The 288,358-nt window shown below is 45.7% G+C and overlaps 3 protein-coding genes and 1 long non-coding RNA gene across 5 annotated transcripts; 2 read left to right on the forward strand and 2 right to left on the reverse strand.

Annotated features, from left to right (window-relative positions):
* Positions 1–55,642: 55,642 nt before the first annotated feature.
* On the reverse strand, positions 55,643–56,830 carry LOC135376168 (uncharacterized). The gene has a single exon (XM_064608763.1). It carries the CDS (start codon positions 56,828–56,830, stop codon positions 55,643–55,645), a length of 1,188 nt encoding a protein of 395 aa, XP_064464833.1.
* Positions 56,831–59,320: 2,490 nt separating this feature from the next.
* LOC135376172 (uncharacterized) lies at positions 59,321–63,647 on the reverse strand. The gene is made up of 3 exons (XR_010417564.1): positions 63,462–63,647; positions 59,429–59,505; positions 59,321–59,360 (listed from the first exon to the last, which is right to left on the reverse strand). It is a non-coding gene; the product is annotated as an uncharacterized LOC135376172 (long non-coding RNA).
* Positions 63,648–73,660: 10,013 nt separating this feature from the next.
* LOC135376171 (neprilysin-1-like) lies at positions 73,661–222,598 on the forward strand. 2 transcript variants are annotated; one of them, XM_064608766.1, is made up of 23 exons: positions 73,661–73,849; positions 90,374–90,507; positions 90,929–90,958; positions 91,035–91,085; positions 92,576–92,737; positions 124,896–124,991; positions 125,099–125,304; positions 144,622–144,819; positions 148,075–148,161; positions 151,907–152,037; positions 167,322–167,547; positions 170,314–170,412; positions 170,469–170,546; positions 181,676–181,788; positions 197,550–197,608; positions 199,238–199,289; positions 200,207–200,274; positions 201,097–201,227; positions 205,086–205,151; positions 205,237–205,341; positions 219,229–219,311; positions 222,290–222,366; positions 222,474–222,598. In XM_064608766.1, the coding sequence occupies exons 2-22, from the start codon at positions 90,417–90,419 to the stop codon at positions 222,321–222,323; spliced, it is 2,166 nt and encodes a 721-aa protein (XP_064464836.1). In that variant the 5' UTR covers positions 73,661–73,849; positions 90,374–90,416; the 3' UTR covers positions 222,324–222,366; positions 222,474–222,598. The 2 variants fall into 2 exon arrangements, with proteins under 2 accessions (XP_064464836.1, XP_064464835.1); XM_064608765.1 differs by lacking the exon at positions 219,229–219,311.
* A 33,300-nt stretch (positions 222,599–255,898) lies between these two features.
* LOC135376169 (uncharacterized) lies at positions 255,899–256,816 on the forward strand. The gene has a single exon (XM_064608764.1). It carries the CDS (start codon positions 255,899–255,901, stop codon positions 256,814–256,816), a length of 918 nt encoding a protein of 305 aa, XP_064464834.1.
* The last annotated feature ends 31,542 nt before the right edge of the window (positions 256,817–288,358 follow it).

Genomic DNA, 288,358 nt, shown 5'->3' on the forward strand with positions numbered 1-288,358 from the left:
TAGCTAGTTAACCTTACCAGCAACTTGTTTCATTCTCGTGTTTTTGTCTTTGTATTTTTTCGTTCATTCTCGTGTTTTAGATCCTTCACACCACGGGTGTTCTCTAACTAGCGTAGTTCGAACTAGCGTAGAACTAAGAGATTCGCCGGCTTTCGGGAGCAATGAGTATGAGTACTCATTGCCCCCGAAAGCCGGCGAATCTCTTAGTTGAAATGTCGAACAGAACTACTACTCCAGAACAGAAATGTTGAGAGATTTGCGTGCTTTCTGGGGCCACGACTGCTCAAATTGAGTGACTGTCCAGGCACACTCTAATTACATGTTGCAATTGAATGCATATTTACTTGTGCTGCTTGGACCTAACCTTAAGCTGCTTGGGCTCAAAGGAAAATGTCGATCCATCGTGTGCTATTAAGAACATCTCACATACTTTGTTGAATGATTCAAGATGACCACAAGGTAGTCAAGCAAGGGACCCATCAGCCATGAAATATGATCTATTCCATGTAACTCTGTAGTTCCTCTACTGCTATAGTTTAATTACATTATAGTTACGCTACATGTACATTACAATATGTGCAATGTTTGATTACAAATAAAATGTAATTTTGCATTGCAGTTCTTTGGATCTGTCGTTGCTGGGAACAGCGATCCTGCAAAGTGGCATGGTTGCCTACCAGCTAGCCTCTGTCTGAGCAGGCCACTGTAAGTCAAGCCACTTCAACTGGTCCCAGTTCAACAATTAGGTTTGCAACCAGTTCCAGTTGAGACTGCGACTGGCCAGAAACCAGTTGGGCCAACTGGTTTCTGGCTGGTCCTAGTCACAAGTGGTACCAGTTGGCCCAACTGATTTCTGGTCCCAGTCTCAACTGGGACTAGGTGAACTGTGTTATCGAACAGAGACCAGTTGTCCCAACTGGTACCAGTTGAGCTGGAACTGGTTGCACTGGTCCCTGTTCGATAACACAATTCAACTGGTACCAGTTCAAAAAATTTTAACCTGGGGTACTCCCAGAAGACACGTACTTTCTCCTTATTGCACGCAAAAAGGGAAATGATCATGGTGTACTACTTCCAGTCACCGTTACTTGAAGCTGCTGGCGGCTAAAAGAAACTGAGCAATCTCCGTGCGCATATGCCCACTGATGTAGCCTGGAGGTAAATTATCTTGCTGATGTGTTAGATTTACTTCTTTGCATACTTCAGTGCTCCAAAATACTGAATGCTAAACTGCTCTGCTGTAAATTTTGTATTCTAGGTGAAAAGATCTAAGAGCATGCGTATATGGCATATCATGTGCTTCATATGCATATGACTTGTCAATGCATACTTTGGGGTTACTTGAATGATGTCGTGATTGTTGAACATGTTTAACATGTTCTTGACCCTGCATAATTTGTTTGGTTCCAATATGTTCCAGCAGAGATGGTCACTTCTGGGCACACCATCCTTCCTGGCCAAGTCGTGTAGAAAGGCATCCAAGACACGCTTGGCCTTGGATCACTTTCTGCAAGAAGACCCAGAAGGGGGCATCTCTTTTGCATGGTTTCTCGTGACACACTGAGTGATTATTTCAGTTTTTATCATCAATCAGTCTTGCATCACTTTATCGTTTCAATTCTTCACTCTGCAGCAGCATATTTCAACTAGAAACTGATATTATTCCGGCTTATTTCATTTAGCCGTTTGTACTAGTGTTCTTTACTGACTGTAACACATGCTTGTTGTGTTCATAACTTAAATGTCACACCAATGTCTCGAAAGGTAGAACATAATGAGCTGGTGTCCCTTATAACTTCATATGGAATTAGGGTATTTTGTTGGGTTGGCATGCTACTTGTCCACCCTTGAACATTAGCATTCCTTTGCGATTGAAATTGCGCCTTCTTACCCACTTATAATTGCGGCAATAAGTGCATAGCATGGCGGATGATGTTCGGTGTCCCTCTCTTTATTTTTTGTCAGAAACAAAGTCGTTGAGTAAAGCTACTGGTGCCTGGCTAGTACGTGTAGCTCCCTATCTTAAATATATTGAAAGCTGGGTGACTCAGACAAGGTGGTCCGGTCGACCTCTTCATTTTTTTCTTTCAAATATATTTAAAAGCCTTGTCCCTAGGAGGCACATTGGTGCTGAAAGAAGTTGAAAATAATTAGTGGTTATTTTTTAATGCATTATCATTCAGATGTGGGACATTTCGACCATTGCGCTTTCTATGCAGGTTTGACGCCACGTATCTCATAACTATTTGACATATTTAGCTGAATTTGTTATCCGTGTATTGTCTGGGATGGGTAGCACTGCATACAAAGTTCTGCAGATTCTAAGAAGGTGTATCTTTGAGGAGTAAAAAATTGGAAAGCTGCCTTATTTGTCAAATATGGTACTTTTGGGGAACCTCACAACTCGTCCCCATTTGTGATACCGGAAAATAATCTGCACCATTGGGTTCGTCCCGAAATGCCCTTTCTTCACATAACGAGTACATCGTATTGTGAATTACAGCAACAGCCCCAACAGTCTTTTTATGAGGGGTATCTACGAAAAATGCGTAAAATCGACAGCGCGTATCTCATATATTGCCACTCGTGACATTTTTCATTTTACTCAAACTTTCTTCGAGAAAACTCAAAAGAGCACATAAAAAAAGAAAAATTGCTTCAGGGATGGTCGAAGTTACATTCGTAACTCAATGTCGTTCGCAACGTAATTTCGACCATCTCTGAAGCAATTTTTTTATGTGCTGCTTTGAGTCGTCACGAAGAATGTTTGTGAGTGTGAGTGAGTTTTATGAGTGGGAATACCTGCGATGTCGAATTTACATATATTTCCGTACATACCATTCACAAAAAGAGTGTTGGGGGTGAAATTCACAATACGATGTACTCGCTATGCGGAGAAACGGGCATTTGGAAACGTACAAAATGATGTAGATTATTTTCGAGCATCACAGTGGGGGCCGAGTTGTGAGGTTCTCAAAACATATCACATTTTAACAAATGAGGCAACTTTGCGATTTTTTATCTCCTCTGCGCCAAACCTTAAGATTCTCAGAGCATAGAACGCAGTGCTACCCACCTGACACAACACTTGAAAACAAATTCAGCTGAATATGTCAAATATGATATGCAGATACGTGGCGTTGCCTACGAAGTGCAATGGTCGAAATGCCCACATCTGAATGATAATTCATTAAAAAATAACCACCAATTATTTTCAACTACTTTCAGCGCCAGTTTGCCTCCTAGGGACGAGGCTTTAATATATGTTTGAAATAAAGAAATTTGAGAGGCTGACCAGACCACCCTGCCTGATCCTGCGTAAAATCACCCAGCTTCTGTTTCTTCCTAGCAGTAAGAAAGTGTGGTACCCTCTGTACGCTGGTGCGCCGCGATGCCATGCTCTGCTACCAGCTCCGGTGGCGCAGCGGTAACGCGTGCGCTTGGAGACTGGGAGGTCCGCGGTTCGAATCCGCGGGCCGGCTGTGCCGTCTGGGGTTTTTCCTGGGTTTCCCTCAGATGTGTAATAGGCACAGTTCCCCTGAAGTCGGCCCATGGACGCAGCTATCCTCCCCCCGAGCGGATTCCGCTCGGTCTTCCACTTCACCCTTTCCTCTCCTCCTCTCCACCACCTTTCCCTTCCCGAGAAACATGCCGCCTAATCAGGCAGGCAGACCTCTCGGATTCCTCCCAACGACACTCCTCCTCCTCCTCCTCTATGCTCTGCTCTGCATAGTATTTATTCATCCAGAATGAGTAGTACAGAAAGTCCACTTTGATCACAAAATGTTATACTGGTGGGACGTAATTGCAGTATGCCGTTTTAAAATGATTAGTGGGTAAAGTGGATGCGAGGCAAACGGGGAGGTAGCTCCAATCATGATTTCTGCGCGAAACAAAGAAATCAGTGTTAGCTTCAACATGGAAATTGTGTGCTTTCTCACCCTTTTTTTTTCGGTGATGAGTAGTACAGGTGTGGGACACGCATGTGTCAGTATGAAGGACATTAGGGTGCAGCGAATTTATGTGGTACATATTTTATAAAAAAACACAAGCGCACAATTCTCTGGTGCATGGTGAGATTAGTTCAGTCATTTGCTATAAACTAATCATCTCATTCCTGCATACATCACCTGTGTCACTAGTCATCAAATGTAAAAATTTGTACTTGCTTCGCTGATGGCATTGCTGATTCTTTCATTTAACATGTATCTTGTGATTGGAACTACCTGTTGAATTGCTTGGCATGTATTTCCTGAAATAACCTCAGTGACATTTGTGATTATATCAGTGAAGCGTGGTTATTTCGTAGCCAAACATATTCTTCGTTTCAACAATTTTTGGGACAGATCTATAACGACAAACACTAACATTATTGCGTCTTCACACAGTCACTCCACATAAAATCATCAATATCTAACAATATTTAAATCGATATATGTACTATCCCAATATGAGTGACTTAAGGTCTTTATGACCAGTATAAGACCTTAAGATATTTATTCGCTTGTATTGGAAAGTACTCAGCCAGCATCATAAAAGTATCTGTGCTAGTGCCACAATACCGAATGTGTAATGTGCAAAGGTGTTTGCATGTGGACCTGCATTCGAATGGTAACAACTGTCGTACTGCATATCCTGCATTTTCTTTCTTACAGGAGTATACTGTGCATCAGCCCTGCAGGGGCAGCAAGCTCAAGAACAGAGCCAGAACCTACGAAGAAGTTCTGGGAATTGTTTCGAAAACAGCACAAGTGTAAGGGAACGTTTTGCTTGGTAACCAGATACACTTAATACTAAGATGTTTTTTATCGCTGCAGATTTAACAGATGTCAGATTTTTCACCACTTCTCTGTATGTACAATAAATGCTCGGTCCTGTACTCTATGACTTGTGTCACACATTACTGCGCGACTTGCAATTCCATTAAAGCAAGACAAACACGCACAAGCATCCTTCGGTGCTGTTCCCAAATTTGTGGGAATTAATGCATTCTACACTTCAACCAAAAGCCGACTCTCTAAGGTGCCCGTGAAAATTACGGGAAAGAGCCGGCAACATAGCTGCCATTAAAATCCCTGTAAATTTTACGGCTGCATTTTTTGTAAGACACGGTAATTTTCACGGGAAAAAAACAGCATTCTGGTTACATCAAAATTATTGTAAATTTAACGGCAGTACTTCTTCCGAAATGGCCGTAATTTTAACGGGAAATGTCCGGCAACATAGCTGCCATTAAAATATACGTAAATTTTACGGTTGTTTTTTTACAGTGTGCCAACTGTAGAATGGGACAAGTGAAAGCTAGCCCATGTCACATTATTATCGTCTTATCCTCTCCTGTTCAGAAAATTTATTCTACAGGTATTTAACAGGTATTTATTTGTATTTCCAACTGTAGGATGGGACAAGCCTAAGCTTGCGCAGGTATTTATTTGTATTGCCAACTGTAGGATGGGATAAAGCGTATTTATTTAACAGATCTCCTCGTATCGCCAACTGTAGGATGGGACAAGCGTTAGCTTGCCCACATCACGCTTCACAAATGGACCTCTCTAGCATTGTTATAGTGCGACGACTGCCGCAAAAGCTGGGTTGCAGTCTGCCCACTGCTACATATTATCAGTGCTAGGTATCCAACTTTGCCGGTGTGGTTCAAGCTTAACAATAAAAGTGTTCGCCTCTCACGCCACTTAGCGGTACGCAATGAAGGCACCGTTCCACTTTTGAGAACTGAAATTAATGTTGATCGTGGTGCACCCTGAAAAAAAAAAAAAGAACTTCACCATATAGCATGCATGTAGTCAACCATCATCCCTGGTGACATCGTTCTTTCCCTGATTTGGTGGAAACGGGGGCGTACGCTTTTTTTCTTACTTGATGACAATAAGCCATTTTTTGCGAAAAAAATGGCGTACGCCGTTCGTTTTTCATCAAATCAACGGAGAGAACGTTGCCATACGGGATGGTCGTGGTGGTGGTGGTGACGTTTATTAGTAAAAGAAGTCTGCAGCAGTCTGCCTGCTCAGAATAGTGGCAGCAGTTACATTTCGAAGGGAGGGGGTAAGGGACGAAGAGATTAAGCTAACAGTTAAGAAAAAGGAAAGAGGAAGGAGAGGGGATAGAAGGAAGGTGGGGTTGTCGAAATAGATGCGGGGATCTGCTTTGGATCTCGTTACGCCCACGCTCTTCAGAAACCCCCAAGCCTCACATTCCACTGCCTGCCTGCCTGCCGTAACCCGTACAAACTCCTCTTCAAAGGGCAGACGTCATCTCTGTTTCCTTCATGAAACATGTCTGGTAAAAGCTCTGGAAACAGAGGCTGGTATTCTCAAAACACTCTTCGCGGACGCCCTTGTAACTTCGGGTTATGTACGAAATACGTGTTCCTCCAGCTCGGTGGGCGGCCAGGTGCCAGACCAGCCGTGGTTTGGCAAAGAATCCCGTAGCGGCCAGATAAGGGCATCTCGATGCAGATATCTGGGCCGTAAAGAAGCAGCGTCCATCGTCCAAACTGGACCCAAAGATAGTAGAATGTATGTTCGCCGGGTACCCCGAGCGCGTAAAAGGGTACGACTTGTGGGACAGGGAAACCGACTGTTTCTTCGTCAGCCGTGACGTTTTCTTTGACGAAGACTGCTTTCCGTGCAAGGGCATAAACGACACGCTGGCCCCACCTTGTAACCCTGGACGCAGCGATGGTGTCGCGTGTTTACACTTGGATTGTGATAGCATTGACGGCAAAATCCCAACGAAAGCTCTAGCGGAACCGCCGGAGGTTGCGCCAGCGACTGCTGACATGTTCCCCCCAAATGTTGACGTCGTCACTGGCTCATGCTCTCTGCGTGGTCCGCAATCAGCGATTCCCAGGCGTTCCGAGCAGCTAGCCACCAAGCCCAAGCAAAGTTATTCGAGCTTTGCAGTAAAAACAAGCGATTTCGTGCTAGACCCAAGAATAGTGGAAGAAGCACTGTCAGCGCCTGACGGAACAGAGTGGAGAAAGACCATAGAAGAGGAGATAACAAATTTGATGTTTAAAAAACATTCCCGCGACAGCACCGCAAGCGGTACTGCCCCGACTACCTTTTCTCACCCGCGCATTCAAGACAGGGCCCACCCAGGGGCGGGCGGCGTTATCCACGGGGCCCTTCTCCAAAATCTGAAGGACCAGCTCATTTTCGCCTCCCTCAACCGCGAAGGGAGACCTGAAAATAAGGTTACTATAAAGTGTATGCTAGGAATAGCAGAGAGTTGCCCACAAAATCATTATCGGTAACGCGGCTGTGTAGACTTATAAAATGAAGCACAAAAAGAGAACAAAGAAAACAATATGAATAGTGTTGTGCTCGTCGTTATATGCAACTACTGAAGATGTCCAATACAACGGCGAACGAATGACTTCTCGATGGAGGGTAGTTCATTTTACATATTTATTTTTCATTGTCGTACACAACACGCTCGACGTGCTTGTGGCGTACGCGAGAGTTGAACAGCTTGGTGAGTTAGTAATTTTTTGCCCTATTAAATTTTGAAGTTTCTTCCTCAACTGTTGCTGCGAATACCGCCAGCTTTTATCCTTTAAGCACACATTTAAAAAATTGAGTCCAGCGGGTGCACTGTAAGCCGCAGCAAATAGTCGCCAACTTGTGAAACTTCGGCAAATTGCACGTTTTTGATCAGACAACTCGGTGTGAGTAGGTCCTTGGTTAGAAGCGTGATCAATACGTCATTCGATTCTTGTTCCTTTTGACAGTTGTAATGGTAACGGAAAGAGAAACGGCACATTACTGAAATTGAAGACAGCAACAATAGTGGATAATACGAAGGGAACCCAGAGACAGGGGAAAGAAAACACGAAACACACGTGTGTGTTTCGTGTCTTCTTTCCCCTGTCTCTGGGTTCCCTTCATATTATCATGTACCAGCTCGCCTGCGCCCTTGCACTTCCTCCGTAACAATAGTGGAAACAGAAACGCATATACCACGGTCCCCCATTACCAGAAACAGAAACGAAACCCATCGTCCAGTATTGAATTCGGCTAATGGCTATTCTTGTTGTGCGATCACATTTCAGATACTTTTCATTTCATTTTTGTATTTTGATGACTCTATTCCCTGTAATGCTCTAAATAAGCACGAGACCATGAAAAAAAAGGCGCAATATTGGATCTCGAGGATGCATCCCTCGCTTGCCTACTCGTCCCAGTACTGATAACTCCATAACATCAGACATGTTCCTACATTTCTTCAAAAAATCTTACAAGGTGTGCGCATTTCAACGACGCAATATTACTTGTGTAGTGTGTACACGTGGGACCGAAGCGGCACTTCTGCAAAACAGCGTGCTGAGGGCCGGACAGGCTGTCCTCCCGCAGCTCTGTAACTGCCGTTCCATTACCGGAAACAGTAGCTGAAACGTAATGGAAACGATATTGAAAAGCTGGTATCAAAAACGTGTAGCGGAAACGAAAACGAAAATACTTCCGTTACCCTTCTCTGGTTGTAGGCTTCGTTGTACGATATTTTTGTCGCCTAGCAAGCCCAAGATTTCATTTCGGGCTGTGAAAATAAGATACAGGCTTGTAGAGCGAGAAATGAGGCGACCAGGCTCTACTGAGGTTGATGGGTTTAATGACGGTTAATGGCGATGAACCGAAAACGAAAGCTCGGGTCACGCGCAGTGCTGCGCGTAACCGATGGCGGTGCTGGTGATGATTATGACGCTGCTGCTACAGGGCTCCCCCCCGTGGCGGATGACAAGGCTGGCGAGGAGGGCCGAGGTTGGCGGAAAGGTCGGGCGCCGAGGCCAAGGAGCGCAGGAGCCGGACCCGAGGCGGCGGGCGGCTCGTAGTGTGCGAGCTGCGGCGCCCAATGCACTCGACGTGGAGGGGGAGGAATGCTGGAGACAGGAGCTGAGCACGGACGTAGGGAGGGCGGGTCGGGCGATACCAGAGGTGCAGACTCCAGGAATGCGGGCTTAAGCCTGTCGATGGCCACAGTGTCAGGTCCCCGTGGAAGATCGAGGCGGAAAAACTTCGCGGCTCGCGAGATGACCCTGTAGGGGCCGTCATAGGGAGGCTGCAAGCTGGAGCGCACAGAGTCCCGGCGGACGAAGACGTGGGTGGCTTGATTAAGGTCGGGGCTCACGAACACGCGTGTTGCGGGAGCGGAGCGGGTAGGCGTGGGCTTGAGGTCCCGGAAGAGCTGGCGGAGACGGTCGATGTAGGAGGAAGGGTCGTGCACGAGCGGGGCCGATGGGGTGAAGAATGCTCCGGGAAGGCGGAGCGGGCAGCCGTAGACCATGTGGGCCGCGCTGCAGTCATCCTGGCGGATCGCGGCGCGAAGGCCAAGCAGGACGAAGGGTAGACGCTCGGGCCAGGTTGTGTCGCCGTGGTCAGTGGCGCGGAGGGACGCCTTGAGCTGCCGATGAAGGCGCTCGACCAGGCCGTTGGCAGCCGGATGGTAGGCCGTGGTTCGGATGTGATGGGTTCCGAGGGCGCTGCACAGGTGACCGAAGAGGGCCGATTCAAACTGGCGTCCTCTGTCCGTGGTTACAGTGGACGGGACGCCGAATCGGGAAACCCAGGAGAAGAGGAATGCGTGGGCCACCGTCTCTGCCGTGATGTCAGGGATCGGCGTGACCTCCGGCCAGCGGGTAAAGCGGTCGATGCACGAGAGCAGGTAGCGGTAGCCTTTGGCCGGAGGAAGCGGGCCGACCAAGTCGATGTGGACCTGGTCGAAACGTGCATCTGGCGGAAGGAACCGCGATGGAGGCGAGATGGTGTGGCGGTAGATTTTGGACCGCTGGCAGGCCAGGCAGGCCCGCGCCCAGTCACGGACATCGGCATTCATGCGAGGCCATATGTAGCGCTCTGCGACGATCTTTTGCGTGCCGCGCACGCCAGGGTGGGACAGCGAGTGGAGGGCGTTGAAAACATGCCGGCGGAAGGCCAGGGGAACGAAAGGGCGCGGGGTACCAGTAGAGGTGTCGCACCATAGACTTGCCGTCGAACCGGGGAGCGAGATCTCCCGAAAAGTGGTGGATGAGGCGGGGGATGAACGAAGGGCGGCGAGCTCTTCATCTGCCTGTTGCGCCTGGGCGATGCCGTCCAAATCGACCGCGGGGGGGCGGATGGAGAGCATTGACGTCCGGCCGCGAGAGTGCGTCGGCAGCGGCATTGTCTTCGCCTGCGACGTGTCGCACATCGGTAGCAAGAGGTAGCACATGTGGCGGGTTTCACGAGGCGAGTGGTTGAGGGAGGCCGATCGCAGGGCGAACATGAGAGGCTTGTGGTCGGTGTACAGCACAAACGGGCGGCCCTCGAGAAAATGGCGGTAGTGTCTGCATGCCAGGTAGGCGGCGAGGAGCTCACGCCCGAAGGTGCTGTAGCGTGTTTCGGCTGGCGAGAGACGTTGGGAAAAGAAACCGAGAGGTTTCCAGTGGCCATCCTGACGCTGCTGCAAGACTGCGCCGACAGCAGCAGTGGAGGCGTCGACGAACAAAGCTGTCTCGGCGTCAGGACGAGGATGGTGGAGCAGCACAGCATCTGCCAGGGCCTGCTTGACCTCTTCGAACGCGCGTTCTGTTGCCGGTGTCCACTCCAGAGGGGCGGCACGGGCCCCTTTCGGAGGGTCAGCGCCGAGAGCTGCGTAGAGAGGCTGGAGCAAGGCAGCACAGCGAGGCACAAAACGTCGGTAGAAAGTCACGAGGCCGAGGAATGAACGAAGTCCTTTGCGAGAAGTGGGGGCAGGAAAGTCTCGGATGGCCTGGACCTTGGATGCGAGTGGCCGGATGCCTTGCGGGGTGATGGTGTGTTCCAGGAAGGTAAGGGTGGTAACGCCAAACTCGCACTTCGCGGCATTGATGGAGACTCCGTAGTCCTCCAGGCGCGAGAACAGGGCGCGCAGATGGGCGCGATGAGCCTCCGGAGATGGACTTGCGACGAGGATGTCATCCATGTATGCGAATGCGAAGTCCAGGCCGCGGAGCACTTCGTTGATGAATCGTTGGAATGTCTGCGCAGCATTACGCAGGCCAAAGGGCATCCGCACGTATTCAAAGAGGCCAAAAGGGGTGGTTATAGCAGTCTTCGGGATGTCAGGGGGATGGACGGGAATTTGGTGATAGGCTTTGATGAGGTCTATCTTGGAGAAGATGGTCGCTCCGTCAAGATTCGCGGTGAAGTCCTGAATATGGGGAAGCGGGTATCTGTCCGGTACCGTGACGATGTTGAGTGCACGGTAGTCCCCACATGGGCGCCAGTCACCAGGTGTTGCTTTGGGCACCATGTGGAGAGCGGAAGACCACGGGCTGGAGGAAGGCCGAATGATCCCCAGTTCGAGCATGTGCTCAAATTCCCTCTTGGCAATGACGAGGCGCTCTGGAGCCAGCCGTCTGGGGCGAGCGAAGACAGGGGGGCCCCGTGTCACGATGTGGTGAGTGACGCTGTGGCGAGGTGGGCAAGAGGCGTGCGATTGGCGCAGGACAGCGGGGAACTCCGTGACAATGTCGGCGAAAGCAGTGGGCAACGGTAGCCGTATGGTGGGACTAATGGCGGCTATATGCGCTGGGGCTCCATAAACGTGCAAAGAAGTAGTGTTGTCGACGAGGCGCTGGCGTCTAATATCCACAAGAAGGTCGAAATGGTGGAGGAAGTCGGCGCCAAGGATTGCGAAGGGGAGGTCGGCGATGGTAAAAACCCAACGAAATACTCTGCGCAGGCCGAGGTCAAGGGTGACGGAGCGTTGACCGTAAGTTGAGATGGTGGACTTGTTGACGGCCTGCAAAGCCAAGTCTGGTTGTCGGTGTCGTTTTTCTGCGGGGGTTGGTGGAACGACGCTCACGTCAGCCCCGGTGTCCACCAGGAAGCGACAGCCGGACACGCGGTCCGTGATCCGGAAGAGCCGGCTGTTGTTGCCCCCAGCCATGCCAGCCGTTAATGGTTGGGGGGAGCGTTTCCCGGCCACGAGCAAGGGGCCTGGCAGTTCCTTGCGGCATCGCCGAATTTTCGATGATACCAGCAGAAGTGGTGCTGAGAGGGCGAAGGAGACCGTTGACGGGATGGCGAGCAGCGACGGCAAAACGGGCGCCGAGGGGAACGTGGTCGCTGCGGGGGAATGGCGTCCACCCGGTTCACCAGGGCCGCCACCGTAGTCTGGAGTTGCTGGAGCGACGTGCTGATGGCATTGATTGCAACGTCCACCGGTGGAGGGGAGGTGCGGGGGGCCAGGGCGGCAACTGCTCCTGGAGATGGAAGGCCAGCAAAATCCAAAATACGGTCCGCCATCTTCGCCAAGTCATCCAGGCGGGAATTTTCGCCGGCGGCCAGGATCATGCGTACGTTGTGGGGCAAACGTTGTAGGAAGAGCTCGCGTAGTAGCGAGTCGTCCGTGGTAGGGTTGCCGGCGAGGTCGCGCATGCGGCGTAGGAGCTGGGTGGGCCGTCGATCGCCGAGCTCTTCCCTGTTCAGAAGCTGCTGCAATCGCCGCTCCTCCGAAGCAGATGTACGGCGAATTAACTCGTCCCGTAAGGTGTCGTAGGGCAACTCGGGGTGAGGGTGGATTATTAGGTCACGGACTTCCGCCGCAGCTTCGGGAGGAAGGTTTGCGATGGCGTGGCCAAACCTTGAGGCTTGAGAAGTGACGCGGCGTCCGTGGAAGAGAACCTCCGCCTGCGCGAACCACAGCTGAGGATCGGAGATGGAGAAAGGCGGCAGGCGGAGCGGTGCCACAGAAGCCTCGAGCGGTGGAAGTGGCGGTGGCCGGCTGGGAGGCGAAGAGCTGGTGGAGTGCTGGTCACCGTTCATGATGGTGGAACGCTAAGACATCACGTCCGGGTCACCAGTTGTAGAGCGAGAAATGAGGCGACCAGGCTCTACTGAGGTTGATGGGTTTAATGACGGTTAATGGCGATGAACCGAAAACGAAAGCTCGGGTCACGCGCAGTGCTGCGCGTAACCGATGGCGGTGCTGGTGATGATTATGACGCTGCTGCTACAGGCTCAAGATTCCAGGCCCATGGGCCAGGATGTAACAAGGTGCACGCGATTTGTGAACTAGAGAGTACAGTATGCTACCTTAAGGTTGCACCTCAAATGCACATCTGTAGCACGCAGTGCTGCTGAAAAACAATGCTGTGTCGGTAACAACAACTACAAAAGTGCAGTTGTGCCATTTGAAAATCGTGAGGATCAAACCGAAAAAAAAGAGAAAAAAGCGGTTCCGATCCCTCGTCATAATGAGCCACCTAAAAATCCACATAAAATTCTAGCGGAGGAGTGTGGCAGCTCTGGATCATTTGCCTGGAAGGGCCCTCCTACGGATGAAGAGGAAACATCAATATTGGAGAGACTTCTGCAATGAGATGCCTACCTCGGCATACTATTTACGTTACTTTTATTTGAGAGTGGTAGGTAGCGGTATTGCGTTAGTTTTTCAAATATGTAGTGACGCTTGTATTGTATTGCGCTGTCTGCTTTTCTTCTTCATTTCTTCTTTCTTTCTTTTTTTTTTTTTTTTTTTTTTGTGGGGTAGCGGGTCCTTGTACCCCGTTACTTCGTTTCGGTTGCTGGTACTACACTGCCTCATTGCACGAGTTCTTCCCCAATACTGTCCAGCATCACTGCAACTTTCTCACGGCACGGAAATAGCATGTGAAGAAGACGAAGGAACACAATTTCGATACCTGCCTTTCAGCTTGCGCATTTTCCAAGGTCAAAAATAAATAAATAAATAAATAAAAATAATGTTGTAGTTGCGCATTTTCTCCAGTTGTATCAGCCATGTACGGTTTAAATAAATAATAAGAAGGTCAACTCAACAAAATTAAATAACGTTTCTTGTTATTTCATCGTTGTCTCTATTAAAGGACTGTCCTTGATGACGGGTCCGTCGCTTTTGATCTTTGTAGTACAGTGTGCAACTTAAAACCACACGAAGAAAACAAACTCAGACGGTAAACGAAAAAGTGAAGAAGAGAGAGAGACGGGACGGGCACGGAGCGTGCAGACAGCGAAAATATCAAACCGTGTGTCACTGCCAACGGCCACAGCTACTGCAAATGTCACAGCTCGAGTGTCACACGTCCTCCAGGCTTGACTAATCAGCTATGGCACCTCATCCACCTCGCTGACACGCGATAACACGTTCCCTGTTGCTGGATAGGGAGCAAGTTCGCTGTGTCACTCTTTCAGTGGCGTACCCAGACCTCCAAGGTAGAGGGGCTCGATACGAAAACTCCCCCCCCCCCCCCGCTGATCCTGGGTGACATACTTGTGCACACTGCAAAATGCGGATGCAACAACAACAACAACAAAAATGGAACGAAAGTAATTGATTTGGACGTTCACAATACGATTATATGTATAGGCTGTCATGACCAGGGTTGGCTACCGGAAACGGAAACGAGAAACGGTAATTACCGAAATTCAACAGGAAACGAAAATCGAAACGGAAACAAAATTGTTTTAGTTTCCACTACCAGAAACCGAAACGGAAACGAAATTCAAAAGTGCTAACGTTAACGGAAACCAAATTCGCAGGACGTTTCCCTCAGTGTTTTCGTGTTAATATGAAAATTATATATATCCGCACTATTCTTCCAGTCATCATTCATTCATTGATTCATTCATTCATTCGTTTATTTTCGGGACTTTCTTTCGTGTTGAGCCCACTGCGCAGCAAGGTGGACGCGAAAGTTTTGGATGACGTGTTACTTTTGCGCACGAGCAGATACTTTTGAAACTTAAAGGCATGTATTTCCGCAACCTAGAGAGGCATCTACTTGCGGTGTATGAGAATCGTGACGAACTTTGCATTAAAGTCTTTAGTGTTTGTGTTTGGTGTGGCTGTCCTTTTGCATCCATTATGTAACTAGAATATCTGACATGAAAAAGCCAAAACCAGACAGTACGAGTTCGGGATGAGAAACAGAAACCAGTACCGAAATTACCTCGGAAACGGAAACGAAATTCTTAAAAGGAAATGGAAAGAGAAACCGGTACCGAAAACCGTCCAGAAACGGAAACAGCAACGGGAACGAAAAGCCGAGTTTTTCAGTTACCGGAACCGGAAACAATAGTATTTTCGGTAACCAACCCTGGTCATGACCAATGAGGTGGTGTCACGAGATTGGAAGTATTTTGAAAAGCTAATAGTTTGCAAACTATTCAAGCGTGCTGCTTAGATAGACGCCATGAACTGCAAGAACTTTCGCGATCGTCACACTGCCTCCCCCCTCCCGCCCCTATATTATGTTCTCCTCGGATTTGCACGATTTGCGTGGGTCGGTCCGTGGCATGGAGGGGGGGCTCGAGCCCCCCTAGCCCCCCCCCCTCCCCCCCCCCCCCCCGTGGCTACGCCACTGGACTCTTTTCAAATCCAGGTGTGGGCTCGCCCAAAACTGACACAGCCGTTTCATGTGTCGCTTAAGTGCCACTGTTTTTGGTGTGTATACCTTTGGCTTTAGCAGTCGAAATAGGGTGGCCCGCGCACCAAATTACGGCCGTCTACTTGAACGGGTTATTGGGAGAACGCGACCAGATGGAGCAACCAGCGCTGTTTCATGAAGGAAATAGAGATGACGTCTGCCTTCTGAAGAGGAGTACGTGTTTCGTCACGCTCTGAAAAAAAGGGTAGCGTCACGACTCCCTTAAGGGAGTAAATGGCTTGTCCCAAGGAGCGCTCATTTTGGAGTATAAGTTACACCCCTAAGGGGAGTAACGTGCTACTCCATTTGTGGGGCATAACCGTGCCACCCATTGCAGTAGCTGTATCAACACCACTAAGGGGAGTCAGGGCAGCACCTGCAAATGTTGTGCTGACGACTTCCTTCGGTATGGTCCAAAGGGAGTTCCCATAATACCGAGTAAGGTATGAACACTGCTTGCGCTCTGGGAGCACAAAAACGCTGTCCTCACAACTCTTTTGGAGGAGTAAATGGCTTGTCCCGTAGAACACTCCCTTTTGGAGTAAAACTTACACCTATCCAGAAGGGAGTTCCACTTCAATACATTTCCCAGGAGAAACCATGACACCAGTTACAGGCATCATGCTGGCGCCATGTAACAGTTTTATGCCAGTGCCTCTGCAGCTGATTCGGAATCATCTGTGAAATTTCTGATTTTGGAGCATCTGTGCATCCGCTTATAAGCAACTCGCTTAGTACACCTACGTACGGAACGGGAATGGGAAAAGTTGTGTGTAAAGAGGAAGGGAAGTGTTATGACATTCTACAAAAGGTCGGGGAGGGCGGGTGATACCTAAGCCAACCTAAGTCAATTCAAATGCAAATCCCACAATAGAGCCTTGGAATGGAGTGAAGCACGTTTTACGATACGTGCAACAGAGCCAAAGTTACGCACTAACATTTACAAGGATCGGGAAAGCCGTGGAGGAATATTGGATTGGGTTGGATCGGATTGGGCGAACGACAAGCAGGATAGGCACTCCTCTAGCGGTTATATTTTTGTGTTAGCCGGAGCAGCACTCTCCGGGAGCAGTAGAAAGCAACGGTCAACAGCTCTGTCAACAGTAGAGGCCGAGTACCAAGCGACGTCCGATGCAACCAAGAAGGTCCTGTGGCTGCAACATTTAGCGCAGGAACTCTGCGCAGAGAACCTCGTACTGGAGCCCCAAACATTGTTCATCGACAACCAAGGTGCTACGGCAGTAGCGGTGAACCAAGTAACGACGGAGCGGAATAATCACATCGAGCTGCGGCATTTTTTTTTCTTCAGGATCACATAAAAGGAAAAACTACGACTGCAGCACGTAAACACGTCGGCGAACCAAGCGGATATCATAACTAGCGTCTCAAATGGGCTGGAAACCGGCAAGTATGCGACGCCATGGGACACCGAAATGGCGTGCTGACGACACATTGAGCGAGGACGTTAGAGACGTGCAATATGCCGTTAGCTGTATGAGGCGTTAGGTTTCGTCTTTTGCGTCTGTTAAGCACTTCCTCTGTGTGCCATCGCGTCTCACATGGCGTCCTTTGTTGTGCCTTCTTATCTCTACACCAGTAAAGGCTTCTGCGGCCAGATTGACACAGGTTGACTGCTTGTCCTCTCGTACTGCTATACCTGCGGTTACTGCTTAACGTCATCCCCAGTGACATCGTTCTTTCCCCTGATTCGCTGAAAACGGTGGTGTCTAATGTGATCATGTGGGCGACTACCTGACTGGGTGTTTTCTAATCAAGCAGGAGAGCTACATATGAGGGTATGGAGCAAGAGAACTAGATAACAGTACTTTTTTCTGACTTCATGACTATCTTGTTAGACATGTGCAATATGCGGGAAGTGGTAGTTATCCAACATTGCCGGTGTGGTGGAAGATTATCATTAAAAGTATTCGCCCTCTCACGCAACTTAGCGGTACGCAAATAAGACGTCGTTCTACTTCTGAGAACTGAAATAAGTGTTGATCATGGTGGATCTGTTAAAAATGAACTTCACCACATTGCACGAACATAGCCAACCATCATCCCCAGTGACGTCATTATTTCCTCTGATTTGCTGAAAACGGGGGTCGTACGCTTTTTTTCTTACTTCAGGACAGTATTCTTCGAAAACAAAGCAAAGCGAAACCAAACAAAACGCTCAACAAACGAAAGAAGAGCCTCTACCACCACCGCCAATGTCTGAAAACTACCCTCAGCTGCCACAAAGGCCAGATAAAAGACGGCAAGCACGACAGACCACAGGCCCACCGCCAGCAGAAATGCCTCCACCGCCTTCAAGTGTGTCCTCAGCGTCCTCAGACGCTTTCAGATGTATGTCAGCACAGTTCCCTTAGAAGTCGGCCCAGGACGCACATTCCCTTAGGAAGAGGACGGCGAGCCCTTTCACCATCACCATCACCACAACCGTTCCTTGCTTCGTGGCAATACTGTTACAAAACAAAACAAAATAAAGCGAAAGGCTCAACAAAACAGACTAGCCCCTGCGAGCACTGCCAATGTATGAAAACTTCCCTCAGCTGCCACAAATGCCAGCTAAATGAGGCAAGCACGACAGACCACAGGCCCACCGGCAGCAGAAATGCGTCACCGCCTCCAAGTGTGCCGTCTACTAAAAGGGTCTGTCGAAGCTTTCAATCCTACCCCGCCACCAGTGCCACCGAGGAAACTCATCCATCGGGCAGACACAAGGATTCCACCCAGAACAGATCTCCTTGGTCCTCCAGACCCTGTCAGCATTTAAGGCTATTGTTGTGTCTCTCACAAGCCCAACAACTTCCCGAGGTAAAGCAGGCTCTAGCCTTCGAACCTGAGCTGCTGAGGATCATCACGCAAGGCAATCATGGATAGAACCTACGGCAGTGCAGCGATAATGCAGTGGAACTGCAATGGACAGATACGAATGAAACAGATCAACGAATGAAATGAATGAAACAGATAGCAATGACGCACTCTGCCGAAAGTGTTCGCCTGGTCGAAGGAGGCTAACACCGTTGTTAGCTGTCTCAGGTTTAACCTCTGGATGGGGTCAAGAACATGGAGGAGTACATGGGGTCATCCTATGGAGGACCGATGACCTGCAGAGAACTGAATAGGCTTGACGTCGGTGTCCTGGCTAGAATTCTAGTCAAATTTGTTGTATTGTTGCCTCTAGGAGATGAGCAGCAATAGGAGCATCGGGCTCTAGCGTTGGAAATCCGCGACAAGCAGGGCTTTGGCCTACAACCTACGCCGTGGCGGCCGTGGCATCGTAAACGTGTCCTTGTTGGAGGAAGAACGTGTGGTGACCGAAGTTGCGACATACCTCCGTGGTCGCATGCAGGAACCCCGTAGTCTCGACTGGTGGGATAGCGTTAAAGCCGGCGCGCGATACATCTTGCGGACATGGGGTAGAAGACTGGCGGCTGAGTCGCGCCAGGAGATCGCGATGATACAGGTTGGACTCCGAGGTCTCCTGGATGCTGGCTTGATGACACAGGAAGAGCGCACTGCGTACAAGGAACTTCAAGCTGACCTCTCTGCTCTCCTGTATCGGAGGTCACAAGGGTGGTCAACACAGACAGTAGGGATTTTCAGCCCTCGGCACACTTCAGGAACCGCTCCACGAATTCGGTCCGTCCTCGCCGACACAGTTCGATCGCCCGCCCGAACGTCTTACAAGACTTGTACGGGAAGACGGTCCCGTCGCCACCAGCATGGACGAGCTGATGAGCCCCTGCCACTCGTTTTACGCAAGCCTGTTCGACCGAAAGGCGGTGGACACCTCTTTGTGGGAGGACGTTTGCCAAGACTACCCGAGTCTCATCCGATGACCAGTCGTGTGACCTTGATTTCGAAGTGACGCCGTTGGAGCTCTTCAGGGCTGCCAGAACAATGCGGAAAGGCAAGTGTCCAGGGCCCGAGGGTCTCCCGGTGGAGATTTATTTACGATCCTGGGACATCATCGGCGCTCCTCTGTGTGAACGTCTTCGCGGAGGCCATCGAACAACGCTGCTTGCCAGCATGATCGCGCTGTTGCCTTATCAAGTTAACTTGTAAAGATCGAAGTCGATCGGAAGACCTCGCGGCCTGGAGACCGATAGTCTACTAAACGTGGACTATAAATTGTTCGCTAAAGTGATTCAACTGCGCCTTGCCACGTGCATCGATCGGCTCGTCTCCCCTGTCCAGGCATGCTCGGCTCCTGGAAGAAGCATTCAGCAGCATTTGTTCGCTCTGCGGTATATTTACTACTGGGTGACACGCACGGGTTCTCCTGCGTTCATCGTCTCGTTTGACCAGAAGAAAGCGTTTGACTTGGTGAGCCACGATTTCCTGCATTTCGTCGTGAGACGTGGGGGATTTGGTGAGCCCTTTCGGTGCTTTTGTTCGAGTGCTCTACGCTGACGCTCAGAGTAAAGTTGAAGAGCTACTGCGCCATTCACGTGCGATCAGGAGTGCGGCAGGGGTGTCCGTAATCACCTCTGCTTTACGTCCTTATCTTCGAGGTGGCCATCCGAAAGCTCTCCGACGAACGTCAGGTCCCGCGACTTCCCGTCCCAGGCAGCAGCCGGTTTCCTACCATCTTCGCCTACGCGGGTGATCTGACTGTATGCTTGCCGGAGCCAAGGGCAATCCAACAGGTGCTGGCCTGTCTGGCCACATACAATGCAGCGTCTGGCGCAAGACTGAACGAACGGAAGTCAAGCGGTGCTTGCTCTCGGGGAAGACTTCCCCCTACGTCTCAGCGTACGGCATACCGGTGCAGGAGTCTTGCGGATCTTGGGCGTGCATTTCAATCGAAGAGGTCCACTTACAACAATTGGGCCCTCGCCCTGCAAGACATGGAGGCCCGTCTGAAAGCGCTGTCTTCAGTGGATTTGGATTTTAGGCATCGCGTCGAGGTTGTCCCACGAAATGTTTGTTATCCGTTTGTGGTTCTTTGGGACGCCCTTCCAGCCCGCCACTGCAACGGCTCGAAGGGTGAACCGCAATGACATTTTCCTACTTTTGGAATGATCGTCCTGAACGCGGCCAGCGATCAGTGATGGTTAAACCACCACAAGAAGGGGGCTGGAACTGACCCGACGTTCGCCCCTCCTGCGTCGCCTTGGGCCTTGCGTCGCTGTTCAGCATTCTGTACATAGCAACAAGGACCACATCAGTCACGACCTTGCCATCTACTTCTCCGGCAGCTCGATACGGGACTTCGGAGGCTCTTACGACAATGGACGGCCCGCACGCCGAACGTCTAATGACGTTCTAGCGTCCGATGAAAATGCATGCCTTTAGGCTTCGTCAGTTCCTGCCAGAAGCACACTTCCCGATGTGGTCTGTCCGTCAGATCTACCGAGCACTCTGCGGCATAAGCTTTCCAATTAGGGAGCAGCAACAACACGACCGAAGTCGCATCATCCACGGAACAAGGGTCGACATCCGCCATATCTTCTACGATTGTATCAATACGGTGGCTTTGTGGCGTCGAGTGGCTTCTGTCTAACGGATTCCCCGAGTGTACTATGACACGGTGCACTACCTGGACAGCCTCCCAGTACCATCGAGCAAGGAACCAGCCTTTCTGTTGCTGGCAGCGGAGATATGTTTTCAGTTGTGGTGTGGGACGAACGCGTTCCGTCTACGGAGCGGCACCGGCTACACTCCTGAACCTGACACTTGCGACACGCGTGGCACTCAAGACCCGCCTACAGGCACAACTTCGTAAGGCAGGGACGGTTTCCGACGCCGATGGCGAAGTCATCATGACGTCTTTGTGCTCTCCCAGGGAAACAACTTGGTCACTTTTTAGACAATCTTGTGATGTTTTGTCTGTCTTTTCCCCTTCTTTGTTTAGGTCCGGTTAGGTCCGGGTTAGGTCCGGCGGGTCTGGGTTAGGTTTGTTAGGTTGTTTTAGGACACTCTGAGTTTTTGTGGCTCTAAGCAAATGCACTAGAGCTTTTCGTAGTATATTCTGTATCTCAAAAGTATATCGTATTGCCATGACTGTGCTCAAAGTACTATAGCGCTCGGTAAACAATTGTTGTAGTGACGAAGACTGCCTGCCAAACGCTCTGTGCCATGCGCACTGCTACATATCAGTCAGTGCTAGAGTTATCCAACTTTTGACCGGTATGAAGAGATGCTTAGCAATAAAGAAGTGCTCGTCCTCTCGCGCCACATAGCGGGTACGACTCAATTAAGGAACGCGTTTCACTTCGAAAAAACTGAAATAAAATATTGATCGTGGTTCCACCCTCAGAAAATGTAACTTCACCACATAGCACGCACCTAGCCCAACCATCTTCCCAAGTGGCTTCGTTCTTTCCCCGGATTTGCTGAAAACGGGAGCGTACCTAAACGGAAAAAAGCTGTTGTGAGAGTGTGTTATAATGGCAGCTCAAGCTAGTGTGTGCAGACTACTGCTCATTTTGATGAAAACTCTATTTCAGAACAAACATTTTTTTCCCGAATTTTACGAATTTTTTGAATAATGTTTACGAAAAAACAAAAAAAGAACGACCATTTTTGACACAGCTAATCAATAACGCGACATAAAAGTCAACATAACCTATGGATAAAAAACATGGTGGTGGATAGTAGGATAGCGGCCGTCTTAAATATTGATACACCACACGGAAAACAAAGCTTCACCGCATAGCACGGTTCTAGCCAACCATCCATTTCGAATGACAACGTTCCCCATTGATTTTATGAAAGCGGGGGGCGTACGCCATATGTGGGTCAATTAATCCATAAGGCCACTGGTGTTGGTGCTGACGGTGAAAGACTCGACGTTGTCGGCCTCAAAAATGGCGTACGCCCTCGGTTTCTAGCAAGTCAGGGGAAAGGATGATATCTGTGGGGATGATGATTGGCTAGGAACGTGTTATGCGATGAAGCTCTGTTTCAGAGTGCATTGATCAAACGCTCAAACACTCATGCGTTCTCGAGTAAACGTACACAGCCACCGCACGACTTCCGGTGCCACGAAGACTTCCGGTCCTTCCGCGAGTAAAGACGTTCGGAACCAGCCCGCCATGCAGGATATCGTTCACTTTCCTTATTTGCTGAAAATAGGAGGCGTACGCTTCTTTGTGGCAATTTCAACTGCGATAAAAAGGGGTTATACAACCCTTTCTCATCCTCAAATCAGCACGATAACTGTATCAGTCGCCATAGTGGCTTGGCGCAGAGCGCGTGCACTGCAAAACCAGATGTCATTTCGGCAACAATACCGGAAGCGTTGCATAAAGGCATGCATAGGCATATTAAGGAAGCATGGTTTGTCAGACGTAAGTACCACACGAATAGATTGTATACAACGTTTCAAACAGTATGTTATTGTTTCTTTTTTTTTTTTCTTGTTGTCGATATAGGCACGAAAAGAGGCGATGCCGTGCTTGGTTTGAACGTCACCATAGATTAGAATGCCTTCTTAATTATTCATTATAAAAATGTGTCTAAATTCTACAGGAATTGCATGCAAAAGTCACAGGGTTAGTACAAAAGCAAGCTTTTATCTAATCCTAACCAATTTGCAATGAATATATTGGAGACCAATTTTTAATAAAAAACTGTACACAGGAAAATATATACAGGTCGTAAACAGAACGAATAGAATCCACTTTCATTTTTCGATTCAGCTTACAGCTTCGATAACTCGTAGGCTACGCAGGGTTTGCGCCTAACCGATACAGGAGTTCGATAAAACTTTTTTCTGTTTTTTTTTCTTTTTGTGGCTTCAGAAACCAGAAATATTGCATTATTTACAGTGCGACGTCGGAGAGCTGCTTTTCGTCGAATCACAACAACGAAGGCAAAACAAAAAAAACAAAAAAGGGGGAAATACTTGCGCACGCATAAACCTGTGACTTGTATTGTCATGAAGAGGAAAGCTACCTATGGAGGTAAGCTCCGCTTTGCACAAACGAGGACAATAAAAGCGAACAATTCGACGCACTTGCGATGTGTTTTGCAGATGAACATATTACTGGTAGAGCGCACAAAGGGACGGCATGGCAATATGCGGAACCGTCTTCACTTGAGAAGTTCGCTTCACTGCAGTAAAGGTTGGAACAAAACATGGAGCAAGCGGCTCTTCGCGACAGGCTAGCTGTAGCCACCCTCTAGCGGTCGCTCGAGTCAAATCGCACTTTGCTTCCTGGTCCACCACGTGATCCCCTCAGGTTTCGGTTTTGCAAGCCTATCTTACTCTGCTGCTCTCCGTACTATTTTACTTTTTGAAAGTGGTTTATTATGAAAATGTGAGCACCATCGTAAAGCGACGTATGGTAATGTGTTCCTGATTCCTGCTACGGCTCTCGTTCAAATTAAATCAGGTCGCTGTTACGGGAGACGCGTTGTTCGTAAGTACACGATCAGTTGTTTTATGGTCGCCCGTGTGTGCTCGAGTCATCTTGAATTGTTCATTTGGGATCTCAAACTGTGCCGCGGCTTCATTTCATATCTTCTGTTGTTGTACAAATCTGATTAATGGTATTTTGAGCAAGGCATTCTTTACCACTTAATCAAGGAACGAATGTACCTTGGAAGTAACCGTTACCACACGTGATGTTTCCGGTCCCGCCTACTCCTTCTGCGTTCTGCACACTGTGACTGGTCTTCTAATACAACAGCAAACATTCGAATACACAGAAATAACGCGCAGGCACGCGTTCAACGTAATACTGTCATATAAACTGTGACACAGCTCGCGTCGTCTGCTCCGTTGGCGCCATGCTGTCTGGAGGGTCACGTGAGCGGTTACGTGGTAGAACAGGGTATCCCAGAATGCAATGCGAAAACTGTCGCTGAAAACGATGAAAAACTGTCGGAGGGCGGCTCCTTGTGCTTGCTTCCTCCATAGTACAAAAGCTTACGGAACACGCGAGTGGTGTGCTTTTTCCTCGGTTCGACACAGCAGCGCTGGTCGGAAGCGGGTGAGGTAACTGAACGGAGGTGTGGAAGCGTGCGCTGTTAGCGACACACAGTAGTAGTTCCGGCTCCTCTTTGGGCGTCTGGAAAGTGGAAGTACCACTGTGTGTCGCTAACAGGGCACCCCTACGCAGTGCCGAGTATGCCAAGGGAGTCTGGCCATTAATGGGACCTGCCTATACCTGATGCTCCACTCCACTTTTTGAAGTATCTAGCCAATCACAGGTCGAAATACAGTTGTCTATTGTTACATCCATCCAGTACTTATACCTCACCCTTATTTACTGGGGGGCGCTACCGCATTTTGGAGAAAATTGATGGATTTGGATTGAAACGGATATCACTGGGTGACAGACGCAAAACGACGGATTTTGCGCCCACTTTTATCAACGCCATCTGCACGAAGAGAGGCATGTTGGGAAGGGCTCTAAAAAGGCAGAAATGGGTTGCTGGCAGAAGTGATTGGCCAGGATGGCGGTACAACCGCTTCTTCGTAGCAGAGGACTACAGCCGGTATGAAGTTTTAATATCTCGTAATTTGAATCAATCAATCAGTATGAATCAAAAAGGAGCAAAGATCTATGTATCAATGAAAAGTGCAATTATATAATGCATAAATCCTACGTAACAAAGTACGTCCTTCTTGCTATTTTCCTGGGTAACACGATCTTAACTAGGGCCTAACGTTATAGCGACGAAACATCCCAGCTTCACGTAAATAATGATGGCGGAGCGAAAGTTGAAGCTGATTTTGCAGATGCGTACATGAGGATATATACTCACAGTATGAAATTAAAGTAGTCCGTGAAAATTTTTTGTCACGAAATCTCCGTTTCGCCGTTCCAAGCACCATCCTCTATCTTGGAGAAAATTTGGTGTCAAGGGCAGCTCCCATGGAAAACGGTAACCAATGAAATGCGCCTAAGTTTGATTGACAGGTCGAGCCTCTTTTTTAGGCTCCTCTAATGGCCAGAACTCCCTTTGGCATACACGGCACTGACCCCTACCACCCCTCCGAAACAGTGAACTCACTCGCTTCCGTCCGCCGCTAGGGTGTGGTGCACGGAAGAAAAAGTACGTCTCTCGCGTGTTCCGTAGGCCTTTGTCCCAACCTGTATTTCAGCCCTGGATTACACCTTTTTATGCCTATTGCATATGTTTCCCTCTGACAGCGTAGAAAACAGTTGTGGCAACATTAAAATATAAGTGATAAGTTAAATGTTTAAGTGATAAGTCACAATAATGCGATAACATTTATACCTATGTTCATTCATGCGCACATGAAATGTATTAGTTGTTGCTCAAGTTACAGCGAAGAAAAAGTAACCACGTGTCTATATATAGGAACTCCTGTGCTTACTATATGCTCGACACGGATTCTATCTGTCCCAAAATTCGCGTCACCGTCGGCGCTCTCCGCCACTTTGCTGAGCTGCTACGCGAGAACCTGCCTTACAGGATGTGATACAATGGGAGACAGCGTTTATGCCATTAAGAACAAAACACATAAAAATTTGTAAGATGTCGTCCTCTAATACAGCACAATATATATCTAGCGCCCCCTGGCCAAATGATTTTAATGCATTGCGCGTATGGCGATGTCGTCGATTTTTTGAATGGGGGGCCCTATGTTTAGGCTACGATTTTTCGACATCGAAAGTCACGGTACGATGTGTGAAGGTTAACTATGACGCACACAGGGCCTTGAAAGTTGCCACTCAAAGAGGGATCCCTTCCTATAGGCACTCGACGGACTAGGTCCCGATATTATCGTAATACGCATGCGCTGACACAGTACGGCTGGTCTGAAGAACGACAGCATTTCTTTCCGACTCGCAATGCCCAACATCCGGCACTGCCCAGCCTCTTCTCTAGGTACGTTCGATTAGGGCCTGCACTGCCTGAACCAGTTCCGGTGGTGCTGCACTCGCCCGTTCGTTTCAAACCAGTGTACACCAAGTGTTAGCCCTAGTGTAAGGAAACTCTGCACTCCCACAGGGTCAGTTCAACGGTAGTACAGAGTAATGGCGGCAATGGCAGCTGACGACACAAGGCAAATAATAGTTAATGTAAATTCTCGAACGTATCCAGAGAGAGCCAGAAGAGACCGTTCTAATTTGAAGTCGAAATTACGATTCACTACAGTTTTCGGTGTACATTGGTACTCCGTTCCTGTCAGTTCGCATGAAGATTCAACGCTATCACGGTTACCAGGTCGTCGAATACTTCGTTCTCGCGGTCAGAATCCACAATTTCCGTGGCTGATGCACAAGTGTTGAACAGTTCATTGTGTTCGAAATAAAAAGCAGCAATGCACATGTGATTGAAATGTCACAAGCGTCCTTACAATCCGTAGCGGTGTAAAGACTCGCGGAGAGCAGAAGACCTGCACTAGCGCTGGACTTCGATATTCGCGGAGGCACCAGTGTTGCACGGTTGAACTGGAGCTGGCCTAGTGCAGCGCTTGTTCAGAACTCGCCCTGCACCTCCCGGAACTGGTTCAAGGAGCGCAGGCCTTATCGAACGTACCTTCTGTGGAGGCCTTCAAAGCATCTGTTGATCGAGAACTGCTTTTTCGGACTCCAGAAGAACGAGAGGATCGTTGTGTTTATACGCGATGTTCCAGTAGCAGGCGGCAGAAGAACGTGGGGCCGGAATCCAAAGGTGGCCTAGAAAGACGAACCGGAGGAGAAGCTCGCTCTCCTGCTCGCTCTCTGTACAAGAAGTCGTACTCCCTGCGCTGCGTGACACGAGTCCTGGATCTGACGAGTGGCTAGAGTCCACTGAGAGGAGTGGACCCATCTAGATCAAAAACACGCCAAGGATGCGCATGCTCGCGCAATGCTGCTTCGGGAAGTCGGAGTCGACATAAAACGATCCGTGAGGGAGAGTGTTGGACATTTGGGTGTTAAGTTGATTGCTTTATAGTATAGTATTGCTTGTATAGCTGCAGGACTGGCATTAGCGAGCAAGGGTCGTTGTAATGATCTTCAGCATCGGTCACGAAGGGTATGTCGTCATCAGCATACGCAGAGACCTTCCAACTCCAGGATGGGGGGACTTCATTGACTGCACGGGACGCTTTTACGCATTGTAAAAAAGAAAGGTCCAATACAAGGACGTAGAGGGCAGGAGACAATGGGCAGCCTTAGCGGACGCCTTGCTCGATGGGGAAGCAAGAGGACTGCAGTCCTGCTACACACATCTGGCTGCGGCGGTTCGCATACAGAAAACGTATGCGGGACACTAAAATCTCTGGGAAGCCATGAGCGCTCATCAGCGAAAAGAGGCATGCGTATAACACTCTGTCAAATGTTTTGGCCTCATCCAAGGACAGGAGACCGCCGGAAGCTGCCAGTCGGCGTGTAGTGCAAGAGATCGCGGGTCCCACTCATGTTGTCACACAGGCTACGGGCCTGCGCACCACAATTGGACAGCGCGAAGGAGCAGCGGGAGCATTTGAATGACTTGAAAGGTAATTGCTACTGTGACGAGCTTGTAGTCGTTGTTGAGGAGCGTGATCGGCCTCCACGATTCGGGATCTGCAGGACTGCAAACATTCTTTGACACAAGTATGATGCTTCCTAGTCCAAAAGACGATTGGAGGGCGCTAGCCGCGAAACCACGCCCAACAACCCGTACGAAGAAGGTACGCAGCACCTTCACCGTCGTATTACCAACTGTAGGATGGGACAAGCGTAAGCTCGCCCACATCACGCTTTAAAAAGAAATGTTTATTGAGAGAGTGAACAATGGCCAGAAAGCCAGACAACAATACACTCAACAAATACCAAACACTCAGCTTACAAGTGTGTTGTCATCAAGCAGGATAAATATATATGTAGGCTAACCTGATCATAGCGGAAAATGCGAGTGGAGCAAAGCCAGCGACGGGAGGACTCGGCTTTGCGGAGCAGTGCTAGCTCGGCGCACGTATAGTGGCAACTAACTGTGTAGTACCACGCGTACATCGCCGAATTTCCTTAGTCGGAGAGTGCTAAGTGATCAGAGAGTCTGTGGTGAAGGCGCGGGCAAATCGCGGACCTCTTAAATCCACCCAGAGCCTCACCCACCACAGGTTTGGAGGCTTACCGACCCAAGTAGCCTCCAGCATGTGCATGCCTTAAACCACTAGGCTACCCAAGAACGATCAAAGACGAACAAATTGGGAATTTTCTGAGAGAAATGACGACGGTGTTTCGAGTTTCAAAACGGATCTGCAAGGAAAGGATTTGGTGCCACATTGTAATAGACACAAGGAGAACCGCACTTCATACAACATACATGTCTTTAAGCTGCGAATTTTTACGCGACCTTTCACAAAATAGGTTGGCTATCGGAGCCCTGGAATCAACGCGAAGTAGTAGCTCGCTTCGACGACACACGCGAAATTGCTCCGCTAGGGCAGATGTAGGATTCTTCCAGGTGGTCTAGTATTGTAAAATAATGGACGCTAATCACTAAAGAAGAGTACGAGTGAAGTGGGCGGGACAAAATGGTCTAGTATAGACGTTACCGTGCAAGTGATCCGCGCTTTGCATCCGAGACGCGAACATAATACATTATATGGAAGTGTTCAAGTTACTTCTGAGATATATCTCACTGATATCGAAACAGGCAATTCCAAATACCCCATGCTTCTGTGAATCTCATAGTCTACAGCTTGAGGATTGGGATTTCCTGGTTAGCAATGCAATTTCAGTTCCTCTGAGCTAATACGTCGAGAGATTTCGAAACCAACGCAAGCAATGTTCGTATAGAATCGGTTCTGCGGAATAATTATTCGCTAGGGCTTATCAGATGCGCACTTTATAATATGAGAAAGAACGCCTTTCTTTCTACGCTAGTTCTGTGTCAACCAAACACTCCCATTTGCCCGAATGCTCTTTGTCATAGTCAAATACTTGTTCTATATTGCGCTGACTGTCGCGTTTGTAAGTTTTGGCTAGGTCTGGAGCCTGCAGTCCCCTGAAGACGACTGCCGTCACCTGAAGACACCCGAACGCATCAGGAGTCAGTTGAAGACGTCGGGTGTCATGTGAAGTTAAGTAAAAACACCTGAGGATGGCAGGAGTCACCAAAATTTACTGGGAGTCACTTGGAGTGAGCTCGAGTCACCCTCACCTTGGGCTCACGCACGTCTGGAGTCACCTGAAGTCACTCGAAGTGACCTGAGGACGTCTAAAGTCAATTGAGGTCGCATGAAGATGTCTGATCTCACCTGCAGTCGTATGACGTCACGTCAAGTCACCTGAAGGCATCTTGTCTCATATGATGGTGTCGGCAAAACTTCAACTTACCTGAAGACGTCATTAGTAACCTAAAGTCAATAAAAGCCGCCCGAAGACGCCAGGAGTCACCTGACGTCATGTGTAGACGTCTGAAGTCTTTTGAAGTCACCTGAAGGTGTCTGAGGGCACCTGAAGGCATCTGTTGTCACCTAAAGTCTCCTTAAGGCAGCTGTAGATGCCAGGAGTGAGCCAAAGGGACTCAAAGTAATGTACTTCAAGTCAGCTGGAGTCACTTGACGTTGGCTGTACTCACCGCAACACGTCAGGGGTCAGCTCAAAGACCTTCCGAGCGAGCTAAGGTCACTTGAAGTCACCTGAAGACGTCTGGCGTCATCGGAAGTCACCTGAGGTTGTCAGGACTCACCTAAAGTTGCTCGAAGTCACTTGATGAAGCTTCTCTGAATCCTGGAGAGGTGATCCAAAAATTACCTCGCCCTCAGGCACATTCCTCCTGTATTCTCCCAATTGCCCCGACGCTCATTGCCATAGCCTAATATTTTTCTCTATTGTACTGGCTGTCGCGTTTGTAATTTTTCACTTATGATGTTCTACTTTAAATCTCTTGTAGTCAAAGTGTATCAGGATGCTCTGGTGTACATGCCTATTGAACTGCTGGTATGATAATCGAAAAATGTAAAATTGACCTTCTTTGGAGATCGAGAGTTCAAATCCTGCAGCAGACGAAATTTTTTTAACAAAAATTAATGTAAATTTTCTTATTCTGCCCTAATTATTTTGTTCTTAGAAGGACCTCGTTTGACCGAAATCTCAATATAGCCTCCTGAACGGTCGTTTCGTACTTGTTCAGATGCAAAACTACTGGTATCACTTACAAACAGAGTTCAAAACATCGCTTGAGAGTGGCAACTAACTGTGTAGTACCACGCGCGCATCGGCGAATTTCCTTAGTCGGAGAGTGGTAAGCGGTCAGAGAGTAAAGGGTCGGGCAAATCCCGAACCTCTTAAATCCATCCAGAGCCTCAACCGCCACAGGGTTTGGAGGCTTAGCCACCCAAGTAGTCTCCAGCAGGTGCGTGCTTTAAGCCAGTAGGCTACCCAAGCACCGGTCAAAGTGAAACAAATTGGAAATTTCCTGAGAAAAACGACGATGGTGTTTTGAGTTTCAAAACGGATATGCCAGGAAAGGATTTGGTGACACATTGTAAAAAATACAGACAGAAGGAAAACCGCACTTCATACAACCTACATGTCTTTAAGCTGCGAATTTTTACGCGACCTTTCACAAAATGCGTTGGCTATCGGAGCCCTGGAATCTACTGCCAAGTAGTAGCTCCCTTCGAAAACACACGCAAAATTGCTCATGCAGGGCAGATGTATGATTCTTCGAAGTGGTCTAGTATCCCAGACGCGAAAATAATATATTATGTGGAAGTGTTGAAGTTATTTCTGAGATATATCTCACTGATGTCGAAACATGCAGTTGCAAATACCCGTGCTTGTTCACGAGATGTCGCCTCTCCATTTTATCTAAATTGGGCAATGCATAAACATATCAATGCAGCATGACATATCAATTTACACATATTTCGTGGAATACTCATCTTTTGGATCGAGATTCATGTCCTGTAATCGCCTGTGTGGCTCATGTCATACATGTAGCCATCTGTAACCGAGGCACTACCACTGTCATGATCACTCTGAAACTCCCCATTCACAGTCATTTAAAATAGGGGTACTGCTATCCCTGTCACTATTGAGAAGGTGCCATCTCTTGTCACTCTTTCTGTACTGGACAATGCGTAATACCAGTGGCATATCATATTTCCATTTACAATGTATCTTGCCGTTGCGTTTAATGCTGAATTTTCGATTTGCCATGCACCATGCAGCCCGATCGCTATCGGCATTACCGTGTGAACATGGCGGAATAAAACGTGCAAAACACACTGATCTCTATAGTAATAGGCTGGATAGCGGATTGAGGGGGTGCAACTGTACGGTCACCGGCCGCCATCTTGCGAAGCTCAAAACATTGCCGTCCGCGACTCAGCTGCATATTCTACATGCGCCTTTGCGTATCATTTTTGCGATGTCATGCCCGCCTGCTGTGGTTATGGGTGTACTGCCCGTACTGGCAAGGCACCGGGGACGACATTTCACAAGTAAGTGACTTAGTTTTACAAATAAATGTGATTTATTAGTCCACGAGCGGGGCGACAAAACGTTGCTGTTGAAGCATCTGCGCGGCACTTTGTGAGTCGTATCTCAAGATCTAAACGTTAAACTTTAAGCAGTACGTTATCTGGATAGAGTCATTCTGATAGTCCAGACTTGCTGCTGTTCACGGGTATGATTTCGGCACGCAGCAGGCGTTGAAGCGCGCTTGTCAGGTGTGGGATCTACGGCTCAGTTTGTTGCTCACGGTATCGACGATTGCTTGCTTGGATCAGCCTTGTCATCCCTGCAGTAACTGATGGCATAAATTGTTCAATGCAGGTTCCCTCACAGCCGCCCACAACATTTAAAAAAGTGTGTGGTGAATGTCAGCGAAAGGACTGGACGCCGTCGAGGACATTGCTGGTCTGCAACAAACATTTTAAAGACAGGTGCTTCGACAGAACGGGGCAAACCGTTCGACTGAGGCCTGACGCTGTGCATAACAAGTTCAACTTCCCAGAACACCTCCAGAAAGTAATAATGCATGCGTCATATGTTGAGGCCGGATTTATATGCACTAAAAGCTGGTTGAACACACATGCATGAAAAATTCATTAATCTTGCTCAAAATATGCACCTCTAGAAATTCACTTGCATGCAATTAAAACATGAACAAATTCACTGGGGCAAAATTATCTTACTTTATGCAGTGTACAAAAAGCATGCAAAGTTGAAAGCATAGATCGAGAAGTTACCCATCGAACGGAACTCCTTAGGAAGTTACCATGTGAAAAATGTAACTAAGTTAATAACGAAGTTATTCAGCCCGAGATGTAACTCGCAGTTACGAAGTTACTTAAAAGAACAAGTTACTCTCAAGTTACTTCGGACACAAAATAGCACTACACAGGTACAGCGCGTGTGAGCACTTGAGTTTGACCCCGAGTTGCCTGCGTTGAGTTTTCGTTTATGTCCAACAATGCGAACGCTGTGCATCTTACTCCCTGTGGGCACACAATGGTTCAGCTTCATTTCAATAGCAGCGGTTCTTACTTCCTGAACAGAATACTGTCATTGACTGAACATCACGTTTTATTACATAAAATGCCATGGAAGAACCGGAGAGAAAGCAAGAAAACAAGTGGACGTGAGTGAAAAGCGAATTAAAAGTAACTTGGAACTTAGTTTAAGTTACTTTGGCAAAGTTACCTGAAAAAGAAAAGAGTTCCTCTGAAAGTTACCACGGCGCAAAAGTAGCGAGTTAAGTTATAAGATACCAAAAAAAGGAACTTAGTTATAGTAATGAGTTGCCTCGAACTCTGGTTGAAAGTGTGTATTTGCATGGAAATCTAGCCTCTATGAATCAAGTTCCCTAGCTAAGAGTTTCAAGCGATGGTTGATGATTGGAACCAGTACTGCATGAAGGGCATCTTAAAGCTGCAGCTAGTCCTATATATGAAAACATTCCTGAATAATGCATTCATGAGAGAACTGATGTTCTGAGGCTGGAACATTCATATGCAGTTAAAAGCCACTCCATATTGGATAGGACAGTACTAAGATGGGCAAAAGTATATAAAGAAAAGGGTATTGCATGAAAATTTTGCCTAACATGCCAACTCGTATTAGTGGGACATACAAACACACCAGCCACATGTCTCTTTGGTGCGTTCCAGCATGTTTACTTTACTTAGAGACAATAAATAATATTTCAACCTCCGAATGTCTACTCTTTATTCTCCCTGCTTAAGTTTGCGACAACATATGTTTGAATGCAGCCCAAATGAAAACAATGTCATCCGTCTGATGAAAGAAGTTTCCCAGTGCTACAGCAGTATCGGACTGTACCACCTTGCCAAGGAATATACAGAGAAGGTGACACCCAGGCCTCATCTGCGAAAGAAATTGTCAAGGTTGATAATATTCAACAACCGCTCATGCACTCTGCCCACTTACCTGGTTGACTGCTTCAAACTTGCTGTTGCAACTGGTCTTGTGATACTTTGATGTTGGAGCTTTCACCACAAGACCGTGCTACTTAGCCTTTTTATAACTTATTCACTCTACCTCTAGTCATTTTGAACTGTCTTTATCGCCATTTACCTCCCCAGTGCACATATTTCTAGTCGATATGTTTTTAGCGTCATATAGCCTTTATATCACATACTTAATATCATTCTAGTCATTTGGAAGTGCTGTAGTGCCATTGAGCATTTCGTTTCATAACTAGTCATATCTAAACTTCCTGTGCAAAGCATAATGTTTATACCCAAGCATACTAAGGTGGTTACATAAACAAACGTGCCAAACATTGCTGAGTGCCGATAGTCAATTCTGAGAATACTGCTCCCTGGCATACCACACCCCCGAGCAGAAAGAAAATGGGAGAAACACGAGAAGCAACACGGCTGCACACGCTGACAGACGACAAAGGAAACGTAACACAACAAATACAACACCACACAAAACCAGAAATCACATAATCGAAGTTCAAAGTACAAAATTGGAACGACACCACCTCACACGAGTACAAAATAGACAGGAAATAACATGTATGTGACGGGATTTCACACAAAAAACGTAAGGAACCCAATCAGGAAGGATTTCTGCAGCGATCCGTGGCAAAATTTTAGCGAAGCAGCAAGGGAAGCGCTCACAAACAGCAAAACTTGTCCCAGCTTACATGCATTCCAATGGGCTGCAATGGCTCTTTTGAGCACCGCAATATGGCGGCCGGTTGGCGTACCCTTTCCCGCGATACCCTCACCCATCCGCTATCCAGCCTTTATACATAGAGATCAGTTGCAAAACACTATATAAATTTCGGCGACGAGGTTCTCACGAATCCGCGGCCATCCGCCTTGCGGTGAGACATTTCATAGACCCTACTTTTTCCTGCATTACTACATTTCGTTACTGAGCGCATCGGTCCATCATGTCTGCATATTCAATTTTTTTCAATTCTAATCTGTACCCGAAATGGTTGGCCAGTGGAACTATGCGGTATTGGTGAAATACATTTTGAGTTGCTTGGCGTCCATCAGTGTTCCCAATAATGCGTATACATCGTTTTTGTATAGTCTGTATCATGTAAATGTTAGACAAGGTAGTGCTTCCCCAAACTAGATGGCAGTAGTTAAGCAACGGTAGAAAAAGTGCATTAAAAAAAGTGATTTTTACTTTGCATGGAAGAATGTCTTTCATTCTATGCATTTTTCCTGTGACATTCGCGAGTTTGGAACAAAGGTGGTTTACATGGTTGTCTCAGGACAATGTTTCTTCAAAGTGTACCCCTAGAAACTTTATTTAGTCAACAATTTCGATCTGGCAATTGCCCAAATATAAGCTGAGAACAGCGGCTAGGGTTTATTCTTTGCCCTGAAGATAACTGCCTTGGTTTTCGTCGGGCTTATTCGAAGTGAATTGCTTTCGGCCCATTAATTTATTTTAGCTAAGATATCATTTCCCTCTTTTATTACTTCCTGAGGGGTCCGTCTTGCGATAAGTATAGTCGTGTCACCGGCGTACAGAATGAATTTTGCCGTGTTTGATATCTTAGCTATGTCATTAACATATAAACTGAAGAAATATGGTCCGAGATGCTACCTTGTGGCACGCCTGTGTATATGGTAAGCGCATCAGACACGGTTCCCCCCAGTACTACTTGCTGCCTTCTATTTTGTAAGTGTGACGCGATAACACTTAATGGTAGGCCCCGTACTCAGTAGTGCAGCCAACGTCAAAGGCCTTGGAATAGTCTAGAAAAATAGCTAGTGTTATTTGTTTGTTTTCTATGTTAGTTATAATTTCATCCTTTGCATGTATGAGTGCGAGCTTTGTCGAACGCCCTGGTCTAAAGCAGAATTGATGCTCCTTGATGATAGCATATTTATCTAGAAATAAAACCAGACGTGCGTGGATTAGGTTTTCTGGAGCCTTCGAAAAAACAGGCAAGATGGAGATAGGCCTGTAGTTTGTAAGCATGTTTTTATCACCCGATTTGAAAAGAAGGGTTCAGATTTTATATCTACCGCCCCTACCATTTTTCCTGGACAAGCCGGGGAAGCCTCCTGTTCCATGGCGGGAATGGCGTCGGATGTTTGACAACTACTTGCAACGTGTTGAAGATAGAAGATTTAGGCCTGAAAAGAAGAGAGCGATGCTTGTGGACGCAGTCGGGACTGAATTACAACGCATATTACATGCACTCCCAGCACTATGCATCGAAGATTTTGTCTCCGCGTTACGATGCCTCTCTACGACATGCGATTTTGGAGTCGATTTCGACGAAGCCCTTCGTGATAAACTCGTTGATGAGGCACGACACACCAAAGTACGAGAACAACTACAGTTGGAATGATCCACGTTATCACTTGACAAGGCTGTCACCCTTGCTACTCAAGTCAAGCAGGCACTAAACGAGGCCAACAAGATCCAAGATGACGCCCACGAAGTAAACAATCTGCAAAAAGGGGGACACTTTGGGCGAAAGAAGAAACTGGCTTCGGCGAAGAAGAAATCCAGCGGTTCATCTACTTCGAAGCGATTGTGTTGCCGATGTGGCAAAAATGACCACAATGCAAATTCCTCACACTGCAAAGCAAGAAACCGTGAGAGCACGAAATGCCACAAAGTGGACACTATGCAGCAGTGTGACGAGATGAAAAAGATAAAGCGGACACTCGTGAAGTAGTCGAATCAGAGGAAACTGAAGAAGAGAATTTGTGTTTGTTAAAAGTAGACGGCCCACGGAAGAATACGATTACGGTGAATGTGGGCATCAGTTGAAACCGCAAAAATTTCTTGGTAGATACTGGACCATCCGTTTCCATTTTGCGACACGATGACCTTTTACTGCTACTGACCCTTTACTTCTTGGGGAGAGCACGTCCTTGAGACCGGCATGCATCAAACTGCTTGACTACTTACGCAAGCGAATAGATGTACTGGGATGCACATTCCAGGATGTCAGGGACAAAGGGAAAGAGGCTTCGATTCTGTTCTACGTTGTGCCCAAGGAAACGTCACTTTTGGGACGGACGCTTTAATAGGGACAGTCGCATCGACCACAGATCGATTCCGAAACCACAGTGAAATGAGATTCCCCGTTCTTCACTGATCATGACTCCGAAAGTCCCATTCCGATCGACGGAATACTTTTTGCATAATTCGTGTGTAAGCGGCGCTACAGCAGACGACGGATGCGGTCGTCAAGCGGAACTCCCTGCTGAGAATCTTTAGCAACGTCACAAGGAATCTGACCAATAAGAACGCGGCGAGCCAGAGGAGTCCCCGCGACTTGCAGCTTGCATGAGCAAGGTCAGGGAGACGAAGGCGAAGGCACATACGGAGATGGCGGAGACGGAACGCGGAAGTGGCGAATCGTGCTGTTCAAATGCCTTTAGTAATAACTCTCGTGACGAATATACATGTTTGATGGCGGCCCATATTCGGCGGATCCGCTTCTTCTGCTGGTCGCTGGTGATGTACGTGTCGCAGCTGCGTTAGCGCAACAGAACGAGCCTCAGGACCACTGCTTTAGGTACGTTCATGATCGGAGTGCTCAATACTTAATCCCGTGACATTCACACTACGACGCAGGAAACAATCCAAGTGTTTGTGCGGCGTCTGTGGTCCCCAGGAACCGATATGAGTACATATTTGCTGCAGTGCTGGTGAAGTGGCAGAGTTGTGCAATGACGGGTAAGTACACTGTGAGGACGCATTACGCTTTGTTCCCAGCTCTCTGTCTTCGGCCAGAACTTCTGGTGGTGTATCCACCGCAGTATTGCAGCGACGACCACAGTCTTCGCCTACTGTGCCCACGATAGATAGGCACGTTGAGCAATCCTTATTTTCGTTGTTGTCGTTGTTGTTTGCACACACGACGAATGCCCCATGAAAGTTACAAAGGCTCTAACGAACTGTGCAACTCAAGGGCCGGGTTAGAATTAGAATGATTGTCAGGAAATTACTGTGCTACGTGTTCAGGAAAGTGTCCTTTCTTTTTATAGCTACGTCAGGTTCACTGCTTATTGTGTTTTTACAAGCTGAGTTTGGAGATACCTTGGACCGAGAAACAGACGACAGATACCTGGGTGTGTCGTCCGCATGATTCGCCAACGTTTTTCCATCCCGGTCCTATCAGGACTATCACCTTTAGTGCGCCTCATTTCCTACTCACACCTACACCATAATAGACTTGCGCAGTTTCCAATTGAGAAGTGTGAAACAGAATCTGTGTTACCACAGTAATCCCGACAAGTGCAAAGGAATAGGCAGGAGCAATAAAGTACCTGGCCATAAGTGACAGTTATACTTTTAATGGTAGTGTAATGTTTCTTATCGTTGGCAGTATTATAGCATGTCAGGGATATAACACGTCATATAATTTCAGGTAACGTTTCATAACTCAGTATATATAAGTTTCATTTCAGTTTCATTTTTCATTTTCATTTTCAGTTTCATTTCAGTTTCATTATAACAGTGGTACACAGGACAAAAAAAATCGGGGTGTTGTGGTGGATCTGGATCGATCTCTGGGCACAACCAGGTGTAAAATGTTGGAAGGGTTAGTCAGACTTGTACAAAATACCGCGCAAAAGTATTTAAATTAAGATACCAAATACTCTACGTAAAATACACAAAACTGAAAGTAATTTGAGTAGAGTACTAAATACTCTAAGAAGTACTTAAGATACTCTTTAAAGCACTTTAGTATTAGTTGTAAGTGAAACGCGTATTCTGAACGTGGACAAATGAAAGGAATAAATTTCATCAGCCATGCTGAAGCATATCTTTCATTTTCATCATGTTTGGTGAACTTTGATGAACCCAAGTAAACTTTGTTGATATGTTCCGAACCAATTCGTAATTCGTCCTGTATGTCCGTTCGGGTCTTTCAACCTTTGGCACGTGTTTATTGGTTTGGTGACCAAGGAAATAAATGCTGAGATTCTCTTGTACCTAATCCCCTGGTGATTCACCTGGCAATATGAATAGGAACGGCTTTCTGACGAAGTTGGCTATTGACAAGCAAGGTGGGACCAGCCTATTGTACAAGAGGATATGACAGATTCGCGAATTCCCGAAAAAAGAAAGAAGAAAAGGGGGTTAAATTCCAGTGAGCTGAAAATCTCGGCACGGCGGGAAGTGTGCTAGATATGGCTTGACCAGGAAGGAAAGTATTTTGAGTACTGGGTAGCAAATACCGAAAAAAGTATTGTAAATACATTAAAAATACTTGTCACAAAAAGTATTGAGTAGAGTACCAAAATACCGGAAAAAGTATTTAAAATACTGTATTTTGAGTACGTACTCAAGATACGTACAAGTCTGGGGTTAGTACATCCTGAAATAACCCTCATGCCTCAAACCCCACTACTCGAATAATGCACCTCCCTTTTACAGTAAGAGGCCTCTTACTATCTACGGCATTTCCTATCAAAGCTCACAGGACAGCAAATTTGGCCAATGCTTATGTGACAGTGCCTCGTAGAACATGCAGCTTTTCTGTTGAATTGACACTACATCTCTGGTAGACCCTTTAATGTCTGGAGGTAGGTGCATCATTTTACATTTAACCAGCAGTAATGTATAGCATTGCAAAAAAGGAAACAAGGGCTTAATCTCAACGCTGCATCAGCATCATCTCACAATAACGTTGTTGTTGTCAGCCTCTGCACAAAGATTTGTGTGGACCTGAAATGGACCTTTTTTTTCTTTTTCTTTTCATTCTTTTAAGTTATTTTGTCTTGGCATGTAGCTGTGAGATGTCAGTAGAAGCCATGAAGTCATTCTCTTTACTTCTTGAACTTGGGTGAAGAAAGCACTGTTCTGGAAGATCCTAATTTGTCAGAGGCGTCGTAAAGGCATTAGTGCAAAAACCAGGTCTCTCAGCAAAATTGCCGTGCACACACGTACATTTTTTGATGCCATTTCATGGATGGATGGGACTTGGATCAGCAGCACCTGGTCCTTCTATAACACAGAACGTCAAAAGTGCACCTCAAGTTGGCTACGACAACCGCAAAAACCGCCGCCCTACAGCGCACAAACAGTTCACAAACAGCGAAGGAAACTGGGAAGTGGTTTATGGCGCTTATGTTACAGACAGAGGTACTGCTTGTATATAGTGCCTGTTTCTAACACCAGCACACAAACAGCGTCAGTTCTTCCTTTTAGTGATCGGGGTTCATAGTTTGCGAATTGTTCTGTGTCCAAAAATTGTAAACACATATGTATTTAAGTACTATACGTACCACTTGCGCTTGACCCTGTCGAGCTGCCTGCAGCTGTAATACACATGAAAACCAATCATGTCTACCACATTCCACAAAAGTCACAGGTTCAGTAACAGGGAAAGTTTCATGATAACGCGTCCGACAATGAGAAAAGCCAATCACGTTCATATGAGTGACATCATGTTCTTTTACTCGTTTATTGTAGTTTATTTATCTAGTTATTAATCATAGGCTAGGGGGGATATGTTTATTAGACGAAAAGGAAAAAAAAAAACGGGGAAAGGTCAGCCAAATGGGACGTCGGCTTGCTATTCCAGAAATAAGAAATAATAATAAATAAATAAAAAGAAAAGATAAGAATTAAAGAAAGAAAGAAATAGGAAGGAATAAGAAATAACTAAAGAAAGAAAGAAAATTAAGAAATAAGAAATAAAGAAAAAGAAAAGGAAGTAGGAGAAAACGAAAAACTACCAGATGATGAAAGAAGGATGAGGTAGATTAAAGACAAAGATGACAAAAAAAAGATGACTAACAAACCGTGAAAGAATGATGAGATGAATCACAGAAGATGACTTTAAAAAGAAAGCATGAGGTTAATGCGTTGAAGGTGAGAGTGGGGCACAGAAGAAGAATGAGATTTCACGACTGAGTTCACAGGCTGTCCATCAGACCTGAGTCTCTCAAGAAAGTCAGAACTGCTTTGGTCACAGACTGCTGTGTGTGATCTCGTACTGGGCCGAGCAGAGTGGCCAGAGAGAAGTCCGTGCACCGCAGCTCGAGTAGGCGTCGTCTCAGCGTCGCTCGAGGGGTGTCGAATCTGTGACAGTCGAGGAGAAGGTGTGGCACATCAGCTTCAACAGCGCAAGTGGGGCATTTGGGCGACTGGAGAGGACCCATTTTACAGAGAAGTAGAGGTGTCCTGGCGACATTAAGGCGTAGTCGGTGTAGAACGGACGCTTCTTGACGCGAGCAGTGGTGTGTGGCAACGAAATACATCGACGGGTCGATAGACCGGAGATGGTTGTTCAGTCGGACAGCGTCCTCTTGAAACTGCCGAGTGCCGTTATAACGGAGTCGCTGTGTCTGTAACCGACACGATGAGGCTGAAAGTGGTAGGAGACAGTTATTGGAGGTGCCGTCCCCATGTGCCCGACGTGCTAAGGCGTCTGCGCGGGTGTTTCCGTGCAGGCCGGTGTGACTGGGTACCCATTGGAAACACAGGCTATGACCAAAGGATAGAAGTCAGTTGTATATTGCGACTATCATGGTGTCTAGGCCGCCGATTGTTCTGGAACAATAATTTGCTAGAACTTCTAGCGCCACCTTACTGTCCGTGAACACAACCCAAGCGCCAGGCGGTGATACCGCTATGTGGTTCAACGCTGTCAGTATGGCGAAGAGCTCGGATTCTGTAGATGACGTTTCGTAGGGTAGCTTGTGCGCCACTTCAAGGTTTTCATTTGGCATATAAAAGGCTGTAGTAGATCCGCCTTGAGACACTGATCCGTATGTGTACACAGGGAGTCGTTGAGAGTACGCTAAGTTAAGGTGCTCCAGTGTAAGTTGGTGAGCAACAACGGGAGGTACAGAGTTTTTCTTCAGAAGACCAGGAATGTGATCACATACAGGAGGCCTGCGAAGAGTCCACATCGGCGGGGCATAGGAAAGCACTGATGGCGTGGTGGGGAGGTGCACTTTCAGAAGGTCAACAGCAATACCAATGCTGGAGTCCGGACAGTCAATATCAATGAGCCGAAGATGTTGGTAAGGATGCTGTGTGAGGTACCGCGCATATATCCGGAGAGTTTCCACGTCTCGTAGGACGCCTGCTGGAGTTTCGCGTGCGTCTGCTAGGACAGAAGAGGTCTCTGTCGTTCTAGGAACTCCCAAACAGACACGGAGGCTTCGGGCCTGAATATTGAGAAGCTCACGCTCTCCGGATATGCTGAGGCCGTGTAGAACAGGCAGGCTGTACCGCAATGTGCCCAGAATCAACGCTGTGTGCACGTGACGGAGGTCAGCGCATGAAGGGCCCCACGACGATCCAGTAATGCAACGTAAAGCATTTACAAAACCGCTGGTCTTGGTGGCTATTGTTTTCACGCGCCGGGACCACGTCATGCCCCTGTCTAATGTCACGCCAAGGTACTTGCAATGAGGCACAAAGTCCAGCGGTGTCCCACTGACGAACAATGGATACCTTTGGAATGAGCGTCGGGTGAAAGCCATGGCAACGGTCTTAGCAGGAGAGACCGATAAGCCTCGGTCGGCAAGGTATTCTACAATAGAATCCAAGGCGCATTGTAACCGGCGTTGGACGGTGTCTCGACGGGTTTTCAGAGGTCCATATGCAGATGTCGTCTGCGTACAAAGTGATGCGGGTATGATCACGAAGCTGGGCGGGAAGCGAAGCCATTATAACATTAAAGAGGAGAGGGCTCAATACACTTCCCTGTGGGACACCACGACGGACTGGATGGAAAGCGGTGTCACCTTCCATTGTGCGCCCGAAGATGCGTCGGTCAGCTAGAAAGTCCTGGATCCATGAGGCGGCGCAACCTCCTATTTCCGCCTCTTGTAGCGTCGCGACGATGGTGCTGTGCAACACGTTGTCATAAGCTTTCTCTACGTCGAGAAAAACTGCACCGGTGAGGTTGCCTTCAGCCTTTGCTTGTTGGACTTCAGCGACGAGATCGAGTACGTTGTCAATTGCTGAACGTCCCTGACGAAATCCTGCCATCACTTCAGGAAAAATCCGCGTGCTCTCCAGGTACCAGTTCAAGCGGCGGAAAACCATGCGCTCTATTGTCTTCGCAACGCAGCTTGTGAGGGCAATCGGGCGAAATGAATCAATATTATGCGCTGACCTGCCTGGTTTCAGAAGAGGAACAACCATTGCAGTTTTCCATCCGCGTGGAACTTCACCTGTCCGCCAGGTTCTGTTAAAGAGCCTCAAGACGAGCTGACGCCCACATAAGGGGAGATTCCGGAGGGCTTTGTACGTCACCTGGTCAGCTCCAGGCGAGGTGACCAGGCGAGGGGATAGGTTAGGGGATACCTTACGTTGTACCGATTTCGTCTTTTGCTGCTAAGTTACTCACGCGCAGTGACAGATCCGATTGGGAAACTACATAGATATTGTGACTTACTGTCGAAGTTGCTGGCTTGCTTTGTTCGTGGAACACTGTCGGAACGGCGTCAAGTTTCAATTCGTTCGTTTTTTGTGTCAATCCAAGTTGCACTTGCATGATGTTCTCATCCTGGTACACATTATCGGTGAAATGCGAGGAGCGTACACGGACAGCATGAACACTCCTTGCTTCATCGGGATACCCGCTAGTGATGTAGCTGCTTCCAACTTTCGCTTCGTCTGGGGTCTGGCTGTAGCCAGTGGCGTCGGAACTATTTTTCCAGTGGGGGAGCGAAAAAAAGTGCTACCATAAACATCATCATCATAATCATAATCATAATCGTCACTTATTTTCCTTGAGGGCTCATGCAGGCGTTATACAGGGTTGCTACACAAACTGTAAACGTGCTCCAGGCAAACGACATCTGCATATTTGTACAGTAGATCTAAAATAGCATTGCAGAAGTATTTTAATGAAATAGCGCTTGGTGGTGGGCTAATTGGTATGAGTTCAGTGCGTCCAGGCTTTTTTTTTACTTCTGCGCAGTGCCTAGATCTCTATGACAAGTAATGTGTAAGGAACTTCGGGGACTTGTCCCCGGGAACCGTCGTCGCGGCATGTACGCGTGCCGCGACTGGAAGCGAATATCGTCCGATCTGCAAGCCTTCTGCGGAGAAACCACAATTTCCTGGGGCGGTCTGGAGCTCAGCAAGAATGTGTCCCTTTGACACCCAGCTCTTTGACAGGGTGCACGCTGTCGTTATCAGTCCAGGGCGACTCAATAGGAAAAGCCGGGTAAATGACAACAGCGGGTAGTTTTGGACATCAGTACGGTGGAAAGTGAGGAGCCAGCAATCCGGTTAACAGCTAGAATATTTTACCATGACAAGTGAACATATACATAATATGAAGACAACAAACAAGCTGCGATACATATCTCTTACCGGAGGTGTGGGCTTCTTCGATGTCTATTGGCATTTGATAATCATGTAACGCTGCTGCAGGCGACAACTTGATGGCGCTCCCTCGACGTTGCCGTTGGAATCCGACACGTGAACACAACACCGGTGCGACGTTTCGTCTCAGTCAATCGCACTTATTGACGTACTACAGGTCCCACACGCCAGCCCGAAGTGGGCACCCTGGCCACAACCGACTGAAATCTGTGGCTGCACCTGGCAAACCGCCCCTATAACAACCTTCAACCGGGCGGTATCTTTGTATCCTTATTTCCCCCAGATGTCTTGTGTCTTGCGTGCCTTTCGCGATTCCCGTTTGCGCCTCTACCCCCCCCCCCCCCAACCCCCTCACCCCGTGGATGAGTCTGGTAATGCTCGCGCCTACCGGTACACACTTTCGGACTGATTTATTGCACTTCGAAACCTCGACAGTGCACTTCGTACCACAAACCTTGCCATGGTCAACTCCAGAACCCTGTGAACCTGACACCTTTGGTATGTAGCTCTTCTCAAACGGTCTCCGCACAGTGACAGTGGTAGGCTCTCTGTTTGTTGCTCTCTAAATTTATGGCTGCCGAAAGAACACATGCACGGTCCTTTCCGTTACACCGTAGAAGAATACGACGCTGGGCTGACACTGGGGGAGCCGTGCTCCCCCATTCGTAAATGTGGGGGAGCCGTCGCTCCCCCTGTTCCGGCGCCCCTGGCTGTAGCTGTATCCTAGGCGTGCGAAATCAAACATCGAGGTTTTCGAAGGAAGTTTTCCTGGAGTCAGGAACGCTGCGTCGGTTTCCAAACGACATCTCACGCGAAGGATGCAAGCGTAGAGATAGTATCCGCGTCACTAGAAAGTGTCACATGTCAATACTGGCGACGTGCGGGAAACAACAAAGCAGCCCCAGACTTGGCGGCAGGCGACAGCGTCCTTCACAGCGGATTAGCCAGATTCCACCTTGCGTCACGCGATGTTGTTGGCGCTGGCGCTTTCGAGGATCAAAACGAAACCGGATCTTTTAAATTCGATTCCTCGTCTACTCGGTCAGTTTTGGAATGAGAAAATTTGGCAAATAGCTCGGTGGTAGTGTACCGAACACATTGGTATTGGATTCGTAACCACGGTTCCGGATGCGACAGTCCCTTTAATGGCCCTAGAGATTACCATTGAGGGTACAACACTGAGTTGCCTACAGACCCAGCTTCAGGAAGATGACTCTAGTCACGAAGAGATCAGGCGAGAATTTTTCAGTTCTGCTTCCCAGAACTAGGACTGGCTAAAGGGTTCACGCACTACATTAAAGTACGAGAGGATGTAATCCCCACCCGAGCAATGTATCGACCACTACCACAGGTTATCGAGGATAAAATAGACTTGGAAGTCCAACGGCTGCTTGAACTTGACGTGATCGAACCGGTAGATGTACCACAGTGGGTATCACCTGTAGTCGCTGCAAAGAGGAAAAGAGCTGCAGCAAGACTATGTAAGACTGTGTGTCTAGCTGGCTGAAACTAAACGAAAAATGTACATTTCGCTCTCCAGAAGTGTATTTTAATGGATACCAGATCTCAGCACATGGATTGTGCCCATTTCAGTCAAACGTGTCCGCATTACTGGACCCTCCTGCTCCAACATACCGCCGTACGCTACGCTCTTTACTTGGATTGATAGGACTTTACTCCAAGTTTATTGCGAACTTTGCAACTGAGGTGGACCCTGTGAGAAACCTGCTACGAGGAGAAAAGACGTTTGAATGGATGCACAACGGTGCTTTGAAAGCATCTAACGTCAACTAAGTGAGTGCCCTGCATTAGCGATGTTCGACGGCAGTTTCCCCACTATTGTGACCACAGGGGGATCAGGGTATGGCTTGGGTGCTGCCCTACAACAGCTGCACGGAGATTACATTCGCACGGTCGCATTTGCTTCTAGAACACTCTCCGCTCAAGAGCGTAAGTATTCTGCCCCTGAACGGAAAGCCCTTGCATGCGCATTTGCAATGGAACCCTGGCATACATAGTTGTGGGGCCGCGATTTTGTTCTGCAGACGGATCATGAGGCTTTAGTGACTTTGTTGACATCAAAAGGATCAGGACACCGTCCTGTTCGCATTTCAAGATGGTATGACCGTCTAATGAACTATAGCTTTACTGTCATATACAAGCGCGGGGAAGACAACGTAATCGCAGAAGCATTGTCTCGACCTCCAGTGTCTGGACCAGAAATGACTGAATCGAAGGAAGAAGTGATCACTTTGTTGACCGACTGCGTCACGGAAACTGAACTTCAAGAGGCAACAAGCACCGGTGAAACACTGCTGAAGATTTTGTAGTACGTAAGCAAGAGTTGGCCTGCAAAGAAGGATCTGCCATTGATGTTGTGCTCTTTTCTCAAATACGTGACGAATTGTCAGAAGTGGAGGGACCTTTGTTGAGAGGATCACGAATTGTGGTTTCTTCTGCGTTGACAGATCGGATAATCAGCATTGCACGTGAGAGCCACTTGGGAGGCACTTGGGAATCGTTAAAACGAAGCAGAGGATCAGACTGCACTACTGGTGTCCAAACATGGACAAACAGGTACAAAACGTGGTGTACCAATGTACTACATGCCAAGCAGCTGATAAGTCGGCAAAAACTTTTGCAACACCGCTGAACCCAGTGCCCTTACGTTCACGCCCATGGGTAAAACTAGGCATTGACGTGGCCGGACCGTTTCAAAATGGACCAGCTTCTTGCGGCTTTGTGGCAACACTCATTGACTACTACGGCAGCTGGCAGAAGTAGCATTCAGGAGGACTACCACCACGACATCTGTTGTGAATTTCCATCAAAATGTTTTCAGGCGGGAAGGTTACCCCATGGAGTTAGTCACGGACCATGGACCACAATTTATATCTCACGAGTTTAAAGACTTCCTACGGGAACGCGGGATATGTCGCGTCATGTCCTCCATTTACCATTCCCAGTGAAATGGAATGATTGAAACGTTCAGTCGTGTCCTGAAGGATATTGCGCAAGCCAAGGAAGGGTAATGGTAACAGAAACAGAAACGGTACATTACCAAAATTGGAGATGGTAACGATAACAGAAACGTAAACACATATCACGGTCCTCCATTACCGAAAACAGAAACGGAAACGAATTTATCATCCGGTATTGAATTCGGGTAATGGCTGTTCCTGTTGTACGATGACATTTGAGTGACTTTTCATATTTTGTTTTTGTATTCTGATGCCTCCATTCCCTGTAATGCCCTAAATACTACACACAACGCGCAATATTGGATCTCGAGGGTGCATACGTCACTTACCGGGTCCCAAATCTCATAGCTCCGCCATGACATCAACACATATGACTATACTCCACCATAGCACGAGGGTGACAGCCCACGCTACAGGTTTTCAATCCATTTTAGTCCAAGCGTCATCTCAATTAGTCCAGGTGCCATCTGAAATAATCCGAGCGCCATTCAATTTAATCCGGGCGTCATCTGAAAAAATCCATATGCTATTCAATTCAATCCGGATGCTATCTGAATTAATCCATGGTGTTTTTGAGCACTATAACCGCGTGTTCACACGAGGGGCATCTTTGTAGAGTATTCTAGTGGAAGAAAAAGTAAAAAAAAAAACTGCTGATGGAACTGAAGCAGTTTGCTGCTGCATGATGCTGAGGTATTGGGAGTTGGAGCGGAAGTGTAGCAAACGACGGCACCGGTGCTGTCGTCTGCTACCGAATATCTTCTGACTGAACTGTTAGATATTCCGCGCAGTTAGAAGAGCGCGAAAAGGCATGATTCACATAGTAGACGACACAACTGGTGCTGTCGTCTGCTACAGAATATCTTCTGACTGAACTGCAGAATATTCCGCATGGTTAGAAGAACACGAGAAGCCACCACTCACATAGCAGACGACACCATTGGTGCTGTCGTCTGCTACAGAATGGGTGCGTCCGAATAGTGATGCGTCGCACATGCCGTCATTGTATCAGGATGAGCGAGGCTTACAAGTGCCAGACAGCAACAACCTGTTGCTCCTTTATTACCAGGTTTTATACCACCATATCATATACTTGAGAAAATGCTGGCAAGGGTGTTAATAACACTGCGTGCACTAGTGTACTAGTTGGAGGTCGCATGAAGACAACCAAGTAATTCTTGGATGCATACTGAAACAAATCAACTCCGACACGATGCCATAGCTGCTTTGGAGTAGGTCGCATCATTAGAGGTTCCTGTGTTGGCGGTAGGCGTACCTTCTACCAGCACTCCATTTTGCGACCATATTTTTTATGTCTGCGTTCATTCCTGGCCAGAACATGTGCGAGCTCTTGCCATGCATTTTGTAGTTCCGAGGTGCCCTTCGTAAACACGACTTAAAGCTCAGCTACGCCGATTTTCGAGTGTTACAGAATGGAATGGTACTCACACGATGTGTTCATAAGGGAACACTGATTATGTATGCAAAATAGTTATCCCAAACTCCTCGCGGTTTTCCGAAAAAGTGAATTTTTAGTTTCACTGACATCCCGTCTTGTGGCCCGCAAACCCTGTGTCGACGACACATTCGTGGTCTGCCCGCGCTCCGGCTTGGCATGACTTTTGGCTTGGTTTCTTCCGCCAAGCCGGCCAGTTTCTTCTGCCGAGCCGTCTGCTGCGCAGATTCACATTGGGGAAGTGATAAACAGTTCGCTATTAGGGAGCCAGTATATTTCTGGACTTCACTAAACCCACGAGGAACGTGAGTTTTTCTTCCTTCGACTGCAAAGCATTTTCTAGGCCAGTACAGTCTTCCTGGTGTGATTCGTGTTCTGTGGTGCGTGCCGAGAATGCGTGAGCGTTTTGCTCCCGTCTGCAAGAACACTTCAGCATGCAGTTCCAATGTTTCAAACCACAATTTTCCGAAAGGCGAAAGAGAAATCTATTGACTGCAACAATCGGTTACAACTCCGACTGGGTGCCACCTTCGAAAGCAGCGATTTGATCTGTTCATCTGGCTCATACGAATGTTACGGAAGCAATGCGCAACTTGTTTCACAAGAAGCCGAAGATGTCTCGTCCGGGATGCTGTGCCAACCTTATCTGCAGCAGGAGATTGCAGGGGCAGGACTAGGCAGCAGATGAAGGTAAGACGCGTAATGTTAGACAAGTCAGTCATGCGGTGCAAATTGCATCACGTAGAAGAGAAAAATACGCTATCTGTCAGTTACTGCTTCATCCTTTAGAGATTACGCCCCAGCGGGTGTATTCTTAGTACAGATTTGGAATTGCCTTATTTGTTAAATGATTTCCCAGGCATTGTGGCACCACCGAAAAGCTTGCACTCCACGTCTCAACTATCACCGTCTGGGTTTCAAGCTGAAGGCTGTCACCAGTGCCAACCAGACGCCCCTTCAAAGTTCATCTGTTTTTGTTGACGGAACAGTGACACCTACTACTGAGACATTTCATTTTCTGATTAATCAAGTGCATTCCATCACTTGTGCTCGACTTCTTGTGTTCGTATACCATTGCTGTTGCTCGCTAGCTTAGAGCAACCATGCCTGAGGTGCCAGCGCTTTCAGAGTACATTTAAGCAGTATCATCGTATCATATGCACGGCAGCACATCTTGTGTAGTTTGAGTAAGGTATGAATACAATGTTGGCTCAGCTGTTGTATTTTGGTCACAAATAAGGTGTTCTTCCAGAGCGCTCAAGGGCAGTCCAAGCAGTTTCATGTGTGCAACAGCACATACTTTTTCTCAGTTTTGAGTAAGGTAAATCGAAATCTCCCAGTTGATGTCTTTCGGTCATAAATTATATTTTCAAGACATTCAAACAGCATCAGGTGTGCAACAGTACATACTTTTTCTCAAGTGAAGTAAGGTAAATCTGTCCGCCGTGGCGTTCTGGCAGTGCAGCAGAAGCTTTTGTTCCATTCAAGTGGTCTCATGTATACAAAAACTTGTTTTATGCCTTTCTGTAGCTGCTGTACTAATATTGTGAGTACAGAGACATTCCTGCAGAACATATTGGAGCATCTTGTGTGCTATTGTTTGTATATCTGCAGCAGTATATTGATAATGTTAATTATTCAGTGACTTCAGCTAACATTTACATTCTTACTTCCAGGTAAACCTGTCACGCAGATGCCCTACCCCTTGGTATGCATAGTTCAAGATTGTACTGAAACAATCCACCTGGAGCATTATTCTTCAATTGGCAGTGGCATTACTATCACAACACACCACCTACTGCATGTCTATGGTGCGTGTACAATGCATCAAACCTATTCTCAGGTACAGGCCAGGTGGTACGCAATTACAACATGAAACAACTGACACAGAGACCGTAAAGTCATGCCTTTTCCTCCGCGCCTCGGGTTTCATGTTATTATCCTCACATGCAGCTCAATTCGCCTGTGCTGTGCAGCATGAGCAAAAGCATATATTGTTTGTGGTCACATGACACGGAACATAAATACAGTGAAACCTTCCTATGTTGGACACCCGCGGAGCAGCCGAAGCGTCTCCTACTTATAGAGGTGTCCGAGTTACAGAATATGACGGCAACAAAAAATGGAAGAGATCACAGCTGTGAGAAATGCCTCCCTTCTTCAATTTAAGGTCCTTAGTGGTGCCTGGTAGTGGTGCCTGGTAGTGGTGCCTGGTAGTGGTGCCTGGTAGTGGTGCCTGGTAGTGGTGCCTGGTAGTGGTGCCTGGTAGTGGTGCCTGGTAGTGGTGCCTCTACCCACTCTTCACTGATAATTATTACTGATTTTAGTATATTCAATTCTGTTCAGATTCTACTCAATGGCATTACCTCTGGAGCTTTTCGAGCAGCAAGGACTTGTCTCTGAAGCGTCAGCCCACTTCTCATAGCTTTGGTGCAGTGCTCGTTCAAAGGCTCTAGACAAACTGAAGACAAGTGCTCACACAAAGAATTACAATGTAGACTGACAGCACTTGTTTTTGGGCTCTAAAAACTAAAGCAACAAAATGCTGAGACCAGTATAGGGGAAAAAAGGGGCAAAAGTCAAGGCCACTGGCTCATTTTGGGTCTTTTTGGTGCAAAGATGGGCCGATATTGAGGTGATTTGGCCAGGGTTTTGTCCGACTTTGCAGGGAAAACCCTATCCTACTTCCAAGATAGGGAGGTGTCCGACAGAGAATTTCGTCCCCATGTAGTTTCAATGGGAGCCTGCCCGTGCAATGAAATCATGGGGAGTTGTCCGAGGTAGGGAGGTGTCCGACTTTGGAGGTTTTACTGTACTGTACAGCATTGTACATATATGTGTGGATATGTTCTACGGTGAAATTTTTTACAGTGTGTGCTGTACCACGTAATGCACTGCAGGCCTACCACAGTATGGTAACACTCTGAATACTGATTTGCTCAAAAAAGGAATGTGTGTGTTTCTTGTACTAACTTCCCCTTATGCAAGGTTTTAGAAAAATGTTTTCAGCTAATGGGGAGGGAGAGGACATCATTCTGGAGTCTCGTTGACCTACAATGTGTCGTGTGTGAAGGTCATTTTGAAGAGTGTAGGTGGTACAAGACTGTGTTCCCACATTCTTGGCAGTGTTGACTAATAACCATAATAAAGTAAGGGTACATTTGTTGCTTCATATATTTGTGTCATGGCAAAGTATGTAGAGATACATCTGTCTCAACATGCAGGTGACAAAAATGCTTTTTATGCCTAAACTATGACAAATAGTTGTCTGTTCAGTACCACTAATCATGTGCCGGCCTCCATGACATGTCTGTGACATTCCAAAGTGATTAACATGTCCCATATATGTGTGCAATGCTGAAGATGACTGTGTACCTTCTATGGATTCTTGACTCAAGAAAAGTACTGTGTGATTTGCTAACAGCGCCTGGCTGTACCTTCACAATTTTACATAAAAATATGTAAAGCTTGCCGAAGGAAACATCATGAAGGTCCAAGGTGAAAAACCCTGAGACGAGGGATAAGAAGGGACATACACAATGTCTCAACATAGCGTGTTTATGTCCCTTCGTGTATCTCCTCTTCAGGTCTCGCCATCATGGACGCTATCACCAGCTCGCTTGCTGTTGAACCGTTCTTTCAACGATAAGGGTCACTTTTCATGGACTGGATGGCAGCCAACATGCTGTCAATAAAAAGAATAATGGAAGGAGCTCAATATGATCCTTAGGCTGTGCGTGGTCATTGCTTTCTGACAAATGGTGACTTAGAATTTCAGGACAATGCCTGCAGTGGTAGTATTCTTGTGTTCTCACCCTTGACGACCATTGTGTGTCATCGGTCACCTGTAATCTGCTAATATGCACATAGCTAAAACAAAGTATATTTGTATTTCTTTGAATACAGTTGGTACAGCACATTGTTTTTTACATGTTCTTTGGAAAATATAAATAAAAAATTATCTACTCTGCAAGTCTCCTGTCAGTTCTACAGAGCAGCTTCGAATTTTACTAGAAGCCACGTGTGAAACCTAGACAAAACTAGTGTTGAAGGTCCATATAGGTCATAGATAGATATTATTATTATTATTAGATCATAGGTCAGGCTTAGGTCCTGGTTGGTAGCAACGCATTTGAATCTTATTAAAAATTGGTGCAGGAGGTGACCAACATAACTAAATACACCAACTGACTCTCACAAATTTTGTGGTGTTATACTTTTGAAACAACATTAATACGCTGCAGTGGTCTTTTCTCCTTTGTTCCTTTTAACCTAGAAATATTAGGTCTTCGGCATCACCAGCCTTAGTTGCTGAGCATGCAGTTATTTATGTTGAGCACTGCAGTTTCAAATTTGTTTCTCTGGACAAGCAAGCCCGCTTCCCCATTTTGATAAGAGTATTTCAGCTTTGACAGGGCATTTGTGGACAAGGAAAACATTTGGACTATTGTGTATTTTGCTATGAAGTGCACCGTACAAGGCAGAGGACACCATCAACCATTTCCACCAAGGTTATTAAATTTGTGATAAAGTACACATACCTTTTGTCACTGACTAATTTGGTGGCAAAGTTACTTGAGTGGCAGTTGTGCAATTTTAAGCACATGTTTAAAAAAATAGGAAAATAATGAAAATAGGAAAAATGAAATATGGCCTGTGTGGTATAGAACAATGCGCACACTCAAGTAAACATGCAAAAAATGCGTATAAGGGCTCTCGATCTACATGCCGCGATGCGCTCTACGAGATAAACAACACACTACAAAACTACATCCAACACTTTTTGTGCGGGGCAACTCTAATGAGCACTTTCATATAATCGAGGAATGGTTCAACGAATGCAGTTCGAGTTGTCACGATACATTCCTACGTCGTTCATTGCAGTCGCGCTATGATGTTGCATAATATATGCATCTCGTGTAACAAGCCTGGCAATCGCACGATGTGCATGGGCAGAAATACGGCCTTCTTTCTTTGAAGACCAGTCCCCTGCAGGTATATGCTCAAACGATCACCAATTCTCACGTTGTTGCTCAATCGCTCCCATTCCTGCACTTGTAGTAAAAACAGCAAACTGGTTGACGTGAATGGCAGCTGAACGGTTGAACTGCGAAGTTCTCGAGCACATAATCACAATTTCACGCCGAAAACGATGTTGAGGTGAGTTCGCGGTTGTTGTTTCCATCGTTCAATAGTTCTCGGGATTACCTCGGACGAAACGATCATCGTAGCCGGCGGCCATAACGATTTCCTCGCAAACGGGAGAAGACGCCAGGGAAGTCAGAGAAAGCCTCAGCTTTCATCCAATCAGACGCACGATTCTCTATCTACGTAGATGGAGCAGGTTTATCCCATCTACGTCACAAAAATGGCTGCGCCCATGGCTTGTTTTGGTTTCTTTGATGAATTAATTTTCGTAATAGGAAGACAAAATTGAGAAACGAAGGTGCGTTTCAGGGGCAGTTGGATGTGCTCGTTCTGAATATCACAACGTTTCAACACATCGGGAAATCGGCGTAGCTGACCTTTGACATCTCCTTGTGAAGTCCGTTTGGTATTATCACTTTGGTTCCCTTCAGTACAACACCACCGACAACAGATAGTTCGTGTTGAAATGGCTTGAACAAGCCTTGCACTTCTTCGTTGTTCTCTAGAGCGACTTCCACATCACGTAGACACAAGTATTTTTCAGTCTCGGCCCTAAGAAGTTTCATTGTGTTTTCACTCACCATTGCAGAAAGCGTCCACACCGCATGCACTTCTACATCGGAATCTGCGCACTCCGCTTTTTGCACCCGAAGCGGCGCTCTCGATAGTGTGTCCGCCAATTGCAGGTGTTTGCCTGGAATGTACCGGAGCTGATAATCATACTTCATCATGTGAAGAAAAAAACGTAGCAAGCGTGGCGCCACGTCCCCGAGATTTTTTTTCGAGATTGCGATTAGGGGCTTATGGTCTGTCTCCACAAGAACGTATCTACCATAAATGAAGGCATGGAATCGCTCACAACCGAAAACATTGCCTAGAGCCTCCTTTTCTATTTGCAAGTACCTGGTCCCCGCGTCTGTAAGCACCCTCGAAGCGTATGCCACTGGTCGCCAGTCTTTTCCATGCAGTTGCAACAAAGCTGCACCAAGTCCGCACTGCGATGCGTCCGGTGACACTTTAGTTTCCAAGGCCGGGTCGTAGAAGGCCAAGACCAGCGACGACGCTAAGGCGTCCCTGAGGATTTGCCACTCCTCGTCATGCGCCTTGGTCCACTCGAAGTAGCACTCTTTTTTAAGAAGCCCTCGTAAAGCTGCGGTTCTCTGGGAAAGATGTGGCACGAATTTACCAAAGTACGTGGCGAGTCCAAGCATCCGCTGCACCGCTTCTTTGCTCGATGGTGTAGGCATCTGTAAAACTCCTTTTGTAAGTTCAGGATCTGGTTGTATTCCATCCTTTTTTATCTTGTCACCCAAGAACGCAATCTCTTGCACAGAAAACACACATTTGTCGGGGTTAAGTGTTATTCCTTCCTGCTGACACACCTCGAGCGCGTTACGTAAGCGCTCATAATATTCTGTACGAGTTTTGCCCCACACTAGCACATCATCTATGTACACTTTGACACCTTCCAGGCCATCAAAATTTGAGTCATTGTCCTTTGAAACACTTCAGGAGCAGAAGCAATGCTGAAGGGTAATCTTTTGTAGCGGTAACGCCCAAACGGAGTTGCAAACGTACACACACGTGATATTTCCTCATCTAGTGGAATTTGGTGGAACCCTGCATTTGCATCTAGCTTCGAGAAAAATGTGGCGCCTGCCAGTTCTGCTTCAAGGTCTTCTCTTTTAGGCAAAACGAAATGTTCGCGTTTCAAACACTGATTTATGTGGCTCGGATCCATGCATAACCTGAGCTTGCCATTCTTTTTTCTCACTAAAACGAGAGGGCTTACCCAGTCAGATGGTTCCTCCATTCTGGTCACAAAACCTGCCGCTTCCATTCCATCCAACTCCTCTTTTAGTTGCTTCCTTAGCATGAGAGGTACGCGTCGTGCTGACTGGATAACATGCGTTGTCCCTTCTTTCAGGACCATCTTGTACTGTCTTCTCTAGCATCCAACGCCTTGGAAAAGGTTGGAGTACAGAGACGCTACCGGATCCTTGAGCTGTAATGCACTTGCCACGGCATTCACGGACTTCACCAAACCAAATAGTCTGCAGGCCTTCAGGCCTAGAATCGCTCGGCGAGGACTCTTTGTCACAAATAATTCCACAGTGCTTTCAATTCCGTTGACCTTGGTGAGCAGCTGCGCTGTTCCGACGTGGCTGATAATGCCGTCGCTGTAGTTGCACGGCACCGCTGCCGCAGGCTTCGTGGGCACACCCGCGCTTATCTTCCTATACACCGAGTGCGGTATCAAGTTGGCCTGTGACCCTGTGTCGACCTTCAGCTGCAAATCTCTTCCCGAAACAGATGCTGTCACGAGCCAGTCATCGCCATTATCTTTGCTGTTTCCAACCTCCAGGACGTCGAAATCATCGCCGCTATCTGCGCGTTCTTCAAAATACACCCCATCTGTTACCTTCCGGATTGCTCTACAGCATGCTGCAAAATGGTTCTTCCTCTTGCATTGGCGACACACCTTTCCATACGCTAGGCATTTCTTTATCTCATGCTTCCTGCCACATTTCCCACATTTTCTGTTAATCTTCGGCTGCTCCCTCTTCATCACCGGCTCGACTACTTTCTCAGACCTGTTCCACGCCCTGTTGTGCTTTTCCGTCAATTCCGCGGCTTTACAAAGTTGGACCGCACTGCTGAAAGTGAGATTATATTCTCGGAGGAGCCTTTCTCGCAAATTTCCGTCCCATACACCGTATACTATTTGGTCCCTGATGAATGAATCAGTCAGCGTGGAAAAATTACAGGACTGTGCTCTTAACTGGACGTCCCGATAAAATGCTTCAAACGGCTCGCCTTCGTTCTGCATTCGACACCTGAAGACATACCTCTCATAGGTCTCGTTGCATTTCGGAGTACAGTAGGCCTCAAACTTTTGCAGCAACGTCGTGTAGCTAGCTCTTTCTTCCGCTGTGAGCGAAAACGTGTTGAAAACCTCCACTGCATCGGGTCCTGCTACGTGCAGCAAGGTTGCTATCTTTCTCTTTCCGGTCCTCGGTTTTTCTTCGACCTCCGTTGCCTCCAGGTAAAGTTCCAGCCTCTGCTTAAACTTGCGCCAATTGTCGGCTACATTTCCGGAAAGTAGTAAGGGGTCCGGCGGTCGGAGCCCTTCCATTCTGGCCGCACTAGGGAGGGCACTACCACTTCTGACACCATGTATCAGGATGAGCCAGGCTTACAAGTGCCAGTTCAGACAGCAACAACCTGTTGCTCCTTTATTACCTGGTTTTATACAGAACGGTAGGGGGAGAACGTGTCGACACAAAGGCATGGCGAAGGCATGCCAACAGATAAGATTACTATCGGCTTCATTCCGATACAGTCATAGAGTGCGTCACATGTGCGCCTTCCAGCCAAAGTATTCGGACGAGCACACCTGAGCACAGCTACACGCGCCATCTGGTGCTGATCGTCTGCAACGTATATGTAATAAAAACGACTCCAGACGGCGCATTGCATGAGGTGCTGCAAAATCGGCCGTAGTAGCAGACGACAATAATTTCTCGGAATTCAGCGTGGACATCGAGGCAGTTATGGCGTTTTCATCTGTCTTGCAGTTTACCTACATGCGCAGAGAGAGTGAGGTAGACATTCCAGACAATGTGTGTAGAAGTCGTGCACGACAACTGACGGAAGGACGAAAAGTAAGCAGAGCGTAGTAACGTTCCCAAAAGGAGCAATCCGGAAGAGAAGAGACGACGAGAACTCTAATTCTGACAACAGTACCGTGATGTAGTACTGGGATCGGCTCGCTGCACATTTATCCTGCCCAAGGCACCCTGCAATCGTGCATGGCATCCATCATGAACCTCGTGAGCAACGGTTGTGTTCTGACAACTTATCCAAGGCTGAAAGCGACAATCCCGCACGGGGAGCATTTGTGTGTAGTTTTATTAATCTATTCGCAACTAAATCATAAAACCGTTAAACAAGTTCCGTCTGCTCCGTAAAACGTCGTGTTTCGTTTAACATCCCTACTTCAATACTTGTTGGGACTGACAGCGACGCTGTCTCCCGGGTTGCTTATCACTGATCACCTCATCTTATGGGTCTTCCTCCCGATTTTCCAGACCTTCCAGCCTATCTTCCTGCGTTTCTCATTCCTGTAGAGAGGTGCGAAAACTCGTGTCGCTTTAGAATTAACTAAAGAGCGAAGGATCAAATGTTTAGTGCAAACACGTATATCATATGAGAGACTAAGCCCACAAGCGTAATTGTTCCGCTCTGTTTCGCCTTCGAGGTATGCCCATTTATCGTGGTATGCCGCCATTTTTGCAAACGAAGGAGCCGCCAGCCGCCGAAAACTGTCGTCTGCTAAGGCGTTCGACGAACGCGCCCTCCCCCCAAACACGGCACAAGCAGGAAACGCGAAACGCACTCCGCGAAGTCTGCAGGAGGAGACTGCGGAGGAGTCTGCGGAGGTGACTACCCAAAGTGCGCCTTCTTTGACGCACATGTGCGCCTGTGGAGAATTCGGATGGCGCACCATTATGGCGGCACTTCCAGTGTGCGGTATGCGGTGACGCATCTCAGACTATTCGAACGCACCCCATGGCTTCTGACTGAACTGCAGGATATTTCGCGCGGTTAGCAGAACACGAAAAGGCATGATGCTCATAGCAGACGACACCAGTGTTCTTGTCGTCTGCGAAGGAATATCTTGTGACTCTGTCGCAGGATATTCCCTGCCGTCTTAGGAGCACGGAAAGACATCCCGCAGCTTAGTCACAAGATATTCCGTAGCAGACGACAGGGCCAATGGGTTCGTCCGCTATGTGAGTCATGCATTTCGTACTCTTCTACCCACATGGAATCTCCTGCAGCTGAGTGGGAATACCGTCTGTAGCAGACGACAGCACCAGTGGTGTCGTCTGCTATGGGAGTCATGCCTTCTCGTGTTCTTCTAACCCTGTGGAATATCCTGCAGCTCAGTCAGAAGATACTCTGTAGCAGACGACATGACCAATGGTGTCGTCTGCTATGCTTCCGCTTTAACTCTCGATATCTCGGCGCCGTGCGAATGCTCAACATAAGACCCAGCAGAATTTAAGTCCCATCCTTCCACTACATGTCTGTAGAATATTCTGCGGGGATGTCCCTCGTGTGAACACACGGTTATAGTGCTTAAAAACACCACGGATTAATTCAGTGGCACCCGATTAAATTGAATAGCATCTGGAATTTTTCAGATGGCGCCCGGATTAAATTGAATGGCGCTCGGGTTATTTCAGGTGGCACCTGGACTAATTCAGATGGCACTTTGACTAAAATAGACGGGAAAACCTGCAGTTATTTATTTTGTACTTCTTGTTTTTCCTCCTCTCACTCGTACGAATATGTGTATGAGTGAGCAAAAATGTAAGAGTGAACGGAGGATGAGTGAGACAGAATGACTGATTTGTCCCTTCAGATGACGCACCCTGGAAGTCGCTGGGAAGGCATGTTAGCTTAGCTCAATTCGTAACGCCCAACGATTTCAGTGACTTCCATTTTTCATCTGTTTCAACCTTTCCACTACCGGAAACAGTAACGGAAACGAACTTAAAAGGTCGGTATCAGAAACGGATACCGGAAACGGAAACGAAAATATAGCAGCAACGAAAATGGAAACGGTAACCAAAATACGTCCGTGGCAATGACGACCCCTAAAGGAAGAAACAACAGAGTATCTCAGAATCTATCGTGCCAATCCACATTGTTCAACGGGACTTACCCCTGCTTTTGTGTTTGCACGGGAGGAACCTTCGCACCTGACTTGATGTGGTTGGCTTCCCAACAGCAGCCAAACGCCTGCGAGAGAGAGAGAGAGTGAAGAGGAACCAAGAGCAAACCGTGCGCTATACACATGTCAAAAGGGAGCAAAAGATAGAGGATTCAAGGCTGGAGACCGCCTGGAAAACAGAAGAAAGGATAGAAAAGTTTCAGTAAACCACTCAAGATTTTGTGTAGCCAAGGGCCAAGCAGTTTCGTGTTGACAGCCACAAAGGTGTGGAACGCCTTTCTCGTTTTCTCGTGTTCCAGCGCATGCAGCTTCAAACCCGCCATATCCTCCACAGCATGAGGAACGTTTGCCACCAACGGAGAGCCTACAGACTGGATCACCATCGGATGGACAGCGGGCCAGTACCGGTCAAAACCGCAATGACCAATCCCTGCCCGAGACACCACGGAAAGGAGAAACAAGTTCCAAAGAGAATACTGGATTACAATCTGGACAGTCGCTAAAAACTTTTGTTTTGCTGTCGCTTTTTGTTTGTGTGACCCATTATTCTACCGCGAACAGGCAAACATACCTTAATCTTTGCTTAATTTAGCGCATACCAGGGATCGGTACGAGTATTTTTTTTTTCGGTATGGTTCGGGCTCGGGTTCAGGCATGTTGTATCGGTTCCAGTTTTGCTCCGCTGACCGGAAATTATACGCTTGAACCGGTTCAGGTATGTCGGTTCGGTTCGAGTTCGGCTCAGGGAGAACCCCCCCCCCCCCCCCACAGACACACACACAAAAAAAAAAAGTGGTCAGCGGGCGGGACGTCTGCAGGGGTTGGAACCGTTACTTTTTTCGGTCCTGGTTTAACCCATTCTTCTGCAGTAATTTTGCTCCATGAACGCGAGCTTACCCTCACCATACACAGTTGTAAGAGTGTGAGATAACAGTTTGAGGTGAAAAATACAAGAAAAGTATTAAACACATTTATTATTTACTTGATATTTTACTGTATTGTACTCTCGTAGTTGTTTGCTGAAAATGAACAGCGAAGTGCCTTTTGGCAAAACCCAGTCAGGGCCATCTTTTGCTCCGACAAAAAAACTGGCGTCACAAAAGTCAAACTTGTACTCGCATCTGGCGTCGTACAAAAAATAAACAAAAAAAAAAGGGTCGGACGGTGGTACAATTATTTCACCTCTGAACCGATTCCCGAACCGGTAACCGTATCAATTTTTCTCGGTTCACTTCCGCTTCGGTTCAGGACAAGTAAAACAATTCTTGGGGTTCGATTCAGTTCGTGTTGGACAGAAAATAACGTTTTGTTTTTCGTTTTTCGGTTCGGGTTCAGTTCCGGTTCCAATCCCTGGTGCATACATGCGGAGCCACTTTATCTGCACCCACCCTGTACTTGTCACGCACGTTGTGCAGCCGCGCGGGTGTTATTGTCTGCATGGCAACAATTTCACATGGATAAAGTTATGTCTTTTCCAATACTTTACAGCAGGCAAAGCGGTTTTCGAAAGTGTGCTCGCGTACGTCAGCGGGGCTCTCCAGCTTTCCTGTGTTTACGCGATTTGATTACGTTCGTCGTTCTGAATAGAAAACAAACCCTAAAGAACTCACCGATATTGCCAGAAAGGAACTTCCGGAATACTCTCAACATCCGGCGTCTGCTCTTGTCATGTATTCCATCGAATAACAGCTGATCTACGCCACAATTTCGCGTGGGGTTTTCGATGGCGTGCTCAGCAGTCCACAAGGAATAAAATAGCACTATAGTTTCCGAATCGCCAGAATCAGATGCGACTATCACTTTAAACGGCCGTAGAAATCACAGTATTTTTTTACAGTGAGTCTCCTAGTGACTTGAAGACACATGAGGCCATGTGGGTCCTTATGAGGTGAAGGTACGTGAGGCCATGATGGCCCTCATGATGTGAGGACAAGTGAGGATGAGGACCCTCATGAGGTGAAGATACGTGAGGCCATGAGGGTCGTGAATAGCCTCATGAGGTGAAGACATGTGAGGATGGTGAGGCCTTTCGGGATCCCGATGCCCTGAAGTGAGGCTCGTGAGGGAAAAATTTGAAATGGAATGTGAGGGTGAGGCAGGGATTTCCCTACACCCCCCTGCATTTTTGCAACACCCCCCCCCCCTTGAAATTTCTCAGGTGACCCCACCCAACTCGACCACCAACACGTTCTGGTAGAGAGTCCGGCGCAGCGAATTACATCCTGTACTGTCAAACTTGGGCTGTAGGACCACAGTCATGCAGATGATCGTACCAAGCATTTGTCCAATCTGTGTGCTAGGTATTCATTGAGCTTCGTGAGACAAGGTGCTAGTCTTTTTTCTTTGTCGGTCGTGTGATTATGCATCTTAATGTAGAAATGCCGTTCATAATGAATCTGTATTCTAATGTACTGTGTTCTAACGTAATGACATGTACAAATAAAACTGCAAAGCTGTGCAGGGGTGTCACCATTGTGCCACGATCCTTTCCGTGTCTAAGAAAAATTCCTTAAGTGGAACCTTCACCAAGCCTACCCCCCCCCCCTTGAAAGCTCGGCACCCCCCTCCAGCAGTGAATTTCTGTGGAAATCACTGGGGTGAGGGCGACTGAGATTAAGTTACTGGTGAGGAAAATTTGGTGAGGGTGAGTGAGGCTGATAAAGTCCGTGCTCCGTGAGGCGAGGATGAGTGAGGCCGCAGGAAAATACCCACCTATGATCATGTGATCCCAGGTCCAATGAAGAGCGTCCATACCACTCACGTCACATAGTGACGCGCGTTGCGGCGCTCATCACGGGTCTATCGTGAAGGCGAAGGAGGCTGTTTCGCGCACGGGAGATTCGTGGGGCTATTGCAGGCGTCCCAATTTCGCTACGGTTGCTCTAGTTGTGGGAAAACTGTTTTCGGGCGCCTAGCATTCCATAACGACCAAAAACAGAAAAAAAAGTTGTGTGCCTCTAGACTGCTCCTTTAAAGATCTGAAAAATTGAACACCGAGCTTTAAGCCATTCGTTGAAATGATTTGTTTCAGTTTGTTGTTATTTGCGAATAGAAATTCAGTGTAGCAGCAGGTTGCGTGTAATTGCGTGTGTGCCCGCAATGCGTTCGTGGGTGGTTAGGGTACGTATACCGGCATCTACGCAGCGGCTCCCCGGTGCGGATGTGAATTTACTTACCCCCGCACGCCTCAAGATATAGGCAGCCCCGAAGCCCCCGATTCCTGTCTTCTTTGAAACATAATAATCTCTTGCTCATAAAATTTCATATATACTGTCAGGTAGTCTATCGCTCTGAAGAAACTGGTCTACCGATAAGTGGGGCGATATCTCCACATTTGCCTCATTAAAAATGGGAATGCGGTCATACTGCGATTATCGTTGCATTACGGAGTTGCACGCCATATTCGATATGTCACTAGCTAGCATTTTGCAACGTTTAACCATTGCACCGGTTGGATGACGGGATTACTTCCCAATGTTGACGTGTGCGTCAAACAGGAAAGTTCGGGAAATACTGCGGGTCTTCCATGTAACCATGTTCCTCTATAATTTCATTCTGCCCTGTTTTTCTATTGGTAATAGAGTGCGTGGCCTTAGCACAGCTGATTCTCTCTATGAAGTTCACGTGTATGATAAACTCGCCTATAGGTATGATTCACAGAAAAGGGAGCAACCTTAGGTGCTAGACTTTTTTTTCAAGCAGGTCGTGCAAATGTTCGAGGTGTCCTTAAAATGTCTTCATGTCGGGTACACTTCATAAATAAGGCACTCTGTTAACTGAGCAGAACGGAGCTCACCCGTATTACACTGGTGCTTCGCGCATTTTAAAGGGAAAAACTGTTGCTTTGTGTCAAGAAGCTCAGTATTCCTTGTTGCGGGTGCTGGTAACCCGCGATGCGATGCGAGCTCAACACAAGATGAAGTGAACCCCGCCAGTCACGCAACAGGGAATGACTTTTCTTGCTGAGCTGGCGGTTGCTGGCATCCCAAACAGCGGAATTCTTCAGACAAATCAGAATTCTTACCAGAAATTTTACCAGCGTATGTCTTTCGGATCAATCTGGGAAGCGGAAACCGTATAGGTATAACTTTCCTGCTTCATTGTGAAATCCTTAACAAGCCATATAGAAACGTCTAATCTGGTGTTCGATGAACGGTCTTGTAGAACACAGCAGCTTTACACAGTCCGCGTATAGCTTAGGGCTCTGCCGTACGCGACACGTGCCTTCGTGAAATATTTCCTTGAGATGAGCGGATATCATTAGTGCTAAACAAGAAAAAGTAATTTCCGAAACGTACTGAAGGGGTTTTGCAAGCATAGCGTTGTTAACTTTGCTCGTTCGACCTTCTTTTCGTGGAACAAGAATGATGTTCTAGTATTGTTCGCCCTAGACGTGCATGCACGCTACTTCGTGCCCTGTGACGGCCTGGTATTCGGCCACCACGTAGAAACAGCTGGAGGACGAAATACAATGGGATGAGACGCCGGACGTTTTGAAGCAAACTTTGATTGATAGTGTTTTAAAACACCGTTATGCGCGTTAGTTACGAAACCTTTGTTAGGCGTGGGGATGCCACCTGGCCTGTATTTCATCGGCCATGCCCGTTATTTGCTCCTGTTGCCAGTTACCGGTTGAATGCCAATACCGGCAGTGTTTTGCTGGTATTTTGCAGCACACGGGATTTTATGCGGAATTACTTTAAAAGTCCCGTGTTTCGGGTCGTCATTTTTGACGTTTTCCAGTTTCCGCAACCTCTGTTCTGTACACATTCAACCACGCACAGTCATAACGGGAGAGCGGACACTGTATCCTTACATGCACACTGCTATATATGCTATTTATGTTAATATTGCCTTGAGTTTGAGGGGAAAAGATCTGCTATGTTCATCTATATGCTATCTCGCTCTTGAAGAGTTTACCTACTTCTCTCTTACCTATTTCTCTCGCTCAATCTCTAAGTTCCTCCTCTCTTGTTCTACCTCACACACTCAACAGGTATATTGGACGGCCAGAAATGGCAACCCTAGTTGGGAGATGCAGGGTCCGCGGTAAATTCATGAAAAGAAGGAATCGTGTAGCAATAATCAGTGGTTACGATTAGATAGGTGGCATCCCGAAACGTACGGGCCGCGTCGGAGTGTGCGTTGTATGTGTAATGTGTTGTACATTGTTGTCGGGAATATGCACCACACCCATATGCGAACAGGGGGATACACTGTATCTAAACAGCTTGCGCATGTAATGATGTAATTTGTCATGTGAAAGTTACCAGGGGAGCCGGTATTTTATCGTATACGGAGTATGCATTTTCCTAAAGAAACTATCACGTGTCAAAAAACAGTGCTGCACTGGATAGCTCAGTCCGTATATAACGTGTTGGCTTGCTGAACGGAAGATTGCTGGCAGATCCCGGTCGAGCAAGGTAGCAACATGGGAGAGGTAAATACTGTTTCCAGCACCGTGTGTCGGAGACTTCCAGCGCACGTCAAAAGAACCCCAGGCGATCCAAGTGTCCCCAGCGCGACCCTGGGGCACGTGCAACATGTAGCCACACAATTAGGCTGACCCACCAAACGTGTTAATCTACGCCTAATTATTATGAAGTGAAAATAGCTGTACTATACCAATGCGACTGTTCCAAGAGGCCCTAAGTTCGCGGCAATTGCGATCAGGTTAAGTTATGTGGAGCTATGTTTCTCTATCCTGGAGCGGTCTGGAGGGTCGACACCGCTCCCTGGAGCTCGTTTTCAGCTCTCGTATTAGGTTATATGTTTGTGCTTCGGATGCATACTAACTCAGACCATGATCACTTCATCATTCTCGCTACTTAGTAATTCGGGATTTCAGGACATGGCTGCATGAAAAATCTTACACGGAGTGCTCATTGTGTGTGCGAGGAGCAACTTAGGTTTTCACTAAAAGGCACGGGTGAAAGCTTGCCAAAGTCATGCTGAAGGTCTGTATAGGGCGTTGAGGTCTATTACATTAGATCTGTATATGATAGTGCTTTCATTGTAATTGTGCCGTCAGAATCAACAGTGTTAGTTGCTTAGCATGACGTTATTTGCGTACAGTGCTGCCATTTTATATTGATCTCTCTGGAGAAATCGACTTCCCCATTTTGTTAAGGTTATTTCAGCTTTCGCAGCGCATTTGTGGCACCAGAAGGACATTTGTGCTATACGTATTCTGCTACAACGTGCACTCTAAAAGGCAGAAGAGAGCTGAAAACATTTCCAATGGGTTCACTGTGTTTGTGAAAAAAATTATATACTTTCGCCGCTGACCAATTCGGTGGCAAGGTTGCCTGGACGCCAGTTGTGAAGCAATTTCTAATGACATACCCTAAAGAAAAAACGTTAAAGTGGTATCTAACATGGCCAAAAACTGATGTCATCTTGTAAAGCAGTATGTGAAAAGCATTCCTACAAAATATTTTTGTCCAAAGTTGTTTCACCGCAGCGCAATTAATTCGGAAAATCGCTGCCGCGGCGACGGGTCGGAGCGCTCCAACTGCAGACCACACCCACTCTAGTGGGACGTTTGTGGTAGAGAGCCGCCTCATTCGTTGGTAGAAAAAACGGTCTGCTACGAACACTGCGAGCTGTTTCTTGTTGACTGCTATTCATTACATGATTTATATCACGTTTTCTGAAAAACAAAGCATATATATGCAGCGCGAAAAAATAAGATTGCAATCACAAGAGTAGTATCCGATTATCAACCACCGCCGAGCGTTTTTGTCTTACGTCAACGATGGAACAGCAGCAAATATTCCCCCCTCAGTCGGCATGGCGGTGCAACTACCGCATGTACACACACGTCCATGCACTTCCCCACCAATTGCCACATCCGGATGGCGTCGCTGAAGACCTTCCTGTTGCGATAGCACAGTACCAGTACCACACGAGGAAAAAGCACAGGACGCACCCGCTGCTCATAAAGGTCACAGTAGCTGAAAGCAAGCAATAACGGCGTTATTGTGGCGCCACCTGTTAGCCATTGAACCAACCAGTAAACAACAAGTTCATTGTGTAATGTGCACATGATTTGATTTGCTTTTGAGCTAAAATAAAATGGAGATTTTAGCTTAATTAGTCCGCAACTCCACATCACTTGACCACAAACACATGTATTAAACTACACTAGAAAGGAATAATGAAATAATGTGTCCAATACAAGGTGAAAACTGTAAACTTCGTAAATAGTACTCTCATCTCACGTCTATTCCACCAGCAATACCTTCCAGAATAGGTGAATTCTCACCAGGTACGTCCAGCGTTGCTTGTGTAAGTACCGGAAGGGCTGGCATGCTACCACCTAAAAGGATAATGTATAATAACTGTAAGACAGAGAATCAACAACACTCCACACTATGCAACCCTGCACACAATGCTTGCATGTGGTGTTCTCTAGCTTTTTCATTTTTGCTAGTTGTTATTTGCTTCGTTGAAGCAGATTTGCCCTCTGCTTTTTAGCTTCTTCGGGCGTCCTCTTTGATGTTGGATGCCTACAGTTCAGTACAGCGACAATCTCTTCCCATGCTTTGCGTTTAGCTGCTTTAGTTGTCGAATTTGAAAATTTAGATCTAATAACGTTCTTCCGTTTTTCCACTTCGCGTACCAACTGTAACTTTGCTCCACTGTCCAATTTTGACTACGCTTTGCCATAGTGCAATCGTTCAAAAACCGATCGACCAAATGCAGACGACATGTAGCCGTTTGCAAGGACAACAACACAGCGCACGAAGTTTGGTATTCGTTTTATTGAAAAGAATGGCTTTACATTGCTGTTAATACAAGCTCAATTTATCAGTCCCACAACGCAAATAATTACTTCCAACCTTCGCCAATCCACCTCTATTCACCAAGTATGCGAAGCAGACGATGACAGCCACCGTCCTCGTGAGGGAATCTGCGCATGCAAGAGGCCTACAGATGAGGCACAAGGCGGTGTAAAGTACAAAAGAATTCGAATGTACACATTGGCAGCACTAACGTATCGTATTTTGCGTTACCTTTGCTGTACTCAGCGCTGCTTCCACGGCGAGCACAAGCGTAAACTATGCTAGCCCGCACTACGTAAACAAGACACGGAATTTGCCTAAGAAGCCGTAGGAGGAGCCCGTTCCAAGCGTCGGCCACTAGGGATACGTCCATCCTCCGTTACATTGGACGATCCCAGCTATGACGTCACTTCCGCCAGCTAGATGATGCACCGTCGATCTCAAGTTCGAACTCAAGTCAGATCGCTGTGAGAACGTTCTCAAAATGGCCATCCTTTCTGTCTCAAATCTGAGATGTTACTCATCTGAGAACGAACTCAGCGTGAGATCGCACTCATCTTCGTTTTGTTTTATGCAAACGGCCCCTGGACATAGTTGCGTAAGGTGTCGTCTGTTACACTGTTCACAACGAAGCCTCCACAAGACCCGGCAATCTTTGGACAGGTGAGACTTCTGTCCACAAAGAAAACATCTACCTTCTCGACAAAGAATGTTTCTTTTTTCCTCAGGAGTCAGTACAGCGGTACAAGTTTCGAGCGCATGATCTCTTGACTTACACAGGACACAGCTCTGCTATATAATAGTTGCCGCTAAAGGCGACGCTGAGAACGAGAGCGATGATTTATGTTTGAGACCACTTCCTCCTTCGTTCTTCGGTCGCATTCCAACGTTGGCTAATGCTGCGTATCTGCGAAGGCGTTCACGGCATTCGATTTCTTTGTAAAAAAAAAAAAAAAATATCTGACAAGCTTTCACGGGCGGGGGTCGCATCTCTTCTGTGCTTACGATAGTATTCGATCTCAAGCTCATGAGGGATCTTGCGCACAATCGCTCGACGAACAGCGACGTCATAATGGCTCGTTGGAATTCCTAAAGCTCGCAGATTTCGAACCCGAGCGGTAACAGTCCCATGGAAGTCTCGTAACCCTCGGGCATCCTGAAAGTCCGTAACGGGCTTGAGATCGAATAAGAAGTCCTCTGATCATTGATTAGAAGCTCGTTGTTACCAAAGCGTACCTTTGGGATGTCAACAGCTGTCGCATAATTCTGATCAGTGATGGTCAAACCTTCTATGGCCGTAGCAGAAGATCCAGACACAAGCGACACGAGATATTTAAGCTTGTTCACTTGCGAAAACCGTGAGTTGTCGTGTATGCTTGCTCTGAACTGGTCCCAAAGAGTCATTTTGAAAGCTCACCATTGAAAGTGTCTATACGGAGTTTGGGGAAAATGACTGCATCACTCGAACCGCATGCTGCGGTGAAGCCTGAGGACCGTCACGGTGGTTGATTGAAACTGGACCTGCAGATGTTGACAACGCCCTGCGGGCTTGTACCCTGATCGTCGTGATGGATTCAAGATATCGATCGCAGGCGGTGCATTCGTCTTCTAGAAGGGTTTCGTCGATGATACACTGTATCCGGCCATCCAGCTGTGGCCAAGTCGCAGCTTTAGATTCTAGGAAAGTCAGCTTTGATGTGAGCTGGTCGTGCGGCGAAAGAGTCGTAGCCAAAAGAGCTGTAAGGCACGATGTAGTGCGTGTCACAGTATCTCGGCATGCAGTGTGTAGCTTCTTCAACCTCTCCAAGTCGATGCACGCGGAACGCTATTGTATAGCATTTGCACAGCGGCAGTCTTTTGGCCCGCATCCGACAGCTCACAAATCTATTCAGAACACCTCCCTGTTTCACGATGATGGAGGAATTATTCGCATGCAGCCTCGGTTACAGTATGGCACTTTTCGGGACTCGTTAAAACACCCTGTTGTTATGCCACCAGACCATCCAGTTACGACTCTACTTGTTATACATGCGCATGTACGGTTGCTACGCGCCGAGGTTCAGGATACCTCGAGCAGACGTCCTCTCTTCTTGCTACAATTTGGTGCCGAAACCCGGGAACAGGTCTTGCCTTACCCACTGCTACTGCAATTCCTGATCGGAATTGCAGCAAACTGAACGCCCCCTGGAACATTGCTATAGTACAGCTCTTTTCACTTCATAATAATTAGGAGTAGATTAACACGTTTCGTGAGTCAGCCTGTTTCTGTGGCTACATGCTGCACGTGCCGCAGGGTCGCACTGGGAGGTTCGATGACCGGGGCTCTTTTGACGTGCGATGGAAGTCTCCGACACACGGTGCTGGAAACAGTATTCGCCTCTTCAATGTTACTACCGTGCTCCACCGGGATCGGACCAGCAATCTTGAGTTCAGAAAGCCGAAAATGGTTATAAATCGGGCTGTTCGGTGCAGCATACTTTAAAAGCGATAAAACCTCCGTGCCGGGAAACAAGTCAAAGGACGCCAAGCCAACACGTTATATACGGACTGAACTATGCAGGGCAGCGCTTTGTTTTCTTGACACGTAACAGTTTCTTTAAAAAATGCATACTCCGTATACAATAAAACACCGGCTGCCCTAGTAACTTCCAGATGACAAATTACATCATGACATGCACAAGCTGTTTAGATACAGTGTATGCCCCTATTGTTCACATATGGGTGTGATGCATATTCCCGACAACAATGTACAACACACTACACATACAGCGCACACTCCGACGCGACCTGTACGTTTCGGAATTCCTTTCATGAAATTACGGCGGGCCCTGCATCTCCCAACTAGGGTTGCCGTTTTTGGCCGTCAAATATACCTGTTCAGTGGGTGAGGTACAACGAGAGAGAAGGAAATTAGAGATTTGGCGAGGGAAATAGGTAAGAAAGGATGAGGCAAACTCTTCAAGAGCGACATCCCACATATCCCAGGTAAAAATCTAGACTGGCCCCAGAATGGCTCCAGTTGAACCTGGACTGGCTCTAGTTGAATCTGGATGGTCCCGGAATGGTTCCAGTTGGATGTGGATGGTCCCAGCTGAATCCCCAAGTGGGATGGATGGCCCAACTGGATCCCCAAGTGGGATGGCTGGTTCCACTTTGATGAAATCAGTGGTACCACTCTGGCCTCGGATGGTTCCAGCAGTTCCAACTGCAGCCTCACGGTAGTACTTTGCTCCCAGAATGGTCAATTAACCCACTTGAGATCTGAAGCTTCCCCTTTGTGATCTCATAGGGGAAGAGTCCACTCTTGCCATATACCCTTCTGGTTTTGATTGATCTATTACTTAGATCTATATTAACATACATATGATCTCTCTTTGTTGCTTTTATCCAGCTGCATCTGCGATAAAATATGTGAAGTAACTTCAATCAGTTGGTCTTGTATCCCAGGCGAATATCACAAGTGCCAGCAAAATGTCAAAAGACAGATATTCCAAAAATGCAGAAACTAAGCTAAATAATTCGAAAAAGGAAAAGGAAAACGAAGAAAAGGTAATGGCAAAGTGCGATGGCCGACGGCTATGAGGGCGCCACGGCACGGCGGGCGGCTTTGAATTCGAATTCAAACGGCCAGAGGGCGACAGTGGCAGTTTTAAAGTTGAACTCGGACACAGGGAATCAGTGTTGCAGCGGGTTGGGGAAAGTTGGTTTTGTCTTCGTTTGCCGTGGTAGTGATCGTACATCTCTTGTACAGTATTCGCGTGTGTTGCGATGACAATGATTCCTGGAAATGCATCGTCAATATCCCACAAGAGTTTTGACACTACTGGTACCCGCACGTGCGACCTTTTCGGGCGAGATCTCGGCGGAGGCGCGAGGGCGACAGGAGCGGCGTCATAGTTTCTTGGGGGCACGTGAGCAACGTCAGGTCTTCTCGTGCACTTGTCTGCCGTCGAGAGATTCTGTGCGCGCTCCACAGAATTTCTCCGACGAGAAACTGCGTCTGCTAGCTGCGCTGCGTTCAGCGTCGCCATCCGTCGCATTTTTGAGTAACTTCTCCACCGTCACTTCAGACGTCGTTCGGATGCGCTTGGCATTTCTTCCGCGATACCTCGGTTTGCGCGTGCTTCCGTCCTCGCTCGCCTTTGCCGACATCTCGCCAGATAAAGTCGCTCGTGCGGATACCCGTAAAGAAGACGTAGACGGCGTACGTGGAAGAAACGAACGGTAAAACGCAAGCGGAATGCACATAGTGCTTGTTCTGATGTTAGCAGGTATGAGGGCTGACCGCGCTGCTTTGATTACTATTAATTAGATGTTTCGTTTTTTGAAACTTAGGAGGAACTTGAAGAGAAGCAGGATAAGAGTCTAAGGATCCAGAACGCATAGTGAAGAGGAAGGGGGTACATGCCGCAACCAGCATAGAGGAGGGTGAAGGAGCAGAGTGCCGCCTCATGCGTAGAAGACGAGCTTTAACTTGCCGAAACATAACAAAAACAAATGTATCCGGTGACTCTATCGGAACTGCCCTTATCTTGGGTTGCATTTTCTGTTTTCTTTTCATCTTTTCCCAGCACGGAAGAGGCGATAGTGTGCTCTTTTGCCCTCTCACATTGGGGGTGGAGGAAAGACGCGTCTCCGAGGATGCGCAATGAACAAAATAAAGAAAAAATGGTGTTCCTTCACGAATTTTTGCGGACGATCTATCGAACGAATTTTTGTTCTGAAAACAACTCCTGTATCGGGAGGCCGAAGGGAGCAGATGTTCTCATTGGGACAACTTCGTAGCTTTCATAATTAAAAAGTTAATTATTGAAAGTTAATTAAGGCATTGCCTTAGGAGTTTGCTAGTGCCCTCCTAAGGAGTGCCCTTCAGCATATGCTATATTGCAATTCATTTCATCTCGGAAAAAGTGATATATATATATATTTTTCGTTACAAGTAAGTTACTGTGCAAGAAATGTAAGTACGTTACTAACGAAGATACACATAATGAAAATGAACTTTATGAAATAGTAAACTTAATAACAAACTTTAAGTTCCTAAACTACTTCAGAAAAGTAATGAGTTACATTGAAGTTACTTTCTACCCAATATATACTTTTAGTTGTGACCTTTCTCCAGTTAATTCAAATCATAATGAATGGGAGATGCAAGACGTTTCAAAATTGTTTTGATATACAAAGACTATATGAATATCTGATAAGGCGAAAAAAGCTTACATTTATGTGCTTCTTTATGGAGGGATTTTATGATTTTGACCTCGTAATATGTTCTTGAACCGAGCACAAAGCAAGTTTATGTTCTATGAGTTGTCCTCTACGCACATATGGCAGAACCGTGCCAAGTTATGACACCACTACACAATGCCCTCTGTCATTATAAGTACACTGCTGGTTGCTAGGATGAGCGGCCCCTGCGCCTCGAATGTATGACCAGAACATAATTTTGTAACGTTCACCGTGTAACAACAAGAATGTCAGACGCGCCGTGCACGTACCGAAAAAATGAACGAGTTCCTCAAGAAGCTACTCGAGCTCAAAAGCATCGAGTTGAGTAAAAAGTTATTGAAAAAAGTATAGCGTGGTTACACTAACGAGTTACCCGTAACACTACTACGTAGTACATACATAGAGATGTATTGATTATTTCTTACTGCGCAGTGTATGCTTTTTGTAGAATAAACAACATTTACTTGAACAATATGTGCATTTCTACGTGTTATTTTCGGTCCTGCATTTAGTGGTCCCAGCTGCTAAGTTGCCAGATCCGGGCCACTTAGCAGAGAGACCACTGAATCAATTCCACTGGTTCGGCTTCACGTGGAACCATCATGCAGCTGGTTCCATTTCCAGCTGGTCCCAGTCACTAAATGGTCCCCCCATTCAAACCGGTTCCCTCCGATGATCCACTTTGATGTGGTCCCACTCCAGATTTCTGCTTGGGTAGAGCAGTGTGTCTATAAACATACAGTGTTGGCTCTCCCGTTGTGACACTGCGCGGTTGAATGTGCACAGAACAGAGGTTGCTGAAACTAGAAAACGTCAAAAATTATGCCACGGAACCCTGGAATTTTAAAGGAGTTCCCCTAAAATTCCTTCTGCTGCAAAATACCGACAAAACGCTGCCGGTATTGGCACTCAATCGGTAACTGACAAGAGGAGCAAATAACGGGCACGGCCGATGAAATACAGGCCACGTGGCGTCCCCACTCCTAAGAAAGGTTTCGTAAGTAACGCGTATAACGGTGTCTTACACTATCAATCTAAGTTTGCTTCAAAACGTGCGGCCTCTCATCCCATTGTATTTTGTCCTCCAGCTGTTTCTCCGTGGTGGCCAAACACCAGGTGGTCACAGGGCTGGAAGTAGCGTGCACGCGTGTCTAGGGCGAACAATACAAAAAGGTTATTTCTCTTCCACGAAAAGAAGGTTTAATGAGCAAAGCTAACAACGCAATGCTTGCAAAATCTCTGCAGTAGGTTTCGGAAATCATTTTTTTCTTTTTTAACCCTAATAATATGCGCTCATCTCAAGGAAATATTTTACAAGGGCACGTCTCGCGTACGGCAGAGCGCTAAGCAATCCGTAAAGCTGCTGTGATCTGCAAGACCGTTCATCGAACATCAGGTTAGACGTTTCTATATGGCTTGTTAAGGATTTCCACAACGGAGCAATACCTATAGGGTTTCCGGTTCCCAGATAGACCCGAAAAACATACGCTGGTAAAATTTCTAGGAATTCAGATGTATCTGAAGAATTTCGCTCTTTGGGATTCTAGCAACGTTAGCTCAGCAACAAAAGTCATTTCCTGTTGCGTGACTTGCGGGTATTCACAAGACGCGTCGAGCTCGCATCGCATCGCGGGTTACCAGCACCCGCGACGAAGAAGTGTGACCCTCTTGACACAAAGCAACAGTTCTTCACTTTAAAATGCGCTAAGCATCAGTGTAATATGGGTGAGCCCGATCTTTCCCACTTACCAGAGTGCCGTATTTATTGACCGTACTCGGCATGAAGACATCTTAAGGCACTTCGAACATTTTCCCGGTCTGCTTGAAAGACGTCTAGCACCTAAGGTTGCACCTTTTTCTGTGAATCATATCTATAGGCGAGTTTATCATACACGTGAACTTCAGAGAGAGAATCAGCCGTGCCAAGGCTACGCACTGTATTACTAATAGCAAAACAGGGCAGAATGAAATTATAGAGAAAGATAGCTACATGGAAGACCCGCAGCATTTCCCGAACTTTCCTGTGGGACGCCCACGTCAACATTGGGAAGTAATCCCGTCGTCAAACGGGTGCAATGATTAAACGCTGCAAAATGCTAACTGGGGACATGTCGAATATGGCGGGCAACTCCGTAATGCAACAATAATCGCAGTATGACCGCATTCCCATTTTTAATGAGGCAAATGTGGAGATATCGCCTCACTTCACACACTTCAGAGAGAATCAGCCGTGTTAAGCCCACGCACTGTATTACGAATAGCAAAACAGGGCAGAATGAAATTATAGAGAACCATGGCTACATGGAAGACCCGCAGTATTTCTTGGAACTTCCTGTGTGACGCACACGTCAACATTGGGACGTAATCGGGAACCGGCAACCCACGGCGTCTGATGTCGGTATACGTACCCTTACCACCCGCAAACGCAGTGCACACACACCCGCAATTACATGCAACCAGCTGCTACACTGTATTTCTACTAGCAAATAACAACACACCGAAACAAATCAGAAAAGAGAAGCATTTCAACGAACCGCTTAGTGTTCGGTGTTGAATTTCTCAGATATTTAAGCGGAAGTCCCAGATGCGCCCGTAAAACTTCAAATCACTACGGCATATGCGAAAAGATTTACTTTTTACTATTTTTCTCGATGAAACCTGGTGAAAATGCCAAACCTAATCAGTAAGTTACGGTCGCAAAAGTTTAGTTTAGGGGCTGCGGGTAATGCGGGCTTGCCCGCACTAACCGCGGACGCCACTGCGGATACACCCGCATTTTTGCCGCAACCCGCACCGACATTGCATTCCTACTAGCAAATTGTCAAAGTGCGCGGGTGTCTCCTGGTCTACCCCCACCTGCGCATACCTCTCCCTATATCCAGGACATTTTTGGTGCTACGTAACGTTTCTAATTTTCGACAGTTGGTTTTACGGAAATCCATCTGCTGTTTATCGGCATCTACTTGGTATAGCAAAGAAATCGCCTCTTTTCGCGAGCTTTATTAAAGGGTCTCTGACCAGAAGCTGGAGAGACTTTTCCGCAGTGGCTACCGATAGAGTACACAAAAGCAACTTCACATACGAAAATGCATGCCTCAACACCTCGTAGTTTTCGTAAACTCGAATTTTGAACATCGCGGTTCACGCCGGCGCTGGCACACCTAGCGTCAAACCAAGAAAACGTACGCATATATAGAGAACTCATCTGGTCATTCCACTGGGATGACGTCATCGCCCATGCAATCAGCGCGCAGAATGCCGTCACGTGATCGAGCACTACAACAACAACAACTTTCAGCAAGAACCAACATTTTTACGCCGATATACTGTTGGGTCATTCCAGGCCAAATCACACAAAGGTCGTGCTCGACCCCCCTCAGTTTTGCTTCCAAAAATTATCATGGACTCCTTATTGCACATAAAAACATTTTCCCGAGTTTTACTGGACAATGTTGAACTGTTGTCGATTTAGGCGGGGTCAAAGTCCTCAGAATCGCGAAAAACATGCTACGAAAAATGTTCCCTACTGAGCAGGGTTTTGAGTCTAGGTGGACTTTAGTGACATAGAATGAAAGAGCATGGCCCTAACATTCTGCCAATATCAAGTTCTTCCCTCGTGTTTCATTTTCGGCCAGCAAAACAGGGCTGCTTTTTGGCGCTATTTCTTACAACTTTGCGCCTTGTAAAGGGCACTTTTCGCACAACAATCAGATCAATATCTCTACTAAATCATATAAACAAATTGAGAAGGTACTTTTTGATTAGGGCGCGAAAATAATTTTTATATCCCATCCACTCTACACATAGTTACGCTGAACGGCGCACGGGTGGGTCGCGAGGCTTGGTTCGGATAAGGAGTCCATGATAATTTTGGATGGAGTCCATGACGACTTTCGGGATCCAGCGCGCTGTTTCACAGCGTTAGTGTAGTGTCTGTATTTCCAAGTTTTCTTTATTTATATCTTTTGGAACAACGACCAACTTATGAACGTACACAGACTTCATTTGACATGCCTCGGTTGTGTCGTCAAAGCGAGATTTCTAGGCGGGCATTCAGTTCCATACGATACTGCGCGTTCAACCGCAGCGGCAGGTATGGTTGGCAGCGGATTTTGCCAATCGTATTTGAAGAATGCAGACTATGAGACGGACCCCTCAGTTTGAGTACAAAGAACCTCCGCCTACAGCAGTCTGCAGTGCTGTCCTTGAATCTATCTTCCAAGACTGTTGCATCTGGAAGTGAAAAGGTTAGTGTCTTCTGTATATTTTATACAGTGATTACTCTCCTTCTGAGAATTACGTTGGGGCATGCAGATGTTAGGAGACCATTTACGCAACAAAGAAAAATACGGATTACAGAAAACTGAAGTTTACGCATAAATCAAAAGATATACTGTACAATTCCGGGTGGTGTTCAGAATGCAGCCATGCCAATGCAGTAAGCAACATCCACAGTACGTAAAATGAAGCCGTGTATTCCGCATCTAGGTGTAACATTTTAATTGTCACAGCAGTGTGCACCAATGTAGTTCATGACTGCCTTGGGCAAGATGTGGAACCAAATGTTGGAAATACAAGGCAGGGATCAGATACAAGTTTTCTTCTATTTGTTTTCCTTGCAGCATACTGCACATAGTAAAGAAGGGCTCTGGATTCTAAACCAACGCAGTTGAAGTCCTTAGTTTACCCCAAGCTGTACTATTGTTGTCTAATCAGGGGAAACACCACAGAGGGCAACTACGATAAAATTGCAGTGCAGAAAAAAAAAAGAAAGCCTGGTGTACGACAGCCATGTCTACAGGTGCAATGTGCTGGACCCTCGTTGCTAAGAGGCCCACCACGGGTGCCCCTACAATCCATCCATCTATCCAGCCCCTCAGCTCCTTCAAGACATGCAAAATACAGTAGATAAAGTGTTCACTTGGAAATCAGACATTTACACAAAATTGCCTAGCAAATTCAGGATATTTTAGCGCCATCCCAAACACTTGCCATTACGTACGGTATGAAATCCTTCACTGTACCACCTTACAAGGTTCCACTGCTACGGACCAACTACGGAAATCAGCAGAAACCCTTCCTTTTCCGAACAAATTTTTTCAGCTGAGTGGAAATGGCCTTCCTGTGTCCAGTTTCAAAACAGAGTTACACAAACTTGAAGTCTTATTAGAGACAGGCCACTGTGTTATGAATTTTGTGTGTGTGTGTGTGTGAAAATGTGCACAGCTCGGTGCAATTGTGTATTTTACTTATGTGGTTGTGATTTGCTGTATGCTCGTAGTGGTAATATCTCAGTTATCGCACACTGTATTGGTGCTAGGCACCTCATCATGCTGATGCCTTTCGTGCCTGGTAGCCTCATTTAATTTTCTATGAAATGAGATCCTTATAAATTTATATGGCTTTTTTTAACAATGTTAGGGTGATGACTTCATGGAAGTGGAAGGAACAGGAGAGGAAGACATCTGCAATGGTCATGACAGTTGTCCGTCAGGTACGGCACCAATTTCTTTTATAAATGTGGTATATAGCGTGAAGTTGTTACTAACAAAAAGTTTTTGTTCCCTTTAAAGGAATCTACAGGTGGTGAGCACGCGTAAGGACTTGACATATCTCAATACAAATTAGACCTGAATGTTGCACATGAGATGTGTGGCTCTACTTACACACACAAGCTTCTGCAGGTTCGATGCATGTATATTTTGAAATACGAAAGGCAGAGTGCTAAAAATATATCTGATGGTGAAAAATTGAGCAGCTCATTGCAGTAATTCTATCGATTTATTTTCAGCATTTTGGGAAATACATAGTGATGGCAAGATTACCTGTGTTGTACTGCCAGATCATCTGCTATTGGAGTTCCATGTCCTAGTTATTATATATAATAGCTGTTTGAGGCTATTGCATATTTATTATGCAAGTTTTGTGCATGTGAGTTCCTGCAAATGTGCTCTGCGGTGATCATACTGGACAGAGAGCTATGCCTGTATAATAACAGTGACTAATGTTCTCCTGCCCATAAACCTGTTCCTAGGGTACATCCGCACCCTTGGAAGTCACTGGAGAGGCGTGTTAGCTTAGCTGAATTGCTAAGAGCCCTGGATCGGTAATACAGAAGATGTGGGTTCAAGTCCTGCTACTGGCTAACCTTTCCAGTGACTGCCTTCTTTCATCATTCATTTCTTAGGCACCTGATGCTTTGTATGTATTTGTCCTTTCTATTTGTTCCTGTCTCAGAACATCAACTGCCATGTTCAAAAGAACTGTAATAGGCCTCTGCAATGTGGAACCCATCCCAACATCTCTTAATCGACAAAGTAGAATTGGTACAGAACCGCACGGTTTGTTGCTCGTGATTATCATCCTTTTTCCAGCGTCTCAGCCATTAAAGCCCAACTCTTTCTTACTCCTTTGATTACCAGATGAAAGGTATCAGGCCTGACATTTTTTCATAAGTTATATTACGGTCACCCTCCTCTCCCCACCCCACTTACTCTCAATCTCCTCACAAGTTACTTCCAAGACTTGATGACCCGTACAAAGTACTTGCACCACCTACACAAACAAAAAATTCCTCTACTCCCCGCACCAGCAGATGGTGTCAAACTGGAATGACCTTCCTGCCCACATAGCATCAGAACAAAATACATCGTCATTTATTTTCAAGTGCTATGATCATTTTCAGATCGCATGAATTTCTTTGTGGTGAGTGAACGAATTTTGTGTATTTTTGAGTACATCATTTTGGTATTTGTCTTTTTTGGATACAACCTCCCCCCTTTATGTAAATCCCTTCACAAGGGTCTTTAAAGTAAACAAATGAAATGAAGAACTTCGTGATACTTTCATAGTTGGATCATTTTTAATGCACATTTTAAAACAGTGGCTGCTAAAAATGTGTCAGGCACAGTTACAAAGGCTGCCGTCTGTATCAGGTGAATCATGATTTTTCCCAGAAGCCCATTAATATATATATGCTGTTTTGGAACAATCTCTGAAGACATATTATGAAGATATTATCTGAGTGCCACAATGAACTGTATGAACCACATTTCATGTTACATCATCTTTGACTACAACATGCCTATTTGTGTATATTTGGGCAGCCCAAGATACAAAGCTTGATTCCTCAAGGTCTACATCCTACTCGAACTGGGTGCGCACTTTGCACACAAAAGGAAGATTGAGAATGAAAAAAATGGCTAGGAAGCAAGCGAGCTGGGGTTTTACATCATGCATGGAAGATTGAGGTTTTCGATAGTCAACTTGTGTAGTGAGCACTACTGGAGGACTGAGAGCAGGAACCGGAGGTCACACACAGGGTAACCTACATAACAGTCTGATTTACTTCCACATAACGATCATTAAAATACTTGAGGTTATTAAACAATAATATTTGGGTGCTATCAGACAGTAAGAGTTCGAACAACACTTACGACATATTGACAGAATGGGTGGACAAAAGGATGCGTCAGAACAGGATTGGATTTGTGTCTGTGGTGGAATTGAGAGGTGTGGAAACCTAACTTCCCACAACCTCGGGGCGTCAGCCCGTCCGTTCCGTGCGCGAAGCAACCAGCAGCACAATCAGAAATTCAATGCAACATACCAGGTTTATTGACCTTCAGAACAAAGCATCCCGGCAGCAGGCAATCCCAAACCAAAAAAAAGTCTCTCCGTGATAACGAGCCCCCCGCTTTTATCTATTCGGTCACGCCCCCCTTCGTCGGATGCCCAGCGCGCCCTCTGTCGGAGGGTATCCGGACGCTGGATCCGATACTTCCCCTCCCCTTAGAGGGTCATCAGGTCGTCCGTCAGTTCCAGGACTGCCTCGTCGAATGGTGACTGCGGGGCTGCTGTCTGGGGTGGAGGAGGCCTTGCTTCTGCCAGTAGTTCTGGCTTGAGTCGTCTTAGGGTTGATAGGGCCGCGCTGGCATCGCTGTCCTTGCGGGCGGCTTCGACCCGGGCGAGGTGGAGGGGACCTCTGCGATGGGTGGCACGGTGCAACTCGAGAACGTGGCAGGTTGGGCAGAGCAGTCGTTTCTCATCTGCCGTGAGTGGCTGGAGTGGGTCGGCGGGGTGCCGCTCTGTCAGGGTGTGGCCCCGAAAGGGAGCTAGTGTGAGGGCCAAGTCATCACCTCGGAGGGGCCGCGGCTGCCTGGTCCAACGCGATCGGGATGCCCACGACACTGGCTGCCCGTCTGCAACGATGGTCCACGTTGCCACGGAGTGGCACTGGGGGGAGGCAGGACCAGGTGCGCGTGCGGAACTTCCCTGTGAACGGGAGCGAGAGTCCGGCCGGGGGGACTGCGCGCAGAACCCCGGGGTCTTCCAGGGCTGGCGGGGCCGGGAACGTCGACGCATCTGTATGCGAGGAGAGAAAAGGGGAACACGGTAAGAGGTAATCCCCAAGCCGCAAGCGCCGGAAGGGCACTCCCTAAGACAAACAGCGGAAAACTGTGCAACAGAAATCACACTAATAAAACACTATATCACAAGCACTATGCTTAGCGATGGAGATAGTGGCAGCTACATGCGCCGCCTGCGGGGACGCAAGTTGTAGCTGGACGCTGGTCCGGGAACGGGATCCGGGTCCAGGTCCTGGAGGGAGGCAGGTTCCAAATCGGGCTCCTCTCCGTCCGGGTCTCGCAGGTGGTAAGACTTCAAGTCCGAGATGTGAACTGGCCCAGTCTCTTCGCCGGTGTTGCAGCGACGAAGCCTGTAAGTGAGGCCGGAGGAGCACGCACTTACCTCGAAGGGGCCATCCCACCTATCTGCAAGTGAAGCTGCAAAGCCTCGAGACGCATCACTTAGCGGGTGAGTCCGTCGAAGGACGAGGTCACTGACGCTGTAGGTGAGGTTCCGACGTCAGCGGTTGTACTGGCGAGCCTGGTCCAACCTTGCGACGTCCAGATTCTCCCGAGCCGTCCGGGCTGCATCGTCCAGTCGACTCCGGAGGTCCTCAGCAAACCTTGAACAAGGAGGCCGGGTAGCACCATCCCGGAGGCCTAGAGCATTCTCCACTGGAAAAGGGGCCTCTCGTCCCAATTTCAGGAACGCCGGGCTGAAGCCTGTAGGTCTGTTGACCGTCGTCCGTGTAGCGAACGCCAGTTCAGCCAGGCGAGCATTTTCAGGTTCCGATTGACACGTTCGGTAATGTTAGCCTGAGGGTGATACGGGGAAGTCTTCTTACGTTGAATCCCTAAGATAGCGCAAGAATCTGAGAACACCTTACTTGTAAAGTAGGTTGCGTTGTCGGTGATCAGCTGTGCGGGAAACCCGAACCGGCAAAAGGTGTCAAGTAGTTTTTCCCACACTCTCTGGGAAGTCAGCGTCCTGAGAGGAAACAGCTCAACCCATTTCGTGAAATGATCAGTAACCACGAACAAATACTGGTTACCTCTAGGACTACGGGGAAATGGTCCCATCACATCACAAGCAACTATCTGCCAGGGTCTATTGCTCTGAACAGGCTGTAAGCGCCCAGGAGGTAAACCACCACGAGGTTCGCTCTCTGGCATACGGGACAAGTACGAACATACTTTGTTACATCCTGCCTCATTCCTGGCCATGTCGCAACACGACACAACTTTTCATCAGTTTTCCTGCCGCTGCTGTGACATGGCAAGGCCGAGTCATGAAAGTAACGTATGAAAGACACGCAACTTCCGTGGCACCACGACTCTGAACGGGGATGAGCCGTCGTCCTCATCCGCCTGGGGTATGTATCTGAACAGGATGCCATCCTCGACCAGCAGATAGGAGTCGTGCCGTCCGTCAGTCGTTCCGGTGTCCGCCGAGTCTTGCTCAGCTATCCACTGCGACACCCGCTGACAAAGGCCTTCCGCTATCTGAGCGTCTAGAAGCTGCTCTCTGCTCACGACCGTGCCCCAAGACGAAGATACGTCTCGTGCCAGCTGTGCTGCTGCCAGAAGTTGAGAAGGCGCCTCGGTGCCTTCCTCTTCCCCCTCCGGTAGAGGCGCGCGGGACAGTGCGTCTGCTACCACGTTCGTTGAGCCCCGCCTGTACTCCACGTTGAAGGAGTAGCCTTGTAGGATCAGGGCCCACCTGGCAAGTCTCTGCTACTTTAAGAGCAGCTCCTTGCGCTCCACTTACTTCTTTCAGCATTATTATGCATGAACCACTCCGGCCCCCTTTCGCGGCGCCGTTAAACACGAAATTTACACAAACTGTTCATGTGCTTCATCGTGATGGATGCTGAAAGCTCATCTAACAGTCTGTCGTTGGAACTCCCTCTTCATGCTGAGGTCGATTCGCGGCTCAACATTTCAAAAGCAAGGCCTCCAAACGCTGCTGCACGTAGCAGGTGCCTCTCAGCTGCTGAAAGATAGCTGAAAAGCTGACTTGTTGACTCCACTGTGCTTCCACGTCCATATTGAAAAAGCACCCAGCAATACAGAAGTTGCGGAAACCACCCGAACTTCCGGTGTGAACTTTCAACCAATAAACGTCGCGGGCGTTTTACGTCATACACATGGGAAAACCACTGCATAATAGCTAGAGTTTTGCGCTGATCGCACGAGTTGAGGGCAGAAATCGAAACCGCTTTTCGGCTCCTTGTTTGGAATAGTTGGCGGCTCCGCAGAGACGAAACGTTTCAGTTGTAACTTGGAGGCACCATGTAGGTTCGTTATCCATACAAACAAAGACATTGACCAGGTTCTGGTCACAGACCCTTTAAGGTCCATAGTTTTGGATGCGACTTTCTTTCGACCGCTCTGGTTCCCGGACAGGAACTCACAAAGTTGCTGTCGTCAGAATGTTACCCTCTCCAGCTAGTGACATATTTTGGTCGCATCTCGTACCCCAAACGCACTGTTGCACACAACCTGCATCGGCGCGAAATCCTTGTCGCCACAATCCTGCTGGTCTCCGCCGCACGTCACATTCAGGATACAGCTTTTTATTTGACGCCATCCGGCGAGAGCTTAGCACAATGCCTACTGAAGTTTCAAACTAAAAGGAAGATGAAGCTTGATCAGAAGATGTCTGCTTGAATTAAATTTACATTAAACGAGATGCGATTTCGGCGTTTGTTCATGTAGTTTTCATCGTGCGGGGCGCCGCCGTCTTGCCTCATAGGGACCGGCAGGGCGACTAGCGAGTAGGCGAGGAAAAAAAGGGAGCCACAGCGCCTGCGCAAATCCTCCGTTCAATTAATTATCCCATTCGCCAACGGGGGACAAGTGTCCCCATTGTTCATTTCTGTCGGCGAAACTCGCTTTCTGCTAAGGGCGATCACGATCGCTGCCTAATCACGATTACGCGCGATCTGGATCCTGCATGGGTGCGTTTGGTGTACTACATGCTTTCCTAAAGCGTGGTATACGCTAATGCGTTGCATTGCGTGCATACGCGTATATGTGCGACATAAGCAATCCGCTGGGCTGTTCATATGCATGCGAACTCAGCAAGCATCAGCCAATGGACGCGCCTTTCATGAAGCGGTGCAATGGAAAGTTTGAAGTCAACGTCTCACTCCGGCATGACAAAAACTGCAGATAGTTTGAGTGTAATTAAACTGGTAAAGTGTAGTTAATCCCTGCATCTTTCTTCCTTGCAACCTCCATGCGCCCCATGCTAGCCGCGGCCACGTTCAAATTCATATCACACAGGCATGCAGGAAGGAATCCTAAGGAGACCGCGCGCCGCATTCCCCTACCGCAGACACAACCATCGCAGAGAAATGTGGGAGAAGTGACGTGACACGTCATTCTGGGCGCTAAACCAATGTAAACTCACCACGAAGAAAAGAAAATAAGGGGAGAATGTCACGTCTTTCCACGCGAATCCAGGAGTTTGTGTGAGGAGAATTGGTTTGGACAAACAATTATCCTCTCTCAGCTCGCTGCAGCACGGTTGTTACCCTAACGCTCGAATCGAGATCAAGTTCACACTCAATTCTTTTTCACAAAGGTGAGTTGGTGACATAATGAATGTTTCAGTGACAATAACTCCCTTTAGTGAAGCAGAGTTAAGCGCTAAATTTAAGTTAAAGGACCGTCGATCTCGATTCAAATGTTAAACCGGGACCATCATGTAGCTTAATCATAGCGAAATTGAAACGTAAACATAATTGTTTATCCTTTAAGTTCACAGCGTGCCGCGACACTGCTACGAAATTCTCGCATCACTTGTCTGTCGCTTGCATTTATTACATATGCCGATCTACCAACACGGTCTACGCTGGCAGCTGAACCGCTGCATTGCTTGTCGCAGTTGCGGCGACGTCTCACCGCAGATTGATCGGCTCCGGTCACCTGATCTATATGACGTGCGCTATATGTCGTCACTTCCACTATACCTTCGTGATTCGGAAACAAACGACTGTGCTCCCTCCTTAGTTTTCCTTCCTCCTTAAACTCAAAGACGCTGGACATCGCCATTCGTTACGGGCAAACGAGGGGTCGAGGAGCCATCATTGCGCAACACGGCGCAAGTACTTGTAACAGAAATGTTCTGCGTAAGACGGTTCGTGCGAGGAGGTTTGCCGCTCATGACAAATGGCGACTAGAACATTTCCGAGTTCTCTCCGCATTACCTCACCCTGTCTCCTTAGCATTCTTTCCTCCATGCATATAGAGGAACGCTTCAACGCGCATGCGTAGACTGCTCGGTGCGTTCGTCGGAAAAAAATTCAGGTGGGGCGAACTCCTTCCCTTCAGTTGCGGAACGTCTCGCACGTGCCTATTGAGACGATTACCAATGTCCCCCCGCGTCCACACGAAATGGAACGCAATAGTGCGAATAGTGGGAAATAGTGCGAACCATGCTTTACGAGGCCAAATCATAGTACTTCCAGCAGCCTGTCTGATGGGGATAGTACAAAGTCTACAGCAACCATAGTACACAGTCAACAACGAAACCATGTTCTAAAAGATAAGATGCTGTCTTTAATATTGAACTCAACAATGTTTCACAGTTATACTACGTGTGCCCCAAAACACACGACTGAATAGAAAGAATATTTCTAGCCTGGGCATGGCCTGCGCTTGGCCTGAGCGCTTAATACATGAGCATGGAAAGGGTATTCAATCTGTATAAAAACCGCTGGTATTTCGTGAAATAGGCCTGAAAAGCATACACTGAAAATATTTCAGCTAAAAAGGTCCCACTACAACGCAATTTAAATGTAAAAAACGCTGCCGTGGCGGGAGGTTTCCAGACTCCATCTACGGACCACTCCTCCAGTCCTGTGACGTCACACCGGAGATGCGCCTCATTCGCTGCGAAAAATTCGTCTGCTCTCGACAGAGCGACGTGCTATACTTGTTCGCTGCTATTCATTCTAGGATATCAAACAGGAAAATTAACGTTTTGAAAATTGGATCTGTTTACCGATAGCTTGTTGCGGATGTTCTTTTATGATCATTGCGTGCGTCTACGACTGGAGAGTACGTACCGTATAAACATCGACATCGGCTTCTTATATGTGGCAATGTTCAATGTGGCTCTACGGTTTGATGCGCCTCTCGTTTCCTTTCCATTTAATCGAGGTAGAGCAAAGAGCCTGTATAATTGCCCGTGTGCTTCATTGAGGAGCTGCTTCAGTGATGCGGTGTGGAGGTATGGCGCCGACATCTGAATCTATCTGAAGCGATGTGTTAATCCGAACTGAATATGTGTGCTGCAGTTTGAACTATTTTACTCTTGTATAAGTTAGTTCGTGCGAGCATCCCGCAAACATTGTTCCCGTTGTGTGCAAATTACGTTCTCACGGAGTGGAAGAAATATCCAGCGGGAACAGCGGTTGTCCTCATAGAAGCGGCAAATGTAATCACATGACACGTGCGACTGTGAACGAGGTGGCGAAAACAACTCTGCCTGAGCCTTTGGGCACGTCGAAAACCACAACATCACAGACAAAACAGCACATTAAACTCTTATCTTCTGGGTTGCTCTTGTTTGTTTCCTTCACGAAGGCAGAGCCTTGGGAGTACACCATGTTTGAACTGTTTCTGTTTCCACTAGCCCACACACAGCACAACACACTATCACACAACGACTTCCCTAGCCCTCTCATAGAATGCCGTTAGAATAGATTTCGCGGCCTCACACAGCTTGGGTGTAATCGAGTTCTCCCACCGTCAACTTATCCGTGTGTGTTTCAGAAATTGAAAAGTTACACTCCAAACAAGTCTCATGAAGTACAGTAAAACATACAGCAGGTATGAAACACTCTCGCCCTCGTCTGCCGCGCAGGAACCTGTTTGCGGAGCGTTTCATCTCGTGATCCACGTTGTAATCTTAAAAGCCACCTGCCTGTGCTTCTCCTGGCACACATTCTCATCTGGGTGTTGTGCGTTGCTTAACGCTATACTATCGCATCTGGGAACATGGGCATGAACCGTTAGCATGATGTTTAACATCCTCCGACAACTTATTTGGCCAATTTTCTCTCCTGGTAACTGCTTACTTATTTCTTAAATAGATTTTAACGTTAGCGCAGCCTCGACGGTCGCGAGAGCCCCAACAACAGCGACATTATTGTGACATGGTTCGGACCATGACGCGATGGACGAATCAGAGAGTAGTACGTCCTCGAGTTGCTCCGCCGACGATAGTCTTCGAGACAGTCTGCTCCAACTTCGTGACATCCGTCCATATTTCAATTCTTTTCAATATGGGCAATTGCATATTTCATCTACAAAAAAAGAAAAGACACTGGTGGCAGATATCCTTCGAAAAGACTCAACATTACGTACTGAGGAACACATACTGCAACTTTACAAGCATGCTGGTGCCTACATCGTGTTTTCTTGTGCTTATAAAGATACCGCCTCTACAATGCAGTCATTCCTGTTATGATTGTAATTGTCACTCGGATCGGATCGGTTGTTTCATTGGAGGGAAAATGTCCGTGCAAATACTCTCCAATGACAAGGGCACAGCACGTCAAGTATGAAACGTGATGTCCGATAGAAAGGGATATCAGTTATATAACGCTAAGTGCCCTGAAGTTACTGCAGGTGCACTAAGAGTTCAAGAGGCGTATATCCGTCACCGTCACCAAAGGGGTTCTCTCCTTTGTAGTCTTGGAGTGGGTTGTAAAATTTTGGGTACTATAGTGTTACAGTCCCAATGACGGCTTCTGAGGGATGTTGTGGGACTTCCTAGATTCTTGAGCAATGCAAAGACGGAGAGGCACTGCACCTGTTCATGTTTTGGGGCGTAACGAGACTTAATGCAAGCTTATGCTTGTCCCATCCTACAGTTGGCAGTACCGCATAATGACAGAGCGGAAAGCAGAGTGCTTAGTGTTCTCTGCAATGCGCTTCGGCAGACCAGTCAAGGAAACATCTGCAGGAGGGGTGTGAGGGGAACACCCTCAGGGAGGGAGTCAAGGGAGCACCCTTAGTAAGGGAGCCAAGAGAACACCCTTACAAGGGGAGTAGCCCAATCACACAAACGGGAGTCATATGTGTGACGAGCGTGAACACCCCAAGGGAGTTTCCCATACTCCCCTTTTTTCTGAGACTGAAGGACGTCGCTCCGGCTAAGGAATATGCCAACCCCGTGTTTTGTAACCTTTTGTCGAAATCTGTACATATATATGAGGTTGCATTAGATGGCAACTGTTTTGTCTTCCGAGTGTGCGCATTAGCACAGTGGAGCATCACAGCGGTCTTGCAAGGAGTTCTGCTGCCGAAGATTTTTTTGCGTGAAATAATAAACAATGAGAGGAGTAAGACCTACTGCGATCATGTAATCACGTTCTGCCTAACTTGTTTAACTTTTGTTTAACTTATATGCAGTGCACGTTTGCATAATATTATGTCACGAAACCCACTGTGTCATAGGAAGCTTTCAGGTACACAGTCATTGTTACTTTTCATTCCAGCACCGTTAATTCGTGTAAATTATTTGTCTCTAATAAATGAAATCCCATGAACCAGTTCATTATTGAGTGCAATCAAATAATAATTTCAGGAAATACACTATTAAAAGTTAAAAGCAATGGGAATTGCACCAAAAACTCCACTTGTGGCCGTTCTATACCCACGCTTTCAAACAACAGAGAAGCGGTCAACTGATATTGACAGCCGCGAACCCGCGAAAGATTTGTTTGTTGAAGTCTGTCTGCTTTTTGGTTCTGCACTGTGAGGGTTTTTCAGAAGCATTACTCCTTATTCCCTCATCCTGGACCTTCATAGCCATTGAGTTTACTCCAAAGCTAGCACCGTTACTATGTGCAGAACATGACAAATGCTGAAATCTAAAGTTCTTTTGAACGGAGTTTAAAAAATTACATGCAGCTTCACGAACAAAAAAAAATCATATCAATCACACTTGACATTGCAGACATGACAGAAGCCCACCTGAAAAGTACAAGTGTTAATCGTATCCTCTATATGACCTTGCCGGGTAATGTTCTTTGGTTGGGTGTACAGCACACCCTGGAATTGGGCGACGGTTCTGGGGCCCAGCTTGCAAATGACGAATGTGCTATAAATTGCAGCAACTATTTGGAACAGAAAAAAGAAAAGAAAATACTGCAGGCACACATACTATATGTGCTCCCTCCTGGCTGTTAAATTATCCGACTATTAACATAAAATATCTACCATAAAGATTGCACAGCTTATAGGGTGTACAAATTGTAGCTATGATCCCGAGGAACTATAAGTCCGTTGTTTGAAGACGAAAGCTCCTCAGAACTAGACCGCTGCACACCGAAATTATTGCATGCATATAACTGCTAGTCCATCACCAGGCGCGCCCTCATTTACGCAGTCCGGTCATGTGTCTCCTTTGGTCCGTATGACGTTTTCGTGATACGGACCACTTTCGTTCCGGTATACTTCCAATATGCGTCGTCTGCTCTTGTCCTGTGTTATCTCAAAGTGCACAGGAACAACGTCACCAATTGGCGTCGGATTTTCGGCATTATTATCAGTGATGAACGCGGAGTATAACGGCGCTATAGCTTCGGTATCGACCGGGACGGATGCCACTGTCCCTTTAATGTGCGGCACACTGACCCATACGAGATAATGGGGCTAGTCACACGTCATTTTTCAGTTTTTAAGGAGTCCGTGTGTCTGTTACGTGAATGTCAGCGCGTGTCATATCCTCCTCGTTTTTCTTTTTTTTTTCTCAGATGTGACTTCCGCATTCAGGTCTATGAGTCCGCGAAAAATGGATACACGGACTGAAAATGGGTCCAATAAGCGGATGGGAAACACAATCCATTGCATCCTTCTTTTTTTCTCATAGAAAAATCGAAAGCGGTATTTCGAATAATAATAACAGCGGGTGTGGGGGCGCCCTTAAAGGGACAATGAAGTAACATTTAGCATGGCTCGAAACCCTGCCTGATCTGTGAAGCTGTCCATGAGGAGTCACCATGCAAAATATTTTCGCTCTGCGGTGTACTGTCACTGCGCTATCGAATTTCCAATACCAGTCGGAGAAAGTAGCCGTGGACGACAGACACGATTCTCGCGTGATGTACGCTCATGCTCCGCTTACACTTGCTTGAGCTGTGCCGCTGTACGTCACTGGTCACGTGCCGGAGCCCATGGTTCGTCACGGCGTCCTCTCTTTCGGCGATGCGCTTTTTGTACGAGGAGAGGTGTGCGGAACATTGCCTTGCGCGTGTTCTGTAGGTCACCTACGCTCATCGTTCTTTCGCAGGAGCTCATTTTATTCGTTGCAGAGGACGCAGCAGTGGAAAAAAAAGAAATATTTTTTAGTCATTTCAGTGCTCTTTTAAGTTGACGGCACATTCGTAAGGGTACTAGCGCACAATGAGCAATGGGCAAACGACATCAGGCTTAGAATGTGGAGCCCTTAGTTATTGCTAAGCTTTTTTTTCTATTTACCCATTATTGTGCAAAATATTGCAATGATTCGTTCGATTGTGCTGCACTTGACGCTGGTGAATCTCACATTTCAGGTTTCTCATAACGATAGTGAGCTGACTGACAAGGACCGCAAGGATGGGACCGTTGGGCCTTCGAAATACTGCATTGTTCACGGCAGTTTATATTTGCATATTCTTGTTGGGGACGCTAAAAGGATTGCCCGCAGGTGAATTTTAGTGGTTTTAACAATATAAAGCATTGTGTTCGAGAAGGCTCCAATCGGCGTCACAAAATGTCGACTTGTTTTTTCTGTCATTTTGCAATAAAATTCCTACGTTGCGGATTCAAAGGTGCCCGGCAATAATAAGAATTGCATTAAATGGTAACAGCCTGCCTCCCCGCGAGGGATATTGAGTAGCTTGTGTGACATTCTGAAGGGGCTGCTGAAAATAACTGTTGGCCGGAGAACAAAGTCAATCTGCTAACTTTAACGCACCTTGCGCAAGAAGCCAATGGACTGACCTATAAGCTACATCTCATATACAACGTTAAGGATGACTATAGTCTAGTTGCTCGTTTATACTATCTTGCATGGGTTACCTTCACGTATAAGATGAAAACCGTTTTTCCCTCCCGTTGACTTCTAGGAGAACAAGGAGACAACGCTGACAAACCTGGTACGACGGAGCACATATTAACGCTCTGGTTGACGAATCTAATCTTTGAAATACGGCTGTTTCATTACTTTTGTAGAAAGACAGCCACAGCGTCCGGTGTGCAACACTACTCAATGCAAGAAAACAGGTGGGTATGAAGAATATTACTTGCTACTGCCACTGTGCCAAGCAGTGCGGGTCGATCTGACTGTAATGGCCGTATTTATTCCACAATATGTGCGTTTACTGATACGCACACCGAGTGAAAGCTCGGAGACCTTAAAGAGCCCACGTTACCCGAACTAACGATAACTTTACGTCGCTGATGGGAAGGCCAGGCAGATTTGTATTTCTCGACGGAAAAAACGGCCAACTTTCCCACCGGCACGACAACTCGATTGAAAAACGGCGGCACGAACCGCATGCACAGATTTCCACTGCGGCGGACGGTGGCGCCCTAGCGGGCGTTTCGTTAGTCTGTGTTAAATTTTGACTTAAAATTAACTGATAAATATTTTGCTACACAAAGAAAACTTATGGTGGCACACAAAAGAAGGTATTGCGGTCAAAGCATATTCGCGAAGCAAGCGCTACAAAAGCGCCCATAGACAGCAGCGGGCGGGCGGCAGCATGCTTCTCAGTTCCCAGGTTGGTCATACGGGCATCCGAAATGTCCGCCACGTCCGCTCGTGGAACGATAGCTCGTGGAGCGGTTCTATTGGCTGCCATCAATGGTACCGTGATGTTACACGTACGGTTTGTCTGCGCAGTGTGGCGACATGTTGCACGTGCCGCAGGGTAGGACTGCGGATAATTTGGACCACCTGAGATTCTTTTGACGTGCGCCGGAAATCTCCAACACACGGTGCTGGAAGCAATGTTTGCCTACCCTTCCGCTCTTCGCCGGATTTTTCTGTTCACCGCTGTCGTCGCGAAATCGGTGAAGTTCCCATTGCTCGCGTCGGCTCACCGGAAAAACGGTGACGGTGGCCGGTTTTCTGTCGAGAATTCGTCGTATGCGGTTGCCGCTTTATGGTCTAGCAGGTATACTGACAACGTGATTATACCCAGTCTTGTTTATTTTCCACTGAGGTCGCTATGAGTGAGCTGCCTGAGCTACGGTTTGGATTTGTATTTCTGATTCGTCTCTTAGTATAGGTGTGCGCCGTTTACCCGTGACACCACCTTATTGAAAGCGCAGTGCCATTTAGCAGAGGGAGCACGTTGAAAACTGTTTACCGCCCAAGCCAGATTGAAGGGAAGCACATGTGTCATGTGTTTCCTCACTTTGTATCACTTGTCTCCTTTCTGACTAGGGCGGTAAACAGTAGGTGCAAAAGCGCGTGTGAGGCTGGCTGGAAATGGTTACATGCAGGGTGTTTCACGAAGGCCCCCTACTGAATGATTCGTGAACAAGTGGCGCTATAGAAAAGCGTTGTTCAGTGAGCATCCCTGAGAGAACGTCCAAGAACTGAGCAGTGAGCGGCTCATTTGCATACGCTCATTAAATGAATAAACTCCTAACTTTTAAATTTTACGTAGGACACTTTCAGAACATTTGTTTTACAGATGGTAAACTTCATGTTGTGCCCGTGTGCTTCTGCCGACATAATAACTAGCTTTCACTTTCATTTTCAGCAAACTTCATCCAGGAAATGTTAAATGACACTATTGATCCGTGCAATAACTTTTACGACTACGTTTGCCAGAAATGGATCAACGCTAATCCCATACCCGAAGATAAAAGTATGTACGGAATTACGACGGAGGTGCAAACAAATCTCGAAAAGGAATTGAAATGTGAGTCTTTAAACTAGTTATGCATATCTGTCTTGCTGCATGCATGTCATATTTGTATCCACTCAGTCATTCTCCTTCCGTTTACAACCCTATTCTCAGCAGCCAGTTCAGAGCATCTCGTTCCTTAGTATGCTGGTTCAGCCGTTGATTTCAGTCGGCATCTCTACCTCGATGGCTCTAAATACCATATTACCATTCAGTACTTCATTAGCGCCAAAAACAGCTTCACCGCACAACACCGTTAAAGCCACCCGGCATTCAGAATGATGCTCATGTGTCCTTGAGCGTACACCATTAAACGTAGACAAAGTCTTTACGATTGGTTTGGCTGAACCAGCGAGACCAGAGGGGTGAGTGTTAACCTTAAACCCTGGCTAGAGCTTGCTTCCTGTATCTGAAATATAAAAATCGCTGTGCAGATTTTCACTGAAAGCATTCTCCGCCAGTGGATAGTAAGGCATGTGGAGACTGACATACTAGCTTGTCTATGTCCCTGACAAAGACACAATCAGTAACACTTGTGTACGGGCTGTGAATAATTTTATCGTCACTGACTAGATGGAATTAGTTCGTAGACTTCCCTCGTCACGTCCTCGAATCACTTGTTCCGGGGCTTCTTTATGCCCTCTGAGGAGTGTCACCATGACAATCATAGGCATGTTGTAGGCATCTTGTGTTCTTTCAGTACGTTTTTTTTTTGAATGGGAAAAGCATCACATGCAGGGGCGGTTCGAGACCCTCACTTTGGGGGGTTTCTTCGTCGACGCGCACAACTGGGGTCGGGAGGAGGGAAAAACTAATTGTCAATCTAATGTTTTGCGGGGGACGATCTCCCAACCGCAGAAGGGGATCGTACGTCCTGGGCCGACTTCACAGTGAACTCTGCCGACGTTTGTCTTCAAGCTTCTCAGGAGAACACAGCGAAAATACGCAGACAGTACAGCCGGCACTTGGAGTCGGACCCTGGTCACCTTCCAGTCATGGCGTGAAATGCTATCATCTTAGCCACTATAGGCCACGGGAGCTAACCATGGGAGCTCTCACGGCGGTTTTGTAGCCGTCCTTGAACACGTGATCTCCAAGCAGCAGCGAATGAGTGCAGGGCTTGCTGTATCTCAAGAAAACTCAGGGGGTCTGCTCATAAATGATATCGCATATAATTTTTTTTAAGGGGCGGGGCATGAACGAAAAACCCTCAGTTTTGAAATAATATTTCTTGATGAAATAATATTTCTATGAAAGTGTCGTGGGCGCATGCTCACAGCGCCAGTCAGGCGCGAGTCATGCACTGAGGTGTAGTGATGCGTGCATACAACTCGCAAGCGTACCGCGCGCGAGCGCACGTCGTCATGTTGCTCGCAGACCATGTGTCGTTCGTGATTTGGCATGGTTTTCGTCGAAGGTTTTATTTTTTTGAGGTTTAAGCTCCAGGCATGCATCCAGCGAAACACTCGCTGGATGCATGCCTGGAGCTCAAGCACTACTGGATCTGCAACCAAGCACAGGTGATGTGTGTTCACGGAACAAATTTCGTGTCCAGTTAATCGAGGGGCGACAGTGAAACAGAGTGGAAGCGATTCTGTACCCGCAACCCACGTCAAGTGCTGTACTGGCCTCAAAGAAGAATCATGCCCATGCTGAACCTACGTTGCTAAATCCCATTTTCAAATTCACATAAGCATGCTTTCTATTTGCAAAGATTTTGTCAGTGATGCCAGAAATGAAATTCAGCTGCCCAGCAGGAACGTTTTGTTTTCCTTATTTCCTTTTTTTTTTACTCTTTTCGATTCATACGATACAAGTTTTGCTGCAGCCTCTTTTCCATTACCAGAATTCAGGGACACCTCCTCTGATGCAGGTTCTGCCTGATAGCAGAAGAACGTGTAAGAAAGCCAACTTGAAAGAAAAGTATGCGGCGAGGAGGAAGGAAGATGGAATGAGACGTGGGCAGACGAGAAAGGGAATTTGTACATCAGATATCGCGCGCGGAGCCCGGCTATCAGAAGCAATTGCCCAGCGCAGAATGAAAACGTGATGAATCAGCTTTGATAAGCTTTGCCAAACTTTTTTTCGCTGTGGTGCTGCTCAGAGTGCTGGGGTGCTGCTCGTAGCGTGTGGAACGGGGTGATTGCCACTTGTAAGGCTAGCCCTGGTCCATTTTTTGTTCTCTCTGTGGGGAATGGGGATGCCGTCGACGATGACCAATGTGTGTCCTGCGGCGACTTCTGAGGGAAATGTGCCGACGTATCTGTGACAGCGTCTGAGGAAAAGCCAATAAATTATCTTACATTATGCTGAGAAGAAATTATGCTCTATAAGCTAAGGAAGCGAATTCAGTAACCGCACCTCACTTTGTTACTTGCGCCTTGTTACTCAGTGATCACTGTATCGTACGCTTCGGTTTGTTATTGACCTTATCATGAGGACACTTCAATGCTTAATTCCAAATTTTGCGTCTTAGTCTCTTCCCGGCACCATCAAGAATGCTTGTCGGTTATCAACTCCCTCCCTTAGAGAACTAAAAATAAGAAAATAAACAAGCGGAAGACTGCTTATTTTCAGAACATCTAGAGGTGAAAGCAGAGTCACGTTCGGCACAAGAAAGTGCCGAAACCAACACTTCCTAAATAATGTCGGGCATGCACGCTTACGTCACCTATATGGAGGCCTGCGACCTGCTTCGAGCTTTCTTCTCGTTCCTTCTTTCATTTACTTCATGGCAGCATCCACAATAGTAACAGCAGGCCTTCCAATGCGACGCAAGGCACAGGTCTTCTCCATATCCTGTAGGTGTTGCTCAAATAGGCGCTCGAATCAGAGACAAGGAAGAGAGATGCCCAAGCAGCACAATGTCTCGAGCGCAATAGTTGTGGACGGTATGTGTATTATCAATGTAATTAGTGCGGCCGTTAATTATTTTTGTAATGAATCTTCATAATTCCTGAAAACAAGCTGAGCGCGCAATTCTAAATTGGGAGAACACAACCCTGAGAAGTCTAGTCAGCAGGAATCGAAACAGTAACACTTTTCTGTGCCCTTAAAAAATGAGCGAAAATGCAGTATCGTCGAGAGTTGCCGCGAGTTCGGCAGCCGCTCTTTCCTATCACCTTCACTGTCACCGTTTGACGATACTGACATCACGCTGTTCCTCAAAACATGGGGCCCCCCGCTTCCTAGCGTCCTCGTTGTTTTTCTCTCGTTAAAATTTGATACAACGCAGACATTTATTAAGCAGCGGAATCGGTGATTGCCTTTTTGTTATCTGCCAGGTTTTTATAGTTATGCATTTGTAGTTTTATTGCGTGACGTTTATCACGTCACATCGCGAACTGTGTTGTGCAGATCAAACGAGATAACGCGGAAAGAAAGTCAAGTACGGCACGTTTTATGATAATGTAGACTGAGAAACAACATCGCTATTTCCCTCGCTCCAGGGACAAAGCGGGCTGTTCCATGATTTCAGGAACAACCTGTTGTCAGTTGAGAAGTGGTGACACCGAGTCAGGGAGAGGAGAAATTGCCGCAAAACCCGAACAGTGTTCAATTATTTTGTATGTTCGCGCATTTTTGTACTAAAGCGCAAAAAGGTTCTGTGATTTCGGTTCTTGCGGTTAGTTAACGGCTGCGCTATTTGTGTATACGTCACCACCTTTGAATTGGTTGCGTACAACGACTTTTGCGAGAAAGTCATTTTGAAAGTCATTCGCGGATTTCATCAAATTCATTCAGTCTTACTTCACTTACCCTGTATGCAGGGTATCCCAGCTAAATGTGACCATATTAAAAAAAAATATATCTATCACTTCTTCCGAGATGAAATCAATTTGAGATATAGCGTATGCTGAAGGGCATTCCCTAGGAGGGCATTAGCAGACTCCTAAGGCAATGTCTTAATTCTTTCAATAATTAACTTTTAATTAGAAAAGCTTCGAAATTGTTCCAAAATCTTAACTCTTCGGTCACCAGATACCAAAGCCGTTTTCAGAACAGAAGTCTGTTCGATATATCGCATGAAAAAAATTGTGTGAAGAAACACCGTTTTTTTTTCTCTTTATTTTGTTCATTGTGCGTCTTCGAAAAAGCGTCTTTCGTTGACCCCCGATGCGAGAGAGTGAAAGAGCACAGTGCCGACTCATGCGTGGAAGATTGGTTAACTTGCGGAAAGAAAAAAAAAATATCTGGGTGACTCATCGGTGCGGCGCTTATCTTGAGCTGCATTTTCCGTCTTTTTTTAAATCTTTTTCACGGACGCAAGAGGCGACAGTGTGCTCTTCCATTCTCTCGTGTTGGGGGCGAAGGAAAGACGCCACTCTAGAGATGCGTAATAAATAAAATAAAGAGGTCAGATGTTCTCATTGGAACAACTTCGTAGCATTCATAATTAAACAGTTCATTATTGAAACTTAGTTAAGACATTGCCTTAGAAGTCTCCTAATGCCTTCCTAGAGAGCGCCCTTCAGCATATGATATATTGCAATTGATTTCATCTCGGAAAAAGTTATACATATACTTTTAAAAAATATGGTAACATTTAGCTGGGACACCATGTATATGACAATAAACACGCATGGTATTTTTAAGATATTCATTATTTTGCTATAAGAACGAGTTAACCCGTAAGGAGGTTACGGCCTTGCACAATGCTGCATGAGAACGAAAAATTTGGCGAGGTAGCGAATAAAGGAAGTTTAAGCCACATGTCCGGAATTTATGTTAAATCATTGAAATACATCTACACTGCGAAAAGCATGCATAGGAATTTCTTCACTTTAATTCAAATTACCATTAGAGCGAGTCAAAGCTGACCCGCATAATTGGTTCCGTCGTCATATTGACCTCGAATGAAAATTTGGTGAGTTGTGTCCTTACAGGGAACAACGGACGTTTAAGCCACAAGTTCGATCTACATTACATAAAAAATCTACATTACAAAAAACATGCTTGTAACTTTGTGCATCCTATTTAGTTTCACCATTACAGAGCGCGTCCAAGTTGGCTTTCACCAGGACTCCGTCGTCATATCGATCTCGATGAATGAAAATTTGATGAGTTCCGCCTTGACAGTGAACAAAGGACGTTTAAGCCACTTGTTTGGAATTTATGGTAAATGATTGACAGGCATCTACACAACAACAAACACGCGTGGCACTTTGTGCATTTGAATTAGTTTCGCCATTATGGCGCGTTAAAGTGTATACCGGCGTGACGATTCCGTGTCAAGTCGACCTCTATCCATGAAAATTTGATGAGTTCCGCGTTGACAGGGCACAAAGGACGTTTAAGCCACATGTTTGGAATTTATGGTAAATGATGGACAAGCGTCTACACTACAACAAGCACGCGTGGCACTTTGTGCATTTCAATTAGTTTCGCCATTATAACGCGCTAAAGCGTACGTGCTTGACGATACCGTGTCAGGTAGACCTCTATCAATGAAAATTTGATGAGTTCCGCCTTGACACGGAACAAAGGACGTTTAAGCCACATGTTTGAAATTGATGGTAAATGGTTGACATCTACACTACAACAAACACGCGTGGCACTTTGTTCATTTCAACTAGTTTCATCATTATAGCGCGTTAAAGTGTACCCGCGTGACGATTCCGTGTGAGGTCGACCACTATCAATGAAAATTTGATGAGTTCCGCCTTGACACGGAACAAAGGACGTTTAAGCCACATGTTTGAAATTGATGGTAAATGGTTGACATCTACACTACAACAAACACGCGTGGCACTTTGTTCATTTCAACTAGTTTCATCATTATAGCGCGTTAAAGTGTACCCGCGTGACGATTCCGTGTGAGGTCGACCTCTATCAATGAAAATTTGATGAGTTCCGCCTTGACAGGAAACAAAGGACGTTTAAGCCACATGTTTCAAATTGATGGTAAATGATAGACAAGCATCTACACTACAACAAACACGCGTGGCACGTTGTGCATTTCAATTAGTTTCCCCATTATTGCACGTTAAAGTGTACCCGCGTCACGATTCCGTGTGACGTCGACCTCTGTCAATGAAAATTTGATGAGTTCCGCCTTGACAGGAAACAAAGGACGTTTAAGCCACATGTTTGGAATTTATGGTAAATGATTGACAGGCATCTACACAACAACAAACACGCGTGGCACTTTGTGCATTTGAATTAGTTTCCCCATTATTGCACGTTAAAGTGTACCCGCGTGACGATTCCGTGTGACGTCGACCTCTATCAATGAAAATTTGATGAGTTCCGCCTTGACAGTGAACAAAGGACGTTTATGCCACTTGTTTGAAATTGATGGTAAATGGTTGACATCTACACTACAACAAACACGCGTGGCACTTTGTTCATTTCAACTAGTTTCATCATTATAGCGCGTTAAAGTGTACCCGCGTGACGATTCCGTGTGAGGTCGACCTCTATCAATGAAAATTTGATGAGTTCCGCCTTGACAGGAAACAAAGGACGTTTAAGCCACATGTTTCAAATTGATGGTAAATGATAGACAAGCATCTACACTACAACAAACACGCGTGGCACGTTGTGCATTTCAATTAGTTTCCCCATTATTGCACGTTAAAGTGTACCCGCGTCACGATTCCGTGTGACGTCGACCTCTGTCAATGAAAATTTGATGAGTTCCGCCTTGACAGGAAACAAAGGACGTTTAAGCCACATGTTTGGAATTTATGGTAAATGATTGACAGGCATCTACACAACAACAAACACGCGTGGCACTTTGTGCATTTGAATTAGTTTCCCCATTATTGCACGTTAAAGTGTACCCGCGTGACGATTCCGTGTGACGTCGACCTCTATCAATGAAAATTTGATGAGTTCCACCTTGACAGTGAACAAAGGACGTTTAAGCCACTTGTTTGGAATTTATGGTAAATGATTGACAGGCATCTAGACAACAACAAACACGCGTGGCACTTTGTGCATTTGAATTAGTTTCGCCATTATGGCGCGTTAAAGTGTACCGGCGTGACGATTCCGTGTCAAGTCGACCTCTATCCATGAAAATTTGATGAGATCCGCGTTCACAGGGCACAAAGGACGTTTAAGCCACATGTTTGGAATTTATGGTAAATGATGGACAAGCGTCTACACTACAACAAGCACGCGTGGCACTTTGTGCATTTCAATTAGTTTCGCCATTATAACGCGCTAAAGCGTACGTGCTTGACGATTCCGCGTCAGGCCGACCTCTATCAATGAAAATTTGATGAGTTCCGCCTTGACACGGAACAAAGGACGTTTAAGCCACATGTTTGAAATTGATGTTAAATGGTTGACATCTACACTACAACAAACACGCGTGGCACTTTGTGCATTTCAACTAGTTTCATCATTATAGCGCGTTAAAGTGTACCCGCGTGACGATTCCATGTGAGGTCGACCTCTATCAATGAAAATTTGATGAGTTCCGCCTTGACAGGAAACAAAGGACGTTTAAGCCACATGTTTCAAATTGATGGTAAATGATGGACAAGCATCTACACTACAACAAACACGCGTGGCACGTTGTGCATTTCAATTAGTTTCCCCATTATTGCACGTTAAAGTGTACCCGCGTGACGATTCCGTGTGACGTCGACCTCTGTCAATGAAAACTTGATGAGTTCCGCCTTGACAGGAAACAAAGGACGTTTAAGCCACATGTTTGGAATTTATGGTAAATGATTGACAGGCATCTACACAACAACAAACACGCGTGGCACTTTGTGCATTTGAATTAGTTTCCCCATTATTGCACGTTAAAGTGTACCCGCGTGACGATTCCGTGTGACGTCGACCTCTATCAATGAAAATTTGATGAGTTCCGCCTTGACAGTGAACAAAGGACGTTTAAGCCACTTGTTTGGAATTTATGGTAAATGATTGACAGGCATCTACACAACAACAAACACGCGTGGCACTTTGTGCATTTCAACTAGTTTCATCATTATAGCGCGTTAAAGCGTACCCGCGTGACGATTCCGTGTGACGTCGACCTCTATCAATGAAAATTTGATGAGTTCCGCCTTGACAGGAAACAAAGGACGTTTAAGCCACATGTTTGAAATTGATGGTAAATGATGGACAAGCATCTACACAACAACAAACACGCGTGGCACTTTGTGCATTTGAATTAGTTTCGCCATTATGGCGCGTTAAAGTGTACCGGCGTGACGATTCCGTGTCAAGTCGACCTCTATCCATTAAAATTTGATGAGTTCCGCGTTGACAGGGCACAAAGGACGTTTAAGCCACATGTTTGGAGTTTATGGTAAATGATGGACAAGCGTCTACACTACAACAAGCACGCGTGGCACTTTGTGCATTTCAATTAGTTTCGCCATTATAACGCGCTAAAGCGTACGTGCTTGACGATTCCGTGTCAGGTCGACCTCTATCAATGAAAATTTGATGACTTCCGCAATGACAGTGAACAAAGGACGTTGAAGCCACTTGTTTGGAATTGATGGTAAATGATTGACAGGCATCTACACAACAACAAACACGCGTGGCACTTTGTGCATTTCAACTAGTTTCATCATTATAGCGCGTTAAAGCGTACCCGCGTGACGATTCCGTGTGACGTCGACCTCTATCAATGAAAATTTGATGAGTTCCGCCTTGACAGGAAACAAAGGACGTTTAAGCCACATGTTTGAAATTGATGGTAAATGGTTGACATCTACACTACAACAAGCACGCGTGGCACTTTGTGCATTTCAACTAGTTTCATCATTATAGCGCGTTAAAGTTTACCCAAGTGACGATTCCGTGTGAGGTCGACCTCTATCAATGAAAATTTGATGAGTTCCGCCTTGACAGGAAACAAAGGACGTTTAAGCCACATGTTTCAAATTGATGGTAAATGATGGACAAGCATCTACACTACAACAAACACGCGTGGCACGTTGTGCATTTCAATTAGTTTCCCCATTATTGTACGTTAAAGTGTACCCGCGTGACGATTCCGTGTGACGTCGACCTCTGTCAATGAAAACTTGATGAGTTCCGCCTTGACAGGAAACAAAGGACGTTTAAGCCACATGTTTGGAATTTATGGTAAATGATTGACAGGCATCTACACAACAACAAACACGCGTGGCACTTTGTGCATTTGAATTAGTTTCCCCATTATTGCACGTTAAAGTGTACCCGCGTGACGATTCCGTGTGACGTCGACCTCTATCAATGAAAATTTGATGACTTCCGCAATGACAGTGAACAAAGGACGTTGAAGCCACTTGTTTGGAATTGATGGTAAATGATTGACAGGCATCTACACAACAACAAACACGCGTGGCACTTTGTGCATTTCAACTAGTTTCATCATTATAGCGCGTTAAAGCGTACCCGCGTGACGATTCCGTGTGACGTCGACCTCTATCAATGAAAATTTGATGAGTTCCGCCTTGACAGGAAACAAAGGACGTTTAAGCCACATGTTTGAAATTGATGGTAAATGATGGACAAGCATCTACACAACAACAAACACGCGTGGCACTTTGTGCATTTGAATTAGTTTCGCCATTATGGCGCGTTAAAGTGTACCGGCGTGACGATTCCGTGTCAAGTCGACCTCTATCCATTAAAATTTGATGAGTTCCGCGTTGACAGGGCACAAAGGACGTTTAAGCCACATGTTTGGAATTTATGGTAAATGATGGACAAGCGTCTACACTACAACAAGCACGCGTGGCACTTTGTGCATTTCAATTAGTTTCGCCATTATAACGCGCTAAAGCGTACGTGCTTGACGATTCCGTGTCAGGTCGACCTCTATCAATGAAAATTTGATGAGTTCCGCCTTGACACGGAACAAAGGACGTTTAAGCCACATGTTTGAAATTGATGGTAAATGATGGACAAGCATCTACACTACAACAAACACGCGTGGCACGTTGTGCATTTCAATTAGTTTCCCCATTATTGCACGTTAAAGTGTACCCGCGTGACGATTCCGTGTGACGTCGACCTCTATGAATGAAAATTTGATGAGTTCCGCCTTGACAGGAAACAAAGGACGTTTAAGCCACATGTTTGAAATTGATGGTAAATGATTGACAGGCATCTACACAACAACAAACACGCGTGGCACTTTGTGAATTTCAATTAGTTTCGCCATTATAACGCGCTAAAGCGTACGTGCTTGACGATTCCGTGTCAGGTCGACCTCTATCAATGAAAATTTGATGAGTTCCGCCTTGACACGGAACAAAGGACGTTTAAGCCACATGTTTGAAATTGATGGTAAATGGTTGACATCTACACTACAACAAACACGCGTGGCACTTTGTGCATTTCAACTAGTTTCATCATTATAGCGCGTTAAAGTGTACCCGCGTGACGATTCCGAGTGAGGTCGACCTCTATCAATGAAAATTTGATGAGTTCCGCCTTGACAGGAAACAAAGGACGTTTAAGCCACATGTTTGAAATTGATGGTAAATGATTGACAGGCATCTACACAACAACAAACACGCGTGGCACTTTGTGCATTTCAATTAGTTTTGCCATTATAACGCGCTAAAGCGTACGTGCTTGACGATTCCGTGTCAGGTCGACCTCTATCAATGAAAATTTGATGAGTTCCGCCTTGACACGGAACAAAGGACGTTTAAGCCACATGTTTGAAATTGATGGTAAATGGTTGACATCTACACTACAACAAACACGCGTGGCACTTTGTGCATTTCAACTAGTTTCCCCATTATTGCACGTTAAAGTGTACCCGCGTGACGATTCCGTGTGACGTCGACCTCTATCAATGAAAATTTGATGAGTTCCGCCTTGACAGTGAACAAAGGACGTTTAAGCCACTTGTTTGGAATTTATGGTAAATGATTGACAGGCATCTACACAACAACAAACACGCGTGGCACTTTGTGCATTTCAACTAGTTTCATCATTATAGCGCGTTAAAGCGTACCCGCGTGACGATTCCGTGTGACGTCGACCTCTATCAATGAAAATTTGATGAGTTCCGCCTTGACAGGAAACAAAGGACGTTTAAGCCACATGTTTGAAATTGATGGTAAATGATGGACAAGCATCTACACAACAACAAACACGCGTGGCACTTTGTGCATTTGAATTAGTTTTGCCATTATGGCGCGTTAAAGTGTACCGGCGTGACGATTCCGTGTCAAGTCGACCTCTATCCATTAAAATTTGATGAGTTCCGCGTTGACAGGGCACAAAGGACGTTTAAGCCACATGTTTGGAATTTATGGTAAATGATGGACAAGCGTCTACACTACAACAAGCACGCGTGGCACTTTATGCATTTCAATTAGTTTCGCCATTATAACGCGCTAAAGCGTACGTGCTTGACGATTCCGTGTCAGGTCGACCTCTATCAATGAAAATTTGATGAGTTCCGCCTTGACACGGAACAAAGGACGTTTAAGCCACATGTTTGAAATTGATGGTAAATGGTTGACATCTACACTACAACAAACACGCGTGGCACTTTGTGCATTTCAACTAGTTTCATCATTATAGCGCGTTAAAGTTTACCCGCGTGACGATTCCGTGTGAGGTCGACCTCTATCAATGAAAATTTGATGAGTTCCGCCTTTACAGGAAACAAAGGACGTTTAAGCCACATGTTTGGAATTTATGGTAAATGATTGACAGGCTTCTACACTACAACAAACACGCGTGGCACTTTGTGCATTTCAATTAGTTTCCCCATTATTGCACGGTAAAGTGTACCCGCGTGACGATTCCGTGTGACGTCGACCTCTGTCAATGAAAACTTGATGAGTTCCGCCTTGACAGGAAACAAAGGCCGTTTAAGCCACATGTTTGGAATTTATGGTAAATGATTGACAGGCTTCTACACAAAACAAACACGCGTGGCACTTTGTGCATTTGAATTAGTTTCCCCATTATTGCACGTTAAAGTGTACCCGCGTGACGATTCCGTGTGACGTCGACCTCTATCAATAAAAATTTGATGAGTTCCGCCTTGAAAGTGAACAAAGGATGTTTAAGCCACTTGTTTGGAATTTATGGTAAATGATTGACAGGCATCTACACAACAACAAACACGCGTGGCACTTTGTGCATTTCAACTAGTTTCATCATTATAGCGCGTTAAAGCGTACCCGCGTGACGATTCCGTGTGACGTCGACCTCTATCAATGAAACAAAGGACGTTTAAGCCACATGTTTGAAATTGATGGTAAATGATGGACAAGCATCTACACAACAACAAACACGCGTGGCACTTTGTGCATTTGAATTAGTTTCGCCATTATGGCGCGTTAAAGTGTACCGGCGTGACGATTCCGTGTCAAGTCGACCTCTATCCATTAAAATTTGATGAGTTCCGCGTTGACAGGGCACAAAGGACGTTTAAGCCACATGTTTGGAATTTATGGTAAATGATGGACAAGCGTCTACACTACAACAAGCACGCGTGGCACTTTGTGCATTTCAATTAGTTTCGCCATTATAACGCGCTAAAGCGTACGTGCTTGACGATTCCGTGTCAGGTCGACCTCTATCAATGAAAATTTGATGAGTTCCGCCTTGACACGGAACAAAGGACGTTTAAGCCACATGTTTGAAACATGGTAAATGATGGACAAGCATCTACACTACAACAAACACGCGTGGCACGTTGTGCATTTCAATTAGTTTCCCCATTCTTGCACGTTAAAGTGTACCCGCGTGACGATTCCGTGTGACGTCGACCTCTATGAATGAAAATTTGATGAGTTCCGCCTTGACAGGAAACAAAGGACGTTTAAGCCACATGTTTGAAATTGATGGGAAGTGATTGACAGGCATCTACACAACAACAAACACGCGTGGCACTTTGTGAATTTCAATTAGTTTCGCCATTATAACGCGCTAAAGCGTACGTGCTTGACGATTCCGTGTCAGGTCGACCTCTATCAATGAAAATTTGATGAGTTCCGCCTTGACACGGAACAAAGGACGTTTAAGCCACATGTTTGAAATTCATGGTAAATGGTTGACATCTACACTACAACAAACACGCGTGGCACTTTGTGCATTTCAACTAGTTTCATCATTACAGCGCGTTAAAGTGTACCCGCGTGACGATTCCGTGTGAGGTCGACCTCTATCAATGAAAATTTGATGAGTTCCGCCTTGACAGGAAACAAAGGACGTTTAAGCCACATGTTTCAAATTGATGGTAAATGATGGACAAGCATCTACACTACAACAAACACGCGTGGCACGTTGTGCATCTCAATTAGTTTCCCCATTATTGTACGTTAAAGTGTACCCGCGTGACGATTCCGTGTGACGTCGACCTCTGTCAATGAAAACTTGATGAGTTCCGCCTTGACAGGAAACAAAGGACGTTTAAGCCACATGTTTGGAATTTATGGTAAATGATTGACAGGCATCTACACAACAACAAACACGCGTGGCACTTTGTGCATTTGAATTAGTTTCCCCATTATTGCACGTTAAAGTGTACCCGTGTGACGATTCCGTGTGACGTCGACCTCTATCAATGAAAATTTGATGAGTTCCGCAATGACAGTGAACAAAGGACGTTTAAGCCACTTGTTTGGAATTTATGGTAAATGATTGACAGGCATCTACACAACAACAAACACGCGTGGCACTTTGTGCATTTCAACTAGTTTCATCATTATAGCGCGTTAAAGCGTACCCGCGTGACGATTCCGTGTGACGTCGACCTCTATCAATGAAAATTTGATGAGTTCCGCCTTGACAGGAAACAAAGGACGTTTAAGCCACATGTTTGAAATTGATGGTAAATGATGGACAAGCATCTACACAACAACAAACACGCGTGGCACTTTGTGCATTTGAATTAGTTTCGCCATTATGGCGCGTTAAAGTGTACCGGCGTGACGATTCCGTGTCAAGTCGACCTCTATCCATTAAAATTTGATGAGTTCCGCGTTGACAGGGCACAAAGGACGTTTAAGCCACATGTTTGGAATTTATGGTAAATGATGGACAAGCGTCTACACTACAACAAGCACGCGTGGCACTTTGTGCATTTCAATTAGTTTCGCCATTATAACGCGCTAAAGCGTACGTGCTTGACGATTCCGTGTCAGGTCGACCTCTATCAATGAAAATTTGATGAGTTCCGCCTTGACACGGAACAAAGGACGTTTAAGCCACATGTTTGAAATTGATGGTAAATGGTTGACATCTACACTACAACAAACACGCGTGGCACTTTGTGCATTTCAACTAGTTTCATCATTATAGCGTGTTAAAGTGTACCCGCGTGACGATTCCGTGTGAGGTCGACCTCTATCAATGAAAATTTGATGAGTTCCGCCTTGAGAGGAAACAAAGGACGTTTAAGCCACATGTTTCAAATTGATGGTAAATGATGGACAAGCATCTACACTACAACAAACACGCGTGGCACGTTGTGCATTTCAATTAGTTTCCCCATTATTGCACGTTAAAGTGTACCCGCGTGACGATTCCGTGTGACGTCGACCTCTATCAATGAAAATTTGATGAGTTCCGCCTTGACAGGAAACAAAGGACGTTTAAGCCACATGTTTGAAATTGATGGTAAATGATTGACAGGCATCTACACAACAACAAACACGCGTGGCACTTTGTGCATTTCAATTAGTTTCGCCATTATAACGCGCTAAAGCGTACGTGCTTGACGATTCCCTGTCAGGTCGACCTCTATCAATGAAAATTTGATGAGTTCCGCCTTGACACGGAACAAAGGACGTTTAAGCCACATGTTTGAAATTGATGGTAAATGGTTGACATCTACACTACAACAAACACGCTTGGCACTTTGTGCATTTCAACTAGTTTCATCATTATAGCGCGTTAAAGTGTACCGGCGTGACGATTCCGTGTCAAGTCGACCTCTATCCATGAAAATTTGATGAGTTCCGCGTTGACAGGGCACAAAGGACGTTTAAGCCACATGTTTGGAATTTATGGTAAATGATGGACAAGCGTCTACACTACAACAAGCACGCGTGGCACTTTGTGCATTTCAATTAGTTTCGTCATTATAACGCGCTAAAGCGTACGTGCTTGACGATTCCGCGTCAGGTCGACCTCTATCAATGAAAATTTGATGAGTTCCGCCTTGACACGGAACAAAGGACGTTTAAGCCACATGTTTGAAATTGATGTTAAATGGTTGACATCTACACTACAACAAACACGCGTGGCACTTTGTTCATTTCAACTAGTTTCATCATTATAGCGCGTTAAAGTGTACCCGCGTGACGATTCCATGTGAGGTCGACCTCTATCAATGAAAATTTGATGAGTTCCGCCTTGACAGGAAACAAAGGACGTTTAAGCCACATGTTTCAAATTGATGGTAAATGATGGACAAGCATCTACACTACAACAAACACGCGTGGCACGTTGTGCATTTCAATTAGTTTCCCCATTATTGCACGTTAAAGTGTACCCGCGTGACGATTCCGTGTGACGTCGACCTCTGTCAATGAAAACTTGATGAGTTCCGCCTTGACAGGAAACAAAGGACGTTTAAGCCACATGTTTGGAATTTATGGTAAATGATTGACAGGCATCTACACAACAACAAACACGCGTGGCACTTTGTGCATTTGAATTAGTTTCCCCATTATTGCACGTTAAAGTGTACCCGCGTGACGATTCCGTGTGACGTCGACCTCTATCAATGAAAATTTGATGAGTTCCGCCTTGACAGTGAACAAAGGACGTTTAAGCCACTTGTTTGGAATTTATGGTAAATGATTGACAGGCATCTACACAACAACAAACACGCGTGGCACTTTGTGCATTTCAACTAGTTTCATCATTATAGCGCGTTAAAGTGTACCCGCGTGACGCTTCCGTGTGAGGTCGACCTCTATCAATGAAAATTTGATGAGTTCCGCCTTGACAGGAAACAAAGGACGTTTAAGTCACATGTTTCAAATTGATGGTAAATGATGGACAAGCATCTACACTACAACAAACACGCGTGGCACGTTGTGCATTTCAATTAGTTTCCCCATTATTGCACGTTAAAGTGTACCCGCGTGACGATTCCGTGTGACGTCGACCTCTATCAATGAAAATTTGATGAGTTTTTCATTTTTCATTTTCATTTCTATTTATTTCATTTCCAAAAATACAGAAATGAGGTCCAGGTACAAAAGGCGGAGCCTGACGAGGTACCTGGACCGACAAACAGGAATGCATACAGACAAACATAAACAGTCGGCGGATATCTGTGCGCCATTACAGTGTCTATTGCAACGTGATTATGCAGTAGTAACATCGATAACATTTTTTACATGTACAGTACAAGTACTCCACTGTTCGTGGATGTTCATCTCTCACCTAGATGGTACACACAAAAGAGAAAAAAAGAAATACAGCGCTGTGCAAAGTGTCCTTTAGCCAAAGGCACACGCAACCATACTAAGGTTTACCATTTTAAAATAGCTTAATGTTATAATTGACATCTAAATATGAGCGGAAGAGTCCTCTGAACTGTGCCTGTGTGTACTCAGGCTTTACAAAATTTGCAAATTTGTTTAAAAATTGAGGCACTAGATAGGCCATGGATTGATACCCGTAGTTGGTTCGCACACATGGCGTTGTGTAATTCCTGAAGTGCCTTAGCCCATACGTCGTGGTTTAGTTGTAAGGTTTATGCGATTTTCCTTAACTTCTTTATGAATATGAATTCCGAGTTTTAAAATGAACATTTGTTTAACAGTAAGAATGTGAGCGTCGGAAAAAAGGTCTGGAGAAGGAGTAAAGAAGTCGGCATTTGTTAGAAAACGTATTGCTCTTCTCTGGAGAATGTGTACTTTGCCTAGGTTATTTGCTGATGTGTTGCCCCATACTAACAGGCAGTAGGAGAGTTTGGAATGGACAAGTGCGTAATAAATATTGCTCATGAGCCACCTTGGCAGTGCTCTTCTAATGCGACTGATAGCACCGATTACCTTGGATAGTTGTTTTGTAAGGTGATCAACATGCGTATTCCATAATAAATTCTCGTGAAACCATACGCCGAGGAATTTTATCTCAGAAACCTGTTCTAAGGGAATCGCATTAATGCTTAGCGAGAACGTCGGGTCGGAGACCTTGTTGATAGATCGAAATATTATGAATTTCGTCTTCCTCACATTTACCCTTAATCGATTTGCTGCTAGCCATCTGGAAAGGTGTTCTAGATAGCTGTTTATCAACGTGGCAAGGTGTGACAGGCTATGGTGGGAAAAAAAGATGTTAGTATCGTCGGCATACAAAATTATATCTGGTGTGTTAGGAATGGAGACGATGTCATTGATGTAAAGAAGGAATAAGAGTGGCCCCAGAATGGATCCCTGGGGTACCCCGTACTTTATTAAAAGCTTATTAGATTCATAACCATGAAGCTTGACGTATTGGAAGCGCTCATACAGATAGCTTTTTATTAATTCGTGTATCTTCCCGCGTAAACCATAGGAATAACATTTTCGCAGTAAAATATCATGCTGTATCGAGTCAAACGCCTTTCTTAGGTCGAGGAATATGCCTACAGTATACCGCTTATCTTCTATATTTTCCACAATCTGGTCTCTGATTCTCATTAATGCGGTTTCAGTGGATTTCCCTTTCTGAAATCCATATTGTGCGTTTGTTATTATGTTATGTTTCAAAACGAATCTGGTGAGTCTGTCATTTATTATTCTCTCCACCACTTTTGAAAAGAGTGGCAAAACGGATATTGGGCGGTAGTTATTGAGGTCATTTCCATCTCCTCCTTTGCAAATTAGTGTAACTTTGGCTATTTTTAATGCGTCAGGGAAGGTACCCGTTTCTAAAATATTATTACACAAGTAGCAAAGCTTGTCACTAATAAGTGGCAATATGTGCTTTATTGGCTTTACTTTAAGGTCGTCGACGCCAGCAGCCAGCGAATTATCTAATCCGCACAATATCCCCTCAATCTCGGCAACTGTAGCCGGATAAAGATAGACAGAACTCACAGGGAACGAGCCAACGAAGGTTGTAGAACTGGGATCTGCGCTATCTGTTGCCCCAACATTGACAAAATGGTTATTAACCATGTTAGCTAGTTCTGAGCCCTGATACGATATAGAGTCAATGGTTAGTTCTGTAGGGAGCGGTGGTGGGGTGTTACCAAATGCTAAGTTCTTCACAGTTCTCCAGACTTTCTGTGGGTTGTTCCGCTCATTTGTAAAATACCGCGCGTAGTATTCTTCCTTCGCTCTCTTTGTATCCGTGGCTAACTGGTTACGAATATGTTTGAATTCCTGCCATATCATGCCATCACGCGTTTTTAGGAACCGTTGAAAGAGCTTGTTCTTTGCGGTGATGCGTGAGTAAAGTTCTCTAGTTATCCAAGGCTTCCTTATTTTTTTGGATCGGTGTCTACGCGTTAGTAACGGAAAGGATTCATTATAGCAGCTCGTAATATTTTGAAGGAATATGGAGTATAATGTGTTACTGTCACTTTCCGCATAAAAGCTGTCCCAGTTGATATTCGAGATGCGCATATGGAAATCTTCTAGCGAGTTGTCATTAATGACGCGTGTATGGTCACTATATCGCAGAATGTGGTGCCTAATAGGGTTGAGTGTATTCAAAAGGCAGAATATGGGTAAGTGATCACTTATTGGGACATTCATTACCCCTGATGTCACAAGCATGCCATTTGTAATACAAGGATCAAGTAAGGTGCCTGACAGTGGGCGAGTGGGTAAAGAGATTGTGTTGTGGCAACCATATTATTCAATAAGCTCTAGGAAGTCATGTCTCAATGTACAACAGCCTAACAAATTTATATTTATGTCTCCGACAAGCAGTACTGGAAGGTTTACGGAATCAGCGTACGATAATATCGTCTCTACATGGTTCAGGAAGGAAATTTTATTCCCGGACGGCGGGCGATAAACAGTACCGAATACCATGCCGCACGTTTCAATCACCAGGGCTTCGACATTGCTATTCACAACGCTACATTTGTCACAAAGAACGAAGGGCTGTTCTGTGTATGTGGCAATACCGCCGCCCTGCCTATCTGTTCTGCCATTCGATACACAGCGGTAGCCAGGGAAATTTACCTGTACTTGGTTCCCTCTGAACCATGTTTCGGTGAAAGTAAGAATGGTAAATCTATGGCCTAAGGATTCCAGGAATTGCTCTACATCATCGTGTTTTGCTAATAAGCTTTGTGCATTTAAATGCAAGACAGACACGCAAGAGTGTGATATGGAACTATACTTTTCTCTAAAGACAGCTGGGTCTATGTACAATTTATTAACGTCGCTTGTCATAGTCATTGCGAAGAAAGAACATGTGCACAATCTGATTACACCGTATCAAGGTCACTTTCCTTTTGTATCCTAATCGCGGGGGACCCTTCCGATTTCCGCACAAAGGTCAGACCGTCCTTGTGCCAGGCAAACCTAGCCTTGCCTTCCTTCACTTTCTTGCGGGCAAGAAAAAATAGCCTCTTGTTTTGACTGGTCATATTCTCGTCTATGTAAATTTCCTCCACATCTAACCGGTTTTCCCCTCCAGTTCTTAATCTGTGCTTGTTTTTCAGCCACTCATTTCGGTGTCTTCTATTTGCAAATCTCACAATGATGGGTGGAATCTTTCCGGGCTTCGACGGTAACCTATGAAGAGCTTCTATTTGGTCAATTTCAGGCTTAGCGAGACCGAGCCGGTCTGCAATCTCACACAATTTTCCGTGAAGATCCTCATGCTGAGTCATTTTGACACCATGTATTTCTAGGTTATTCAGTCTTGTGTACTGCTCAAGTCGATTCACCTCTTGTCGCAATTGTTCGCAGTCATCGGTTTTACTCTCCTCTAGGCGCCTAACCTTAGCACCTATCTCTTTCAGGGCTTTCTCCTGCTCCATTTGTCTCTTCATAATTTCATCATATTTTTCAGACATCACCTCGACAGAAAGCTTGATTTCCTCTGTTGTTCTAGACAGCTCATCTACTTTTCCCCTGACAGGTATTAATGTCAACAGCATCTGCTTAATCTCGCTCAGCTCCTGAGCCAGGTTTGGTGAATTAGCTGTTTCAGATGGTTTCAGTTTCCCTCTGCCCGCGCGACAGGTTTGACATTTCCAGGCATCGTAAAATGCATTATGCTTACTGCGGTACGTGCTCTCTGATACGCCTGAGCAGATACCAAGGTGATAGGAAAATCCACATTCACAACAAGTAAGACAAGCACTCTCTGGATCCAAAATTTCCTGACAGGAAAGACATATGTCACGATCATTTTGGGCCATTGTACCCAGTTGCAGTCGGTGGCGATGTGTGATCTATACAGTGGAAGTTCCGCCTTGACAGGAAACAAAGGACGTTTAAGCCACATGTTTGAAATTGATGGTAAATGATTGACAGGCATCTACACAACAACAAACACGCGTGGCACTTTGTGCATTTAAATTAGTTTCGCCATTATGGCGCGTTAAAGTGTACCGGCGTGACGATTCCGTGTCAGGTCGACCTCTATCCATGAAAATTTGATGAGTTCCGCCTTGACAGGAAACAAAGGACGTTTCAGCCACATGTTTGAAATTGATGGTAAATGATGGACAAGCATCTACACAACAACAAACACGCGTGGCACTTTGTGCATTTGAATTAGTTTCGCCATTATGGCGCGTTAAAGTGTACCGGCGTGACGATTCCGTGTCAAGTCGACCTCTATCCATGAAAATTTGATGAGTTCCGCGTTGACAGGGCACAAAGGACGTTTAAGCCACATGTTTGGAATTCATGGTAAATGATGGACAAGCGTCTACACTACAACAAGCACGCGTGGCACTTTGTGCATTTCAATTAGTTTCGCCATTATAGCGCGTTAAAGTGTACCGAGCGTGACGATTCCGTGTCAAGTCGACCTCTATCCATGAAAATTTGATGAGCTCCGCCTTGACAGTGAACAAAGGACGTTTAAGCCACTTGTTTGGAATTTATGGTAAATGATTGACAGGCATCTACACAACAACAACCACGCGTGGCACTTTGTGCATTTGAATTAGTTTCGCCATTATGGCGCGTTAAAGTGTACCGGCGTGACGATTCCGTGTCATGTCGACCTCTATCCATGAAAATTTGATGAGCTCCGCCTTGACAGTGAACAAAGGACGTTTAAGCCACTTGTTTGGAATTTATGGTAAATGATTGACAGGCATCTACACAACAACAACCACGCGTGGCACTTTGTGCATTTGAATTAGTTTCGCCATTATGGCGCGTTAAAGTGTACCGCGTGACGATTCCGTGTCAAGTCGACCTCTATCCATGAAAATTTGATGAGCTCCGCCTTGACAGTGAACAAAGGACGTTTAAGCCACATGTTTGAATTGATGGTAAATGATCGACAGGCATCTACACAACAACTAACACCCGTGGCACGTTGTGCATTTCAATTAGTTTCGCCATTATGGCACGTTAAAGTGTACCCGCGTGACGATTCCGTGTGACGTCGACCTCTGTCAATGAAAATTTGATGAGATCCACCTTGACAGGGAACAAAGGAGGTTTAAACCACATGTTTGAAATTGATGGTAAATGATTGACAGGCATCTACACTACAACAACTACGCGTGGCACTTCTGTGCATTTCAATTAGTTTCGCCATTACAGAGCGTTACAGAGCGTTAAAGTGTACCCGCGTGACGATTCCGTGTCAGGTCGTCCTCTATCCATAAAAAATTGATGAGTTCCGCCTTGACTGGGAACAAAGGACGTTTAAGCCACATGTTTGGAATTTATGGTAAATGATGGACAAGCGTCTACACTACAACAAGCACGTGTGGCACTTTGTGCATTTCAATTAGTTTCGCCATTATAACGCGCTAAAGTGTACGTGCTTGACGATTCCGCGTCAGGGCGACCTCTATCAATGAAAATTTGATGAGTTCCGCCTTGGCACGGAACAAAGGACGTTTAAGCCACATGTTTGAAATTGATGGTAAATGGTTGACATCTACACTACAACAAACACGCGTGGCACTTTGTGCATTTCAACTAGTTTCATCATTATAGCGCGTTAAAGTGTACCCGCGTGACGATTCCGTGTGACGTCGACCTCTATCAATGAAAATTTGATGAGTTCCACCTTGACAGGGAACAAAGGAGGTTTAAACCACATGTTTGAAATTGATGGTAAATGATTGACAGGCATCTACACTACAACAAATACGCGTGGCACTCTGTGCATTTCAATTAGTTTCGCCATTACAGAGCGTTACAGAGCGTTAAAGTGTACCCGCACGACGATTCCGTGTCAGGTCGTCCTCTATCCATAAAAAAATTGATGAGTTCCGCCTTGACTGGGAACAAAGGACGTTTAAGCCACATGTTTGGAATTTATGGTAAATGATGGACAAGCGTCTACACTACAACAAGCACGTGTGGCACTTTGTGCATTTCAATTAGTTTCGCCATTATAACGCGCTAAAGTGTACGTGCTTGACGATTCCGCGTCAGGGCGACCTCTATCAATGAAAATTTGATGAGTTCCGCCTTGGCACGGAACAAAGGACGTTTAAGCCACATGTTTGAAATTGATGGTAAATGGTTGACATCTACACTACAACAAACACGGGTGGCACTTTGTGCATTTCAACTAGTTTCATCATTATAGCGCGTTAAAGTGTACCCGCGTGACGATTCCGTGTGACGTCGACCTCTATCAATGAAAATTTGATGAGTTCCACCTTGACAGGGAACAAAGGAGGTTTAAACCACATGTTTGAAATTGATGGTAAATGATTGACAGGCATCTACACTACAACAAATACGCGTGGCACTCTGTGCATTTCAATTAGTTTCGCCATTACAGAGCGTTACAGAGCGTTAAAGTGTACCCGCACGACGATTCCGTGTCAGGTCGTCCTCTATCCATAAAAAAATTGATGAGTTCCGCCTTGACTGGGAACAAAGGACGTTTAAGCCACATGTTTGGAATTTATGGTAAATGATGGACAAGCGTCTACACTACAACAAGCACGTCTGGCACTTTGTGCATTTCAATTAGTTTCGCCATTATAACGCGCTAAAGTGTACGTGCTTGACGATTCCGCGTCAGGGCGACCTCTATCAATGAAAATTTGATGAGTTCCGCCTTGGCACGGAACAAAGGACGTTTAAGCCACATGTTTGAAATTGATGGTAAATGGTTGACATCTACACTACAACAAACACGGGTGGCACTTTGTGCATTTCAACTAGTTTCATCATTATAGCGCGTTAAAGTGTACCCGCGTGACGATTCCCTGTGACGTCGACCTCTATCAATGAAAATTGACGTTTAAGCCACATGTTTCAAATTGATGGTAAATGATGGACAAGCATATACACAACAACAAACACGCGTGGCATTTTGTGCATTTCAATCAGTTTCCCCATTATTGCACGTTAAAGTGTACCCGCGTGTCGATTCCGTGTCATGTCGACCTCTATCAATGGAAATTTGATGAGTTCCACCTTGACAGGGACAAGGGCGTTTAAGCTACAGCTCTTTTCCCTGAGATGTTTGCATTCGTTACAGGTCCGAAATTTATGGTAAATGTATCATGTATCAACTCTACAACAAACACGCGTGGTAATTCGTTCATCTTAAATACCTTTACCATAAGAGCGCGTCAAAGTTGACCCACATAATTGATTCCGTTGTCACATCGACCTGGAGTTCACAGTCAAGAAAGGGTGTTTATGCCACAAGTCCTAAATTTATTTTAAATGGTTGACAATAATCTACATTACAACAAACGCGGGTGGTATTGTGCAAAACGGGGATTCCTGTAGCGGTGAAGTAAGTGGCAGTGCAAGGAGAAGTCATCTGCTATTCACATATTAACTGCACAGGCTGTCGCACAGCATTTGGGCAACTAAGTCAAACTGAACGCCATGCAGTGTGATATACAGGGTTCGCCAAGATAAACTTCGGGGTTTGTAACGAAGATAAAACAAATTAGAACAGTGTCGGAAAGCCAAAGTAATGTTAGAAGACGTATTATGCCCCAAAATTTTATGTCGACAATGCCGCTTGGTCCATTTCTCTGTGGATAAATCGTGAAAATTAAAAAATCGCCGCTGCTTAAACGGCTATACCTGTGTTTCAGCTTCTTTCCGTCAGATGGCGAAACGGTCGAACGCGGCGTTGCAGACTACGATTCTGCATTCAGTTCCACTTGTTCAGATTTCGATGTCGCCTGCTACGCCGCGTTCGACCGTTTCGCCATCTGACGGAAAGGAGCTGAAACACAAGTATAGCCGACTAGGCAGCGGCGGTTTTCTAATTTTTACGATTTATCCGCAGAGGAATGGACCAAATGGCAGTATCGACATAAAATTTTGGGGCATAATACATCCTCTGACACCTACTTTAGCTTTCCGACACGGTTCCTATTTGTTTTACCTCCGTTAGAAACCCCGAAGTTTATCTTGGCGAACCCTGTAGATCCAGAACAGCATTATTAAGCCAAAACTCTGACGCTCTCGCCCTGCTGTTACTCTCATACCTACCTCAGTTAAACTACCTCAACAAAAAAAAAGACAATGAAGAAGAAAAGGAAAAAAAAAAGAAAAAAAAAAGAAGCCGAGCAGTCCGCGGATCGAGCCACGGACCCCGAATGCAAAGACCGGCATCTTTACCACTGAGCCAACGATGTCATGCGTGCTTCATCGAGGAATGAAGGTACAGACGCTTCGCAAGCCACACCGAGCTTGCCAATACTTCTATTGTCGTGGGAACAAAATAGGAGCGTCCCACAACAGCGCACAAAGTTGCAAAGCGTACGAGACAAATTCAACTTTCCTGTCCTACATGCGCATTTTCCGGAGAACCCATTGTTTTAGCCAAATACAACAAAAATAGCACACCAGTGCATTCTGCCATGAAGCCAACACGGCGAAAATAAGTCCTCCAGGAACAAAACTGTGACGCTCTTGCGCTTCCATTCCACTAGTACACCATCGATGGGCCTCTCACAGCAACACCCATGTGTGGGCTTTTCTTTCTAAAGCTCAGCGTCAACAGATATTCTAACAAAACCAGGTGGAATGCATTGCTTCAATGGAGGGCAGCGAGTACGCCTGTCAAGCCAACTTGAAGAAACCGTGTCCCGGATTTCTGGGAATGAGCAACGATTTCGCGCTATTCAAGTTCCAGATAGCAGGCTCTTTTCACATAGGTGAGCAACTCGCGGCATGGTAGTGTCGAACAAACTCGGGAGATGGCACGAAAAAATGTAATCGCCACCGTCATGTTAATGTAATTGGACACTAACGAGAACTGCAGAAGAAAAAATAAATGAGTAAATAAACGAATGACAGTTTGCAATGACATATTGAAGAACATGTTCTCGTGAAATGTTTTACGTGAAGCGCTGGGACAGCTTTCATGCTGCGAGCATGCTCTTGTGTGGGCTGCGGAATATACGTCTCGGGAGTGATGTCCCCATAGCCAGCTATTGCAATTGGATGAATTGAAAGGAGGAGTCAAGTGATTGACAGGTTACGTCTCAAGATTGCCAGAAATATCGCTTATGGGGCCATTCGTCGTGCTGCTCGCGCTTGCATCCTGGTTGCGCAAGCCCTTCACATAGCGCCACATAATTGAGCAACACAGTTGCGCGAGAGTAAAGCTGCATCGTGTGCATCTACCCTAGCTCCTCTCGCTTACGATAATCGGAAGACCCCCTCACAGCGATATCATACTGAATGCTGGTTGTCCGTGAACATGTTATCCGTGAATCCTTATTCTTACAGTGGAGCCAAAGCCGTAGAAGGGGCTGTAATCCCGACAGCCGTTGCATTAAAAGAAAAGTGTGCTGCTCTGTGTGTTGAACACCGCAGACTTCGCAAGTAGGAGTTAAAGACACAATGCGTCAAGGCAGACCATCGAAAGCCGACCGCACTTCTATAGCACATCCCTGCAGGCATGAACAATTGCAACAACGGCGCATTGTGGTAGGCAGGAATGGACCAATGAGAATGCTTTTGACTTGTCGTGACTGAACAATTGCTGAACATGCGACTTTCGTTGAGGTTTTCGTTAATAACTTTTGAGAATACGTTGGGCATTCCCAGAAATGCGGGACACAGTTTCTAAAAGTTGGCTTGACCGGCGTACTCGCTGCCCTCCATAGAAGCAATGCATTCCATCTGGTTTTGTTAGAATATCTGTTGACCCTGAGCTTTAGAAAGAAATCTCCACACATGGGTGTTGCTGTGAGAGACCCCTCGATGGCGTACTAGTGGAATGGAAGCGCAAGAGCGTCACAGTTTTGTTGCTGGAGGACTTATTTTCGCAGTGTTGGCTTCATGGCAGAATGCATCGTGTGCTATTTTTGTTGTACTTGGCCAAAACAATGAGTTCTCCAGAAAATGTGCATGTAAGACATGAAAGTTGAATTTGTCTTGTAGGCTTTGCAACTTTGTGCGCAACTGTAGGACGCTCCAATTTTGTTCCCACGACGAAAGAAGTGTTGAGAGGCTCAGTGTGGCTTGCGTAGCGTATGTCTCTTACTTCCTGAAGGCGATAGCAACGGGCGGTGTTAGCTTAGTGGTAAAGATGTGGGACAGAACTTTCGAAGGCTTGAGTTTGATCTGCGGTCTGCGTAGTTTCCTTTCTCCTTTTTATTATTTTTTTCTTTTTCTCTTTTCTCTTTTTTGTGTGTCGAGGGAGTTATGAGAGTAACGACAGGGCGACGTCAGAGTTCTGGCTTAATAATGCCGTACTAGATCTATACTGCATGGCGTTCGGTTTGATTTAGTTGCGGTAATGCTGTGCGATCGCCTGTGCACTTAATATGTGAATAGCAGATGACTCTCCCTTGCACTCCGACTTACTTCACCGTTACAGGAATCCCCGTTTTGCACAGTGCCACGAGTGTTTGTTGTAGTGTAGATTATTCTCCATCATTTAACATAAATTTCGAACTTGTGGCTTAAACGTCCTTTCTTGCCTATGAAGTCGAGGTTGATGTGACGACGTAACCAATTATGCGGGCCAACTTTGACTCGGTCTAGTGGTAAGGGTATTTAAGATGAACGCATTACCACGACTTAATCCCCATTTTTTTCTTTTTCTATCACATCACATCACAATTACCACGCGTGTTTGTTGTAGTGTTGATACATGTCAATCGTTTACCGTAAATTACGGACCTGTGGCTTAAACGTCCTTTGTTCCCTGTCAAGGCCAAGCTTATCAAATTTTCATTGATCGAGATCGACCTGACACGGAATCGTCGTTCGGGCCCACTTTAACGCGCTCTAATAGAAAAACTAATTAAGATGCACTAAGTGCCACGGGTGTTTGTTGTAGTGTAGATGTTTGTCAATAATTTACCATAGATTTCAAACCTGTGACTTAAACGTCCTTTGTTCTTTGTCAAGGCGAAACTCATCAAATTTTCATTCATCGAGATGGATGTGGCGACTGAGTCCTCGTGAAAGCCAACTTTGACGCGCTCTAATGGTGAAACTAAATAAGATGCATAAAGTGCCACGCATGTTTTTTGTAAAGTAGATGATCGTCAATCCTTTATAATGAATTTCGAACTTGTGGCGTAAACGTCCTTTGTTCCCTGTAAAGACACAACCCATCAACTTTTCCTTCGAGGTCGATGTCACGCCAGTACCAATGATGCGGGCCAGCTTTGACGCGCTCTAATGGTAAAGGGAATTAAGATGAATAAATTCCCACGCGTATTTGTTGTAGATACATGTCAATCATTTAACATAAATTCCGGACATCCCCGGCTTAAACTTCCTTTATTCCCTAACTCGCAAAATTGTTCGTTCTCATGCAGCATTGCGCAAGGCCCTAATATCCTTACAGGTTAACTCGTTCTAGATAACAGAATATGTTAACAATACCATGCGTGCTTATTGTCATATATACAGGGTACGTGACGTAAGTCTGACTAAATTTTGTGAAATCCGCAATGAACATTTTTTTTCTCAAAAGTCGTTGAATATATCTATTCCGGACGGGACCTACTCAAAGGTGGTGGTGTGTCAGATAGCGCAGCCGTAAATTAACTTTCGTGATTAATCTTTATAATTAGTGAAAATACGTCGACTATGTAATTGCAAAGATGTAGAGCAGAACCTTGAGGTGCCCTCAAGAACCGCAACCACAGCGCCTTTTTTGCGCTCTAGTAAAAAAATGTGCGAAAATACAAAATAATTGAGCACTGTGCGGGTTTTGCGACCAATTTCTCCTCTGCCTGTTTCGGTGTCACCCCTTCTCAACTGACATCAGGTTGTTCCTGAAATCACGCAACAGCCCGCTTTGTCCCTGGAAGTGAGGGAAATAGCGATGCCGTTTCTCAGTCTACATTGTCATAAAACATGCCGTATTTGATTTTTCTTTCCGTCGTTATGTTGCTTGATCTGCTAACACCTTACAACACAGTTCGCGATTTGATAAAACTACGCGACACACTATATACGCGATAAAACTACGCGATAAAACTACCAATGCATTGCTGTAAAAACGTGGCAGATAACACAAATGAAATCACCGATTCCGCTGCTCAATAAGTGTCTACGTTGTATCAGATTTTAAGAAAAGATAAACAACGAGGAGGCTAGGAAGCGGGGGAGGCCCATGTTTTAAGGAACAGCGTGATGTCAGTGTTGTCAAACGGTGACAGTGAGAGTTATAGGAAAAAGGGGACGCAGAACTCGCGCAACGCTCGAAGATAGTGCATTTTGCTAATTTTGTAAGGGCACAGAAAAGTGCTACTGTTTCGATTCTTGCTGACTAGACTTCTTAGTATAGTTCTCTACAAATTTGGAATTGCGCGCTCAACTTGTTTTCAGGAATTCTGAAGATTCATTATAAAAGTAATCAACGGCTGCACTAATTAGTGATACATCACCACCATCGAGTTGGTCCCGTCAGGAATAGATATATTCAACGACTTTCGGAAAGAAAAACAAACCGCGAATTTAATAAAATTCTGGTCAGTCTCAAGTAACGCACCCAGTATATATATACTAGTATATCACTCATTCTAGTTTGAGGCCTGTGGCTTGAACAGCCTTTGTTCCCTACTGATGCGGAACTCATAGTCCGTTTTGAGGCTTCGCGCAAGTGCATGCTCGCAATACAGGACGTCATTTTCAATTGTAAGCGGTGCGAATTACATCCGCCATATGAACAGGCTTTTAGCTACTGTGATTTTAATAGTGATTCCGATATTTCAGTCATTCCCAAAATTGCCCCTCCTCAAGTTGACTTGACCGGCGTACACCCTGCCCTTTATTGAAGCTAAGCATTTCACCTGGGATAATCTTTGTTCCTCAGCTTTAGAAAGACGTGTAAACATTTAGGTATTCTATGAGAGGTCCCACAGTGGTGAACAACTGGAATGGAAACCCAAGTGCGTCTGTTTCTTTTGTTGTTGTTGTTGTTCCGGTGGTACTTGTATGTATGTAGTTGAAAGTTTAGTGGCGCGAGGGCAACTAAAGCCAAAAAGCCGTTGGTACTTATTTTCGCTGTTTCAATTGCATTGGCGTGACTTTGTGCTTGCATTTCGAGAAAGCAATGTGTTCCTCACAAAGTGTCGTCCTCTTCGAAAGCGTTCATGTCATGCACGAAAGGCGAACCTGTCTTCTCCGGTTCTTTTAGTGCAACTGCAGTGTGCCCCAGTTTTTGGGTTTTTTTTCTTTTCTTTTCTACGACAAAAATAAGGACTGCTCAGTGTGCCTTCCGAAGCGGTTGCGTCGTGGTCCCTCACGATGACAAAATTCTGGGCTGTTGGTTCAGTGGTGCAGATGTCGATTCTAGCTTTCATGTTCCCTAGTTCGATTTGAGGGTAATGTCTTTCTTCTTTTTTATGAAGAGTGTTTTGAGATAACGGCACGGCTTTCCAAGCATTCTAATCAAACATATCATATCAAGTAATGCACGTCCCACGGAGACTGCGTATTAAGCATTACAGTGCTTCCGACGAGTGAGAAAACTTGTACTTGCATCAGAGTTTTTCTTTACCGCTTCTCGCATATTACAAAGTGCCTTCATATGGGACTGCGAGGAGTGTCGTTAGTGGCTAGTTGAAGTCTCTTATTTCACGTTATCAATGGCAGCGCATAAGGTTCTAGCAGACGGTTTGTAAGGTTATCATGCTTGTTGGCGCCAATTTGCAGTTATATAAAACAGAGAATCTTATCCACTGATTGGTTCAGACAAGCGATGTTACCTGAACGGTTCTCTAAAATTGTCTATCGTGTCCCCCCCATTTTAAAATAAAGCGAACCAGACGCCCGTAAAGGCTGGTTGAGAGTCCGACGGAGCGGGGCGTAACTACGCGCGGCGCACCGCCGAGCATCGCGAGCCGTCGCTCGTGAGTTCATAGTTCGACGACACTCGGCGAAGCGAGGCGCGGCGGCAATGCGCGACTACGTAAGCCGCCGTCGGGGGAGTAGAACAATGCTCTACATCTGGCGGTGGCCAGCGAGCTGTGCACGGCGTGGGCTGCGGTAGACTCGCATTTCCTAACATGGCGTCGCCCATTGAGCTTCGATCGAAACTCGAAAGGAACATCCGTGCCTACATAATAAACGACGTATGGACTAGAGAGACAAGCGAAAGAACGAGAACAGCTGGGAAGACGTGCGACTTTCTTATTTAATTCGGTGTTCATGTTTGGGGGTACCAAACGTACTACAGTAATACACACTTAACTGTGCAAACGATGGGAACACGGATTGTCTTTAATCGGATTCCAGCACGCGGGTACAGATATGACTGCATTCCCACTACGAAACGTGTAAATCTCTGCTGCTGTTTTCGTTGCGCTGCGCCGAATCGCGTCGGACTATGATCCCTGCACGATGAGGAAGCGTGGCGTAGCGAACGCAGGCTGTCGGCGCGCAGCGCAGGCGGCGATGGGCGAAGACTACGTCGGACTCTAAACCAGCCTTAAGAATTCCGGAAGAATGGCGATTATCTGCGAGAAACATTACGGCCGTTTCGCCGACTCTACTCTTGGCGCGATGAAAGGAAACTTTGATATGACGTCCGTCGGTCCCTACGATCTTATTACCATAGTTTGCGATTACATCTCTCTTCCTTTTGTCTTTGATTCTGGCGCTTATTTGAGCAACACCTCCAAGAGGCTTCTGCCCTGCGTGCGTCACACTGGAAGGCCTGCTGTTATTAGTGTGGTTGTTTCTATGAGGTAATTGAAAGAACGAACGAGAAGAAAGCTGGAAGCAGATCGCAAAGCAGACAGGCCTCCATAGGTGACGTAAGCGTGAATGCCCGATGTTATCTAGGAGGTGTTTGTTTACCAATCACTTTTTGTGTAGAACGTGACTCTGCTGCCACCTCAAGATGTTCTGAAATTAAGCACTCTTCCGCTTGTTTGTTTATTTTTATTTTTCTAGGGGAGGGTGTTGGTAACCGACAAACCTTCTTGATGGTGCCGGGAAGAGACTGTAACACGCAAAATTTTGAATTATGATAAGGGCAAGAACAAACTGAAGCGTACGATACAGTGATCATGGAGTAACAAGGTACAAGTAACAAAGTGAAGTGCAGTTACTGAATTCGTTTTCGTAGCTTATAGTAGAGTATAATTTCTTTTCATCATAATGTAGGATAATTTCTGGGGTTTTCCTCAGACGCTGCCACACATACGCCGGCGCATTTCCCTCAGAAGTCGCCCCAGGACACACATTTCTCATCGTCGACGGCATCCCTATTGCACACAGAGAGAACAAAAAAAATGGATCAGAACCAGCCTTACGAGTGGCAATCACACCGTTCCACACGCTACGAGCACAGCCCAGAATTCTGAGCAGCAGTACAGCAAAGAAAAGCTTGGCAAAAGTTATCAGAGCTGATTCATCACGTTTGCATTCCGCGCTGGGCAATTGCTGCATATAGCCGAGCTCTGATAGCCCGATATCCGATGTACAAACTCCCTTTCTCGTCTGCCCACGCCTCTGTCTGTCTTCCTTCCTCCTCGCCTTATACGTTTCTTTCAAGTTGGGTTTCTTACACGTTCTTCTGCTATCAAGCAGAACATGCATCAGAGGAGGTGTCCTGAATTCTGGTCATGTATAGTTAACCGAGCTCTAAAAAGCTCAAAATTCTCATGTGAACGCCCTGCCTTGAGGACACAGCTTTGACGTACATATTCATTGTTGTTCCGTTTCAGACATACTTGGAAACGAAACAGTGTGTTTGAAAATGCCGATTACTGCGAACATAACACACAAAATATTGAACGCTTATCAGTCCTGCATGAAGGAAGGTATGTATGGGACAGAAATAGGACAAATAGGACGACTGCAAGTGATATAGTCTGGGACAAGTCTCGAAACGTCGAAACATCGTGGAATTCCGTATAATTTCTTGCAGATAGATGTGACGAAGACGATTTGGAGGCGCTACGACAGGTAATGAGGGACTTGGGTGTCGGATCGTGGCCCGTGTTATCCACATATGATGAAGTTCCTGACTGGAAAGACACGTTCACCTTGCTTATGGTGAAACTCAAGTTAACCCCAATATTTACAATTGGTGTCTACCAGGATGTCAAAAATGTCACGGAGTATCTCATACAGGTAAGTCAATGCCAGTGTTGTACCCGCTGTCAGAAGTAACTTACGAATAGTGTCTCTCACTACTTCACTCAAAGGTAACGCAAAAATTGTTGCCGTCGCTACAAATTTGAACAAGCGTATTTACCGTTGCGAAGACTGTCGCCACTAACAATTAAAATTCTTGCAAATACTCTTCCACAAATTTTCCACTATACTGTATCGTTGCTCTCCGGGCATCTCGTTTCCCAGTGTACCTAAAACGTTGTTATATGTATTTACGTTCCCTGAAATGGCCAACAAGCAGTGTAAAATACACCCATTCGCATACAGCTTGCGTGCGAATAGGATAGGATAGGAATGTGTAGTAGAGCATAGCAACGGGCACGTTTGACACGTGAGGTTATCACGAGACAGCTGCGGTTATTGGAACGCAAATATATTATATCTTGCAAGCGAGAATCCCAAGGCGGCAGAGTGACGTCATGCTTCGTCGTGACGTGGCCCTGCGACATCAACAGTTGGTGGCCGTTGCCTACGCGTTGCAGGAAATACATTTAGGCCTGTCGTCATCTCCACAGCCCCCTTTCTTTTTTTTTAAATAAACATATCCCACACAACGCAGAGATATCGCAGCTTTCACGTGAATGCTTCTGATCATCAAAATCAATGGTTCTCGAAATACACGAAAAAAAAAAAGTGTGCATCATTCACTCGAGGTTCTTGTCACCAGTAACAGCAAGACAGTCGACTTTGGGGTTGATGGTGAACTTGACTCGGTGAAACGTACAAATTCGGTTCTCAACTTATGTTATTCGAGGGAACCCATAATCTTGCGAGCACGACCTAAGAACCTACTAAACCGGAGCAAATATGTAGAAGTGGGTGAGGCGAAGTAGCAAATTTTTATTCTGTATAAGAGATTATTTAATCGTTTATTGATAACGTATTGAATTGTTTATTGTTTCGTCGCTTTAGGTTTACCGGACACTGCTTCAACTGTTTCACAATGTTTCCCCGTAGAACACGCATTGTGAATTGCCAATGTTGCTTGTAAATCCCAAGTCCGTGTCGGCAGGAGAGTAGCTCCGAAATTTCTCTCAAGTAGCTCCAACGTTCCAGTTGCTTGTAACGCTTTCGAAGCACAAGAGAAAAGAAAAAGCGTGGTGTGGCGAAATTGTAGGGTTCAGTTCCGGGTGGAGCCCAGGGTGTCAAATCGAAAAAAATACGGATCCGGTTCGGGTTCAGAAGTTTCGGTTTGGTTCCGGTTCAGCTCCGGAGCGCAAAGAATAACGGTTCGAACCCGTTCCATACTGGTTCATAACGGTTCAGCTAGTGTATAGTGAGGGAAGCATCTGCACTCTCCGAAACTAAGCTAAAGTGTAGGGAACATGACGGCGAGATCTACAAAAACACCAGTATATCGTGTGTATCGAACGGTGGACCTGCGAAGGACATGAAAACGAAAGAAGAAGAAATGGAAAAACATTAGTCACTGCCATCACGCGGTATATAAACGGCGGTACTGTCGCCGGTGACAGCGTCTGCTTCGCAATTTTATACGTCATTCTGGTCTTGCAGAACAAACTAGTACACTAGATGGGTAGAAATCCAGCGAACCGGTAGAGATGTAGGAAGGGAGTTGCATCAGGACAGAAGCCGCCGATATTTCGAACAGAGACTGTTCTTTTTCTGGGCACCGTCCTCATCATTGGCATTGGCATTGGAAGACGTGGACGAAACGGGTGTGTCCCGTTTCGTCCACATGTTCTTGAACCCTCCATTATTCTGTAACGGGTCTGTAGCCTAGATCACTACGTTCACATAATCCCCTCCACACTCTAACAAAGCAGCCATTCACTCCGGCCGTAGAAGCCCGTACGGAACCTTTCTTCCCTCCGGGCTGTAGACCCACAATTCGCATGAGCCTTTAAACACGTCACACCTAACTCTTTAAATACCATGCCAATGATGAGGACGGTGCCCAGAAGAAGAACAGTCTCTGTTCGAAATATCGGCGGCTTCTGTTGTGAGGCAACTCCCTTCCCACAAAATAGTACACTGTTGTATAAACAGAGGCACAAGTAAGGTTATCTTGATTTTGTGGTATTCGTGAAGCCTTCCTTCAACGCCCGAACGAACAGAACACAAATTGTTCTTAAATGAAATCGCAACATATTTCTGACGAGCTGTAACCGATAATCAAAGAATGACCGCAGCAGCGATGACTGCTTTGCACGGCCTTTACAGGGGCGTATTTTAATAACTGAGGAACCCACATAATGCCTTCCGTGTTTGTTCCGCCAACGCGCTTCTTTCCGCGATACCCACCCCCGCGTTTTTTCGTTGCCCCGGCTTCTATCCTAAACGATATGTCCCACATGAATGCTCATCGGTAGTGCCTCTAGTGGTACCCGCACAAAACTCACATAAGACCACTATATTGCCCTATTATAATGCATGGATGCCGACGTTTTCGCGCGCTGTTATTTTTTTTACGCTGAGTATGGCTTTCAGGATTGTTTTTAGCTTTCGCACGCATAAATACGCCATTGTGCGCCACCGGAAGGTTCCCCGGATAAGTAGACATTGAGTTACGTGTGCAAATGCCGGTTAGGTTTATCTGCGCGCAGCCTGTATGTTGCTGTCCGTGACATTGTAAACGTAATATGCTAGTCAGCTAAATAAGTGAACCATGGTGTTTATGGTCAATATTTAGCGATTCGCTTAATTCCTGCTTCATATCACACTCCGGCACCCCGCTTTAGAGAACAATGAAAGAAGACGACGAGTAACAGCGTTTAGTACTTCGTGCACGTCCCTAACCATACAGTTAATATAGGAAGACTCTAGAGAACGTACTTGGCGCGCCGTCCATGGGATTCTCCTATCCCCTAGCCTGACCGCCCAGGCGCAGCCATCTGTTGGTCATGGACAGTGTTAGTGGACGAATTTCAGCCCCCTAAGTACAGCGGAGCTGCTCCGTTTGTTGCCAACCCTGTGCAGTCACGTGGGATGACAAACAGGGGAACGACCTGATGGAGGCAACGGTGTCCACCGTATGAAGCGAGTTCAGCCGTGTAATTGCGTTGAGTACGCACGAATCTTCGGGATACGTGCAGAATGGAGTAGTGCTAGCGGAATCACAAGGTAAACGTTGCCATATGAAACGTGAATCATATCTTATGTATGAGATTACCTGCGACACCGCTAACCCTTTGGTTTCCACCGACACGGATGAAGATGTTTACCGCCTGTGACGTGACGTTGAAGTGGCCTTTGTATGCTTTGCGAGTGAAATCAATAAGTCGTTACCCATCGTAACAAATGTAGGCATGTATTTCGGAAGGCAACAAAATTCCAAAGATGAATACACGCACTAAAATGCCTTTTTGATGCTGCTCTGCGAACCAACTGGAACCCGAAATGGCAAAAACGAAACCACCCAACTACCCGCCATTCCATGTTCTGGTCTGTCGAGTTTCGTGATAATAAAGTGACGAACGAACGGCAGCACACAAGCAAGTGGTGTAGTGGGAAAATATTCACTGCTTATTTGTTTAACGAATACATATGAGATACGCATATAGTACGCCGAATTTAGATAGCAAGTGATGGATTTAGGAAAACGAGCACGTCAAGTTTAGCGGAATGAAGCATCCAACGGAAGGCAACACCTTCCATGACCAACGGATGGCAGCTCCCGCGTTGTCGCGCTTTTTTGAGCGAGTCCGACCCGCTTGTCCCAAACAGTGTGATTTGCTACATCATTGTTGTTGTTATTGCTAAACATCACGGTACCATTACCATTGGTATTGCTAAATTGTGTACGTGAGGAAACCATTAAAGAGGAAGCGCAAGTAAACCATCGCGAAGAAGGAGAACACTTGAGGGATACTAAGCTTCGGATGTTTAGCAGAATTTCAAGAAAGTGTGAATTCGCACTGGCGACATCCTTGGCTAAGTGGAGCTGTGCAATATGAAATCTGCAAAGCAGTGCCGACTCATCGTGTTGTTGTCATGAGCGCGATGCGTGCGTGCTGAGGTAGAGCAGAGGGCATTTGCGTCGAAAGGTGAAACAGAAGAGCCCTGAATCGTTTCTGGAACCGGTCCGGAACACTATTTCGTTCTTTAGTTCAGGTTCAGGTTCAGTTCCAGGCCGGTGAAAATATAGCGGTTCAGTTCCGGTTCGCGTTCGTGAAATAATTCCGGTTCAGCTCCGGTTTTCGGTTCGGTTCGGTTCCAGTTCGACACCCTGGTGGAGCCAACCGATGAAGAAGATAGCTGCTAGATCTACAGGGTCTTACCCTATAAAAGTCTACCCGCCGGCATGCCGTGCTCGGTAATTACTCAGTGCAGGGGCACATTGTGTGGTCTTCATATAAAGCTGATAAGGACATTCAATCATGGTACATTTCGAAGTGGTTAAGCAACGCAGCGCGAAGTTATAACGCAAAATGTGCAATTCCCTAGTCAAAACAATCAAGATGGCGATGTTGCGAAGAGGAGCTGACATGCTGCTCCCCAGATGGAGACGGGTCGCATATCCTGCAAGCCGGATGGAACTGCGGTTTTCATTTCGCTTTCGTGTTACTGCCGTATGCATTCTGCTTCTGAAGTGAGCAACGTGAGGAACGAAATTGCCAACGTAATTAGGAGACGACAACCAAAAAGGGATGTCGTCTGCTTATACTGAAAGGCAGTGAAATAACGTTACGCCGCAACGCCTCTGCATGCCAAAGCGACACGTCGCCGTCTGGGGAGCTGCGTCACAACTGCGCTTCCCAACGTGGCAGTCTTTGCTCTTTTGACTATGGGAGTCGCACATTTTGCGCTATAACTTTGTGTTGCGGTGTTCAATCACTGTGATATTTACCGTGATTGAATGTCCTTATGAGTTTTATACGTAGGCAACACAATGTGCCACCTGCATTGAGTAATTGGCGAGCACGGCATGCCAGCGCGGGCAGACTTTTATATGGTAAGACCCTGCACTCTCCGTGGCAACCTGGTCTTGCGGTCTCGATGTGAATCCCAATGCTAACGATCTGTAGCGTCCCGTGGACGACGATGAAGACTTGCCACTGCGCCTGCCAGCCAGTTCTGCGGGCACCGTCCTAGCGTAAGGCCACGAACATCCCCAAGCACCACACAATATTGGGCACATATTGGCTGGTCATTGGCGATAGGGCCCAGTATATGGGACCAGTTTCGCCAAGATTTCCCCGATATTGGCTCAAACTGGGCAGTTTGAGCCAACCTGGGAAAAATCCTGGCAATATAGACCCCATATTACCCGTGTACACGCCATATTGACTGATAATGCAGAAAATGTTACGTACCCGTGTTGCTCAAATGACCAAGCAGCACGGCAAGATGGGACGTTGAAACGCGTGAAATGTCCAATTCAATACGTCGTTACATCCAACAACTTCCCGCAGATGATACACATTGTTCGAAACAGACAACGTACGTGGCAATCCCATCATCACAGTCACAAGAACTCAACAACTCAACTTTCCACTTCCTGGAAGCACCCGCAATCTTGCTTCGCGACGCCAATGCGAATCGCTCGAAACGACTGAGAATGTGGTCGTTTGAGCGAAATCACTATACTACAACTAATGGGCATGCGCGACAGTCAGATCGGACGTTTCATACGGGCTCAAATGTCGCTGGTTCCTCTAATGATAACAGAATTGCGGCAGGTCAAGTAAAAAACAATGTTTGATAGGAAGGGATGGGTCTTCTGTAAAACTAGGTGCTTTCAAGTTACCGCACGCAGTGTGAGTTGCTGAGGCGTATGTCCGTCACCGTCACGAAAGTGTTTCGCTCCTTTGTATTTTTGGGAGCGCGTTTAAATTTTTGGTGCATACACTATTGTGATCCCAATTAAGGCGCCTGAGGGATGTTTGGCATTGGTAGTTCCGTGGGACTGCCTGCCTAGCACTAGTTGATTCTGCTCTTAGTTTTTAGGGCGAAGGCAGTACTATTTTTGAAATGTGATATGGGCAAGCTTTCGCTTGTCCCATCCTACAGTTGGCAATATGACTGCCTGGGTCCTTCAGCAAGACGGGCATAGTACCTGTTCTTCGTTTTTTCAGCAATGCGGTGTTGTTCTTGTAATGCTGTGCAACGTGGACCAATAGGATCTGCAGAAATGAAAAATCAAAAAGAGAGAAGTAATATCAGTGCTGGATATTAAACCGGATAATGATTTTTTATTACACGGACTCCCTGTTGGCGTTACCACGAAAATATTGGCGCAATATGGGCAAAATGGGCTCGCCAATATGGGCAGCCCATATAGGTCCAATATGGAGGCTGGTTGCACTCCCCATATTGGCAGCCCATACGGGTCAAGTATTGAAAAAAAAATATTTGCGTGCTGCTTGCGTCTGCCTGCTGGGACATTCCATCATCGCCGGTTAGGACTCGCGTGGAGGAAGACTATCATCGTTTACATTTGGTGACCCGAACAAAGAACACCATGTTCGGCGTAATTCGGCCCTTCATCATCCCAAATTTTCCATCCACCAGCAAGTCACTCTTGATCTGTTGGAACGATTGCTCGTGCTGTGGACCCCAGTACCAGGCCGCATCCGAAGAAAGGAGCTCACGAAGTATTTTCGTCTTTTCGGCCAACCCCGGAAGGAACTTCATCAAGTGTGTAAGCATCCCGAAGAGCGACCGTAGCTCACTGGCAGACTCAGGTGCCCGCATCTTGCGTATGACTTCGGTCTTTTCAGGGTCCACATAGATCGTACGTACGTCCGGAATGTGACCCAGACAGCGGATCCTGGTCCTACTGAACTAGCATTTCTCCTCGTTGAGGGCGATGCCCGCGTCTGAGAGTCTACGCAATGCTGCGTGGAGACGCTTGTCATGTTGTTCTTGACTTTTCCTGTAGATCAAGACATCATCCATATGACACACAGTGCCGTCGAGGTCTTGAAGGATCCGAGACATCTCTCGTTGGAAAAATTCCGGGGCAGTAGCGATACCAAAGGGCAGATGAAGAAATTGGTATCTTCCCAACGGGGTGATGAAGGTGGTCAGTTCCTGACTTTCTCGTGATATGTGGGCTTGCCAATACCCAGCATTGGCGTCGAGCTTACTGAACACCTTAGCTTCAGTGATTTTGCTGAGGTTCTCTTCTACCGTCGGCATGATCACGCGCTCACGAACGACTTGCTTGTTGAGCTCGCCGAAATCAACACAGACGCGTAGCTTGCCGTTCTTTTCCCTTAAATGGTGTCATCAACGGCTTTGTTTGTATGGATAACGAACCTACATGGTGACTCCAAGTTACAACTGAAACGTTTCGTCTCTGCGGAGCCGCGAACTATTCCAAACAAGGAGCCGAAAAGCGGTTTCGATTTCTGCCCTCAACTCGTGCGATCAGCGCAAAACTCTAGCTATTACGCAGTGGTTTTCCCATGTGTATGACGTAAAACGTCCGCGACGTTTATTGGTGGAAAGTCCACACCGGAAGTTCAGGTGGTTTCCGCAACTTCCGTATTGCTGGGTGCTTTTTCAATATGGACGTGGAGGTACAGCCAGCACAGCAGAGTCAACAAGTCAGCTTTTCAGCTACCTTTCAGCAGCTGAGAGGGACCTGCTACGTGCAGCAGAGTTTGGAAGCCTTGCTTTTCAAATGTTGAGCCGCTAATCGACTTCAGCATGAAGAGGAAGTTCCAATGACAGACTGTTAGATCAGCATCCATCATGATGGAGCACATGGACAGTTTGTGTAATTATCGTGTTTGACGGCGCCGTGTAAAGGGGCCGGAGTGGTACATGCATAATAATGCCGAAAGAAGTCGACTGCTTATGTTGCAAGGAGCTGCACTTAAAATAGCATATTTGGAACTTCGAGGGCAGCACGAACCTAGCGCTCATATTCACAAGTAAGAAGCGTGTCTCATGCACAATCATGCTGGTTAGTTTCAATACAAAATAATTATTCTGAACTTTTCGTTATTGTTCGTCACTTATTCAGAAAGAGTGCTGCTGAATTAATACTCGGCGTCCTACTAGCTTTAGCTTTGTTCAAAGCTTGCGTGTCTCATACAGGAAATAGATACACTACATCCCAACAGTTCGTGAGGTGGGCGTTGTACAAACTTGGAAAAAAACAAGAGAATCGTTATACCGGTCTGCGCGGTGAACAGGATACGCAAAGCCTTTCCCATAGTAACTACTACATGCTTTAAATACCCAGGATACTAGGTGGAAGTACCCCCTACAGAGGGTGCTCTTGCAATTTCAGCTGTAGACACATGTCGGTAATGATTATGATAATGACCCCCCTCCCCCCAACTTTTTTTAACACCCCTCCATGCTTGGTATTCTGGATAAACCACTGTGCTCATCCCTGGTACAAAGCACCATCACATCAGCCTGCTCCACCTGGTAAGAACTACATTGGGCTCTCAATTCCACCACATACACAAATCCAATCCTGTTCTGACGCATCCTTTTGTCCACCCATTCAGTCAGTATGTCGTAAGTGTTGTTCGAATTCTTACTGTCTGATAGCACCCAAATAGTATTGTTTAAGCACCTCAAGTATTTTACTGCAGCCGGGTAGAAATACCACAAGACACACCACACCTCCTCAGAACAATCAGATATAAACAACACGCGTACGTTTGGTAGGGACACAATACTCTCCACGCTAGATATGACATCACTGTATGCTAATATCCTACAGAACGACGGAATCACAGCGCTCTGCCAATACCCTTTCTACAACAAACACCAGAAAAGATACGGAAACCATCCTCGCTCTAATGAACTTGGTCCTTAAACTAAACTACTTCGAGTTCAATGGGGTAATACTACCTGGGTAGTTTCATTTATAATCGAATGATGCCCGCCGGTCACATTTTTTATTTCTCTCGAAAAAAATATATGTTATCCCACCCACAAAGAGATGCAAATGCAAAAGGTGCCTGACCGCAGTTCTCTGCGATATTTTCTTCTCCGCCCACGGCGCTTCGAAGCAACCGGCGCGATTTCGCGGCTTAAATTTTTTCCAACTTTGTGACCTTGTATCTCTTGAACGAGATGTCCCATTTGAACGATTTTTTTTTGCTGAGAGAGTGGATGGTGCACGTTCCACCGTGGGCTGTTAAATTTCTATGGTGAAGAGAAAAGTGTACGAAAAAAAAATCCCGAAAACGCAACAGAGAACCGTTTTACCGCACGTTTGGAAGGTCATGGCCGCGGCCCTGGATCTCCGACTGTGACGTTCTTCCCATGAGCAGAAAGATCATTTGCTCTTTCGTTTGACGTCAAACACACTGCTTTATCTTCAGCCATTATCCCGTAACAATGCCGTGAACACGGTAGGGTAGGGGAAAATTCTCATTTTCGCGGCAGTTTTTACCCAAAAAGGACATCTTGAAATTTTCCAATATTTCGTACTAACATAGCTGAAGCATAGCTTTTTTACGATATGCAATAAAATGTTTGCTTATTTTGGTCCCAGAGGGCGCGCAATTTTTTTTTTCGCACCCGTATTGGGCAGCGCTCGCAGGGGTCAGACAGATGTACAAAGAATGGACTTCTACCCCGTCCCCTGACTTTTTTCTTTTTTTGCTTTCGGTGAGGGTGCCGTCATGCCGAAGGCCGACTATAGTAATATGCACAGGTCACTGTGATGTCCTCAGACAAGCAAAAGTTCGTTGCTTAGGCTTTCCCACCCGGTTAACCCCTTCAAGGTTACGTGCTTGAAGGAAATCGGACATGGGAACATGACATTTGTAAATACCTTGGCTTTGCCGAACCGAAGCGCGAGACGTCTATTCTTGTAATTTTGTTTTGTTATTTGCTGGTTATAAAACGGTTCTCTGTTGAGTTTTCGGGATTTTTTTTCGTATACTTCTCTCTTGATTATATAAATTTGATAGCCCACAGTGGAACTCGCACCATCCACTCTCTCAGCAGAAAAAAATTCGTTCAAATGGGACATCTCGTTCAAGAGATACAAGGTCACAAAGTTGGAAAAAATGTAAGCCGCGAAATCGCGCCGGTTGCTTCGAAGCGCCGTGGACGGAGAAGAAAATATCGCAGAGACCTGCGGTCAGGCACCTTTTGCATCTCTTTGTGGGTGGGAAAACATTTATTTTTTTCGAGAGAAATAAAAAATGTGACCGGCGGGCATCATTCGATTATAAATGAAACTACACACCTACAAGTACACGTTACACGTATGGGCACACCAGTTGCACCCACGTACGCAAATATCTTCATGGGGTTCCTAGAGAACAAACTTCTTAGCGCCCTCGCATTAAAACCCACTATGTACCTTCGATACATCGATGATATATTTATATTATGGGAACACGGGGAACATGAATTTGAAAAATTTGTAGATCTATTGAACACCGCGCATAGCACTATATCACAACACTCAACTCACTCAATCAACTTTCTCGACAGCACAATATCACTAGACAACGGCAACCTCATCACAACCCTGTACAAAAAGCCAACTGACAAACAACAATACCTTCACTTCAAGAGTCACCACCCGCGTCACTGTAAGGTTGGAAATCCTAATGGGCAGAGTGTAAGACTACGCAGAATTTGTTCAAACGACACAGATTACGCTGAGAAGCTTGACGAACTCTGCAGTACACTTGCCCAAAGGGACTATCCAGGCTCCCTCCTAACCGAATTTCGTCGCAAGGCACTCACACTTGATCGAAAGGGGGCTCTGGAGCACCGAAAAGACCTTCACGCGTGCCAAATAAGCTTCATCACAAGGTATTCCAACGCACTTCTAAACATCAAAGCCATTCTACGGAAGCACGAGTCCCTCCTCCATAGCTGTGACCGACTTAGCAATATATTCACTCATCCAATACAGGTGACCATACTGACGCGCAAAAAACCTAGCAGACTCGTTGGTCAATGCCAAAATCAGCAAAACGAACACTCAGTACACTGGAACACGCCCCTGCTACCTCCCGCGCTCCAAAGCATGCAAGCACATTCAACACGCTAACTCCATCAAAAGCACTGCGAGCAATTACACCCTACCCGTTAACCACGCATTCCCATGCACAAGCTCCAATGTCATATACAGCATTGAATGCGGCAATTGCTCTATGCAATACATTGGTGAAACCAGCCAACAAAGGAACAACCGCCTTACCGGACACAGAACCGACATATCCAACGAAATCCCCAAAGCAGTTGCCGAACACTTTAACGTTCCTGGTCACAACTTTGACAACATTAAACTGTATATCCTAGAAACCGGGTTCAGATCCACACGTGACAGACGTGATAGGGAGTCTTTAACGCTCTTCACCCGTTCGGTATCAACAAATCACAAGGCACCCTTGAGAAACACTTCACAAATAAAATATTCGCAGACCTTTCCCTTCTGTCCCCTTTATCATCTGTTATGTTCTGCATGCCCACTGCTTTTTTGCTTCCTTTACTGCATGCCACAACTTTGTATTACGAATATATACCTTTAAAAAAACTGCTTTGCTCGCTCTGGAATTTTCCCCCACGTAACCACTAACCTCCTTACCTTTCGGAATGCTTGCCAATTCCTGCCTGTTGTCCCTTTTTGTCCCCGTGTAGTGTACGTGAACCTCCCATTTCTGTAACCGGTCTGCAGCCTAGATCACTTCGCTCACATAATCCCCTCCACACTCTAACAAAGCGGCCATTCACTCCGGCTGTAGAAGCCCGTACGGACCCGGGCTGTTGACCCACAATTCGCATGAACCTTTAACACGTCACATCTAACCCTTTAAATACCACGCCAATGATGAGGACGGTGCCCAGAAGAAGAGCAGTCTCTGTTCGAAATATCGGCGGCTGCTGTCCTGAGGCTACTCCCTTCAAGTATTTTAATTATCGTTATGTGTAAGTAAATCAGACTGTTATGTAGGTTACCCTGTGTGTGACCTCTGGTTCCTGCTCTTAGTCCTGCAGAAGTGCTCACTACACAAGTGGACTATTGAAAACCTCAATCTTCCTTTTCTGTGCAAAGTGCGCACCCAGTTCGAGTAGGATGTAGACCTTGAGGAACCAAGCTTTGTATCTTGGGCTGCTCAAATAATCAAATAGGCATGTTGTAGTCAAAGATGATGTAACATGAAATGTGGTTCATACAGTTTATTGTGGCACTCAGATAATATCGTCATAATATGTCTGCAGAGATTGTTCCAAAACAGCATATGTGATGCAGCGTCATACATTATTGGGCTTCTGGGGAAAATCGGATCCACCTGATACAGACGGCAGCCTTTGTAATGGTGTCTGACACATTTTTTTGCAGCTACTGTTTTGTAATATACATTAAAAATGCTCCTATGCAAGTATCACAAAGTTCTTAATTTCATTTGTTTACTTTAACAACCCTTGTGAAGGGAGTTATATAAAGGGGGGAGGATTCTATCCAAAAAAGACGTTCCAAAATGATGTACACAAAAATACACAAAATTCGTTCACTCACCACAAAGAAATGTATTCGATCTTAATATGATCATAGCACTTGGAAATAAATGACGATATATTTTGTTCTGATCCTATGTGGGCAGGAAGGTCATTCCAGTTTGACACCATCAGCTGGTGCGGAGAGTAGAGGAATTTTTTCGTTTGTGTAGGTAGAGTAAGTACTTTGTGCGGGTCATCAAGTCTTGGAAGTAACTTGTGAGGGGATTGACAGTAAGTGTGGTGGGGAGGAGAGTGACCGTAATATAACTTATGAAAGAATGCCGGGCTTGATACCTTTCATTTGGCAATCAAAGTTGGGCTTTAATGGCTGAGACGCTGGAAAAAGGATGATAATCACGAGCAACAAACCGTGCGGTTCTGTACAAATTTTACCTTGTCAATAAGATATGTTGGGATGTGTTCCAGATTGCAGAGGCATATTCCAGTTCTTTTGAACATGCCAGTAGATGTTCTGAGACTGGAACACATAGAAAGGACAAATAAATACAAAGCATCAAGTTCCTAAGAAATGAATGATAAAAGAAGGCAGTCACTGGAAAGGTTAGCCAGTAGCAGGACTTGAACCCACATCTTCTGTATTACCGATCCAGGGCTCTTAGCAATTCAGGTAAGCTAACACGCCTCTCCAGTGACTTCCAAGGGTGCGGATGTACCCTAGGAATAGGTTTATGGGCAGGAGAATATTAGTCACTGTTATTATACAGGCATAGCTCTCTGTCCAGTATGATCACCGCAGAGCACATTTGCAGGAACTCACAGGCACAAAACTTGCATAATAAATATGTAATAGCCTCAAACAGCTAGTATATATAATAACTAGGACATGGAACTCCAATAGCAGATGACCTGGCAGTAGAACACAGGTAATCTTGCCATCACTATACAGGGTGTTTCAAAAAACGGGTCATTCGGACTTTATAACACACGCGTAAACGGCACTTGTGTGGCAACTTAATTTGCCATCTTGCCAAAATATTTTCATTTGATTTTAATTAAAATAAATTCAATTTCTTTAATTAAACTCCAAAATTTCCCAAGTCAACGTTGTGGAAGGCACTGACGCTCAGGCGAGCAGAACAAGACTGATCCGATTTATTCGGCCATAGCCGTTTAAGTACAACACCGCCGGGGGGCGTGAGCACGACAGGCGATAGCTTATGGCCAAACTGACATCCGTTACATCTCCCTTTTCGTATTTTTTTTTCAGAGGAAAATCTAAATACACTTTTTAATGAATACAGTTTTGAACACTCAAGGAGTCCATTAACGTAAGTCAACGCGGAATCAGTTCATGTCTCCGGTGCCGGGTAGCGCACAGGCTTGCGTCGAAGTCGCTGACTTCTTCGGGGCGCCGGTGATGGCCCTAGGTCATCAGGTGGGTCCGCTTCTTGTTCTTCGGGCGTTGGCCGGAGCGCTTCACGGTTGCGTAGGAGCAGCTAGCGATCATGGGCTTGAACGTGGTGCGACTGCTTTGCCGACCACGACTGCTGGGCTCCAGCTTTTTTTACGGCTGCTATAGAGTCGAACTGACTCACCGGGTTGAAGTTCACGGTGCTGACGGGCTGTCCTGTTGTAGTAGACGGACTGGCGGCGATGAAGCACACGAAGCCTTTCTGCCACTGCCTTCGGGGAAATCGTTTTGGGACGTAATGTAGACCTGGTAGCCGGCACCAGAGTGCGCGTCTGTCTCCCCATTAATCTCTCCGTTGGGGACCTCAATATGAGATCCCGAGGCTGATTTCTCCATTCCAGCAAGGCTACGAAGTACTGTACTGTTCCGTACATATTTCTTCAGCAGGTTATTGGCTTCTCGTACTGCCCGTTCAGCGAGACCGTACCCTAGGGGGTACATGGGGCTCGATGTAACGTGTTTGACTTGAACACTGCGAAGAAAAGTTTTGAACTCAGCACTGGAAAAAGGAGGACCATTGTCGCTTTTAAGAATCATCGGCAGTCCATGAGTAGAGAACACTTCACTGCACACACGAACTCCGCTGCACACACGAACGGACTAAGTCCTTTGCAGTCGTACGGTGCAGGGAGCGAAGTTCATAAAAAAACAAGTAAGAATCCCCCATAACGACGTATTGAGTCACGTTGTGATGGCAAAGGTCAATGCTTACAAGTTGCCAAGGGTAATCAGGAATGTCGTGGCTAAGCATTGGTTCTCTAGGGTTCCGTGGCATGTCACGTTGGCATTCAGCACAGGCTTTAACATAGCCAATAACATCGGAATGCATATAGGGCCAACAGAATACCTCCCTCGCCCTATACAACATTTTCTCGGTACCAGTGTGCGGCTCGTGCACAGAACGAAGTACCACTTTTCGCATGGAGGGTGGAACGATGATTCGATTGCTGCGTAGGACGATGCCACCTTCGGTGTGTATGTCTTCCCGGAAGGGCCAGAAATGCCTGAGTGCTTCGGGGACCTGTAGCTTATCTTCCGGCCAGTCCGCAGCTGCAAATGCACGAAGAGTAACAAAAGTTTCATCACTCTCTGTTGCAACCTTGATCTGTTGCAGGCGTTCATCACTTGCCGAGACATATATTTGAGCGCGCTGATAGCGCATGTCTCCTCTTCGACCTTATCGTTACTTGGAAACCGTGACGGAGCGTCGGCGATAGGAATGTCTTTTTCCTGATCGATAGCTAACGACGATGTCGCATTTTTGAAGAAACAGACGCATGCTCTGCAGTCTTAGGGGGCACTGTAGCAAGGGCTTCTTAAACATGGTTTCCAGAGGCTTGTGGTCCATTAATACCTTGACCCTCGGCTTCCCTAGGATGAAATCATGAAACTTGTTGCAGCCAAAGAGTATAGCCAGCATTTCTTTCTCGATTTGAGAGTAATTAAATTGCGACTGCATGATTTGGACGCGTAGGCTACAGGATGAAAGATGAAAGTCACTGAAAAGGTTAGCCAGCTGTAGGGATCGAACCCACATCTTCTGGATTACCGTATATCTGTCCCTTCTATGTTGTTCCAGCCTCAGAACATCAGTTTATCTCATGGCTACAGGATGGTCTTCTTGGGTCAAAACCGGTCCTACGCCTTCACTGCTAGCGTCGACATACAGAACTACGGGCTTCGTTTCATCATAAAATGTCAGTACTGGTGCTTTTGTCAAGCAGGCCCTAAGCTGTTCGAAACTCTGTTGTTGCTCGTCTGGCCACTCCAAGACCATATCCTTTTTAAGTAATTTTCGCAGGGGCGCGCTGATGGTTAACATATTCGGAATGAACTTTGAGACGAATGTCACCATACCGAGGAAAGTCTGTAATTGCTTCTTGCTGGTGGGCACGGGGAAATTAACGACGTCACTGACTCTCGAAGGATCCAGCTTGGCCCATCATGGAGGAGCCCATCAAAGACACAGCCGCTGCATTTCATTGCCTGGGACAAGGAAGTTTCACGACTTCGAACCAATTTCTGAGGGCAGAATCGCATTTTCTTCTGAGGGGAAAGCTTTCCCGGTATGCAAGGGGCCTAAGAACAACAATAGCTGTGCTGAGCGTTAATTTTCAACAGGGCGTGTTTTGGGCACGACACCTTGTGGTTTTACTCTTTTAGTGTGACGCGGAAGTATACACGTCACAAGTCTAAGCAATAGACAAACCGCCGAAAAACCCAGGAAGACAGTAGTACCAAGCATATAAAACGAACCTGTTAAAGGGTCTCTGCTTAACGACGCGTGAGACCAGAATGTTCCTGGAAGGGTGCTTCTCCGCGCCCAATTTCAGGCCAATCACGGCCGAGAAAAAAATTCATTTCTTGCGTTTGTCAAAAAGTAATTCTCCAGATTTTTGATATGTTGTAGCTGAAGCATTGTGCTATCGAATGACGTAGGTCGGCGATTTTTAAGTGGTCTGCCACATTTCGAAATCTTCTTCTGTAAAATGCAAAGTTTTGATGAGTGTCACTTCTCCAACGGTTCTCACAGAACAAGTGTATATCCCAGACATGCGAAAATTTTTGTTAGCGTTCCCCATGTGCCAGTAAACAGGGGGCCTACCTACTTTTCCAACAAGGTAAGCAGGGAACACGGAAAAAAATCGCAAAAGTTGCACAAACGGCGACATTTGGGCCCGACTTTAGAGGGTGAGGGAGAGAGTTATTTCGCATGCCCTGCTTAACTTATGCTGCATAATCCTCGGATGACATACAAACCACATTGGTTCGTATATAGAAGCAAGCACGCGCGAAAAGAGGACGAAAACCTGTGGTATGGTTTTCTCGCCTGGCGCAAACACTGAGGTGCTCTAAAAACACATGGAATCAATATTTCGAGTTGGGAGATTCGGTACGATTAACCTGACAGTGTACCTCACGCACCCTATTTTTTAAAAACATGTTGGTGATGGTCGATTGACAACCTTGGACCATTCCCTGTGGAATGACCCAGAAGTCACCAGAAATGTTCTTCAGCCTCTTTGGCCATGAAAGCGCACCTTTATTTTGTAGATTTTTTGTCAAACCCGTCTTGCAGTGCTGGTTATCAGAGGAGAATGCGCGCTGAACTCTGATAATTCTCCTCCCTTTCGAGTTTCATTCCTCCTCCCATTTACACGTGCTGAAATGTACGGTCTGCTTTCCTACATGCGGAAGTGTCGATAGGCTAAGCCCTCTTTAAGTATGATATCTCACATTTTAGTCACACTTTGATGGCCTCTGGAACAAAATCGGCTCGCTACAAAACCAAGACATTCACTTTAGGTTTCAAACACGGTCCCCCTAATTGTGAAACTGCAGTGGAAAATTACCCAAAGCGAATATATTTTGATGTATAAGACTGTGAAATCACGATGGAGCGCGAATTCTACTTCTGTCCCATTGTGTACAATGCGTAAGATTTCAAATGCCGTGGCAACAAAAGCCTTTATAGATATGCGGATAATTCCTTTTCGGCATAATTCCTTGTATATAGATCTCACAGGATCCAGTGGCGAACCAGTGAAAAGTTCTCCGTCAAAATGAAATTATACGTTTCTTATATACATTGCGTCTATGGCTGTAATGCAGGCGAAGCACGCCTTAAGTTTTTTCCCTCATGACCTCATGACCTCAACCAATCAGTACATGATTAATTAGAAATGAACTCCTTTTTCCAAAAGACGTTTCATAATCATACCATTAGAAACTAACGTCTGGCGTGTCCACCAATGGTGTGTCTCAATCTTTCCCAAATTCACGTGAAGTGACGTAGTTCTGAGATTTCAAGTCGAAAGCAACACGGTTCAGAGAAACGTATTAGCAATATAAGTACATACAAGGTGATCAGGCATTTTTGTGGTGCTGGGAACTGGGGCACTTGCCTCCTGTCCAAAAACGTGACATTTGCTAAAAGCACCCCCCCCCCCCCCCTCCGGATGTTGTTTTTGCTCTGTCCTGTTAGCGGTCCTTTTGTCGGTACGATCCTGAGAAGAGATGTGCAGATTTCCGTGTCTACATCTAACTGATGAAATTAACCGGCTTCTTCACATTGATCAGCTGGTGCTAGGCCAATGAGTCAAAACCGTTAGCATGGTCTGTTATAAGCCCCTCTGGCAGGAGACGATATTCCGAGATGTTGAGGGCGTTTTTACAGCGGCAGTTGTAAGGTTATAGGGGATCGCCGTGTCTGTGTGGCAAAATCCTCCACGTCTCTCCGCTCTAGAGAGGAGGAGAGCAGAGTGACTGGTGCGCGCTTGCCAGGCAGGGGAATCACAAGGAAGGAAGCACAAATTATGTAGTTTTAACGCTTCGGAACCGTCCCTTGGAAACAAAAGAAAAAGCTTTCAAATCCAAGACAGCAAGACCAGCAATGTATATCAACCACTGCAAATGGATCAGGTGCTGGGCGTACCCTATTTACGGAACTGCTATCGTAAAGACGTTCCCCAATCTGTTAAATCTCTTGTAATCCTTCTAAACCTCCCTACTGAACCCGTGTCGCGATAATTAAACGAAGAAGAGTGTGCAGTGTCAGGCCACGTCAGGTGTGGATTCTGCTCCTCGATTATGCCCATCATGTCTGTAATAACCTTGAAGGATAAATGAGAAGGGAGGCCAGCTGGTAATATCTGGTGGAAGGCAATCCCGAGACAAGGAAAATACATACAAATATACGTTGTCTTTCTAACTATGTATTTCGGAGTTTCCTTGCAGTAATTATTAACAAGAAAAATATAAAGAAACACTGTACTCTTTGGTGCGCTCTAAAAGGCGTACTAAATGCGACAGCTTTGCAACAGCGGAGGGCGGTTCATGTGACGTAACCGTACATGATTTGCATGCGGCGGAATCGCGAACCAGACCAAGGTCGGCATGGGCCTCGTCCAGACGACGTGAGCGACATTATGTGAGACGCGCTGTGCAGCCACACTGAGCGATCAGTGGCATGGCCGAATGGGTAAAAGCGTCCGCTCGTCGGAACTGTCTAAGATTTTTTCCTGGTTTTTGTGGCAGACTTCCTAGACTAATGATGGCAATGTACCCCCTGAAGTCAGCCCAGGACGCACACCAAACCCCCTGTCCCCCACTCCTTCCTGCTGTCCGCTCTCCATCTGCCCACGTTTGTACGGTTGCTTCGAGGCGCCAACAGGGAATTCAAAGAAATCAGAGATTAGGGAGTTGTAGCATATCGAGTGCGTTCCACAGAGACAAAACAAATAGACACGTACAGTAACGAAGAAGGGAGTTTGAAACATGTCGAAAGCTCTGTTCAGTGTTAGTCACCCTTCTACAAACATATCACAAACATTTTACAAAGAAATTTGCAGACCCTCATGGCAAATGTTGCGACATTTAGCGCCAGTGTAATTTTTACCAGTGCTACGGCTTTCAACGACACACAGCTATAACTGTTCCAGATGGATCAGGTCGACTTCGACATGCCAGGTCGCAATCAGTTCCTGAACCAGACTGACGAGCACAACTCCAAGATAATTGACGCATATAAGAAATACATTAAGGGAATTGCCAAGCTTATGACAGGAGGTAACATGACAGAAGCGAATCTTCAAGCCTTTGCCGATGAAGTAGTAAACCTCGAGACTGATCTTGCAAAGGTGAGACCCATATTCCACGATATTAACTGCCAGCAGCAATTTTTTGTCGTTTGTTCATTATTTCGTAAAATGCATCGTCGCCACTTGAACAAGTAGAGGTCTTGCACTTGTGCGTGGTTGTTCACAAAATGTAATTAGAACAATGGTAGTGTGAAAATGTACGCATTGTGTACATATTTAAGGTTCTTGCTACTGGAGACAGTGCGTTGAGGTCCTTGCGCAACGTCTGATAAGGAACACGAATGGAAAAGTAGGACGTGTACACAGAAATCGCTATTTCCAGATTACAGTTCGAGGCACCATCCCAAGCAGCACAATGTACTGAAAGTCGAGTGCACTAGGGGTGGACGGGTGGGTGCAAGGCCTTGAACAGAGTCTTGAAACTAAAGAACATTGATTAGACTAGAGCTCCATGTTAAACGTTTTCTTAAGAAACGCGTTTCGTAACACGTTTCACAGATTAAGCGTTTTCTTAAAACACGTTTAAACGTGTTCTGTTTTTTTTTTCGTATTTCAACGTTTTCGCAGGATACGTTTAAACGTTTTCGTTTGCATAAACGTTCAGCGGCACTTATACGTATATAAACGTTTTCCTAGGAGAGGTTTAATCGTTTTCTTTTACATAATCGTTTTTAATCGTTTTCTTTCCTCCTCAAAACACTACAGCTTACTTTCCTTGAAAGACACTGCAGGGTATCGTTAAACTGGCATGTTACTTTGTCCCGCTCATTTGTGACCGTCTTATGTTTAAAGTAAAGAACAGTCAGAGCGCAGGGCGCATTTTATTCCGTTTCTTGGTGGTTAATAGAGCGTTGCCACGACCCCGTTCGCGGCCTACACCTAACTTCAAAAACGGAGCTTTATTTCATCGATATCGCCCGGCAGAAGTACAATTCTGAGTGTTATTCTTTTCTCCATCCCAATTTGTTCATGACGGGAGGTGTACGGCTCTTTGTGGGAATTCGAGTCAGCGCATCATGCCACAAAAGTCGTGCTCATCCCTTTTTTCCCACTCTGGCGCAAGAATGATATCATTCGGGACAGTGATTGGTTCTTAATTGGTTCATAATTGGCAAATGTTCTGGTTTTAGAGCGCAATAATGGGAACCAGTAGGAAAGAGTAGGTTACATGCTTCAGGCTAAAGTAGTCGCTCAAGGTGACAATCGTCCGCGTTGGTCTTTTCACCAAAATACTACTCGCGTAAAGAAGATAAATACGGAATTTTTAGTATAAACTACCCAAAAGATTCAAACGTTCCATTGCGAGCTCGACATGTTTAAACCGATAGTGAAACACGTCGGTTCATAATGAAATGTACGACGAAGATGAACATAAATAGGGTTCCTTAAAAGCCAAATATGAACTGAAGTAATAAGCTACTTATAAGACAGTGGACCAGCTCCCGTGGCATAGTGGTTAGGGTGATCGTTTTTCACGCCGAGACTGGGAGGTGACACGGGTTCGAATCCTGTCACCGGCTGTGCTGTCTGAGGTTTTCCCTGGGTTTTCCGAAGCCTTTCCAGACAAATGTCGGCACAGTTCCCCCTGAAGTCGGCCCAGGACGCATACTAGCCCCCTGTCCCCCACTTCTTCCTGATGTCCTCTCTCCGTCTGTCCACATCTGTACGCCGCTCATAGCCACATTTGCTTCGCGGCGCTAACACGGAATAAAAAAAATAAGACAGTGAGAAACTGCGTAGTTGGTAATTATTGATGGGAACCATGGACGCGCCAGGCATAACGGGGACAACTTCTGTCTTTGTCCCCGTAATGCCTGGCGCGTCCATGTTTCCCATTAATAAAGAGAAGAAGTTGCTTAAATAGCTATCCGTTTCGAAAGGCGTTGTGTTTCGTATTAACAAGGCCGTTTAAACGACCTTGACATAACGTTCAACCGCTTCATTGTACCAAAACGCTTAAACGTTCCACATTAACGACACCTATAAACGTTTCATAAGGAAACGTTTTCCAGACTATACGTTAATCTAAACGGCGTATAACACGTTTAAACGGAAACGTTTTAAACGAAAATCGGAAAAACGTGTTAGATCCCGAGCCCTAGATAAGACACATACCGTCCACCCCTATTGCACTCGAATTTCCCCAAGCAGCACAATGTACCGAAAGTCGAGTGCAATAGGGGTGGACGGTATGCGCCTTATCAATGTTCTTTAGTTTCACTAGTCTGTTCAAGGCCTTCCACCTACCCGTCCACCCCTATTGCACTCGACTTTCAGTACATTGTGCTGCTTGGGTCAGTACATTGTACGGCTTGGGATATTACATTTCCCACGTTCTTATAGAAAGACACGTGTACTGTGTTCTTACTGTTCTGCGTCATGGTAGTTGTCTTATACCCCTGTCACACGGGTACCTTCGAGCTGCATTGAGCCAATGCGCATCAAACTCAATGCAGATCAGGCGTAGACAAACCGGCACCGTTGAGCAAGATCGAGCTTCAATGCAGCTCGACTCAATGCAGGCCCCGAAACGGGATCGGGCATCTCAAGCTGCATTCAAAGCACTCTCGATCACAGCGAGCGATATCCGACCGCGCAGCGTGTAATCTCGAACCGCGCGGCCTTTGCGGCTATTGCGCTGCAATCCAACCCGTCAATGCGCATTCAGGTTGGCCCGTGTAGCTGCGGAAATGTCGAGCACTCTTGAGGAAGTCAATGCGGATCTGCCTCAAGCAGCATAGAAAGTGCCCATGTGACAGGGGTATTACACTACAACGTGACTCAGTAGTCAAACACATAACTTCGTGAGACTGTATTTCGCAGGCGGCTCAAAATAATCAGTACGTTTGATGCATATCTGGGCGTTACATGCACGCCGGGGAGTTCAGACAGATACCGTATCATTGCTTCTCATCCCAAATATTATGCGTGCGCCATTCCTGGTATAGCTTCTGTCTACCTGACTGTCGCAGTTTGTTTGTTTTGATTTTTTTTTCAAAGGCGCTCCAAGCGTTCCCTAGTGGATGAGTCGGATCCGGAAAAACGAAACAGAAAAGGGCATGTGGCAAATCGCGATAGGGACACACAGTCCGTAAAGAAAAATGGTTACGTGAAGGGCGCCAGAGCATTTAATGTGTTAGTGTTCTATCACTTAAACGGATGTACGACACGGGTGACGAAACATTTCCAGTAAAATAGCAAGCAAACACGCTCGCTCGTTCCTATGCATAATAAGCAATCGATAAGTGTTACACCATCGAGCGTTTGTAAGCCTAATCGGATGCTTGTTTGCAGAGGTCTAGACCTGAGGAAGAGAGGCGTGACTATGATGCTATGTACACGAGGAAAACTGTGAGTGAGCTACAGAAGGAGTTACCTCAGGTAAGTAATACGAAGTCTTGTGCTGCTAGCTACACTCCGTACTGCGGTGCGGACTGACTGTAAATAACAAACTACTTCACAAGCGAAACAGATATACAAAATCCGTTCAGTACAGGGCACGTGCCTGAGGGGCACTTTGCCAATAATTTTACATTAGCCACGGCATTAGCTACGTCGGACATGATTTGGCTTGTTTGAAGGGCCTTCCATTGCGACTGACGCATACTGGCTATTTTAATCGTTTCGATATTATGCAATCGCCATGAAGTTTCCTACGTTTGTTTTAAACTTCTCTTCGCTCCTTCATCTACCACAAAAATATGGCATTCCATTGATCGTTTTCTCTATCACGCTCATGACAGTCGACGGAAGTCAATATAATTAACTAATCGTTGAAGCTAGCGGTTAGAACTAATTAGCGATCAGTTAACTCTATATTATATATGGGTTATAGAATATATGCGTTACTTTTTACATCTCCCGATCTCTACATCAAATTCCTATTTAATACATTCATTCTACATAGTATTCGGTAATGATTTTCCTGATCTACCCAGCGTTTCGATTCCCTGAGAAGATGATGATGTGTGTGGGAAGTCCGGACAAGGATGAGTTAAATCCGAATTTACTTGATATACAGAAGAATCGGGAGCGGTTGGTGCGCTTTGATGGTGTTCTCTAAAAGCATTAACGATATTTAGTAGATCGGAAGGTGAAAGGCCTTGAACATATCCATGAAACTATAGAACATTGATAAGACACATAATGTCCACCCCTATTGCACTCGCCTTTCAGTACATTGTGCTGCTTGGGACGGTTCCGAAAACATGATAAGTCAATCGCTATGTTTCTTTGAAGCGGGTGACATCACATTGCTAAGCTTGGATATGATAACTTGCGTTATCGTATCGCTTTCGTATACTTTTTCACTGTACTAAAAGCCGCTATTAGCTAGGCATTGTAGTGTATGTGAAAATACTATAGAAAATACTCTTCTTCTAAGCCGCGTATTTAGCGAGGGTTTGGCGATGATTTGCCATCTGTGCAACCCTACCATGAAAGGCAGCGTGGTTGCGCGTGCTGAGGGGTAGCACATCGGTTCGTGCGCGGTCCGATATGACCGATTCAATGCATATTTCCCCTTTTGATGTATGCATTAGAGAGTGGTCCCATTTTCCTGAGTCCGAAGAACCGACACGAACAGGACACACACAACTGGACGACACGACACGCCTCAGTGAACATCGTAATAACGCCAGTGATGACTCACCCTCGTCTGAACTCGCAAAGCCTATAAGAACGAGCCCAGTTTGTGTTCCGTGTTTTGAGAACTCCACCATTATAGCTCAATACACATGTGAGTATACACGCATACTCCTAGAAAGCGCCGCCATTTTGTCAAATCCTTACGCCGTCAGCCAACCGTCCATGGCTATCGCATCTTCACTCTCATACCTTCCCAGCGCTGCTTAGCCTTGTCCTAGTTTTCAATGCCCTCATCCCGTGACCTTTTTACTTTGTTTCTATGAATATATCCCCCTGATCCCCCTTGTTCTTCCCTTTGCCCTGTTTCCACATGTCACTTGGTTCAGACAATGAAGTTATTGCTGGTTGAGTCTGGTGTCGTTCAGTTATGTGTTTCGCATCCGTGTCAGTTCCTGAGACGCAAGGAAATGATACCACTCTCGTATGTACACCAGCTCACTTGCGCCATTTTGTTTTGCTCAGATTCATGGGAGATACGTTGCCTGTCTATAGAACCACAGCTGTTTTGGTGAATAAACTGTTGACAGTAGCGGTCTGTGTGTGTCGTCCATATTTCGTCCTTGTCGTGATTTAGCGCTTTTAATCATGACTTCATCGCTATAGTCGTGTTCAACTAAGAAGAAAAAGAAACCTAGTCCGTCAGCTCTCAAAATATTACTGCGCAGCAGATGGGATGGCTGGGCACAGAGACGTCACTCTCCTTCCTCCGCCAGATAATGTAATCCATCACATTCGCTCTGCTTCCGTATTGGCTGTTAAGACTGGTCGCGTGACAGTACGCGAGCCCTCCCCATGGTGCAGCAGCGATAGTTCTCCTGCCGCGCTATTGTGTCTTCTTATGTCCAACGGCTTATGTAGATGATGGTCTTGATTTATTTTCCTGCTTAGGTTGAACACGACTATAATTCGTCGCCAACGTAAATTGTGCTTGCAATTAGACTGGGATATGTGTGTCGCCAGAGTCTCAAAATGTAGGCTACAACGCATTCACTGTGCTCAAAGTTCCCTAGCGTGCTTCCTGACTGAGTTGCACATCCATAGTAGGAGTCATACGATGTCTTCCTTTCAAATGTACGTCTGTTCGTCGGCTATGCTACCTGAGATTCATGTCGCTCTGAGGTCGTATAATGAATCTCAGTCAGTAAGACATACATCGGGACAGAATCAAACATAATAGCTTTAAAGTGTGCCATATTTGGCCCAAATTCGTAAAACTGGTTTCACATCTTTCACCGTTCACCTTGTGCCTTTTGTCACCTTTGTCACCTTGTGTCAACTAGGGGAAGTTGTGTACTAGCATTTGAGATAAAAAAAACGTGTGGGAATAGACCTCCTCTTGTTATGCGAGCATTGCAGCGACTGAAGCGTCACAGTGGTGGGCGTCGGCCACCCTTGTAACTATCCGCGTGTTCTGGTGTGTGTGTTTCCATGTGTGTTTCCTTTGCCCACCAGTGGGCTGATCACGTGGCAATGACGTAAAACACAGGGAGATCTATTATTGAGTCCACACACTGTCACGAACAATGAGTTATTTGCCAAAACACTTCTTCCTGGCTTAGTACAGCTTGGGACAAAAGTTTACGGAACACCGGGGTGTCGCATTTCTCCAATGGAGCGACAACCTAGCAGCAAAAAGGAGTGGACATGCATACTGAGAGGTGGATAGAATAGCCCGCCAGCCGTTTCCTATTCGATAGCTTCGTGATACCTAGCAGGGAAGCGCTCCGATGAAGAAATACGCAGGTGCAGTGTTCCGTAAACTTTTGTCCCAAGCTGTACCGTTCCGATGCAGTCATAAAGTGTTGTGCGCCTTCTCTACCCTTTGGTCACCCTAGACAGAAAGCCTCCCTACTGAATGAGCTGCGTGTGTCCTCAATGAAAATAATTGTATCCACTAAACCTCTACCCAAGAAACGTCATCATGACGTTGGTAGACACACCGAAACCAAAACAGATAGGAAGGGGAGAGCTGGGTTCCACGAATGGGCAATTGTTCGCTGCCTCCTATTGAAAGAAAAGTAGTACCGAAGGTCGCGTCCTTTTCAGAGATCATCGTAATCCCCTCAAGAACGTGGCTTTCGAGCGCGACCTTGTTCGCCAGTAGCTTTCAACGTAGTTCAACTCTACCAAACTCGTGGCGCTGTCGAACATTATGACGTCATTTATTTACAAACAGGTAGAGGTCTATTCCCAATGCAGTAAATATACGCTATATATAAATATACGCATACTCATCCCTCTGTCCCCCACTCCTTCCTGCTGTCCTTTCTCCGTCTGTCCACATCTGTACGCCGCTCATAGCCACAGTTGCTTTGCGACGCTAACACGCAATAAAAAACAAACAAACTTGATTACTGAAATATATGATTCAATATGGTCATTGTTATTTTACCAACCAACAGTTTTGTCCCTCTGCTATACGTTTATCTTTCGCTACATTATGCAGGATCACCATGATAAAATTATTATTATGTTCCAGGGCAACTGGTTAAATTTCTTCAATGGTATCCTGACGCATGTGAATATAACAATAGACGATCAAGAAAGTGTAGTAATATGGGAAAGCGAGTACTACAATTCGACATTACGCTTCCTCGATACAGTGAACAGGTACGATACTTCCAATTTCCTTACTTTCTTCACTTGAAAATCACAAAACAAACAACTTTATTGTGAGATGATGAATGAGGAGTTTCATCGCCGGGAGCGATACACTGCTCCGTTGCTGGTGGTGATGCGGGGGATCAAATAATGAGTCCCTTCACAATAAGGATCCAAGTCCTGTGGTGTCCAAAAAGGCCAAGAGAGCTTTGAGGGCAGAGCGTTGGTGGGCTCGATGTGGCCAGGGACCAAGCAATTTCGTGATTCAAAATCACGAAATCACTTTGTGCTTTGTAGAAGCAATGGGTCAGCGTGCACAAGTTTTTTTAAAGACTTGAATTAACGTATTTTTCGGGACGAAACCCGTTGTACAGGATAAAAAAACCAGCGGTCTCCTGCTGACGCACCGAGAAGTACAAGACACAAGAAAATGCGATAATAATTTCAAATTGCGCCTAGTGGTTTGTAGATATGGTCAACTGTAGGAGCTTAACTGCAATGAGTTATGATGTAATACTAAAGGGATAACGCGCAAAGAGGCTTGGCGTGAAGATTCGAGCGTAGTAGGGGATAACTTGTTTTGGTTGTTTGTTTATTCTATGGAAATGGCGACAGGCCTAACTGAACTTAACTGCAACGCGTAGACAACGGCCACCAACATGGAGAATCGGAGAACGAGAGCTTGTTCATGTCGGCATTCCCACTCCACGACGAAGCAAGACGGCACTCTCTCGCCTTGGCAGTCACGCTTGCAATGTTTAATATAATGTAGCATTCCAATGCCCGCAACTGCCCCGTGATATCCTCACTTAGCAAACAGGGCCGGTGCTTTACCAGGCACTCGAAACCGCCAGCAGGTATTCAAGGGAACCTCCGCACCGAGCTGTATACCGCAGAAGGGGATTAGTCACGTTGAATAACCCTGTCATAAACTTTTCTGCGCCCACGGTTTGCGTAGTGGGTTTTCGGTGCAGACGGCTGGAATTTCTGAGGAGCTAGGCCAATAATGCTTCCCGCTAGGAAAGGAGCCTGGGTGGTTGCCTTGCACCACAACCTGCGCGCTTCCACAAACGTTGAGGAGATTACTTAGTGGTGTCCTTTGAGTCTCTCTGTGTTCTCAGTGTCTGAAGAGACACGATTAAGGGGAAGCCGTCTAGGATGACAGATGAAAACTTTGGACTCCAGGTATTGCTGGACCAAACCAAAGTCAGCAAAAGTGACTAGACTGTACAATAAATGTACTGCCTTTTGTGGCAATACTGTCTTATCCCAATTCCCTAATAACCAAATGCAATGTTCACGAAAGCGAGATTTTGATGTCACAGATTTTATGCACCTTCTTCGTATTTTCACCAAATGTGTCGGGTAAAGTATCGCATTATTTTTTATTAGTAACGGTAGCGGCACTTAGAAAGAAAGTATCGACATTGGTGTTTCACTAAGGTGCTACGCAGACGTCCTGATTTCGCATACTAAGGTAGTCCTTTGTCCACATTAGCACTTTGTCATCTTATAATACAGCTTTCAACTTGCACAACAATTTAGCGTGAGAGAACCGATCAAACGTTTTGTGAACATCCAAGAACATAACATTCATCTGCCCTTTCTTGATTTATAATGGAAGCCAGGTTATGTACTGTATCCAGATGATAGGTAATTGTTGACCCCTTGAACCCCTTGTTGTTGAACCCCTTTCGGAAGCCGTCCTGATTCGGATAGAAAAAAATAATGAGATCGAGGTGCGAAGTTCAGTACTTGAATATTATGTGCTCGAGAATTTTACTACAGGAAGGTTCACAGTCAGGATACTGGTCGATAGTTTCACGGGTCAGATCTAACCCCTGACCTGTAAACTGGGACAACGTTTGCAGTTTTCCATTGTTGTGCAACAATACCACCAGGTAGAGACCTATTAAAAATCACGACTAGAAATCGGGGAGGGGGATATATTTATTAGGAGAAAGAATAGAAAAGAGAAAACGTGAGTCAGTCTCATACCGGCTTGTTTTGTTTCTTTTTTGTTTTTTTTTTGTATTCAAAAAGAAAACGCAAAAACGCAAAGCAGACAATCAGAGGAACGACAAACTTCGTATGATTAGAGCAGTCACAGTCACAGCAGCACAGGCACAGCGTAGCACGAGAAAGCCCGATCAGAGGGTGGGCGCAAGGCCAGAATCTTCCAGGAAGCGGAGCAGGGCTGTGGTGACCGCGCACCGGGTAGGCCGAGGGACGGGACCAGGGAGGATGGCCATAGACATTGCGCTGCACCCAAGCTGCATTGGAGGGCGACGAAGGGCTTGCCGTTGGGGAAGGAGCTGCTGGCATCGATTCCGTTAAAAGATAGGCGCAATGGTATAACGATACGATAACGAGAAGAACGATAAGTCACTGACGTTGTTTTCGTGTTCTTCCACAATGCATATCCCTAACAAATATGCTCTCACCGCTTGTCGTTAATTACCTTAAAAGGCATGGAACTCGAAACAAAAATACTTCCGGATGTGTGGAAATTAGGAAGGACACGTATCCGCATAAAAAGTACGACTGCAGTGCTCAATCCCGGTGCGATAGTTTGTAATCTGTCCCTCGTATCAAAAAAGTTGTTTCTTTCAGCTGCCAGCCAGCGACGTCACGTGCCCCATGTTGAAGACGTGCGTCTTCTCTTTTCCTTCCTTCCTTTTGCGGGCGTGTCTGACACTGAGCAATTCACCGATCACCTTACTCCCACGATGTTAGCAGAGGATTGTTGGCGGCCAATAAATGTGTTCACACGATTATGACGTCAAAACACGCCAGAAGGAGTAGGGAGAAACCGCTGCCATTGCGCGCGCTCGTTTTCTAGATGTCCTCTATGCTCCTCTAAGAAAGCAGGGACCATCAGCGGGAACTACTACTACGCAAGCATGGTTGCTTGAGGGATATCAAAGAGAAACTATGCGATATCTTCAAGAGATAGAGTGGACTAGCAAGTGTACAACCGGTCTGATTCCGGTTTGACTTATCAGTTTTCTATCGACCCAGTTGTTCCGACTGTTCTCTAGAGAGCTGGCCTCAGATTTTCCCTCTCCCTCGCGCGCCCCGCCCACCCGGAGCGGGCCAATGGGAGGACGCGTGGGCGGTGGCGGCTGAGTGCCATCTGGGGGCAGAGGTTCGAACGTAGACGGGGACGTGCTTTTGGCGATGCTACACCCACTGGGTCGTTCCATCCACCACGGCCCTGAGTTGGCCCGTGAGATGGCGATGCTCGATCTGTGAACCTAGGGACGCGCGTTCCTTGGGACCGCAAAAATGGTCGGCGATAAGTACTGAGTCATGATCCCATTTCCGTCTGACTTTTTTTTTTCTTTTTTGGTGGAATGAATTGACGGATTTTGACGGCTCCTGTGTTCGCTTGTTTTTGCTTTTAATAAACGTTTCATGATCGGCGTCCTTGAGCGATGCCCGCGTTTGTTTGTTTTTGCTTTTAGTGAACGTTTTATGATGGCTTGATTCATTACCTGTTGTTGTGCGCGGACTATGAACATATCCGTGGTAAGTTTTCGGCGTCCTTGAGCGATGATCCCGATTGTTTGTTTGTTTGTTTTTGCTTTTAATGAACGTTTTATGATGGCTTGATTCATTGCCTGTTAGGCGCGGACTTCGAATGACGCGTTTGCGACGTCCTTGGGCGATGCCCGCGTTTGTTTGTTTTATTAAATATATGGAACACGCGTTGTTAGAGTGATCTTGATAAGACGTCCGCGGAATCGTTGGGCCCGTGTTTGGTTGATAGTGGGGCGTTCTTTGGCGTGTGTGTGTGTGTGTGCCTTCCCTTTTATTGAGCATGTCATGCGATTCGTGTGCGATGCGCTGTGGACCGGGACACGGGCGGTGAGAGGTATACCCCGTTTTTGTTTCTTTGTCGTTTCGCGGGACAATGCGTCATTATGGACTGTTTCCCTCTGCGTTTTTTTTTCTCTGGTTCGTACCCCCTTTTTGTCTTCACTGCGTCATGCGACACGTGTTGTTCGAAAGGAATTTGATGAGATGCCATGCTCCTGCCGTTTTTGGGCGTATGTTTAGATAATGCCGACAGAAGACTCCTTTTACTGAACATGAGGCCACACATGTTGTTACAGAAGGACTTTGACGAGACTCCCAGGCCGTTTTTGTGTGTGTATGTTTGGTAATACTGGCTAATCGCGAAAGAAGACTACTTTTTTGGTGGTTTCTTTCACTAAACTTTTGGTGGCACCGTACCGCTGTCAATCGACTGGGTGTGCATCATCTTTCTATGTGAAACCAGGAGACGCATGCAACTGACCACAGCAGGCTGCGAAATTAATGCAGATGACATTTATTGCAAGGAACTGCATGGACAGGCTTTTGATGGCGATGGGTTCCGGGACATTTCATCGAACGTTGTTTGGTCGAAAGCCGTTTGATCGAACGCGGGACATTTGGTCGAAAGCCATTTGATCGAACGCCGTTTGATCGAAACGGCAGCGGTCGTTTGATCGATTTTTTTCATTGGTTCGCTTGTAGCGTTGATGTAACAAAAGAAGAAAAGCAAAAGAAAGCGTCAGTCCTAGATGCTGTTATCCTAAGGAATATTTAACGCTGTGTTATACGCTTGCCCATAAACACATTCCTCATCCTAACCCACTTCTTCGCATCCAGAAAGCGGTCCTAGGGCCTGGGTTGTTCACCCTCTCCCGTTCGACAACTTGATAGATTTTTCCTCTCTGACAGATAGTGACTAAACATGGCATACATGCCTTTCACCTCTAGTCCCCCAAAACTTTGTCAAATAATAATTGACGTCAACTGTCAAATAATAAACAACTTTGACAAATAAATAAATAAATGACATTCTTGAATGGTTTATTCGCGTCGAACGTGGACTGGAATGGCCCGATATGGATCACGCGTCGCATGCCGATATCCCGTAAGCCGAACCCCCCAACCGTTTTATAACCACCGGCTTAGCGCCGATATCACCATATTGGAAATCAGTGCTTTGTCGGCGGATAAGTGAGTGACAGTGGACTAAGCATCAGAGATAAAACGTGAAATTTAATCCAGTTAACTCCCCCGCGCGCAAACAGCTTTGGGATCATGTATCAGCGTAGCCACAGCTATATATAGGTTGGCACACTGCTAACGCAGGTGCTTTGGTACATTCAGGATATGATTGCGCGATTGTTGCGAATATTTGCATTGTTGCGATTGCGAAGAACTGCAAAACACGCCTTCGCCAAGAACCTAAAGTGTCGATAAACTGATTGTAACATAACAACAACAATAATGTATAAAATGCTAATACGCCAATTCTAACGTCTATAATACCCACACAATAATTCTAATCTGACCTAACATCTAAAATTGTGGCAAATTCATTCTGACGGTGAGCAGTTGTCCGACGGGCAATTGTCTGGTGAGCAACTGACCGGTGGCGTTCCAGGAAACGGCATTCGATAAAATGGCGTCGATGAAACGTCGTTCGACGAACCGGCGTTCGATGAAATGGGCGGGCACCCGATATGCTTGCATTGCTTTTCTCAGTGCGCCGTGGTACGCACGCAAGAGTACTTAAGCAAATAGGCGCATCCCAAAGTAACGAAATCATAACAGACATCAGTCCAGCGTCCTTACGGTCCAGCACGTACATCAAGTGTACTACAGGAACTCACGGCAACAGATATAAAGACAAACACTTAGTATACCTTATAACTTCGATTTTTTTGGAGAAAACATCGGAGGGAGTTATAAAGTTTGAGATAGGACGAGTTTAGAAAGATCACAACTAGGCACGTGCTATACTTCAGGATACAACGGAACCAAGAATTCGTTCTCCTCTTTCCTGTTAAGCCGATCTGACCTCTTATCTTTGCACAACGAACTTTTTGCCACTGAACTTTGTGTTGTGAAGTCCGTCTTTGGGTCGCTCAGTGAATGCGGATTATTCTCCTACAAGGAGAAAAAGAGGGGTCAAAACGCCGAAAATGGTAGGTGGTTTACGCGGAACCGGCGCTTTCTTTGTTTCAGTATCTCTTCAGCTTCTAGACCTTGGCAGCGTAGCGAATTTTAGTCCATCGTTTCCGGTCTGAACTGGCCACTTGCAATGGCGTATATGCCCGCAATGTTGTTGAACATTCCGTCCCACACAGTCGAAAGAAAGAAATGTGAGGCCATTGCCCTGGCCCTGCAGTGGAAGGGTGCCTGTACCTAAAACAACCAAACCAACCAACCAAACCAACCAAAACAAGTGGACTCGTCTCGAGAGGTCGACGACCCTTGGGTTAGACTGTCAAACCGCTGCTGAACTTGTACGCAGCACTCTTGGAAGACTTCTCGTCCAGCAAAGAGTATCGTTGTTGTCCGATTTCAGTGCCCACTCGATGGACAGCGGTATGGTGCCACCAAAAGTTTAATGAAAGAAACCACCAAAAAAGTAGTCTTCTTGCGTCATTAGCCAGCATTACCAAACATACGCACAAAACCGGCCTGGGCGTCTCGTCAAAGTCCTTCTGTAACAACATGTGTGGCATCATGTTCAGTAAAAGGGGGAACAGAACCAGAGTCTTCTGTCGGCATTATCTAAACATACGCCCAAAAACGGCACGGGCATGGCATCTCATCCCAAGCAGCACAATGTACTGAAAGTCGAGTGCAATAGGGGTGGACGGGTAGGTGGAAGGCCTTGAACAGACTCGTGAAACGAAAGAACATTGATAAGACACATACCGTCCACCCCTATTGCACTCGACTTTCAGTACATTGTGCCGCTTGGGATCAAATTCCTTTCGTAACAACACGTGTCGCATGACGCAGTGAAGACAAGAACCAAGAAGGGGGTATGAAACAGAGAAAAAAAAAGAAAAAAACGCAGAGGGAAACAGTCCATAATGACGCATTGTCCAGCGAAACGACAAAGAAACAAAAACGGGGTATACCTCTCACCGCACGTGTCCCGGACCAGGTCCACAGCGCATCGCACACGAATCGCATGACATGCTCAATAAAAGGGAAGGCACACACACACACACACGCCAAAGAGCGCCCTACAATCACCCAAACACGGGCGGAACGATTCGACGGATGTCTTATCAAGATCACTCTAACAACGCGTGTTCCATATATTTAATAAAACAAACAAACGCGGGCATCGCCCAAGGACGCCGCAAACGCGCCATTCGAAGTCCGCGCCTACCAGGCAATGAATCAAGCCATCATAAAACGCTCATTAAAAGAAAAAACAAACAAACAAACGCGGTCATCGCTCAAGGACACCGAAAACTTGCCACGGATATGTTCATAGTCCGCGCGCAACAACAGGTAATGAATCAAGCCATCATAAAACGTTCATTAAAAGCAAAAACAAACAAACAAACGCGGGCATCGCTCAAGGACGCCTATCATAAAACGTTTATTAAAAGCAAAAACAAGCCATCATAAAACGTTCATTAAAAGCAAACAAACAAACAAACGCGGGCATCGCTCAAGGACGCCGATCATGAAACGTTTATTAAAAGCAAAAACAAGCGAACACAGGAGCCGTCAAAATCCGTCAATTCATTCCACGAAAACAGAAAAAGAAGAAAAAAAAAGAGAGACAGAAATGGTATCATGACTCAGTACTTATTGCCGACCATTTTCGCGGTCCCAAGAAATGCGCGTCCCTAGGTTCACACAGTGCCGTGTATGCCAAAGGGAGTCTGGCCATTAGGAGGAGCCTAAAAAAAGAGGCTCGACCTGTCAATCAAACTTAGGCGCATTTCATTGGTTACCGTTTTCCATGGGAGCTGCAATGACACCAAATTTTCTCCAAGATGGGGGATGGTGCTTGGAACGGCGAAGCGGAGATTTCGTGACAAAAAATTTTCACGGACTGCTTTAATTTCATACTGTGAGTATATATCCTCATGTACGCATCTGCAAAATCAGCTTCAACTTTCGCTACGCCATCATTATTTACGTGAAAATGGGATGTTTCGTCGCTAACGTTAGGCCTAGTTAAGATCGTGATACCAGGAAAATAGCAAGAAGGACGACCTTAATACGTAGGATTTTGCATTGTATAATTGCATTTTATTTATACATACATCTTTGCTCCTTTTTGATTCAATGTACTTAAATTACGTGATATAAAACTTCATACCGGCTGTCGTCTGCTATGAAGAAGCGGTTGTACCGCCATCCTTGCCAATCACTTCTGCCAGCAACCATTTCTGCATTTCTGAGCCTTCCCAACATGCCCCTCTCCGTGCAGATGGCGTTGATAAAAGTGGGCGCAAAATCCGTCGTTTTGGTCTGTCACCAGTGGTATCCGTTTCAATCCAAATCCATCAATTTTCTCCAAAATGGTAGCGCCCAGTAAATAAGGGTGAGGTATAAGTACTGGATGGATGTAACAATAGACAACTCTATTTCGACCTGTGATTGGCTAGATACTTCAAAAAGTGGGTGGAGCCTCAGGTATAGGCAGGTCCCATTAATGGCTAGACTCCCTTTGACATACACGGCACTGGGTTCACAGATCGAGCAGCGCCATCTCACGGGCCAACTCAGGGCCGTGGTGGATGGAACGAACCAGTGGATGTAGCATCGCCAAAAGCGCGTCCCCATCTACGTTCGAACCTCTGGCCCCAGATGGCACTCAGCCGACACTGCCCGCGCGTCCTCCCATTGGCGCGCTCCGGGTGGACTGGATACGTCGTAATGACGAAATGCCTGCCAATGAAGATAACGTATGGATCCCCCCCCCCCCCAAGAATTGCATCACTAGATACCGTATTTGCATTGTGGAACGGTTGCATTGTGGAACGTACCATACAACGGATGGACTTCTTAATCACATATCGGCGCTATTACAACAGCCACAGCACTGCTCTAGCTTCTGTTGCGCGCGCATCTGCAATCTGATCTCCGCTCGTTGGAGGGCTTCTTGTCTTTTAGCGGTAACTTTATGGTCTCCGCTTCGTAAAGTTTCGTTTTTCGAGCGCAGACTATAATTTGCGTGGTTGATCAAGTTGATGCGCTGATACCATTCCTGTTGCCTTGTGTGGCGGTATGTACCAAAGCTTCCGCTACTACAGAATATGCGTATGATATGCGTCCCGTGGAGGTGTATCCCTACGCCAGCTGTAACAGCCAAGTCGGAAATCCCCTGGTACCGCGTTGATTGGACAGAGAAATGCGGGAAGGGGCAGTTCCCCGAGATATGTTTTGTTTGACAATAATTGGATGCGCTGGGGGATGACGTACCCTGACGTTTTGCGCTGATTCGGAGGAAGGAAAGAGGAACCTCCAAACTGGCACCTTTATCCACGTTTTAAGTACAGATGGCGCAACGCGTCAATCTTGTTCCTTTCTATTATTGTCATGATGACGGAATTGTTCACATCACGAAGAGAAATTTTTGCACTTTAGTGTCCCCTTAAGTGTTGCGCAATATTAAGCTTCGTCAGTTGCCAGTAAGCATTTGTCTCCTCATGTTCTTTGTGTCTGCGTGAAAGCTACTGCTTTAACATTATGTCGTACCGCTACCACCTACTTCGCGCCGCAATTTTAGTCCAAACTACGTGATAAGCGGGTCCTGTTGCGTCAAGACAACGCGCCCCCACACCGTGCCCCCGCAGCTTTGTTGTGGTCAACCATCGTGTTCTCTAGGATGAAGAAGGAACTCTCCTATGTTCACTTTCTCGCTGTTGGTGACGTCAGTGAAACCCTTACCCGCTCTTTGGACGATCGACTTCGGATTCTTTTTCTCTTCTTTTTTTAACCGCGGGGACTTGAGTACTGGATCGTCGTTGTACGAGCTGTGTGGACGAGCTGTGAAATGTAAGTATGTGTATATTGGTTTCACATATCCACCACATATTGAGCGTGTGTATGATTGTACTTTATATGCTACAGCGTATCAGCGTACATTATTATTCAACACGTAGTGTGGCAAACTCGACATCAGTCACACAAAGCCAACAATTGCCTTTTCTTCAATTGCTTATTTTTATCATATCATGTTTTTGTCTATATCTCAATTTACCAACCAACAAAGTATATTATTTTAGTATAATCGTCTGATATTTAGCAAGTCACAGTTTTACCATGGTTTTGGCGCACTATAGCCCGAGTTGCTTATGTGTCATTAAATTGAATCATCTTCAACTGCCATTATTCAATTGAAGTGCCAGGTGGATATAATGATATGACGAGATATATTTTTTTGCTGTCATCCTGGAATTGCTCATTTCAGAAGAATAGTCACCGTGAAGTTTGTTTTCGTTTTCAGAAACATTAAGAGGACTAAAACCAAACACTTTTCTTTCAGAGCATCCCTTATGCACCTGCATTTCAATTCCAATCTGTATTACAAGAATGACAGACCACTCAACAGAGATAAACATCTGAAACTGAAAGAGCTGGAATGAAGATACGTTAATCTGTGTCAAAGGTTCTTAGTATGTGTGCGAGTCGAGGACACAGGTCTCAAGCTTATTCCTGTCTTCAGAAGAGGTGACAACTATGCTCCTTCTATCTATTAACCAGCTCCACTTTTTAGGGTTCCCTGTAAACTAATGGAGCACATCATGTACTACCACGTTGTCAACCAAGTTGAGTCTGTCGATTTCTTTTTTTAAATTCCAGCATGGCTTTAGAAAAGGGTAAACTAACGGTAGGGGGGTAAACTAACGTAGTGGAATTCGTTCACAGCATTTCAAACTGTCTCGATTTCTGGGTCCACGTAGATGTAGTATTCTTTTTCTTTTGTAAGGGCTTTTGACACTGTGCTCTATGCTCGCGTGTTGGCCAAAGTAACCTAATTAAAATTTGATCCTGCTACCTGGATATGCAGTTTCTCAACTAACCGTAACTGTGGCGACACCTCGTGAGGAGCACCTATCGTATCGCCACCATGCAGCATTTGTTATGTTACAATCGCTTCAAATTTTAATCTAGTCAAAAGCAAGGCCTTTTGGTGATCGGTTTTGTATGATCACGTGCCCCTCCGTTATGTAACACCACACTGGGTTCTTCAACCTATGAGAGATAAATAAATATATTGCCAAGTAAATTGTCTTACAAGGCTCGTTATTCCATTTCACCACACTACCACAAGCAGTTGTTAGAGGAGTGGCCCAGGGTATGAAGGTCGCCACTAATCATCATTCAAACAAAGTTCATAATGTAAAATCCTTTACTCAGAACACCGGCTTAACACAACAATTAAGAATAAAGGGAGTAAACGTTTCATTGCCTATCCAGGTGGCATCATCCCTCCAACAGAGAACAATCAAAAACAACATCAAAGGAGTCAAATCGGTGGTCCGCATTCCTTTCATCCAACGTATTTCATACGCTATTTGGAGGGCACTGTGCCCATCAGGCATTTTGACTGTGCATATCAAGTTGAGTGCATAGAATGTGATGCAACCTACATTGGCGAGGTAGACAAAAGACGTGGGACAAGACTAAAAGAGCCAGTTGCCAGGGCTACTAATGCTTAGCTTAACTAAACAGGACCGAATCAGTCTACCACTGCTGTCCTAAGGGGCATATATTTTGATGGTGCAGTAACCTTTGCTCATGACTAGCGATGGGGCCCTAGAAAGTTCTTAGAATCCTGCTTTATCAGGTGTGATGCTTCAGCCTGTAATACATACCGTGGCCCCCTATCGGATGTGTAAGATTCCCTCTTAGATAGGCTGATGTGCTCATCTTTGGCCTCTGTTGTACTGATGATGCCATCCGGATAGGCGACAAAACGTTTACGCTCTGTTTTTATTCGTTGTGTTGAGCGGTGTTTGCAGTAAAGGACGCTACATTACCAGGTTGTCACCCGGCTTTTGGAATATATTTTCAAATAAAGTTGTTGTTTTACAAAGCTCAATACATTGCAGAAATCATTCTTGTTTCCTATTGTTTTGGGGGTGCCATTCTTGCAGTCACATGAAGCACTGAAGGGCCAATTTAAAAAGTAAAGGCAGTCTGATTTATGTTCTTGCCGACATGGCACAGCGTATGAACGGGGTAGCTCCATTTCAGAAGCCTGAGAACACTCAAAGCAATTAGTGTGCTAGCATCAGATATGGTGTACAGCATTACATATTTGCTTTTGCTAGGGCAACTAAGAAGGGTGGATAGAAAGGCAGTTACAACCTGTTTCCACAAAAGACACTCAGATTCATTAGCAATTTCCTCCAAGAGAGCCAAGGCTTTTTCTAGATTACTAGAACATGGGTACCTGGTTATAAATAACAAGAATTCATCTACCAGAAGTCAGTGTTTCAGACACCCTGCTTTCCATCAACACTATTAAAAGCTGTGTCCCCCAAACCTGCACAAAATTCCTTGAGAGTCTTTACTGGACACTGTTGCTGTCCCTCTCACCAGGTGCTCTCTATGAACCCGATTCACAGTTCTGGATGCACTGCCTGAGCTAACTTCAGCATGCTTTCCCAACACGAATGGTAACTGCTATGAGGAGTGTTGTACTTACTGAAAGCAACATGAAATGCTGTACCTTGACAGGTAATGTTGATATCCTTCTTAAGACCATAGAGAGATGTTCCTTGCTCCCTTTCTTCCAAATCTTACTATCAGACGCAAGCCCACTTGCCACCAAGCCAATGAGTTGTGCCTCACAGTCAGTGCAATCAATGGAATCTATCACTGAGGCTCAGAAAAGCTGTTTTCCATCGGGATCTGATCCAGCACTGATCAGAGTAGCCCCGAGTAGCCCCGTGAAAGTACCAGGGTTTCTGCGAATTTTAGATGTGCCAGCGTTTGTTTTCCTCCCCTCCTTCTTTTTATGTAGTAGCTGATTACTTTAGCCTTGTACTGCTTTGGAGATTGAAGATGTGGAGATGATGTAAGAGGTGGAACTAGGCTTTATGCAAAATGAGGCAAAGTGTGACTATGTACAAATCTTCTGAGAATGTTTATGTATCATTCACACAAAGAGAGGATACGTGTTACATCTTTTTCTGGTTTTGATATTTATTTATTTATGAATATCTCTCAAAGACTATTGCAGGGGGGGGGCATCAACATGGGTCACTTAACAAATACGGAAGTTACAAGGAACATACATTTTTGGAAGACAATACTCTATTTTTTGTTCGTTCATCAGTCTTGCTGAAGAAATTGTTCACTGTAGCAATGGTACACAATGTCACGAAAGGGGTGCTCATCTATCGTTCCGCAAGACTCATTAAAAAGGACTATAGTGTTGTGTTTCAACACAACATGTTGAACTCATGAACCATGCATCATCCTGAGAGCTATAGATCATCCTAAATACAGATGCTGAATTATTTTAAATGTGATAGACGAGCTGGGCGAAGAGGTACCCCCAGTTAGGATCTTGGGTACTTGAAGCCTGTGGCATTTTCTGTGGGAAAGGCTTGCCAGACCCTCTTCACTGCACAGGCTGGGATGACCATGATCTTGTTTTTCCCAAGCTTGTGCCATACTCACCTTGCAAACTGGCGATACGCAGTGTATCTGCATCGTCTGCACATATGTACATAAAATATAGTTTAGGCAAATAGGTAACCGGTTACAGTACAGTGTGTGTACAATGTCATTTCTACATGTACCTGAGAGCAGTTTACATGCCCACACCTTGTACATTACTACACATGCTGTGTTCTTTTAGAACCCAACATTGTTTTACTTTTCACTGAATCGACAATCAAGAACACTCAATATCGCTAAAAACCTACGCTAAAACCTTATGCACAGGGCAATACATAAAAACGTGACTCAGGACACAGCACACTGGCAATTACAAAATTGCCTATATTGGTTTTCTCCATTTCAGAGTCGTGTACTGTATAGCCTTTTTATGTGCTGCGCCCTGTACTGGAGTTTTTAACGACTTTATTGCAGGACCAAACCAGTTTTGGGCGCCCAAATTTTAACATCGTTCGATAAGGAGGGGGGGGGAATATATATTTATTGAAAGGAAAGGTCACAGGACACATGTGACTTACTTGTGAATATAGTCGCTCAGGTTAGCGCTGCCCACGGAGTTCAATATGCGACCTTCAGGACAGTCATATTGAAGAATAAAAGTTGGAAATCTTTGTGGGTTGTAATGCACTCATACTGCAGTCATTCGGCAGTGTTTTCGAGCTCCTTGCAGCACAAGCATTCGATCTCCTTCGGCATTATGACACACCAGCCACACCGGCATCATGAACAGCAAGTGCGCATTAGATATCAGAACACGAAATTTCTGAGAACGTTTACATGTTCGATCACAGTGTGCGTTAAAAAGCTCATCGCTTACCTGAAGACAGGCGACTCATGCTGTTTGCTTCATCTGTGACTGATGTTCGTAGAGCTCTAACTTCGTCTCGCATTCGCGGCATCGGCGACGTTTCGAAAGCCTACCGAGCTGTTCAGCACGCAGGATTTTCTTCTCGATCGCAAGTCTCCGCATTTCTTCCTTCGACGTCCATACTGAAGATCGCTCTCCGGACGGATGCCGGCGCTCTCACAAACTCACTAACAACAGAACTTCCGGTCCGGGCGCCCAATGAAACGTGGCCCTCGTGATTTCGTCACGCACACGGAAATTGGCGGATGTCCACTGCAAAGAGGCTAGATTTCGGCCCCGATTGCGCGAGTTGAGGGGGAAAAGCGAAGCCGGTTTTCAGCTCCCCGTTTGGCAAACTTTGCCTCCGCGCACAGCCAAAATATTTCGCGTGTGGCTTGGAGGCATATTATACCTTCGTCATAGATGCCAACGAAAGATTTGTCGAACTTCTGGTCAGAGTCCCTTTAATGCGCATAACACAAACGAGAGGCGTCGTATCCCAAGCAGTTAGTGTCATTCGGCCGACGCGCTCTCTTGAACGTCACATCCAGGGACTAAAGCCGAAAAGATGACATGAACGTGCCATGAGGGAAAGCAGGTTCTAGGGGAACCGTTGTCTTCTGGGCTATTTGCCGATTACTTTTGCTGAGTAGAAGGAAGTAGACCGTCATCTCTTTAGAAGAACGATGTGATTTGGATATTGCGGGTTCAGTGTGCATGTGCAAGTATCAGAGATCGGAATCTGAATACGCTCAGGTATGATCTAAAGGAAGGAAGATTAGGTGGGTGACATGAATACCACTCGATGCTATAGTATATGACAGTGTTCATTCTGGAAATTCGGGGAGAAAAGTTATATTTTACGTCCTCTCTTATGAATGCTGCTGTGTGTACCACAAAAAAGCACGTAATTATCAGGTGCGTTTCATAAAGTTTCATTTAAAAAAAACTGCTACGTTTCCATGACCTAAACGCAACTGTGCAGGACTACCCTGCATAACTACCTTGGACTTAAGGTCGTCTCCACACTGGGACCACATACGAGCGACAAATTTCGTGACCTGTTGTTCAACTTCGACACGGTTGCTGCGGGGGTCAAAAAGCAAAGGGCGAAATGGACAAGGTGCGTGGAAGACATTCAAAGGACAGCACAACATGCACTGGGTCGTATCTACGTGGAGAAAATGTTCGGCCTTGAAGCGAAGAAAGAGGTGAGGTGATTTACAGTCTTCCCTGCACATGTTTTATTGTTCCGTTGTACAACCGAGACGTCCTATCCAGAGCCGTAGCGATGGGGGTGCGAGGGGGGCAGTCGTCCCGGGCGCCCTTGCTGCAGAAGGCGCCGAACGGCAACCCCTAGGCAGGTTGGCTGGACAGTATAAAGAGGGAATAAAGAGAATTGGAATTTACGATATTGGCAGTGCAAATAAGCATTTTCTTTTCTTTGTTCACAGAGTTTCTGAAGGCAGTGTGAGAGAGTGAGGGGGGCGGGGCATGGGCGTAAGGAGGGGGCAAGGGAGGCGTGCCCCTTTGGAGCTCCAATGTCGCTTGTGAAAATACTATGCTCTTTAATCATACGTCGTAATGATCATTCTCAGATGTCATAATAGGAACCTCTCAACGCCCGCGCAGCCCGCAACTAACGTCTGCCTCCATAAAAAGAGGCGGTAGGTGCGTGCGTGTGTGTGAAGGGGGGCTTGCCCCCTTGCCCCCCTGAACGCACACCCTGAGAGCACCTTGCCCCTCTTGGAAAAAAATCTGGGAACGTCTATGGAGGGGGTGGTCGCTTCACGTTTACCCTGCCCTGGGCACAAGCACGCCTCACGACTGCTCTGGTTCTATCAACCAGCTCGGTTATATTCTTGCTTCGTGACGGACTTGTAGAGAGCTTAGCCTGTAAGAACAGACTTGCTATACTCAGCACCGCGACTGAGACTGCGTGACATGACATTAGTGAGCCTGTCAAGGGATGCAGAGGTAGCCAGGTTCGATAGTCACGTGATGCAACATAACAGGACTACTCCGATATTTTCTCATGCGGTTGATTATAACGCTGATCGCTTCCTGGTAGACCTTGATGTGTGTTGTTGGTTGGTTGCAGATCTATTATAATAGTGCATTTCGAGTGGTAAAAAAAAATGCTAAAGAATTATACGCCTGGTCCACAGGAGTGGAACCATCTGTCCACTAACATTTAACTAACCAACAACAAAAATGTCAGCCGGTAGGTACCAAAATAAAAGTGGCGATGCAGTTCGTGTAAAATGCGTCTTGCATTATAGATATCTGCGCCCATATAACACACGGCACGAAACATCATATACCTAAAATTATGATCGCCCATAAAATTTTAATGCATGCGTTACGTAAAACGTGATGACGTTAGCATTTCCTTGAGTGTGAGGTAAAACACAGGAGGAGGAGAACAACATGTGCTTTACCTCAAACTTAAGGCCATGTTAACGTCATCAAGACAACAGCAGCTAGCTTGCCCACTCCTGTTTCGCTCAACCTAAAACGTTTTTCATATATTTTTTTTTAATTCCGTGTTAGCGCCGTCAAGCAACTAACGTAAAACGTGCTCATACAAAATGATTGTGTACACAGGGTAGAACATTGTTCATTGTGTCAATCGCGATTGACGTGATTTGTTGGTTAACGGCTTTGTGGCCGCATCACCTGACATTACAGAGCGCTTACATGCCTTTACAGTCCATCTTCGGGTCGTGTTCTCTGCAATACCAAAATAATGCACCGTTTTAGAAGATGCTGAAAAATGATAATCAGCAACAAACAAACCGGTATCGCTAAAAAAGTGTTCTGAATCCACGGATGTTCGTTGATGTGTTCGTGTATATGCGTGTGTAATCGTCAAGCCACCGTAATGCCCTAGTCAGACGGCAAACCTAAGTTCGTTAGCGGAACAACCGTTACCTCACCTGCAGTCAAATCATCATTTCGAATGACATCGTTCTCGGCCCTGATTTACTGAAAATGGGAGGCGTACACCTTTTTTTGTGGCAATCATGAACTGCATAATTGTAACAAAAAAGGTGTACGCCTCCCATCTTCAACAAATCAGGGCAGAGAACAATGTCATTCAAAATGATGACTGGACTACAGATGAGGTAACGGTCGCTCCGCTAACGGGCTTAGGTTTGCCGTCTGACTAGGGTATAACTGCGTCATCGGGACGAGATGGATGGTTAGTATCAGGTAATAGAGGATCGAAACTTGTGCGCAAACAACTTTAGGGAACATGAACACTTCAGGAAGGCAAATATCCTAACAAGTCCAACAAGTCCGCAAGTGTAGATTGGTGCAGAAGTCTCAGGTAGGAACAGTTGATATTTCGAGTCCAGTCTTTCACAAGCCTGTGTTCAAATTATCGGCACCTCCCACCACGAGGCGTTTGTCTCAAGCTAAGGAGTCTCTTGTTAGGTAAAAGAGACTCAACGGGCAGCATAGTTTTAGGGAGAGGTGTTGCGCTGCCTTCCTCCAAAGGGCAGAATAAACTTTTATGGCGTACATTTTGTGGATTTCGAATAAGAGATTTAGCACGTACAGGATCGGCGACTATAGCTACCCCTAGCAACATATGGTTGATAATGGGAGTGGCTACAGAGTGTGTAGCTTCAAAATGTTGTATGTGCGATGATCGTTAAAGAATTGGTATTGATGTAGTTGTGCCAGCGTTTGATGGTATGAGACCCTATAGTGCTGTATTCGACTTTGTGTGTGTCGTTGGCCTCAGCTACAACGCTATCATAAATAACTGAACGGAAAGCAGCCGAGCTCGAGTTTACATTTTGTCTAGCACTGTACGCGTTGGCAGATATGCTTTTATGTACAGATTGTCTTTTTGAGGCGCACGTATATAGGTCCCTTTCAGATAACGTATCTGGATTTCAATGTGTAAAGCCTTCGAAGTTGGCGGAGACACACATGTTTGTATATAGGTACGACTTTCCTTTCAGATGGACCTACTGGTCACGGAACTAAAGCGGACGTTTCACACACTTATTGAAAATAAGACCTGGATGGACGACGAGACTAGAGCAGAGGCTATAAAGAAGGTGAGTGGCGTTCATGATTTTTCTTCGGCATCCTCTTCAGTTATATTTTTGTGTAGGTTGCTGGTATGGGAAGCAAGATAGGGTATCCTGACTGGCTGATGAATAATACGTTTTTAGAAGAAAAGTACGAATACGTGAGTGGAATTTCTACACGTACGACCGTTCCTCACCCAAAGCGTTGTAGCTTTACAATCAATGTGCTTCAATTGTTTCCCATTCGTAAACTACTTGAATGTGAACTACTGACAGTGCACTTTCGCAGCGGGCGTGTGACCCCTGTAAATGTTAACAAAACCTGAGGTGCTTTGCAGGCCTGTGTCTACCGCCCATTTGGGGTGGCAACATGGGTGAAATTGAATTCGGTACGGAAGCCCGTGGCATGATACTTAATCGTATTAGAACTTCTCAGGCGTTAGTTCGGTTCCCCTACTGTTTGCGGGAATTCTGTAAGTTGAAGAGGGCTCATTTGGAAAGTCTTGAATGCACAAGCCACTTTATTAATTAAGATTTTGTTTCGTGGTAAAATTTTAGAAATGTCTCCATTATTGTGTATAAAGGGTGTCCCAGTAAACTTCTAATAAGAAAGTATGGTACGGTACAATATGTTATCAAGGGCATTCACATGCAAATAAAGTTTACCGAATACGAAGTAATTTCATCAAGTTAATTCAAATACAACGGTCGTTCAAGGATGCCCAATACTTCTTATTCTTTAAATAAATGGGAAATTGGGGAAGCACCAAACTACGTAAGTTTTAGAGCGCTGCTCTTAGGTCCCAGTTCCTGCGTTGAGCGGCGTCGGCGTTCTAACCGGCAGAGCGAACAAGAAGCGAAGCGAAGGATGAAAGTACGGGAGAGCGTGAGGGGGAAAGCGGCGGGGAAGCGTACGGCGAGAGTGAAGTGGCGCGAGGAGGAAAGCGAAGAAGGGCATGCTTTGGAAGCCGGAACGCATCTGGTTGCAGTTCGGTGAGCTTGGCTCCCAACTTGCGACTGGAACCGCAAAATTGCATCAGTAGTACCCATAACATGGCAAAATTAATCCATTAAGCAAAATGTGCACCTTCTAACCAACTATAATCTCGAACGACATCGTTCTCTCCCCTGATTTTTTTATTTCTTTGTGATTGTTACGCCTCATCGCCATGCGGTAGAGAGGGTACAAAACGAAGACAAAAATGAAAATGTACATAGCATTACGACAATCACTGCACTACACAATCCTGGAAACAATAATTGTCCATATTAGACTATTATTAGTTACAAAGGAGAGAAGGCATATTGATACGGGCAGCACAGCGTGGCGATGGCAATGATTTAATGGACAGAATGATAATGCGCGTGACATGAGTCCTCATTGTCGTCGTCACAATACCCCCCCCCCCCCCGAAGTCGTGACCTCCTGGGCACGATGGTCAACGATGGTAAATGGGTACGATGGTCAATGATGGTCAAGTGAGCGAAATATGAAGTGACGCTGTGCTGCCCGCAGTAGTAGCCCGGTGCCTCCTTGGTAGCGATGCCGCCTTGATGGATGGTGGCGACGTGGATGACAAGGCACAGGGCTAGGAATGACGTTCGGCACCGATGTGGACGATGGGGTGATGAGGCGATGGGGACGCTGTGCTGCTCGCTGGAACGTCGGTGGTCTTAAGGCGAGAGCTGAGCCATCACTGGGTGCTGCTGTCACGGGTGTCGGTTCTCAACGGGGCTGGGGGCTTCTGGTCAGGTCGGGTCATCTTTGGTCTCGTAGGTCTGTCGGCAGGTCGGGGCTGGGGTGTCGATGGCCATGGCAGCAGCAGGTCGGTCGGATCGATGCCCCGCACCTCCACGAAATGATACGTGCAGCACAGCGTGGCGATTTCAATGATTTAATGGACAGAATGGATAATGCGCGTGACATGAGTCGCGTGAGATGAGCCCTCATTGTCGTCGTCACAATATCATACGCGTTGAAGCTGGAAATCCTAACCAAAATTGATTAACTTCAGTGCCGAAACCTAACCAAATCGACGAATTTCACTGACGATACAGTTTCCAAAAACCCAATCAGTACTCATTACATTATTGAAAGTAAAATCTCTCTTTCTTAAAATTTAATTCTTAAAATCTCGCTTTCTCATTAGTTGCAAGCAGGAGGCCTACGCCTTTCTTGATGCAATTATAGCCTGTATATTTGTCACAAAAGAGGTGTATGCCTCCAGGTTCCATCAAATCAGGGGCGAGAACGACGTCATCCCAGATTATTGATGGTTAGGAGGTGAAGTACTAAATGCCATTCCATTTAATGCATTAAGTTTGCCGTGCGACTAGGGTGTTAGTTCACGAACTGGGATAGGAATGCTACCTGGAGAAAGCACTATGTGTGGAAAATAAATCAGTGGTGTACTCGTATAACTCCAACTAAACAGCTGCGCTCAAATTTTGCATTAGCAACTATAGTAGTCGACCAGCGAATTGTTTTCAAAATGTTCTCCGTGCGCATCTAGACGCTGCTGCCATTGCTGCGACGACACTGACATCTTTGGCGTAGGAAGAAGTGGGCTGAGTGCCATAGCCACTACAAGATGTCTTTCTGGAGAGCGTCATCTTTGTTCAAGGTCTTTCCTCCAAGTTGCTTTTCAAGGCGCCTTTAAGGGGCCCAAACAAATGGTAACGAAAGGACTGCTAGAGCGTGTTGGTGTACGTTAGCTTGAGGTAGTTTATTTAGCGAAAGCCGATTACCATTTGTTTGAAACACAGTGTACGAAAACGACAGGAACAGAGACGGACGGCACATACACAGCATTCAACTTCAACTGGCGTTTATTACAAAGACACACTACCCTGCCTGACTCGCCAAATCCTTTTGCAGAAAGGTTACCTCGTTCTCCCAAAAGCCGAGAGATTTGCTGTTTACTTTGTTTGTAGCGTTCTCAATACACAAGGATTCCACGACCTCCCTCTCATGTCATGCGCGGTGTTTGTCCAATACATTCGTCTTTTCTAGGAGAGGGAATCACGCAGGGCAGCATCTGAGGCGTTGTTATAGTGGAAGTGGTTAATTGGAGTTTAACCTGCAGCGGTGCTGAGCGGACCCATTCATTGAGACCTTGGCCCGTCTGGCGTATGTACTGTTTTCCGCAACTGAAGTGGAATGAAATAAACCACATTCCGATGCTACGGGACGAAAGGGCTCCTATGTTTTACTGTGGAGAAGGGGAGCTTGTTTCTCGGACAGGGGAGCCTGTGTACCACCGGCATCATCTGTGGTAGCCTGTAGGTACGCCTGAAGGGAACATTGCAATGCTGCGCTTCCTCTACCCTAAGGCTGTGAGAAACACCGTGCAAGTACGGCATTACCACAGATCGCTGCTGCTTACGGGATACAGTGGGAAGATTCAATCGTAGCTCGTGGCGACAAAGCCAAGATCCGTGCTATCAAGGAACTTCGTGACAAAAATGTGGTACTCCTCGAGTCACTTAAGGAAGGCTTCTTAGTGTTGTTACGAGGGGCGTTCAAGTCAAACCAGGACTTTCTGTCTCCTGAGTGTACACATGGCTTCCGCTACTTCTTTTTCATCATTTTCACACGCGACAGGCCTCCACGTTCACCACGTAGTGGTCCAAAATTTGTGTAAAACAGAAGACACGTGCTAGACAAGATGGCCAACAACGAGGTGAGCGCGCATATCGAACAGCGAATTGTCATGAAGTTTCTCGTGAATGAAGGCGTAAAGTCATCCGAAATTCACAGAAGACTTCAGGCTCAGTATGGCTACGATACACTTAACCGCAGCAAAGCGTCTGAGTCGTGCAAACGGTTGTGAGACGGCCGTTCATCAGTGCAGGACGATCAAGGCCGGGGCGGCACAGAGCCCAGTGTCAGAGTTGCTGAGAACATCCAACTTGTGCAGCGCCTGATCCTCAAGGACCGACGGATAACATGTCTCGAACTGGCTCGAAAGACGGACCTTTCTGTGGGAACGTTGAACACTATCATTCATGAACACATCCAGTTTCGGAAAGCTGGGCCTCATCACCAAAGGAGTCCTCCTCCTCCAGGACTATGCATGCCCGCATACCGCGCATCTCACGACACGCACCTTACAGGAACTTGGCTGGGAGTTGCTGCCACATCCCCCTTACAGTCCAGACCTCGCCCCCAGCGATTTCCATCTCTTCGGGCCATTGAAGGCGTTCCTTTTGGGCCGCCACTTCAGCTGCGACGACGAGGTCAAGAATGCGGTTCGATCATGGCTGCTACGCGTCGGTAAGGATCTCTACGCTGCTGGCGTCCAAGCCCTCGTGAAACGCTGGGACAAGTGCATTAGTGCAGCTGGAAATTACGTTGAAAAATAAAACTAATTTCTCGCCTGTAAGTTCATTTTACTTTTGCGAAAAATGAAAACTCCCGGTTTGACTTGAACGCCCCTCGTACATCAGCACATCTTTGGCAGTAGTGGGATGGCTGCCATCAAGAATAACTTTTCTCAGAAAAGGTCCTGCCCCTCAGACCTCAACCTCATTCTGCACCCATCCGTCACCTGCCACCTGGACCCCGTAAAACGGTCGTCGGGGCAGCATCGCTTGCGGTGTGTTTCCGGGAAGATTTTTACTAAAATCTGGACCCGTTACTGGAATATACTTGCAAATCATTTCCCTTGATGTCAATGATTTATATTTATCCCTAAACTCCAAGACGCTGTTGGAGAAAGTGGAGGAAGTTGTCCACTACTAAAATGTGGCATGGCGCTATCTGACTTCCAGCGCCTTCTACGTATCTATTGGGCCTATCTCGTGGTAAATTTCCAAGACAAACTGTTCTCGCAATGGGCCGGCATCTGTATCGGTTCCTACGTGGTCCCAGTTCTGCGCGAGGCATACCTATTTTTCGTGAACAGGCCCATCAAGAAGTAAATAAGCAGTAACATCGCCGTAACAACAATCTCATCTCAGTGTTCAGATATGTTGATGACTATCTCATCGTTCACGACCGCAGGATTAGCAAAGCCAACATGGTTTCAACATTTAACAAACACGGTATCGGTCAACAGTTTAGGCGTGTTTCACAATACCGTGCTTGTCGTCTGTTTGCTTCCAAAATAGAACCTAAGGGCATTGGAGACCCGTAGGTTCCAATGGGTCTGTTTTGGCTCCGTCAAAAGCACGGCAAGTAATAAGCATTTGTGTGAAACATGCCTTAAAGTGAAGTCGCATCCGTTCCTGTCGATTTCGAAATTATAGTGTCGGTTTATTCATCGTGGACCACAGACCACGCTATAGAAAATCCCACGCGAAATATTGGCGAAGTTTGACCGCTTTCCGATGCAGACCATGACAAGAGCAGACGACGGGTTATTGAGAGTATGCAGGAATTCCCTCCCTGGAAAAACGAGTAAACGTCACTCCCTCAAAATAATGAGAACGCGACCATGAGAAAAGGAATACCGCGACCGTGCGGGTGTTTCTCAGAGTTACGGGGCGTCTCGACGGCGCCTTTCTATTCTGAGCCCCGCCCTCTTGCTCCTCCGCTTAAGGAATGATGATACCGCCTGACGCTTTGCATTCGCTGATCTGTGAAATTTGTTTATTTCTTGGCTGAGCATTTTTCGGACGAAAATTTTAGAAAATTTGATTGTCGGCCGATGCCAAACATAGTGGTATGGGTTTCATTGATGGGTTTGCGGATGCGACCATCCCTTTAAAAGTACACTACGCAGTAAAAACCTGTTGGTATAACAGTGCGACATCAATCCCTACCGTATGATATTTCAATGAATACCATTTCTTGTCCCCAAGTGGCACAGATAATTAGAAAAGGAATATTCTCCTTTGAGTGATTAGGCGCTCGTCCACGGAAAAGCAGTCCAGCAACACTGGGCTTCACTTCACCGGTACTCCTTATCAAGGTTTTGCTTTTACTGCTGGCGAATATTTTAGAACAAAATCGAGGATACAGATGAGTGGTCATCCATGTGGCACGAAGACACTACAAGGCACAGGCCGAAAAATAGCCTGTGGCCCACACGAGAGTACAGGTGACGTCACGTATGGTGCAGGAGACATGAGAGGGAACATTCAGAAGTCTCGGTTTCATCTTCAGCTTCACAGCACTTTTGACATCTGACGAGTCCGCGACTGCCAAATCAACTTTATTCCTCATTTCGGAAGAATGTGTCGAACTTATTTACGCAACCATTATAATAGTTCCGTATTGTGACGTAGTCCCCTTTAGGGAAGAGGAGCCCGTTTCGGGATCCCTGCAGTTCCCAGATGTTCGGTTACGAGTTTCTCCTCCCGAATTATACTGGTCAGCTCAGCAAAGGTCTCGAAAGCTCCTTCTCCCGTTTTGAAGCTCACTTGCGAAAACAGTCAAACAAGATATCGTCAAATCTCCTCTCCTCTCATTAATTACCAAATCATGCTCACACGTACTTTTCTGTTAACGCTTTCATTGTTACTGAGTTATGCTTTCTCCATGTAATGCCGCAAGACCTTTGGGGCATCATAATAAATAAATGAAGTATATAGTTTCGTCGAGCAGGAGTTCCCAGATCTCGCACCTAAACAGCACGAGAAATGACGGCCCGTCTGCACTTTAAAGCATAGGAGCCCCTTCGTCCTGGGCGATCGGAATGTAGTTTATTCCATTTCACTTCAGTGCGCAAAAACGTATACATGGGCCAAACGGGCGAGTGTCTCAATGAACGACTCGCTCACGACTCCTGCAAATTAGTGCGGTTGAACCACTTCGGCGAAAACAACATTCCAGCTCGTGCCCTGGGTGCTTCCCTCCTCTAGAAAAGCCGACTTTATTGGGCAACCACCGCACGAGACATATGGGAAGAATTGCGTGGAATCATTCCGTATTGAGGATGCAACAAATAATGTAAGGAGCAAATCTCTCGCCCTTGGGGAGAACGAGGTCACCTTTCTGCGAAAGGATTTGGCGGGTAAGCCAGGGTAGGGTGCCTTTGTAATAAACGTTGAAGTTGAATGCTCCGACACATTACGACGTTGAAATTCACCCGGGGAATTGATTCAGGGTTTAACGTCATTCGGGGCCATTTCGTTCACGTTATACTTCGAACGCCGTGAATGCCGATGCCGCCCTCCACTGCTTCAAAAACTGATCGTCGATCAGTTATTCTTCTTATCAGTATTCAGTATATTCAGTATTATCAGTATTCATTATATCTATTAATTCTTCTATCGATACTCTTGCTCCGGACGTTTAATACGTACAATATAGATGTCGTAAATCAAGGTAACAGTTGCAAAACGTATATGTATTGTATTTTATACAGCGACCTGAAAACCCGATGCCCGCTGCGAGCAGTAGACTGCATTCATTTGCACATGTATCCGCAGAGTCGACACACTTACTTCGCCGTCTTCTCTCAGCCGCTGCTATGAGGCGATCTTCATAGTTTCTGTTCCCCTTGCGTTTGCTGCGATATAACATTTAGCGCTGCTTTAGAGCGTTGATTGTAATTTCGTTGCCAAGTGACCATTCTGACATGTTTGTTGTCCACGCCGCTGCCCGGCATTCTCTCTCGTGGAGCGCGCCAACTTTCCTCGGTACTCGCGGCAGAAGTAGAACCAATGCCTCCTGTACAGTGTTGCCACACGTAAAACAAATTTATCTATAGATCCAAGCCCGAAAAATCTGTAGATAGAGCTAAAAATCTGTAGCCACTCAAAACTCTGTTTCTTGAACATTTTGCCTTCAAATCTGTAATGTCTGCCTGCGTCTCTAAATTAGTGGGAGAGCAACGGCTTATTTCGTTCCACTGCTGAAGACCACAGCCGGAATTTTTTGCTGTAGCGCACTGGCATTACGCGTTGGAACTTTCGGTTTGCGATGTCGCGTATTCAAATCTGCTACAATCACAAAAAAGTGTCACTGAACGTAGATTTTAATACTTTGACATGTGATATATCCACATGAGCAGTGGCGCTCCAATGCAAGAATAACGCATCGCGTGTAGTAGGAACAATTCTCTCGCTCGTCCCACCATCACAATGGTGAGCGAGGATCGCAATGGACAACAAAAACAATAAAAGTAGATATTATTTCCACAGACATAATGAAAGCGTACATGCGTGACGTGAATTATAAACGTTGTTGTTTCACTTCAACGCGAATCAAGTCTGTGATGCAAACTGGTAACGCGCGCACAAACACTCAAGAAAACTGATTTAGCGTTGAGGCTCGCCAATAATTCAGACGCAGTAGACGTCCTTCTCCTTCTGCGAGCCCCGCCAGTTTCGTGATCGACGGGTCAAATCCTTGTCAACGGCGAAGGAGAAGCAGTTTGACCCAACAGCGTGCGTTTTGTGTGCAGGAGGCCAGTTGGTGGTCGTTGAGAGGCTGTTTCTTTGCTTCGTTTTCGTCAAATTAACTGGAGAATATTCTAAAAAATAGTCAGTAAAACACTCATTCCCGCGTCTGACGTTTTTCATCGTTGTCGTTTTGTGCACTGATGCGAAACACTGGGTCGACTGACTCATTCGTTGGAGAAAAGAAATAATGAGATTTTCAGAAATCTCTGTAGATCTGTAGATTTTTCAAAAAGTAGGTAGATCTCATGATAAATCTGTAGGTGTGGCAACACTGCGTCCTGTATCTCCCTGCCCTGTTCTTCGCGTATGTCCGTGTTAGTATGGCGGGCCTCCGTCAGGTGGAGACAAATACCTATGATACGCACCGCGTGATAAGCACGCAGAAGCTGTCCGCAAGCAGCCTTTTTTTAGCGTCCGCAAGCGCATTTAGCCTCGCGTTTCGGGAAGAAGCACTTCAATTCGAAAAGTTTCGATAACACGCGAAACAATTCGAAAAACGACGGACCGGTAGCAGACGACAGTTCTCGCGACCCTCGGGGGCTACGGCCACGCTGCAAAAAGCGGGCTGCCTGAGGGCAGGAACAGGAAAGGGGCGCTGGAGTACGGAGCGACCGTCTTGCCAGGCATTACAGAAATATAGGAAGCATTGGTAGAACCAGCTCGCGTAACTCAGTGGTTAGTGTGCTGGCCATGTAACGTCGCGATCGAGAGGTGCCCAGGTTCTAATCCTGGTGCCGGCTGTGCTGTGTTGGTTTTTCTTTTTTTTTTTTTTTTTCTTTTTCCTCAGACGCTTCAGTCGTGACGTTGCCCACATCTATTAGGCCGACAACAGCGAGATCTTTCATTGCACCACACCACCAAAAGTAGAAGCTATCTCAATCCTCGCGTCGCTGATTTTGACACCTTCGCGGGCTCCGCAGGATTCGCGGATTGCTGTGTGAACGTTACAAGTTGTCCAGCGTCTCCGTCGTTCGCTGCGTCCGCACTGTATAGTGTGAACGTAGCAAAACGTTATGTCTGTGTCGTCCGTCCGAGTTCCTGCCGCGTTTGAGTACTATGTTTCAAACAAATGGTAATCTCTTGGGGCTAAATCTGGGCGGTACGGGGCACGGGGCTAAACCTACCAGCGCATTTCGGCGAGGGTTGCTACCGTCATATTCGTCGTGTGAGGCAGGGCATTGTCATGAAGAAGAATTACACTTTCGCGAAACATCCTAGGCATTTTCTTGCGAACTGCGTTTCGCACGCTATCATTTATCAATATGGATTAGCGCTAGGAATTAATTGTGACCCCTTGCTCCAAGAAGTCCACATGGATGATACCCCGCTTGTCCAGAAGACAAGTGCCACGGACTTCCCAGCAGAAGGCTGCATCTTGTGTTTTCTTTTCTTTTTTTTTTCGTTTTCTTTTTTGGCGGGGAAGTCTTATGTCGCCATTCCATGCTGCAACTTGTTCAAAGTTAGCGCTTGTCTCGTCCACTGCCTTCTGTATTTGTCCTCGGTTGCGCCGTACGACAAGCCCAATACAAGAACAAGCCCGACAGAGTGTGCTACTGCTTTTTTTGTGTGTGGAAATGATGCACTCTGGTTTCATCACACGTGATGATCGAGTGCGAAAATTCGTCGCCCACGGATTGAAACCGGTTCAGCAGACTGCCATGCGCACTCCCTTCTCACGAAAAGTGAGGTGTCGAAGAATCCATCTTGCACAGACATTGCAATATAAGAATTTGCGAAGACTTTGCGGAGCAGTAAGTGCTCTTGAATGATTGTCTCCACACTGCCGACAGTAATGTTACTCTGCACTGCAATGTCCCGAACAGATCTCGCAGACTCAATGTCTGCGATGTTCATTGGCGTGATTGCAGTGGGACAAACGTGTCCGTGTGATTCACTCGTCACCATATCTCGTCCTTCGCCAAACTGTCTGCACCATCCGTACACTTTACCCTTGACATCGTCTGTTCCCCATACTGCCCATACTGTACTTGTAATATTTGCAAAATCTCAGCTGGTTTGGCACACAAGGAACGCGATTATGCATCGCTGTTCCGCAGCTAGAGACGCAGTGTTCGCTGCTATGATAGCTGCCCCTGCTGCACGTGCCGCTGACCCGAGAATGACTACACTTCGTCCGCTGAATGTTTTGTTCAGTTGTCGAGCAAAAGTCTCGGTCAACCTTGAACGACGCCTTGTAAGCTATATTTTTGCAATTGTGGAACTGTGCTGACAAGAGTCATTCTGTAGAACTTGCGACTGATTTCGTTTAGTGAACTTTATTCCTTGAACATTATGAGAAGGTATGTCATAGATACAAAAGTAAAGAAAACAACCGCAAAGCAAGCCTGTATTGTTGTTCGCTTGTTTACACCGGAGTCACTTGCAATGCACAAGTAGCTTGACTCTGCATACCGTGATATGATACGGCACCCGGCGGCATGGCCTAGTGGATACAGCGTTCGATCGCCGGTGGTCGTGCTGAATACTAGGAGTGCTGAATACACCGGTTTTGCTGGATTATCGAACACCTTCCCAGACAGATTTCCCAACATCGCTGTTGCTGGGTGTCGCAAGATCGGTAGTCAGGGCAGTGCATTGCGAGCTGAATCCGAGTTTCCTTGGCAGAGCGAGAAAGAATGCTCCACCGTGAAGCGTGTTGATACGAAAAAACACGCGAATCCAATCCAGATCGACTAGTGGAACGCACATGCTCCCCGGGGGAGCTGAACAGGGACTCCGGGTCGACTACTGGAACTCGCTATAGAATGTAGTTGAACCTGTTGGACTTATTGAATTTCTTTTTCTAGGTGGGAACCACTACATCTGGAACAGATACATTGTGTATAATAGTTTAGTTTGGTACTCATTGCGTTCCTGAAATATATGTTGAGTATAGCGTAATTCATAAATGATGCAGTTTTTCGTGAATATAACGTAGGTAAAAAACTTCAACCTGAAGACACCGTACGTAACTATAATGGCCAACCTCATGGAAAACAAAGCCTTGCAAGCCCTGCGGCGTCTTCACACCTATCACAACAAGACCGTTGAGTGAGTGTTTTGGTATTGGTGACTTAAGCAGATCATTTGCAACGCTTAAAGGAGCAGCGAACGACACCTCCATAGCGGTTTCTTCGACCGCTGCGCATTACACAACAAACAACGAACGTTGTTGCACAAAAAACCATAAGCGTACCTGACCCGCAGAGCTCTAGCTCTACACGTCTCTCTCTTCGAGACGCATTTATGCAGACGACACTCTAGAAACAGCTAAGGTGCTTCAGAGAGCCAGTGAAAAAAGAAGTAATGAGGCTGACGTCGTCGAGTTACGTCACGGTCGTGGGGACGTGACACGAAAAGGGTTACGTTCGTGTATCTCTCTCCTACTGTCCTCCGTATCTCACAGCAGCAGATCGAGATCGGGCCACGCGACCCGAGGTCACGCCGCTCCAGTCAAGTTTGATTTCTGTGGCCGTTTTTATGAAACACATTTGTTTATTAAAACGAAACAATATAAAGCACGTTCTTCGAAAATATGCTACGTGGTCGCTACAGATAGAGTGTTTTATTAGTTAAGCGGGGTTTGGAGCAGTCCTCTATGCCGTTTCATCGTGCCTTTAACACTCCAAAAGACCACGTGCAAATATTCGAGGACCCCAGTTGTGGAAGACGCTAGCTTGCGCGCTCTAAAAACAAAACTTGAGCGCGTTGCACGCTGTGCGCCAACCATTGCTCAGAAAGATCGCTTCCGGTTTGAGGAAGAGCGGCGTGTACGCCTCCCCTTGTCAACACATCAGGAAATACAACGATATCTTTCTGAGTAACGGTTGGCTGTGAGATTGGTATGTAGTCGAGTATCTGTCTTTGCTTGTAGGCTTTCGCCAGGCTTTTCGTCAACAACAATTCTTGAAGGCGCCGCTCGCATCCGGAAACTCATTTATGAAACTGATACCGCTATGTTTGGCATCGTCCGACAATTTACATGGATGTTTTTTTTTTCGTCCCAAAATCGCTTACATATTATATAAACGAATGTCCAAGATCAGCGCTGGTTTCGCGGCTGCAGAAGCTCCGGTGGCGTAACGTCACTCCCTAAGCGGTGGAGTGAGAGGGCGACTCCATGAGGAGGATAGCCACCCTCCAGACTTCCCGTAACTGTATGAGACGCCGCCGAGGAGTTCCTTTGCTCAAGGTGGCGCCCTGATTGGCTGTTAGGGGGTGACGTTTTCAAGTTTTTCCAGAGAGGAAATTCCGGAATACTCTCAACATCCGGCGTCTGCTCTTGTCATGTATTCCATCGAATAACAGTCAAAGTGCTCCACTATTTCGCATTAGATTTTCGATACCGTGGTCAGTGGTCCACGAGGAACAAATATGGCACTATAGTTTAGATATCGACAGGAACCGATGCGACCGTTCCTTTCAGAGGACTCTTCTGAACTGAATCACTTGGTGCACAGCAATGGCATCACGTGGAATTAAGCAGTGGGGACAGAAGGTTCGATTTCCATATAGATTCGTTGCGATAGCGAAAACGGACTATAATCACTACGCTTACGAAGCTCCCGGAGTCCCCATTGGGATGCTGTTCCTCCAGTATTTCAACTTATTATGCCTTGCTACAAGCAAAAGAAAATGACACACAGAGTTCACTGATATGTTTCTACGGGAGTATTCCTCACTACGATTTATGCGGAGGACGTACGGATTTCTAGCATTATACAAAAACTCTCCTATTGAACTTTTTAAATATAACATTCGACCTTATTGGGAACATCTTACGTCATCCCAGCGCATGACATATCTGCCAGATTAGATCATCCGTGTAAATTTGCACGCACCCCTCTGCAAACAAAACCATGTTCATCCTTATTCTTCGAGAGAACCAACTTGTTTTTTTTTTAGTTTAATTTTAGGCACGGGTGTTCCCTTTGGGTCTCCGATTTTCTCCATTATTTTTTATGAGTTAACCCCACCTGTTTCACCAAACTCTGGTTTCGCTTCGACGGATATTTTCATCATTTTCAAGCGCTCTATTCTGGCGTCTATAACGGCCACAACTTCGACCTTTTTTATCATTGGTTGACTGTCATAGGCTCCGAGGTGGCACGATTTTCTTTTTTATCTGATCATCACATCATTTTCTAAAAATCGCACGAAAACGCTATCGCATAAATCTTGCGCACTTTTTATCTACTTAGTTGTATCTCATATTTAGGCAGCAGCGTGATGAGACGCACAACAAACGAAAGCTTTATATTCGCTCTTTTTTATGATGTGCAGCATACAATTCTGCCTTGCGTCGTTCAGAAAAAACTTTTTGCCGAAATTGTGCAGTCATGTCTCGCTTATCCGGAATTCAGATATATGGAAAACTCGTTATCCGGATATTTATCCGGACGTTTTCCGGACTACATTCCAGGCTACGGGATGAACCCGCTCATGACCTACTACTATACTAGAGACCTGGACATCCGCAACGCTCCCAGCACCGGGGTAGTAGCTCTGGCAATCGCCTCTTGGCTATGGGATTTGGCGCTAGCTCGCACTATTCGTTACCACGTGACTTGTCGAAACCGCGGCGATGTATGGTAGGCTGTGTTGACAACGACGAAGCAGTATAAGAGAGATAATAGCGCGTGCTTAGCAACAGCCTGTGTATCCCTGCGTAGCAGACTAAAGGCGGTGGCAAAGGTGATTCCCTCTCCCCATTAATGCTATGTGGCGCTTGCAGCGGTCACTAACGTAACTAACCCGTGACCCGTCTCTCCCATAGGGGATCGCCAGCTGTCCAGGTCTCTAGTATGGAGTAGGTCGTGAACCTGCTACCATCGGATTTTGTCTCGGTTATCCAGAATTCGTTATCCGTATCCGGACACCAAGTAGCAATTTTCCAGAGCCTAGGTCATTATGATTCATTTCTGTGGAAAAAGCCTTAACGTCCTCTTTCCCTGGCATGTGCTCTGTTCGCATTGTTCCGGAAAATGGTCACATCTCACCGGGGAATTCTGAACTGTTTGACTCCTCTTTCTTTAGAGGTCACTCTCTTTTGGTGTGTGCAGGCACACGGTAGAGATGGAAAGCGGATGAGGTATCCTGTATCCACCGGGCGAAGGAATCCACATGTGAACGTGAGTGTCCAGGCAGTTCCAAAGTATCGCCTGTCTTCCGGTCTATGCCAAAGAGATTTCCAAAAAAGACAAAAAGATGTGCGCGGGACAAATTTTCTGAGACAATACCCTTCTTTGAACAGCAGGGTTACGCAGGGTGTGCTGTGGCTGTTACCGAAATTTTGTCACATGCGTGCCTACTCATTTCAAGCAGCCCATTTCGCATGACTTTTTCAAGGAACGATCTTTTCCTTGTTTACTGTTCTGGATTTATAACGAGGTCACCCAATGGTTTTCCCTGTAAGATGGCTTGGTTCGGTTATCCGGGAATTCGTTATTAGGACGAAAAGGGACGACTCCCAAGGTGTCCGGATAATCCAAACTGACTATATAGGAATTTTGCCAATGTTGACGAAGCGCCTACGCAAAAATACCTTGTTTTATTCGAAGAAGAAAAATTTGAATGCATTACCAATAGTTAGGTTTTGATTGGCGTAAAATTGAGCTGGTGTGAACGCTCTGCTGGTGAGTTACGGAGCTTGAAGGTTGTCCCGCGTCGCCAGGTCCGCCGATCGGATGTTCTCCCCCGTCACTCGCCTTTTTCATAGCTACGCCGTCGTCAAACGCTTGGGTATCTTGATGTATAAATTACAACACAAGTGAGAGTTTGTAATAAAATTATCAACTTCATATATGCCCTCCACTTCCCACGGAAATGAAGAAGGCGACATATGAGCCGGGAATCATGGCATAATCCTCATCTTGAGGGGGGGGGGGGGGCATTGTCAGCGCCACGTGCACACCCTAAGCAACATGGTTCACTCTGAAGCTCATTTATAGCGGTTCTAAAATACCTGAAGCAGTTCCTGCAGAGCTCGTCGCCATCCGCCACTCTATGCGTGCGCACAGGGGCAAAGGTTCTTCTCAGCGCTGTCGCATCCAAGAGGGAGAGACACACGAAGTAACGCCGTTTCGTATCCGTGTTTTGTGTCGAAGATCATAATCCGCAACAACAACGCGCCGGAACAATAGATGGTCCAGCCGTGTTCGCTGCCAAGTGGATTCTCAGAGTGCGAGTAGTACTTCCCACGGCGTGGTATACATTGAAATCCCAAAGTGAGATCACATTTGACAGTGTACCTTAGTGTTTTCCGGTCTCGTAGTCGCGGCAGGCAATTCTGCCTATGGTACCTGGACCCGCACTAATGAAAACGACCTTATGCGGCGACACCCGACCGTATGTGCACAGCGCGTCCGCGATCATAAACTGACAGATGTATATTTGTACAGAGAACATACTCGGTAGCTTCTTGGAGAAGAACATGTCTATTATTTATCACCGATAATGATACGTGAAACAAGAAACATACGCCACGGGATCAGTAGTTCTAGCTAATGCGAGTTACGGAGTTGATGGAGTGTGTCCTTGCCCTGTTTCTCGGTCTTATGTTTCCTTTTCCTCCCCTTAGTGAATGGGGCATATACTATACTTCACCGCACCGTGAAGTTTGAAACGCGGAGAACCAGAATCATGGCTGACTTGTGCGGCGTACTAGCTGCTGTTGTTGCTGTGCCTATTTCGGTGAAGCAGCGGGTGTTTCCCTCGCACAAGGATGTATTTTGTTATAGCGAGCAGCGCTTCCGCGAACTTTTTAGACTTCCCAAAGAGGGAGCATATGGACTCTGCGAAGAGCTCAGGGAGGTCCTCAGACCTCGAACGTCACGGCGAACAGCATTCACCGTCGAGACCAAGGTAATTGGCCATTTGCGTTATTGCTTTGCTTGCACTGCTAACGGTAGTTAATGGCACGTGGTCAGTACACGAAAATACTGCAGTTGAGGGGAGTTGGGGAGCAAGCAAAGAAAATCCCCCCGCACACACAAACGGTATATATGGTGCAACACTGCACAGATAATGAAGCAACAATGTGGCAAACCCTTGGGGTTCACCCCTCTTATGCCTTCTGCACACGAAAGACCACAGATACATGAAACCTCCACCCTCCCAACCACATTTTCCCCAACCAACAGCAAATACAAAACATGCATTATAGATAAGACTTCTGATGGATATTTCATGCTACTTAGGTGCTTGCTGCCCTCCGGTTTTACACCACTGGCAGCTACCAGCGGAGCATTGCTCAGGATATGGCTGTTGCCATTGATCAGTCTGCGGTCAGCCGGTGCATATTAGCTATCAGCAAGGCCATAGCTGGAATGCTACTACAAAGATACTGCGCCTTTCCCCGGAGAGAAGAGGAGCTGGGACACATCAAGAAGAGGTTTGCCGCAATGAGTGGAATGCCATGCTGTATCGGGGCCATTGACTGCACACATATTGCAATCATTGCACCGTGTGCACCAACCTATAGGAAAGCGCTGTATGTCAACCGTAAGGGATACCACTCCCTGAATGTGCAGATGGTGAGAAAAAAAAAAGATAAGCAGCTTACTGCATGAAAACAGCAATAATAAATAGCAATTAGTTGTAGCTGATAATGAACACTGATCACTGTTCAGTATGTTAAAACATGGCGTTTCCTTATCTGCTCGTAGGTGTGTGATGCAGACCTTTTCATAACCAGTGTCAATGCTAGGTACCCTGGTTCCTCGCATGACTCTTTCATCTGGCGCAAATCTGCACTTCACGAGCTACTCCACGGGGGACACGTGTCCCTTGGTGAAGGTGGATGGCTTCTTGGTAAGTTTAATGACTCCATAGTGAAGAAGCGAGAGCATGTGCAAAAAACAGAGCAGACACGAACAGAAGAGAACAAGAGAGTTCCTCCTCCAGCTGGCCTGTATCTACTCGACTTTATAAGTTTAACAACTCTAGCAATGGCAGTTTGCTTTGATAATGGCAGTAATACCCCTGTCAGACGGCATGCTCGAAGGACTTCGGGGAATTTTCATTTGCAAAAAATGACCTCTGACAGCCGTGTCAGACAGCAGCTCAAAGGACCTTTCTAAGAAATGACCATCAACGCGAAAGGAGGCCCCCAACGACATTTGAGGAGCAGAAAGGAGCAATCTCGACAACAGTGTTATGCCATTGTACCCTCGCTACCTTCGCAGTTGAATGTAGGAAAACCTATAAAATGCGGATAATGGAGTGAAACCGTGTAAACGTATTTAGATCCTATTTAGAGAAGTGCATATGGCTACTGCATCTTGATTTGTGGCGCACAGACCAACTTCAAATTTCCATAGCAGACATGGAAAACGAAACCGAAAAAGGGAGCCGGTGAGGGCAGTCAGTTGAGGAGCACTCCTTTCCCGCCTGTCTGGCAGGCGCCCCCGAACAAAGGTCATTTGAGAGGCCGAAGGCCATTTCTCGCAATTGACATTTGAAATGCTGTCTGACTAGGGTATAAGACATGCAGTTTGTTGCCTTTATGCACATGAAACATTAACTTTATTCCTCAGTACGCTATACTACTTGAAATATATATGTTGTGACATAATATATGTATGATATACAGGGTATTTCAAAAAACGTGTCATTCGGACTTTATAAAAAAACGGTGCGACAAAAAAATATGGGGTAAACGGCACTTGTGTGGCAACTGAATTTGCCATCTTGCACAAATATTTTCATTTGTTTTTAATTAAAAGAAATTGAATTTCTTTAATTGAACTTCAAAATTTCTTAAGTCAACCTCACGTTTTTTTTACAGAATTAGAGAGCCTGTAGCGAACTTAGTCAGAACAACCAAGAAATCCGCTCGATATTGCAAAGGGAACTGCCCAAAAAAAGTCCCGAAGTTGAGGCTTCAGAGTTTCGGGTATTCAACAGCGCACCAAATCTGTCGCAAAGATGCGCGAAGGGCAGGACATGTTTCTGTCCCCATGAAGCTAGAACAGTTTATCGCCGGACCGGCGTGCAGCACAAGACGCACCGATAACAAGGCGGGTGACATTCAACCATACGTGGATAAGCGGCAAACAAAAATGATTCCGCCTCTTTTTTCCCGCCCTGTTTTTTTTTCGACCTTCTATCTTTCATGGGGGCAGGAGTATGTGCTGCTCTCTGCGCATCTTTGCGACTGATTTGGTGCGCCGTTGAATACCCGAAACTTTGAAGCCTCAATTTCGGGTATTTTGGGGGGCAGTTCCACTTGCAATATCGAGCGGATTTCTTGGTGGATCTGACTAAGTTCGCTACGGGCTCTCAAATTCTGTAAAAAAAAAACGTTAGGTTGACTTGGGAAATTTTGGAGTTCAATTAAAGAAATTCAATTTATTTTAATTAAAATCAAATGAAAATATTTTTGCAAGATGGGTTATTCAGTTGCCACACAAGTGCCGTTTACCCCGTATTTTTCCGTCGCCCCGTTTTTTTATAAAGTCCGAATGACACGTTTTTTGAAACACCCTGTATATATGTGACATAATATATAGTATATGCATGTGATATAAATATGTGAATGCAAAATATGTACAGATATGTGCAAAAGACATGGACAAACGTTTATCTATGGGATGTACATGATATTGGTTGTGTGCAGGTAGTTCACCCAAAGTGCGACAAAATTACATGAACAAATCAAGTTGCCCAAAAATTATAGGATCAATGGCATATATCTTTGCGAAGCATTTCCCTTATGAACGTTTGGATGTATGAGCACTTGGAACGACAGGAATAATACTAGTAATAATTCGTGGCTTTACATAAGGAGACATATGCGACCATGAGCGACGCCATAGTGCCAAGAATAGCAGGGGAACAAAGCTACATAAATCATTGCATTAAGGGACACAGATTGTTATTGCCCTTTCAGATTCTGACATAAAACAATGCTTTGACTAGGCTAATTAGGCTCAGAGTTAAATTAAGAAAATTAGTTTCTAGCAACTGAAAGTTGTCCAGAACATTTGTATGTGCTGGAAAAAGTCCCACGAACTTACATGCCGTTGACTCCATAAGCCTTGGACAAGTTTTTTTAATAGTCCTTTCTGACATATTAGGTGGAAAAGACGGCACATGTACACATGCTAATACACGTCGTGCTGCTTGTATTTCAGGGCACAGTGGTTATCCTCTGGAACCTTGGATTTTGACTCCAATCCTGGGTGGTGAATCAGAACTGGAAACAGAGCGGATCGACCTGCACAACAGAGTGCATGCAACAGCAAGAAGCACAGTTGAAAGATGTTTTGATGTTCTAAAATCAAGATTTCGGTGCCTTCTCCGCCTCCGAGCTCTGCATTATAACCCAACGGCAGCAGCGAATATTATATATGCATGTGCTGTGATACACAATACCTGCAAACTGTACGGCCTTTCAGATCCTGACGTATTATAATTAACAACAGAGGAAGACTCCTCAGAACTGTACAGGGCACCTAGTAGGCATCCCCAAGTGGCCCGAACGGATCTTAGAGCAAATGGTGCATTGATAAGGCAATCGATTCTTCTACATTTGGTGGAACAGCATCTGCAACAATTGTCCAGATAAAATGCCACTTTCATTAAAAAAGAAAAAATAGCCAACTTTAACCAAGTGTGGGAATGTGCTTGACATCATTGGTTTAAGTGTGCTATAAAATACTTCACTGCAAAAGTGATACCTATGGAGTGTTCACCTTTATTCCATGTCCATGTTCTCATCTTGCTGAAGGAATGCAGAGGCAATTATAGAGAGGCTGTTTGAGATATCTGTGAGAGCCCCTGCCATCTGCCGCATAACGTTTACAGTTTCACCTTGTTGCTGATGAATTGCTCCCACTAGTGCAGTCAACTCATCACGGGCTGGCGGCGGCGGATGTCTAGCACGGCGTCGAACTGCGAGATGAATCAAACTTCAATAATAATCAAACTTGCTACATTGGCCAACAATGGTAACAGAGCAATGTGTCAGAGCAGCTTCTCTTGATTTGTTTCTCGATGTTTATGCTGTGTACGCTACCTTCACAATACTACTAAAATAACGTAAATGTACGTTTGCTGTGTGTTTTGTAACGTCACCACTAGCAGAACACTTTACTGCAAATGCAAAACCCCACATAGGTTTCAGTCTGATGCGTAAGTCAAACCTTTCCCTTCCTTTTTTTATCAGCGTTCAACATATCGCGCCCACCACCCTTAAGTCAAAGTGCTTTCCTGCTACTTAAAGATCGCTCTGGAGCACGAGAAGTTTTAGTGTTCTGTTACGTGTTTGAGAAAAAGAAAGGACATTGTTCCACCACCCTGTAAGTTTTCAGTACACTGAAGTATGCATGAGGATCCCTCCCCCCACAAAGCAGCATACCTACCTCGAGGTGATTTCATCTGCATCACAGGGAGGGAGGCCCGCTCGTGATGATGCGCAACACCGGCTTCTTGTGCAGTGTCATCATGTTGTACTTGGATGCCTTCAAAACTTTCTGATGGTTGCGTGTGTGCCTCAAAAGCGATATCTTCAACCCTGTTGGGGACAGCCTGTGACTCGACTGATGTATCACAGAGTGCCTTCAGTTTAAAGGGGAGATTGTGTTACATTTTGTATTCAGTTAGAAATACAAAGCCACTTGCCACATCCAGTAAAACAGATTTTGCTTACATCAATTCCCCAACAAGAGGGTCACCATGGATGACATGCGCACCCAGTAGTGCAGCCACTCTGTTTTCAAGAGGCGTCAACTCTGGTGATGCCTGTTCACCTCCCCCTGTCTTCCGCCTTTCTCGTCAATATCCCAATGCCTTGTCTTTTACACTGCTCTTCCACTCTGCCTACGCCTAGTAAAGTAACTCTCTTTTGAAGGCATTCAACGCCTACAACGTGCCCATATCACAGGCGATATACCTACCTTCTTCCACTTGTCAATAGTTTTTTCAGGCCCGCCTGCATTCAAGATGGCAGTTATTGTTTTCCAATGATGGTCTCTGTCGCGTTGTGTGAATTTTGGTGTAAGTTTGTTCTGATTAACATCAGGGTTGTTTTCATATAGGTAACAAGTATGTCATATTGCTCTTTGCTTGTTTTTCGCACTCTGATCCGATTTTCCATCTCCGAGGGTATAGGGCTACATTCGGCAGACGACGTACAAGGGAAGAGACGAGATTGCAGAGCAGACGAAATTTATTCCCGAAAGATAATTCAACACAGCTATTACATCATTCATTCAAACGTATAAAGAGGGCGACCCTGCTGTCGTTGTGTTCATGATTACATTGAAAGTCGAATATTATGTTACACAAAATTCGAGTACAACGCAGACAACACACAGTACGCATGCACTATGTGGTTATCGATGTCCATACCTTGCTCCCTGCGGATTGTATATTACGGAATGGACAGTTATGCATCAGTCAATATCACAGGGCCGTCCGTTGCTTCCTTGTGTCCTATTACTCCACAGTACGTAGTCATTGGAAAGCTAGTTCGTGGGTGCGGGTTCCCCTTTGAAAGTTTGCGAAGAACACGCAAGTTGCGCCGGTGACGAACAATTCGCCAAAGTCAGTCCGGTTAACGTTGATCATCCTCGAAACATAAGTACCTCTACTCAGAGCCACTAAATAACCGGATATAATTTAGTAACGATCCTTATTTAGGGACTCTCTTTCTGCTGTATCAATCACTCACAGCACACGCAACATAGTCCCAGCTGCACACGTCGGCTGAAATGGAACTTCACGACACACTGAAAGACACCGAATGCAAATACCGGCACTAGGTAGTATTCATCCTCTTAAATACAGTATAACGCAAAAAAAAACACAGATATGACACTGAGTTCTTCTTTCTCTCCTACTTCAAGCAGTCTTTATCAAAACTGATCGAGCAATACGTCACCGCTGCCTCTAAGCCTTTTCGAAGCGAGAGCTACCACCGCTGCCATTTTGGTCGGCTAGGGTATTAAAAAAGTGCTGTCATTCGCCACGTTTGCTGCTACGCTCTTGGCGATGGGGGGCGCTGCGGTTATGATAACGATCGATTTAAGATAACTATGGGTAGCTGACCTGCACCTGTATGTTGCTGTTGAAATCATGAATGAAGGGAACAGTGCAGAGAACGACCAGCAAGTTAAACCAAACTACTTTTGTTCTGTGCCGCAATGCGACTCTGCGCGCCAAGGGGACACCAGTTTGTCCGTCCGCGTTTTCTTCTTTCCACAGATGGAATACCGACTACTTTGACGCATCCTCGGAAGAGATGGATTGAGCGACTCGAAATCAGGAAACCTGTTACATCAGCAATGGTTGTTTGTGTATGGCAGAGCTCTTGGAGCGGTACTCCCTACATATCTGATGAACGTTACTATTTTTCTTTTTCTGAAGCACACTTCTGTGCAACTCTCGTCAGGAAGGGAAGCAAAACCTTGTCTAGGCAAATCAGAACGATTTTTTTTTTCAAACTTGAGTAGCCATTATGTGCAGGAAAGCGCAGGGGATAGCGCGAAAACGGATACCAAGTCAGCATTGTAACTGTGCATTTGAATGAGCTCGTCAAATCGCTTGGGAAATAATTCAGAAATAATGCGACGTTTCGTTAAGGTTTCCCAAAAACATGCGCGCCAGTGACACACTGGTGTGGCAACATTACCCTGTAAATTCTAAACTACATTCCTGCACGCGACAGATCTTATCTCCTACAGATTTTATCTGTAAGAGAGCATCAGCACAGATATCATGTGCTTGCATGTCTCTGACATTCCTGCAGCGGAGGTCACTCGCTGCTTGCTATTTCGGTGTCGCAACCGATAAACCGAAGTGTGTTTGATCGAACACGCCGGAACTTCGCAAATAATACGCTACAACTATAGCCTTCTCTTTGGACAATTCGGTTACGCCTGCCAGAAGTATATCAGCAGCGTTTAATACACGTTCGCCTTCAACGCATCGAGAATCAACATTGCGGTTCAGAAATCTCAACATCGAAACTCAGCGGCAACCTGGTTACGTACGCCATGTTGGATGTTAAATGCGCCACGTACAGGTCGCGCAAAACGCGAGCGTAAGGAACTTTACGTATGTCATGAAAGGAAACAATAACGAACGATATACGAGGGGTGTTCAAGCCAAACCGGAACTTTCTGTCTCCTGAGTGTACAAATGCCTCGCGCTACTTCTTTTTCGTCATTTCCACACGCGACAGGCCTCCGCGTTCACCACGGGGTGGTCCAAAGTTTGTGCAAAACAGAAGACACGTGCCGGACAAGATGGTCGACAACGAGGTGAGCGCGCACATCGAACAGCGAAGTATCATGAAGTTTCTCGTGAATGAAGGCGTAAAGTCATATGAAATTCACAGAAGACTTCAGGGTCAGTATGGCCACGATACACTGAGCCGCAGCGAAGCGTTTTAGTGGTGCAAAGGGTTCCGAGACGGCCGCACATCAGTGCAGGACGATCCCGGCCGGGGTGGCTCAGAGCCCAGTGTCAACGTTCCTGAGAACATCCAACTTGTGGACCGCCCGATCCTCAAGGACCGACGGATAACATGTCTCGAACTGGCTCAAAAGACGGACCTTTCTGTGGGAACGTTGAACACTATCATTCATGAACACCTCCAGTTTCGGAAAGTTAGTGCCCGTTGGGTCCCGAAGCAGCTCTCCGTGTTTGACCGGCAGAGAAGACTGTAAATCTCCCAAGAGCTAAGTTACCGTTTCGACATTGAAGGGCAGCCGTTCCTTGATCGGATCATCACGTGTGATGAAACGTGGGTGCACCATTTCACTCGTGAGTCTAAACGCGCATCACAACAATGGAAGCACCCGGGCTCGCCAGCTCCCTAGAAGTTCCGAAGCACCCCGTCTGCGGGTATGGTCATGGCCACGGTTTTCTGGGACAAGGCTGGCATTGTTCATGTTGATTTTCTGCCCAGTGGTACCACCATCAATAGTGCATATTACTGCCAGGTTCTCAGGGATGTGCATAAGGCGCTGAAGCAAAAGCGGCCGGGCCTCATCACCAAAGGAGTCCTCCTCCTACAGGACAATGCACGCCCGCATACCGCGCATCTCACGACACGCACCTTACAGGAACTTGGCTGGGAGTTGCTGCGACATGCCCCTTACAGTCCAGACCTGGCCACCAGCGATTTCCATCTCTTCGGGCTACTGAAGGCGTTCCTTGGGAGCCGGCACTTCAGCTGCAACGACGAGGTCAAGAATGCGGTCCGATCATGGCTGCTACGCGCCGGTAAGGATTTCTACGCTGCTGGCATCCAAGCCCTCGTGAAACGCTGGGACAAGTGCATTAGTGCAGCTGGAGATTACGTTGAAAAATAAAACTATTTTCTCGCCTGTAAGTTCATTTTACTTTTGCGAAAAATAAAAAGTCCCGGTTTGCCTTGGACACCCCTCGTATATGGGCGGTATCCACATCACGAAAAGTTCAGCATCCTGCCCCAGGATACCGGCGACACACGGCGACGTAGCAATGAAAAAGGCGAGCGGCGTGGCGGAACATCCGTTCCGGACCTGGCAAATACCTGGCGAAGTGTGACAGATTTCAAGCGCCGTAACTGACCAGCATAGCGAATTTTTATTGTGTTGTTACAACAGCCGAATTTGATGTTAATCTAAAGTTAAGTAATTCGTTATGCATCATAATTTTTATCCTCGAACAAAACATGCCCTTTTTTGCGCAGGCGGTTCGTTAACATTGACAAAATTATTATTCTCATTTCAATATCGGCAGGAGTTCTTTCTGAAGGACGCGAGCCAGAAACATGTGACGCATATAATTAAAAAGAACGAAGATCAAGCTTTTGGCGAAGATCTTTTGGCGTTCGTTTCATCGCACTGCTGCTAATATACAGGGCGCGTCACGAAAGACTGATCAGAACTTTCTTATATGCGCGATTTATTTTTCTTTTCGAAAAGCTGCTGAATATATCTCTTCCCGATTGGGCCTACTCATAAGTGGTGCCGTATCAGTAACTAGTGCAGCCGTCAATTAACTTTCATAATTAATCTTCGTAATTTGTGAAAATATGTTGATCGCGTAATTGCAGAGTTGTAAATGACAACCCTGAGGAGCCTAGTCCGCTAGAATAGAAACCGCAGCGTTTTTATGTGTTGAAGTAAAGAAATATTCGAAAATGCCGCTTTCTTTTCACCCCCTTTCCGTGTACCCCTTTCTGAACAGACATCAGCCTCTTGCTCAAAGCATAAAGCACCCCGCTTTCGAGTGAGGTGAATGTAAGGGCGAATAATGATGCAGCTTCTCAGCGTAGGTTGTCGCGAAAATGCCGCCGTTCATTTTGTTCTCTTTATAATCTTGTTTGACCCTGGTGCAACACCCCTCAAGACAATGTGCATGATTTCATCTGATAATGTCACGAAATAATGCTACCTGATCCATAACTTAAAAAAAATCACAGGGGTCACAAAAATAGATTCTTGATGAGTGCTGCTTGATTAGTGGGGTACGTTCTGCCAAGTTGTAAAAAAAAAAAAAAATAACGGGATCGACAGTGACACTAGGAAGCGGAGGATGCCACATGCTTTGAGGAACAGTAGGATGTCAGTTGAGAAAGGGTGGCAGCGAGACGGGCACAGAAAAAAGCGACTACAAAACTCTCGCGCCGCTCGAAAATTGTGCATTTTCGCATAGTTTTGACTACGGCGCAGAAAACTGCTGCCGGTTTCAGTTCTAGAGTACTCCACTTCTCAGGATTGTGCTCTTCAACTCTGTGTTGTGCGGTCAACCTATTTTCACTAATTATGAAAGTTAATTAACGGCTGCAGTAATTATTGATACACCACCACCTTTGTTAGGCCCCATCGGAAATAGATAACGCACTTTTCCGAACGGAAAAGACATCGCGAATTTAAGAAAATTCTGGTCATTCTTACGTGACGTACCCTGTTTGTGGCTGTTGGAACCCAAATGTTGGAAAGGAGCAGGGACCAAGCTTTAGGTAACGTTTAATGGCGCATAACTAGAATCAACTGTGCGGATGACGATGGCTAGAACAACAGCGGGTGAAGGGCACACGTCACGAGCGTCAAGGGACGAATCTTCATCTTCCCTTTTCTTATAGTGGTATCAATAAGTAAAGAAAAAGTGTGTAAAATTGATGCGACAGCGTTTTCGCGCAATTTTTATAAAACGCTTCGATGAGCAAATACAACAATTTTTTTTTGCCACCTCACAGCCTATGACACATCGAATATGTGACAGAAACGTCGAAGCGGTGGTCAGAATAGAGCCGCTTGGTTATGGAACTTCGGAATAGCAGCGATGTTCATGTCACAGATGGGGTTAACTCATAAAAACATAATAGAGAGAATCGGATACCGAAAGGTGACAGCCGTGCTGGAATTTGAATGATATTGCCCCATATTCAGTGGAATACCTTATCCGCATACATCGTTGTTCTAGATAACCGAGAACTCTTTCGCAAAACTGTATCATTGCACTATTCAGTTTAGCTGATTAATCATTATAACCTTTTGCCCAATGTTCTTTAAATGGTCCTTGTAACGTATGTGCGTATCATTTTGTTGTTGCATATTTTTCATATGCGTCAGTTATATACTTCTAATGAACTAGTTGAGTTTGTATAATGTTTGTATACCTCCTTGTCCTCCCCTTGTAATGTGCATCTTGGGTCCACGGTATGTAAATAAAAAATAATTACATGCCTAAAAAGTTTGCATGTGCTCGTCCGCCTGCCTCAACCATGACCGTGCACACGTTTCGAGAACAAAGAGATGTGTTTCGTCCGCATCTGTAAGTATGAGTAACAATGATGTGTTTACCTCTTCCAGATGGCACACCGGAGCAGCTGTGGTGAATGCCTTCTACTACCCTGTCAGTAACGACGTCAGTAAGTGTCATTATAATACGCAATGAATTATGAGCAGAACACAGACCAACACATCCTCACAAGTCTTCTTGACTGCTTGAAGGAAAGAGAAAGCCGTCACTCGGCGTTTACTGCACTGTAAATAGGCCACAGAATAAGAACAATGCGTACAGACTTCACTTTAACCTGTAGAATTTTGCTATAGGTAAAAAAAAGGATCGTTGTCGGTAGAAAGCTGCCCGGGAGCACTTTTGCTCTCGGTGAAATCTGACTCACTTTTGCTAGTGATCATGAGCGACGGCACAGTGGTCGATCTGTGATTTTGGCCTACCTCAGGGTTCTTTAGTGTGCGTCCAATGTGTCAGCCATGACACACCGTACCGTACACACTGTAAGCAACTTGTACCTTGCCACCATGTTGCTGGTATCGTCGGCCAGGTTTGAACCCGCAACCTTGATGTGACCGGGTTTTTTTTTTTCTGTGTGACGTGACCATTTGACGGTATTGAAAAGGAAACCTTTTTTTTGCGTATTATATTGTACGCGTCACTCGCGGTTTTTGCACGCGCGTTCCGCAAAACTGTACACCAGTTCGCTGTAATCGCTGTCTCGCTAACGTTAAAACTGTGCTACAGATGTAGACTCGTGTGTTACACTTGTTTTGTGCGATTACTTCGCCAAAGAAATACCCCACCACCACAGGCAATACCCCAAAAAGTAAAGAAACAGAGGAAGCTGGAGGTGAGACGTCTACCTGAAGTGTAATGCACAAGGAGATGCAAGATTCCAACGCGGGCTTCACTTCTGCGGACTACTTTGCACGCGGGCTTCACTTCCACACAGTTCAAAAGTTTCAGTAAGAAGTAGACAAATGGCGGCTGGAAAAAACGACATTGTTGACTCTACCAACAGTGGTTCCCTTCTCTTTTATTATTATTATTTGTCTAGAAACCACGAGGAACGCCTCCGACCGAAGTGACCTACAATAGTTCGCAACACATTCAGTTGTGGAAGTTTCCATGCAGCGGATTATTAGAAACCTACTTGAAACTGAACTCCTCAGCATCCGGAAGATTACGCTAAATCGCCGGTTAAATGATTCAACGAGAGGTCCATGAGTAACATCCAAATGACGCTCCACAGCCTGCAATGCCCTGTCACGCATATGTTGGCGCGCCGCTAAAATATCATGCACACTGCAAGAACTGACTGATATCGTGTCCTAGAGGAACGCTCCTCGAGACCCACGGGAACTTGGAATCCATCACGCTTACTTATGGGGTACAGGGCTAATATCGATAATTTTATAACTTGTTAGGTCCGGCTTTAAAGCCGTCCTATACCTGTGACTACGCTTCTATTTTTTGTCGTGCATCATTTGTGGCAACCATCGACGTTCTTGGCCAATTCCATCTGGACTTCACACTCGACCACCCAGCTGCAGTCGTGACTCCATCGATTATTCTCAGGCCATCAACGGGAAGCTACAAAACACCACCACCACAACTACCACATATTTTGACACAATCGTGCCGAGACATTGCATCTGGCCTACCTATAGACCTTTCTGACTAACACCCTAACCTTCTATTTTGTACATTATTCTTTTAATGTGATCATACAGGACATTGTATGTGTTTTTCTTTGTAGCATTCCCTGCCGGTATTCTTCAAGCCCCCTTCTACGAGTATGGAGTGCCAGTGTGAGTAACCGACAATGTTTGCCGTTTTTCCCAGTGGCTATGATGTCTCTCGAAGTGACCTTTATATTTTGATGCTGGCGGCATATCGATCTAGAAGCGAGGAAATTAAACTTTTATGTGACACTTGCTTTCTCTTAGTAAGTCACACTAACGAATAATTCACCCGAGAAATTAGAGTGGCATATTGAATGCTACAGCGAGCAGCCTAGAATTACACTTCGCAAGGTAGAAAGTCCGCTAAGGAAATGTTAAATGGAAGTGCATTTGACGGCAGTTACGTGTTGAATGTGTCTGCAAGTTTTGCGACGTATAAGGTTGCGTGGGCATGTCCCACTGTACTGGGTGTTATTTTTGGATAACATACGTAATTGAAACCTCCTATGTAACCAAAAAGGCAAACGCGTCAAAAGCACTGCCACCAGCGGCATGACCGAGCTGGTAAAAGCGTCTACTTGTTAGTGGTAGCCAAGGTCGTGTTGGAGACTGGTGGGGATCGAATCCTGCCGCCGGCCCTGCTGTCTCAGATTTTTGCTGGGTTTTCCCTTGTAGATACAAGACGAATGTCGGCATAGTTCCGGTTGAAGTCTGCACGGGACACATACTGATCCCCCTACCCCCTCTCCTTCCTGCTGTCATATCTCCATCTTTCCATGTCTCTACGCCCCTCATAGTCGCAGTTGCTTCGCGACCATGAATACCATACCATGAATACCTACCATGAATACCATGAATAAACATAAAAAACACTTGCTTGCAGAAGTTAGTGTGCAACTTGCCTACGTGTTTCATCACAAGGTATATCTCTGAGAATGCAGACACGAGGGCAAAGTTATTTCTGTTCACGTGCTCGTTTACCCTTTCGTTTTCAAGCAACGCTTGAAGGTTACGTCAGTAATGAACATGTTTCAATGTTTCAGGTCATTCATCATGGGAGGAATAGGAGCTGTCATTGGCCACGAAGTTACTCACGCTTTCGACGACACAGGTTAATAGTTATGCAAGAATTATCACTACTTCACAGTGACCGTATGTATATCCAAGTGTGGCTAAAAGTGACTCATAAACGTGGTCTGAACTGTGAATAACCGCCGTCGAGCATCGCCAATGCTTGGAATAAAATTTCACATTGGCACATTTCTTCATTGGCTTCAACCAGTTGCGCCACATCGACTGCTACTCTGCAGACTACTGGATCATTATCTGTTAATTGTCTACCTAGCGATTGAGGTTATAAGAATGGATAAGTCTGTGCGATACATGTCATTTTCTGAACACATGCTATGTTCCGTCGCTCAGTGCTTGTGACTTATGGTCGTAGGTGTAGCTGGGCAATTGAGTTTGATTTCTGATTGATCACACTCCTCCTTTATTATTATTATTATTATTATTATTATTATTATTATTATTATTATTATTATTATTATTATTATTATTATTATTATTATCATCATCATCTTTTTTATTATTCTTTATTGATGTGAAACAATCATGCCGGCAATGGGTAGCGCCATAGACGCGAGTGCAGTGAGAAACAAAAAATATTCATCCTTGTGACGGCAGTTAACGACACAGAGACTACTCGTCACACTGTCACCCAGAAGACATCATTTTACTTACAGAGAAGTGAGAGAATTTATCCTTCCCATTAGCGCATCTGCCAATCAATAAAAATCTGACCATCTGCCCTCAAAAATAAACTAACGGCGCATACTTCCGCATACTTCCCACCCGTTCTCGTCTGTGTGTAACCAGTGGGGCACTTTTCACGGAAAGTAGTGTTTACCAGCGTCAATGCTTCATTGCGCAGGCAGCCAATTTGATGCAGAAGGGAAATTGCACAACTGGTGGAGCAAGGAAACGAGAGCTGCATTTAAGGAACGTGCGCAATGCTTCATTGCTCAGTATGGAAATATCACGGACGATGACACGTCATTACAGGTGAGTAAGAATATTTGGACGCCTCGTTTACAGCCAGCTCCCTCAATCAACTGACTCACTTGTAGTACTGAAACGCTTTATTGGTGCATAAAGTAGAAAATGTACGGGTACGCCATAAAGCAACACGGAAACAACAAGTATACAGGGTGTCCACGCTAAGTGTGAACAGATTTAAAAAAATATATATAACACTTTTTCCAAGATGAAATGAATTGCAATATAGCATATGCTAAAGGGCACTCCCTAGCGGGGCATTAGCAAACCTAAACTAATTATAAGCTAAACTATAACTATAAACTAATAAATTAGCAACCTAAGCTTAATTAACTTTCATTAATTAACTTTTTAATTATAAAAGCTACAATGTTGTCCCAATGTGAACATCTGTTCCTTTCGGTCACCTGATGTCGTAGCCGTTTTCAGAACAAAAATCCGTTCGATAGATCGCCCGCAAAAAATTCGTGAAGGAACGCCATTTTTTTCTTTATGTTGTTCATTGCGCTTCTTAAAAGACGCGTCTTTCTTTCACCCTTGAGAGTGCGAAAGAGCACACTATCGCCTCTCGCGTCCTGGAAAAAGATTAAAAGCAAACAGAAAATGCAACCCAAGATAAGGCCAGTTCCGATAGAGTCACCCGATACATTTGTTTTTGTTTTGTTTCCGCAAGTTAAAGCTCATCTTCGACGCATGAGGCGGCACTGTGCTCCTTCCCCCTCTCCCGTTGGGGATGAAGGAAATATGCGTCTTCTAAGAAGCGCAATGAACAAAATAAAGAAAAAAATGGCGTTCCTTCACGATTTTTTTTAGGGCGATCTATCGAACGGATTTTTGTTCTGAAAACGGCTACGATATCAGGTGACCGAAAGGAACAAATGTTCTCATTGGGACAACTTTGTAGCTTTTATAATTAAAAAAGTTAATTAATGAAAGTTAATTAAGACATTGCCTTTGGACTTTGCTAATGCCCTGCTAGGGAGTGCCCTTCAGCATATGCTATATTGCAATTGATTTCATCTTGGAAAAAGTGTTATATATATTTTTAAAAAATCTGTTCACACTTAGCGTGGACACCCTGTATACAGAATCACGGGTTATCGACACTTTTGGAACGCCGCAACCAGATGGGCACATTGTAAATTCCGCTGTGATATGAAATACCCTGATTAAGTGCACCATGCTGGAAACACCAGGTTTCGTTCTTCGCGGTTTTGCAGGTTATGGTGACCTGTTCAAACAACTATGGGAATTCAAACAACTCGGAAAACAGGTGCTGACGCCAGGAATCGAACATGGGTGTTCTGACCTCCGACCAGATATGTTAACCGCTACATCACGCCAGCAGACCTTTTCCTTGAGTTAGAGTGCAATCAAGTACAGGGGGGACGGACAACCACAATTAGAGACGACACAAGCCGCGTTTACACGAATACGACACAAGCGTGTCGAATTGAGTCGAAACCGGAGAGAAGACGATACGCCACCGTTTACTTGGATGCGCACCGAGTCCAGACCGAAGATGGCGCCACGCCGTCTCGTATCGGGAAGTTGGAGGCTCACTTCCGCAAATACTGTTGTTTCCTGTGTTCTGCTACGTTCGTACCGACATCAAAACGTCCAAAACATCTAGCATCTACGCTCCATTTTCAAGCGTACATCACAATGAACTCAGCTCTACGGCTGCAAGCCCTGCTGCTTCTGTCAGTGTAGTCTGACCTACATATCCGAAACGGAGCACGGCTGAGAACTCCATTCCGACCATTTTGTCATTCCCATCGCCATTTTGTTATTTTGACTAGGAGTAGCAGACGACGCAACTAGCCTGCACCGAACTCCCCTTCCCATAATCCTCTCTTCTTCCGTCGATGCGCATCGTCTGGAAACATGCACAATCCGAGTGCGCATCCACCGTCTCGATCCACCTCTGTTTAGCGGATTGAATACGATATGCTCCCCTAGCGAATTGACCCGTTTACATGGGTGTATGTGATTCGACAACTGGATACCATACGCTGGTGTCGTATTCATGTAAACGCAGCTAGAGACATGTAAGACTCAAACGCTCAGACATTAACGAATTATCTTAACGAATTAAGAAGTTCTCTTTTCCCTGAGTTGTTCGAATTCGTTAATTTCTAGGCGTCTGACTCTTGCGAGTCTGCGTCGTCCCTAATTGTGGTCAGCCTCGGCCAATTCTCGCTGTGTACGTCGTTTACAAACCACCCTGCCTTGTGTCTAAATGAGAGAGTTAGAGGGAATAGGAATAGTGTGGTTGGTTGTCCGTCCTCCCTGTACTTGAAGCACTCTAGCTGAAGGAAAAGGGCGTGCTGGTGTGTATAGCGGTTGCCCCCCCCCCATACCTGACCGGAGACCAGAACACCCAGATTCGATTGCTGGAACTAGCACCCCTTTTCCCTGAGTTGTTGGAATTTCATTAGTTTCTTGCCGTTTGAAACTTACGTGTCTGTGTTGTCCCTAATTGTGGTCAGCCTCGGCCAATTCTCGTTCTTTATATCCTACCTAATCTGGCCCTTTAGTTTCCACTTCATTATCCACTGACACCGTTGATTTCACCTGTGATCTAACCAGGCTGCATAACGTCGCGGATGTTTAAGCCAGGAGGTTACAATTTTTGAAGATAATCGAATATTTACATTTCTTAATTGATAATGTTAGACTAATCACATTTTATAATGTTGCTTTACGGTTACTATTACGATTATTTTTGTTTAATTAGCTGTAAGTCAGCAGCTTCTTTAAACAAACGCTACACACATCAGGCTGATGGTAGGAAAATTCAATAAAGTAATTTTGTTTTCTGATCCGTAGTAACTCTACACTACTGCGCTTTTCTGTTATATATGTTCTGTGTGTAATCCAATTTTATACGTCTTGTGCATTAAATGGATGTTTTTATTTATGTATTTATCTCGGGAACATAATGACATACAGGTATATAAAGACCAGCCTCCGAGGACAAAAAATGAAACAGAGAGCTTAAAGGTTTACGCAAACATGAAGAAGCGAATACAAACAGTACCAAAATTATTCTGACCGGATGCAGTCTAGTAGGTGCAGTCCACAATAACTCGTTTGAGCGGACATAGTTCAAACTAGCGATTCTCAATTGGAATTTTGCGAACCCATTCCTGAGATTCCGCGGAACTGTCGAGTTCCCGCAAGTGCAATTTGAGTGCGCACCAGTGCTCGCCGTGAGTCATCTAGGTCGGAGGCTTGGTATCCACCGTGTCTGACAGCTTATTCTTGGCGTCGTAATCGGCACCGGCATCGCTGAACAGCCATGGCTGACGCTCATTGCAAAGACACATAGCAGATGTCCCATCAAGCATTCCGTAGCAGTGGGTTTGTCGAACTCGTGCTGCCTGCCACCATCGCGGGTTCATTTGGACAGCATAAGAGGCTGCTGGTCGAAGGAAGAATAGCTTCAAACACAGACACAACTCGTGATACCAGAAGCAAGCTAGCATGATATTACTGAATAAGTTTGTCTTCTCTGAACAAACTGCTTTCGCGAATTAACAGATTGTGCACGCCAGTTCAGTTCAGCAGTGCACCGTACTTTGTAAAGTCAGCTTTGAGTTCACAATGAGGACAGATAATTCCACACCGTGGTAGAACATTTGCTGCTGTGTTAGCATCACACATGACAGGTGCATGGAACACCTACAGAATATATGCCAAACTACATCTTATGTGATGCAAGTAAAGCATCTGGCGGCATAGTCTGTACTCAGTATTTGAAATAATCGTAGCTGTCTACGAAGAACACCACTTATTCTACGTTAGAAAATTTGCTCGCTCGTCCTTGCGTTTTTTAATTAACCTAACGTAACGTTTCAGCTTAACGGCGTTAACACACAAGGAGAAAATATCGCAGACAATGGTGGCCTCATCGGAGCCTTTCTTGTAAGAGCCATTTTATAACGGTTCCGACGTCGTGGAAAGTTCTTATTTGATGAAGAGGCGGATTGTCAGAGAACTTCTTTTGCAGACGCACAAAACCCTTCTTCGCGGAGGACATGGATACGAAGATTTAGCCCTGCCTGGCCTCGAAAACATGACGGGGGATCAGCTGTTCTTCATTTCGTATGCTGTGGTAAGGATTTATTAGAGCAGCATTAGAGCATTTATTAGAGCATTTATATGGACTTAATCACCACAAAAATCGGAGCCTTTGCAAGAATTATGCGATCTGTAGAAGCACCCTCGACGCTCGAAGTCTGCGCAAAAACGAGCGTTAAAGGGACAGTCGCATTCTCCGAGGTCAATTTCGAAACTAATGCGAATTCTAATTCCTTGCCGACCACTGAAGTGGGCCCGAAAATACCATTTCGATCCGCGGCGTACTTTTCGCGCAATCCGATGAAAAAGAAACCGGAATCCTTGCACCCTCGCTCTCTAAAAGTGGGAGGAAACGTCACCCGGATAAGGCCAATCAGCGCGCGCCCTGGGCAAATGCGAGCCGCGCGCCTGTTTGGCGATCGCGAAGCGAAGGGAGCAAACATGGAGTCGGAAAACGAGAGTGATGTTTCTCTGTCTGGGGGAGATTCTGACGAACATGTTAGCGGTAGCAGCGACGAGTTAATGCTGGATGATGACCCATTCTCTACGGACCCAATACCTCTGGAACCCGCCGACCATCCACGAGATGTGGCTGCGGCTAACCGCGGGATGACATTTTTAGGTGACGTATCTCTTTGCATGGTTTCCGTCGGATGTGCGAAACAGTTTAGAATGTTGAAATCGGCAGGTGTCTGTGTGGAGTCCGCGACCCACAGGAGCCCGACGAGAGCCTGCGTTGCCATTCTGTTGCCAGGGTGGTAGAAATGTGCAACAGTGCCGCCGTGCAGTGCATAACACAACACCCATTACTCAGAGACATCTGCCTCCGTAGAGAGCTTCTAGTGGAGTATGCTCCTCAATTCTGCCGCTATGATCAACATTTTAGGCGACTCAATCCCCAGGACCACAGGTAAGCCTGCTGCAGTGCTCTCCCGTTTGCTATATGATTGCGACCGTAATGAATTTTTCGGTTTAAATGACCCCCCATCAAGATTCGGAAGGGTAAACTCGGGTGCTAGTCGGGTGTTGTTGGTTATGCAAATTGTAGCACCTAAAGTGGACAAGGGCTGTATACAAAAGGGCGACTATTCTCAGCAGCTTTTTGGCCTACACAAGTTTGTCCCCCATAAATCATAAGCGTGGACGACAGCCGTGGAACAATCCAGAGAATCCTGATCCAACAATTCCATTAGGAAAAGTCCCGGCGTCGGGAACTTGGCGCCCCCATCGCCCGGCAGCAGCCGCAGTAGCCCCCTCCTGCACCCACGGTTGGGTCGCCGCAGGAGGGAGACCCCCACGTATAGCTGTGCGTGGCTTTCCCGTGTCTGGGGAAAGGGGGATCCTGGCGGTTGAGTGGACCCGGAGGTGGTTTAGGACCCTTCGGGGCCCCTCCGGAAAAGCAACACACCGCTTTGGCCCCTGCTTCCCATAGTCGGGTGGTCCTGGAAGACCCGGCCAGGATTATTCAGCTAGTCGCCATCTTCGTTTTCATTACTTTCTCTTCCTTTGTCTCCTTCCCTTCTCTCCTTTTCCTCTTTTCACCTTCTTTGGCGGCAAGGGTCAACCTTGGGCAGTCTTTCCCTCTCCAGAAGCTGCACTAGGGTATAGTGCAGGGGAAGTGTTAACGTGCAGAGCACATTCCCGTTGTTGGGGTCGGTGGTGGCCGACACGCCACCTGCACTGAAGCACCCACTTTCTTTTATGGACTCAACACAACCCAAAAAACATGATCGGGGCCCCAAGAGGCACCGCACCGAGGCACATCAACAGCACTCACTTCAATTTTTCTCCTCTGAACCGTGGTATGCAAAGTTCCTTGTTCTGCATGCAGAGGATGGAACAAAGCCACTGTCTAAGATATCTCCTTTCCTAATAGCAAAGGAACTAGAAAAGATCATTGGGAAAACATACAATGTTAAAAAGTTGCCAACAGGAGATTTACAAATCGAAGTCAGCAATAGACAGCAAAGCTTGGCACTCCTTTCTCTCAGCAGAATTGGAGACGTGGGAGTCAGTGTTACGAAACACCGGACTCTGAATGTTTTGAAAGGGGTAATATCTGAGGAACAACTCCTTGACTGTTCTGACATTGAGATCCAAGAAGGGCTTAAAGATGAGGGTGTAACAGCAGCCAGGCGAATTGTCATGCGTCGTGATGGTAGGGAAATCCCAACCAAGCATGTAGTCATTTCTTTTCAGCTACACAGACTTCCTTCCGCCGTAAAGGCAGGATATATCAACTGCCACGTCCAACCGTTTGTTCCAAACCCACGACGCTGCTTCAAATGCCAGCGTTTTGGGCACGGATCACAGGCTTGCCGTGGGAAGACCACTTGCCCAAAGTGCGCCGGTACCGAGCAAGACCATGTTGTTGAAGCCTGTCAAAAGGAGCTCCACTGTGCAAACTGCAAGGGCAACCACCCCGCCTACTCTCGATCCTGCCCTCGATGGAAGGAAGAAAAGGACATACTTAGAATAAAAGTAACACAAGACATTTCGTACAAAGACGCGAAGACACAGTATGAATTTGCAAACAAGGGCGGTTATGCCGCAGTGGCGCGCAGGGGAGTGGTGCCACTGACAAAATCCGTAGAGACTCAGACTTCTGAGCCTCTACCCCACACTCCCCAAACAAAAGAGAAGCCAGTGGAGAGTTCTTCTCCAGTGGCTCCGGCTGCTTCTGTAGCCAGTCACCAACAGGCCGCGACGGCCTCGAAGGAGGTTGTCGGTGCCCCCTCAGTTTGGGACGGTGTCCCAAGGGACTCATCTCAAACTACGAATCTGAGTATGGAGGTTGACGACGATGACTGCTCGTCGCAGAAGTCAACGTCGAGCCTCCCCAACAGTTCTTCTGAAATGAAAGAACAAAGACAACGTAGAACTGGCAGAGGAAGGGGATGTAACTCGAATGAAAAGGCAAAGCAACCACCCCCAAGAGTACAGCCCCCCTGAACATACACACAGACAATGCAGATACACTCTCTTCTTCTGTTGCTCAGCATCTTAAATATGGGACAAGTTATCCTTCAGTGGAACTGCCGGGGCCTTTTCCCAAACATTGACGACGTGCACGATCTTTTAGAGAAATACAGGGCAGTGTGTATTTGTTTACAGGAAACATACCTACATGAACACAACCTAAATCCTTTTCGCAGACACACCATTGTCAGGAAGGATCGTGCAGACAGTACACGTGCATCTGGAGGTGTGGCTGTGGTTTTACCACATTCAATACCCACAAAACATGTTACACTTGTTACGGACCTCGAGGCAGTAGCAGTTCAAGTATGCCTCGACAGGGTCCTCACAATATGTTCGCTCTACCTGTCACCATCAGTTGTACTAGAACAGAGAGCTTTGGAGAACTTAATCGATCAACTTCCTCAGCCATTTATGATCCTTGGTGACCTGAATGCACACAACCCCTTGTGGGGTAGTGCACGAGTGGATAGGCGCGGAAAAATGTTGGAGAGGGTGCTCTTTTCAAGGCCTATTTGTCTACTGAACACAGGCTTACCCACATATGTACATTCTTCGACTCAAAGTTTTTCTTGCTTAGATATTTCACTGTGCAGTCCCTCTCTCTTTCATTCTCTTGACTGGACAGTTGAACAAAACCCGCATGGAAGTGATCACTTCCCCGTGGTTATAAAATTCCGTGGTCACACAAACTCGCTGATGACACGACCACCACGATGGAAACATTCCGAGGCAGACTGGAACTTGTTCCAAACTGAGGCCAGTCTTGCGCCTTCCTCCTTTGAACGCATGTCTGTTGAAGAGGCAAATAACACTATTACCAGCATAATCGTACACGCTGCTGAGCAGTCCATTCCTCAGACATCTGGCCGTCTTCCCAGGCGTCCCAAACCCTGGTGGACAGATGAATGCGCAAAGGCACGCAAAGCACAGAACAGAGCGTGGGGTATCTTTAGGAGGTACCCCACTGGGACAAACCTCCTTCTTTTCAAAAGAGCTCGTGCTAGGGCACGTTGGACACGGCGACAAGCCAAAAAACAGTCTTGGAGCACTTTTGTATCATCTTTAAACACAAACACCCCATCTAAAGTAGTATGGGACAGGCTTAAGAAAATTAAAGGTGACTATACTAGTTTTTCTATCCCTTTGCTTCAAATGAATGGGGCAGTCTGTCAGAGTGCGGACGAGCAAGCTAATGTCCTTGGCGAGCATTTTTGCAACCTGTCGAGCTCGTCCCACTACAGTAGTGACTTCTTAAAGCTTAAAGAACGTGCTGAGAAGGTGCACATCCCTTGTAGATCAGGCGACAGGTGTGCTTATAACAAGCCATTTACAATGACAGAACTGTTGAGGGCCTTGTCTGCTCGAAAAAACACAGCACCAGGACCAGACAGAATCACCTATTCAATGCTAGTGCACTTGCCACGCGACTCTCTATCCAGTCTTCTTGACTTCTTTAATCTAGTCTGGCGAGAAGGTCAGCTTCCTTCCCAGTGGAAAATGGCAACCATCATCCCTCTCCTAAAGCCAGGAAAAGATGAATCGGATCCATCGAGTTACAGGCCAATCGCACTGACCAGTTGCCTGGGTAAAACATTTGAGCGGATGGTAAATGGTCGTCTTATGTACTTCCTCGAAGAAAATCAGTACTTAGACAGGTATCAGTGTGGCTTTAGGGCTGCACGATCAACATCAGATCACCTGTTGAGGCTGGAAACCACAATAAGAGAAGCCTTTATCAGGAGACAACACTGTGTGTCATTGTTTTTCGATCTAGAAAAGGCTTACGACACAGCGTGGCGGTATGGCATACTTAGAGACTTGCATGTTCTAGGAATTCGTGGTCGTCTGTTTCGCTGTATCGCCAATTTTCTTGAAGGACGGACATTCAGGGTTCAGTTAGGCACTACAATCTCTCAAGCATTCACACAAGAGAATGGTGTTCCCCAAGGAGCTGTTCTCAGTGTCACCCTATTCATAATCAAAGTGAACTCTCTTGTCCGTGTCCTACCTCCATCCATTTCATATTCACTTTATGTAGATGACTTGCAGATATCTTGCTCTTCTTCCAGTCTTTCTGTCTGTGAGCGTCAGCTACAACTTGCCGTTAACAAGCTGTGCAAATGGGCATGCGAAAATGGATTTAGATTTTCACCCAGCAAGACTGTTTGTGTACCTTTTTCACGACGCAGGGGCCTCTTTGCTGAGCCAGAACTTAAAATGAATGGTCAGGATATCACTGTTCAGGACGAGCATAAATTTCTTGGCGTTAACTTTGATAAAAAGCTAACCTTCTCTTCCCACGTGAAGAACTTGAAAGCAAAATGCTTAAAGTCTCTGAACATACTTAAAATTGTATCCCACAGATCATGGGGTGCAGACCGTCAAACCCTTCACCGTATATATAGCAGCACTGTTCGTGCCAAGTTAGATTACGGGTGTTTCGTTTACGGATCGGCACGCCCATCCGTCTTGAAGGCTCTAGACGCTGTGCACCACCTCGGGTTAAGGCTAGTGCTTGGGGCTTTCAGAACCACTCCAGTCCAGTCTCTTTACGTACAGTCAAACGAGTGGTCTCTGGAAACACGCCGTTTTTATCTTGGAGCTTCATATAGCGTGAGAATTAGGGGGCACTCTCAACATCCTGCTTTGGCCTGCATAAAAGGAACTCGCTTTAAGCAGCTTTTTGAGAACAAGCCCCATGCGGTAGCCCCGTTCAGCATGCGACTCCAACATGATGTTGAGAACTATGCTTTCACCTGTTTTACCTTACCTTCAGTAGACTGTAGCAAGATGGTTCCCCCTTGGCAACAACCCGTTGCGTGTGATGTAACTCTTCTAAAGTACAACAAACAGGAAACCCCTGCAGCAGAAATCATGCATGAATTTGAAGACCTGAAAGAAAGCTTTGGTGATCATGTTGAGATTTACACGGATGCATCGAAATCCAGCGTTGGGGTGTCATGCGCCATGATATCTGGCACATGCACAAAGTCACACAATTTAAGTACTGTTTTATCGATCTTTAGTGGTGAGATGTACGCTATTATTGTAGCACTCAATCACATTCTTCAGGAACACGTTGTGACGTCAGTGATATACTCAGACTCCCTCAGCTCTCTGCGTGCAATCAGTAGTCTTGCAACACACAAGAACCTACTGGTCAGGCGGGCACGGTACCTAATGAGTCTCATACAAGGAAAAGGGTACAGCTTGAGGCTATGCTGGGTGCCAAGCCACGTCGGCATTCGCGGAAATGAGAAAGCTGATCGTGCAGCTGCAGCTGCCCAAGGAAATGATATCACACCTTTTGAAATTCCGTCTAGTGACCTGATGCTGCAACTCAAGAAAGACATCAACAAGAAATGGCAGGGTTTCTGGGCAACACAAACACACAACAAACTTCATACAGTCAAACCTCATGTTGGCCCATGTGTTCAACTTTTTCCAAAGCGACATCATGAGGTCCTATGGAGTCGACTGAGGCTAGGGCACACCTTTCTCACTCATGCACATCTTTTACGGGGAGAGGAAGCACCCGTGTGCACAAGTTGCGGAGCTGACCTTTCCGTTTTACACCTGCTCATCACGTGCCCTTTGTTTGAGGAACATCGTAAGTAGTGTTTCCCTTTCTTTTATGACCACTATTTGCCTCTTCACCCATCACTTTTGCTGGGTGATGAGGCTCTCGTTCCCTTTGAAAATGTTTTAAATTTTTTTAGAGAGGTGAATGTAATCAACCAGTTGTGAAGTTTTAGTTCACCAGTTTTACCTTCCAATTTACACAGAAGTGTAGTTACAACTGTCCTTTTAATTAAATCACTATGCTCTTAACATAACCCATTCATGTATCATCATCGTATTTGGCGCACTATGATCTCAGTTGTCGCTGCGCCATTAAACTTACAATCAAATCAAATCAAATCCATTAGGAAAAGTGAAGCAACACAGCCGCCTCAGCTAGTCTCGACATGCTCGCAATTATGCCAGTTAGCCATAGCCTGATTGGCAACACAAAACCCTGATTGATTTCAGATATCCAGTGGGAATTTTAAACTCTGAAGGAAAGTCTTACAAGTCTGAAAACAGAAGCATTTGAGGTGGCAATGAAGGGGGGAAGCATGTTACTGAAGACTGTAAGAGTAACGTGTTTTTTGGGAGAAATTGGATTTTGCCGAAATTGGAGGGAAGCTGGTTTGGGAGGGAGTTAGCAGTTGGAATCGGGCTCATCCTGAAAGAGGCGGACATTTTTTTGTTGTACTATGTTGCACATCTGCCAACCTTCCACATTCAAAATGCGGGAGACCCTGGAACTAAGGAAGGAATGTACAGGCTTTGAACTCCAAGGTTGGGATAGTGTCTGTTCTTCTGTCATTGCCATTGTCTTCCCAACACTGCGGGAGATTTGGCAGGTGTGCAAATGCCCACAAGATATGATGCTAAACAAAAAGAAATGTCATGTGGAGTTGTCTTTTCCAGCTGCCTGAGGTTCACGGCATACTCTTCATTCACAAGATGGCCTGGATGCGTTCTCCAAGCAATCAGGAGGGAGTTCCCGTCTACGTCTTATCAAGGCTATCAGCATTAGGACCATCGAAACAAGGGTGTCTTGACAAGAGAGACAAGCTGGTGCATACTGATGGCTGGAACTGGAGACATGGAGTGGCAAGATGAAAATTTTGCTGACATAGGCACACTTCGTGCAAGTGAGCCCTTGGTCATCCCCCTTGCCTCCCATCAGAGGTTTTCGAGAATACTATAGGTGTGTGGTGTTCTCGAAAACCTCTGATGGGAGGCAAGGGGGATGACCAAGGCTCACTTGCACGAAATGTGCCTATGTCAGCAAAATTTTCGTCTTGCAGCGATTTTCGTCTTTTCGTCATTGCAGTGTGGGGGATGTTTTGTCTTGTCACTCTGTATCTCTGTGACTCTCTCTATCTCTGTATCTCTATATCTGTCTTGTCTCTGTACCGATGGATGGACTAAACTGACTTGACGAAGATGAGTACACATACTCGGTAAAGCGACAACAAAAGGAACGCGTATTATGGTTACGATTGTAAACAGACAACCGCTGGGAACTAATGGGAATGGTGGTGATGGTGGCGGTGGTGCTAACGAAAGAGCTCGCCTCTGTCGACCTCACACGGGTGTGCGACATTACGACTAACGCTTTGGGGGAATGTGCGTCCTGGGCCGACTTGTAAGGGAACTGTGCCGACCTATGTCTGCATGATGAACTGGTACTGGGAACGGGACAGAGAGAAGGGACGACAGGACAGGTGCTAGGCTACTAACAAAAGAATTTATTGGCAACATAAGAGTGTCTTCAGATATCACAAAATATCACACTCACACGGCTAATACGTCATCCACGCACTCATCATCCTTCGCCTTGTCCCACATCTTTAGGAATTTTACTTCGTTATCAAACAAAGTGATAGAAGCATGAGTTACGAACTGTTGCTCGTTTTTTCTTGTTTCGAATGCCTCTATCATTTCCACGGTACGCTGATTACAGGAACGACTTTTTATCTTTGTCTTCGAGAATCTTGGGGAGCAGCCACATGTGCTACAGTGCACAGATAATTGATGGGGCGCGAAGTGCTGGGTACCCATATGAACTCATATTCAATGTGAGTGGGGCGTTGCTAACGGCCATTATCGGGAGGGGGGAGCTCCGACGAAGAACACATTTGTAGGGGTACCGGTTGTTATACCTTATATGCCCAGATTGTCCCATACTTTAAAGAAACTTGCAAACAGGCATTCTATTCCTGTGGCAGTCTCTGCTCCAGAAAAATAAGGAAAATTGAGCGATATGACCTGTCGTAGACAGAACATCGGTCAGTGTGACATAAAACATATCAAGAAGATTGTTACATGTAAGGCAAATGTCGTCTATGAAGTACCGTTGACCTGTGGTAAATCATCGTACATTGGCCAGATGGGGCTTTGTTTAAACCTTAGTCTAAGGAGCATGCTGCTACCCTGAGGGGTACCCCGTCTGGTCACTTGTCTGTGCATTGTAGCACGTGTGGCTGCTCTCCAAGATTCTTGGAGATGAAGATAACAGGTCGTTCTTGTGATCCGCATACCAGTGAAATAATAGAGGCATTCGAAATAAGAAAAAACGAGCGACAGTGCGTAAGTCATCACTTGTATCACTTTGTTTGATAATGAAGTAAAATTTCTAAAAATGTGGGACAAGGCGAAGGGCGGTGAGTGCGTGGATGACGAATTAGCCGCTTGAGTGTGATATTTCGTCATATTTAAAGACAGTATTATGTTGCTAATAAATTATTTTGTTGGAAGTCTAGCACCTGTCCTGTCGTCTCTCCCCCCTGTCTCTTTCCCAGTGCTACTTCATCATGCAAGATCAACACCAACATGCCCGGCTTTTTACTTTCATGACATATGTCTGACAGCGCCAAAGGAAAAACCGCAGACAGCACAGCCGGTACCGGGATTCGAGACACGCGAAACACAGCACGCGACTAGCCCCGTGTTTTCTCCTGTTTTGACCTTCTGCTGTCGCTTGCTAGCGGATTTACATCGACCAGCCCAACTGCTGCTTCGATTTACATAAATGTTTCATGATTCGCGTGGCGTTTTAACCCAGTTCCCGAACGCTTGGGTTCTAAGGTGATTGGGCTACTACAAGCTAAAAGCAAGACTAAAGAAAAATGATGAGCACTGAACCCTTTGGCAACAGAACTACTTTAGTTGGCTTGCAGACCCGCACTTTCGCGCACTGGATTTCATTCTTTATAGATTTGGGATTCATACGTTAATACCCATTAATCAACATTAAACATTAATGTTTATTAACGTTTAATGTATACATTAATTAATGTATTAGTACATAATTCACGCAGCTAACAAAATTAATCCAACATATTTTAGTCACCATGCTCTCTTTATTCCCTTTTGACCACATGTTAGCGAAGGCATCCCATAAGTGCCGTGTTTGCGTACTGGTCGTCATCAGCAATGTCTTCGTTATTTAAAGTGACAGTCGCGCCCGTTTCGGGCGATTTCGAAACTTTAGTGTCATTTTATTCCTTATTGAGTGCTGAACACGCCATCGAAAACCCCACACGAAATAGTGGCGTTGTTCGGCTGTTATTCGATGGAATACACGACAAGAGCAGACGCCAGATGTTGTGTGCATTCCGCTAATCTCTCTCTCAAAAAGTGTGGAAACGTATTTATCTAAGAACCAGTCAGGGCGCGGCCTCCAGAATCTGGACCGGGACGCTTTTGATCCGCCGTCGTCTGCAAACTCTGCAAGGCATTTGGATGTCAACATGTCCGACGCGAGCGAATGTTACCTGTCGTCGCTATCCAGAGATTTCGTCGAGGACAGCAGTGATGCAGTAATACAGGACAGTGATCCTTATTCTACGTATCCGTTGCAACGACACTGTATACTAGAGATACGAAGACGAAACTGCTGGTCGCTACGATCACGCTGTTCGTCAGTTACGAGCAGCTTCTCGATTCAGTGCTTGACAGACGCCCACTTAGAAAACGACAGCCCAACAGCTGCCTCTGCGGATTTTGCAGTCAGAGGAGCCGGACGTGTATTGTGTTGCCGTGCAGTGGGCCCAGTAGCGACGCTGTGCACTAGCACATTGTTCTAGTGTGAGCATCCTCTTTTTTCCGCGACCTATGCTACCGGCTGCAACTTCCTGTTCGAACGGACAACAGGTACAGTAACGTGGTTTTTCAATTTCTTTGAAGGGCACTGGTTACCACTTTCAAACGATATCTCGATAGCTAGAAATCACGCAGCCATCGCTTATGTATTCGTACAGTTATACTAGTACCGCGTTAAAGTGGTGTCGAAAAGTGAAACAAACTACAAATTCCGTATCAAATCTTGCGTCTATCTCTTCCTTATGTGCTGTATTTCACATGAAATGCATGTTTCTCCACAACTAGCTGCCCACTTTTTGTCTCCTGAACTCAGAAAAGCATCTCATCTGAACAAGTGCCGCGCTGCTCAACTCGTGAAACATCTTGTTGGGCATGTTGGACTACGATATTAAAAACGGTAAGAGTGCCAACACTACAGGAGAAACACTAAGAAGGGACACAAACATTTTGGTGGCATACTTTGTATATATGCTGCATCATGTTTATATCCTGCGTACAGTTTAGCTTGGTTGTTTTTCATGGCACAAGGTATATTTTACTGCTTTTACCCTTTTTAATTGACACAGCAGATTTAAGGATTGTTTTATCTCAGAGGTGTCTAAGGTTCACCAGCTGGATCTGGGGCTACCTGGACGTGCTGTTGCTCGTCCCATCGCCATATGAGGGTACTAGCATATTTAAAAGGACAACGTATTCCATTGAAATGTTGTGACTCACTATAGATATTTTTTTTACAGTGCAGTATATTGTTAACACTATGAGTTTTGCTACTTGCTTGTATTCGGAGCAAACTTGCGAAGTGGTGTAGTTTGTACTGAGCTAGCATACTCCAAGAGGAAGAGACAGGGAGACACACATGCACAATAAGGCAATCTGTTTACTAGCAACTATGTAAAAAATTACTAGAAGAAGTGCTCACAGTTTTTCCAGAAGAGTGTGCTGATCTTGCGCATGTGATCTTAATTGTTCTTCAAGTAAAAGAAATGCCTTTGTTGTATTCTGTCACACAGTTGCTGTAGTGAAGTATAGAGTCTTCTTGTGCATGTTTGTGTCCTTGTGTCTTGCTGCTTGAAGATGATTGCCTGTATTCGTAGGACATGGTAATTATGTGAGGGTACATGTGTTCGCACACTTATTTCATTTTATGCAGGTTTCTTTCCTATAAATTTCTGCTCCTTGCATCCTTTTGCTCCACAGCAATCCCGTGTTGTAAACTAACAAGCTGCAAGTAAATCTTTGTGATCAGTCCAGTTGTAACTCATGTCATGCAGCATAACATTGAGATCTGTCTCATTCCTGCTCTCCATGTCTCGTTTCAGCTCTGTAATGTGGTGTAGACGTACATTGAACTGCACAATAAAAGGATAAGCAAAGCATGACTGAAATTTTCCTTTATCTTGAGAACTTTACAGTGCAACAATAGAGCATGTCTGTTTGTACTGAACGTATTGGAGAATGGACAGGGACAAGGACAACAAACACAGAGAGTGTTCAACTAGCAACAGATTTATTTGGACTAGGGGTGTTTGCCCAAAGAAACCAGATGCTCGTTGAATGCTGTGTGTGTTTGTTGTACTTGTCCCTATGGGTTTTCGATCATGTTCAACTTCACAGTGATGCATTCAGGTGCAGGGCCCTGTGTTCCCATTTGCTTGTGGGATGGGTTAATGTATCAAGGGCTAGCAGCCTAGCGAGTAGGTCCAAGGTGCATGGGCATGAGATGTGCACAGGGGGGGGGGGGTCTACCTGACGCATCCCTGAAATGCAACAGCAGTACATGTGAGGGGCAAATGAAACAGCAACTAGCCCACACAAAACATGTCCGCGATAAAAACTATTTTATGAAACAATTTCTCCCTGATGCCACTTTGGACATCTTTGTCCATAGATGTAAACTATAAAACTTCAGCGAATTGGTTAGGAAATGTGAAGGAAAGTGCCTCTGGAGGACAGCTACCAATATTTTGACTGTTGTTCTTCTGCGCACTGTCCTCATCATTGTCACATTATTTAAAGGACATGGAAGGACTCGGGAACAAATACGATGGGAGAATTAGAATTACAAGCCCTGTGCAGGATATGAAAACATCTCCACAAAAGACACATAAGACAGCATCAAAGTTTCGCCTCTCAGTGTGCTTAAGTCTTAATTACATCTACCAAATGAAACAGTTACGAGCATGAGACTTATACTGTCCAAAGTTGTACCACATTATTTCAATCGTGTCATTAACAGCAAGGAATAAGAAAGGCTGCTTTGTGCCCATAAAGTGCAGCTCCGCTGCTGTTCCGAAAGTATGAAGACGTTGTGATATTCAGAACCGTGGTCCCAACTTCATTCATAAACGCACATTGCTTTCCAAATTTCCATACTCCTTCGTGAGAAATTTGAGAAAAACTACCGGGCGGCGGTTCCACTTGTGACGTCATACTTGGAACTGCGCGGATTGGATAGCCACACCTAGCCAGCTCTGCCTGGCAACCAGTTTGTGTTTACACTCCGTCATGGCCGCTGTATCGTGCTGAAACAGCTGTCACGAGCTATCGGGGACCACCGCACCGTTTTATCATGTTTCTTATAAGGAATACTTCGTCTTCGAGCACGTTCTCGTTCTCAATAGCTTTGGTGGTGCTTTCTGCACGCGCAGCAAGTCCGCGCATAGTGCGCTGCCAAAGCTATTGAGAATGCTAAGTGTACGTCACACGTTAGGTGTTAGGTCTTGTTGGTAGCATGAAGCACAGTGCGGGCACAGAATGTCCGCTCACGACGACCGTCGTTGCACAACGAGGCCATCCAGTAAGGCTTGTTAAAGAAGACCGGCAAAACTATCTTTGAGGCTATTAACGACAGCAATTATCACGGAACACACCGAAAACATTCACCGTCGCCCATAGATCTCCGCCATCGCATCGACGATTTGGCGTTAGCCAAGCCACGAGCGCGGCTAAGCCAGGACGAAGCCGGGATTGGTCAGGGTTTGCCGACCACAGGACCGCCGTGCCAGGAAAATTTAAAAAATTGTTTTCTTAAAAACTACAAACAAATGGGTGAAAAATTTTCACATGTATGCTCCCTGTGCGGAAACGAACGCACAGCCCAAGCATGGCTCCATTCTGTCGCAGTCGAAAATCGGCGGAGCTGAGCTTTAAATACTGTGATTTCGTCAGGGTATACAGTTTCATGATGTCAAACATGCGTAGCGCCTTTGCAACATTCATGCCCTAAAAGAGAATGGCTGAGCACAGGAAGGTGCTTCCCGGTGACCTATTTTCTACCCAGGGCTGGCTTGACCATGTGCTCTGGAATGCGCAACTGCAGGCAGTTGTTCCTTTCAGCCATGTGCCTCTTGTTGTTATTATGACGTGAGTATTGCTGTTGACGCAAGATGGGCCCTTCGACAAGGGTTCTGTAGTCTTGTTCGACTTAAGAAGGAAGCAAAATCTAGTTCGTCAGCTCTCAAAATATTACTGCACGGCAGATAGGATGGCTGGATGCAGAGAGGAAACGCTCAATCGTTGCGCCAGATAATGTATTTCACTATTGCCAATTGCATCTTATTCTTGTGTGAGAAAACTCCAAATTTTACTATTGCACGTCGTTATCTCCAATGGCACATGTCTCAACTCAGCCATGAGCTACAAGCATTCTTCTGGATTTAATCTAAAATGTAGATGAATATCTGTATGGGCATACCGTGGAAAGTATGTCCTACGTCACATGCACACGAGATCTCGCGAGGCTGTGACTGTAACTGTTTTTTGTACTCCTCACTAGACAAGGTGTATTCAGATATGAGATCTGCTGGCGCAGGACTTGAATTTGCTTTTTAGAATCTGAGCTCCATGTTATTTCGGAAAGGGGGAATCTCAGATCCTGAGGGTCAGTCGGGCTGCACCACGGAGATTAATTGGCCTTTGTCATGCTATACATGTCACATCGCTGTGGTGTGTAGCACAACATCAGCAGTACGCAGACTGGTAGAAATCCACCAAACCAGCATACAAAAGTATGAAGAGAATTGCCTCCAGACGAGAGCCGCCGATATTTCTCCTAGGCACCGACCGGATCACTGACATGGCATTTAAAGGGTTACCTAACCCTTTAAATACCATGCCAATGAAATGGATGGTGCCCAGAAGAAGAACAGTCTCTGTTCGAAATATCAGCGGCTCCCGTCCTGAGGCAATTCCCTTCAAACATCAGCAGTAATATCGCGAAATAATTATGCTTCTACAACATATGCTTCACCATACCACGTTGACTCAGCTGTTATATCAGGATCTCGAGGCGCTGGTGTGGAACAGCTGATATCGCCAAAGGATGCCAGATGCACACTTTCAGCTGTGCTCGTCTCTGCACACCGCAAGAACGACTGAGACTATATGTTAGAGGGAGGGTGCTAGAAAGAAGGAGGTTTGCCCTACTTGGCATCAGGAAGTGGGTCTGAGTACCTGCAAGGCAAGGTTGCAAACAGTTGTGGGTTTCTGAAAAGTGTAACTGTGTCGTATTGTTGCATCAATTCATGATAAAATGACACTATAATACTATTTGGATGAGTCACATGCTACATCGGAGATGTTGCTTTATGCAGTCTGCTGTTATTTGGGCAGCTTATCGCTGCCTAAATAATACAGCAATAACAAGAAATATTACTTCATGCTAATAAGGCACTATTTATGCTCCGTGCCATATATGGAACCCCATTCAATTTGAATCAATTTTTATTGTGGCAAAAAGTTACCTCTAATCTGATCAACTGATTTTATTCGATAAATAAGATCAAATGCCCCAGCTGAAATTAATCAACTCATTCTGCACCGATTTGAACCAGTAGGTGTGTTGCAAGTGTGCGCATACAACATTTTACATTTCACGCAAAACTTAACTGCAAAAGGCATAACGTCATGCAGTACTACTGAGTGTGCAGGTTGGAAAAGCCTTTGTCGCATGGTGTGTGACTGAGCCCCTGCTCATTTTATTGTTTTATGACGGGCCGTACATCCTACTGGCACACACGAATTCCGTGAAAGCGTCGTCGTAGCAGTATGTCTTCAAATCATTATAGTGCAGTGAGGCTGCGAAACAAATGTCACTTAGCTCGGACAATGGCATGCTGAGTAGTTGCCCTTGTTCAGTGGATATCGGCACGGCGTCAACTCAAACGCTTTCTTTTTTACTGGAATCCATACGCGCACTCGCTTAATGTCAGTGGACCTGTAGACGTCGTCCGAAAAATGCGAAGAACAGACACGTAGTTTTTCTCGTACCTCGGGGCTTGCACAGGAAGCTGCATCTTCCCACTTTCCCTTCGTCTCGCGGTCCCTCGGGTCGTGAAACACCTCTGGGTTAGCTGTGGGCGTCTTCATATAACCAGGACCGTAACAACGTGCACCGCCTGGCATGATCACTTCTGAGCTTCCAAAAGTGTAAAGAAGCGTCAGCGAATTTCCCATTATTCACAAGTGTCTAAAGCAGAGCAGACGAACTTGGAGACAATAACAACACGGTCGACTGCTCGCAGCCCTCTGGTTCGCTTAGATAAATACGTCACGTTGATGTCGGTCCAGCTGGAGCCTCAGCGGCTGCGGAGGCGGCTCTGATCTTTGAAATTCGGTTATTTAATATCTAACCAGTTCCCAGTTATGAAAATTGGTCAAGTAGACCAACGAGCGATACCGAACATTATGGAATCAATTTGATAGACCCGTTTCCGGATGCGACTGTCACTTTAAGAGCACGTAAAGATGTATTTCGAACGCCAACGTCGAACATGGAGCTCATTTTCTTTCGTCACTCTCCTCTCCCAACGGCGACGATCCTAGGCGGGGAGGGGCTTGCAGGAACGGCTCTTTAGCTCTTATCCCGCGAAACGTGCTATGTGGGTCGCCTGCTGCTATGATGATGAGTGGATTCAACTCAGATTTGCGAATCTGCGATGTGACGCGTGAACACGCCCCTGACAATTCAACGGTCTCCCACTCTGCGCAGGCGGAGGAGGAGCGATAGCGAACTTGTGGAGCTATGAAATAGCGGGGAACACGCCCCCCCTAGAGAGCTTTCAATAGTGTTTATTCGCTTGAGGTCGTCCGCAGGAGAGCACCACCGTCGCTGGCAGATTTGCCGTCATAATGTAGGACCCTCAGGTTTTGAATGTCCAGTTTCAATCACATGACATTCACCGTTCATTTGGTGTTTCAAAGTTATTGTACTGTGTTTATATTAGTGCAGCAGCCCACATCAGGGTTAACTTGAACGCCATTCCGTCATCCCTTGTCCGCGCCCTTGTGTCACGTGCTAGCACTGTTGTCTCTTTCTAATACCGTGACGCAATCTTTTCCAGTCATGGTGTGAAGACATACGCAACGAGGAGCTGAGACAAATGATTGAATACGACACCCACGCGCCTCCAAAGTACAGGTAACATTTACCACACATTTACTACATCGTGACTTTGATTTCGTTTTGCTCGATAAATTGTCACAAAAGGAGACGTGCATTATGTTCTATTTATGTTTGTCTTCCAGGGTTACTGTGCCCCTGAGCAACATGGACGAATTTTCTGCAGCGTTTGGCTGCTCAGGAGGCGCATCAAGGGATCAGCGCGCGAAATGTGCAGTTTGGTGACATACATAAATGATTCATATCCGCATCCGTATTTTTAATGTTACTTTCATCAAAAATAGTTGAATAGTTTAACTGTATGTTTCAGAAGTACTCGAGAACACGCCAGCTCTAGTGATAAAGCGCTCATAAATGAATACGTTAAAATTAAACCACTTGCTGCGATAGTTCGACCGCAGGGAGCCCTTTTGGTTGAAAACGGATGCTGAGTGATAAATACCCAGAAAAATGAACAACATGCACAATTTAACAGTGATTTTAGTCAACAATTTAGAAAGCGGGGTCTACAAAGAGTTGTCGGGATTGGGTAACTTCCAATGATCCTGGGTACACGGAGCGCCCCCATAAAGGCTACTAAGCTCATGTGTTTTCATTACTAGATAGTTCTCCACGAGTATCCGATTCGCAGAGCAACGAGGACTCACACATCTCCTGTACCACGATCATCTTTTACCCCTGCCGTGGGTTGACCGAGGAGGCTGAGCTAGTGCATCATGTGGCTTTACCCTTTGGAATGTGCTGTAGCTTGTGCCACCTTGGCCTGTGGCTTGCACCTTACTTGCTCATTGTCTAGTTTCCGATTCTCGAGTCGTTATGCTTTTCTTCTTGCTTACTCGGTCAAATACTTGGGAGACGGACGCCTAATCCTTTTGCGCCATTTTTTTGTCTATGTTGTTTAGGTATATATATGATAGTACTTTCGTAGAGCCCAACTCTTTTCTTCTAGCCCACATACGCGTATACCGCACGTTCTGTCTATATAATATGTGAACATTTAGCTACATGGGTATTTGTTCTTAGCACACGTGTTCTTGCCTCAAACAGCCGCGCAGTCCCTCTAGAATTGTCGCGAATTCCCTCCGATGGTATTTCCCTAGTACTTTCGTATACCCCACTTCTTTTCGTTTAAATTCCTCGGGGGCTTCGTATCTAATCTTACGAGCATATTTTACTTCTCTCCCTTCAAACGAGGATTGCCCCAAGTCCCCCATTACCCATCATTGGGTGCATTTCCGCGTGCAACCTAGCTTCAACTCCACTCTGCCTCCTATCCATGAAGGACAACATATCTAGGTATTGACAGATTCCTGCATTTCTAAATGTCAAGCCTGGAGCCATTATCCCTTTCCAAGTCATACACATTACCTTATACCTCGTGTACGCCCACAACGCCTTATTTTTGATAATTGATGGATGGCCTTTTGGTATGGCCTTTTTTTGCTGGTTATTGCTGGTATGGCCTTTTTCATCTGTGTTTGTTTTTGTCCCTTTAAACGAGCAGACTAGAATTTTGTTTCCAATTTTGGTCGGTATGGAATGTTAGGCGCCCAAAAATAGTTTTCCCACAATTAGAACATTCGTAGCGAATTTGCGACGCCTGCAACGGCCCCCCGAATCTCCAGTGCTCGAAACACCCTCCTTCGCCTTCACGACAGACACGTGATGACCGCCGGGACGCCCCTCACTATGTGACGTGCGAGGAGGGGACGCTCCTAATTGGATCTGGGATCACATGACGGTGGTGACGTCGACCACGATCGGTCAGCAACACCGCTCAGGCAGGAGCGCCTCCTACCGCTCCTAAGCCGCCAGACGTTCTTCGGTTACATGATGTCCGAAATGAAGGATTCGAAGGCCGCCAACGACCTCGAATTTTTGGGACCTCTGATAGCATGGGAAGAACGGGTAGTGCAGCAAGAATCCATGTGTGCGTTGTACAGCGACACCCCAGTTCCTCCCGACAGTGTGCTGCTCTATGGAGCTGTCGCACCAGAAGTGTTTTCGGTGACGCCACAGGGACGTGACAAGTCAAGTCACCAAAGCTCGTCCAGAACTACCGTGAAACGAAGGAAGCCGCCATTAGGCGTCTTCGACTTGCACGCCAGAACTGGCGGAACCCGCCACTTTTTTCGGAAGATATCTTGTTAGAAGAAGTCGACATGCTAACCTCGTTGCGTGCGCACCCATTCTGGCGCACCTGCCCCACTTTCGGAATAAACCCGTCCCGTGCACACGCACAGTTGCTGCCTCGCAGGTTTACTGCTTTCTCACAGGTTATGGGCCCAGAACACTGGAACTGTGGATATGGGAGACAGCGGCAAGCTTACGGTTGCAAAGCTCACGGACGGCAATTAGCAGGTCTGGAAGTTCAAAATGAAGATGTTGCTGACCCGGAAAGGAACGTGGACGTACGTGGACGGACCTACTCCACAGACACCTTCTGGAGACTGGACGGCTGGCGATGAGAAAGCACAGAGCACAATTTGCCTCAGCGTTGAGGACAATCAGATTGTGCACATCTGTAATTGCGGCTCAGCGAAGGCGATGTGGCAAGAGCTACGGTTCATGAGCGAGCAAACCTTAGCAATAAGCTCTACCTGCTAAGGAAGCTCTACCAATCCAAGTTAGCGGAGGACGAAGACATGCAAGGCTATATAAGGCGTACCTTGGAGTTAGTCGAGCGGCTGAGAGGGATCGGACAGGAGACCACGGATTTCCAGGTAGCGGCTCTTTTGCTCAGTGGTCTCCCGGAGAGCTACGAGGCGCTCGTGACAGCCCTGGACGCACGGCCCGACGACGACCTGACGCTGGAGTACGTCAAAGGAAAACTCGTGGACGAGTATATGAAAAAGCGAGCATCAAGTAGTTCAACGTCTGGTTCGGGAACTGCCCTTCAAACGAAGAGAGACGACAGTAGGAAACCTTCGTCCGGCGGGAGGCATTGCTACTACTGCAAGGAGGTAGGCCACTTGAAGTGGAACTGCCCCCGTTTGAAGGGGCGCAGGAAGCCTCGGCAGCGCGCTAAGGTAGCAGCGTCCGACCGCTCGTCATCGTCCGAAACTGCATTTCTCGCCGCTCCCGAATTGCCAGGTAGACCATGGTACGTTGACTCTGGCGCTACCAGCCACATGTGTAACGACAAGGATTTCTTCACGGAGAATTATCGTCAGTCAGCAGAAACTGTTACCGTGGCGAATGGTCAGAGAATTTCTTCACATGGAATCAGTGATGGCATTCTACAGTGTCGCATTTCTGACTCCAAGTGCAAGTCCGTCAAGGTGAAGAATGTACTCTACGTACCCTCCCTCGAGAGTAATCTTCTGTCTGTCAAGCGCCTCACGCAACAAGGCAACGTGGTGACATTTCAAGGAGACCACTGTATCGTCACTAGGAGGCAGGAGGTGTTGGCTAAGGCAAGAGTGGAAAATGGCCTCTATCGCTTGTCCACTTTGAGTACTACGGCTGCCAATGTCTCTCGGACGTCTAGTCACCGAGAGTGCGTACACGTATGGCACCTTCGTCTCGGGCATAAAGACGCAGTAGCAGTCAAGCGTTTACAGCAGGAGGATTTGGCAGATGGGATCCTGATCGGTGACTGCGACCACTTGGTAAAGTGTAACAGCTGTATCAAAGGAAAGATGAAGAGGGCATCCTTTCCTAAAGAGACTTCGTCGCGAGCGGGAGCTGTTCTGCAGCTTGTCCACACGGATGTGTGGACAAGCACTTCCTCACTTTCATCGACGATTTTTCACGATACACTGTCCTGTACCTGCTGAAATCTAAGGACGAGGTATCTGCAAAGCTGGAGGAGTACTTGGCCCTGATGAACACGAAGTTTGGGCGTCATCCGCAGATAATTCGCGCCGATAATGGGACAGAGTACACCAGTGGCAAGACACAGGCCCTTCTGCGCAAGTACGGTGTAACATTCCAGACATCAGTTCCGTACAACCCAGAGCAGAATGGGGTCGCCGAGAGAAAGAACAGGACACTCTGTGAGAGCGCAAGGAGTATGCTTTTCGGGGCAGGCCTTCCAAAGTTATATGGGCGAAGCTGTTACGACTGCCTGCTACCTTCAGAACCGGCTGCCTAGCAAAGCGGTATCGAAAACTCCTTACGAAATCTGGACTGGCAAGAAGCCCCACCTGGAACACTTGCGCATGTTTGGGAGCACGGCCTTTCTTCATGTTCCTAAGGAGAAGCGAGACAAATGGGACGCTCGGGCTCTTGAGGGTGTGCTAGTGGGCTTCAGCGAGACGCAGAAGGGGTACCGGGTGCTTCTTAAAGGTAGTCACAGTGTCAAAGTGACACGCAGTGTGATCGTTGACGAAAGCCCGATCATGGAAGCGTTCTGTGGAGAATCACCCGCTTTCCGGCGTCCGGGCACACGGCGTTCGGAAAAGTCGTCTTCTGGTGACGTTGAAGTGGAGCTGCCTAGCTTTCGCCCTCCTGGCTTGCCCTTGCGCGGTGACAGCGTTGGAGATGTTCCGGTGACTGACAGAGTTGTACCAGGGTCCGGTGCGGATGTTCAGATGGCAGATGGAGTTGCTCCCGCAGCTGATGGGGATGGTCCCGTTCAACCACGGCGCTCGAGTCGGAGCAACAAAGGAGTACCTCCGGACCCTCTTTCTTATGTAGCCTGCGCGGCATCCGCGCCTGATCCAGTTAGCTGGAAGGACATGCAGAAGTTGCCAGCTGCTGACAAGGACAAATGGATAAAGGCTGCTGTCGATGAGATCGATTCGCTTCACCAGCTCAACACCTGGGTTCTTGCACAGTTACCGGAGGGCAAGCAGCCCTTCGGCTGCAAGTGGATTTTTAAAACTAAACGGGACAAAGATGGCAACCTTGAGCGTTACAAGGCAAGACTGGTCGCTCAGGGGTTCTCCCAGCGGTTTGGAGAGGACTATGATGCCACGTTTGCTCCAGTCGCGAAGCTCACCACACTGCGGATTCTTTTAACAGTGGCAGCTGCCGAGAACCTGAGAGTTCGTAATTTCGACGTAAAAACCGCATTTTTGAAATGCGAAATCCAAGAAGACATTTATATGCAGCAACCGGAAGGGTTCGTCGCTCCAGGGGAGGAACATCTAGTGTGTAAGCTTCGGAAGTCGTTGTATGGACTTAAACAGGCTGCCAGGGCATGGAACATCAAAGCCAATCAAGTACTACTTGGAGCGGGCTTCACACGGAGCCAGGCAGACCCCTGTTTGTACACCCAAGTAGTAAACGGATCCCGGCTATACGTGATTGTATACGTGGACGACATGTTAATTTGCCATCGAGACAATCCTACCATAACGGGAATTTGGCGTCAGTTGAATAGGCACTTTGAGCTGAAGGACCTTGGACATGTTTGCCACTACCTTGGTATCGAGATAGAGAGACCACGTCACGACTGTTGCCTGCTACATCAGAAGAACAAAATAGATGCATTGCTGGAGAAATATAATCTCAGTACTGCTAAGATCAGCTTCACACCAATGGATCCAGACTATCTGAGATTTACGGGGGAAGAAGATCTACTGCCCAGCAACGATCTGTATCGGAAAGCAGTCGGAGAGCTGCTGTATCTGAGCACGACGACACGTTCTGATATCGCCTGCGCAACTGGCATACTTTGTCGTCGAGTGAGCAATCCGCGTCAGCGAGATTGTGGGGCCGTGAAGAAGCTGTTCAGGTACCTGATGCATACTCGGGACTTTAAGCTGACCCTTACAGGTCGACAAAGCTTGGATTTGACAGGATATGTCGACGCAGACTGGGCCGGCAACGTCACTGACCGGAAGTCAACAAGTGGCTACATCATCCTGCTTGGAGACAGCCCGGTCACTTGGTCCAGCAGAAAACAGTCATCTGTTGCTCTGTCGAGCACCGAAGCAGAGTACATTTCCGCGGCTTATGCTTCACATGAAGTTTTGTGGCTGCGTCCATTGTTGGAAGATTTCGGACTAGTCATTGATCAACCGACACCTATGTTCGAGGATAATCAGGGCTGCATTAAGCTTGCCCTTAGTGAAGGGATCAACGCCAGGACAAAGCACATCGACGTCCGTCACCATCACTTACGTGATCTAGTAGCACGCAACATCATCAACTTTCAGTACCGCGAGTCCGCTGACAACATCGCGGACGCGTTGACGAAACCTTTACCACGACCGAGACTGGAAGCGTTAAGGCAACGGGTGGGGCTCATCAAGGGATAACCTGTCGAGGAGGGGTGTTAGAAGAAGTCGACATGCTAACCTCGTTGCGTGCGCACCCATTCTGGCGCACCTGCCCCACTTTCGGAATAAACCCGTCCCGTGCACACGCACTGTTGCTGCCTCCCAGGTTTACTGCTTTCTCACATATCTGAACGATGTTTTTGGTACATGTTTGTCGTTTTCCGCTTTATGTACCAAAAAAGACATGTGTAACGTGCTATAAAAACGATTAAAACAAGACTGGGTCATATCTTGTGTTTTTCATTGTTCCGATGTATTCTTTTAAGTAGCACAGAAGTCATTTTTAACACCCTGTTTTCTTCCTATAAAACTGTTAAGTAGGCCAATGAGGTGCACCATGCGAAGTAATTCACACCACAGAGTCATAATCATCGCAGAAATTGAATTTAAAATACGCCGCAAAAAGCGACCGTGCGCAACGGTGGTGAAGAGCAGTACCAGCCTGTGATCTGCTTAGAACCCCACGCTGACGCTAAAAGGAGAACGCTCGCTGATTGGTCTAGAGAAATGTTGTGTGCTACTCCGCTGTCGTCTGCTACTCGGCTGTTCGGGGTTCTGAAAAAGCCTTTCTCCTGGCTCGGTAATGATTCGGCCGCTCCTTCTATCCCCAATTCTCCGGGAGAACTAGCAAAACTGGTTTACGGCGGCAAAGCGACAAGGCGCTGACCCCGGCGAACCAGAACGCGTTCTCCTTATAACGCCATCGGTGACGTGGCTTCATACCTTCTCATCCTCCTTATACCTGGAGTGGCGAGTTAAGGGCGAACGCGCGGAGCCATGTTTATGTGTGTGTGCGTGTGTTTTCTGGGAAACAAATTGCACACATCAAAACCTGTCGCGCTATTCGGTAAAATGACACACACACTTTCATCAGACGTCTTAATCTGAAATTATTTTCGATGGCCCTCTATACTCCTTTAAATCGGGCTACTACATAGGTTTGTGACTCGAGTCTACTTAGGTTTCGGTTTCTGTTCCGTGGCCGTCAAACCGGTCAAGCATTGACTAGAGGGCATATGCCGTTGAACACCAACTGCTCTCAGAGCTGCCACCAACCTTATGCCAGTTACTTATATTTCCATTGTTGTTGTTCTACCATCCAAGAAAAGGTACTGATTGAAACAGTAAAAGTTACTTATGAACTAACTGCATTTCAGATACAAGCACACACACGTAAAGATGCATATTTTATTTTTCTCAAGATACACATAAGTAAGGCCCGGAAATCTAGGCCATAAAACGATGGGAATATAGGCAGGCAATTAGGCCCTCAAAAAGAGCAAAATGTGAAATAAAATACAAAAACGAAGTATGCTACCATCGAGAGAGAGGCGCTGGCCTTAGTATGGGCAGTCCGTAAATTTCATTGGTACTTATTTGGACATGCTTTTGTGGTGCAGACAGACCACCAACCATTAGAATATGTACGCAAAAGCAAGTGTCTAAACTCCCGCGTCACGCGGTGGAATCAGTCGCTAAAAGAGTACGATTTCATGATACAATATATTAAAGGTCAGATATGCCGATTTTGAAGTGCCGCAGAACCGAGCGATACTCGCGCTGTGTGTTCATTAGCGAACACTGAATATGTGTGCGTAATATCTTGTTCCAACTCTTCGTAGTTTTTTAGAAAACATTTTTTTAGTTCCCACGCCCGCCCGTCAGACCGTCGGCAAACCCAGCGCACTGGCACACCGACGTCACTGCTCTCGGTTTATCTGTCTTTGGCTTGGCCTGAACTCTTGGCTTGGCCGCTTGGCTTCTTTCGTTTCGTCCTCTGTGCATCGTACATAAGCGAACAGCTGCTATGTTATTGCTAAGCCGGAAACAAAGCATGTGAATATTTTTTTTGGCACGGCGTCGTTTGGAAAGTGCACTTCCTTGTTCTGACCTTGGCTTTTATGGGCTGGAGCGATATGATACGTGATATGCCACGGCGAAGTTGTCGAAAATGCGACGGTGCTACGCTGTTAGAACAATTCATCGCAGCATTCAAGTGTTACCTATAATAAGCTCCCAAAAGACCAAGCAGTGCGAAGCTCTTGGCTGACAGCGACAGCGGTACCTGCTAAGTTCCACTCCAGGGATTCCGTCCACGAATGTTATCATAGGTTACGCGCGACTCCAAAGGCAATTTGCAATCTCGGCACGAAATCGTCTGATGAAAATCTGAGGTGCCCGACACACAAATTTTGAACGTGCCACAGAGGATCAAGGCAAAAAACGAGAGCAAAAAGGTAGGTCGAGGTTCAGATAGAAAAATAGCAAGCTTCATGAATCGATTGTGCAGCTATCCTACTGCGCTTACTCTGATATAACCACGATTAACAACACAATAGTATTGATAATCTCACTTCTGAATTACCACAGGTGCATGCTGAAGGCGGAAATGAAGCAGGATCTGGCTTGCATCTGGTGCATGAAGAAATTGCTGACACGTTAGTTGCAGTCTACCTGCCACCAACAGGTATGGCAATGTGATGTTATAATTTGAGTATTCACCTATGTTCCACTTTTCATGTGCGCTCTCATGCAGACATCTTGACACCACTCTTAAATCTGCCCTCAACGTTACAACCTGTGCTTTCAGGGTGGAAAACAAAAGTCGCCATTCCGATTAGCTGCTGTCTCCCAGTTCAAGCACTTTTGCTGTCTGGACACTGGTTCCTGTGGATGGGGTGGTACACTCTTCACTGTCTGATATAGAAGGTACGTTACATTAGTTCAGTTAATTTGTCTTTTGCACATTTTTGTTACTGTTAGCTGGATTACTGTTGGACATACAATCCTTACACGCAGACGCTGCTGTCGTCTCTGATAACGTTTTAGAATATTCACTGTCATCAACGTCCATTGAGGAAGGTGCCTTTACTATCTGTGAATCTTTGATTGAAGAATAGCCCAGAATTCATCATTGTCTACTCTTATTAATTCACTGTCTGCTCTGAGAGCTAAGAAAAATGGGTACTATTTATTTGTCACAACTTCAAACTGGATGTGGTACTGGATTGACATGTAAGCTAAAATACCTGGATTCTACAATACTTGTGTTGAACTTGGTGCATTACTGTAGGCAATGCCACATTCATTAGATTTTTAGAGGGTCCAGTGCACAAATACTGTGTGCATACTGCATACATGCTGTTCGATAGGCAAAAATACGCGAGCAGTGCTGTGTAGTCTATTTATCTAAAGTTCGTATTATTACTGCAAAGTCACTGTACGTAGCAGCAATGTGCAGGTATGCTGCGATAGAGATTCACAACAGAAAGAAGACTGTTCAGAGCATCTAAATTTTAATGAGATGAGACTTTCGTGCACAAGGGTGTTCTTGTTAATGTCTAACATGAAGTTACAAAATCCCAGAATATATAAAACATGTTGTAAGGTAGAGAGCGAGGGTTCGTACAGACCTAAAAATAAATATACAACCATATATAATAAAATAAAAATGGGGTACAACTCCATCGGTTTCAAGCTGGCAATGGATGAGTTGACAAGACACTGTAGCACTATAATGTAAAAACCCCGAGACTAGGGAACACGAAGGGACAGACACAACACGCATCATCATTATCACACATCATCATTGTGCATCATCTTCACCAGCTCGCTTGCTTCCTAGCCATTTTTTCACTGTATCACTGTTTCCCTGAATGTGTCAATGTGTCGGCCGTGAATGCCTTTTGTGCCAAATACTTATCTGGCTGCCGTGGTCATTCATGTATTATGCTACACAACTCATCCCTTGTCTGTTTGAAACTGATGGCGTCGTACACTCTTTTATTTCATTATATTACGTTGTATTTTTATTTGTATATTTGTACCAACCCTCGCTCTACTTGTTCTCTACCTTACAACATGTCTTATATATTCTGGAATTTTGTAACTTTATGTTAGACCTCAAGAAGTACAGCCTTCTGTGCGAAAGTCTTCTTTCTATTGTGCACAATCATTATCAAGTAAACATGACTATCCATTTCTTGTCATTAAATCCTTTTTTTTTTCTGCAGGGGTGAGCAACCGTAAGAACGCATGCAAGAATGGGAGTCTCTTTGAGATGACAAACCCTCATCATCTCATGAGGATACAGTGGTTGAGGAATGGTTCATGTTCTCAACATCATGGAAACTTCAACAAATAATTCATTAAAAAGCCAGTCAGTGCCAGCACCAGGAATTGAACGTGGACCGTCCTGCTACCAGTCAGAGATGTTACATTTCAGGCACTCTTGACTTTTTGTGAATTACTAGTTGACTTTGTCCCAAGGTGGAGCTCGCCACGGCTCATTTGCCTATCTGTTAATGTTGTGGCGTGTGTTGCGTTTTTCTCTTGCTGTGTTCCAGACTCAGAACGTTACTTTTGATCAGGTCAGGTACGTTTCATTTAGACATGGCAAACAGAAAGTGTGTTTCTCAACACAAGTTAGCAGTGGCCTTCATGCATTACTGCTGCGGCTATTAAGCGTGAATGAAAATTTGCACATTATGTTCACTCTACTTTTATCATGGGCTATGTAATCTTGTTCAAGTTCTGTCGAACGAGCGTGTAATGCTATCAAAAAATTCAGTACACTCTTTATATGGGATGAATGGTAGTGTATGAATGCAGGAAGGAAACTGTCATCTTATGGCAAGTGTTTATGTATTGTACATTTAACTACTAATTTTATTTCTTAGCTTTCGCCGTCGTATCGTGTCAAGCCATGTTATATTAATTTGGAACATGTTCTTCTTAGTGGCCAGAGCAGCTGATACACAGGGAGAACATAGCCCGTGTGTGTTTGTCTTTTCCACCGCAGTGCTTGGTTTTTCTCCCTGATGGCTATAGATGTCAGGGATAGGTTTCAGAACCGCTAGTTCCAGCCAAGTGAGAATTGCTTTTCAGGGGATCATCAAGCTGGCATATGAAACACATGGTTTAAATTATTTGCAGGACAGGAATTGCGTAGCTTCACACAAATACTACTACAACGACGTGAGAGTGGTTTCAAATGTAGCTTTTTTGTGTTCCTGACATTATCGCACAAGATGTAGTGTCCACTATGAACCTTTATATGGGGGGTATGTACAGTGCAATCAACAGGTGCGATTTATAAATCTGTGTTTCCTACTGCGGTGAAATGGGGTACTTTGTATCTGAGAGCCATAGTGAAACACAGGCAGCCAAGGACAGGCTTTTGATGCCCTCGAGAAACATGGCAATACATTGCAGGGACTCTGGATGCTGCCTTAATTTCCAGAACACAGAGCTCAAGGCAGCGTTCAAACAACAAGTGGTTAGCCCTTATGAAAAAAAAATTCTATTTTCTACAGAATTTCTATAGGAAACCCTAGATAGAGCGCATAAGAAATAGATTAAAACTTGTATCTACTCCGAATGGAGTTTCTATGAATAAATGGGAATACTATTGGATAGAAAATAGATAAAGCATTTATATATACATTGAAAACAAAGTAGTTAGACATAGGATAGAAAGTTGCCCCATTTTTCTATACTGATTGTATTCATGTAGGATATAAAGTTGCCCCATTTTTCTACACAGATTGTGTTCATGTAGGACACAAAGTTGCCTCATTTTTCTATACTGACTGTATTTATGTACTATTTGAAGTGGACTTTACTGTCAATAGATGGTGCGTTACGAAACGGGTTACGAAAGAATTTTGAAGAGGGAGCCCGATGGCAGTAGCTCGATAATCTTCTTCTGTATTTCAAAAACCAGGAACTTTCCATTCATTTTTGTATTGCCAACTGTAGGATGGGACAAGCATAAGCTTGCCCACATCACGGTTCAAAAATAGTACTGCTCTCGCCCTAAAAACGAAGAGCAGGCGAAGACGGCCGGAGCTTTCCATTTATTTCACCGCCACATCCCACCCACTGCGTGCCATCCCACTCCAAACCGCAAAAAAAAAAAAAAAGAAAAACAAAGGAACCAAAAAGAAACCGAAGAAATACGTAAAATAAACAAAAGCAAGAAGGAAACGCTTGCACACGCCTGCGACGTGTTTGCAGAGGAACAGATACTGGTAAAACACGCAACAAAATGACTAGGCCACATGTGGAGCCGTCTTAGCTCGACATGCAACCACACGGGTGAGGAGAGCACGCATAGATTGTTATTTCGGTAGCGAATAACAGCCACTAAAAATATTTCCTCCAACTGGTTAGTATATTACTGCATTAAGGACTGTGTTTATTACTCAAATTACTCGAACTAACCCAGCACAATCTCCACACCAAATTAATGTGGTGCTGCACGTTGCGCATGCATGGAGCCAGCCCCGTACTATACGATTAGCTACATGCTATCAGTGAGTTACACTTGGTTTAAACGATAGTATAGACAGTTGAAATAGGTACAAAAATGGCACTTCCGCCCTGGTTTACACATACACTTTTTATACGTTTTCTTCTGACAGTGTAGAAGCAGCAGTTCGTCAAGTGCAACATTAAAAAGTAATAAACGGTAAATGTTGCCTGAAGTGATAAGTCACAATATTGCTATTAGCATTTGTATCTATGCCCATACATGCACAAATCACGTGTATTAGTTGTTCTTCATATGTACAGCAAAAACAAGTAACACATGTCCGTAAATAAGACCTTTCGGCGCCTAGTATTAGCTCTATAGAGACTGTATAGAAAATGAATACATTCTAGTTCCTGAATCCTGTATAGAATGTGTATAGAGTTTAGCAGTTAAAAACCCTATACAGTTTTTATCTACTTCCTATGGAACAAAATTGACACTAGATACGATAAACAGATTATGTATAGGTCCTGTATAGAAACTAGAAAATCATTCTTATTGCCTGCGTGCCGGCTGCTTTTCCCGTCGGCACAGGGTGCGGGCCGTCACCGCTCCTGTGGCTATGGGCGACCGGCACTCGGTGTCGGGATAGGTGGCGGTGGTTTTCTCGCCGGTAGCGGGATTTTGAACACCGTGGGAGTATTACTAGGATTTATATTGACACGGTTTATTTCGGCACGATTTATTTCGGAACGATTTATTTTGGACGGTTTATTTCGGTCACCACCCGAGGGGAGCACGCATAGATTGTTATTTCAGTAGCGAATAACAGTCACTAAAAACATTTCCTCCAACTGTTAATATATTACTGCATTAAGGACTGTGTTTATTATTCAAATTACTCGAACTAGACCAGCACAATCTCCACACCAAATTAATGAGCCAGCCCCGTACTATACGATTAGCTACTGCGATCAGTGAGTTACACTTGGTTTAAACGATGGTATAGACAGCTGAAATAGGTACAAAAATGGTACTTCCGCCCTCGTTTACCTTTTTTTATACGTACGCTTTTTATACCTTTTCCCCTGACAATGTAGAAGCAGCAGTTCTTCAAGTGCGACATTAAAAAGTACTAAACGGCAAATGTTCACGTTGTCTGAAGTGATAAGTCACAATATTGCTATTAGCATTTGTATCCATGTTCATACATGCACACATCACATGTATTAGTTGTTCTTCAAATGTACAGCAAAAAAAAGTAGCACATGTTCGTAAATAAGATCTTTCGGGACAGCTATAGTATTAGCTCTATAGAGACTGTATAGAAAATGTATACATTCTAGAGTCTGAATCCTGTATAGAAACTGTATAGAGTTTACCAGTTAAAAACCCTATACAGCTTCTATCTATTTCCTATGCAGAAGATTGACACTAGACACGATAGATAGATTCTCTATAGGTCTTGTATAGAAACTAGAAAATCATTTTCATAAGGGAGAGAAATCCAAGACAGTTGCATGTGTAAGCAGTCCGCTGTTGGATTTGCTTCTGTCCGAGATATGTTATCTCAAAGGGGACGCACGGGCACACTCAGAATGATACTAGGACTGCCTGTGAAATAGGATGAGGAGAGGGGGAAGATATATAACACTTTTTTCTTGTCTGTTATTCTGTTGGTTAAATTGTCATTTGCTTAGCAGCATATACGTGTATATTCCAGAGTTTGCTAATAAATATATCAGTTGCGCTAGCAGTCGCTTAGTAGATGTCTCATCCTGTCCTTGGCTGCTTGTGTTTCACCATGGCCATGTTTGCTATTGCAAAAATATAAAATAAAAGAGACAATAGAAAAACACGAAAAGAGCGACCTGGACAGCTGCCTGTTTTAGTGCTCACATGGAGGCAGTGCAATGAGGTAACATGTTCCATTCATGAACTGTACGTAGTAGTACATATCACAATGGCAACCGATTATTCAGATTTTTCTTGAACTACTTTGTCTTTTGGACCTTTGATTGCCCAGCCTATTATTGGAGCTTTATGTGATTCCCCTGTTGAGATACTTTAAGATTGATGATGCTGTGCAGTTTGTTAATTTTGAAACTGTACTGTGCTGAGATACGAAAAGAGAATTGTCATATCTGCATTTGAGTACATAGGAATAATTTGTAAGTACTTTCCTTGTTGACATTATCATTTGCACCAGGTCACAACATTGTTGATTGATGGAAAATGTAAATAAAGATATTTATTTGCTTGCCAAACAATGCACAAACGTTCGTCCTTTCTAATGAGATATTCCCTGTTCACCAGGCATAAATGTGGAAAAGTTAAAGGGGCACAATGATGGTAGAGTCTAGCATGGCTTTTTGCCACTTCACATATATTCACTGTTATTCGTGTGCACATGTAGGACTAGGAAGGTAGAGCATGCGCATAAAACTAATTTGTATGCAGCCACACATATGGCTCAGAAGATTAGATAGATAATAGATGTCCAAGCATATATAATTGTGCTTCATGTGCGATGGGTATGCTAACCCATTGCTTCCATGCAGCCTTTTTATTTATTTTTTTTATAAATTTTACTTTTTAAATATAAATTTTATATTACTTATTATATACTTTTTTTTATAAATTTAATTCAAAACTCAAGTTACACGGCCCCTGTAAGACTGCCCTTTGCGAAAGGTTTGATAGCATGTCTCCAACTGTAAAGGTAAGAGGCAGTCGAGATTGCTGCAGACAGGGTTGCAACTTTGCTTATCACGTCCTACATGATAAATATTAAATACAAAGTGATTTGTGCAATAATTCCCGAGTACGGAATTAATTCCGAGGCTGGCCAGTGATGTCACCCAGGACGACAAGTCACATAATTGCCTCTAACACTTTTACACCCCATGGGCTGAGTTGTGAATTGAAACAGCACTCTAGAGAGGGATAAGGTGCACCCACTAATTTGATTTCTAGGATCTATGCTATGCCCTAACTATTCAGACCCTACATTTCTAAAAACACCATTTCTAATTGGTAATATGTGCTCTGGTACTTCTTTTGCGTCTGGATAGTGTGCAACCACATGGCTTCTGGAGCTTTCATGTGCATGTTTTTGTGCTACGCTGCTCATTACAAACAATATCCAGCTGTTGGACATGAAATGCAGTAGTTTGTAGCGTGCCACACAACGCAGCGTGACATGGGAGTGTGTGATTCAAAGAAAGGTTCTGGAAAATGCACAGGATCCCACAAAAAGTTTAAAATGTGACTTGTATTTCGTTTCAAGTTGCTCGTCGTTCCATACCATCGTCGACGGTGTTGCACATCGATAAATCGTAAGTAAAACTTGTCCCATAGCAGTATGCGGTTTCTCAAATACATAGCACGATTTTTTCCTGCAAGAATAAAACGCTGTCGGCATTTCTTGCTAAAACGGCTGTCGAAACGTCAATCTCTACAATGGGCAAGTGCTGTCAAGGGGCTAACGCAGACGCGACTTGATACAAATTGTACGTGCTCACAAAACACAAACGACGAATTCCAGTCACAACATCGCACAGAGGTTGCTTCACGTATGAGTTCGCAGCTGCTGCACTGCTTACTTATCGCGGAACCAGTGGAACCCGGCTGAACGCCATCTTCAAGCACAGATACGTGTGTAGTGCGACGACAACAACGACACTACAATCCTCTCAAGCCACCCGCTACTTCCATGTCGCTTCGGCTTTACCTTCGGACGTGGCCTGCGACGTGGCTGACATTCTCTGCGCCCCTTTATCAGCAACGCCGTACGAAGACCTCAAGGCCGCGATCATCGCGGGGACAACACTTTCCGAGCGAAAACGACTCCAGCAGCTGTTGTCCGCCGAGGACCTTGGCGATCGGACTCCGTCTCAACTTTTGCGGCACATGCGAACCCATCTCGGATCACGCGCTACCACGATGGACGAGCCGTTGCTGAAGGAGCTTTTTCTTCAGCCTCTCCCTTCTACCGTGCAAATGGTCTTGGCAACATCAACAACTCTACCGATCGCGGACTTGGCCGGCCATGCTGACAAAATACTTCAGGTTGCGCCAGGGACGATTGCCACCGTTCAGCCTCCAGAATAACCTAGCCCTGTCACTCCGTCCCGTTCTCTCCAGGACGGTCTTGAAGAACTTACAGACGATGTACGGCACATGTGTTCGCTTCTCGCAGCTGTGCTGCCGAGACGACAGGATTCCAGAGATGATGATCCCGGCAGAGCTCGTTCGCGCCGACCACGATCACCCTCTTCCCGCCCCGTTGGACGACCCCGTTCCCCTTCCCTGGAGAACCCAACTGACTTTTGTTGGTATCACTGGTCCTTCGGCGCAGGAGCCAAAAAATGCAGACCTCCTTGCGCGTGGCCGGGAAACCGCCCAGGGGTTCGCTAACGGCGGCGTGCGGCACCCCTTCTCCTGTCAACGGCAGCCGCCTCCTGTATATCACAGACCCCATTTCTCGCCGCCGCTATCTTGTCGACAGCGGAGCGGAAGATAGTCTAATCCCTGCAACTCGCGCCGACCGTTTGACAGTAGCCACTTATCACCTCGCTGCCGCCAACGCTACTGGGATTCCAGTTTTCGGCGAACGTTCCTTGACACTTTCCTTGGGACTTCGCCTTACTGGATTTTCCGCACCGCCGCCATTACCCACAACATTTTGGGAGCGGATTTCCTACACCACTTCGGCTTGCTCGTCTATCCGAAACGCAGAACACTGGTCGACTCTACGACGTAGTTACGCACGCCTGCCCTGCGTTTGACGGCACCTGAGGCCGTACCCATTCCCATCATCTCATCACTCCAGTCCCCTTTCGCTGAAGTGGTGCATGAATTCCCATCGCTCACGAAGCCACCAGACTGGACGAAGCAGGTGGGCCATGCTGTCGTTCACCATATTGAGACGAAGGGTGCCCCAGTTCACTTTCGACCACGCCGTCTCGCCCCTGAAAAACTGCGGATCGCTCGATGCGAATTTCAACATATGTTTGACATCGGCATCTCGCGTCCGTCAAACAGTGATTGGGCGACTCCGCTTCACATGGTCCCCCAAAAACTGGTGATTGGCGGCCTTGTGGGGATTTTCGAGACACTACAATCCTCCCACGCCACGCGCTCTTGCCTCACGCAGGAATAAAACGCTCTTCTTTCGTCCACCGACAACGACGGTTCTAGCCTGTCCTTATTCTCCAGCGAGAACCCCACACGTGAAGCCACGAAAAGCCGTAGCTGGAATCCACTGACAAGTACGAAGGCGCGTACACGTCACAATGCCCGTTCGGGTGCGTCTAGGTCATAAAGAAGGGTGCGCCCATGTGTGTTTCGGAATGAATTATCTATTTTTTTGACATGTGCTCTACCGAACTGGGAGAATGAAGGTGCATTTTGGGGAGAGCTGGATGTGGGCTTTCAGAATATTACAACCGTTTCGACTATTTGGAATATCGGCATAGCTGACCTTTAAGGGATCCGAGAACGTCGGTGCGGATTTTATGAGTCGTATATAGGACCTATTACACCAGTATTGTGAGTAATGTGTATTTCGGTTGGTTGGGGAATTCAGGCATTATTTTCCTACTATTTAGTTTGGATGTGATTCTACTTGTACGATAGTATTAGTGTGCTTTATAATTCCAGTTCCTGTGATCGTGGTGTGTGGAAGTACATGCATTTCAAACAGTAGTTGACAGCTTCGGTGAGTGTGTAACGTATTCTGTCTGTTTCAAGAGCCGATAAACATTAGAAGCGTCTTCATAGAAGTGTTGTATCATGGTTGTGTGGTACGTGTGCAAGATATGTTGTATGTTTTGGGGGCCGTTCTTTTATATGCATCGTCGTCTAGTGTTTGAGGACTCAGGACATTACTTAACAGAGTGTATTGTGTCTATCTTGAAGACATTGAACAATGTGGAGTTGTGCAATGTCTTGCGACGTGGGGTGGTCAATGTCATGGTTGTGGTCACACCGGGGAAAAGAAGAAGCTCGGGGGAAAACGTGCATGTGGGTGTAACGCAAGGTGCGCGGACAGAAGGGACTGGCGATTGGGTTCTGGAAGAGAACAAGGACTTCTGGCTGACCATCGGAATCGTCTTGGAATTCTACCGCCTAGCTCTTGGTTCCAACTGCTATCTGGTCCTGGGTTCCTGGTTCTGTCTGCTGATCTGCCCCAACTGGGCCTTGCCTCTTGCTCTGGATTGCTTGGTTGCTGGCGTTGCGCTGTCTGCCCCGAGGGTTACTTCTGCTGGGTCTGCGTGCAAGGTTCTCCCAGTACAAGCGACAGGCCCAGGGTCTCGACCTATGCTCACATTAAAGTTTCCTTACAACCTTGTTTGACTCTGTCTCATGCTAGCTTCTATCTGAACTACGCTGAGGGCTCTGGCGTCCACGTCCAGGGTAGGCACTGTGAACTGACCCGCTGTCACGTAGGTTGACTCAGAGCATGCCTCGTCGCAATGACTATGGAGGTCTTACACAGTGGCTCGTACGATTAACAGCGGGCAATTCCAGAAGTGTCCTCACACGGTGAGATTGGACTTTCCGTCCCGAGAGACCAACTCCGAAATGGAAGGTCATGCGAGACTTCGAGGACCCGAACGATGCCTCTAGTGCGGGGTTATTGTATTCTGGGTGATTTCAGGCAGAGTCAGGCACTCTGGTCCGGTTGACCTCTCACATTTTTTTTCGTTCCAATATATATTGAAGCCTAGTGATTTGGCAGTACACTGGCGGTGTTAATATCTTCATCTCATCATCTCTTCATCATATCATAATAAAGTTGCTGTTAATAGCTGAAAATACCGCATACACTCTTAAACCCGTACCTTTTATTGTAACTTTTAGGAACATGTAACTTCTATATAGACGTAGATTTCGAGATTTCTTATAGGTTACACCACTGTAACGTATATTTAGAGGTTAAAAGCGACCAAGGTCATGTCTTTACAACACGAATAGAAGTTACATCTCGGAAAACACAAAAACAGCTTGTTGTAACTTATAAATGTACCCTCTACTCCGGCACTGTAACTTCTAAGCGAAATCTCCAACGATAATTTCTTTGTTAGTTTCTTATCGTTGATGTTCTTATCGTTTGTTCTCCTTCTATTTTTCAGCATAATGCCGCGTTTCAGCCTCCCATTCGAGACGACAGTTGAGAATCTACGCTGTTATTTTTTATCTGTTTCAGCGTCATCTATACGTCGACTACATGTTATCAATGCTGTATGAACACAGATTATAAGCTCGCAGTCTGGAATACTGATAGTATGTTTCTTTCTAAAGGGTGGAAAACCATTGTCAATGCCGCAACCACCAAGATTTCCGATTTCGCTGCGTAGCCGAGCCTGGTCTATGTCTATCCACACTGAGAGCGGTTGCCTTGAAACGCTTAACGCTCGTCGTCCGTCCGTTAACAAGTGTAATCTGTTTTAATCAGTGGTTTTCCTCGCGTTTATCATAGTATCGTCAGGAACAACGGAAAAGCTAGATGTCTCTAGCAAACAAGGATATTTTCGGTGTTCTCAGGGGAAAGTGTAGTGAGTGCGGAGATTGCAAAGAATATATAACCGAGAACGAACGTCACCACCGCAGCCCTAATTCACACATTTCATACACTGGGTAAGTGTACGTTTTGTGCTAGGTACGTGCGTTATTTTGATAGCAAGAGCTCTTAGCGCATGTTTGTTGTGATTATGGCAAGCGTTTTGCGGTCCTGCATATGAACGCCACTTACGCTTGCTACTTTTCTGCTCTTACTTGGTCGCCAAGTCAATACACCGGCGTGCATTTTGCGAGCTGCGGATATATGCATCAAGATATATAATTCGCAGCTTCCTACTCGTTGTATTCTTACGATATTCTAAGACTCAATCGCGGAGTGAACGCCTTCCTGCATTTATGCTGCTTTGTACCTTGTGCTTTGTACCGATTTGAATGGTTCCGTAATTGTTACTCTCATTGCCCAAACTTTTGTTCCCAGGATCCCACATGCAGGTTCACATATACCGTCACCAGCGCAATGCAGTACCTCACAAACTCGTCCCAGAGCGCCTCCAACGCTGATAACGCAGTAATGTAGTGTCTCCTGCGTTACTGTACACTCATATTCCTCAAGGTTGTGTGCGTTTTATGTAATACTGTATTGCCATTGGCGCTCGCCTCTGCAACACGAATGTGGAATAAATTTTTTTCTGCTGCAATTCTCCATTTCGTTGGGTGTGTTCAGCTTAGCAAACATAGGTCAGTTGTTTTGACTCGCTAGCTTCCTCGCACTTTTATGCATTGCTTCTCACTTAGAAGATAGTTCTTTTTTCCACATACATGGTAAAGCGACCATGGTTTCTCCTCACATCAGAATCGCACTTGTGCACAATGTGTCACCTCTCGACAGACTTCTGTTTTTGTAATATACATATGTTCAAGATCTCCTTTTCTGCGGGTTCATTTTGGTACCTTGGTGTGTTCTGTAAATGTCTGTCCATATCCCACGCACGGGGTGTTTGTTTTTATTCGCATCACACCAGCGCTCATTTGACAGGTGGGTTACGTTAATTTTCGCAAATTAACCCATCCTTAGTTAGAAACATCTCCGACATTTCCTGACGCATGTGTCTGTAACTACGGATCGATTAATTAGCAAAAATTCACATAACCCACCTGCCAAATGAGCGCTACTCTGTTGCGAATAAAAATGAACATCCTGTATAAAAAGCCGCGCGTTGGCGTACCCTTTACGGGCAGGTGCTGGATTGAAGGCCGTAACCTCTAATTAGTGGGTTTCCTTGTAACTTTTATAAAAGGGGTCGCTCAGAGGGTACCTGGTAGCTTCTGAAATAGAGGGTAAAATATTGCGATTTTTTACCCTTTACTAAAGGGTACGGAGTTAAGAGTGTAGTTGTATATTTTAAAATAATAATAATAATAATAATTTTTATTAGTGCCCAAGAACGGCCGCTAAGGCCATGGTGTTGGCGCACACAATACACATAACTCACAGTGGATACAATACAGACATAAACGCACAAATAATTATGTACAGACATATATATGATACATATACAGTGGGATACTAGCAGAGGTACATTACAAACATAACAGGCATACGTACTTACATATTTACAGACAAGTATACCACGCAGTACATGCAATGAAATATCAGCAACAAAACTACAATACATAGATTACGCGCAGCACATAAGTAATAAGATGGAATGAGACTATATACTGTACAAAACAAAGGAAAGAATGTCACGATTGAAAATTCACTGCTGAAGGAAAGAAATAACGTCGCGTTTAAGGGATGCGCTTGAGGTGTGGAAAATATCACATGTGGGGGGAAGCGAGTTCAGAAGAATTTGGCTTCGGGTAATCGGATCGCTGGGGCAGAAGCGTTTAACGTAGAAGACTGGTGGATTACGAAAAGCCGCGCGAGGAATACAAAAGTTTAGGAGGCTCAGCAGGAGTGGCGAATCAACACGGGCATGGACACATTTGTACAGAAATAGGGCGTCGGCGATAGAGCGACGTGTGGCCAGTGGGTGAAGGTGAAAATATTGCAGTAGTGTGTCATAGTCATACAATAACTTTTTTCGTAAAAAGCCATTGTGTATGATATGGAGCGCTCGTTTTTGTACAGCCTCAAGACGCTTTGTATCAGTACCTGAAAGTGCATTCCAAGCAACAGAGGCATATTCAAGCCTAGGAAGAACATAGGACTTGTATAGTTTAACGAAGACAGCAGGAGTCTGAAACTCCTTGCATGTATATGACAGGAGGCCCAGCGTGCGAAGAGCGGAAGAACGGACCGCTGTGACATGTTCATGGAATAGCAGTTTGGCATCAAAAATAACTCCTAAATCTCGGATACTGTCAACACGACATATTTCAATGTCGGAGAAGTATCGAAACACTGAGATATTTGTCTTGCGTGTGAACGAGACAACCTTCGTCTTTGCGCTGTTAATTTTGAGACCGTTGGCACTGCACCATGACAGTATATTGGATATATCTGCCTGTAGCTGTAAGCAGTCGGAAACCGAAGAGATCACTTTCATTAATTTGAAATCATCCGCATACTGAAGTAGAGTAGAATGTTTGAGGCAGGATGACATGTCATTCACAAAAATATTAAAAAGCAGGGGACCGAGGTTGGATCCCTGAGGAACCCCAGATGTGGGGACATATGCATCTGAGTACGCGCCCGAGACAAAAACAGAACAGGAACGTTGACTTAGGTATGACTCGAAGAATGCAACAAGCGGGTCAGAAACACCGGATGTACGTAGCTTATCTAGTAGGACGCCGTGACTCATTAAATCGAAAGCCTTTGATACATCGAAGTAGACAACATCAATCTGACCGCGAGCACTGACGACAGGGGCAACAGAGGACATGAAGGATACCAAATTTGTTACCGTAGATCTGCCTGTCATGAAGCCATGTTGAGAGTCAACGAGCTTGCGTTTGAAGAACGACGACAAGTGCGTATATATGATGTGCTCAAACGCTTTGGAAGGCGCACATAGAATACTGATCGGTCTGTAGTTGGTCGCAATGTGCCGGTCTCCTGACTTGTGGATAGGAATCACAACGGATGACTTCCAGTGACTAGGGAAATTATTGCATCTCAGTGACAAGTTATAAATAAACGATAGTACAGGTGTAACAATATCAGAGTAAGCTTTCAGAAAAACAGCTGGAATTCCATCGGGGCCGGGTGTTGTTGTGGGTTTCAACCTGCGGATCGCGTCGCTTACATCACTCTCAGTGATAACAAATGTGGGCAAATCATCAGTGTACGGTGCGGTCTTGAAATCAGCGGAAGCAGTAATGTTACTGGTACCGTCGTACACCGAACTAAACTGCGCAGCAAACATCTTTGCAACGGTTGGAGGGTCAGAATACAAGGCGTGACCGTCACTGAGAGAAGGCGACATGACCGGACCGCGTTTCTGAAGTTTGTGCCACTTCCAGAAGTTACGAGGATTATCATTTACATTCGCTTCGACGGTGCTCAAGTGCAACCTGCGGTCGTGCACAACGGCTTTTTTGAAACGTGCGCGAAAAATAACAAATTGTTCGTAGTCAGCCGCGTTCCCATGTTTTTTATACCTCCTGTGAAAATACTTTTTCTTACTGAGATAGCGACGCGATTCAGGGGAAAACCAGTGTGGATACTTTGAACGACGAGGTGTATACTGCGGAACATACTCAGTAATGCTGTCAACAAAAATTTCGGTAAAGCGAGATACGGCGTCGTTGGGGTCAGAACAGCTAAGTACAGACGAGAAATCACATGAATCAAGATGATGATAGAGGCCGACATAGTCGCCTCTATTGAGAGCCAACCTGGAGGACTGGGGACGCGTGACATCGGCCCGTACGTGTGGGAGTACAATGGACAGAGGGGGGTGATAACCATCAATAGGAACGATAGGCGAGAGAGCGCGCTCGACAGAGGCACTGAAGTTTGAAAAACATAAGTCCAGCGTGTAACCGTCCTTGTTAGGGACATTATTCAGTTGCACGAGCTGATGAAAGTGAGCAAAGTCAAGAAGTGAATGGCAGAAACGGACTGAGCAGGAGCTATGCGCTGTTACGTTATTGCTAATAAAGTCGACACCAGGAGCATTGAAGTCACCCAAAATTAATATTTTACATTGCAGTCGAATTAATTTTTCTCCCAGAAGTAGGAAGTACCTTTCAAGGGCATCTGGGCTAAATCCAGGGTGAAAGTAGTGCACGCCTATTAGTATCCGGTCATTGCCACTGAGGATGAGCTCAACCCAAACACAATCGGGCACTAGCTCAAGATCGGAACGACGGCGACAGCTATAACGGGACCGCACAGCAATAAGCGAACCGCCACCCCTTTGGGCTTGCGTCTGACAACGGTCGGACCTAAAGACAGTGTAATATTCTGGAAAACACGAGGAACTTGGTATGCCTGGCCACAGCCACGTCTCAGTCAAACAAAGGACATCAAAATCAAGATCAATGACATTGTGGAAGCACTCAACGTTTTTCGTACGAAGGCCGCGGACATTCTGATAATATACGGTGCAGTCAAACACATTATTACTATCGTTATACAGGTACTGCATCGTGTTGAGGGGATGTGGCTGCTTCATCGCGGGGAGCCGCTTGAATCATGGTAGGTCGGAGAACGCCAGAAAATTCACGGAATAGACAGTCGCTTGGCCAGACGTTCTCATCTAGCAACTTCATGATGTCGGCGTCACTGCAAGTAACGTGGAATGACGCATAGGCCGGGCTGCGGGTAATCAACTTGGTGCACACGGGAGACACTACACCTACACTGTCTCGCAAGTAGGACGCGACGTCTTCAGGACTAGTCGACGGGCACAGACGGGTGACAAAGACCGCTTTACCTTTGTGTGCGCTGGCTGGGGACGCGGCCTTGAGTAGCGAGGCGGTGGCCTTCCCCCGTGTGACCTCCTTCCTTTCACGTTGGCGGGTCATATTGGGATGTACAGAAAAATGGCCGACAGGAGGAATAGACGGCACTGAAGGAGGCCTCAATGGCGGAAAATGCTGCGGGCGACCGAAATCGTCGTTCCAGGCTGAAGCACTGGCTTCGGGCAGGACTCGACGGTCCTCAGATGCGGCGGGTTGTCTCGACATCAACTTCGGTGGTTTAGAGGAAGGCACTGAACTCCCTTGAGGTAAGGTGACTTGCATTGCCGGGGGCAGCTTGCCGATTTCACGCCGGACACCGTTCAGCTGTATAGTGGTCGCCGCGAATCCTTCAGTCATAGCAATATGCAAAATATGCAATATGCAAAATAACAATGCGCTTCGTCGCCACTTTCAGGCCTCCAGTCGTCGCAATTATTAAGGCTATTCAGTTATTTTTTTTTTTCGACAGTCATTGCCTATCTACTGCTCTACTGTTTGTTCTATCGTTGACGTTCTAGATTTTACAGGTGTCTAGATAAAAAAAAATCGCGACGTAGTCTCATTTGCGAAAAATCGCACTTTTCCGGCGCGAAACTGCTTTTGTGTAAATATCATAAAGTTGCGACGAGTGGCGTCATTCTGTTAGCCTTTAAGTGCTATTTCGATTCGTATATAACACGTTGTCAGAAAATCTCGGACACACTTCCAAACGCGCGTTTAGTGAGTGGTGGTAAGGCGAAAACGCGCAACTTCGGTAGCGTATTTTCCATATTCACCCACTCGTCGTGTGGTCATAATAAGCTCACACAGCGTAGAGAAAAATATTTCAGTTCGGAAGTGGGTGAAGTTCCATTTCGGGCTTCCCGTGCACCCCTGCCCTGCACATTAAGAAAAAAAAGTTGAAAATGGGCAGAACGCCGCGCTTCTTCTCGACCTACTTTTTCTCTCCCCGTTGATAGAGTCACTAAATAGGGGTACAGAGTATGGCATTCCTTTTCCACGCCGGAGCCGCCGTTCGGTGTCCTTGATTGGGCCGACTATGTCACGTGGTTTCTCCTTCCAGGAACGCGCCGTCCATGTTGAGTCCCTTCCATCCCAAACCGGTATCGTCGATTGCGAGCTGGCTCGTCAGCGCGCAGTTTTCGGGCAGAGAAGGTGGGGTTGGCGTCCCATTGCTTGGCGACGCAGCCGCGCAGGACCCAAGATGGCGGCCTCGCTCCCCGACGTGGCTCAGTGTCACTACTCAGCTCCGTATTTAGTCACTCTACCCGTTGAAGGCCGCAGTGCTTCGAATTTACCCTTGACTTACCTTCCTCCCACGTGAGGGGACAATAGTGGGGAGAACATTACCAGCCAGCACGGGTGTACCCTGTTACCCACTCTTAATAATAAAACTGTTGAAATCCACGCTAAGAAATCCACCATTCAAATTCCAATCCTTTGAAATCCAAGCTGTCAAAATAAATCACAATGGGTCTATGCAGTCCAGTGCTAAGCATGGTTTTACGTCAGAAAATCAGTGTTTAAAGGTCAGCTACGCCGATTCCCCGATGTGTTGAAACGGTTGTGATATTCAGAACGAGCCCATCCAACTGCCCCCGAAACGCACCTTCGTTTCTCAATTTTGTCTTCCTATTACGAAAATTAATTCATCAAAGAAACCAAAACAAGCCATGGGCGCAGCCATTTTTGTGACGTAGATGGGATAAACCTGCTCCATCTACGTAGATAGAGAATCGTGCGTCTGATTGGATGAAAGCTGAGGCTTTCTCTGACTTCCCTAGCGTCTTCTCCCGTTTGCGAGGAAATCCAGTTATGGCCGCCGGCTACGATGAGCGTTTCGTCCGAGGTAATCCCGAGAACTATTGAACGATTGTAACAACAACCGCGAACTCACCTCAACATCATTTTCGGCGTGAAATTGTGATTATGTGCTCGAGAACTTCGCAGTTCAACCGTTCAGCTGCCATTCACGTCAACCCGTTTGCTGCTTTTACAACAAGTGTTGGAATGGGAGCGATTGAGCAACAACGTGAGACTTGGTGATTGTTTGAGAATATACCTGCAGAGGACTGGTCTTCAAAGAAAGAAGGCCGTATTTCTGCCCATGCACATCGTGCGATTGCCAGGCTTGTTACACGAGATACATATATTGTCCAGCATCATAGCGCGACTGCAATGAACGACGTAGGAATGTATCGTGACCACTCGAACTGCATTCGTTGAATCATTCGTCGGTTATATGAAAGTGCTCATTAGAGCTGCCCCGCACAAAAAGTGTTGGATGTAGTTTTGTAGTGTGTTGTTTATATCGTAGAGCGCATCGCGGCATGTAGGTCGAGAGCCCTTATACGTATTTTTTGCATGTTTACTTGAGTGTGCGCATTGTTCTATACCACACAGGCCATATTTCATTCATAATAGTGTCGCAAATAAACACGTACGGGTTGATCTCATATTGCTTTTGAGTTAGGCATAGTGTCTTCAGATCAGGGTATGTGTATCCTGTTTGCTGGGCCCAACAGATGTTATTAAGGGTAGTGCAACATTTCCCACTTCTTGAACCATGCTAACATTGCCAGAATAAGGAACATTACACTGTGCTGTGTATTCTACACTCAGTTGTCTCGCGACATAAACCCCCAATTATTATATTGGGTACTCCACATGTTCAACCAGTCAGCACTTCCCATATCCTATTTTTTTTAAAACATGTGCTTAAAATTGCACAACTGCCACTCAAGTAACTTTGCCACCAAATTAGTCAGTGACAAAAGGTATATGTACTTTATCACAAATTTAATAACCTTGGTAGAAATGGTTGACGGTGTCCTCTGCCTTGTACGGTGCATTTCATAGCAAAATACACAATAGTCCAAATGTTTTCCTTGTCCACAAATGCCCTGTCAAAGCTGAAAGACTCTTATCAAAATGGGGAAGCGGGCTTGCTTGTCCAGAGAAACAAATATGAAACTGCAGTGCTCAACGTAAATAACTGCATGCTCAGCAACTAAGGCTGGTGATGCCGAAGACCTAATATTTCTAGGTTAAAGGGAACAAAGGAGAAATGACCGCTGCAGCGTATTAATGTTGTTTCAAAAGTATAACACCACAAAATTTGTGAGAGTCAGTTGGTGTATTTAGTGATGTTGGTCACCTCCTGCACGAATTTTTAATAAGATTCAAATGCGTTGCTACCAACCAGGACCTAAGCCTGACCTATGATCTAATAATAATAATAATAGTATCTATCTATTACCTATATGGACCTTCACCACTAGTTTGGTCTAGGTTTCACACGTGGCTTCTAGTGAAATTCGAAGCTGCTCTGTAGAGCTGACAGGAGACTTGCAGAGTAGATAATTTTTTATTTATATTTTCCAAAGAACATGTAAAAAACAATGTGCTGTACCAACTGTATTCAAAGAAATACAAATATACTTTGTTTTAGCTATGTGCATATTAGCAGATTACAGATGACCGATGACACACAATGGGCGTCAAGGGTGAGAACATAAGAATGCTACCACTGCAGGCACTGTCCTGAAATTCTAAGTCACCATTTGTCAGAAAGCAATGACCACGCACAGCCTAAGGATCATATTGAGCTCCTTCCATTATTTTTGTTAACAGCATGTTGGCTGCCATCCAGTCCATGAAAGTGACCCTTATCGTTGAAAGAACGGTTCAACAGCAAGCGAGCTGGTGATAGTGTCCATGATGGCGAGACCTGAAGAGGAGATACAAGAAGGGACATAAACACGCTATGTTGAGACATTGTGTATGTCCCTTCCTATCCCTCGTCTCAGGGTTTTTCGCTATGGACCTTCATGATGTTTCCTTCGGCAAACTTTACATATTTTTATGTAGAATTGTGAAGGTACAGCCAGGCGCTGTTAGCAAATCACACAGTGCTTTTCTTGAATCAAGAATCCACGGAAGGTACACAGTCATCTTCAGCATTGCACACATCTATGGGACATGTTAATCACTTTGGAATGTCACAGACATGTCATGGAGGATGGCACATGATTAGTGGTGCTGAACAGACAACTATTTGTCATAGTTTTGGCATAAAAAGTAGTTTTGTCACCTGCATGTTGAAACAGATGTATCTCTACATACTTTGCCATGACACAAATATATGAAGCAACAAATGTACCCTCTACTTTATTATGGTTATTAGTCAACACTGCCAAGAATGTGGGAACACAGTCTTGTACCACCTACACTCTTCAAAATGACCTTCACACACGACACATTGTAGGTCAACGAGACTCCAGAATGATGTGCTCTCCCTCCAGATTAGCTGAAAACATTTTTCTACAACCTTGCATAAGGGGAAGTTAGTACAAGAAATGCACACATTCCTTTTTTGAGCAAATCAATATTCAGAGCGTTACCATACTGTGGTAGGTCTGCAGTGCATTACGTGGTACAGCACACACTGTAAAAAATTTCACCGTAGAACATGTCCCCCATTCTAATGACAGTCTTCTCCAGTTTTTCAAACTGCCATTTCCCATAGCGCTTTATGGTATGACACAGTATTTCTAAATCTTTATTGTAGTTTACTGGTTGTAGCAGAAAAAAGACACCACTGTTTCCGATCACAGGACGCAAGCCATAAGTGCTATACGGAAACAGTACATGCTGCTCTCTAGCAGTTGTTCGTGTTGGAACATGGTATGGTGCATGCAGGGTAAATTCCATGGTTAAAATATCCGAACGTGAACAACTGTTAGATTACATGATGTAGAATGCTCTATAGTACAGTAAAACCTCCAAAGTCGGACACCTGCCTACCTCGGACAACTCCCCATGATTTCATTGCACGGGCACGCTCCCATTGAAACTACATGGGGACGGAATTCTCTATGTCGAACACCTCCCTATCTTTGAAGTAGGATAGGGTTTTCCCTGCAAAGTCGGAGAAAACCCTGGTCAAATTACCTCAATATCGGCCCATCTTTGCACCAAAAAGTCCCAAAATGAGCCACTGGCCTTGACTTTTGCCCCTTTTTTCCCCTATACTGGTCTCAGCATTTTGTTGCTTTAGTTTTTAGAGTCCAAAAAAAAACAAGTGCTGTCAGCCTACATTGTAATTCTTTATGTGAGCACTTGTCTTCAGTTTGTCTAGAGCCTTTGAACAAACACTGCACCAAAGCTATGAGAAGTGGGCTGACGCTTCAGAGACATGTCCTTGCTGCTCGAAAAGCTCTAGAGGTAATGCCATTGAGTAGAATCTGAACGGAATTCAATATACTAAAATCAGTAATAATTATCAGTGAAGAGTGGGTAGAGGTACCACTACCAGGAACCACCACCAGGTACCACTAAGGACCTTAAATTGAAGAAGGGGGACATTTCTCACAGCTGTGATCTCCTCCATTTTTTGTTGCCGTCATATTCTGTAACTCGGACACCTCTATAAGTAGGAGACGCTTCGACTGCACCGCGGGTGTCCAACATAGGAAGGTTTCACTGTATTTGTGTTCCGTGTCATGTGACCACAAACAATATATGCTTTTGCTCATGCTGCACAGCACAGGCAAATTGATCTGCATGTGAGGATAACAACATGAAACCCGAGGCGCGGAGGAAAAGTCATGACTTTATGGTCTCTGTGTCAGTTGTTTCATGTTGTAATTGCGTACCAGCTGGCCTGTACCTGAGAATAGGTTTTATGCATTGTACACGCACCATAGACATGCAGTATGTGGTGTGTTGTGATAGTAATGCCAATTGAAGAATAATGCTCCAGGTGGATTGTTTCGGTACAATCTTGAACTATGCATACCAAGGGGTAGGGCGTCTGCGTGACAGGTTTACCTGGAAGTAAGAACGTAAATGTTAGCTGAAGTCATTGAATAATTAACATTATCAATATACTGCTGCAGATGATACAAACAATAGCACACAAGATGCTCCGATATGTTCTGCAGGAATGTCTCTGTACTCACAATATTAGTACAGCAGCTACAGAAGGGCATAAAACAAGTTTTTGTATACATGATACCACTTGAATTCAGCAAAAGCTTCTGCTGCACTGCCAGAACACCACGGCAAACAGATTTACCTTACTTCACCTGAGAAAAAGTATGTACTGTTGCACACATGATGCTGTTTGAATGTCTTGGAAAACATAATTTATGACCGAAAGACATCAACTGGAAGATTTCGATTTACCTGAGTCAAAAGTGAGAAAAAGTATGTGCTGTTGCACGCATGAAACTGCTTGAACTGCCCTTGAGCGCTCTGGAAGAACACCTTATTTGTGACCAAAATAGAACAGCTGAGCCAACACTGAATTTATACCTTACTCAAAATACACAAGATGTGCTGCCGTGCATATGATACGATGATACTGCTTAAATGTACTCTGAAAGCGCTGGCACCTCAGGCATGGTTGCTATAAGCTAGCGAGCAACAGCAAGGGTATACGAACACAAGAAGTCGAGCACAAGTGATGGAATGCACTTGATTAATCGGAAAATGAAATGTTTCAGTACCAGATGTCACTGTTCCGTCAACAAAAACAGATGAACTTTGAAGGGGCGTCTGGTTGGCACTGGTGACAGCCTTCAGCTTGAACCCCAGACGGTGATAGTTGAGACGAGGAGTGCAAGCTTTTCGGTGGTGCCAGAATGCCTGCGAAATCATTTAACAAATAAGGCAATTCCAAATCTGTACCCGCTGGGGCGTAATCTCTAAAGGATGAAGCAGTAACGAACAGATAGCGTATTTTTCTCTTCTACGTGATGCAATTTGCACCGCATGACTGACTTGTCTAACATTACATTACGCGTCTTACCTTTATCTGCTGCCCAGTCCTGCCCCTGCAATCTCCTGCTGCAGGTAAGGTTGGCACAGCATCCCGGACGAGACATCTTCGGCTTCTTGTGAAAGAAGTTGCGCATTGCTTCCGTAACATTCGTATGAGCCAGATGAACTGATCAAATCGCTGCTTTCGAAGGTGGCACACAGTCGAAGTTGTAACCGATTGTTGCAGTCAATAGATTTCTCCTTCGCCTTTCGGAAAATTGTGGTTTGAAGCACTGGAACTGCATGCTGAAGTGTTCTTGCAGACGGGAGCAAAATGCTCACGCGTTGTCGGCACGCAGCACAGAACACGAACCACACCTGTACTGGCCTAGCAAATGCTTTGCAGTCGAAGGAAGCAAAACTCACGTTCCTCGTGGGTTTAGTGAAGTCCAGAAATATACTGGCTCCCTAATAGCGAACTGTTTGTCACTTCCCCAATGTGAATCTGCGCAGCAGACGGCTCGGCAGAAGAAACTAGCCGGCTTGGCGGAAGAAACCAAGCCAAAAGTCATGCCAAGCCGGAGCGCGGGCAGACCACAGCAGACCACGGCAGACCACGAATGTGTCGTCGACACAGGGTTTGCGGGCCACAAGACGGGATGTTAGTGAAACTAAAAATTCACTTTTTCGGAAAACCGCGAGGAGTTTGGGATAACTATTTTGCATACATAATCACTGTGCCCTTATGAACACATCGTATGAGTACCATTCCATTCTGTAACACTCGAAAATCGGCGTAGCTGAGCTTTAAGAGGGTCACACTCCAGAATAACGAGTCTTTATGCAATTCTGTGTCGTATTCAACATGTATCTCTCAATTATTCATTAATTTAAGTTACAGGCGTAAATAACTACGCGTATGAATACTAGGAAAACAACGCTTCAGCGGTTCGGCCGTTCGGCTACCATTGAGGACGAGGCTATTTGAGAAAATGGAGTAACCACGGGGCCGTATGGTGTTGCGGGATGTGCTGCATAAAAAGGATAATCACTGCAAGCTCTAATAAAACATATGTTTCTTCTGCCGATTTCGTCTGGTATATTCTTCAGACGTGTAACGACTTGGTGTGCTAACACGCGCGTGCAACTGATGAAGGAATTCATGGGTGAAGTGACATTGATGCAGTCGTAGCTGTTTTGGACAGGAAATCGGGTAGCGAAAAATGTCCAGGATGAGCAACATATAAAACGTACCGCAAAACTGCTGTGTCGACCATTTGTCACGACGGTAATCACGTAAACATCATGTAAACGTCCCCGCAGGGGGCACCGGCTTCGGCTGGTGTTTGCTGAGTGGCGCCACCACGGACCCCAGCCCCCAGTCCCAAGGTGTTATCTGTACCGTGCCGAGGGGATGTAAGGCGAAGGGCAGAAACATTGAACGGTGGCGGTCGGGGCATTGGTCGAGCTCCGGCCGATGGGTTTTCAAATCTCCGTGACCTTCCCGTATGTATGAGTATGAAGTACGGGCGACTCTTTGGAATACTCGTTTCAACAAACCTGTATGGGTAAATTTTCTTCTTCTCTTGAGATCGTGGCCGCAAAGCGACCACGGACCAAAGCTTTACAAAGTACATCTAAACAGTTCATTGCCAAGTACATAGTACTGTCTAGTGCAGACTCTGAAAAAGAGAAAAACGTACCACTGGGAAAGATGTCACCATTTTTTATTGAAAAAGCGGTGGCATCCCTGTCTAAAAATGTCACGGAAATAAAACGTATCAGATCTGGGGACTTGCTGATAAAATGCACCAATGAGAAAGACTGCAACCGTATATTGAACGCTCATGAAATGATGGGAGTAAAGATTGCAGCTTCGATGCATAAAACACTAAACACTTGCAGGGGTGTCATCTCAGTCTTTGAGCTGGTTGACGTGCCACCCGAAGAATTCTTGATGGAGCTCAGAGATCAGGATGTTGTTGATGTACGCAAAATCAAAATCTGTAAAAATGGCGAGTACATCACCACACGAAACATAGTACTGACTTTTGGCAGGCCCACACTTCCAACAAAACTAAAAGTAGGCTACCTGTCAGCAGATGTCCGACCTTACATTCCGAACCCGTTGCGCTCTTTTCGGTGCAACAGGTTTGGACATGCTGCAGACGGGTGCCACGGCTCTGCTTGTTGTGCACGGTGTGGAAAGTCTGACCATGAGACCAAAGAATGCAAAGGGCCAGACTGCTGCGTCAACTGTTCTTCCAACCACCCATCCTACTCGAGGTCCTGTACAAAGTGGAAATACGAAAAGGAAGTCCTGCACGGTAAGGTTACACAGAACATCAGTTACCCAGAAGCCAGAAAAAAAGTAGCTCCCATCTGTTTCGAAAAATCTTTTTCCACAGCCGTAAAACAGAAAGTAAAACTAGTAACACAGTACACGCAGACCGAGCAATCACTACTGACAGAGACAACCACAAAAGAAGTTCAAGGAGGTGCACATCCACCTCCAGTCTCCAAAACTCCAGTGGCGTCACTAACACCGACGTCACTCCTGTCCTCACAGTCCACGGAGGTGACATCCATGGATTGCGAGGACGAGACGAGCTCTGAGCGCTCCTTTGCGAGCACGAGCTCCCAAGTCCTCCAAAAGAATAAGGCTAGTCTGTCGGGGAATGGGTCACTCCCTGACATATCTGACAAGGAGCTTGCGGCCGCGCGGAAAAAGCCCACGAGGCCACGGGTCACACCCCGAACAAAAAATAGGTAATGAAAGCTCTTCTTAGTCGGCAAAAGTTTCTGACACTTATCCTTCTTCTTAGTACTGCAATCATTATGCAGCACACAATTCCCCAATGGAATTGCCGTGGGTTACTATCGAATGTAGATGACGTCAACGATCTTTTCGAGAAGTATAACACATCATGTTTTTGTCTTCAAGAAACATATTTGAATACACAAACACAAAATCCACTGTGTAGACACAATGTCTTTCGAAGAGATCTAACTGACGCCACCCGATCAACTGGTGGTGTTGCGATCGTCACGCGAGGATCTCTCCCAACCAAAGCTGTTCGCCTAGTTACACACTTGGAAGCTGTAGCTGTGCAGGTGTGTCTAGACAGGATAGTCACCATGTGCTCAATCTATTTGCCACCATCAGGCACAATTACACAAAGTGACTTAGAAAATTTGTGCAGCCAACTTCCTAGTCCTTTTATACTTCTGGGTGACTTCAATGCTCACAACCCACTTTGGGGCAGTACAAGAACGGACACACGAGGGAAAATGTTAGAGAAGTTCCTGGTATCAACATCCATCTGTCTTTTAAACACAGGGGCACCTACATACATACATTTTTCAAGTCAGTCTCTCTCAGCCTTAGACCTGTCCTTTTGCAGTCCATCTTTGTTTCAAGATATAGAATGGACTGTAGAACAAAACCCACTTGGGAGCGACCACTTCCCTGTGGTGTTAAAATACCATGCGCGAGTGAACCCTCTAACAACACGTCCCCCTAGATGGAAACTCCAACTACCCGACTGGAAGCAGTTTTCAGAAAGAAGTGACCTATCTCTAATTCCCTTTGATAGTGTAACGATAGAAGAAGCTAATTGTCTTATCAGCAACATCATACTTGATGGAGCAACTGAATCCATTCCCCAGACATCTGGTCGCTTCCCAAAGCGACCGAAACCCTGGTGGAATAATGAATGCCAGGAAACTCGCAAACTTCAAAATCGTGCATGGGGTACATTTCGGAGATACCCCACATCAGAAAATCTTTTACTTTTCAAAAAGGCAAGAGCAAAGGCCAGGTGGACACGAAAACAGGCTAAACGATCCTCTTGGCGAACTTTTGTATCTTCTCTATTTTGTAATAACCCGTCCATAATCGTATGGGACAGACTTCGTAAAATCAGAGGAGAGCATATCAGTCATTCAGTCTCTCTTTTAGAAGTTAACGGTCATGTATGCGAAAGCCTAGAAGAACAGGCTAACGCACTCGGGGAGCACTTCCAAAGCATTTCAAGTTCTGCCCATTATAGCAGTGAATTCCTTAAAATTAAACAAAGGGCTGAAAAACAAAAGATTCCTGTAAATGGTGGAGACGGTTTTGGATATAACCTGCCCTTCACCATGGTAGAATTGTCACGCTCCCTACTGTCAGCAAAAGCTACTGCTCCAGGCCCAGACCGTATTACATATTCAATGCTTGAAAACCTGTCTGACATATCAAAAAAAAAATTACTTCCGTTCTTCAACCATGTTTGGATACAGGGGACACTACCGTCTGCGTGGAAAATTGCCACCATAATCCCCCTCCTGAAACCAGGGAAGGAAGCCTCCTGTCCTGCCAGTTATCGTCCCACCGCGTTGACAAGCTGCATAGGCAAAACCTTTGAGCGAATGGTCAATAACCGACTGGTTTATTTTCTTGAAATGAATAAGTGCCTATCAGAATTTCAGTGTGGTTTTCGAATGGGGTGCTCCACAATGGATCACCTCGTTCGTCTAGAAACAACAATCCGTGAAGCCTTTGTCAGGAGGCAACACTGCTTGTCAGTTTTCTTTGATTTGGAGAAAGCATACGACACTGCGTGGCGATACGGTATCCTACAGGATCTCCATTCGTTCGGTATACAGGGTCGTCTCTTTAAATGTATTGCTGATTTCCTTCAACACAGAAAATTCAGAGTTCAGCTGGGAACTACCTTATCCCGTCTGTTCGTGCAGGAGAATGGTGTCCCGCAGGGATCTGTTCTGAGCGTCACATTATTCCTTATCAAAATCAACTCAATAGCCAGTGTCATCCCACCCTGTATATCTTTTTCCTTGTATGTGGATGACATCGAGATATCTTGTTGTTCTGCGAGCTTACCCAGATGTGAACGACAGATGCAACTGTGTATAAATAAAATGGCAGAATGGTCCTTACGTAACGGATTTAAATTATCTCCTGAAAAAACAATCTGCGTTCATTTCTCGAGAATCAGGGGAGTGTTTCCGTCTCCTGCGCTGCGACTGAATAATCAAGACATTCTTGTGAAATCAGAATGCAAATTTCTTGGCATTACTTTCGATTCAAAGCTCACTTTCAAGCCCCATATTCAAAACCTGAAGGCAAAATGTGTGAAGTCAATGAATTTACTGAAATTCCTCTCTCACAGATCTTGGGGTGCAGACCATGTGACACTCCGTCGTGTATATAGTGCCTGCATTCGGTCCAAGATAGATTATGGGTCTATCGTCTACGGCTCAGCCCGCCAGTCTGTATTGAAAGCCCTAGACCCTGTTCATCACTAAGGGCTCAGGCTTATCCTTGGTGCGTTCCGAACATCTCCAATCGACAGTCTGTACGTGGAATCCCATGAATATTCCTTGAATAGAAGACGATTTTATCTTGGAGTGTCATATGCTCTAAGAATAAGGAGTTATGCACAACACCCTGCACTGACTTGTGTTAAAAGAACACGGTTCAAACAGCTGTTTGTTAACAGGCCTTCAGTAGTCCCACCGCTTTCAATGAGAATTGAACAGGATATTGGGGATCACAATTTTTCTTCCCATAATTGCCAAGTTGCAGAATATGGTAAGATGGTCCCACCTTAGGAACCACATCCAAGGTGTGATACCACATTGACTAAATAGAGCAAACACAACACCTCTACACATGTACTACAGCAAGAATTTGAACACCTGAGGGAAACTTTTGGGGCTCACATAGAAATTTACACGGACGGATCAAAGTTTAGTGCAGGTGTGATCTGTGCCATGACTTCTAGCACGTGTGTGAGGTCACATCGTCTAAACAATATAGCATCTATCTTTACCGCAGAGATTTATGCTATCATCCTTGCACTTACGCACATTCTTGAAGGCTGCATCAGGTCAGCAGTTATATATACAGACTCTTCTGTGTTCTGTGACAGACAGTTCTGTGAATGCTATTTGTAGCCCACGCAAACCAAAGAATTTTTTGATTCAGCGTGCACAGTACTTGGTCAGTATGGCACATAAGAGGGTATATTCAGTTGTTTTATGCTGGGTGCCTAGACACACAGGCATACAGGGCAATGAGGTTGTCGACCGCGCTGCTCCTGCTGCAGCTTCAAAAGACGTCAGTTCTTTCGAGATACCCATGCAAGATGTTAGGGCAGCACTTAGGAAATCACTGTATACAAAATGGCAGGGTTTCTGGAACACTCAAACACACAACAAGCTACACTTAGTTAAACAACACATCCAAAGTTATGTAGACCGCCAGGAAAATCGTCTCTTGAGTGTTCTGAGTACAAGGTTGCGGATAGGTCACACCTTCCTCACACACCAATTTTTACTCTGTGGAGAAGAGCCGCCACTGCGTGAGCACTGTGGTGAACTCCTTTCTGTCATGCACATTCTTATCACTTGCCCACACCACGAAATCCATCGTCAGCATCATTTCACAGAGTTTTATACGTATTTCTTGCCTCTTCATCCAGCGCTATTGCTGGGTGATGAGGCTATCATCCCTTTTAGTAGAGTTCTCAATTTTTTAAAAGACACTGGAATTGTGCATCTTTTGTAGTCCTATGATTTCATTTTATCAATTCTTTCTCTCTTTTTTTAGACATCCGACCCATTTTTAACTAGCCACTTTTTAATCACAGTGTTGGCGCATTATGACCTGTGTTGTCGATGTGCCATTAAAACTCCAATCATCATCATCATCATGTAAACGTCTCTTGCGTACCTCGGCCTCAGTCTACGAAGAACCGCTAATGTTATGTTCGATAAGAGCCGCGAAAAGGGGTTCAGCAAGGTAAAACTGTGCCGGGAACAGCGTCACATGAGGGAGGTGTTTAATTAAATCACAGTGAACGATAGCAAAGGGCTGTTAGCGGTCATGTAGACAGCAGATGTCGTTCACCAACACATCGATGGATTGTATAAATAGTCTTTCTGTCAATGGACAACATTTTCAGATAAAATTGCTTGGCTTATGGCTAAATCGAGCCCACGAATGCCTGCTCTCAAAGCCCTTTTGGCAATTTTGGACTCCATGGGACATTATTTCCTTCCTCACACCACAAGCAGCTGTGGGGTAGAGTATCGCCCCAGGCAATGAAACTCCGTGTCCATCTCAAAATAAAGTTGATGAACATCTGCAACTTCTGCAAGGTGGTTTAAACCACTCTTATAACTACACGTTACATAAACAAAATACAGAAACCGACACTGAAGATTTTTGTTTAAGTTTAATTTGTAGAAGCTTTCGCTTGGAGATCCATGCTTCCTCAGGTCCTACCTGAGGAAGTGTGGACCTCCACGCGAAAGCTTGTCCCTCTTCGTATACACTTCAACTACATGTTATGTGTAACCTAGGAATGCTGGTATGTGGGTGGAGTGGCTAGTTTGCCACAGTACCACAAATAGGAACACAAATGGCTGATAAATCTGCTGCAGAATCTGGGCCAAGAGGATGAGCGCTTGGAATCATCACAGTTTTTAGTACCATGCAGAGGAAGATAGAGTAGAGCACCCTCAAATTTTGTACAACTTTTTCTGAATTACTTGTAATTATGCTTCAACTACATAGTCAGCAGTTCAAATGCTACTCACAATTGCCAAAACTTCATGCTAGCACTCAATTCTTTTTACAAACCTTGGTTTGTGATGTGATCAATGTTTCCGTGACTTCCATAGGCCCGGTTTCACCAACTCTGGTTAACTGAACCAATATCAAGGGTTGCCAATTCTTGAACTTAACAGACACTTCTTTTTTTCCATCGGTGATGTGGTGAATACTTCAGTAATAACTCCTTTAGTGAAGCAGATAGTTTAATGACCGTTCATCTTAGTTCAGATGCTGAAAAGGTTGGTGAAAGTGGGTCACTATGTAGCCTTTGTGCTCTGATGCTGTGCAATGGTTTTTCGAGGGATTCAAACTACAAAAAAGGTTAATAATAAAAAAAAATTCTTGGCATACCTACCTACATACATGTCCCGGAGAGCACGTAAGAAACTCAACAGAATATAAATGTCATCATGACGTTGCTAGACAGACTGATACCGAAACAAATCGGAAGGGGAGGGCTGGAATCCACGAATGGGCACTTGTTCGCTGCCTCCTCTTGAAAGAAAGGTAGGACCGAAAGTCGCGTGCTCTCTCAGAGACCACCGTAATCCCCTCAAGACCGTGCCTTTTAGACGCGAACTCGTCCCCCCTAGCTTTGAGCGTACCTCAACTGTACCAAATTGGTGGCTGTGTTGAACAGTATGATGTCATTTGTTTTTATGATTAACAGTATGATGTCATTTGTACCGTTTCTAAGACACTTTGTACAAGGGCTTTGTATGCCAGCAGCCTACTGTCTGCGAAAGGTAGTTTTCGTGTCCACTTTAAGAAGACAATTTTTCTAAGAGGCTTAGAGGACGTGTAACTACTGTGTAATTTCCACTAAATATCGGAAGAGAGGTGCACACCTAAATATCTGAAACCCTCAACTCAATTAATTGTAGGATCAAAATTACGTGTGAATATATTGAGGTTTGTCTCGTTCACAAAATATATCATTGCACACTCTGCAAAGTTCATCGGTAGTTGCCATGGCCTACATCAATCATAAACACTGCAAACCACTCATTGAGCATAGTCAGTCCGCGGTACGTAAAGTCAAAAGTGTCATTGCCCATTGTGAACATGGCCATGCAACAGTGCTTGCGGCTTCGCATTTCTCACTAGTTTCTTTTATGAGATGACTAATGCTTTGCCAATTCAACACGAACATACTTTGTAACAACTACTTGGAACTTTGGAACAACTTTGCAAAGCATATGTACTCGTACGCACCATCCTTTAATCGCTTCAGGAGTATTTCTCCCGTAACATATCTCAGCAGATGCAGTATGTCATGTAGGTAACACAATTTTGGCACAGTATTTGCTTGATATGTCCAACAAGCAGAGATATCAAATCTTTGTGCCAAAATGGTGTGCCACGTGTCCGTGTAAAGACGAGTCGCTTAGATGGAATAGGTATAGCATCTTCATGTTGAATGCAAGAAGTAATGTTCGACAACATATATGTCATGGGTTAAGTAGAGCAGCATATCATACACATCAGAAGAATGCCAACACTTCAGTGCTTTACCTTTACCTGTTATTCCAATGTTTACTCTCCCTTCTATTGGAATTATGTATTTCAGAATCATTTTTGTATTATTGAATTTTAATTTGGCAATCCTTTCACATGTCTTGTGACAGACAGGTTAGCAATGTAAGCAATGTTTATGTGCCTCTCACAACCTGCATCTTTATGCAAAAATACTCCAAAAGCCAGGAGACGACATAACTAGGCAAAAAAGTAGAGAACTCCGACTTAACATAACAAAATAACAAGGTTTACTCAGACGTTTCATCCGTCATGGGACGGACATCATCAGTACCAAACTGAATGAGAGATTGCACAACCGGTCACTGTTTAAGGAAATGGGAGTATTGTTCGGGGAGGGGCCAGGGTTTTGTTATAAACCGAGGGGTCACTGCGTATGTGCCAAGACTCTAGAAGCTTCCTATGTCCCCATCTTTGTTCTCTCTTGTTATGTTAAGTTGGAGTTCTCTACTTTTTTGTCTGCATTTTTATGTATGAGGGTGTTTTTGTGTCAAGAGGGCAAGGGTGCCGGCAACATGGCACATGTTCACAAAAATGCAGAACCAGAGAAACACACACACACACAAAAAGTATAGCATAACACAGTCCCAATCATTTTGTCGTGTCCTTTTTGATCTGTCGTCTGTTCTACTTTTTTTTTCTTGTGTAGTTTCTGGATTTTAAGCCCAGGAACAGTTGCTGTAGAGAACGCTGAGAACATGTGAAGCATACATTTTCTCATTCTCACATTATGCTGTAAGCAGTGTGAAATACAACCCAAACGGAATTTAATGAGAGACAACTTGTCACCAAGATAAGTGTGGGAACATTGCAAAGGTAAAATAATTCTAAACCATAATGGATTCCTATCCTATTTAATGGTACAGTATCAGATGAAAGTAATTCAAATAATATTAAAGAAGTAAAGAAGCAAATTATCAGTCAAACAGTGAAGCTGGCTGCAGTACACTACAATATCAGTGTTTCCAAAACTGACACATAAACCTTAGGGAGGCCGCAATAGTCAAAGCGGGGGTTACACCACTTGGCGAAAAGAAAAGGCAGATGAAGTGAACGCAATATGCGACAAAACCAAGGAAACTATCACGCTACAACTGCAATATATTGAAGTTGTTTTTAAAAAATAGAAGTTAGTTCAGAGTAGCAGATATCAGCTGTCCAACACACACCCATCCCGAAAACTATGCCCATCTTCGTTGATGCACCCACGAATCCACAGGAAGACCGCCGAGGCTTTCCCACTCGGATTAAGTATCTGTACCTTTAACTGTGAACAGTTCGGTGTACACTCCAGTAAACGAGAACAGCTAATTGCCGATTTCATGGGCGCGGCCATGCGAGCCGACAAGGACAGTTCAACAGAGGAGCAACTTCAACGCGAATGTGGCGCTAATGGTACGCGCAACAGTTTGCACTTCAAACGACGTAAAACAGCAAAAAGTGAGCAGCGAGGATGCTTGCTTGCTCATTTGTCATTATTTGGGCCTGTAATCCACATCAGGGTTCAGAAAGGCTGCTAAATGCAGATGGCCGGCACAAGGAAAACGTGTTTGCAATGTTTTTGTCCCGTTGCGGTTCAAGCGAATATACCTTTTTTGTGCTTCCCCCTTCCTCTCTTTTCTTTTTTTCTACTTTCTTTATCGTTTTTTACTGTTGTCTGTTCGTTCCGGTGCCCTAGCTTGGAAAGCTGCTCTGTTTAGTTTCGGTATAAATCGGAATGGGGGCCAGGGGGAACAGTCCACCGCTCCTCGAGTTTTCACGGTGCTGGCTCTGCCCCCCCCCCCCCGCCCCGAATTTTCCCTCCGAGGACCTCTTTGTAAATGCCGTACTTCTCCATCTCTAACTCCATGTCCCGCAGTGCTCTCCTTCAGGTTAGGTTAGGTTAGGTTAGGGCTCGCTCCCTCTTGCCGACTTCCGAGTTAGTGCGAGCGAGGTACCTCCATAATGGAAAATCTGAAACGGTGCACTAAGAACAAATGTCAACTCTGTGGATAATAATTTGAAGCATATAGATGAAGGATTCATCTCATATCTAAACCGATTGCCAGCAATTCTGCTCTTTCTGTTTCTCGAAAGAAAGAAAATAACAGCTTCATAAAAAAAAGAAATACATCGTAGTGAATTATGGAAATTAGAATGCCAAAATACCTTGCAGATAAGGTTTTCCTCCACTCGCGTACGCGTAAGTGCGAAACTAATGTACACGTAGTCCTAGTTGTTTTATTTTAAAAAATCTCTATTAAAAATGGCTACGACCACGAAGTATGCGTTTGTGGCACCCCGTTTATTTTTATTTTGTGTGTGTGTGTGTTTCAGCTTGGATAAATTTTTATAAAAAATCGCGAGAGTCAATAAAAAAGTCACGTCATTTTCACCGTTGAGTTCTACGGGCGAGTATCTTTTCCAAGAAAGACTATAATGACTAATAAGGATGACTAATCAATTAAATTCATTAATTAACTCTAATAAGGACGTCTTGACCAAAAGTCAGATATCGATCTGGGACACTGTCCTAGTTAAAATCCACACCACGTTTAAAAATTTTGAACACGTGCGTGTATTAAAATATCCATCTCTGAATTTTGACATGCAAATGGGCCAAAACCGAAACCGTGGCAACCACGTTTGGGGTGGTGGTCTTCACGGTACGGGATACTTCTGTATGTCAACTGCGCTCGCAACTATATTGTCTTGGCTCAGAAACCGTATGTTTCTGGAACGTAGAGAGGGAAAAAGGAATCACAAAACACGAATATACTTCAAGTAGTCTTCTTCTTAGGGAAGCGAGGAAGCGAGAGATTTATTAACTCTACGTTGCACTAATGTCAGCGCGCTGAGCGGTTGAGCTGGAATCGGAATTATAATTGGAAATGAATCAAAAATAATGATAAATAATACTAAAAAGAAAAAGAATGAAAAAAGCGTTATCTGAGCTGATCGAGCTCGGTTCACTCTGGAAATTGTTGCACCGACGACTGGCGCCACGTTCGAACTTACCTAAAATTGCTCCTCTGTTGAACTGTCCTTCTCGGCTCGCATGGCCGCGCCCATGAAATCAGCAATCAGCAGTTCTCGTTTTGTGGAGTGTGCACCAAACTGTTTGTAGTTCAAGCTAAGGTACTTAATACGAGTGGGAGAGCTTCGGCAGTGTTCCTGTGGATTCGTGGGTGCATCAACAAAAATGGGCATAGCCTTCGGGATGTCTGTGTGTGTGACAGCCGGTGTCTTTCTCCGTCTGTTACGATCGCGAGACAACTGAGATCACCGTCTGTGCGCGCTCAGGAAGCTTGAAATCTGCCCTGATACATATGCAGTAATATATACCTTCAATATACCCTGATACATATACGGTCAATAAATTGAGACTTGCTCCACTGCAATCTTTCCCGGAGTTCACAAGAGACACTGTTTGTGGATTTGTGCCTTACATTTAATCTATCGCATGTCGTTCCACATCCTACCCGAATAACTCATGCCACGCAGTCAACCCTTGACTTGGTTTTAACCTCCCATCCTGAGCACATCACTTCTTTGCATGTCACTGATGGTCTCAGTGACTACACGGCCATTTTCTAAGATATCTCTTCAAGTAGTCCAAATGTTCATAAATTCAATGATAAAACCATATACGACTACGCTCGAGCTAACTTCCAAGCCATCAACGAGGGTCTTGAAGCTCTGTATGAAAATTCCTTTCATGGCACCTTGCCTCACTCCATTGAGGATAACTGGTCCCTCTCTCGTGACAGCATAAACTACCTTACCGAGTACAATGTTCCAAAGATAAGAGTGAAATCTTATGATCACAATCCTTGGTTCACGAAAAGTCTTAAAATCTTGCTAACCAAGAAAAAGCGTTTATTCAGGAAGGCAAAGCGTCTTGGCGACGACGTATCATGGGCTAAATTTCACTACTGTGAACGGGAATACAGGCGCTCGATCAAGGAAGTGAAACATAAGTTCTTTACCATCGATCTCCCGTCTCTCTTGACGAATAAACCAAAACAATTTTGGAAAATTTTATCTCCGCCAAAATCCCACCTTATCAGTCTAACTGACACCCGCCGACAACGACTGCGCCAACGCTTTCGCTTCCTTCTTTTCTTCCGTTTTCAACGGGTACACCCAAACTCCATTATCAGTAATCGCCTCCTCACTTATGGTCCCCATTTCTTATCAGCACTCATGTCATTTGTAAAATCATTGGGTCACTTAAGCTGTCGTCAAGTGCTGGTCCGGACTCTATTAACCCGAAGGTTCTATACAACACGAGATCTATTTCCTGCAAGATTCTATGTTGCATATTCCAAGATTCTGCTTTACAGCAGGACTGGAAGACGGCGAAGATTGTCCCTATTCACAAATCAGGCAGCTGCCACATCGTTAATAACTACCGTCCCATTTCACTCACTTCTATAGTATGTAAAATTCTCGAACGGATACTCCAACGTAGTTAAGTACCTTGAAGAAAAATGCTTCTTCTATCCCTTGCAGCACGGGTTTCGAAACATCTTTTCATGTGAAATTCAAGTAGCCAGTTTTGTTCACGACATCTTTCTCCACGCGGACAATAATCATCAGACCGCTTTCTTATACTTTCGCAAGGCCTTCGATATGGTGCCGCACTCTAAGGTTCTATACAAACTCTATCTGCTTAACCTCGACCCGTATGTCGTCCGTTGGATAGCTCAATTTCTGACTAATCGTACGTTATTTGTCACTTGCAGCAACCACCTATCCCCAGATGTACCTGTGCTTTCTGGTGTCCAACAGGGTTCAGTCCTCGGCCCTCTCCTTTTCCTTATCTATATAAATGACCTTCCTTCATGCATATCTTCCACGATTCGCCTCTTTCCTGATGACCGTGTAGTGTACAGGCAAATCCTCTCTCCTTCTGACCAACTAACCTTACAAAGCGACCTTTAACTAATCCGGCGTTGGTGCAATGAGTGGCAAATGCCTCTGAACATTGCAAAGTGTCGCATTTTGTCGTTTTCTCGAAGACGGGTCTCCTGTCTTCCTCTCTTCCCCTACATTCTAAGTGACATCACATTAACCCGAGCAGATTCTTACAAATATCTTGGAATCCACCTTTCCTCCAACCTAACTTGGAACGAGCACATCAACCACATAATAACTAACGCTTCTCGCTCCCTAGGCTTTGTTAGACGCACCCTCAGGTTGGCGGCCTCCATCTTAAGCTCCTAACCTTCACGGCTCTTGTACGAAGCAAGCTGGAATATGCATCACCAATTTGGGACCCTCCCCAAAAGTATCTCTGCGACGCCATAGAAGCCATCCAGAATCGGGCTGCACGTTTCATTTCCAACGACTACTAATTCGATCCCTTGTAACCGCGTTAAAATCAAACTTAATCTCGACTCACTCGAACATCGTTCCCCGTCTTGCCAAGTTAGCTCTCTTCCATAGGTTCTTTTTCATCTTGCCACCGCACCAATCGCCCATCACCTGCCCGAGTGTCATTTTTCCATGCATCGACCACACTAATAAGGTCACACGCTTTCATTGTAATACCCATCACCTCTCGCAACTATTATTGAGCATACAGTATTTTGGAACACCCTCTCCCGTTCACTCCACCCACAAGACCAACACGCTTGTATGTCAGTTGCTATGAAATCTCTCTCTCTCCCGATTATCATATTTGTTAATCATCTGTAATTATGTCAACGAACTCCCTGTTTCATGCTTTAATACTTGTTTTCAAGTTTGTACTGTTGTCATTTCTTTATTTTCCTGTTTACTTACTGCTAATTGTGTTGTTCTTTTTTGCTTGCTTGTTTGTTTCTGTCAAGTTGCTGTAAATGTATCTTACGCTCCAGTTCCCCCCCCCCCCCGTGTAATGTCCTCCGGACCCTCGGGGTTCTCGAAATAAATAAATAAATAGGAATGTTACACTAGTGTGCGCAAGTAGCGTCTGATGTAGGTCCAGGGTCTCGTCATGATACAGTGAGGAATACTGCGACACACTTGATTGAAAGCATTGCTGCGAGTTAGCTTGTTACCCGACTGATTGTGCGCTGAACTGAACTTGAATTTTTGTAAAACAACTTCAATATAATGCAGTCGTAGAAAGATAGTTTCCTTGGTTTTGTGGCATATTGCGCTCACTTCATCTGCTTTCTCTTGGGCCCCGTTTGGGCCCCTTCGCCGCCTCAATGGGGGTCCTGACACATGGTTTGGGAAACACTGAGGCATACTGTATATTGCTACATGTGACATATTGTAGTGTACTGAAGTCAGCTTCACTGTTGTATTGTTTCTTCGCACGGTTACTTCTTCAACGTTACTTGAATGAGGAATGTGGAGAATGAGGAAATGTATGCCTTGCATGTTCTGGATGTTCTCTAATTGCTCAACCCTGCTGTTGGGCTAAAATTCAGCAACTACAGAAGAAGATTAACAAATGCAGAACAGAAGACAGAAACACGGACACAATGACATGATTGAGATCATGATATGCTGTCAATTTTTTTCTGTGTCTCTCGTTCTACATCTTATGAACATGTGCCACATTGCCAGCACCCTTCCCTCTAGCTACGAAGGGAGCCTCTCAGTAATAAAAATACAGGTTGTCAAATGCACGTAAACAGTGCTTACATTTTTTGGGATCTTCGCTCATCGAATGTTTATGGCAGAAAATGTTCCTCTATTCACATGGCATACTGAATATGAGTGTGCTCCACAGCCACAAACTACATTGCATTGAAGTATATTTATCGCCACACATGAAATTACCCTTCATAAGTGCATCATGCAAGCTCATTGATTCTGATGCTAACTGCCCATGAAATAACATGGGGTGGGGTGAAAGACACTGGGCGTCACTAACAGTGCCAGTACTCACTCAGCAGTGACATCACAAGCAGTGATTTTTCACTGAAGCCTGCAACTCAACGATGTAATTCACATCTTGATTGCAGAAAAAGTAAGCACATGTTTGTTATTACTTGGTATACAGTTGAAACTGTACGTAATGTGATGACGGTCATTCTCGTGGATTTTGGCAATAAAACCATTTTAGGATAAAAAAACACCTGTCAAGGTGTAAGCTATAAAAAGTAGTAAATTGAGCGAGGCATTTTAAATTGCCTTTTTTCCTTTATATTTTCAATGCTGACGTGTATCTGCCAGCTTGTGTAACTGTCAATCTGGGCTATTCCAGCCAAAACCAGCCAGAGATGTAGCTTGATTCTGTTAAATATCACTGAAAAAAAAGTGTGTGCATGTTTTAGACGATGCATATATCGAATGAAACTCATCATTTTGTTTTCTTGAACAATGGCGGCGCATTAAACTGTGCCGAAATATGAAGTTGTCCCATACGAGCTTCCTTCTGACATCTACATATACATCATTTGTGCGCTTTCCTTGCCTGGTGTTAGAGGGGAAGCACGGGTCTGCCATCCCAAAGGGTATGTAGAACGAGAATAAATCTGGTGACGTAGTGAGAACTCGAGAACGGAGCACACTTGGGGTCAAGTTTACAATAAATTTCTGACAAATTTACATTCTTGAAGGAGCCCCAGATTATTTATGCTTGTAACTGATTGCTTGTGATTAGCTTCACATAAATATATCAAGCTGATCTATATTTATTGTTTGACCATGTGTTTCAGAATATCAAGCACTTGCAAACAATTACTTTTTTTTCGGATAGTATATTCACATATAGGTCGTTTAAAAGAAATCTTCTCTTATTTGTATAACTAGTCCTCTCCTGCAACATATTGAAAATCTAGAGGTTTATTTTTCTTTAAAAAAGTAAAAAAAATTGTCACCATAATGTGCTGCAGCTTGTTCGTCAGTTGAGGCCATCTAGGAAGCAAAAAAAAAAATAAAAGATGCCTTTGTGGCTGTCTCCTGCAAAAATTGAAGCTCTGCTTTTCCATTTTGAGAACCTACATGTGTATTTGTTCTTACGCAAGAAAAATGTTTCGTCTGCTCATTCATATCCCATCTGTATGACGCTATAGCACACTTTGAACAAATTCTGCATTCAACTGTTCTGCCCAGTTCTACAGATTAATTGCAGTCGCTGCTTCATAACAGCTTTGTCAACATTTATGATTGTTTTCACATACCTGAAGTCATCTGGAAAGTCAACAAATCGCATCATTTCAAGGGCATACCCTCTCCTATAGCATGTTCAGAATCTGCTGGCATGTGTTTTCTGTAGATCTTTTAGCATCAGCTGACCATATTGGCTCAGATCATGTCAGAATGCGACGCAACAGCTTTTGGAAAAAATTTATTATGATCTCGTGTGCCCTTCAACCACAACAGAAAAAAAAGCCCACAATCTTTCTTTCAGTGGAAATAGGTGTTTTTGCCGCATTAACAGAAGGTGGCTCAAATAATTGTACCTCCTTGTGGCCTGGGTGGAGCATGCCTCACTGTGCTTTATGTCCAGTAATTGCTTCTCCAACCGTATCTCTTTGGCAGTGAGCCACAACGTATGCAGTCTTCAAGCTTTCTTTCACCCGGAAGAACAGCTTACAGCTCTGCAGCCATCAGGATATCTGCACGCAATAGGGGGCTGCAATCTAGCCCTATAGGTGCCAACGTTTTAAATGGTACTGCGAACACAGTCATAGTACCCTTTATCACGGCACAAAGCAATTATGTCAAAGTCATGCTTGTGGAGGCAAAGCCACGCTTGCCAAAGCCAAAGAGGCAAAGTGATGCTTATGGAGGGTTTTATTATGCCCTGCTGCTCAGTGTATGGCTTCTGTGTTTAGCTGGAACAAACCAATAAAAAAAATCTGAGGAAAGAAATATGCCACCTTCTGTTGCCATCGACCAAGCAAACTAAGTCAATAATGGTGGTTGTTATTCACTCTGCTATGTGATTGTGTTCATGTTAATTCACCCGTTTGGTACTGTGGTACCAGCTAGCTTCCTTGTAGCGTAACATACGAGGGGGGACCCAAAAGAAACCGGAATTTTCCTCGGGAGGGCGCATTCCTTGTAGTACAGGATTCCACCACTAGCTGAGAGTTTTACGAACTGTTTTGCATCAGTGCACCAGATGTCGTTGTTGTGCGACGCTGCATTCGGCTTCAGTGAATTATATTTCTAGACCACTTCAACGCGTTTGCCTATTTCGTGATGGCTAATTTGCACGAACAACGTGCAGCAGTGCAATTTTGTTTCCTGTTGGGCAAAAACGTATCAGGAAACGGCAGTTATGCTACAGACGGCTTACAAGGAGGCTGCTTTGAGCAAAACGCAAGTGTACGAATGGGTTTCTCAATTTAAACAAGGCGAAATGTCGATTGACGATCAACATCGTTCTGGACGGCCTTTGATCAGCTGTACTGAAGAAAATGTCACCAGAATTCGTCAAGCCGTCTTGGAAGACTTGTGGGGTTAACAGGGGTGTCATGGAGCTCATGCGAGCGAATTTTATCGAACGATTTCCACATGAAACGAGTTGCAGCGAAATTTGTGCTTCGACTGCTCACGCCCGAACAAACAGAGAATCGCATGGCTGCATGCCGTGCTTTGAAGGACCAGTTGGAGATGGACCCCATCTTTATTTTTAAAATCATAACCGGAGACGAATCTTCGTGCTACGGTTGCGACCCCGAATCGAAACAGCAGTCTACCCAATGAAAAACAGACAGTTCCCCATGACCCACGAAAGCATGACAAGTGAAGTCGCACGTCAAGACAATGGTGATGTGCTACTTTGATGTGAGGGGGCTTTTGCACTCCGAATTTGTTCCGCAGGGTCAAACAGTGAACCAAAGCTTCTATTTGGAAGTTTTAAGAAGGTTGCGCCACGATCTACGGAAGAAACGTCCCGAGTTGTGGCAGTCAGGTGACTAGTGCTTTCACCATGACAACGCACCTGTCCACACCGCGCTGAGTGTTCAGCAGTTTCTGACCAAAAATGGCATGACCCCTGTGCCCAACCTTCCAGCTCACCTGATCTCGCCCCCTGCGACTTTTTTCTCTTCCCTCAAATGAAGAAAGTCCTTAAAGGGAAATGTTTTGCCGATGTCGAGGAAGTGAAACAGAAAACGGCACAAGCACTAAAAAGCATCAACGTCGACGAGTTCCAAAAGTGTTTTGAGCAGTGGAAAAAACGTCTGGACAGGTGCATTGCAACAAAGGGAGATTACTTTGAAGGTATTTGAAATTAGAGCATGCAACAATAAAAACACATTTTTTTAGAAAATAATTCCGGTTTCTTTTGGGTCCCCCCTCGTATATGTGACCACATGGAGGACAAAGAGGAGGAATTAGCTAATCTGGCATAGGAGCTCTCACACTGGCATAGCTGGTTAAAAATAAAATGTGGGCCATACGTCACATAAAACACAAATACCGGTATATTTTCAGCAAGCAATGGTTAATTTCTAGTAGGTGCGGTGCATATAGCGTGTCCATGGACTGATCTTATTATTCTTAGAGAAATCCTATTTTTGCAGTTATGCGTCGACAACATGTCCTACAGCCGAAATGGATGTACTAATTAGGTCTCGTTTAATTATTGGAAATAGAAGGTCGGTGCAAATGCAATGTCTGTTTCCCTATGTGCCGCTTCAGTTTTCAAAAGTATGCTCGTGACCATTTAGTGCGAGGACATGACCCCGAAATAATGGTTGTGTGAGAGTAAGTCTCGGAGCGTTCTTTTTGCCTTTTCACTTGAATGTGAGGATGAAACAACGCTGCAGAACTGCAAGCAGCACATTTGATGTAATGTCGCGCAGGATGCAAGTTTTACAGCGATTTCATATTTCAGCACAATACTTATAAGCTGTAAAAATAGGTGCAATGGTACCATTGTGTACAATGAAGTAGCTAGTACCGTAAATTTTAGACCTCTTCTTGGCATGGGTGCTTAGCATAAAGAGTGACCTTCTAATAAACGTACTTGGGGATTTCTGAATGTGAAGATCATAGGAGAGAAAGGAAGGCAAACAAATACGACAGAGGACGCCATTTATTTCTCATACTTCTAATTTCAGTTACTTATTGCTCTTGGTTTTTCTTCAGTTCCGACATCTGATAACCAGAATTTGCACTGTATATTCACGCCAATAAAAAGATGCAAAAATTTATCTGAGAAAATTTTACGGTATTGAAGAAAATGGCAATCTTAGGTTCCAGGGTATTCAATCACCAGTGAAAACAAAGTGCTTGAAGTATTATGTCTAGATACATCTTTTGCAGCTTTTGCATGGCAAATCGTTGTCTAGGAAAGTGCGCGAATCAATGTGGATGTTCCTGAAATTATAATATTATTTCGTTATACTTTGAAATTACCGTATGCTGGCTACAAAAAATTAGGATCTCTGCTGACTCAAGTTATTCATCCGAGAGAAAATAGTTTTTTCTTGCAAACAAACCAACAATTTCTTCACATTCATATGCAGCTTATTTGCAGAAATGCATTTCGAGAGTCTGTTCAGTACCTGTTCCCTGCGTTTATCAGAACGTAGGCTCAGAAGGAAAACCACAGGCAGGTTCCGATTTTACGATTCTATGGTTCTGAGGCTGGAACACACATAATCACATACAGACGAATAAACACAACACATCCACTTTTCCAACACATCGATCGTCACTTTTCAACTGTACGACTTCACAACCAAGGCAGATGCAGGAGAATGGCGATGTTCGCAACAATGTTCATAAAATAGCAGGTGTCCGCCATAGCTGGAACCAACACCGGGAACTCATTTGGTGACCCGACACGAATTCAGAGTTCGACATACTCAAATTTGACAGGCGAGCGGCAGAACAAATCATTAACTGCAGTGTCAGCAGAATCCTGATAGCCGGCGGAGAATACAGTAAATGATTCGTCCAGACTCGGTACTCTCGTTCCCAGCCCACCGCAAAAAGCCTCACCCTGCTAGGAACTATTTTGAGACACGGGAGCCAAAAGCCTTCGCTGCTCTGAGGCTGTCGTGCCTGTCGACCAATCAGAGACAATTTATTTTGAAAGTTTGAATCTGAAGCGTTTGTATCGCAAAAGTTGATTTTTACGGCTTTATCTTTACACCGTGGATTTTTTCGTGATTTATTTCGAGGAGTTTATTCTCGAAGTTTATTTTGCGAAGTGTAAACCAGAGTGATCCCGCCAGCACCCCCCCCCCCCCCCAAGCACAGTCCCCAAGGTGGAAGTGAATCGGAACTCACAGCGCGCTCGTCTTGTCTCCTTCTCTGTGTCTCTCTTTCTTTTCATTTGTTTGTTTCTGCCATCGTTCTGTAGTGCGGAACAGGTGGGTCACGGCATCGTTATTTTGCACTGGCAAGTTGTGATGATTACAAGAAATGGATGGTATACTGCGCGGTTAGGAACCATGTAGAATGTTTTTGTTAAATAAAAGAGAAACTGCGAGGCTGAACCACGCACATGCATACATGCACTTGCCGTACTTTTATAATTATAACCGACAGCGATTTAGTTTGACCAACATTTACTTAGCTACATGTCAACGTGCGTCGCGGAACTGGCGCCGTATTTTGTTAGTTGCTTACGCCGGAAATATTCTACACCATGTTCACCAGTCTTCCGAGCATCAGACGCGTCTTGTGCACGCGCTGTTTACGCTCGAGAGCCGGACTATAAAAGGAGCTCACAAATTAATATTACGCAGCGACCATGATACATGTGCATGTGGTAGCCAGTGTATATGCGCGATTTACCATGACGCAAAAATGCAGATGTTGAAGGCCATATTAATATGACTATTTTTTAATTTTTCTGCCTTTATTGGTTTTGTGTGTCTTGTGACAATGCAGCATACTCAGCTGTCGATCCACACTTGAGCGTAAACAGTGCTGTAAATTTCGCGGCATGACCCACTTTCGAAATGGCGCATTTGTTCTGTGTGGACCCTAACAAATTTCTGCATTGTGAACGACAATGTGATCTGGAACAACAACCGAGAGCTTCGCCGAACACGCGTTAACTGCTCACCAACCACCAAGTTTCCTAGTTACTCGCATTTTCAATGTTGAAATCCGACTTGCAGTATACGGAAGGCTTTGACAGCGCATTCTGCTGGAAGCGTACCATATCCTACAAAAATAACGAGAGGCAAAGATAAGTCACAAAAATTGACTGCTTTTTCTTTGCCTGAACTCAAGGGAAAAAGAAATAAGAACAAATAAGACTTCAGGTAACACGACGGACATACACTATGGGGGGCAATAAAGGGTTCATTGTGTATCTTCATGAGCAAAGAACAGAACAGTCCTAAGTAAGTTTGTCTGATCCCTCATTTAAGACAAGCATCTGATCTCTCAACTGACTTCAAAATAAGATCTGTTACAAAGCATCTTGTGTGTACAGGGAGCAACCGGAGGCGACGTAACACAAAAGTGTTTGACTGACATAAGAATGCCAGTGACGACTGTCCCAGGACTTCATAAAACGTTAATCGGATGCTCAACTAGTGGGTGGGATTTGCTATGTGAATCCACTAGGTAGTGACATATGATAACAATATTGCTGTCTACAAAAAAGAATTAGAAAGTATTCCTTGCAATGGAACAGTTTCATACACAGTGACTGTAGGAGCCATAAGGCATATGACAGAAGTTGTTTGGTATTACTTTAGATTTCAAGACATTCCCCCTTGGCAAGCGATTTGGAAGCATTGGCGTCAAGCCTGAGTACGTGACACATGCCACACTGATCCCTGGCTTTATCATGAAGAGTTAGACAGAAAAATCCGGCTTACAGGCGGGAGCTTCCATTGCATACCTCGCCAGTTCCCAAGCAATTTAGCCCATTTCAATGTCCTATTTTTGTGTAAAGTGTAGACGAGTAAGCCAAAGAATAAGCTAATGACTAATAAAAGAGCCTGTTGTTGTCTCTCGTGTTTGCCTCTTGCTGCTTGCACACCCAATATGAAATAAGCAAACGATCTAGTGAAATGCGCTCTTGGAATGTTCTGTAAATATGGCACTACACATACCTTAACCACTGTTTTTTGGTTATAACTTAATAACTATAAATAATACAAGATGCAGAGACAGAAGGAAACAGTCTCACTTTGGTTACCATTTAGTTCTAGCTTTGCTACATTTTTGGGCAGAGAGAATAGGTAAATATATGTAGCACGTATATACGGTAGCAAACGTTTCGGGCTTGTTTAGGATTAACTACCAGAAAAGGACTCCTCACATGTTCACTACATATGTGATGGGATAAGAGGCATGCAAATTTTTGAATCATCTAAATAGCCAAGCACATGATAGCATTTTTAGGTTTTGAACAAAGCACTCATGCAGGAATATTGCTCTCGAGTACTGTCTTCAGATCCAAATGCTACTAAAGTAATTGTGAGAGTGGGAAATGCGGAAGGTGTAATAGCAGGATGGACACCACTTTACGTGAAGAAATTTACAGTTTTTTTTTTGTACTTTAGTGACAGTATATGTTCGTGGTGCAGTGCTGGACAAAAGTTTATGGAACACACTCCTCCCTCAGAGTGACACGCTAGCAGCATATGGTGCCGTACAGACTTGCAAACAAGTGTCTGGGTTACCCAGGCATATGTCTAAGCCCGTACAGTCCTATTCGCTGCTAGTGGGTCATTCTGAGGAAGGAATGTGCCAGAGCTTTTCCCGGTAAACTTTTGTCCAGTACTGTACAACTATACCCAAAACATATATATATATATGTGTTTTTAAGTCCCAAACGTCGCCACACCAGCATTGGACAGCTGTTTCGGCCTTATTGGGCCTTCATCAGCAATGCGTAGGTCGGCGACGTTTGAGCGAGTGGCGTCGGAGGGTCACGTGGAACGTGATGTCCTCCCGTCAGGGTGAGTGACTCGCCTCTGAAAGCCCAGTGCGAAGCCAGTAAAGTATTAATTGAAGAAAAATAGCATAGGCTCTTTGGCTGCACGTTGAACATATGTTTATAAGTCCCAAACGTGACCTACGCAAAAGCCTACCCAAAAGACCTACGCATTGCTGGTGAAGGCCATATTTCATGCCATATTCAGGCCATATTGAAGGGTCGCACACACTGGTGCTGTGTGTGAGACCCTATATATATATATATATATATATATATAGGGGAAAAAAGACACCAGAGACTGAAGTAGGGAGTGGGGGAAAGTTATTTATTAAGCTGGCATTTAGACTAAGGGTCTGGGGAAGTCTACGTTTCGGCGGAAGCTCCGCCTTCTTCGGGACTAAGACGATAATCTATGTACAAGGTCTTTTAAAAGGTTACAAAAGTGTCGTCACAGCCGGTACAATTCCACTGCGAGACAGTCGTCAGTGAGGTTCTGGAAGGTACCGGAAGGTTCCTAGGTCATCGGCCGGGGAGATTACGTGCCAAAGCCTTGGAGTTCCAGAAAGGTCTGGGGTCGCATTCGTTGAAAACCTGTTGTCCGGGGTGTTCTTAGCGTCATTGTGTCCAGCTGTAGAGAAAATAAGAAAAGAGGCAGCGGCCACTCCGAGGACACACAGAAAACAAGTTATCCGGATATGCTTCTTACAGTGGATAGCACTCCTTTATCCTCATTTATTAGAGATTGGAATTTGTAGATCAAGTACGATTCGCGTTGCTCTCTGCAGCGATCGGATGTGAAATTTGACTCTAAATAAAGTGCGACTAAAATAAAAAGTGCGACGTTACTAATGGAATGACCGGGTCGACTAAAATGGCGGGAAACCGGGAGGCTATTTTTTTTTCGAAACACCTGATCGGTGGTTATTGAATCGAATGCTAAATGAATTTTTACTTTGACCTACATATTGCGCGGGGCATGTTGTACATCGAATGATGTAAATAATGTTACTGGAGTTACAGTCAAGGTCGCCATTGATTTGAAGGGAGAAGTCGGAGTTTGTACTCTTCACCGCTGCCGTGCTTTGCATTGATTTGCATATTTGGCATCTTTTACCATAGCATGGATGACATCCCGCCGTGGGTGTTAATGGTTGACTATCTTGAAGGTTGCGGGCACGTCTGTAGGTAACTCGTGGCTCCTCGGCAAATATTTGTCGTGTCCGTTCAGATTGCAGAAGGATGCTATGGTGCCGGTGGAGGATACTGTTAATATTACCCGCGCCTGCACCAAAGGTAAGAACAAGGTTTACGCGGTCGGGGGGGGGGGGGGGCTTGGGTTCGTCGTCGCGTTTACCGAATAAGTTCCTCCGGTCTGTTTGTCGGGCTTTGGACAGGGCGTCCTTTACTAGACTGGGTGGAAAAAAATGATTAATGGAGGTCTGCTCTGATTCCGCGAGGTTTTTGTTTAGAACATCGTCGTCCGAGCAGATCCTCCTGTATCGGAGTGCCTGGCTATAAGGAATGGCGGGTTCAGTATAGCGCGGGTGGCAGCTGTTAAAGGAAAGGTACTGCTGAGCATCAGTTGGCTTTCGGTACAGGTCAGTGGAAAAACCCTTCGCGGTTAAGGTTACTTTTACATCTAGGAAATTAACAGTCGTTGCCCAGAAGGAGTGGGTGAACTTGATGGCGGGGTGTACCAGGTTGAAATCGCGAATGAATCCTGTGAGATATTCTTCGGAGTGTGGCCAAACCATGAATATGTTGTCCAGGAAGCGTTTGTACAGACTAGGTTTTTTGTCGCGCACGGCTAGAAATTTTTCCTCTAGTGCACCCATGAAAATATTTGCGTACGTTGGTGCCATCTTAGTTCCCATAGCTGTGCCATTTATTTGCAGAGTGTTGCGGCCGTCAAATTCGAAGTTATTATTTTTGAGGATCAAGTTGAGTAGCGTTGGTAATACAGATAGGTCAACCGCCCGATCGGAGTACGCCGCCTCCGCTGCTAGCACGCCATCCTCATGTAGGATGTTAGTGTAAAGGGAGGTCACGTCTAGCGTTACAAGCAAGCTTGCATTGGGTGGTTCACATTTGCTAAGTATTTCGAGGAAATGGTTGGTGTCCTTAATATATTAGGGTAATGGGGGGGGGGGGTATATCTTTAAGGAGGTGGTCAACGAAGCTAGAAATGTTTTCCGTGGCGGTGCCCATTGAGGAAACTATAGGTCGCCCTGGGTTTCCTGGTTTATGGATTTTCGGTAGCATGTAGAACCTGCCTGGTTTAGGGTTGTGGGGGGCTAGAAATTCATATAGGCAGAAGTCGATTACTTTACGCGCTTTTAGGGATTATAGGGTTTTGATTTTGGCAGCTATCTTATTTGTTGGATCACTGTCAAGCGGCTCATAGAACGTGTTACAGCCCAGATGTCGGAAGCCCTCGTTTAGGTAGTCCTCTTTGTTCATCACTACGATTGCACCTCCCTTGTCTGCCCTTTTGTTAATGATATCGCCACAGTTCTGTAAGTCGGAGAGGCTGCGCTGCTCAGCTGCTGTTAAATTTGGTTTAGTTTTGCGGTTAGATGAATTGTTGTATGCATCAAGTTCATCCCTTTGAACAGCCTTGATGTACATATCCAGGGTCGCGGTTGGCATCGGGTGTGAAATCAGAAGTTGGTTTAAAGGAATTCGGATTGGAGTTAGGTTTGCCGAAAAAATATTCTTTTAGGCGCATACGTCTTGCGAAATTGTCCAAGTCAAGATGGAGTTGATATTCATTTAGTTTAGCGTTGTTGGGGCAGAATGACAGACACCGATTCAGAAGTGAGAATTCTGAGTCGGTGAGGGTGCGGGATTTTCGCTTCCCGAGAAAGTTCGTTAATAGAGTCTTCGCAATTTCCCCTATCTATATACATCCTGGTCGTTCGAACCTCCATATTGTATATATATATATATATATATATATATATATGTGTGTGTGTGTGTAATCATATGCTTTCCATTTGATTACACTGTATATCCATCCCCTTCGGGTTCTGAAGTGTCTAATTACATGGAGCTCGAAGTGGAGAAAGATGTATCAGAAAAACAAAAACAATGCCTCCAATATAGGCAGATGTTGTTTTGTTTTACCGAGTCTCCTATAACTGCAGCTGTGTGTTAATACTTGTCAACAAGAACGTCTGCCAATGTGTAAATTCCAGCATACAAGGCACAAGCAGTGTTACAGTATTTCCCATTTTGTAACAATAGCATCTTCATAAAGGTCAAGAGGGCTGTACGATGAAAGTCACTGAAAAGATTAGCCAGCTGTAGCAATCGAACCCACATCTTCTGCAGGAATTCTGAATCTTCTGCAGGGCAGTTCACCCTACCCTTTCGCTACCAGCACATTCCACCTTCTGGAGATTTGTTGGGGTCACCGAATAACAAAATTTGTGCCTGTCAAATCCCTCACACTGAAGCACGTTCGTAACAAGATACAATCTCCCTGATGGGAGATAAATAGTATCAATCTGTCCAAACACTGGTATATCAGCTTTCTCCAAGGTCAGTATGTCACCTACTTGGTACACACAATTGTTCACTGCACCGCTCTTGACACTGAAAACTGTTCAACAAAAGTACTGCTTCGAACACTCATGAACATCTTCGTCTTTTACTGGTCTGGCAGATGATGTAACCAGCTCATCCCCAAATGAGAAAGGATCCATTTCATAGCACTGCTGTATCTGGTGCCTGGATGCAGGTGTGCTGCAGATATTCCTGAAGTTCTTAACTTTAGATGCCATAGTCTTGCGACGCTGGTGTTTCGACTCAAATCTCATTGACCAAAACTGACTGAGTGGCCCCAAGTTGATGGATGAACCGAGGGTAATGGACAAGGAAGTGTATTTTTTGCTTTAGATATACACCAGGATATCTGGCCACAAAATGGCGTAGAAGTTCTTAAACTTTAATTTGAAGATACGCCACAATGTCTGCTGTTATTTCGGGGGCAAAGCTGAGGTTAGCCAGCGAGACAGCAGCAGCACCTCCCAGTCTGGATTTCCATCTGGGATGCTCTTGCCCAAAATAAGAGGAACAAGGCGCAACAGACACCACTTCTATGATGCTGCCCCTTTTATGTTGGTGCTGTCAGTCATAAAATATTTGTGAATTGGCTCAGGCTTATTTTTCCGGTCATGAAAGTCATATGCAAATTTATGTATCTTGCCTAAGTCATCAAATTCTAGGATTTCTTCACTGACAAGTCAATTCAGAACTTGTCTCCAAACGTGCTCGAAGGAGCCCTCAAGTATGTCGTGCATGATGTCCGGTGGTAACTGCATGATGACATCGAATCGTGGCAATTGCATCAAAAGAGATGGTCCCGCCACGCCGTACATTCTCTTGCCGATAATGCCATTCACTAGAATGCCCGACAGATGCCTCTTGTGGGCGTCTATATCCCAGTAAACCACTTACATCCACGCAATATCTATGTGATATCTAATTCTGGATATATAGATGTCTGCTGGAGATTCGTGAGGATCGAACTTTCATCTACAGGACGTCCGAGAGATATGCATTTTAACACTCCTTTGTCATCCCAGATATGTCCCCGCGCAGTATCTTAATGGATATGTGGACACAGATTGGGCGTCACAAATAGTTATGACTCAGTCACAGTTGTGAATAGTTGTCGTATCTAAGACGACGACGCCACGCTGATATAAACGGAAAGTACGTATTTAGTGCCAAAAATATTACATATGATAATTAGTACGTGATTGTCATCATGTGCTTGTTTGCTGAAATAAATGCCTCGAACATCAACAACAGGGAAAAGACCCAGGAACTGCAGTGTGCCCCACCAGCGTACGACCACACGCTGACATACAGTTAACAAAGGTGCTCTAAACTTGAAAAGAGCAGCCTCTTTCTTTTTTTTCTCCGCAGGTTTGAAGGGAGACCAGAGCATATATGGAAATAAGAGTTGCTGGGGCACATTCGTTAAGCGTATTGGGCCGTGATACATTTGTAACGGTGAGGAGGTACTTCTTTGCAACTATCCCGTGTATCTGCTGAGTCAAGGTATAACCAATAACGTTTCTGACATTCCTTCCTGTCAAATAGTGTGTTTTTAATTCAAGCTACTCTCTACAATGCGATTAGCTGCTGAGTGGAGCTGTAAAGGGATCGAATTCCAGTATTGCTTGACGAGTGCTATGCACAGATAAATTCCTTAACGGCTAGCAGCACGCCAACGATAAACGTATATAGCGATTTTACTTGTGGCGCCATATCCAGTTTTCGTTTACAGAAGTTTTGCTTGCTTCCAGCAAAACAAAACTGTGGTTGTTGGAGCAAGATGTCATAAAGTTAACATTTATCCGTATATCTCCAAGCGACGTCCTGGAGACGTTCCTGTGACATTCAGCCAGTGCCCAAAATTCGAGTACTGTATCTCCCATGGATATCCCAGATATCTTCAAGCTGCTTCCTACAGTCAAATATCCAAAACACGATATCCTGCAGATATACCTAGGACATCTGTTATTTACTACATAAAAGCGAAACGCGAATGTCGTTCTGGGACATCCGTTAGATATCATATGGTTGTCCAGATATTCAGGACGTGCGCGACGTTATAGGGACGACCAGTGGATGTGAATGGTTTACTGAGATTCCTCACAACACAGCCTTGTTCTGTCGAAAGCATTGAAATGTCTTCTGATGAAACAAGGTAGAACCGGCCTACATTAAAACAGCATGTGAAACCACCAAGGCGGTTGAGAGGTAAATTATCTCCGCAAAAGCAGAAAACTGCAGCTCTTATATTCATGTGTGTATTTCCAAGAACAACAGACATTTCGTGCTTTTCAATTTCACTGATGTCTTCGATTAAAGGCTTGACAAACTCTTTCATGCCATATTGTTGTACGTGAGCATAGCGTGCTAACAAAAGAAGATGTATGGATTGCAGCTGTGATCGGTACTTGGGATGGAGGTTTAGCACTGAGAAGTAAACACATACAAGTTTGTATTTGCCACGTGCTGCACCCAAATGGTTGGAAATCTCTAGCTCATCCGTGTACATGAGCAAGAACAGGGTATATTGGTCAGCTTCTAACATCATGTCACCAATATATCTTTGGAAGAGCATTCCAGTAGTATGGGATGGACTCTAATAGTGCACAACGCTCAGCTGTCCTGAACACGATTTAATTAGCAATCAGAGCTAATTGGGACCTCCACATTAATCAGCACCCTCCAGGGAGTCACCACGCTAATTGGGGAGCATCTAACTCGTGTCCAGACCAGCTGAGCGTTGTGCACTACGAGAGTTCATAAAAAAGAAAAAATAGATAGAGATAGAGTGGAGAGAAGGAGTTTAGTTGAAGATCAACGACGCTATCTTGAAGAAAGCGGTCCCGAACGGCCGCTGACCATCGCTGTGCGATGGAGCACAGAGGCAGGTTGCAAAGCATCGCAGCTGTGACCACAAGTTCCGGACATCCTGTGACGTCAGCTGTGACGTCATCATGACATGTCTGGGCAGGTTAAGACAGCTCTGGACATGCGAAGAAAAAAACACTCGTAATACAGAGGCTGGGAAAGCAAGAGTATGCTAATCATCAATAGCAATCAACAAAAAGAACTAGTTACACAACAAATCATCCCACCACAACAGGAGCGAAGAACGATGCGACTACTCCATCCGACAGCCAGGCAGAGAACTGACTCGTAATGTTTTTTTCCCCTGTATAAAGTCCCGCAGCTACACCCCCTAGCAGTTACTTTCTCAACTGATCTCATGACAAAATTATTAAGAATCACGCCTGCGCTACTCTCATTCCTTAGGCAGAAGAAGATAGAAAATGGCGGGGATGCCCGGACAACAGCAACCAGCACCCGACGTGCATGGGCATGAAAATCGCAAACAAAGCGGGGACAAAGTTGGCGAAAGCATTAACACAACAAATCAGCTCACCACAACAGGAGCGCAGACCGATGGGACTGCTCCATCTGACAGCCTGACACAAACTGAGCCGCGCGGGGACTGCGGAGCGACCGAGAACACGTCTGCACTCCGCGAGATCCAGCGACGAAGTGACGGGGGCGCCTCGCCGCGGCCGCTACGCATGCGCGCGCTCTTAGCGCCCTCTGCGGCGACCACCTGCGAGAGGCTAAGCGAGAAGAGCATTCCTGTGCCCTCCTCTTGCGTTGCTCATTGGTCGTGACGTCATCTCATTGTCCCGAGGCTACACCGATTTTTTTTTCACACAGTCGGTCAACACAACTGGACAAGGTCAATCTGCAATGAAGACCTGGCATGACGTCATCATGCACCTGCGTGGCTCAAGGACGCGTACGCTCTAGACGGGGGCCTATTATTTATTGAATCACTATCCCAAGATTATTTCCTTTATTCTTCTATAACGATTGCATAGGAAACTATTGCGAATTCAAAAGTCTTACTAAATGAGACTTGGAAAAGAACAACATATCCCAACCCGTAACTCAACCAATGACTAATAAGAGGACTAGGCACTCAACAAATCAACACAGAGTACGGGTAACAAGGAGCGCAGAACGATGTGTCTACTCCATCCGACAGCCAGGCACAGAACTGAATCTTAATGCTTTTCTCCTCTATAAAGTCATGCATGTGTCCCTCTTGCGGTCGATTTCTGATCTAATTTAATCGCAAAATTATTAAGAGTTGTTCTAGCTCTATTCCCATTCAGGGCAGCACTATCGTCATCGTCTAGACAAGAATGTTCCTTGTCAAAAAGGAAAAAAAAATACAAAGCGTCAACAAAGGAAAGCATGCATGTCGGGGCATGTTAGGACACGTCAGGACAAATCGCACGACTGCTGGGCAACAGAGGAAAGCAAACACTGGAACAGAGTGAAAAGACACTCACCATCATCGGACACGTACACTACATTCCCTCATGGTAAATCCGTTCACCACAATCGTCACACACCATTCACCAGTGACGAACCACACATCCACACCCCATCATAGGCAGACAGAACCCCACCTAAGCTACGCTCTTACACTGACGGCCAACACAATTGCTAGGAGCAGAATTAATGCGTCCACACCCGCCAGTGTCCAAGCGAGAAGTGAATCCTTGCGCCCCCTGCAGGCCGTTCTCATTAGTCGTGATGTCATCCTATTGCCTCACACCTACACTGTTTTTTTTCACTAATGCTCCTCTAGACAATGTTCACCTGAAACAATAGTGTCGCGGTATGACGTCATCATGCAGCTGCGTGGCTCAAGGACGCGTACGCTCTAGACAGGGGACCTGTTATTTATTGAATCACTATCCCAAGATTATTTCCTTTATTCTACTATAATGATTGCATAGGGAACTATTGCAGAATAACACCATACATGAGAGGAGATTGTTGGAATTAAGCATTTCATTCCCAAAGTCTTACTGTACAGAAAGACAAAATAATGGTTCAGCAAGGCATGTCCATCCCATCCGAGAGCCAGGCAGATAACTGAATAATGACGCTTTGTTCCTCCTGAATAAAGCCATGCACCTGTCCTTCTCGCGGTTACTCTCTGAACTAAATGAATCGCAAGATTATTAAGAATAGCTCTACTCCCATTCAAGGCAGCACTATCGGCATCGTCAAGAATGTTTCTATTCAAAAAGAAAAAACTACATGTAGAAGGAAAGCATGTCAGAACAGGTCTGGGCATGTCAGCGCATGTTTGTCAGACAACAAGGGGGAAAAAAGTGAAAAGAAACGCTTGAACAAAGCAGAAAACCAACATCAAACTATTTCTAAGCACACGCACTCCTCTTATTCAAAGACAGTGCTCATCATAAATCCGTCCAGGACAATACACACCATTTTTGTATTGCTAAACCTTTTTCCAGTAATGGTCAATGCATTGCTACAGACTGCGTGACGTCATCACATCCTGTCTGAAGAAGACAGCGGCAAAGACAAAGACGCCTATTATTTATTGAATCGCAAGAGTATTTCCTTTGTCCTACTCTTAATGAGATTCATTCTTACATTAAAATTCAACAAAAAAGCACCATGTATATCAACGATTTTCACCCCAAAGGTTCATCATGGTCATTTGAATCACATCACCAGTAAACTTCCACTGCTCCTTTAAAATAATAAGTGAGACCACTCAACATCATCACCAGGCTTATGTAATACATGACCCTTTCTATGGTCACACATTCGTTGTCTGAGGCCACACCTGCGAGCAAAAAGGCGTGAAAGCCTGGGGGCAAAGTTCCATTCGCGCTCGTCAGAGGACTAGACAAAACGCCGTTACGGGAACATGATGGCATTCCTAGCTTATTAATGATTATTGCATTGCAGTTTAGAAAAACTACTACTACGCTCAACTATAATTTACGAGCCTTATAATTCTACTTTCTATGGAAACTATAATTGCCCTGTTACTTGGATCGCTATTAATCAAGCGCTCCAATTTTTTCTCTCTTCCAATTTGAGCCTTGTCATGCAGTGAAGCAGTCTCACAACCAAAATAATTAATTTACAATGAGGGTGGCGTGCTAGGAATTTCTGTCCTGCGCTCAGACGCAAGCATTTCTGCACGGATACCTATAACAGCTGATTTCCTCCAAGGGCTATTCTGTCGGCGGCGGGGCACCGTACATTTCGGTACCGGCTGCGACAGCGGCGCCAAACACACGCGAGGAATCCTTTCAAGCGTGTCTAGCAACACTAGCAACGACGATGCTATCCAGGACGTTCTTAGACGTCTTGCCTGCCTAGAGATGCGTGCCTGGGAAGATTTTGCGGCGTTGCAGGCAGCTGAGCGGTGGTCGCAGGAGTCCTGCTGTTCGCGCCTTCTTCTTGGCCGCTTTTTTCGTCGCCCTCCAAATGCTGCTGCGGAGCTGGTGCCGTCTGGCGGGTCTGTTCAGGCTAGTCCTGAAGGCGTTCGGTCAATTTTTCGTGACCACTTCGCCGCCTTGTACGGCGCAGTCGTGCCTGCTGATGCCGCAAAGCAAAACTTTCTGCCGACTCACAAGCACTTCGTCGATAGCGCAGATCCGTTTACTCTGGACGAGTATACGGGCCGCCGTTAAGGCCCTGCGAACTGCACTCTAAGAAAAAAGGGTTGAAAAGGGGTAGAAGCGCATCAGTTCTCCCCGACCTATTTTCCCTCTACCGACAGCAGGTTGAAGTAGTGTTGTTTCTGCCCTTTTACTCAACTCTCTACCCCTAACAGTAGAACCACTGTGGCAATTTTATCACTACTAGGGTTCAAGTAAATATTTTTTTTTCTTTTGTGTGTTTCGTAGCAGGGTCACTAATGGAAGTGTAAATGGAGTCACTGATGTGACGACAGCAGTTGAGGTTTACTA

The sequence above is a fragment of the Ornithodoros turicata genome, unplaced genomic scaffold, assembly GCF_037126465.1.
Source record: "Ornithodoros turicata isolate Travis unplaced genomic scaffold, ASM3712646v1 ctg00001049.1, whole genome shotgun sequence".
Classification (NCBI taxonomy): Eukaryota; Metazoa; Arthropoda; class Arachnida; order Ixodida; family Argasidae; genus Ornithodoros; species Ornithodoros turicata.

Coding starts and splice junctions, on each gene's coding strand:
- LOC135376168 (XM_064608763.1), bottom strand. CDS start 56,830: ATGGAAGGGCTCCGACCGCCGGACCCCTTACTACTTTCCGGAAATGTA.
- LOC135376171 (XM_064608765.1), top strand. CDS start 90,417: ATGGGACCGTTGGGCCTTCGAAATACTGCATTGTTCACGGCAGTTTAT. Junction 124,992..125,098: donor TCAGTCCTGCATGAAGGAAG/GTATGTATGGGA, acceptor AATTTCTTGCAG/ATAGATGTGACGAAGACGAT. Junction 167,548..170,313: donor GCCTTGAAGCGAAGAAAGAG/GTGAGGTGATTT, acceptor CTTTCCTTTCAG/ATGGACCTACTGGTCACGGA.
- LOC135376169 (XM_064608764.1), top strand. CDS start 255,899: ATGGGAGTAAAGATTGCAGCTTCGATGCATAAAACACTAAACACTTGC.